Source organism: Mauremys reevesii, linkage group 22 (genome assembly GCF_016161935.1).
Source record: "Mauremys reevesii isolate NIE-2019 linkage group 22, ASM1616193v1, whole genome shotgun sequence".
Classification (NCBI taxonomy): Eukaryota; Metazoa; Chordata; order Testudines; family Geoemydidae; genus Mauremys; species Mauremys reevesii.
This window is the reverse complement of record NC_052644.1, coordinates 1,802,467-2,070,933: the sequence shown is the minus strand read 5'-3', so window position 1 is coordinate 2,070,933 and position 268,467 is coordinate 1,802,467. Positions and strand designations below refer to the sequence as shown.

Sequence of the window (268,467 nt, the reverse complement as noted above, 5' to 3'; positions counted from 1 at the left end):
CAGGAAGGGAGCTGGCCCAGGTGCCCCACCCTGCGCCCCAGGGGCATAGAATAGAGCTGGTGCATTAGCCACTAGGCAACGCTGTCTGTAACTGGGGGGGTTAATTTAGGGATGAAGGGCTGGCCGGATGGATAAGGAAGGCGCTGAACTGGGGCTCAGGAAATCTACGCCCAAGTCCTGGCTCCCTAAATGAGTCACGTCATCGTGCTGTGCCTCAGTTTCCCCCATTGTGCGTGAGCTGAAAGGCCCCATTCAAACAGGTATTTTGGGGGGGCGCGGGGGGAGTTTTCTCTGCTTAATAACTAAAAAGACTTTAAAAGCCAAGTTCACTGTAGATTTTGAGCTCTGTCCAACGTGGTGGTGTTACCGACCGAGAGCAGGGTCCCCGTCGGGCCGGGCGCCACACGGACAGTGGAAGGAGACCAGGAGGGCGAGGTGCAGAACCCAGCTCCATTGTCCTGGGCCACGGGAGCTCTCAGGGCCTGGTTTTAGGTCAGGCCGGAGAGACGTGTGCTTTAAGATCCAGAGGGCCTATGCTTGATCTCCTCTGCCCACCCCCAAAGAGGGTCAGGGATGCAGGGAGACCCACTCGGCTCCCCTCCCACGGCCAGGAACAACCCAGAAATCCTGATGCCCTGCTGTAACTGCTAGGCCCTGCTCCCTTCCCCGAGTCGTGGAGAGAACCCAGGAGTCCTGGCTCCCAGCCCCCCTGCTCTAGCCACTAGACCCCACTCCCTTCCCAGAGTCGTGGAGAGAACCCAGGAGTCCTGGTTCCCAGCCCCCCTGCGCTAACCACTAGCCCCCACCCCCCTCCCAGAGCTGGGGAGAGAATCCTGGCTCCCAGGGATGCACAAGGAGACGCTAATGCTCAGGTCCTGCGGGAAGCCGCCTGCCTGGTGATAGCCACTGGGCCAGTGGCACAGCTGGCCCCCGGGCCTTTGTCCCCTGCCCCCCTGCCTAATTAGGGAAGCCATCAGCCGGCCCATTGTGTGGGGATGAGGGTCATTGATAAGGAAACTCTGCCCATTGTCTGCTAATGAACCACTCTAATGAAATCAACACCCCCTCCCCAGCCACTGGCTGCTTCCCTGCCTGCCCCCCAGCGCCCGCCCCCCAGGGGTTATCTAACCTCAGCTCCCTTCTGTGTCTGTTGATGATACGGTGCTGCTAGGCCAAGGATCTTTCCTCCTGTGCTTTGCAGAGTGTGTGGGCATCGCCCGCCTGAGATGCAGCCACCTCTGGGGTGTGGCTGTTTCAATGTGTTCTAACCGTGACGTTGCCAGTAAATCTCTTTCCTGTTCCGTGCCTCGGTTTCCCCATCTGTAGGGTACTGACCTCCCTTTGCGAAGCGCTTTGAGATCTAGGGCTAGGGAGGGTCTAGGCTTGGCTGTATGGAGTCCACCCTAGACTCAGCAGACCCCCCACCTCCCAGAGGCTGCGTTGCCCCACGAGCGCATGTTTGCATGAGGCCCAGCGTCATGTGAGGGGCCTGCCCCCACTCCCCGTGCCCTCCCGCCGGTCGTAACCCGGAGATTTACAGACCCCCCAGCCAGGAAAGCTGGAGTATATTATTGTTAAATCGCCTCCTTTGTTCTCTGTCCCTGCTGGCCACATGACGGGCACATGGCCTGGCGGGGCGAAGCTTTTCCAGGATTAGTGCATTCCCGGAGCCGGGGTGCCCCCTGCCCTGCCGGCGGCGACGCCCCACGGGGCTGGGGGGACGAGCCTTCGCTTGGCTTCCCTGCTGCGCCTCGGGCCTGGCATCACGGACAGTCCCTCTCCCGTGGGCATCCGCAGGCGGCAGCCCAGGCCTGCCATGGCGCTGAGCTCCCCACTCGGCCCTCCCAGGCCTGGGGAGCAATCCGGCTTCTGCCCGTTCCTGGCAGGGGGGCCTTGTGTGCCCTGTGAAGGGGGGCGGGGAGGGGAGGTGTTAATTGGCTGCGGGGGAGTGTGGAATTAGCCCCCTGGGTGTTGATTCGAGTTAATTAGCAGGGAGGAGCCGGGTGACAATAGCAGCTTGTTTGGAGAGGCCACCCTGGAGCAGGGAGCCCATTAAGGGGGCGGGGGTGTGTGTGTGTGTGTGTCCCGGGCGTGATTGGAGTTTGCTGATGACTGGCCAGGTGGGGGGAGGCTTTGCTTAGTCCAGTTTCAAAGCTCAGAGCTAGGGGTTGACTTCCAGTTACTGTTTATTAGGTGGTTTATGGTAGTGCCTACATGCCCCAGTCAGGGGCTGGGGCCCCATGGTGCTAGGCACTGTACATTTTTATTGCTATTAGATGCATTACGGAAGTAACTAGGGGCAACAGGCAGGGACCAGGGCCATATTGTGGTAGATGCTGTGCATTATTAGTTGTATTACGGTAGCACCTACAAGCCCCAGTCAGGGACCCCAGGGTGCTAGGTACTGTGCATTATTAGGTGTATTACAGTAGCGCCTACAAGCCCCAGTCAGGGACCCCAGGGTGCTAGGGGCTGTACATTTATTAGGTGTATTATGGTAGTGCTGCAAGCCCCAGTCAGGGACCCTGTGGCGCTAGGTGCTGTGCATTATTAGGTGTATTACGGTAGTGCCTTTGTGCCCCAATCCTGGCCTGGGGCCCCGCAGCGCTTGGCATGTATGATGCTGGTGCTTACACGCTCTAGTCAGGGACCTTGGTGCTAGGTGCTGTGCATTATTAGATGTATTACGGTAGTGCCTACGCACCCCCGTCCTGGGCTGCGGCCCTGCGGCGCTAGGCACTGTACATTATTAGGTGTATTATGGTAGCGCCTACCCGCTCCAGTCCTGGGCTGGGGCCTCTCGGCGCTAGGCGCTGTGCATTATTAGGTGTATTATGGTAGCGCCTACCCGCTCCAGTCCTGGGCTGGGGCCCCTCGGCGCTAGGCGCTGTGCATTATTAGGTGTATTATGGTAGCGCCTACCTGCTCCAGTCCTGGGCTGGGGCCCCTCGGCGCTAGGCGCTGTACATTATCAGGTGTATTTTTGACAGCCCCTTGCGCCGGTGGCACCATGACCCTGACCAGTGCCTGCTCATTTGTCTCGCCGTGCTGAACGAATTCAGCCCACCATGCCGGACAGCTCAAAGAGGCTGCGAGGAAGGGGCTGCAGCGCTAACCTGGTGACTCGGGAGACCTGGTTCTGATCCCCTGCTGTGCACTGACTGCTTGTTGGATCATGGGCGAGTCAGACCATTAAGGGGCACAGGGAGGGGGGTGGGGGGCCCGGGGCGTGATTGGAGTTTGCTGATGACCGGCCAGGTGAGGGGAGGTGCCTCAGTTTCCCCATCTATACAGGGGGGTCACAGCCCTGCCTGTCCCTGAGGATAAATACATGTACGGATTGAGAGGCGCTTGGACACTGCAGTGATACGGTCACGGAGAGCTGCCAGTGCTAAGCCTCCCCATCAAAGGAGCTTTTCTTAAAGCCTCAACACCTGGAGTCATGTGAATCTTAACTTCCAGTTAAAAAAATACATTGCTAGCCTCGTGGTCACAGAGAGACTCTTAAAGGCTCCAGACGCAGGCAGCAATAAAAATAACCCTAAAATGTATTTGTAGAGCGAAATCTCATGATTTGGAGTCAAATCTCATGATCGTTATGCTAAATCTCAGAGGTTTTACACCAATCTTGTGATTTTTTGTGAGGGGCCGAATCTCATAATTTTAGCAGGACCCGACTCCTGCTTCGCTAGTGTTGCTAACCTGGGCATAGCTCCCAGCCTGCTCTGCGTAAGACGAGATATTTCCCAAGGACGCTTAGTAGGGAAAACGCACCGAACACAGGCTAGTTCCAGGCGGTATCTTTAAGACCTGAACCAGGGCCCTGCCCTGTGCCAGGCGGCGCTTTAAACATCCTGCTTCAGTCAGTTTCCCCTGTTTTTCTTTTCAATTTCCTCTAAGCCAGTTGGACAAATTAAATTGTAAGTGTCTAATTGCAGAGGGTCGCCCCGTGCGTTGTGCCTTTGCGGGGAGGGATTGGCAGGGGGATTAAGGACGCTGGCAATCCATTTTCATCAGCGTTTAATACCTTTGGACCTGCTGTTTTAGGGACTGGCTTGCCAGTCACCACTGCCACTCTGCGCAGTAATTGCAATTTCTGTTTGGGGTCAAAACTACCGTAATGTCAGGCTGAAGTGTCCCCCACCCCCACCCCGGATTTATTCTGCACCGGAGCCGCGTTTCTTTGCTATAGGGGCTGTGGTCTCCGGGGGTACCTTGAGGGGGGAGAAAAGAGGCAGATCTCTAGGGCTAACTCCACTGCCAGGGGCAAAGGTGAGATATTGGGACTAGGGTGACCAGATGTCCCAATTTTATAGGCACAGTCCTGATTTTTGGGTCTTTTTCTTATATAGGTTCCTATTACCCCCCCACCCCGTCCCGATTTTTCACACTTCCTGTCTGGTCACCCGAATGGGGACAAATCTCGTAGCTGGGGGTAGAATTTAAGAAGCCCAGTGGGATTATTGGAACCACGCTGGGGTGGGGCCTGGCCGCTGCGGGTCACCAAGCCTCTGCTCCTGCCAGAAGTTTCCACCAGGTCTTTGATGGCCGCAAGCGGCCCCAGTCTGGCCTCCTCTGCAGAGGGCAGCTCCTGGCACCGCGGCGTGGGCAGCAGGGACCCTGCACGGACAGCCCTCCTAGCCGTTCCCTCTGACCCGCCCCCTGCAGCCCAGCGCCCCCAGGGCCACGCTGGGGCATTGGGGCCAGTGCTGACTGCGGGCGGAGAGCGCCCCCTGCGGAGACCCCGTCCCGCCCCTAGCACTGTACGCAGGTAGCACCGATTCTCAGGTGAATTCCTCTCCTCTGACGGCCCCTTTGCCGCTTCCAGATGGGACTCGGGGCGACGCCTGATCTGGGCCGGAGGCGTCCGCAAAGCCATTTCCAAGGGGCCTCTTCCCATCCAACGGAGCAGCTCAGCCCGGCTGCGTCCACCCGGCATGCGGCGTATATAACCCAACCGCTGCTCGGCCCTGTGGTACGGCACGTAATCTCCTCCCTGCTTCTATTCCAAGACTGGGGATTTTCAATTAAGAATACTTACGGCCTTCCTCTCCTCTCGCTGCTATTTCCCTAATGAGCAGTGGCTGGTAACAAATTAATAGCCCTGACAGTGTGACCCTAATCCTCCTGTGTATTATAATTAAGCAAGGGAAGGCCTTGCTTCGTTCCAGCCGCTGTGTGTAATTAATCAACACGTGGCCGGGGCAAGGCTGGGGATTAACGAAACCCTTTAGTTTAACTTTTCTCTCTCTGGACTCATTAACGCAGCCCCCCCATCCCCGACCCGGGGGGAATTATTAAATACAGCCCCGGGCCCAGCCCCGCTTCCCCGGCCCGGCTGCCTTTCTGCGAGGTGCAAATCCCATTGCTTTGTTTTGTCTTGGCCGGGAATTAATGGTAATTAAAAGTGCATTGTTGTCCCGGCTTCCCGGATTGATGACAATGGAATATTCCTTTCCCCAGGCCTCATTTTAAGTGCATTAGCTAAAGGGGATAGGCAAGCCAGAGTCCAATTAAACAACGGGCCTGGAGCTGGCAGGGAGCGAGGAGTTAAAGAGGAGGTGGGTGGTGAGGGCAGGACTCCTGGGTTCTGGCTCCAGGAGGGGAGTGGGGTCTAGTGGTGAGAGCAGGGGGCTGGGAGCCAGGACTCCTGGGTTCTATCGCCAGCCCAGGGAGGGGAGTGGGGTCTAGCAGTTAGAGCTGGGAGCCAGGACTCCTGGGTTCTATCCCAGCTCTGGGAGGAGAGTGGGGTCTAGCAATTAGAGCTGGGAGCCAGGACTCCTGGGTTCTATCCCAGCTCTGGGAGGAGAGTGGGGTCTAGCAGTTAGAGCTGGGAGCCAGGACTCCTGGGTTCTATCCCAGCTCTGGGAGGGGAGTGGGGTCTAGCGGTTAGAGCAGGGGGCTGGGAGCCAGGACTCCTGGGTTCTATCCCAGCTCTGGGAGGAGAGTGGGGTCTAGCAGTTAGAGCTGGGAGCCAGGACTCTTGGGTTCTTGCTGCGGTCAGGGACCAGGCTTCACTGCTTGTGGAAAGGCTTCGGTGGGGTGGTATTTAGGTTGTGGGGGGCATCATCCCCTCTCTGCCCCCACACCCCAGATCTGAGCCTTCTAATTACTGACTGCAAACAGAGTATTGGGTGGGGCCATGAACCCCCACAACCAAATGCCCCCAAATTGTCACCCCACCCCCTGCCCAGGGAACCGAAGCTCCCTGCTGAATCTCAAGCGAGAATCCAGCCTGAGTGTTGGCTCGGACAGAGCTCCCGCTTGCCTGGGGGTCCTGGGGTGCGACCTAGCCTGTGCTGGGTGGGCCCTCCTTCCCGGGCAAGAAAACAACCCAATGGGGGAGCTGGTTGGCGGGGCGACCCCAGGCCCTGCCAGCCCCGAGGCACATCCAGGCGGCTGATCCTTGCAGGGCATCATCCCTAGAGCTGGACACACCCCAGCCCCATTGACTGCAACAGAGCATAGCATGTGAGTCTGTTCTGTCCTGAATCGGGGCCCTCCCAAGTAGGATCCTGGCTGGGGGGACAAACGCTCAAGGTCCCCCTGCCGCCTCGGGACAGGGACAGCGTCCGAAGCCAGGTACTGGCCCCAGGCATAGTCTGTAGGGTGCAACTATTACTGGAATTACAGTAGCACCTAAGGGGTCCCAGGCAAGACCGGGGTCCCCATTGTGCTGCACAACTGCACAAAGGGTGGGAGGGGAAACTGAGGCTCGGAGCGTTGCAGTGAGATGCCACAGCAGGTCCGTGGCCGAGAACCCCAGAGTTCTGAGTCCCAGAGCAGTGGGGGTGGGAGCCAGGACTCCTGGGTTCTGTCCCAGCTCTGGGAGGGGAGTGGGGTCTAGTGGTTAGAGCAGGGGGGCTGAGAGCCAGGACTCCTGGGTTCTATCCCCAGCTCTGGGAGGGGAGTGGGGTCTAGTGGTTAGAGCAGGGGGGGGCTGGGAGCCAGGACTCCTGGGTTCTATCCCAGCTCTGGGAGGGGAGTGGGGTCTAGTGGTTAGAGCGGGGGCGGGCTGGGAGCCAGGACTACTGGGTTCTATCCCAGCTCTGGGAGGGAAGTGGGGTCTAGTGGTTAGAGCAGGGGGGGCTGGGAGCCAGGACTCCTGGGTTCTGTCCCAGCTCTGGGAGGGGAGTGAGAGCAGGATGCAGGCCAGAGCTGGCTCTAAATGATCCCACAGGGTTGGGGGGCAGCTGAGACTCACGCCCGGGAGGTTCTTGGGGTGGCTGGCTCTGCCACCCAAGCAGGTGCCCCTCTCCCCGCCCGTGCCCCCCGCTGGGCCTGTGGCGAGACCCCCCTTTCATCCCAGGGGATCACGTTTAATTGCATCTGGCATTTCAGCAGCGGATTAGTGACTCGCTGCCAGCCGGGTGGACTGTCTTCTCCAAAGTCACCTCGCTCGAGTCCACCTCCGACCCCCTTCCCTGCCACCCTCCCAGGATTAAGGGGTGAGATATAGACAAAGACAGCTGACATCACGGCCTCCCTTACTTAAATCTTCCACATGTAGGTGGCCTCTCCCTCTTCTATTCCTTTTCCCCCCTCTCTCGCTCTCTCTCTCTTCCTCCCCCTCCTCAAAGCCTTCGCCTCCTGGAGCTCGGCACACCCAGGTGAGTTGCTGGGAAGAGAGCTCAGCTAGTCTTTCTATTGTGTGCGACCGGGAGGTATGATTATTTGCCACTGATCCAGATTTAGGGGGAGCCGGGGGGGGGGGTGTTAGCGCTCTTGATAAAATTATATCTAATGATTTAAAGTCTTTACATTCGTAATGCCACTCGGCTGGCTTTTGCGTGCTTAATTCAAGAGCCGGTGGCCTGGGGAAGGCCCACACTGGTCAGTTCGTCCTCTGAATGTTTTCAGGTGGTTCTGTTTTTGGAGGGCGGAGATGCTGGGAATGTGTTGGGAGATGCTGGTGGCGACGCTGGGTGTGAAACGAACGCAGCGCGGGGGATCGGTCCGGGTTGGGTCAATTATTGGGATTGAGTTTTAAATGGGACGCCAAGAACTATTGCGTGACGTTATTTGTGCCGCCTCTGGAGCTGGTTTTGTGCCACTGGGCGATGGAAAAGGGGCATCTGCCTTATCATTTCAGAGAGGGACTCGACTGGTCATTAGGAAACCAACCCGAATAACACAACGATTGGCGTTAAAATCCCGCTGGGCTTGGAGCGGGACGCGTGTGCTGGGACGCGTGTGTCTTTCAAAGTTCTTTTTGCGAGATCAGGTGACAAGGAATTCTAGGACTCTGTGCTGCCGGGAGAAAGTCAGTATTTGTGTCTCCCTCTGGGTGCCGTTCTGAATAGCGAGCAATTGCCATCATTCGAACTGATTGGCTTAAAAAAAACCAACCCGACAGTAATGTGGAGCATTTAGACTGGAACCGGTTAGCCTGTGTAGACAAAGCCGCAGTTCCTGCCCCGGCGTCCTGACTCGTTGTGGGGCAGAAGCGTCCGTGTGTCGAAGGAGGGAAAGCAGCAGGTGTCTCCGCGTGGAGTATTGCTATTAACGAGAGACCTGCAATGTACATGGCCACCAGTGGCTTCTCTTGCGGCCACGGGGCGCAAAGCAGCAGCCTCTCTCCTTCCTGTTGCTCCTGGATGTGCTGCCCGGGTGTTGGCTGCTGGGGCCGCCGGCAGGAGTCGCCCTGCGCCCCCCCCATCCCCGGAGACATGTGGGGCATAATGCTGGGGGAGCAGGTGGCAGGTGGCCGATAGGTTCCTGACCTACCTTCCTGAGAGTGGTGGGGCTCAGGCTTCGGGCCTGGCCTGGGGCTCAGGCAGTGGGGCTCCCCCCACATCGCCCCTGGCCCCCCCTGTGTCCCCACCCGCCCATCACCACTGATCTAGAGTATATTTTACTTTGAAACTACCAAGCCAGTATTCTGTGAAACTTCACTTTAGAACCAATCAGTTGGGTGATAATGGATTTAACCTTTAGATTTAAAAGTGCAGATGCACTGGAATTTCTCGCAGATGGAATTCTCTTTCTCTTCCCTTCTGGTCTATATCTCGTGTGCTGGGGCAGGTGGGGGATGTTTGCAAGGACACAAGGCCTTGGGCAGGCGTTTGCAGTCATCTGCAGAGTGCGACCCGGGTCAGTGACTGGACAAGGGACAGGATGAGTGAGTCTCTGCCAAGGTCTTAAGACATCCACCACGATGGGTTTCTGGTCCTTTTAATCCAAAAGTTCTCAACCATCAAATGGAAAAACAAACAGGTGGTTCCATGGAAGCCGCTTGGCTCATAGTCTGGCTCCCCCGAGACAGTTGTGTTGTAAAGGTGCAAAGTCGATTCCCAATTTCCTCTTGATTTTACGGTGCAATTATTTTTTTCTATTAACATTTTATTAAACACTTTAAAATCTGCCTCGAAAAAACCAGCGTAACCAACCAAATGTCTCCGAATCCGTCCACTTCTCGTGCTAGCGTCACCACTTCCTACCTGACTTTAAACGTTTCATGCTGTATAATCCGAAGGGGTTAAAATGGAAATCAGTGGTTTGTATCACACAATTTACAAACACAGACGTTGCACTTATAAAAATCCCCCTGGGTAAAGGCCAGTGATTACAAGAAGCTAAAGACTAGAAGCAAAGTTAAAGACAAAGGAAGTCGGAAACTTTTGGAAATGGTGTGAAACTAGACGGAGTGCTGTCATCTCGTTGTTACCTTGCGCCTTGTCCCTCTGTCTCCACCTGTTGCAGCGGCGCTCAAACTTTTGTCCTGGTGACCCTTTCACACAGCAGGCCTCTGAGCGCGACCACTTCTTTATGTATTCAACACCATTCTAAATGCTGGAGCAAAGCAGGGTTTGGGGTGGAGGCTGACAGCTCGTGACCCCCCCATGTAATAACCTCGTGACCCCCCCGAGGGGTCCCAACCCCCCGTTTGAGACCCCCGATCTATTGTCTCTCCTCTTACCCTTTATTGTAAGTTTCTCGGGCAGGGCCTGTCTCTTTCAACCTGCGCCTGATGCTACAAGCCCCTTGGTTGTTAGTAAAACTCCAGACACAACAACTAAACTTCTGAAGGATCCGCACGCCATCCTCTAACGCTCTTTGGCCTTTGCATTTTCTTAGCTGCAAAGTGAAACCTTAACCTGCCGCAAGCCCCCTCGGTTTGCAGATAAAATAAGGGGAAGAAAGTGGGGAAAGCCACGTAGTCTCTCTCTCGGGTAGCGAACTGTATGGAAAGGAATCCAACTTTCTCCCCTGAATTTTATTTTTGCCTCTAAGCTTCTTAGGAGAGTAATTTCAGCCGAGCCATCCGAGTGCTCTTGAATGAAATTTTTGGAGCTTGTCTCTAGTCTCATCCGCTTGCTCAAAAGATTGTTAATCTCCTACAATCTCTCATTTTGCTGCCTTTGCAGAGTGTCTTCATTTGTAGGTTAAAAGAAACAAAAACAACTAACACTAATAGTTTAGACACAGCATGGCGTTTTGTATGAGCTTGAATGACTGACTTTGACTGATGTGGAAATCAGAAGTTGGTATTCACATGCTGCAAATGCAAAAAACTGTCTAGTCTATGTGCCACAGGATTCTTTTTGTTTTTTTACAGATCAGACTAAAACGGCTACCCCTCTGATACTTGGTTATATGTGTAGACAAAGAAAAGGGATTGGACAAAGGGAAACGGAGGCGGGGGGGGGGAAGGATCCTATCTTCTTTGAGGACGCCCAGCTCTGCAGAAAAGAGCTGGTCTCTTCTGCTTGTAGCAATTTGGACCTGCATGATTAGAGACACAATTCAAATATGAATATTGGTTCCTCTTTAGAGGCATGCAGTGACTTGGTTAAAAGTTGGGCCTATAGATTGCAAGGAGACAGAGCCGTAAGAAGGAATTTTTGCGCCCGAGGCAAGGGCCGGCTCCAGGCTTTTCAGTAGCAATTCGGCGGTGGGTCCCTGAGTCCTTGTCGGAGGGAAGGACCCGCCACCGAATTGCCGCCGAAGAATGAATGAAGCGGCGGCAGCAATTCGGCGGCAGGTCCTTCCCGCTGAAGGGACTCGGGGACCCGCCACCGAATTGCCGCCAAAGAAGCGGCGATGGTAGAGCTGCCGCCGAAGCGCCGCCGATCGCGGTAGAGCTGCGCCCCTCCGCTCTGCACGCCCGAGGCACGTGCCTGACTCGCCTTGCCCTTGTTACAGCTCTGCGAAGAGATCTTCCTTCCCTGAAGCAATACACACTTTAAAACCAGAACTTTTATATTTTTAATTCTCTAGATTTTTCTTTTAATTAACGCAGCTTTAAATATTAGGGGGAAGGACGCAGAAGTGAAATAATACGTCAAAGGTTGATTGCTACCTAAGCACATTTTATGCAAACTGCGTTAGCCTGAATGTAACAAACGTGAATGTTCTTTCTGCTGCTATGTTATTTTCCTCTCTTAAATGTTTTTTAATCTAAGTAACCTCAAATATTAGGTTGCTGGTCTTAACAAGAAACACAAGATTGCTTTGTATCTTTCTTTGAAACGTGAGGCTTCTCTTTCATGCCTAGATTTGTGATCTTTTAAAAGCAATAGATTTGGGTTATCATTTTTTGAAATATTAGGCCCTAATCCACAAAGATTTCTGCGTATGATTAAGTAACAAGGAGCGTTCCTACTAGATTTGACATTTTCCAAACGAAATATTAGCCCGCTGCTACAGTACAATGTCTTCTCTTTTTTTTTTTTTAAATTCCACCTGTTGAAATTGGAAAATGAATTAGATGAATTAAAATCCAGCACAGCTGTGATGTATAGTTTCCGACTGCTGTTTTTGATCACAAGCTACCCCAACATACACCCACTCCGATCAAAGTCAATTTCAAACCAAAGCGAAACTTTAAAAGACAACTCCCCATTCCAGACATGGACCTTCTCCTCTGCCATGTTCTCCCTCCCGAGCCATCTGAGAAAAACAATTCCCCCTGGATATTAATCTGCAAGAGTCTGTTGTTATAATTCCTATCATGTGAGATTCTTAAGGCAACAGCTGAGAATGGACCTAGCTCACACACAAAATTGTTTTGAGCAAACACTCCCCCCCCCCCGCCCCCACTCCTGGGGCTTAGAGGAGAAAATCCCAAATCTTCAGATCTGAAAGCACAGAGAGAGAGGGAGAGGAAAAGTCTGCTGAATCCACTGCACCGCTCTAAATCTGCTCTTCGATTCAGGTTAAGCTTCTCTTTTTATTGCAGATTATACAGCTCGACTCCTCTAGCGCTTCTCAGTTATCCTTTTAACACATTTTGCTCTTTCTCGCTGCGTTTTGGGGGGTTGGCATGGCGTGGGTTTGCTAAAGATTTGCTCATCCTCTTCTGGTGATCCAGCAGCAAACCGGTCTCTGTTATGTTTTCTTCCAGCGCTTCCCGGCACTGTTCAGTCTGGACTCTTTGGAAAGACATTTGCTTGGGCAAAAAGGTAAGAAGACATTTGGTAAAGGAGGGTAGGGTGTTTTTTTTTCTCCCTCCAAAGCAGAATTTGCACACCTCGCTTGCCAGCTCCAGAGCTGACTTTGCTGCTATGCCATTCGAGCCCTCTGCTCACTAACCTGGCTGGGGCAAGAAGTAAATCCCCAAAGAAACCCCAAAACTTTCTTTTGGCATTACCAAGGTAAGGACAGTTCAAAAAGAAAACTCCACGACTACCGCAAACGTGCAAATCTTCCTTATTTCTTCCAGCCAACAGGGTAGATCTAAAGCAAGGCATTCTTCTTTGGTTTATTCTTATTTCTTAACTTCCTTTTCTAAATTCTCAGCAGGAAATCAATGTAGAACAGCATTTCCCTTATATTTTGTTTGTATGTTGGAATCTTAAGTCAAGTGTTACAAAATATATTTACAGAGACAGATTTAAAAAAAACAACCCACCTATATATTTAACAGCCACGCAGCATGCTCTGGGATTGGAGTCGTTTTAAACAGAGACCATTTTAAAACTGCACTACTCGTGCTTTTGCAAAAAAATGTTAACTAACTGGAAATTAATTTTTGCTTTTTCCTGTTGCAAAGATTGTAACCTGGCTGGGGTCAAGATGGCTTAAACTGGCACCAAATTAGAACAAATTGAAAATGAAATTGTGATTTAAAAAAAAAAACTGATTTTTTCCCTGCAGATTCAAATATCTGATTAACGGAAATGGAGTCAGATTTTTTAATAGGATCTTAAACAAAGTCATTCCTATAATTATAATAATAAAGTTGGTATGAAGGAACCAAGGTTTTGTACTGAGTGACAAGAGACCAAAGAGTTTTTTGTAGGGTGATTTGTCATATTCGCACAGCCTGGGCTTAAACCCACAATTCGACCCACTGTGAACAGATCACACTGAACTGGGAGAAAATTTGGCCAGTCCTAACCACAGCCAAGTGGAGGGTCCATTTGTATATTGCACTCAGCCTAAGAAGTTGACAACAATAGAAGTTTTGTTACAAAATAGCTCACTGACAAATTTCACCAAAAAGTATTAAGGTTGGATACAGCTCTAGAAAGCGCTTATATTCCATTTCACCATGTGAATGCCAGTGCAAAATGATTCAGTGTAAAGCCTGTATCTAGAGAGGATGGGGGAAAAGATTTTTCTTTTGTTTTGCTCTGATCGCCACTGTAAAAGAACTACGTTCAAATGTGGTAACCTCCCTTCAGAAACGAATCCAACCAGGATAATCAGTTGCAGCCGACGAAGTGGGTATTCACCCACGAAAGCTCATGCTCCAAAACGTCTGTTAGTCTATAAGGTGCCACAGGATTCTTTGCTGCTTTTACAGGATAATCTTGTCGGTTTCATTCCAACTCAAAAGAATAATAATTAATGTTTTAAGTCATCACCATTAGCCTTAACTTAATCGTTAAGTTACCTTCAATACATAAAACGCAAATGAAAAATGATGCATAAAAAGCTTTTCAAAACTAGATCTTTATTATTCTGTTTTAAGGTCTAAATTTAAACTCTCAGGGAGATGAGATTTATCTAAATTACTATTAATTAACTAAGAGAAGGGGAAAGAATTATCAGAACATTGGTTGTACTACAATTCCATTGCTATGAATTGTAACAATATTCTACAGTTCAGCTCAGTTATTTCGTTTGCTTCCTGACAAAGGATGAATGCATCTTGCTTTGTTCATTGAAATAATAATTATCGAATTCCAGAGAGTATATTTCAATAAGCATATTTAACAGAAACAAAACTGATGATTTATATATAAATATATATACATTGCGATCTAGCTCTAGAGAGAAAAATACATTCATACAGTTCGGGATGAAGTTGTGGCATTCTACAATTCATTTTCCACTACATGCGTCCGATGAAGTGAGCTGTAGCCCACGAAAACTTATGCTACAATAAATTTGTTAGTCTCTAAGGTGCCACACGTACTCCTGTTCTTTTTGCGGATACAGACTAACACGGCTGCTACTCTAAAACCTACAATTCTTCAGCGATTCATGGCTTGTTTTGGGCCAGAAAGAAGCTAAATGCTACCAAAACATTTCAGACACAACACTGCTCAAAGGTCTTTTAGTCAGTTGTTCCTTTGGGTAAAATAACCTATTATCCCCTCAAAGAGGAAAACTTGATTTCGCAAATCTCGTTATGAACTAGGAAGAAAAGCAAAGATCTGAATGTAATTCATACAGGTTTTGCAAAATCATCAAAACCTCTTTCAAATACTTTGAGCTATTGAAAGTGTTTTTTCAACACTCAAACCCATGTTTTCTGTTTCCCTGCCTGGCCGTTCTGCAAAATCCATTCTTTTAAATCGATCTCAGTGCTTTCCCAGATTCTCTCTCTCTAGTGGTTTTAGTTAAAGTGGATTTTGTTGACTTGTCAGCGAAATCACCAGAATTATTTGTATAAAAGATTTGGAAGAAAAAACGGGCATTTAAACTGGTTCTGTTTGGGCAGGGGGGAGAATTTATTAACAGAATCACCTTAGATCGCTGTCATTTCAGATTTGAGAGCTCCCGATGAAAAGTGCTAGACAAGAGCTAGGTAATAATAATAATTCGTAACTCGGGGTCACATTTTCAATAGCACCCAAGTGACTTTGACTTCGGCGGCCCTTGTGAAAAACTGGACTGTAAATTCCTCTATCACTTAGACGCTTTTGCAAATTTTAGCCTACGTTTGTCAGCCAAAAAGAGAAAAAAAAAAGTGTTTTTTGAAAATACATTCCAGTGCATGTTAAGAAAATAACGGCCATAGATCAAAGTCCATCTAGCCCAGTGTCCTGTCTTCCGACAGTGGCCAATGCCAGGTGCCCCAGACAGGGGCGGCTCTAGAAATTCCGCCGCCCCAAGTAGGGTGGTGCGCTGCGCCGCTCGCGCCGCCCTTCCCCGGTCCCGCGGCCGGGGCAGAAGTGCCTGCAGACGGTCCCGCGGCTCCGGTGGAGCATCCACAGGCATGCCTCCGGGAGCTCCGTCCGAGCCGCGGGACCAGCGCACCCGCCGCAGTCATGCCTGCGGGAGCTCAAGCGGAGCCGTGGGAAGAGGGGACCCTCCGCAGTCATGCCTGCGGCAGGTCCGCTCGTCCCGGGGCTCCGGTGGACCTCCCTCAGGCATGACTGCGGCAGGTCCGCCGGAGCCAAATGCCGCCCTGCCAGGACAATGCCGCCCCACGCGCCTGCTTGGCGCGCTGGGGTCTGGAGCCGGCCCTGGCCCCAGAGGGAATGAACAGTGATCCCAAGAGTTTTCCCCTCAATACATCAATTGGTTCTAAAAGGCTCGTTCTGGATTTCTCTCCTCTAATGGGCTCTGGTTTTGATTTATTTGTGGTGGGGTTTGGGTTTTTTTGGTTGGTTTTGGTTTTTTGCTCAGACTAGTTTTTCCTCTGATCAAATCTGGAAATGCAAAAATTCCTCACAGCCCTGTTTACAGCCTTCACTCCAGAGTCAACATGCAGCGTTAGGAGCTGCAGGCTGCTTAGTAAGGTGCAAATGAGTTGCTAAGTGTCAGTCTATCAGTCCCTTCCCCCCCACCCCCTCCTTGTTTACAAACCCTCAGAAACTTGCCATGCAAGGCAGCTGATGACAGAGGATGGCAAATTGCAATCAAGGGGCTGTTTTAGGAGGAAGTTTGGTTTAACCTTCATTATTTTGGGGGATTACCCACTGTTTATTTTCATGGAGAGAATAAGGAATTAGCTGGACCCCTCTGTCCTCACCCCAAATCAGCACAGGCCAGAAATCCTGGCTCAAGGCACAAATAGCAGCCCCCAGATGAATAAAGACCCATCTTCGTGGCATTTCGGGATTTATTCTGATGAATAGGTTTTAAGGCCAGAAGGAACCATAAGATCTTGTGACCTATGCTTCCCCCATCCGAGAAATTCAAGCAGCAATTCCTGCACCAGACTCCATAACTGGCGGGCGTCTTTTACAAAGACACCCCAGCTCGATTCTAAGGTTGGGTAGAAAATCCCCCCAGTCCCTCGGGAGGGTGTCCCATCGTGGCCAATCTGCAGTCGCGGGGCCCCGGGAACGAGGTGGTTTCTCCGAGTTCGGCTTGCCGGTTCTGTTTCTAGCTCGCAGGGCTGCGGAGAACCTGTAATGGCTCCAACCCCAGAAATTGAAATAAAAAGGCCCCCACATTCTGCGAGGCTTTGAAGATCTCGTGATTTCTTAAGCCAATCTTGTGATTTGTTTGGGGTTTTTTGGAGCCTGACGCCTGATATTTTTAATGCTTGGGCTTGGCAATGGTAGGTTAACTGCTCTTGCTGTTAAAAAGGTGTCTCTTGTTTCCAGACAACTTTCAGCCATCGTATCTTTCTTTCAGTTTTATTGTGATAGCCCCTGGGGCCCCAGTCATGGGCCAGGCCCCCACTGTGCCAGGCACTGTACATTTTTGTTTCCATTCGGTATATTACAGTAGCACCGTGATCCAGGCTCCATTGTGCCAGGTGCTGTACATTTTTTGTTTCTATTAGGTGTATTACGGTAACACATAGGCACCCCAGGCATGGGCCAGGCCCCTACTGTGCCAGGTGCTGTATGTTTTTATTGCTTTAGGTGTATTATGGTAGCACCATGGTCCAAGCTTCATTGTGCCAGGTTCTGTACGAATGAAGCCCAGGGTCTCGTTTTGTCTCTGTCTCCTAGATGAAAGAGTCCTCTGCTCTCAGAAATCTCCCCCTGTGGGTCTTTTCAAGTCCAGCTGAGCTCTGGACCCTGGCTGATCCGAATCCACAACATTTAGGAAGCCGGGGGTGCGGGGGGAGGGAGATTCCGTTAAATGGCTCTTCTCCTATGGAAACTTCCCAGCAGCCAAACCCAAGGGAAACCTCCCCCATGGTGAAGGCAGCCTCGCCAGGGCTCATTCTGTTTTATTTCATTCGGTTTGTCTCGTTGGAACCCGTTTCTCGGGGCTCAGACCTGGCCAAGGAAAGGCATCGAATCCGTTCGTGATTTATGAGCGTTTTCTGGGCCGTGCTCGTCACCAGCCCTGTTATTAACCAGAACAAGTGCAATAAAATGTGGCTTGGCCTGGCACGAGTTCTCGAGTTCCCCCGGAGGGAGTTGGCATGGTACAGACAGAGCGGCGGAGGGACGGCGCGGTTTCCCTCTCCTCTCCTGCACCCGTCTGGGGATGGAACGGCTCCGACAACAGCAGCAAGTGAAGGCAAAAGGAAACAAGAAAGCAAGTGCTCGTCTACGCTAGCAAAACAGCCTCCCGGTTTTCAGCCGCTGTTGGGTGCTCAGACAATCGTGAGCCGTTTGCACGAAGTGCTCGCACCTCATGCCGTGTCTAGGACTGGGTGAGGAATGAGACCAAAACCGCCATGATCAGATCTGCTCCGAGCAGATGGCTCTAAAATGCACGAGGGCTGCCTCTTGGGGGGACGTTAACGTCGGGTGGGCCAGGATGGGCTTTTTGGCAATATTTTCGAAGGGAAGGCCAGCGGCGGTGGGGCCTCGTCTATAACCTGACAGCAGCTGCCTTTCAGGGAGAGCTCGTCTTAGATTGATTGCCTGAGGCTTCTTTGGCCTGGAACTGATTTATTTGTATTATGCTGGCTCCTAAAGGCCCAGACTGAGATCGGGGCCCTGTTGTGCCAGGTGCTGCCCAGACCCTGGCCGAGATCGGGGCCCCCTCATGCCGGGCACTGCCCAGACCCCGGCCGAGATCGGGGCCCCATTGTGCCAGGCGCTGCCCAGACCCCGGCCGAGATCGGGGCCCCGTCGCGCCAGACACTGCACAAAGAGAGCCAGACAATCCGTGCCCCACAGAGCTGACAATCACAATAGACAAGGAGTGGGAAGGGAAACTGAGGCACTAACTGGGGCAGCGACTTACACATCAGTTCACTGGCAGAACTGGGACTAGAACCAGGTTTTCAGCATCTCCATCCCCATGGGAGCTGGTCCCACCCCACAGGGTCTTGCTCCGACATTAAATTATTCCGTCAGCAAAATCCTGGTCTTCATACTTTGTACATTTCTTCACTAGCCTGTGCCCGGGAGCCCCTGATGATCCGGCCCCCCCCCCCCAGCTGGCATAAATCGGAACAGCTGCATCCCAGGTCTAGGCTCTCAGCTGGTGTTAATGAGCGAATCTGGTCTGGTTCGCACCAGCTGAGGATCCGGCCTGATACTAGTAGCCAAAAATCCAGCCCGGCCCTACACTTCCCCCCACACTTCTTCAGCAGATCCGTGATTTACACCTCGAAGGAACTGGACTGTGCAGAAGTTCCCGCCTTACTGAATGGAAACTGACCAGAGACCTTCTTTCTTACAGGGGTCGACTTAACTGGTGCGGTGTGGACTGATGTTCCCGCGCCTTTCCGGGGATGCCTCTTTGGGTCTCTTGCCTGCAGCCACCCCCTCTCCTGCCCCACGCCCTGAGCTGTGTGTGTGCGTCTGCTGCCCATGCAAAGGAGCAGCACAACAGCTTGTCTTCGGCGGCGGGCGGGGAGGTTTGCTGGGCTTGATTGAGTTAATGGGCAGGGAAGGGTTAACCAAAGTCTCCTTCAACCCTGGTCCTTGAAGGTGTGAAGTCCCCGTGCTGCCTTCTCACCATTGGATGGGCCGTTGCCTCAGCTCCCCCTGGCCGCTTTCAGAGGAGGGTGCTCACAATTTCTGGGTGTGTCTTTTCCTCTCCCCACTCTGCAGCGAGCCTGGGTGGCTGAGCGGATTGGAATAACCTAGCGTCCCAGTCCCAGGAGAAGGAGCCCTTCGGGATCGCCACTTCCTGAGCATGATGTCCTACATGAAGCAGCCTCATTACGCAGTCAATGGGTTGACCCTAGCGGGACCGGGCATGGACCTGCTCCACTCCGCCGTGGGATACCCAAGTAAGTGCCTTTCCGCGATTCCCCCGTGGGCACTCAGAGACTAGGGTCCCGGAGGCCACACAAGGACCTGTCACTTTCTGGGAAGTGGGTTGTGGGTTAGGGTGAGCAGAGAGCAAGTGTGAAAAATCAGTGGTGAGTAATAGAATCCTATATAAGCCCAAGTCCCGAATGTCGGGACATCTGGTCACCCTGTTGTGATTGTTGGGGGAAAGAAACCAATTATTGTAGAGAGAGGGAAATAAGCTAGTTACTGTTCCCTAGCCGGCAAAAGACCGGGTTCTTATCGCACAGAGCTGAGGGCACCAGCTTCTGTTCAATCGAGGGAGTGAAATAGGCCAGTTACAATTATCACACGTCAAAGAAATTCATTATTCTCGGCGAGATGTTAGCATTGTCCGGAGCTTTATCTCGCGTGAGTGAAGGAGACTAGTTATTCTGCAGGCACTGGAAAAAGCAAACAGCTGTTGTTACAATTCTAGAGAACGAAAGCAAAGTCAACTGGTTATTATTATAACTACAGCTAAATAAACCAGGTACCATGAGACTGACCGAGTCACCTAGCCCAGTTATTCTCTAGCGACTGAGATCAGCCAGTTATTCTAGAGAGTGTTTGGCTCACTGGATAATAATTGGTTTATTTCACTTAAACAAGTTAGGTTTATTTCACCCACTCTCTGTGATCCATTTATTTTCCCTTTTCATTATGATGATTGGAGAGTGACCAGTTGTCAGAGTGAAACAATCACCTAGAACAGACGGGGGGTTGATTCGTAGAACATCATTCAGAGATACTTTGACAGAGGTCCCCTGAGAGCCCAGGGCTGCCTGTGGGAATCTGTGATCAGTGGCTTTCTGCTGTCCTTGCATTCCTGTCGCCCTCTTACCGAACGCTGGCCTGCAAGCAGTTTATTGTCATTTGGGCTTTATTAAAGTTTTTAAGTCATCAGTACGCAAGCTGAGGTGGAAATGGAAACTCAGCCCTTCACTTGTTTACAAACTCGAAGCTGCATCATCAGTAGAAATCAGCTGCTAAAAAGCCGGATGGCCCAGCAGGTCTCCTGGCCACGGATGCTTTCCCCAGGCTAGGGGCTTACTGCCATTGTTTATGTCAAATGATTTACATCCCCAAATCTCCTTGCTGTTCTCCGGCCAGCCGCCCAACACAACTTCAAGTCGTGTGGATCAGTCGGCTCGTGCACTGTGGGCCGCGTGGTATTTTCACTTTATCGGAGGAAACAAAACATCAACATGCTCAAAAATCTCTAAATAGCAGTAGAGAGTTGAAGGCACAGGTAGGGACCCCAGATGTGAAAGTCAAAGAGAATTGACGCCCAGTTCAGTGTCCGAACGTGCCAAGAGAAAAACAAATCTCTAGAGTGAATTGTGGGATTGGAAGAAAAGACAATCTGAACGGTGACTGGATCTTAGTAAATCTACCGGCCTCTAAAACCAGCAACGAGGCCCTAGTGGTGTGCAGGGCGGTTCTCAACCAGGGGTCCGGGGCCGCAGGCAGGTTTCAGGGGGTCCACCAAGCCTGGCAGCGTTAGCCAAAGCCCCCCTGTGCAGAATTGCAGCCCGGAGCCCCACGCCCCATCACCCTGGGCAAGTGTCCTGCTGGCTACCCCCTAACGCTGGCTCTGGCCTTTATATGCAGAAACCCAGCTGAGCCCTGGAGTTTTTAGAGCAGAAAGAACAAGGTTGAGAACCCCTGGTGTGTGGTGTTCTCAGTTCAAAACTCGAGTCAGATCCAGATATACGCAACTGATCCAGACAGGGCCCCAACCCTTCAGTCAGAGCTTGCGGGTAAATCGTCACGGAAGCCAGAATTTAGGCTGTGGAAGTGAGTGTCCACTGAACCTCGCAGAGCTGGGCCCTTCTTGAAAGCAATTGGATTCATTGCTGGAAAACATTTTAGGAAGAGGAAAAGTTTAGAAATTTCAACCCCTTTTCAAAAAGAAGCCCTGCTATGCCCGTTTCTGTGCTTCTGATTCAACAGCAAGGCACGGCGGTGATGCACTTTGTACTTCCAGATGTAAATTCATTTTGTTCCTGGTTTTTGTTGCTCAAAATGTCCTCACATTTTTAAAGATTCCTTTCCCCTCACCTAACGTACTTAATTGTCACAACAAATACAAAAGCATAAAAAAGGCCTACAAGTTTTAGAAGTTGAATCAGAATGTTATTCATTCCAATAGCATTTCATTTTAATATTAATATACTAAAGCCCCAAATGTTTGGGAAGTTTAATCAGCATGATATTAATTCAAATCTTATTTTATTATTTATTTTATTAGTTCTATATTCATTAAACCCCTACAAAGTTGAGCCATTTAATCAGAATGCTATTCATTTCAATATTATTTTATTAAAAGTATATTCAGTAAACTCTAAAAGCTTTAGAAATAGTAATGGAATCATGTTAATTAAATATACTCTGATGAATTTTATTTTTTTATTGATATATTAATTAAAGTCCTAAAAGTTTCCCTGGAAATCATGAAGGCTGGAAAAGCAGAAGGCAAATAAAAAGAACCCAACGTTTATTATCCCCCCCCTAAAATCTCATGTTTTTTGGGGAACCTGCCCCAGGATTTTTGAATGTTTGGGGTTGGTGGTTCTGAGCCCCTTTGGGGTTAGAACAGAAGCTCTTTCCCTTACATAAGACAAACCCTGTTTGAGCTCCAGATGCAGCTAGGGTGCACGTGTTAGAGACAATTCCACGCTTCCTGGCTGTAGCGTGTTTCTCAAATGCGTCACCGTGGCCACATGCAGCCACCAGGGGCTTTTCTTGCAGCCACAGGGCTTAATTTGCCCCCAGGCTTGGTAGGGCTGAGTACGTCTGCTATGACGAGTGATACTCGTTAATATCACTTGTCACAGCAGATTTACCAGCTAGCAAGAAATAAATTGCAATGATTGCGACATGTCTGTGCATATTGATCTGGTTTTCCTAAAGCTAATTAAACTTTGGCGAGAGATGAGCCGGCTCTGTGCGATGCGGGTGCAAACGGCTCTCATTCCGCTTCCCTGGGGTGTTCTACTCAGCGGTGCCCGGGTGCAGATGGCAGCACAAGCTGCAAACTGAGAAGCTGAATGTGTTTCTCAGAGATGACGCCGGCGAGAAAGTTCAGATCCAAGCTTGGCCCAACATTGCGGGGGATTTCTGGGTTCCCAGCTATAGGATCTCCCGGCTCTAAGCATGGATGCAGGAGAAATGCTGAGCAAACATGTGACCTAGTGCAGGGTTCCTCTAATCTCAACCACGCGTCCCAATGCACACGCACCCCGAGCAGTCTGGGTGTGCGTCACGTGCGATGCGTGGCCACACGGTCGTGAGTTTCAAAAGTGACTTGGGATTAGACGGCCCAAACCTGAGGCTCCTGAAAGATCTGATTTTCACGCAGTGCTAACCACCTCCCCCTGGCTGCACCCCGAAAGGCAGGTGGAGACTCAAAATAAGGAGGGGTCACTAGTCATAAACCCCCGTGGCCTCACTCTCCGCGGGCTCTGACTCTCTGTTGCAACGGGTGTGAATCAGGAGTAGCTGCACTAAAGGGTCTACTTCCCCTGTGCACAGCCCCTTGCACGCTCAGCCCAGTGCCGTGCATGACCCCTTGCACGCCCAGCCCAGTGCTGTGCACAGCCCCTTGCACGCTTAGCCCAGTGCTATGCATGGCCCCTTGCATGCCCAGCCCAGTGCCGTGCACGGCCCCTTGCACGCCCAGCCCAGTGCCGTGCACGGCCCCTTGCACGCCCAGCCCAGTGCCGTGCACGGCCCCTTGCATGCCCAGCCCAGTGCTGTGCATGGCCCCTTGCACGCCCAGCCCAGTGCACTTCTCCTTGCACACCCACTCGCCCCAGTGCAATGAGAGTGACCCTCTCATGATTGCATTTTGCCCTCCCTTTGCCCTGATGCAAACGGCCACATGGCAACTTGTGCAAACGAAAGCAGCGCTGAGCCCAAATGGCCAAATTAAATCACCTCCCTGGGCAGCCAGGGTCCCTCTGGCATCCTCCACAGCCCCCTCCGTGCACCCTCCAGCCCTGCTCTGCATGCAGCCAGGCCAAGGACTGCACCGGAAAGGAAAGGGTGATCTGCAGGACAGAGCCACGGGAAAGGCTGCCGGGGCCTTCGCACTGACAGACACGGGCGGCTCTGACCCTCCTCGGAGCATCCGAGCCCCTCACAGGCTGTAACACAGCCCGGCCAGGCCCTAGCAGGGCTTCCGTAAATCACACACCGGGTTTTTGGGGGGATTTTCCAGACCCACCCACCCCTCGTAATGCTAAAACAAACGCGCCAAAATAACGGCCCACCCTCCCCCTGCCACGCGATGGGTGGAGCCCTCATCTCCACTGGGCAGGTGGGAAACTGAGGCACAGAGCGACGGCGGCCCAGTTCCTCCAAGGTCACTGATCCTGAGCCTGGTGGTCTAACCACTAGACTCTCCTGCCTTCCGAGCTACAAATGGCTTTGCCTTAGCCAAGGTCTCTTTCGCTGGTAACAAATTGCTCTGAGCTGTGGAGCGGCCCAGAAATCCCAGGGCTGAGTGATTACGATTATTTGGTAGGTGTATTACGGTAGCGCCTCGGCGCCAAGTTGTGGGCTAGGCCCCCCTGGCGCTAGGCGCTGTACATTATTTATTAGGTGTATTACGGTAGCAGGCCAGACCCCCCCAGCACTAGGCGCTGTACATTATTTATTAGGTGTATTACGGTAGCACCCCAGTCACGGGCCAGGCCCCCTGGCACTAGGTGCTGTATGTTATTAGGTGTATTACGGTAGCACCTCAGTCACGGGCCAGGCCCACTGGCGCTAGGTGCTGTACATTATTAGGTGTATTACGGTAGCACCTCAGTCACGGGCCAGGCCCCCTGGTGCTAGGTGCTGTATGTTATTAGGTGTATTACGGTAGCACCTCAGTCACGGGCCAGGCCCCCTGGCGCTAGGCGCTGTACGTAATTTATTAGGTGTATTACGGTAGCACCTCAGTCACGGGCCAGGCCCCCTGGCGCTAGGTGCTGTATGTAATTTATTAGGTGTATTACGGTAGCACCTCAGTCACGGGCCAGGCCCCCTGGCGCTAGGTGCTGTATGTAATTTATTAGGTGTATTACGGTAGTGCCCCAGTTGCGGCCCAGGACCCCCTGGCGCTAGGTGCTGTATGTTATTTATTAGGTGTATTACGGTAGTGCCCCAGTTGCGGCCGAGGACCCCCTGGCGCTAGGCGCTGTACGTAATTTATTAGGTGTATTACGGTAGTGCCCCAGTTGCGGCCCAGGACCCCCTGGTGCTAGGCGCTGTATGTAATTTATTAGGTGTATTACGGTAGTGCCCCAGTTGCGGCCCAGGACCCCCTCGTGCGAGGCGCTGTATGTCATTTATTAGGTGTATTACGGTAGTGCCCCAGTTGCGGCCCAGGACCCCCTGGCGCTAGGCGCTGTATGTTATTTATTAGGTGTATTACGGTAGTGCCCCAGTTGCGACCCAGGACCCCCTCGTGCGAGGCGCTGTATGTAATTTATTAGGTGTATTACGGTAGTGCCCCAGTTGCGGCCCAGGACCCCCTCGTGCGAGGCGCTGTATGTTATTTATTAGGTGTATTACGGTAGTGCCCCAGTTGTGGCCCAGGACCCCCTCGTGCGAGGCACTGTATGTAATTTATTAGGTGTATTACGGTAGTGCCCCAGTTGCGGCCCAGGACCCCCTTGTGCGAGGTGCTGTATGTTATTTATTAGCTGCATTACGGTAATGCAGTGGCCCAAGCTGCCTGCCCCCCTCACCGTGCCTTGCGGGGTGGGGGGGTTGCGGAAGGGCAGGGAGAGGCAGAGGCCTGGGGGGGGGATTCTTGCTGTTCCCCCAGCTCCCCACTGCGGGGAAAACCCCCTCAGCTTGTCCGTCCCACCCTGAGGGCCGTGGGCGTAACCATCTCCCCTCCCCCCCAGCCACCCCGCGGAAGCAGCGGCGCGAGCGGACGACTTTCACGCGGGCCCAGCTGGACATTCTGGAGGCTCTTTTCGCCAAGACCCGCTACCCCGACATCTTCATGCGGGAGGAGGTAGCGCTCAAGATCAACCTGCCGGAGTCCCGGGTGCAGGTGAGGCTGGGAGCCCGGACTGACCCCTGGCCGGACGGGGGTGTGTGTGTGTATATACTGCTCCCCCTTCTGGGAGGTGTGTGAGTACACATGGCTGACTGCTGCCCTCTGCTGGGTGGAATCGGAACTGCTCACCTAGGTGTCATAAGCCCTATACTGCTGACAGCCACTGGGGATTCTCCTTTAGCAGTGTGCTGGGGATTGGGAGCAGGTTGAGTTCTGTGTGCAGCTCCCAGCAGCCGCTGGGGAAATCCTAGCTCACAACGGAGTTGGAACAAGATTTTACATCCCCTGTGGGGCCCCACAAATGTAACCCAATGCGTGTGATATCAAGAGGGGAGTGTTTGTCCAGCCCAGAAAGGCGGCCACCTCTGGAGAGGAGCCGGGGGCTGTGCTATGAACCTTGCAGGGCTGGGTAGGAGCCGAAGTCCAGGGAAGCTGTCGGGGATTTGGGAGGATGAACGTGGTTCTCCCAGCTGGGCTCTTCGCAAGGTGGCCACGGGAGGGCAGGTCTGTGGTGTTTGTCTCTGCTGCCCTATGGCATCGGGGCCAGCCCTGCCTGGGAGGGGAGAGTGCCCCCTGCTGAGCCCCCCGCCCTGCCCCCTGCTGCACAGCGCCCCCTAGTGCTGCCCTATGGCATCGGGGCCAGCCCTGCCTGGGAGGGGAGAGCGCCCCCTGCTGAGCCCCCCGCCCTGCCCCCTGCTGCACAGCGCCCCCTAGCGCTGCCCTATGGCATCGGGGCCAGCCCTGCCTGGGAGGGGAGAGCGCCCCCTGCTGAGCCCCCCGCCCTGCCCCCTGCTGCACAGCGCCCCCTAGCGCTGCCCTATGGCATCGGGGCCAGCCCTGCCTGGGAGGGGAGAGCGCCCCCTGCTGAGCCCCCCGCCCTGCCCCCTGCTGCACAGCGCCCCCTAGCGCTGCCCTATGGCATCGGGGCCAGCCCTGCCTGGGAGGGGAGAGCGCCCCCTGCTGAGCCCCGCCTGCCCCCTGCTGCACAGCGCCCCCTAGCGCTGCCCTATGGCATCGGGGCCAGCCCTGCCTGGGAGGGGAGAGCGCCCCCTGCTGAGCCCCCCGCCCTGCCCCCTGCTGCACAGCGCCCCCTAGCGCTGCCCTATGGCATTGGGGTCAGCCCTGACTGCCTGGGAGAGCGCCCCCTGCTGAGCCCCCCGCCCTGCCCCCTGCTGCACAGCGCCCCCTAGCGCTGCCCTATGGCATCGGGGCCAGCCCTGCCTGGGAGAGCGCCCCCTGCTGAGCCCCCCACCCCAGTCCCTGCCAACAGCCCGCGGGGGGGGGGGGAATGCGGTTGACTGACAGAAACTACAAAGTGGGTCACCCCCAGTTTAAGACGCTTTCATCCCAGTAAAACTGCCTCCGCGGGAGGGGTCGGACCGGTCCGGCTGTCCCGGAAAAGTGTCACCCCCCCGTCTGACTCGGTTCTACGGGGACAAAAGCCGTGTGTGGAGATCTGCTTTTGCTTCAGCCCAACGTTTACACCCCAACGAGCCGCTTTTAAACCGAAACCGGAGCGTTGGCCCCGGCCTCTGGCGTTGGGTTAAATAAACCGGTTTAAGCTAAATCAGTTTAACTTTCCCATGTAGACAGAGCCTGGCTGCCCGGAGCTCGGAGCCGACTCAACAGCTGCCCGGAACGCCCCACCGCCTCCCCAACCCTGAGTGTTAACAGATCCCGAGATTTGGCTTAGAAATCCCGAGATTTGGCTTAGAAATCCCGAGATTTGGCTTAGAAATCCCGAGATTTGGCTTAGAAATCAGTAACATTTGGACTGTTTTTAAATTTGCCACGTGAGATCTCCTGATAATTGGCCCCCCTCCGTCTGCGTCGGACAGGAAACGCTCCGGGTTTCTCCGGAGTTCGCCCCCCGACGTGACAGCACAGGGCTAAGCCCAGAATGCAGCGTTTACAGCCCTGGCCGGATTTAGAAGTTGCTTTCCCGGCTCTTAGACTCGGCTCAGCTTCCCAGGGAGCGGGAGGAGTTCATCTGCCATCTGCCCTGCGCCTGCTAATGCTGGAAATAAAGACTCTGGATCCTGGCCTTGCACCTTCGCAGCCGGTTTCGGAGGGATACAGAAAATAGCCACCTCCTGCCGATGCCCATGGGGTGGAATTGTCTCCCCGGCGTCCGGCTCTGAGCTGTCTGGGACTAGACCGGGCAGGCAGCAGATGGAGGGACCCGGAATGGGTTGGCTCCAGCCTTAATGGCTGGGAAGGGACGAGTCCTGGGAACGGAGGTTGCCCAAGAACCGGAGAGAAACATCACCAGGTTGGGGGGAGGACAGATTCGAGGCGGGTGTAAGGCAATGAGCCAGCGTGTGTGTGTGCGTGTGTGTGTGTGTGTGTGTGTGTGTGTGTGTACGCGCACCACTGCCGTCTGCTGGACGGACTCAGCAATGCGCCACTCTGTATCCTAGGCCCTATACTGCTAAGGTTCGGCGAAGCTTGCGGGCTGGGAGGGGTGTGTGGGGTGTGGATGTGGGTGACTTTTGGATGAGGAGCCGCTGAGTTCTACCCTGCTCCTGCCAGGAAATCCCCAGCACTCGACGCTCTCAGGGTCCCGATATTATGTGGGGGTTTCTACAGGCTCCCCCTGCAGCCTCAGTTTCCCTCTCTGCTCTGGGGATAATGCCGGTAGCAGCTGGCTCTGTTCCGCCCTAGCTCTCAGGGCGGGCGGGAGGAGGGTGGTGGTGAGGGGAATTGTGGTGGGGGTGGAGGTGGACAGTGGCGGCTGTTACAGCCGGGCCGTGGCCGGGGCAAAGGGACCCCCCCAGCTCCGTGACTCACCCCCCACCTCTCCCGGCAGGTTTGGTTCAAGAACCGCCGGGCCAAGTGCCGGCAGCAGCAGCAGCAGAGCAGCGGCCAGGCCAAGGCGCGGCCGGCCAAGAAGAAGAACTCGCCGGCCCGGGAGACCAGCTCGGAAACCAGCACCAACGGGCAGTACAGCCCCCCGCCCGCCGGCACCTCAGGCACCCCCAGCTCCACGGCCAGCGCCACCGTCTCCATCTGGAGCCCGGCCTCCATCTCCCCCATCCCCGACCCCCTGGCCTCCTCGGCCACCCCCTGCATGCAGCGCTCCGCCGCCTACCCCATGACCTACACTCAGGCCGCCGGCTACCCCCAGAGCTACGCCGGCTCGTCCTCCTACTTCACCGGCCTGGACTGCGGCTCCTACCTCTCGCCCATGCACCCGCAGCTCTCCGCCCCCGGCGCCGCCCTGAGCCCCATCGCCGCCCCGGCCATGGGCAGCCACCTCAGCCAGTCCCCGGCCTCCCTCTCCAGCCAGGGCTTCAGCACGGCCGGCCTGAGCTTCGGCTCGGTGGATTGCTTGGACTACAAGGATCAGACGGCCTCTTGGAAACTCAACTTCAACGCCACGGACTGCTTGGATTACAAAGATCAGAGCTCCTGGAAGTTCCAGGTCTTGTGAAGTGGCGGGAGGCAGCCAGGGAGACGCCCCCTGTCCGTTGTTTCCCCCCCACCCCCCGAAGGCCCGTCCCTCCCCTCCCCGCTGCCACCTCCTCCAACCACCTTGGCTCTGACCTGTGTCCAGAGTGGAGCTGGACTGAGATTGCACCCAGCGTCGGGGATTCCCCCTTTCCCGGGACCACGGCAGGGATTTGCCCTTCCTTGGTGAGCAGCCGGAAACTTGCCCTGGTTGGTCGTTCGTGGCTGAGAACCTCACCCCACATGGCCACAGGGGCCCCTCGCGCCGGGCAGCACCGCGGGGGTTTCTTCCCGCCCGAGCCCCGGACACGAAATCTGTCGCGGCGTCTCAGCCGGGAGCCCGCCCGGCTGATTTCCTGGGGGCGGGGGCTGGCGGGGGTGGCAGCCTCCCCTGTCTGTACCACGCACCCCCGGTGGCACCCGGAGCTGCAGGGGTGGAGGTGGGAAGTGCCACGGCTGGTTTTGGGTGGGAAGTAGCCCCCCCCCCGCCCCTTGCACATGTGGGGGAGGGGGGGCTCCAGGGTCTGTCTTTCACGGTTTCTCTCTAGCCCTGGCCTGATCCTTCAAGGAGTGGGGGGTCTGAGCGAAGAATGAACTAGGGAATGAAATTGGGCCTGGGGTGGAGAAGCTCGGTCGAGGGATGTGCTGCCAGGACTCCTGGGTTCTATTTCCGGTGCTGGGAGGGGAGCGACGTTTAGAGGAGTGGGCCCTGGGAGTCAGTTCCCCTCGGCTTTATTTCCAGCCCTGCCAATGACTGGGTGTCAGATGTTCCACCCCGTGCAGGGGCCGGGGATCTGTGGCTGGACGGCTCTGTGCTTGGCGGAGGGCGTGTGCCGAGGTCACCGCCCAGCGAGGCTAAGGCAGCATCGGGTTTCAGTCGGCTCCAGGTTCAGCCGCCCACAGGCCAGTCGTCCGAAACGGAGGTCCCGTCTCTGGCTGGCGACCTCGCCAGCCTCGTCCTGCCAGGGAGGGGCTCGGCCCTGCTTTCCCCGCGCTGCCCGGCTGGGACGCCAGCCGCTGAGCTCTGCCCCACAGGTGGCAAGCGGGGCAGGAGACCGGGTCGCACTCGGCGAGTTGGCGGGGAGAGATCTATGCTGGGAGGCCGGCGTCACAAGCCGGGATCAAGGCCTGCCTGGCTGTTTGCGGGGGGGGGGCTTTTTATTCTAGCCTCCATTTCCCCTCCCCCCTGGATATTTTGGGTGCAAAACCCCTTTTTTTTGGGGGGGGGTTAACTTGAAAGTGACGACAAATGTTCCACCCCCCAAATCCATTGGAACACGTTGATTTCAAATGCTCTGGCCTCGCTGCCGCCCGTCGCAAGCGACCAGGCCTTTGGGCTCTTTGCGGGGCTGGAAATTCTCTCTCCCATGGGAGTTAGGCACCGAAATACCTTGGAGGGTCTGGGGCAAAGCACAACTTCCCACCCGAGGCCCCGATCCTGGTAGCCCCTGGCACGTGCCCCGGGGCCGTCGAGCTGGGTTCGGACCCTGCTGCTCTCGGGCCCTGGTGGCAGAACTCCCCGGGGGTGGGACAGGATCGGGTCCGCCCTGGCTCGGGCGGGGGGGAGAGCTGAGGTGGGGACTAGCCAGGAGGTGGGGGAGCTCGGCCTGGATCCCTGCTCTCGGACGCCCAGACGCTTTCCCCGAATCAGCCGCGTTGTGGGGCAGGGGTCGGAGCCCAGCTGCGCGGACCTGACCCCGCTGCATTCACATGGCGCTTCCCCTCCCCCCTCGTTGGGGGAGGGGGAGAATGGGGGACGCTTTGCAGCCCGGTTTCCGCGTTGCCTTGCACACGCATTTACACTAGTGCAGAAGAAGCGTGAAACCGGATCTGTCCACACCTGTTCCGCACTAGTGGGTGCAAGACAATGGAGAACCCAGCTCTTTCTTTTCTAATCAGACCACCTGGACAGCTCCCCTCCCCAAAGCTGGCTGCAGAGACGCTCCCCAGAGATGTAGCGGATTCGGATTCAGGTCCGTCTCTGCCTGAGGCTGACCCGCTGCGATCCGCCTGGGCCCGGCTCCCAGAGCTCTGACCTGGAGTGGCCGTTTGCTCTGGGGACCTCGCCACGCACGTCTCCTTGCCAGGGGCCACCTCGCAGCTCCTTGTGGGGCCCGAACATCTCCGGTGGCCTCGTGCAATCACGTTCCCCCGTGCAAAACCCTCTGGCTCTGGTAGCACTTTGCCGCGGGGAATCTGGTGACAGAAGATCTGGGGCGCTGTGGAATTAACCGGCCGCATTTAGAATGTTTGCGTGTAAATAAAACCCGACACCTTGTGAGGTTCGTTTAGGGCGGTCCTGTGGGTCTTTGTTCCGTTTCCACCGTCACCAACAAAGGCCGTTTTTCTTTAGTTCTCGGCTGGACACCTCAGTGGGTTTCAGTCCTGCCGCTCTCCCTTTGCACCCAATGACGTAGCTGCTGCGTGGCCACATCCCTTGGTGTTAGGAGCTCACGTCTCCGCAGCCTCCGACGAGCTGGTTTTATCTTCAGGCCTCTGTCGGTGGAAATGTTTCAGGTTTTGCTGTTTCCTAGCCATAGGCTTGCGCCACTCGGGTCCGGTTTTTAAAGAAACGGGGGCAAAAAAAATTTAAAAAACGACAATCAGAGACAATAAATATCTGTAAAGAATTTGATTGTTTTTTGTGTGCACTAAAGTACTGGCTTAAAACCAAGACGTCTGTTTTGTAAGTTGATGTAGAGGGAGGGTTTAGACTAGTTTTGTTAGGTGTCAAACTCCAGTGTCTGTAGGAGAAACAGAATTTCAATGCAAACTATTTTTGATGACTTGATATTTATTGTTTTAGCGAGAGGCATTTCCTGTACCAGCCCCCAGGTTTTGGTGGTTTAAAAAGATTTGAAAAAATAAAAAATAAAAATAAAAAAACGTGCAAAGGCGTCTGAGTCCTGGGCTGGCTTTTTTGGTTCTTGCAGTTGCTAATTTAAGCCCCGATCCTGCAAAATGCTCACACACCTGGGTCACTTCCCTCAGCTGAGGACTCTAATAGAAGCTAATGGCACAGGGCAGGATTGAGAGGCACAGGCAGAGCTGGGAGGGCAGAGCTGGGAGTGGGGAGTGAGGGGCACCGGCAGAGCTGGGGGGAGCCAGGGCTGGGCTAGCAGGGGCTGCGGGTCGGGAAAGAGGGGCACTGGCAGAGCTGGGGGGACCAGGGCTGGGCTAGCAGGGGCTGCGGGTCGGGTGTGAGGGGCACTGGTGGGGGAGGGGGAAGCCCAGGGCTGGGCTAGCAGTGGTGGCTACTGGTCAGGGCTGAGGGTCTTCAGCCGAATTAGCCAGGCGAACGTCTCCTGGCTGCTCCAGGGGGGCGGTGGGGATGCCCTGAGGCCGGGGGGCAGAGGGGGAGGGGGGCTGCTGGGGACGGGGGGTTCCCGCTTGCGGTGAGCGCTCTCCGCTCTGCACCAACGCCCGTCTCAGCTCTGTCTGGAGTCCCCCGTTCCTGCTGATTTGGGGGGCAGGCACCAGAGGTCTCCGCCACAGGCAGCCGCGTCGGTTCACGAGGTAACCCCGCCGTTAGCCACAGGGTGCCTGAATCCCACTGGAATTTGGAATTTGGGGGACTGACGTTCCTGAGAAAATCCCCAGCTTCTGTCATGCGCTTTTCCCTCCTTCCCGTTGCTCTCGCGGCCTCTCCCTTGTCAGGCCATAACTCTGAGCCCCGTGTCCCAGACACGCCCTCCCGGCGGGGTTCCCCCATCCCAGGGCAGGGCCCAAGCTGGATCGGCCCCAGATGGCACAGGGCTGGGGGCGAAGGGCTGTCCTTCCATTGTTGTCTGCATCCTCCCACAGAACCCAGGAGTCCCCCTGCTCTAACCACTAGACCCCACTCCCCTCCCACGGGGGGGAGAGAAGCCAGGAGTCCTGGCTCCCAGCCCCCCTGCTCTAACCACTAGACCCCAGTCCCTTCTCAGAGCCAGGAATAGGACCAAGGTGTCCTGGCTTCCAGCGCCCTCCCACCCAGAGCTGGGGGGACTTAGGCCAGTAACTTCCCCCTCTTGGTGCCTCAGTTTCCCCTTCCACCCTCCCCATGCTCAGGCCCCCACCATGGCGAGCGCAGCGGGGGAGACGCTCCGTGCCCTGCCGAGCCCCCAGATGGAGGAAGGGAAGGACAATTGGCCCCGTTTCACAGAGGCCTGGAGAGAAGGTGACTCTCAGATGGAGCCTTAACCGCTAGGCTGCGCTGCCTGGCACGGCCCCTCCAGCCCTGCCTCACGCCCCAGCCCTGGAGAGCAGCCGCCCCTGCCCCTCTCGCCAACTAGCCCCTGCTCCCACCCCCCTGCCACACTGCTGGGCCTGCCTCCATCCCCCACAGCCCAGGGGCTCCAGCAGGAGGGACAGGACGGGCCTCCCAGCCCCAAACTCTGGCTCCTGTCCCACCCCAATCAGCCCCATTACAGGCCTGACCCCTGAGAGACGGCCTGGCCAGCCAGTGGGGAGTGGGGGCCAGGACTCCTGGGTTCTCTCCCCAGCTCTGGGAGGGAAGTGGGGGCTAGTGGTTAGAGCAGTGGGGCTGGGAGCCAGGACTCCTGGGTTCTCCCCCGCCGCTGTGGGAGGACAGCAGGGGTCCAGCAGAGTTCTGACCCCCCAGTCCACCACTGTACACTTGGGGGACCCACACTGCACTGGGCGAGCCCCTCCCCCCCCGATCCTGCGCTGCTCCTGGAGACGCTGCTTGGGCTGCCCCAGATGCTTCCTGCCGGGATCTCGTCACCTTGGCCCCCCTCTTCCATCTCCAGGGCCAGGCCGAGCGCCCTGCCCGCCTGCCACACTCACAATTTGTTATTTTTACTGATCTAATTTAGCAAATGTCCCAATCGGCTTAGGGCCGCTGCCCCCTCCACACTCGGGTAACTGAATTAGCGGATTAGGGAGCCCGGGAGAGATGACAAATTGGTTCTGCGATGCCGGCTGACAGCTGCCACCGGTGGCTGGGCGCGGGGCACCCTGGGGAGAGACCGGCCCTCGCTGGGCCACGGGGAGACGGTGCTTAAAGAGTCAAGGGCTCTTTTCCGGAAGGGTCGTGCCAGGGAGTCAGTGGTGGAACCAGGGAGAGAACCCAGGAGTCCGGGCTCCCGGCTCCCCCACCCCCGCTCTAACCACCAGACCCCACTCCCCTCCCTGAGCTGAGATAGAACCCAGGAGTCCTGGCTCCCCGAGGATTGTGGTTGAGGCTGTCCTGGGTCTCAGGAGATCTGGGTTAAATTCCCAGCTCTGTCACAGGCTCCTTGGGCAAGTCATTGCCCCGCTCTGGGCCTCAGTTTTCCCATCTGTAATATGGGGATAATGATCCTCTTTGTCTATTAGGATTGTGAACTATTTGGGGCAGGGTCAGTCTTCCTCAGTGTCCCTGCAGCTCCCAGCGCAACGGGGCCCTGATCTCGGCCGGGGTCTGGGCAGCACCTGGCACGATGGGGCCCCGATCTCGGCTGGGGCCTCCGGGCTCCGCTGGCATATAAATGATTCCATGTGTGGCAGCGGCTCTGTATTTCCCAACTGGCTAAGACTGGCTGACGTTCTAGGAGACTCAGGAGTCCTGGCTCCCGGCCCCCCCTGCTCTAACCACTAGACACCACTCCCCTCCCAGAGCTGAGGAGAGAACCCAGGAGTCCTGGCTCCCAGCCCCGTCTCTGTGCTTGTGTAGCAGGAGCAGGAAAATGCCAGGGCCAGAGCACATGGTCTCCCCCGGCCAGGAGCTGCCAGCCCCGGTCCCTGCACTGCAGCCGGCTGGGTGGGAGGGGGAGCGGGTGAGGGGGCGGGTGGCGTCGCCTCCCGCCTGGCCCGTGCTCCCTGCTCTGCTCCCAGAGCATCTTTAATTCACCCTGTAATGAATGTTGTGTTTTGAAAAAATCCATTTCCCTTTAACCCCTAAATCCGCCCTCAGACGACATCGCAAATCCACTCGGCTCTAAGCCGGTGATGGCAGCGCCCATGTGACCCGCGCCAGGCCTGGGGGCGCTGGGACAATGTGGGTCACACCTGGCAAATCCCCTGTGGACGCGCCGCAGCTGCCGAACCCGGCCTCCTCCGGCCCTCCGGGAACCCCAGGACAGCTGCACCCCCAACCTCCAGGAGATCTGCACATGGAGGGTACCCCCAATCCCTCGGAAATCTGCATTCGGGGCACGTCACACTAGTCCCAAGACTGCGGGGCTTGGAGGGGATTAGCAGATGATGGGCTCCAATAGGAAGCAGATTCAGATCCATTGTGCCGGGCACCGCCCAGATCCCGGTCGAGATCAGGGCCCCATCGCGCTGGGCGCCGCCCAGACCCCGGCCGAGATCAGGGCCCCGTCACACCGGACGCTGCCCAGACCCCGACCGAGATCAGGGGCCCATCGCTCTGGGCACTGCCCAGACTCCGACCGAGATCAGGGCCCCGTCGGGCCGGACGCTGCCCAGACCCCGGCCGAGATCAGGGGCCCGTCGGGCCGGACGCTGCCCAGACCCCGACCGAGATCAGGGCCCCGTCACGCCGGGCGCTGCCCAGACCCCGACCGAGATCAGGGCCCCGTCACGCCGGAAGCTGCCCAGACCCCGGCCGAGATCAGGGCCCCGTCGTGCCGGACGCTGCCCAGACCCCGACTGAGATCAGGGGCCCGTCGTGCCGGATGCTGCCCAGACCCCGACCGAGATCAGGGGCCCGTCGTGCCGGACGCTGCCCAGACAGGCAGGGGGTCTCTAGACCGGGAGCTGTTTGGAGCAGGGGAAGCGCTCGGGTTATTTGTACAGCACCTGGCACAAGCTGGGCCTGATCCCAGGCTGGGGCCCCGGACACGCCCCCGCTGACCACCACTAAGAGCCGGTGGATTTCTGGGGCTAGGTGGGCCCGTGATCTCAGAGCGGGAGGCGGCTTGGCAGCTGTCCCCGGGGAGGGGGCTGGGTTACACTGGGGTAGCTGGTCTGAGAATTGTGAACGGTGCGAATTGCCCCTGGGGCGTCCTGCCAGCCCAGGGCAGGCTGGTCCCCACACAGCCGGGCCTGGCAGACGCCAGGCGGACGCCCCATGTGACTCCTATTAACGCGTCTTTTGGTGCCCCTGCGTGAAGCGAGTTTGCCAGGTCCCATGGCCCAGGAGTGCCCGGCACCGTCGGCACCGCAGGGAGGCTGGGGGCTGGACCAGCTGAGCTGCGCTGAAGCGGGGAGAGGTTGCTGCGGGGTCACGGGGGTCAGGGACCCAGGGGTGGGGGTGGGGGGCGAAGTTACGTCCCTTGATGTCACAGGGTTGAACCCAGAGGGCTCACGGGCAAACCCACTAAGGCCAAACCCAGGGCCGAGGGGGCGAGCGCGCTGTCTGCCCTGACTGGGGACACTGAGGCAGCGCGGCGGGAGTCTGTAGCTGGGCGCAGAGATGCCTGGTACAGGGAGGGGACACTGGGAGCAAGAACTCTGCTGGGAGCAGGGAAACCGAGGCACAACCTGAACGGTGCTAGGAAAGGGAAACCGAGGCACAGCCAAACGGTGATGTGTGTTGGCGCCCCCCCCCAGAATGAGGATTCACAGGCCCCCCCGGCTCTGCCAGGGGACAGACAGACACATGCACCGAGCCCCCCCCCCCCCCCCGCGAGCTCTGCCAGGGCCTCGCGCTCCCTGCAGCAGCATGGGTTCCTTAAAGCAACAGGGGCCCCAGGGTGACCCCAAAAGAAGCTGCGTGTTCCCCCCGCCCCATCCCACACAGGTTCATCCCGCGATCCCGGGCGGGCGGAGGACGGGGGTGGGGAGGGAAGGAGCACACGGGGCGGGGGGAAGGTTGGTAAATTTAATCTCTGAACCTGTCAGCAGGTTTTAAAGCAGCAAACTAGACAGACAGATTGGACTCTAATCTGCCCTGATCCCCGGGGACAGATGGGAGGAGACGACGCCCGAGCTGGAGACCTTGCAAAGGTGAACCGAGGAACGGGGCTCGGTTAATGGGGGGGGGAGATGGGGGGGCGGATGAGGGAAAGAAGGTTAAGCTTGGTTTAAAATTCCTAATGAAGTGGATAAGGAGGGTGAGTGAGCCATGGGCTGCCAGGCCTGGAAACAAAGGGGACCCCCTGCCCAGCCTGTGCTGTGTGGGATGGTAGGGGGCTGCGGGTCGGGAGTGAGGGGCACTGGCAGAGCTCGGGGGTGGGGGGAGCCTGGGGCTGGGCTGGCAGGGGCTGTGGGTCAGGAGTGAGGGGCACTGGCAGGGCTGCGGGGGGCAGGGCCGGGCTAGCAGGGGCTGCAGGTCGGGGGTGAGGGGCACCGGCCGGGCTGGGGGTGGGGGGAGCCTGGGGCTGGGCTGGCAGGGGGCGGTGGGTCATTCTCAGCTGGGCCCCTGAGGCAGAGTCGGGGACCCCTGGAACTGGCCCCAAGTGGGGCCGCTCTGATCCGGGGCCAGCGTCCGAGTTTGGATCAACGGGCCCTTGGCAGCCTCGGCCGCATGGATTTGACGAGTCCATTTGGGTCGTCTGTGCGCTGCCCCTTTAAATCTCTTAAAGAGACAGGCCGCTGCTTTCGGACGAGATGCGCAGACGGACGGACGCAGTCTGGGCTCTCCCGCCAGCGGCGTTTCCTCGTGGCCTTTGCCCCACCTGAGACCGAGCGGCCGCCCAGGTGCCTGGGTGAAGAGACCAGGCTGAAAAGGGTCAATGTGCACGTTCTGTTACCCAGCATGCTCTGCGTGAGCCGCGGGGAAGGTGTACATCACCCACAATGCTTTGCTGCAAAGCTAAGCCCAGCTAGGGGGACCAGATGTCCCGATTTTTGGGTCTTTTTCTTATATAAGCTCCTATTACCCCTCCCCGCCCCGTCCCGATTTTTCACACTTGCTGTCTGGTCCCCCTAGGCCCAGAAGACTGCGGCAAGAGTGAAAATCCCCCGTATCCGCCACCCTGGCACAGGGATCGCGAACAGTCCCCATCACCCAGGGTAGGCCTGAGACCGGCGGAGGGGGTTGTGTGCAGGGGCTTGTTTGTTATTGTAGGGTGGGTGGGGAGAGTGCAGGCTGTGTATAGGGGTTTGTTTATGTAGGGTCGCCTGGCAGGGCTCGGTACGTGGGCTTGTTTTTGTAGGGTCGCCTGGCAGGGCTGGGTACATGGGCTTGTTTTCGTAGGGTTGCCTGTGAGCACTCTTGTTTTTGTGCTGTGTTTATTATGGAAGGACTGCCTGTGAGCCCTGGGGCTGAGCATGCTTGTTATTGTAGGGTCTCCTGGGAGCACCGGGGCGGCAGGGGGGTATTTGGAGACAAGGCCGACACTTAAAAATTAGATCCACCTAATCCCTGGTGTGGACACGGCCAGGGCAGCAGACGAATTCTTCCGTCCCCCCCGCTCCTGCCTCTCAGAGCGGCGGCTTCACTGGCTGGACAGAGATGTGCCGCTGTTGCCTGGCCGTGGGCTGAGGCCAAGCGAACTCGTCTCACAGAGAGGCCGTCGGCTCGGCACTGGGGTTTATTTTGCCGATCTGGGCGGGATCAGCCCTTTGACCCAGCGCTGAAAAGCACCAGCTCTCGTTCTGGACGCGCACCCGGCCAGGCAGGTTGTGATCTCGCCCCATAGTTCTGCGGCTTCACCCGAAGAGATCTGGTGACATCTACTGGCCGGCGCTCCCAGCTCCCAATCCCCCTGGAGTGACTGGAAAATAAACCCAAGTCGTGTTTCAAACCGACCCTTCCCGTCCCAGCAAAGGCTGCCAGAACGGTGCCGGGGACGCACGTCACCCACCGACGACATGCAGCCCCCTCTGGGCTGGGAAACAGCCGCTGTTTCAAAGGTGAAATTTGGCCCCAAATTAGGGGAATTCCTAAAAATCCACTTTTATAAATGGTTCCAAAGGAGGCAATTTTAACCCAAGGTTGTGTTTGCGGGGCCCTCGGGCCAGTCCACACCTCACGGCAACACAACCAGCCAGTAACAGCGGCTCTGCGGTGACACTGACCAGAACCACGTGCAATTGACACAACCCAGCAGAGAGCTGGATAAACCTGGCACCTGGGCCCCCCCGGGCGGGCGTGGAGCAGGTCTCGCAGGCCGGCTGCCAGCGCCGGGAGCGGCTTCCCGAGGCCTGGCTCTGGCAACGAGGCCTGTGGGCCGGAAAGCTGCCCACCGCACCGGTGAAAGCTGGACATTTGGGCTGGTATTTGAGGCTACGGAGACCCCGCGCCCGTCCCAGCGGCTCCGGGTCGCCCTGGGTTTGTGTAAAACCTGGCGCCAGGGTTGACTGGCCAGTGAAAATGTGAAAGAAGCACCAGCCTCCAGCTCGGTTCTTGCATTTTAACATATTTAAGGGCAGACGTGTCCATGAGCTCCTCTCGACTGACCTCCCGTCCAGGCCAGAGAACGTCACCGTCACCCCGGAGCTGAGTCCCAGCCCTTGTGTCGCTCCGACTAAAGTGTCTGAAGAAATCACCAGCTGGCGAATGCCGCGGTAAGTTGTTCCAATGGTAACCACACCCCCCGGTAAACCCTGGGCCTTGTTCAAAGTGGAATTTTGTCCGGCTTTAATGTCCAGCCATTGGCACTTCCAGGAGGGAGCTGCCCTCTGTGGTGTGTGTGGAAACCTCCATGTACCTCCTGTCCCCCTGCAGCACCCAGCAGTTCCTCTCTGGCGCCGGCTGGAGTATTCGGAGAATTCACAAATAAATCGGGGCAGTAGTTTGCAGGTTACGACTGGGCCCCTTACGAAACGTAGCCTCCATGTCCGTCTCGTCGCAGTCTGAAGGAGCTAAGGATCTCGAACACGCATTGCTCAAACTTCCTGTGCGGTGAAAACTCATGAAAATCTCAGGCGCGGGCTGTGTTTGCTGGTAACGAAGCGGAGCGATTAGTGACTCAGACCAAATGACTGAGTAGTGTGAATATTTAGAGACAATTAATGATGTATCTAATTGTGCGGCTTCCTCTGAACGCCCCAGTCCCTGCTCGGTGGGCTTAGGGCTGATTTCTGCCGAGACGTTACAACTTCCATGCGGCCTCCGTGGAGGAGAAACGCAGCCCGGCGGCCCCAAGCAGCTTTCTGGGAATTCAGACCGAAGCCACCGCTAAGTGTATGAGCCCAATGCCGTTAGAAAGTGGGTCTGGGAAGCAATTTAGCCTCTGGGTGCTTTGTCCTGAGTGACCCTTATGATGGGAAAAGGCAAATTCCACAAACTTCCCACGTCAGTAAAATCCACTGAAATCCTGGGCCTGGGCCGGATTTGAAGAAACTCCTGGCTCTGGGCAAGGTCTGGTGGTTACATGGGTCGGGGGGGAACGGGCGCCAGGACTCCTGGGTTCTGGGCCCTATTTTGTGAAGGGGGGTCTCGTGCCTAGAGCAGGGGGTGGATTGGGGTTCAGTCCCCCGAAACACCAGCGCTTGGCCGGGTCCCCTGGGGCTCTCACCTACAGACGGGCCCTTGCACCGGAGGGGGCGGGTGCTGCTTTTCGATCATCTCAGCCTGCAAAGCGAAAGTTCCCACCCCCCTCCCCGGCCCCACCCCGTGACTCGCTGTGGGGCCAGGCCGGGGGCAGGGGCCGGGGAGAAGCGGGTTAGTGACTGGGGCTGGCTGGGGACGGGAGCAGCCGGTCTCTGCCAGCTCTGTGCCCCCCCCGGCCCCCGGCAGGAAGTTTTCAGGCTCGGCCGCCAGGAAGCTGCTGGGAGCTGGGCTGAAGATGGGGCGGCCGGTTCCCTGGGCCCTGGGTTTGCTCCTGTCGCTGCTGATCGGAGCCGAGGCAGGTGAGCTGGTTAATGATCTGGGCACCGCGGCGCTAGGCGCTGTACAGGCCGCGGGGAGAGCCGTGTTTAGGGTCTGCCCGGTGGGATGGGACAGCCGGGTCAGGGCTGCTCCGGCACGGGGGGGATGTCACCTCAGTGGCCTGCTTAGGGTAATGTTCTGCTTCCCTAAATTCATCCTGTGGGGTTCTTGTCTAACAGCCCCCCTGGGCCCCAGGCCAGAGGTGGCAGCATCTCGGCACCAGGCGAGGGGTCTCTGTATAAACAACCCCCGCGCTCCACCCCAGAGGTGGCTGCATCTCGGTGCTGGGGCATCCCTGTATAAACAGCTGCTGCGCCCCAGCCTCCAGAGGTGGCTGCATGTCTGTGCCGAATGAAGGATCCCTGTTTAAACGGGGGCCATGTTCTGTCTCAGAGGGGGGTGTTAACAGCCGCCGGGCCTCACCCCAGAAGTGGCTGCGTTTTGGCGCCGAGCTAAGCGAATTGAGCGCATGCAGGGTCTGTAAAGTGCGTTGGGATCCTTCAGGGAGAAATGGGCCCCTGCGAAGGGGGAGGGGGAGCAGTTGGGGGCTTGCCGGGCGGACTCACATGAGGCCCAGCAGCCCCTGATGAGCTCAGTGGTGAATGGTCCCAGTAGTTAGGCTCTGGCGTTCACACCCAATCGAGGTGAAGTGGTGCGGGGAGGGGCAGGTCGGATCTCCATTGTTTAGCAGCCTGGAGACAAGAGTTTGGAAACCCTGGATTCCTGTTCGGGCCTGTCCCTCCCTGCCGGGATCACAACCTGCTAGAGAGCCAGGCCTAGTGCTTAGAGCAGGGGGCTGGGGGCCAGGACTCCTGGGTTCTCTCCCTGGCTCTGGGAGGGGAGTGGGAGCTAGTGGTTAGAGCAGGGGGGCTGGGAGCCAGGACTCCTGGGTTCCCTCCCCGGCTCTGGGAGGGGAGTGGGGTCTAGCTAGTGGTTAGAGCAAGGGGGGGCTGGGAGCCAGGACTCCTGGGTCCCGTTTCCAGCTCCGAAGCAGAGTGGGTTCTGTAGCCAGCGCGTTGCGGGAAGCTTTCCGCTGAGCCTGGCTTCTTGGAAGCAGCGGGGGGGCATTTCTCGCCTGGGCTGCATGTGACTCAAAGGAAGTGGGGCATGACCTGTCTCCCCCCCCACCACTTCTGCTGAGCGAAATGGTTTCACTTCTTCAAATGCAATTTTAGCCCAACAGACGGACGGACGGACGGCGACCCCTGGAGACTAGATCCCTTCGCCTGTGCCCAAGGAGAGGGACTGGGCAAAGATCCCCCCCCAACACACACACAGACACCCCCCCGCGCCTCCCCCCGCCCTGCACAGACTCCGTTCTAGGGGGCGGCTCAGAGCCCCGAACCCATTCAGGGCTGGTCGATGCCAGCTTGGCCGATGGGTTTTGCTCCTTTGACCCGGGGGGGCCGAGGCCCAGCGACTCCCTGCCAGCCGGGGAGCGGTGCTGGGTCCGCCCTGCCCGGGGTTGGGGGGGCTGGATCAGAACCGGCCCCCCCACCCCCGCCTCCCTTTGCCTCCCCAGGGCGCAACTTCCGGCTGCTGAGGCAGCAGGTGCTGCGGGCGCGCGAGGTGCAGGCCATGCAGGAGACGGTCTCCCGGAGGCGGCTGCTGCGCCCGGCGCCCTGGCGGGCCCCCAGCGAGGGGACCCTGCGCCAGCCCCTCGACCACTTCGATCGGCAGGAGGGGCGGGACTTTAACCAGGTGAGACTGGGGCCTGGCCCGGCGACCCGCCCGGACCCCCCCAGCCTTGCCAGGGGCGGTGCCGCCGGCCAGAGGCACAGGCGTGCGCACACCCACGTGAAACGCACGCACCTGCCCCGTGCACTGACCCTGCTCCCCGCTGGGGCCCCCCGAGCTGCCCCCGGGCAGGGCCCCCCCCGCCTCGCACCCACCGGCCCCTGTTCTCCCCCCACAGAGGTTCTGGATCAATGAGGAGTTCTGGCACCGCCCGGCTGGGCCCGTCTTCCTCTACATCGGGGGCGAGAGCTCCCTGTCGCAGTTCGCTGTGCTGGCGGGTAAGTGGGGCCAGGGCAGGGACTGGCTGGCTCAGGGGGGCAGGGGCCTGTCCCCTCTGGGGGGCGCTGGCCCCAATCTGGCTGGCTCAGGGGGGCAGGGAATGGGGCAGGGGCCTGTCCCCTCTGGGGGGCGCTGACCCCGATCCAGCCCCAGGGCAGGGACTTGCTGGCTCAGGGGGGTGGGAATGGGGCAGGGGCCTGTCCCCTCTAGGGGGCGCTGGCTCTGATCCAGCCCCAGGGCAGGGACTGGCTGGATCAGGCGGGCAGGGAATGGGGCAGGGGCCTGTCCTCTGGGGCGCTGGCTCCCATCTGGCCCCAGGGCAGGGACTGGCTGGATCAGGCGGGCAGGGAATGGGGCAGGGGCCTGTCCCCTCTGGGGGGTGCTGGCCCCGATCTGGCTGGCTCAGGGGGGCAGGGGCCTGTCCCCTCTGGGGGGCGCTGGCTCCCATCCGGCCCCAGGGCGGGGACTGGCTGGCTCAGGGGGGCAGGGAATGGGGCACTGGCTCCCATCCGGCCCCAGGCTGGGGACTAGCTGCCCACAGTGGGGTGACGGGGGGGAGGGGCTCAGCACCTGCCAGGCTCCCGTGCCCTAACGCCGGCGTTGGTGCCAGGGCACCACATGGAGCTGGCTCGGAAATACGGCGCGCTGGCCGTGGCCCTGGAGCATCGCTTCTACGGCGCCAGCATCAACCCCGACGGCCTGCAGGACGCCAGCCTCCGGTTCCTGTCCAGCCAGCAGGCGTGAGTCCCCGGGCGGGACGGGGCGGGGCCTGGACACGCTGTGCTCAGTATCCGGGGGGGGGGGGGGCCCCCATGGTTGGAGCGGGGGGGGCGGGGCGGGGGGCCCGGCCGCCTGGGTTCTATCCCCAGCTCTGGGAGGGGCGGGGCTTAGTGGGTTAGAGCGGATGGGGGGCTGGGAGCCAGGACTCCTGGGTTCTATCCCCAGCTCTGGGAGGGGCAGGGCTTAGTGGGTTAGAGCGGGAGGGGGGCTGGGAGCCAGGACGCCTGGGTTCTATCCCCAGCTCTGGGAGGGGCGGGGCTTAGTGGGTTAGAGCGGATGGGGGGCTGGGAGCCAGGACGCCTGGGTTCTATCCCCAGCTCGGGGAGGGGAGGGGCTTAGTGGGTTAGAGCGGGAGGGGGGCTGGGAGCCAGGACGCCTGGGTTCTATCCCGGCTGTGCCAGTGGCTTGCTCTCTGACCTCAGGCAAGTCACGGCCCCACTCTGTGCCTCAGTTTCCCCTCTGTGAAATGGGGATGATTACACTGACTCCCTCCAGGGGTCTGACAGCGAGTCACAGGGGTTGGGGGAACCCCGGGGTCCCAGCTCTGTGCTCAGCTCACCAGTGTGGATTTTTCTCTCGGTATCTCCCCCTCGGTCCCGTCGCAGCCTGGCTGACCTGGCCTCCTTCCACCTCTTCGTCACCCAGAAGTATAACCTGACACGGAACAACACCTGGATCTGCTTCGGGGGCTCCTACCCCGGCTCCCTCGCCGCCTGGTTCAGGCTCAAGGTACCGGCCTGGGGGGCACCGGGGGGCTATCGGTGCGTGGGGCTCTGCTGGACCCCTCGCCAGCATCGAACCCGCGACCTCGGGATCTGAAAGCACAGACCTGTGCCGCTTCGCCGGCGTAGAGCCGGGACCTGGCCCATGAGAGTCAGTACACGCTCCAGCCACTAGAGGGGGACACAGAGCCAGATGGCGCTAGCCTGGGGTCTAGTGGTGAGAGCAGGGGGCTGGGAGCCAGGACTCCTGGGTTCTCTCCCTGGCTCTGGGAGGGGAGTGGGGGCTAGTGGCCAGAACAGGTGTCTGGGAGCCAGGATTCCTGGGGTCTATTCCCAGCTGTGGCAGGGATGTGGGATCTAGTGGGTTTGAGGGGGGAGGACTCAGCAGGGGGGACTGAGCCAGTCCTGGGGTCCACCCCAGAACCCCCTCACTGCAGGGGAGCCCATCCCCCACCCATCCCCCCTGCTCCTATGGGGTCGTGGGAAGGGGGGTGGATTTCCTGCCAGGCAGACGGAGCGATGGCGGGGCCGGTTTCTCTCCATCTCCCCCTCCTCTCTCTCCTCTCCTAGTTCCCCCACCTGGTCTTCGCTGCTGTCGCGTCCTCCGCCCCGGTGCAGGCCCAGCTGGACTTCACCGGCTACAACCAGGTGAGTGGGCAGCGCCCGCGGGGCGGGGGCAGCTTCCATACCCCCCTTTCGCCTGGGGGAGGGGAATGTCCTCGGTGCAGCTCTCCCTTCGCCCCTGGCAGCTGTACCCCGCTGTGGGGTCCTGACTTTGGATCTGGGCAGGGAAGGGCTTGGGGGAGCAGGAGCCAGGGGGGGTCATCTCTGGGGCTCCCCAGCCTGCGCTGCCCCCCAAAATCCTGCCCTGAGCTCCGCCGGCATGCAAGGGACTGGGGGCTGCAGGGGGCACCCCCAGGCTCCCGTCACTCTCGGGCAGCTTCTTGCAGAGGGAGCTGGGGGGCCGCAGGAGGGCCTCGGCACGGGGCGAGGGGAGGGACCCGGTGACTCCTAGTTAACCCTTTCGGTGCTGCATTAACCCCGCGCGGCGTGTCTGTCTTTCCTCCAGGTGGTGGCGGCGAGTCTGTCGGACCCAGTGGTGGGGGGCTCTGCCCAGGTGGGTGAATGGTTCGGGGCAGGTTCCGGGGGGAAATCCCAGAGATTTGCGTGTCCCGTCCCCTCCCCGCCCCCAGCATTGCGTGGGATGCTCCAAGAGAGCTGGTGTGTGGGGCCCATCTCTGAGGTCTAGGCACCACATGGAGCTGTGCCCCCCAGCCCCGACACCCGGCCCCACTGAGCCTGTTCTGGGCCCGCTCACATCAGTGTCCTTCCATGGGCATGTGAGGAGCTTCTCCTGACTGGCACCAGTGTCAATGAGAGGAGAATTAGGCCCTGTACCCTCCCACAGCCAGGGAGAGAACCCAGGAGTCCTGGCTCCCAGCCCCTCCCCACTCTAGCCACTAGACCCCACTCCCCTCCCAGACCTGGGGAGAGAACCCAGGCGTCCTGGCTCCCAGTCCCCACATCTAACCCACCAGGCAAAATCCCCCGCGGCCGCGAACGCCCTGGCAGGCGAGTGCCTCTCCTTTCCCCCCGCAGTGCCGCGAGGCCGTGGCCAGGGCCTTCTCCGCAGTGGACCAGAGGCTGCACGCCGGGCGGCTGGCCGAGCTGCAGAAGGATTTCCGCTCCTGCGGGCCCCTGACGGAGCCCGACGACCGCGGGGAGCTCGCCAGCAACCTGGCCGACATCTTCATGGGCGCCGTGCAGTACAACGACGAGGGGTTCCAGGGCGGCACCGTGGCCAAGCTGTGCGGCATCATGAACGACACGGGCCTGGGGTCCCCCTACCAGAGACTCATCGCCGTCAATAATGTAAGGCTGGGGGGGGGGTCTGGATCCATAGAGGAGAGTGGGGGGCATGAGGCCCTGGAACAACATTTCCCATGATGCCCCACAATCTGGGGGAGGAGGAAGGTGGCGCCTCATGGCAGTGGCCTCTGTGCATCATGGGAAATGAAGTTCAGCTGGGAAGTCCAGCCAATAAAGAACAATGCACCAGAACTACATCTCCCATGATGCACTGCGGCCAGGGGGAGGGGTGGGCAGGTGGTGGCTGCAGTGCATCATGGGAGATGAAGTCCAGCTGGGAAGCCTAGCCCATAAAGAATGAAGCACTGGAACTACATCTCCCATGATGCACCGTGGTGGGGGGGTACAGCTGTCCCGAGAGGCTAAAGGAAGGGGGTTGCCCAGTTTCTCCCCAGTCAGCTACGAGCAGAGGGGTCCTGCCCCCTCGCCAGTGTGCTGCGGGCGCCCCCTCCTGTCGATCCCATGGGCCAGAGCCGCTGGCGACGGAGCCAGACGGGTCCCTCCGAGGGGCGGGGGTGGCCCTGGCTGACTCCCCCGTGTGTCTCCGCCCGTGGCAGGGGTTCCTGGAGAGCATGGCTCTGCCCTGCGTGGAGAACTCGCACCAACGCGCCCTGGCCGAGCTGCGCAGCGCCAACCTGACCCTCAGCGGCGTGGGCGAGCGGCAGTGGTACTTCCAGACCTGCACCGAGTTCGGCTACTGTAAGCTGGCTGCGTGGGGGGGGTCGGTCCCTCCTGCTGCCCCCCATGCGATCCCCCACCTCCAGGCATCCTCTACCCCCACCCCACGGGCCGGGGCAGAATCTGGGGAGAGCAAATGGGGCTTAAAACCCCCCTCAGTCCCTGCCCCAAGACGGGGCGACTGGGATTGGGGGCGTCAGGCTGGGGAGGTCGAGACGCAGAGCGACCGCGGGGCCCGGCTGCATCTCGCAGCCTCGCGAGGGAACCCCCTTCCCCTTCGCCCCGGCTCCCCCCGGCCCTGGGGCACCCTCTCCCCCCGATTGCCCCGTTTCTTTGTCTGTCTCGGGGGGGGGCACCCCAAAGAACTGCGGTGCTGACGTCTCCCCCCGTTCCCCCTGCTCCAGACCAGACCTGCGAAGACGCCACCTGCCCCTTCTCCCGGCTCCTGACGCTGTCGGCCCAGCTCGACCTCTGCTCCCAGGTGTTCGGCATCGGCCCCGAGCGCGTGCGGGAGGCGGTGACCTTCACCAACGAATACTACGGGGCCGACCACCCCAAGGCCAGCAGGATCCTCTTTGTGAATGGTATGGGTGGGGGGGCAGCCGCTGGGGAGGGGGCGGTCGCGAGATCGGACTCACGGGCCAGGCCTGGCATTGCCTCCCCCTGCCACGCTGGAGCTAAGCACCCTCTCCTCTGGCCCCCGCCCAGGCGACATCGACCCCTGGCATGCCCTGAGCGTCTTGAAGAACCAGTCGCGCTCGGAGCTGGCCATCCTCATCAATGGGACCTCCCACTGTGCCAACATGAACCCCTCCAGGCCCTCCGACCCCCTGCCCCTCGTCTCGGCCCGGCAGGTAAGAGCCCGGCGGGAATCGGAACCGACCCAGACTCGAACCCCAGAACCTCGTTACGTTCCAGTGACTCCCCCCCGGCCCCAGAGCTGCTCTAACGCACGCTCCACCCCATGAAGGACCCAGGGGGCAGGGAACAGCCAGAGCCAGTGGGCTCCAGCCATGCCCCCGATCTGCCCCCTACGCCAGTGGGTGCAGAGCCATTATGCCAGGCGGGGGGTGGGGCGGTCCCTGCGTGGCGGGGAGGGGGTTCTCAGTGACTGAGGATCCAGCCCTTTGGGACGCAGCACGAGGGATGGGGTGGGATCTCCGTATCCTGGCGGGGTCCCTCCAGCTCGCTCCGTGTCCCCCTCCCTGCTTCTGCAGCGGATCGACTACCACGTTGGCGACTGGTTGAGCTTGGCAAGGAAGGCGCCTTCGGCCCCCTGAGTCTCCGGGCGTGAGGCCGTTTGCCCTCTGACGCTGTGCGGACTTCGCCCGCGGAGGGACGCGGCGAGATCTTCCTTCCAGCAGGGATTTACTTTGACTGCCAGCTCGTCGGGGCAGGGGCCAGCTTTCTGCTCGGCATTCGTCCAGCAACCAGCGCAACGGCTCCGCGATGGGGGCTCCCAGCTGCTGCCGCGACACACAACGAATCATGATCCGGGGAACCAAGGGGGGGTCTGAGAAATCTGCTGCGCTGGGGCCAGCCAAACCCCTGGGGATTTTCTGGGGACAGCTTCATCCCCCTGCTGCGTTGGTTTGGGTCCTTTCATTCCTTTATCCAATGAAAGATGGTTTTTTTAGACGTTTCTGTGAAGCCGTCGGCTCCTTCGTGGCAGCGACTGAGGCGAACGAAGCAGGATCAGCCTGTTGCTGGGTCCTATTGTGTAAATCATATTGTCTGATGAGGCTCCAGTCGCCAGGATCAGGACCAGGGTGTGCGGAGCCCTTAGGGATACCCCGCAGGGCAGGTTCTCGCTGCTTCAGTATGGACCAGGGGACCAGCATGGGGCCTGCTCCTAAACCTCCTTTGCGCTCCCCATATTCTGGACCCTGCATCAGTTACAGCAGCCTTGGGGCTGCTCTAACTTGAACTCTGGCCACTGTGGGCCCTGGGGGGCAGAGAATAGCCATGGCGCAGTGCGCTCCGGCCACACCACAGGTCCACCCTCTCTGCCAGGTCTGGGAGAGGGGTGCATTCAGGACCATCACCCCAACTCCACCCCAGCTGGGGGATCCCCATGCGTGTGGGGATTCTCAGGCTGTTTCTGCCCCGCTATGCTGCAAGAGGGGTGCAGAGGGGCCCAGGCGTGACTGAGAATCACACCCAGTTTCTCATGAAGACATCCTCTCCCATTGCCACCCCCCAATGCACCTACCTCTCTGGGCACAACGGCGGAGCTAGGGACCGGGGGCTCTCCCCCTGCAACAGGAGGGCAGAGCTCATTCCAGAATCGGGTCTCCCCCCAGGAGGAAGGGGCTGTGCCCTCCCCCATAGGGAGAGACAGCATGCGCCCCTCCCACCAGAAAAAAACCCTCTCTCCTCTGCCCCCTTTACATGGCAGGACAATGCCCTGATTTCTCTTCGCTGCCCGTGACTCGTGAGAAAGGCGACGGCAGAAATGCCATGCAGGAAGTAGCAGGTTCGATTCTCTCTCGTCCACTCAGTTCCCGGGGCGGGACCGGGGGGGGCCAAACGCAGGCGCCAGACCCTCCAAACAAATCCGCGGGGCCCAGTTCGGAGGAGTTGCGGCAAGAAGAAAGGAAAAGGCCCAACACGTTTTATTTTAAAGTGGGGGGGGGGACAAAACCCCAAACCAAAGAACACGACAGGCTCCTTCTCCGTCTCATCCCGTCCCTCCATTTCCCCGTCCAAAGTGCCCCAGATAGCACATAACAGGCCCAGGATCTTCCATCCTACAGGTCCTGTCCAGCCCGGTAATGCCCACTCCCCAGGCGGGCCCAGCAGGGGTTATATAAAGGGCTTCCCTACCCAGAACCCTTTGCGGAGAAGGGAAGTCCCTCCCCTGCGTCTAGGCTACTGACAGTTCATCTAGCCAATCAGCTTTCACCCGTTTCGTTTATAAGGCCTTCCCCTCCATCCCACCGCTCAGCTTCAAGGGGCAGAGATGCCAGTGGGAGGAGGCGGCTGGGCCCAGCAGCTCCCCTTCGGCAAAGAACTCTTCCATCTCCAGCTGCAGGTCCCGCAGGTCCTGGATCTCCTGGGCGATGGAGTCCAGGTGCCGGAGAAGCGCCAGGTCCCTCACCTGCAGGCTGAGCTGGGACGGGGATGGGAGGAGAGGGAGGGAGTTATGGCTGGAGGCTTTCACAGGGCGGTGGGAGTTACCCATGACCCCTGGCCTGACCGGGCTGCTGGCGTTGACGGGAAAGGGAGGGTCTGTAACCACGAGATGTTGCTCCCCTCTGCGACCGGGAATTGCAGCCGCTCCTGTCGAGCCAATCGCTAGCGGTGAAACCTGCCGGCAAAGCGGGCGTCTCCATCCCCCTCTAGTGCAGGTCCGCAGAGAAGATAACGGCCTTCTACTGCCGCCAGTTCCCCCCTTAGGAGTCCACCGCCAGGGCCCACCCGCCAGCACCGAACCCCTTCTGAAAAACCAGTCTGAACTCACCAGCTCCTTCCGCACCCAAGAGATCCCGGCCTGGAGGCCGGAGCCCGGAGCACTGTCCCTTTGGCCGCTTGTCTCCAGCGCCTCCTGGCGCTCCCCTGCCGCCAGAGGGCCATGCGTGTGGGGGGTGCGAAGCGCATTGGGCAGCGGGGGCAGCCCCTTGAAGAGAGACCCCTCTTCCTCCAGCCAGCGGCGTCCGGCCATCGGGTGCCTGAGGCTGGCCTGGGGTGTCCGGGAAACGGGGGAACCTCTGTTAGAATCTCCCTGAAACAGAGTCATGCTCCGAAGGGTCCTATCACAGGTGTGGACTATGGCTGTCACCCCAGGCTTTTTGCACAGGGGTCGCTCCCTGCACTCAGACATTCCCCCCCCCAAAGCTTTTCTCCTTTAATCCCTCCTGACCACCCCCTCCTTCCGGCTGAGGTGGGTGGCCCCAGTCTTTCCTAGCACATCTCTCACACGAGCAGAGCCCTGGGGCTGCTGCCGGCGAAGGGCCCGGGTGGAGTGAGCGTGGCCGGGGCTAGAGGGAGAAACATGTCTGTTGCCTTTGGTAGAGGCTTGCAAAGGAGAAGGCTCTTGCGCCACTGATTGTGGGAAGGGAGGGAGGAGTCGCGCCGGGGGAGGGAGGAGGGGATGGACGGACAAGCTGGCGATTTGAGCGCCGTTCCCCAGCACGACGGGGCAGGTGAAGGGACCCTCCTTACCGAGCGAGCGGGAGGGCACTACCGAGCCATCAGGAAAGCTGCAGCGCCGATTCCCTTCCCCTCTGTCCCACGGCGCTGCTGAGCCCAGCCTGGACCTCCAGTGCAGGGAGCGGCTCTGGGCGCTGCCCGGCCAACGGTAATAACCGTGCCAGGCTCCCAAGCATCCAGCGGAGCTGTGGGCTCAAAGGTCGCAGGCGAAGCAGCCCGTCCCCACACCCTTTGGCACGCGGCCACCCGGCTTGCCCCTGCCGGCAGCTCCCTCCATCACCTGAGCAGAAATTCCCAGGGGAAAGGCCACAGGCCCTGGGCAGGAAACCCCAGTGCCTGCCCCTGGGACCCCCAAGCTGTCCGAAGGGGGCACTGAGCCGCGCCCTGTGCTTACAGGAGAGCGCAGGTGGGGCTGCTTCGAGCGGCTTTGCTGGGGCTCATGCAGAGGACGGCTTGGATGCCCCCGGCCCAGAGGAGCGAGACGCAGGCCCCTGCCCGTGCAGGGCACCGGGAGCTGGAGTCCAGCCACGGGGGCCCCTGCTGGACCCCGGAGGGGAAAAGGAGGCGCGGTGGCCTGGCGCTGTGCTGCACGTCACCCACTGCACCCTACACGCCCTCCCCCCCGCGAGGCAAAGGGCCCAGCTGCGGGTTGACGCCGGGGGGCTCCCCCTGTTTGAGAGCTGGGCAGCGGGGCCGTTACCCAGCAGCCGGGTGCAGCTGGGCTGCGTGACAATGGCACGGAGCACGTCCCACAGGCAGGTGGGGGGGAAACTGAGGCACAGAGCAGGGACGCGAGTGGCTCGGGGCGCACAAGGAGTAAGAGCTGCAGATAGCGCTCAGGATCCCCCCCCCCATGACTCCCCCCCCCTCCAGCCAGGGCAGGAACCCAGGAGTCCTGGCTCCCAGCCCCACCCCACCCCCAGCCAGGGCAGGAACCCAGGAGTCCTGGCTCCCAGCCCCCCCAAAGCCACCGGATCACTACGGGGGCGGAGACAGGCGGGCTGAGGGGCGGGGCTAAAGGAGGGGGCGGGGCTGAGCGGAGGGGAAGGGTCCGGCCGCTCAGCGGGCGGGGCCGGGAGTCACGTGGCCGATTCAAGATGGCGGCGTCCAGGGCGGTAGGTGGCGGGGGGAGGAATGTCCGCGCGCCCCGCATCCCCCCGGCAAAGCGTCACATCCGGGGCCCCCGGCGCCTGGGTCCCGCCCCCCCGCCCCGGGGCCCCCGGCCCCTGGGTCCCGCCCCCGCCCCCATATCCCCTCGGGGTCCCCGGCCCCTGGGTCCCGCCCCCGCCCCCATATCGCCCCGGGGCCCCCGGCGCCTGGGTCCCGCCCCATATCCCCGGGGTCCCTGCTCTCCGATGTCCCCACTGCTGCTTTCTAGGGCCCCGGTAACCTGCCCTGCTCCATGGTGCCCCCGCGTGTTCCCCTGCCCCGTCATCCCTCTGATCCCCGGTGCCCCCCCCGATGCCCTACGGCAGCAGGTGGCATCTGCGCCCCCATCGCCCCCCGCCCATGTATCACCTGGGTGGGCTCCTCGGAGTGAGCTGCTCCGCCCGGTCCGAGCGCGCCGCAAGCCCTGTGCCAGCCGTGCCCGGCTCGGCCTCCGGGACCCTCAGGCTCCGCTGGGGGCTGGTTCCGCATTGCCGGGGGGGCCCGAGCCTGCTTGGCTAGACGTAGGTGCCGGGTGGGAGGCTGCTGAAAACCACCCGCAGAGCCAGAGCGTGACCCCCACCTTGGGGTCAGGGGAGCAGCGAGAGGGAGCGGAGCGTGGAGAAGGCCCCAGACGCTGGATGTGGGAAAGGACTGGGAGCCCTGCGACCTCAAATACCAGCCTGAATGCCCAGACTTCACTGGCGCGATGCGGTAGCCTCACTGCCAGAGCCAGGCCTCGGGAAGCAGCTCCCGGCGCTGGCAGCCGGCCTGCGAGACCTGCTCCACGCCCGCCCGGGGGGGCCCCGGTGCCAGGTTTATCCAGCTCTCTGCTGGGTTGTGTCAATTGCACGTGGTTCTAGTCAGTGTCACCGCAGAGCTGCTGTTACTGCCTGGTTGTGTTGCCGTGAGGTGTGGACTGGCCTAGGAGGGCCCCACAAACACAACCTTGGGTTAAAATAGGGGGACCAGACAGCAAGTGTGAAAAATTGGGACGGGGTGGGGGGTAATAGGAGCCTATAGAAGAGAGAGACCCAAAAATAGGGACTGTCCCTTTAAAAACGGGACATCTGGTCACCCTAGTTTAAAATTGCCTCCTTTGGGGTTGCTTATAAAAGTGGCCCCCTCAATAGTTTTGGGGCCAGATATCACCTTGCCAGTTTCCCTTTGAAACAGCGGCTGTTTCCCAGCCCAGAGGGGGCTGCATGTCACTGCTGGGTGAGGCAGCCTTTGCTAGGAAGGGTGGGCTCGGGGAGAAGGGTTTGAGGAGTTGGGTTTGACATTCGAAATCCCTCCGGGGGAGGAGGGAGCTGAGAGCGCTGCCCGGCAGATGTCACTAGATCTCTTTGGGCCGAGCTGCGGAGCGACTGGAACCCCCGGTGCTTTTCATGGCTGGGTCAGAGGGTTGGATTCAGCCCTGGTCGGTAGTGACCCCAAGCTCCAGCTCGACGGTCTCCGCGTTACGTTAGCTGTACGCGGCGACTGAACGCGCGGGCGAGCTGAGCTGTCTCTCCCTGCAGGGATGTTGGCAAACAAGCCTCGGTCGTGCTGTGAAGGTGCGTTAGCCTTGGCAGACCTCACCCTGGGCTTGTGACGTTAACGTCCTCAGGGGAAGAAGTGGATTCTTGGCTGAAGTCTTTGCAGCCTGGTTAACCGTAACCGAGAGGTGAAAATGGCAAGGAATAAAGGAAAGATGTTCGGTATTCGCGAGCCACGCGGGAGCCTCAGGAGCACTAACCTCAAGCAGTTAAAAACTCCCGAGGCAAACCCCAGAGATCGGGAGATCGGCTTAAGAATCCGGGCATTTAAAATCCCGAGTTTGGAGTTCCTCTGATTCAGCTGCTGGCTGGTTTTCTTGGGTTTTTGAGCCTCTGGGGTATGCTCAGGCCAGAGTTTTCCTCCGCAGCCCTGAGGGCTGGAGCTGCAGGTGGTTTTGAAAACGAAAGCTGAGATTCTCCTGACTGCGGGAGTTGGGACATTGAGACAAGCACCAGGTATTGCGAGACTCTGAGAAACCCATCAGAGTTGGCAATGCTGGATCCACCCCCCGCCAGTGGTGAGTGGGGGGGGGGGTGCAAGGCTGGTGACGGGGCGAAGATGCAGCGTGTGGGACCGTGCGCTCCCCCCGCTGGTCTGTCAGCGCAGCCCCCGCTGTGTGCCGGCTCTCGGCTAGCAGGGCCCCCCCGTCCCGTTTCCGGCACACCCAGCGCCGTGCGGAGAACCAGCCCCTGGTTGCAGCGCCCAGCTCATCGACAGCCTGGCCGGCAGGCGCCTTCCTTCCCCCGCTGCCTCCGGCTGGGCCGGCGCGTGGGACCCTCCGGCCCGGGGGGCCGAGCCCTGCATGTGCCAAAGCCCCACAGCACTGGGGCACGGGGCAGCCTCTCCGCCCCCCAGCTCGGCTCTGGAGTTGGGGGGATGGGGGAGCGATTTCCACCCTATTCACGTCCCCGCCCGGCAGGGGCTTAGCCCCCTATCCCCCTCCCCCCTCGCCGTGGGGCTGCTCTGTGCCCTGGCACCTCCCCTGCTGAGCCACCTCTGCCCCCCTGCAGTCAGGTTCCTGGGACACAATGCTCCTAGGGCGTAACCCCGTCCTGCCCGCGCTGTGGCCGGGGACAGGAGGCGGCTGGGTGATGTGGGTGGCCAGCAGCAGCCTGGGGGTGCCGGCTGCCTTTCCACGCTGTGCGGGCAGCAAGGGACAAACTGCTTTGGGGTGGGGGGAAGAGACGAGCTCTGCTAGACACAGGCCGGGTCATCCCCCCCCCCCCCCCTCGTCCCTTCCTTCCCGTGCTGAGCCCACGCTCTGGTGTGACCCCAGCAGAAATCTGGGGAGGGGGACGGGGGAGATGTGAGACCCTGCGTGGCCCCCCCCATGTGTTGCCTCGGGAAGACGTGATGCCAGGTACCAGGAGAGGCAGGTCCGTCCGGGGGCCCAGCCAGACAAGGAGGAAGGAGAGCGTCAGGGAGGGGAGGGTCGGTTGGTGAGAGAGATGTACCGGAGTGTGTGTGTGTGTGTGTGACCTCCTCCGGTGTGTGTGTGTGGGGGGGTAGGGGTGTGTGTGTGTGTGTGTGTGACCTCCCCCTGTGTGTGGGGGGGATGGTGTGTGTGTGTGTGTGTGTGTGTGACCTCCCCCTGTGTGTGGGGGGGTGTGTCACCGCTCCCTGTGGGGGGGGGTAGGGGTGTGTGTGTGTCACTTCTCCCTGTGTGTAGGGGGGGTAGGTGTGTGTGTGTGTGTCTCCTCCCCGTGTGTGTGTGTGGGGGGGTAGGGGTGTGTGTGTCACCTCCCCCTGTGTGTGGGGGGGTAGGGGTGTGTGTGTGTCATCTCCGCTGTGTGGGGGTAGGGGTGTGTGTGTGTCACCTCTCCTGTGTGTGGGAGAGTGTGTGTGTCACCTCCCCCTGTGTGTGGGGGGGTAGGGGTGTGTGTGTGTCACCTCCCCCGTGTGTGTGTGGGGGGGGCACTAGGGGTATGTGTGTGACCCCTCCCCATGTTTTAAGGTAAATAGACTCCAGCTCCGTAGTATTTCTTTTTAACGGGGGCTCAGTGAACTCGACATTAATTTGACCGTTTGTCCTGCCTCGTTCTGGCGATTGCCGTCGACCTCACCTGAATGCGAGAGATTTTACCAGGTGTCCCGTGTTCAGCACCGGGAAATCCGCTCTCCCCACCCTTCGCCCGGTTCCCAGCTGCCTGGCTTTGCTGAAGCTCTTTGCTGGCCTTTCCCCGCCTCCTCTTTTTGCGAATGACGTTGCAAAACCAGACCCATTAGACCCTCCATTTGTGGCTCCAGCGCAGGAGATGCACGGGGGGGCAGAGCCGCTCTGCTGCTGTGTGGTCGGGTGTTTCTCGGCTTGGGCCAGCTGCTCTGAGCCGTGGCTGCGCGAAGCATCTCCGGCGGGAGAGCCGAAGGTGTTTTGCTGTAGCGAGCGCTGCTTTAATCGCATCTCTCCTGCAGACGGATGCTTCAAGCTTCAAAAACCCTGTACATGTAACTTCTGGTTCTGCAGCTAGCGAATGAAGCTGTGAGGTGAACGTCTCCTTGTAGGGAAACAGACACAGACTGGGGAAGGGATTTGCTCACGATTTGGCAGCAATTGGTGATCCGGCTGGGGACAGGACTGAGGTTTCTTGACCCCCAGACTCTTATTATCCTCTTTATACACAGGGGAAACCGAGGCACGGAGAGGGCAAATTGGGAGAGCAGGGAAAGAAACCCAGGAGTCCTGAATCCTAGTCCCAGCCCTGCTTTAACCACTAGACACACTCCCTTCCCAGAGCAGGGGCTAGAACCCAGGAGTCCTGGCTCCCACAACCCAGGTAAAAGGCGTCGTCAATGAGAAGCAGGTATCGAGGTGCTCCCCCGGGCTGGGGAATCCAGCTGTTTCGGCCGTGGCCGAGCTGTCCGCCGGTGTGACACCGTGAGCCGCCCTCCGAGGTGTGAAATCCAGTTTCCAGTCAGTGCTGTGTGATCACACAGGTTGTGTCCCTGTCTCCTGTGCGGCCGCCACCTGTCAGCGTGAGGCTCTGACCCCTCGGGAACAGAGAGGCCACGTTTAACCTCGAGCCAGCAGAGCCTCTGGGAGCCGGGGATGGGAGGAATTGGGCTGCGTCCGTTAGCAGAGGATTCTCTTCGTATTCTGCTGTTTGCATTGACAGCCCCCAAGCCCCCGGCCTTAGAAATCCGATTGACTGTCTGGGAGTTCATGTGATTAACCGTGTGTCTTGCAGCTCCGGCAATGCAGGGCCTTCGCCCGCCGTCCGTACGGCAGTGCCGCCTCCTGGGACCCTCAAAAGGACGGCATCCTTCAGCGGCTCTGTAACCGGTACTATGACATCGAATACCTCGTCAACTGGAGCGCGAAGCTTCCCTCCAAAAACCTGCGAAGGAAGAACGCGTATGTACAGCCCACGCCTCCGGTTTTCCCGAGCCAGGAAGGGGGCGGGGGGTGGAGAGAGGTGGCTAAACTTGATCCAGCAACTGACTTCTTGGAAAAGAGAAACTCCTGAGCAGCTGTGACTGGAAATGGGGTGGTTATGGAAGCCAAGAATTGCCAGGTGCCTATGGGGAGACGTGCAGAACCAACCGCTCATGGGAGATGAGCGGAGCTAGGTGGGAATTGTTTGGTATTTTGGGGGGGTGAAAAATGCCAATTTTTTTAACTGAAGCTGTTCACAGGAAAGAGTCACTTTGGATTTATTTCCCAGCAGGACAAAAATGCTGGAAAAACCTTTTGAATCAGCAAGTTTTTTATTATTTTTTTTCATTTGGAAGCAACTGTTTGGTCTGGGAATGTAACTTAATTGATACAAAAAGAAAAGTAAAAAAGAGCAAAATTGAAGCCAAATGGCTCTGAAGTAAGAAAACGTTTCCACCGAGCCCAGCCGCATGTTTCTGTTCGGTTTGTCTGCTCACAAGTGTTGGAGATTTTGCTCTTTTGTCTCGATTCTGTATGAGAAACATTTTCCAGATCTTGAAAATTCTCACAGGGCCTGAAAACCATTCCTGCCCGGCCCTCTTGTAAAGAAGAACACGCAGCCCTTCTGGGGCACTTCTCCTCAGGAGCACTCCGAACTCAAAGGCGCAGCTGTTATGACTGGGTCATGGGCAGTGTGGCCTAGTAGTCGGAGCCAGCATCTGCCGTCACGAGTCGGGAACCAGGGGCGGGAGACAAACTGGAGGTCGGGAACTACAAGTCAGGCACCAGGAGCTGAGCTGGGTCGGGCCGCCAGGCAGGGGGAGGGTTGGAAAGTGGCTGCATCTGTGACCCTTGTGGGCCCGGGTTCGAGACCCATGGCACAGGGGACTTGCAGGTGAGCTGTGGAGCCCTTTGCAGCTGGCGTCGCCTGCACCCAAGGGCTAGAAGCTGTTCCCAGCTGGTGGCGCGGTCGGTGGGGTTTCTGGGTCTCCGTCCGGTTCCTAGCAGCCCACGAGACTCATTAAGTCTCAGGGTTGCTCTGGTCCTGGCATGGTGTGTGGGAGAGAAGCTGCCCTGGCGGCTGGACTTCGTTCTCCAGCGGCTTTTAACTTCGGGACGGTTATTTGAGTCCACACCGTATTGTTTGTTGTTACCGTAGCACCGGGGGCCCCACTGTGCCAGGCGCTGCACGAACGCAGAGCAAAAAAACCCGTCCATGCTCCTCTTATCCATTCACACGCCCTGGACCCGCACGGATTGAAACCAACGGGCTCCGGGTGCATATTTCAGCAGGGGCTGCATGTGTACAGCTCCGAGCACGCCAGGGGCCGGCTCCAGTTCAGAGGTTCCATGATAATAATAGTCCTTGAAATGCACCATTTTTGTGTTGGAAAATGTTGTGATCCTTCCCCCCCGCCCCTTTTGCCAGGTACTACCGTTACACCAAGGACCTCTACGGAGACAACGCTGCCACCGCCTTCTTCGTCCTGACCCACAGAGGAAGAGTGAGGTATTGACGCTCTCGGCCAAGCCCTGGGGACGTGGGTCTGGCCTGGGAAGCCCCTTGGCAGAGTCCCGGTTCCCGGTGCCTCAGTTTTCCTAACGCTGGCGTTCCTCCTTCCAGGTTTCAAGGCCAGGAGACCTGGTTCTGTGTGGACCAGCGCGGAAAGTTCAGCTTCGATTTCCTGCAGCTCCGAGACGTGCCCGTGGTGGCCATCGACCTCGCGGGCTCCGTGTTGAACTACGATGGGGTGGATAACCTAGGTGAGAAATCGATGGACTCCACAAAGCGCATTTGTCTGGGGGATCTTTGGTGCAGCTGGGGGCACGGAAACACTCAGGCTCACAAGAGCGGCTTTTCTTATGGAGGAGGCAGTGTGGGCTAGTGGGTAGAGCCCCGGACTGGGACTCGGGAGATCTGAGTTCTGTTCTCAGCTCTGCTGCTGTGTGGTCCCCACCTCTGTGCCTCCATTTCCCCATCTGTAAAATGGGAATCGTGATCCCGACCTCCTTTGTAAAGAGCCGTGAAGCCAGGGGTGATAAGTTTTGCTGATTTCCCTTGTCCCAGAGCTCTTGAATGTCCCCAGGAGTCCTCCGCGGAGTGAGCACTTCTCAGGCCGCATACAATTACCCTGCAGCAGTGAGTTCCACAGGTTATCATTGGAAGAACTAGATTAGTACAGTTGAGAAAAGATTAGACATTTACTGTAATAGCAGTGGAAATGCGTCTCTCCTCTGGGAATCCCAGGGTGCTCTCGGTATTAATTTATACAACAGTAGTGCCTGGGTGCCCCTGCTGCGGCCCAAGGCCCCATGGCGCTAGGTGCTGTACAAACACACAGATGATCTCTGCCCCATAGAGTGTATGGTCTAATTTGCCGATTGTATTGGGAGGAGCGGCTTGATAGTTGGAGGCAGAGACAGTCTGTCCCTTCTTGTTTTTAAGGCTGGCGCTGTAGGGTTCAGACAGCTGCCGTGTGTCAGGGAAGTGACAGGACAGGCCGGTTTCATACTAACTAATCCCAGGGGACCGTGCTGACGCTGGGTGACTCAGGGACGTACCAATCTATTTATCCGCTGACGTGATGCCCAGCCTGACGCTGGGGCCACAAGGCCTAACGCTGGTCTGGGCTGCACAGACCGGGGAGTCTCCCGCCGGAGCAGAGAGGTTATTTTCCCCCTGTGTCTGGCCCTGGTGCGACCGCCGCGGGGACCCGGCGTCCAGTTCTGGTGCCCACGAGTCAGGAAGGAGGTTGATCAAGGGGTGAGGGGTCCCCGAAGGGCCCAGGAGAACGATCGAAGGGTTAGAAAACCTGCCCTGGACTGACACTCTCAGAGCTCGGCCTATCGAGCTGACCACCGAGAAGGTTCCGAGGTGCTGAGGTTAGTCTGTACGTATCTATGCGGGAAGCAGCTCTTCAGTCTCGCTGAGGGAGGTTGAACCTGGCCCATGGCTGGAAGTTGAAGCCGGACGAATTCAGACTGGAACTGAGGCGTGGATTGTTCACAGGGAGGGTAATTGACTAGAGCAGTTTCCCGGGGGTGGATTCTCCAGCCCTGGACATTTGCTGGTTTCTGGCCCGTGGCAGGCAGGTCAGGCCGGCTGATCACGTGCTCCCTTACAATCTGTTCTGCCATTTCAGCAGCACCATTTTTGGCTGTTGAAATCCACTTTGGCCTTTGCCTTCCTGCTTCCTGTGCCTTTTAATATTTTATACCGTTCCCTGGCTGGGAGCCCGTCGGAGGCAGTAATGCAGCGGGCTCCTCCCCGGGCTCGCAATGGCGACATCGTGTTCTTAATGGACAAGGGGGAGCCAAGGAAGGTGGAGGCTGAGGATCTGGGTAAAATCTCATGCTGAGGGTTTATCAGGCTGAGAAATCGTCTCCCGCGGGAAGTGGCTGTAACCTGCCTGCCGGAGTCACTGACCAAAACCCCAGAGATGGGGAGAAAACCCCTTTTCTCGTCTCGAACTTCGGGGAGGTCACTGCTGCGTCTGGCTTAGCATTCTCCTGCGCTTACAACGTGGGTGCCAGCGATCCCAGCCCCGACTCATTTGTCTAAGAATCCGACTCCCCCAGTGTTCACCTTGTAACAATCTTTTCCGTGAGTGGCCGGTGCCACGATCCCGCGGCTGGTGCGTGTTGGTCCCGACGTCTCCGTGGTGGAGCCAAAGGCAGGACGGGAGCCTTGGTGTGCGGCTGGGTAGCCCGTTCCCTGATGCTTGGGCTACCTTTAGTAAATTGCAGATGCTTTTGCCGTACGGGCAGTTCCCGGTGGCTGTGTTGGCAGGGTGTGTTCCTCGCTGTGAGATCCTTCGTAACGCACGGCTGGAGGGATGGCGTGTCCGTTTCCTGGCAGTCGGAAGCAGCTGCTATCTCAGGCAATGATTTGATTAACCTAATCCATCTGTTTGCATTAGTCTGAAATAATCAGATGTATCGGAAGGCATAAAGCTGCCATCTGTTGAGACCGGATCTCAGGTTACACAGAGATCTGTTGTCCGGTGTTTAGCTGTCGCTTTGGTCTGATCTTGCTGAGGACTCATCATTGCCAGCTCAGGATTTTAGTGCGAGATTTGGTGGTGTCCTTAAAGCCCCAGCGCCTGGAGTCCTGTGATTCCATGAGCCCCTCAGGGTGTGTCCACACCATGGTGCTGAATCTCAGAGCCTGGGTCAGCTGACTTGGGCTCAGGCTGAGGGGTTAAAAACAGCACAGCAAACCTGGAAAGCGCGCTGCAGCTCTGGCCTCCCGGCAGCCAGACGGCCCCGTTCACGAGAGGCTTTCCCCTTGCCCACCCGGGACTGGGACAAAACCGGATGTGGTTTTGGCCAGCATTGGCCAGGGGACTTGGAGTTAAAAGCATCCAGAGGGCAGGGCAACGGTGGCTGTTACGGACGCAGGGCAGAATGGCCGCCGGCTGCAGTGGTGCTAAGCCACCGGGGACCCAGTGATTTGGGTCAGTGGCTCTCCGTTTCCCGTCTCGAGGTAGGAGAGCTGGTTCCCTTGGAAGGGAACGCACAGCACGCTGCACCCAAACCAGCCCTGCGCTGACTTGCCGAGGCTTGAACCGGGAGGAGTTTGACCCTTTGTCTGCAGTTATTTTCGTCGGTTTCTCTGCCGCTAGACACAGAGGAGGCAGGAGGAGGCCGCCCCTTTTCCTTCAGCTGACGCAGCCCCCTAATTTCCAAGGGTTGGTTCCTGACCTCGCTGCGTGTCTCTGCTTAGTGGAGCCAGGTTTGGGTTGGTCTCTGGCTGCAGGGGGGCGGTTGGATTTTCTCTGCCCCGGGATCGTTTCTGGTTCTCGCCCGTGGCCGCCGGGCCGGATTCTCAGTCACTCCGCACCTCGTGTAGGCGCAGGGGGCGGCATTTCACCGGCTGCGGCTGGTGGAAGGTGATGGGGAATTCGGTGCATCACTTGCACCGTCTCTGAGCGTCACTCAGTGGAGCGCATCTGCATCACCGGGGGCCATGGCCGCTGTGCGTGTCTCACGGCACTCGCCTCGGCGGGACTCGGGCTTTATTGTATCACTTTGATGGAGGAGGCTGATGGTCATTTTTAATTTTTTTTTTTTTTAATGGATGTGAATCTTCACTGTTGTGGGAAACTCTGGGCGGGGTCAGACAAGGGGGGGTCAGACGATGGTTATTTAATGGCAGGAGATGCTGAGATTCAAGTTACCGCTTTAGAACCATTAAATCACAAATTGGCAGCATCGCGTGTCAAACCAGGCGAAGTCACTCGCCTGAAATGGAACGCTCGAGCGGCGCTTTTCGCCCGTTGCCTCGCTCGGCGTGTTGAGCGTCATGTCGGGGAAATGGACGTCAGCGCCGAGTTCTCCCGGCGCCAGATAGAACCCAGCCCCCCGGCTCACACCTCTCTGTGCTGCCCCCTAGTGCCCTGGAGCCCAGTGCGGAGACCCAGCCTCTGACCGGAGGGAAGGAATCGGGGCCTTTGCTCGTGGACGTTGACTATCTGGCCACGTTGCAGCTTGCAGAGATCATCTCTCAGGTTGCTGGTAGCAGCCAAATGGATCTTTGAGGCCTGTGTTGTGTCAAGTTACAATTCCCCAGCTCCTCTCCCACCCTTGGCCGGCATTTCCTCACCTGGGCTCAGAGATACCAAGGCCAGAAGGGAGCATCTAGTCTGACCTCCTGCACATTGCAGGCCACAGGCCCTCACCCGCTCTGGCTGAGGAAGGGAAAACCCGCCAGGGTCTCCGCCGAGCCAACCTGGTGGTGGTGGATTCCTTCCTGACCCCAAATCTGGGGATCAGTTAGACCTGGAGCATGTGGGTGAGACCCGCCAGCCAGACACCTGGGGAAGAATTCGCTGTAGTAGCTCAGAGCCCTCCCTGCCTAGTGCCGCGTCTCCGGCCGCTGGAACTATTCGCTGCTAGGCACGTTCAGGCGACAGAGAAAGGGGGGCGGGTTTCCAGAGGGGCTGAGCGCCTGCCGTTGCCAGACATCACTGGGGGGTGGGCGCCAGGCAAGAGGGAGGTGGGTAAGCGCCACTGCCTGTGGGAGGAGACAAAATTCAAGTTCCAGGGGTCACCTCGGAAGCTCTTGCTCCGGGCGGGTAACGAGATTGGGGCCAGTGGTGGGGGTGGGGCTGGCCGGCTGCCACCGGGCTTGGGGGCCACGGCTCCACCCTCCTTTCCCTTTCTGCACCTGCAGTGAAGCTGACGGCGCTGCAATCCCTGGACCTGAGCCGCTGCCCCCACGTTGACGACTGGACCCTAAGTCGGCTGCATGTCTTCAAGGACAGCCTGGAGGAGCTCTCGCTGGCTGGGTGCCCCCAGGTCACGGAGCGGGGGCTGGCTTGCCTCCACCAGCTCGAGTGAGTGGGCAGCGCGGCGCAGTGGTCAGAGCGTGGGGTGGGGAATCGGGAGGCTGGCTTTAGCACGGAGGGGAGGGCTAGGGGTTAGAGCGGGGGGGGGCTGGGAGCAAGGAGGCCTGGGTTCTACCCTCAGCTCTAGGAAGGGAGTGGGGCATAGTGGTTAGAGGAGCCAGGACTCCTGGGTTCTGTTCTGGGCTCCAGGTCTAGTGGTTAGAGCAGCGGAGAGTCAGAACTCCTGGGCGCTATCCCTCACTTTTGCTATCGCTCTGTGCCTCAGTTTCCCTCTCTCTGTGAGGGAGGGCGTTGTGGGGGAGCTGTGCGGTCCGGCTAATTAGCCAGAAGGGGCTTTGAGCTGCTCGGGAAGAGCCCAGGAGCGTGAGGGTTATTCCTGCCCCGCCCCTCAGACAGTGCAGCTGCGCCAGCCGGGAGATCCGCCGCGTCGCACTCACGTAAAATTCCCCGGCAGCGCTCGGCCGCGGGCGTCTCCGGGAACACTGGCCCGCTGGAGCCGCTGAGTCACCGCGGATCGCCGGGGTGTGGTGCGGGCAGATCCCGGCCCCTCTCTCCCTCCTCGGCAGGGCTGCAGGGGCCTCCCTCGGGCGTGTGCTGCGAAGGTGGGGGGCTGCTCCCCGGTGCCCCTGGCCGGGGAGAACGGCGCGTTCTGCCCACATGGGAGCTAACGTGTGGGCCAGGCAGCGTTACTGGGGCTCGGAGAAACCCGCTTGGTCCTCACCTAACCCATGTGGAAACGATGCCTCCCCCCCCGGCTCCCCAAGGACTGTACCAGTGCCCACCTCTTCCACCCAAGACACGACAGGCGCCCTGTGTGCTGGGTTCACTTCCACGGGGTCTCTCCTGGCGGCAGCTGTGCTCCTGCAGACGCCGACCGTCCCCTTCGCCCCAGGGCATCAAAGCACTTTCCAATCTCCCCGTCCACCCGGCGGAGAAACTGAGGCACAGCCAGGGAGTAGCGAGTTGCTGGAGTCTGCGCTACCTGGGAATAGAACCCAGGTGTCCGGGCCACATTTCTCCGTGCTCTAACCACTAGACAGCGCTCCTTCCCCTGAGGCCAAAGGGCCAGGGCCAGGGCCAGGTTGTTAAAGGGTCGCTGGTGCCTGACTCCCGGTGGAGCTGATTCCCATTCGGCTCCTCACTCCCACTGGAGATGCAAAGACACAAATCCAGCCCCGGAATCTCTCCTCCCGCGCGTTGAGCATCCTGTGAGGGGAGGACGGGGCTTATGGGCCTGCGGGGCGTGGAGAGAGGAGGGTGGGAGGAGGGTCTGGCTCGGCTCCCAGCTCTGGGGGGGAACCTCTCTAGCTGAGTCACTCTGTGGCCCAGAGGAGTTTTATGAGCAGCGTTTCCCTGGCCACAAGGCTGCTCATTTCTCTGCGTTTCGTTCTTATCCCTTTTCCCGTCACCCTCCCCAGGCACCTGCGACGCCTCGACCTCTCGCACCTGCCCTCGGTGCCCGTCCCGGGGCTGGTCCGCATCTTGGTGGAGGAGATGCTGCCCCGGTGCGAGGTGGTGGGGCTGGGCCCCGGGGACGGGCTGGCCCCGGTTTCTGGCGCCCAGACGAGCAGGGACGGAAGAGAGGAGCCCAGCGTCCCCAGCGGGGCCAGGAGAGCTGACGAGATCCCTGCCTGACGCCCGGCTGCCCTGCCCCTGGCTTTTCCCGATGCTGATGGAAGAGGGTGGGAAGAGATGGGCGCAAGCCGCGCTCCCCTCCGATCACAGCCCGCAAAGGACCCCAGCATCGCCGGAGACCTGGGCGGTCCGGGCACCCCGCTTCGCTCACACCTAGGACAGGGCTGGCAATGGCTGTAGTCATTAAAGGCCCCTCCCTGTGCTGCTCCCACGTCCTTGTTTGTGGGGAGAGGCCTGAGCGCCAGGAGAATGTGGGGATACCAGGATGGAAGTGGCCGGGAGGCCAGGGCCCTTTGCAGTTCAGCAGGTGAACCCCCGGGCTGGGGTGGTTTGGTTTGGGTGGCGGCGGGGCCGGCCGGGAGCCTGGAACGGCTCCAAGGGACCTGGCAGAAGGGAAGATTTTTCGCGTTGGGCTGAGAAAGTTCTCGGCGCACAACCGTGCGGATGTTCCCCACGCCGCAGCGGGCAGGAAACGGCAGAAAGAACCGTAAAACGGCCCCTTCCCCCCCCCCGTTCAGGCCGGCTTCAGGCCGGGGAGAAGCAGGCGGGCAGAGAGCCGGCCGCGCCTTCATATTCCTAGTGGGAGGCTGTCGCGCCCGCGTCTCCCCCTCTTCCGCCCGCAGGCCTGGCCCATCGCGTCCACCACCAGCTCTGACCTCCCCTCCGTGTCCCTCCGGCCGGGTACGGCGCCGGTCCCTGGTGCCCGTCGCCCGGGCATGTCATCTCCCGACACGGTGCTGCCGCCAGCCCGGCGCCTGGGGAGAAGTGGCTCTCGCCTGCCCAGTGCCGGGCCGCGTGCCAGCTGCAGCGGGTGCCGAGTGATGTGTCCATGTGTCTCTGCCCCCAAGGGAGGCCATTAGCCGCGGGGAAGCTTCTGTTCCCTGTTAGCTTTTGGCTCGGGCGTCAGCTGCCCGCGAAGCTGCTGGGTGCGGGGTGCCTGGCGCCCGCGTGCTGAGCCTGGCGCAGGCCTGGGGGGTTTGATTTGGGGTTTGAGTGGAGGAGCCTGGAGCGTGGCCAGCAGCTCGCGCCCGGGGGGAAAGGGCCTGGCACGGTCCTGCCGCTCGTTCTGCGGCCGTGTCTGAACCTCACCAGTACGACCCACCCACACCCCTCACGAGACAGGTGCGGGGGACCCTGGGCCCAGCAAGGCCTGATTTGTTCCTAGTCATCTAGTGAGTCCGTTCTCGAGCAGGGGACAGAACCCAGGAGTCCTGGCTCCTGCGCTCCCCCGCTCTAACCACTGGACTCCACTGCTCTCCTGGAGCTGGGGAGAGGACCCAGGAGTCCTGGCTCCCAGCCCCCCCCGCTCTAATCACTAGACCCCACTCCCCTCCCAGAGCCGGGGCGGGAACCCAGGAGTCCTGCTGCCCAGCCCCCCGCGCTAACCAGCAAAGCCGGAACTGGACCCCGCTGGCTGCTGCGGAGGGGAAGTGCTGACGGGCTGTTTATTTTTAGCAGCAGGTTCGTGGTTCAAACCCCGTTATCGCCTCCGTGCGCCTGTCTGGCCGTGACCCAGGCCGGGGGCGAACGCTGCCCTGCGGGTGCCTCAGCCACCGGCCTCGTAACTCTCCGCGCTGCCGGCTCCCGAAGGTGGGGCCCGGGGGGGGGGTGGCGTGTCCTTGGCCGCCTGGCGGAGGCCGGGGCGAGGCAGGGGGTCTGGGGCTGAGCCTGGCTCCGTTTGGCGGGGGGGGGGGGTTCCGGCGGGGGGGCGGCTGCGACCAGGCTGGGGGGTCCCGGGGTCGCCGGCCTCGCCTCGCCGCCCCGGGGGGAGTGAGCCCCCAGCTCGTCCCCGCCTGGAGCTGCTGTCGCACGGGTCGGGGCCCTCGCCCAGCGGCCCCTGGCAGGAGGGGGGTTTGGCTGAAGCTCTGGGGCAGCCCCACGGGCCAGCTGTCGCCGGCTGCTGCCGAGGGAATGAACGGACCAGGCCGTTACCGAGGGACCCAGCCCCGCCTGGGGCCGGCCGACCTCAGGGCCACCCAGGGCGGGGGGCTGCGTCCCTGACCAGCTTGGCTAAGGGCCATTCAGGGACCTGCCCTCCAGGGACTGATCTCAGCTCTGCGTCCCCGCATCCCCCGGCGAGGAGTTCCGCAGGGTCTGTCCTGCCTTCGCTTTATTGTCAACCTGCCGGGGGACCCGGTGGGCGGGTGAGGCGGAGTAACACGTCCCTTTCTCCGCCCCCTTCGCGATGTCACAGCCCCGGCCCTGCTCCTTGGGCGAGGATCGGTCCCAGCGGCTGCTTTCCGGGGGGCCGATCGCACATGGCCATGGGGCGCCGGCGCGGGCCGGGGGCAGGAGCCGCTGTGTAGCCTGGCGGGGGGGGGGGGGCTCGGCGGCAGCCAATTGGTTCCGCTTCGCCCTTGCCCCCGGCCCCGGATGCCCCCCGCAGCCGCTGGAAGGTGCCCGGGCTCTGTCATCCTCTGCTCCAGGCCTCCCCCTGCCTCAGTTTCCCCACAGAGCAAGGCTCCTCCTGTGCCACGTGCTCTGGCGAGGCCCCAGGCTGGGTTTTGAAGCCCAGAACAGAGCGGGGCCAGAGGCAGAAACCCGGCAGGAACTTTGCCGCTGCTTTGACACGGGACGGCCCTGACGCCACGGGGACGGACGCCGGGCGAGAACCCGCAGCGGGCCGGGACACGGCCCAGGAATCAGCCTCGGGGCCTGGCGCCAGGGCAATGGGCCGGGAGCTGCACCCGGCCCGGCCCGGCGGAGACTCTCCCGGCTCCCTGGACGGAAAACCCGAATCTCTCCCCGCCCCCGCCTGAAACGTGTTCAGACAAAGGGGCGGCAGGCGGTGGCCGCGGGCCTGCTCGGGCAGGTGCCTCGCTCGGGAGCTGGAACGGGGCGGGGCTGAGAGCCGGGGTGTGACGGGAGCCGCGTCGCGGGTGGGGGCAGCGCCCCGGGTGGGTTTCTGGCACTCGCTGGAGCCCGGGTGTGACAGGAGCCGCGTCGCGGGTGGGGGCAGCGCCCCGGGTGGGTCTCTGGCGCTCGCTGGAGCCGGGGTGTGACGGGAGCCGCGTCGCGGGTGGGAGCAGCGGCCCGGGTGGGTTTCCGGCACTCGCCGGAGCCGGCCGGGGACGGAGCGTTTCCTGCAGAGCCTGGAGCCGCTTCAGCTCGATGAATATTTGATGGGAGCTGAAATCGGCCGCGGAGCTTTGCTGACGGGCTCCACCCTCCGCTGCCCGGGCGCGGGCGGGGTGCCCGGTTATTTCGGGACTGGGGCCGCGGGCGGAGGGGCCGGGCCGGGCCCGGGCTGGTTTCACGGCCCGAGGTTGGGATGTGACTCAGAGGGGAGCCGGGTGCGTCTGGAGCAGCAGAAAGAACCAGGCTCCCTGCGGCCCCCGAGACGCGTCGCTCGGCCCGGGGAAGAGCAGAACCGGCGAGCGGAGCCGAACCGCCCCGAGGTGAGAGCGGGGCGGGGACCGGGGGCTGCTCCTGCCGGTGGCCCGGGGCGCTGGCCTGGGGCTTGCAGCCCCCGGGGAAGAGGTTGGCCCAGCCGGGAGTTCAGACGCGTCTTGCAGGGGAGCCAGGGCGGGTTTCTCGGGCGGGAGCTCGGGGGCTGCCAGCCTGGGAAGGAGCCTCTGGCCGGGCCGCAGGTGGGAATCGAGAAACCCGGAGGGAAAACGAGGCCCGGCCTGCGCCCCTCTCCGTGGGCTCCTGGCGGCCTTTGGCGGGGGCAGAAACAACCCCCCTGCCCCGCCGCCCCGCAGGCCTGTTGCTCGCGTGGTGCCGGGGAGGTGTCCTGTCCCGGGCCGGGCCGGGGGGAGCTCGGCCCTGGCGCCGGCCGCAGGCTAGAGGCTGGTGCTGCTTTGGGAGACGGGGGGAGGAGCTGCCCCCCCAGCCACACCCCAAAGCTTCCCTTTGAATCCCCCCCGCCCAGCTGAGCAGCAGACTTGGGTTAGCCCTGCTTGGGGGGGGGGGCTGAGACCTGCTCCCCAGCCCCCCCCCCAGTGCTGGCACCCCAGGGCTGCATCACCATCCCTACAGCCCCCCCCCCCAGCTCTGCCGGTGCCCGTCACTCCCGACCCGCAGCCCCTGATAGCCCGGCCCTGGGCTCCCCCAGCTCTGCCAGTGCCCCTCACTCCCGACCCGCAGCCCAGGGCTGCTGGGGGGGGGCAGTTTCCTACAGGAGCTCTGCTGGCGTGTGCCCTGGGGAGGGGCTGCTCCCATCTTGTGCCCCCGGGGCAGGGGATTGCGCTGAGAAAAGGCTGCGGGTTAAATTCAGGCTCTGGAGGCTGTAAAACAGGAATCGGGGGGGGGGTAGAGGAAATCCAGCCAAGTGCCCTGAGCCAGGTTACATTCGGAAAAGGGGGGGGATTTGGGGGTGTTGGTGAAAAGGGGGCAGCGTGGAGGGAGGTTCCCGCTCTGCCTGTGGCAGTTACAGGCCCCGTCACCGGCGTGTCTGACCGAATTCCCCTCCCAGCCCCTCAGGCTGTTGTGCCCATTGTACAGATGGGGCAGTGAGGCGCACGCAGAGTAAAGGGCAGATTCTCCACAGTCCTGGGGGGCCCGGGGGGACCCAGGGCTCTTGCTCCCTGGCCAGCCGGTCTCTCTGCTGCAGGCTGGGGGCGGGGGGAGCCTCGGCTGGGAGCAGCAGACCCAAGGGGGGAAGTTCTCCGAGCCTCCAGCGAAGGGGCCCGGGCGCTTGGGAAGGCGTCGTGGTGGGTGGCGTGAAAAGCAGCCCAGAGGGGGGAGGCTGGAGTCGGGTGGCAGGAGATCCCGTAACGCCCGGGCGGCCGGTCCTGCCCCGGGCCGGGCTGCGGAGCCACCGTGTCTGGGCAACTTGACACCTGAACTGAAAACCTCTTTGGTTCCGCGCCTGAGGAAGGCGGAGGGCGACCGTGCCGGGCTGAGGCGCTGCCTAGCCGCCGGGTTTGTGCCTCAGCTTCGCAGGGGGTCAGTTGTGTCCAGGCTAATTCCGGAACAAACAGAAACGCCCCCCCCCCCAGTCCGTGAAATTGTCTGATCGTGTCCCGGGAGAGGCTGGGAAGGGGCGACCGGGGCTGGGTCACTCAGGAGCCGCCCTGCTCTGCTCGCTCCCTCCGGGGCACCTGGCGCTGGCAGGACGCTGGGCTGGATGGACCTTTGGGGGGGGGGCGGTTTCTATTCACTGGCCCCAGCCGTGTGCTCAGCACCGGTCAGAATGTGCCAGGAAACAGGCCTGAGCCGGCGCGTCCGATCGTGCGGCCCCTGCTCTCCCCGACCGGTTCCCACCAGCTCCGCCTGCCCGGGCTCCACCGGGAACAAGCTGATCCCGAAGCCTCCCGGATTTGTGACCTCAGCGGGGATGTGGTGCTGGATCTCCGGAGACGAGGCCAAGGGACCCCCCGGCCCCGCCCCGCTCCCCCAGAATGAGCTCCCAGCTCCCCGGGCAGCTCCCGGGGCTGTGACGCTGCCGGGCCGAAGGGAGCTCCCAGGCCGGCTGCTGATCTCGGATTGTCTATTCGCAGGGACCGGACCCGGGCCGTCGCTAACCCCGCGGAGGGGCTGCCCCAGGCGGGGAGGAAACCCTGTGTTGAGCCGCGCAAGGTGCCACGGAGCGATCGGGTTGTCCCCGTTCAGGGCCTTGCACCTGGATTTCTGCTCCGGGCTGGGCCCGTGTCTGTCTGGCCGGCCCCCTGCCTGGGCCGTTATTCCCAGAGCCAGCGCGGGGTGACTGTGACCACCCGCTTCTTCCTAAGCAAGCGCATTTTATCCATAAGGCAAAAGCAGAGAGAGACGAACGCCCCCCCCAACGCCCATCTCCACAAAGGCTCCGGTCAGTTCCCCGACTCCCGGTTGTTCGCTGGATCAGAACAAAGCCCGGAGCCCGGTTAACTCCCCACACCCCCGCCCCAGCGCGCAGTGGGACTCGGAGCTGCCAGTCGCTCCGGGGGGCTCCATGGGGCTGACAGCGGCAGGAATCTCTCGGCCCAACCCGCCGCGGCTGCATTGCGAGGCGCCGCTCAGGAAGCTCCGGGGTTGTTCGGTGGGTCCAGGAGCGGCTGGAAGAGCCGCTGCCCGACGCTCCCGGGGCTGGGGAAAGGAGCCAGGTTAGAGGGGCCAGGCACCTGGCTGGCTGCTGCCTGCGCCGGGCGTGGCCGGGCTGGTGGTAACGCCCCGGGGCTGATGCATCGCGGGGCAGGAGTTTGCTGATAACCGGTTCAGCTGAACGCAGCTGGTGACAAGGGTCCCGGCGATGCTCTCGCGGCCCGGCCCGGCCCCCCGGGCTGGGCCCGCCTGCAGCTGCTCCCCCGTTCCCAGGGGCTGGGCCGGTGACACGCGTGGGCCGTGACCGTGTCTCATTCGGGCTCGTCGCCTTCGCGGCGGCTCTTCCCAGGGTCCCGCTTCCCTGCAGCCTGGCGCAGGCTCAGCCCCAGTTCGGCCCGGGCTCCGGGCTCGTGAGCTGGGGCCACACTGGGGGAAGCCCCCGCGTGAACCTTAGAGCCGGGGTCCTGCCCTCAGCCCAGCCTGGCCGCTCGCCAGGGTCGGCAGCCGCAGCTCGGCTCCGGCGCTGCTCCGCCGCAGATCTACGGGGGCGGTCGGGGGGAGCTCAGCAGCATTGGGCCCATTTGTACAGATGGGAAAACTGAGGCCCTTCCCCTCCATTAACCACCCGCTGTCTGGGGGGCTGGTATGTTACAAGGAGCACGGGGGGGGGGAGGCAACACGCCGGGTTACTGGAGACACCAGCAGCGCAGCGTCCGGTCACACCTGAAAGCCCCGTTACGGCCCGGCCCCTGGGCCTGACTTGGCGGGAGGAATCACCCGGGGTCTCAGTCCCGCTGCAGCAAAGGGGGCGTCCGGCAAAGCGACGAGGGGCCGGCGGGGGCAGCTGTGTCGACCCCCCCGTTCCCCACCCGAGCCGCGGCCCCCGGCTGGCGGGTACCCGGGTGCTCGCCGGAGGGCAGGTGCCGTTCGCTGGCGGGCTCGGCACGGGCACGGGGGCAGCGGGCGAACACAAGGCAAAGGGCGGGGCAGGGCCGGGTCTGGCTCGCTGGGCAGAGTCGGGCTGAAGGCAGGATTTAGCCCAGCGCCATCGGGCTAAACTCGGGCGAGTTGGCGCGAAGGGGGCTCGTGTGCGGCCGCGGAGCGGGGCTCGGGGGCCGTTTGCAGGGGGGCTGCGTGGCCGGAGCCGGGCGCTCGGGCCGTGTCCGCGTGGAGGAAGCGGGTTCAGGAAGAAGTGAAGTGAAATGAAGTGAATCGTGACCCCGAAAGGCCGCAGGCGGCTCGGGGCAGCGCGTGGCCTGTTCGCGGCTAAGGCCTGGCGTGGGGGGGGGGCTCACCCCGTGGCCGATGGGGTGGGGGGGTCAGTGGCTGCTTGGGAGCCCGGCGGTTCCCACGCCGGAGCTGAGGCTGAATCACAGACGGTGCGTGGCCGGGGCGCGGCACTGCTACGTGCCCAGGCCGGCCCCGCACGGGCTGGTGCAGCGGCTCGGCCGCGCGTGCCGCACACGGGGGGTCTGGGTTTCTCTGGGGCCGGGCGGTCCCCTGCACCCGCCCCGCCGCGTTTGTCTGAGGGCCGCGGGGAGCGACCCCCGGGGCAGCGGCTGGAGCCAAGCCGAGGCCTCGGGGAGTCGAGTGGAAAGAGGTGGCGGCGGGGGGGGGGGATCCCGATTCCCGACGACTATCAGACCCGGTTCCCGTTTCTCTGGGGTCGCCTGGGCTCCCGGCTGGTTTCAACGGAACCGGGACCTGCTTTCTGGTCCCTCCAGCCCGGGTCCCAGCCGGCTGCACCGTGCGAGCAATTCAGGAACCCGCTACCCGGTGCTGTCCTGGTGACCCCTTCGCACGCCCCCCCCCCCCAGCCATTGGACACTCGTTTATCTAGTTAACACCATTATAAATGCTGGCGGCAAAGGGGGGTTTGGGGTGGAGGCTGGCAGCTCGCGACCCCCCACGTAATAACCTTGTGACCCCCCCTGAGGGGTCCCGACCCCCAGTTCGAGCCCCCTGGGTGGCTGTGGCGTCTTGCCCAGGATTTCAGGGTCGGTGTCTGGACGTGCGGTTTCTGGGTGTGTTTCACCCCATTTCATCTCCCCCATTAACGTGAAGGAACCGCCTGGGAAAAGCCCCTTTCCGCTGTGAGCGGAGCCCGTTGCAGCTCAGAACAGGCTCTGGCGAGTCCTGCTTGTTCAGGCGGCAAGTGACGATGGTCACGAACCGCCGCAGTGCCCCGGCCGGTCCAGGCAGCCAGAGCTCCTGCTTCAGGGCACAGGGCAGGAAGGAATCTCCCTCCCGCTCCCAGCACAGCCCAGTGGCCCCGGGGAGGAGGGGACAGCCGGGGAGCTGGGAGGGGAGGCAGGCGTCAGGGTGGGTGACGTTGGCCAAGCGGAAGGCCGGGACCAGGGGAATCTCGCTCCCCGGTTAAATGCTGCCTGGAACTGCCGTGTGCTCCACAGCTCAGCCTGGGGCCGTGAGAGCCCCATGGGCTCCGCATCCCCTGCCATCCCCCCTTTCCTCCTCCGCCCGCTCCTCGGACGCCCCTTCGGCATCATCCCCGGCCTGCCTGTGCCAGGACTGGGCTCCTCAGGAAATGTTTATAATCGTTTGTTCCTGTGGTTCTCTCCCCAGCATCGAGATGCAGCCAGCTCTGGGGTGGAACGTGGCCGCATCACCAAGCTAGAAAGAGCCCCGCTGCCCGTGGGGACTGATCGCGTCCATGCAGGTGAGAGCCCCACGGGTCCTCCGAGCCCTGGTTCCTAACCACCCCCTCGCCCTGCGGCTGGGATGCTGATAAGACACATGGGGAAAAGGCAACACGCCGCGGTTACTGGAGATACAACAATTAGCATATGCATGTAAACCCCCCCCCCCCCCCCCCGCCCCCCCCCCCGTCCGGCTCAATCTAGTGGCCAGCTCCCTTGCTCCCGGGCAGGGAGAGCCGGGCCCGTCGGTCGCGACACGATGCTCCGGGGAAGTCTTGGCAGGACGAAGTTTCCTGGCGAGCCCCCCCGCCCCCGTTTACACGGTGATTTTCCTTCAGCGGGAGCAGTGAGTTTTGCAGCGTCGGGCTGCGATCGATGGTTTGACGAGGGCGCGTTTTCTGACATTGTCCTTCTCATCCCTTATGTGGGTCTTTCATCGAGTCACCCCAGGCGGGATCTGACCACAGCTCCCTGGTCCCCGAGCCGTCCGGCTGCCCCCCTCTGACAGCCGCGGCCTTCAGGCTCCCCCTTAACACCCCTTCCTGTCGCACCAACCGGCGTCTGGTCACACGCGGTGTGAACGGGAACAGCCAGTGATGAGCTGCCAAAATCTTAACAACCTTTATCAAAAGTTCTGATTTAAGGGGGGGAGGGGCCGGGAGAGAGATCCTCGTGGGGCCAGGGGCCCCTGCAGGGCCTGGGTCAATTTGCCCCCCCTCCCCTCCCCTCCCTTCTGGCCAGCTCTGGAGCTTGCAGCAGCCCCCCCCACACACCTTGCTGGGCCACTCCAGAGCTCAGCTGAGCTGCCCAGCTGGTGCCGGCGGCTGGCCCCGCTGCAGCTGGAGGGAAGCGGGGGAGGGGCCCGGGGAGCCTCAGCCTCCCCAGCTGGGGATCCTGGGAGCAACAGGACGGTCCGGCCCGCGGCCCGGAGTTCTTTGCCCCCCCCCGGCCCTTTAACAACCGGTTCTCCACGGAGATCTAATTTTAGCAACCGGTTCTTGGGAACCGGTGGGAACCGGCTCCAGCTCCCCACTGGGAACAGCGAGTTCAGTGCAGAAGAAAAACAACCCGGGGCTGCTTGTCCCTATTGAACACGCTGAACCTGCAGCCAAGTGGTGACCCCCCAGGCCCGTCACTGCCTGGAAACCAGCCCAGAGCCCGAGAGCTGCTGGCTGAGCAGCGCTCCCCGAGGCCGCTCCGAGCTGCTGGTCGGGGGGGGGCGGGGCCAAGCCCACTTCCGTGCCTGAGTCTCTCGTTAGTCCGTAGCCTTCATGGTAAACGATACAAAACCCCACCAGCCCCTCCCCTCCCCCCTTGCAGGCGCCGTGATGGCGGAGGACCATGACGGGGACCAAGCTGCTGACGGTGGCGTTGGCGCTGCTGACGCTGCTGGCCCTCAAGGCCTACATGGACTGGAGCCTGGAGCAGCCCGAGGGCCTGCCCCCCCCTGAGCCCGCCGGGCCCACCCCCCCCGACCCGCTGGCCGAGCCGCTGGGGGACGACCCGGCGGGGCTGCTGCTCCGGCTCAACGCCTCGCTGCAGCGGCTGCGCGGCGCCGTGCCCGAGGCGGACGCCTACTGGAACCGCCAGCAGCACCGGCTCTTCCGGGCGCTGGAGGGGGGCCCGGCCAACGGCACGTGGGGCTGCGGGGACGGGCCGGCCGCGGCGGCCGAGATCAGGGACTTCGCCTCGTACCCGGAGCAGCACCAGCGTTTCGTGCTCCACGCCGGGTGCCGCCGCTTCCCGCTGCTGGTCAACCAGCCCCGCAAGTGCGCCGGCAACCAGACCTTCCTGCTGCTGGCCATCAAATCGGTGCCGGGCAACTTCGCCGCCCGCCAGGCCGTGCGGGAGACCTGGGGCCGGGAGGGAGAGCCCGGCGGGCGGCCGGTGCGCACCGTCTTCCTGATGGGCGCGGCCCACGGCCCGCACCAGCCCGACCTACGGCACCTGGTGGCCTCCGAGAGCCGGGCCTACGGCGACGTCCTGGTGTGGGACTTCGAGGACACGTTCTTCAACCTGACCCTCAAGGACGTCCTGTTCCTGGGCTGGGCGCGGGCGCACTGCCCCGCCGCCCGCTTCGTGCTCAAGGGCGACGACGACGTCTTCATCAACACGCCGCGGGTGCTGGCGTTCCTGGGGGCGCTGCCCGGGCGCCGGGCCCGGGCGCTCTACACGGGGCAGGTCATGGCCGACGCCGCCCCCTTCCGCCAGGCCAGCAGCAAGTACTACATCCCCGAGTCCTTCTACGCCGGCCCCTACCCGGCCTACGCCGGCGGGGGTGGCTACATCTTCTCGGGCCGCCTGGCCCCAGCCCTCTTCCTGGTGGCCCAGCACGTGGCCCTGTACCCCATCGACGACGTCTACGCCGGGCTGTGCTTCCAGGCGCTGGGGGTGCGGGCCGAGGCCCACCCCGAGTTCCAGACCTTCGACATCGCCGAGAAGGACCGGGCCGACCCCTGCGCGCACCGTGAGCTGCTGCTGGTGCATCGCCGCAGCCCCCAGCAGACCGTGCGACTGTGGCGGCAGCTGCGGGACCCCCAGCTGAAATGCTGACGGGGGGGGCTCCGGCAGGGCAGGAGAACGGAAACGGGGGCTCGGCTCTGTGCCGCCAGAACCGCCACTTCCCTCCCGCTGCGTGTCCCCAGCCCCCCCGCTCCGAGCCGGGCGCAGGGCCATGGACGCGGGCGGGACCCGTGTGTGCCCGGGGCGGGGGGCACTGCTGTGTCGTTCCCGGAGGGGCCATTAAAGAGTGTCTGGACGGACTGCGGTCTCGCTGCTTGGCCGGGGCGGGGCGGGGGGGGAATGGAGCCCGGCCCCGCCCTGGCCAGCCACCGAGTGCAGCACACCTGGCTGCGGAGGGAGCCCGGGCTGTGGGTCGGGAGTGAGGGGCACCCGCAGGGCTGGGCTGGCAGGGGCTGCAGGTCAGGAGTGAGGGGCACCAGCAGGGCTGGGGGGGGCGGGGATCCCAGGGCCGAGCTAGCAGGGGGCTGCGGGTCGGGAGTGAGGGGCACCGGCAGGGCTGGGGGGGGGCAGGGCTGGGCTGGCAGGGGCTGTGGGTCGGGAGTGAGGGGCACCGGCAGGGCTGGGGGGGGGATTTGTGGCTGTGGGGACAGGTCTGGCTGCTGGTCTCGCTCCGGCACAGGGCAAACCTTCCCCATGTGCCCCCTGGATGTGTCACCCCCCTGCTAGCGCCCCCTGGAGGCTGCACTGACGGTTACACTTTGTCACCTCTCCCCAAGGGCAGCGCAGCCTCTAACCCGCTGGCAGGGGGCACCCCGTGCTGGCCCCGTAACCCCCGGTGCTGCTCGGGGGGGGTCCCCTCGGCCCAGGGTGCCCCGTGCTGGCCCCGTAACCCCCGGTGCTGCTCGGGGGGGGGGTCCCCTCGGCCCAGGGTGCCCCATGCTGGCCCCGTAACCCCCGGTGCTGCTTGGGGGGGGTCCCGCTGGCACCCCAGGCTGGGCTCGGATCCGCTCCCTCCCCCTGGTGCAGGTAGGAGACGCTCCCCCTCTGGGAGGCCCAGCCCGGGGCTTCTGCCACCTCTAACCCCAGCAACCTGCCCCCCCCGTCCCACCTGCTAACCCCAGCCAGGAGTGGAGACTCCTCGGGTCAGGACCCCCCCACCCCCAGGCCAGGGCTGCGGCGGAGGCTGTGACCCGGGGGAACCGGCTCCCGGGTACGAGGGGACACGGAGACGGGAGCTCTTAGCACAGAGAAAGTTTATTAACCTGCCAGGCCTCAGGGCCACTGGCTCCAAGGCCGAGCTGGATTTCCCAGCCCCCCGTGTAACAGCACGACGGGCGCTGCCCCCGCCTATCCTACGTGTAACAGAGCCCGGTGCCTGGGGGCTGCCCGGTGCCTGCCCGGCGAGGGACCGGATCTGCCGGGCCGACTCGCCCGGAACCGTGGTTCAACCCCGCCCCCACCCCCACCATTCACCCGAGCCTAGGAAGCAGAACCAGCTTGCACTACAACACCCTGCCCCGCCCCGCCCCGCAGCACCCGGCGCCAGCGTGGCAGGGGCACTGGGCCAGTCCCCCCGGCTGGCAGGCAGACACGGGGTAGATGGTGCCGCTCACCCGAGACTCCCGGATGTGGCCGAGTTCTGTGCCCAGCCCCCGCAGTGAAGTGGCTCCCTGCCCCTGCTTGGGGGCAGCTCCCCCCAGCTCCAGGGACAAGCTCTGCCCACCGGGGCCCCGGGCACCCCGACTCTGGGCTGGGGAGGCCACAGGAAGGACACCGAGGGGACCCCCAGCCTGCGGGAGGGGAGGAGATCCCGGAGATGGGGTTTCCGTGACGCCTGGGGGGGGCTCTGTCCAAGCTAGGAATTCCTGCTGCCCCAGTGACCGCGCCCCCCACCACCCTCAGGACTTGCTCACACCCGAGGGACCCTGCCCCCGGCACGGCGCGGCCGGGGGAAATCGAGGCAGGGGCCGGGCACTCCCCGGGTGCAGGAGGGGGCGAGGTGAGCGGGCTCCCCCCCGCAGGGCGTCACTTCTCGAAGTGCTCCAGGGGGTAGTGCTCCCCGTAGAGCCGGAGGTGCCGCGCCAGCGCCTCCTGCTGCTTCTGCAGGTGCGAGGGCATCTCGCAGTACACGTCCGAGAACAGGTGCTGCGGGCTGGGCTTCAGCTTCCGCTCCGCCTGCTCAAAGGCCTCCATGACCTGGCCAGGGGGAGGCAGCGTTAGCCAGCGCCCTGCTCCGCCCACTAGCCCCCACTCTCCTCCCAGAGCTGGGCAGGACCCAGGCGTCCTGGCTCCCAGCCCCTGTGCAACACCCACTAGCCCCCACTCCCCTCCCAGAGCTGGCCAGGACCCAGGCGTCCTGGCTCCCATGCACCCTGCTCTGCCCAGTGGGCCCCGCCCCCGCCCAGAGCCAGGCAGAACCCCAGAGTCCTGGCTTCAATCCCCCCTGCTCCGCCCCTGGCTCCCATGCACCCTGCTCTGCCCAGTGGGCCCCGCCCCCGCCCAGAGCCAGGCAGAACCCCAGAGTCCTGGCTTCAATCCCCCCTGCTCCGCCCACTAGCCCCCACTCCCTTCCCAGAGCTGGGCAGGACCCAGGAGTCCTGGCCCCCAGCCGTCCCCTCCTCTTAACCTCCAGGGTGCCAGCTCGGGCCGAGCCGGGAGTGGAGTCGCTCTCCCCAGCCCCTCTACACCATGGGCAGCCAGGGCTGAGGGGTCCCGGGGGGGGGACCCCCTCACTCACCCTCTTGCGGGATTTCTTCCTCCAGCTCTTCTCCTGCTCCTCGTCCCACCAGCCCCGGCCCACCATGTGGTGCCGCAGGCGGGAGATGGGGTGGTCCTGCTTGTCCCAGTAGTTCACCTCGTCCACCGAGCGATAGGCCGAGCTGTCGTCACTCGTGCTGTGGTGCCCAATCCTGGGGGAGGAGGAGGATCAAGGTGTGAGCCCGCCCCCTGGTTGGGCTGCCCCGCCCCTGTCCCTGTGGCCCCGCCCCACCTGTAGGTCATGGCCTCGATGAGGAAGGGCTGGTTCTCGGCGATGGCCCGGCGCCGGGCCTCCCGCGTGGCGTTGTACACGGCGAAGACGTCATTCCCGTCCACACGGATGGACATGATCCCGTAGCCGGGCCCGCGGGCCGCTGGGGGCGGAGAGACGCGCTGAGCCCCAGGGCCAGCAACCCCCAGCCCATCATCACCCCAGCCCCTCCCTCCGATTCCCCACCCCGTGCCGAACGGGGGGCTCTGTGCACTGCAGGGTGCTGGGGGAGCCCCCGGGCTCTCCGGCTGCAAAGCCCACCCAGGAGCCGGGCCGACGTGCCACTGGCTGGTGGCAAAGGAATCGCCCTGGCGGGTCGTTGACTCGAAGTGCCCAGCCGTTGCCGTGGCATCGCCTGAGACACGGGGCCACCTCTGCCCAGGAGAACGGGGCGGGGGGTCGCCCTGGTGACGAGCTGAGTCACCTGACGCACAGAGCGGGCGGTGAGAAGGGAGGAGCTGACCCATGCTGGGGAGCCCAGGACCCCCCAAAGGGTGACTGAGTGAGGGGCACCGCAGGGGGTGTCTGCCGGGCTGGGCGCGGCCTGGCTTCCCAACGGGGGGCAGAGGGGTGGGCAGCCGGACAGCGGCTCCGGCTCTCACGGGAGGGTGGGCGACTGGTCTGCACCCCAAGTGTGTGCCTGGGGACCCCCCGACCCGAGACGGGGCGGAGTCACAGCAGCCTAGTGGGTGGCCCCGCACCGATGCCGTCGCCGCGGTACTGCTCCGAGGTGGGCGTGGAGATGGCGTAGCCGTTGTTGCGGCAGAAGAAGAGGATGGGGCACTCCAGGGTGGCGGCGAAGTTGAAGCCGGCGTGGGCGTCGCCCTCGCTGGCCGCGCCCTCCCCGAAGTAGCAGATCACGGCCCGGCTGGCGTTGTCCCGCTTGAAGGCGTAGGCGGCCCCCACGGCTGCGGGCAGAGCAGTGGGGGTGGGGTTAGTGCAGGGGGCTGGGGAGACCGGCCCAGAACCTCCCTCGCCCCCGGCCAGCCAGGCGGGCAGGGCTCTGCCTCTGGGCCCTGTCGTGAGGCTCCGCTCTGGAGTAGCAGGGGCTGCGGATCGGGAGTGAGGGGCACCAAGGGGGGGGGGGTGGAGCCCGGGAGCAGGCTACGGGGTCAGGCTAAGGAGTGTCAGCCATGAAACATGGGCTGGCAGACAGCTGGCTGCGTGTCTGCCAGGGCCGGGCTGGCAGGGGCTGCGGGTCGGGAGTGAGGGGCACCGGCAGGGCCGGACGCTGGGCTAGCAGGGGCTGCGGGTCGGGAGTGAGGGGCACCGGCAGAGCTGGGGGGGCCAGGGCTGGGCTAGCAGGGGCTGCGGGTCGGGAGTGAGGGGCCCTGGCAGAGCTGGGGGGGCCAGGGCTGGGCTAGCAGGGGCTGCGGGTCGGGAGTGAGGGGCACCGGCAGGGCTGGACGCTGGGCTAGCAGGGGCTGCGGGTCGGGAGTGAGGGGCACCGGCAGGGCTGGCGGAGGCAGGGCCGGGCTAGCAGGGGCTGCGGGTCGGGAGTGAGGGGCACCGGCAGGACTGGGGGAGGCAGGGCCGGGCTAGCAGGGGCTGCGGGTCGGGAGTGAGGGGGACTGGCAGGGCTTGGGGGACCAGGGCTGGGCTAGCAGGGGCTGCGGGTCGGGAGTGAGGGGCACTGGCAGGGCTGGGGGGCCCAGGGCTGGGCTAGCAGGGGCTGCGGGTCGGGAGTGAGGGGGACTGGCAGGGCTTGGGGGACCAGGGCTGGGCTAGCAGGGGCTGCGGGTCGGGAGGGAGGGGCACCGGCAGGGCTGGGGGAGGCAGGGCTGGGCTAGCAGGGGCTGCGGGTCGGGAGTGAGGGGCACCAGCAGGGCTGGGTCGGGAGTGAGGGGCACCGGCAGGGCTGGACGCTGGGCTAGCAGGTGCTGCGGGTCGGGAGTTAGGGGCACCGGCAGGGCTGGGGAGTGAGGGGCACCGGCAGGGCTGGACGCTGGGCTAGCAGGGGCTGCGGGTCGGGAGTGAGGGGCACCGGCAGGGCTGGACGCTGGGCTAGCAGGGGCTGCGGGTCGGGATTTCCCCCCAGCCCCTTTGGGAGGTGGCTGCCGTCCGACGGCCTGTGGGGCACCCGAGGGGTTCAGGGTCTCACCCTGGGGGATCTGCGTGGCCAGCGGGGACGAGATGGTGACGAAGTGCCGGTCTCTGCAGCCGTAGTGCACTGGCATCTGGCGCCCTTTGCCGGTATCGCTGGCGTTGCCGTAGCACTGGGCCATGAAGAGGTCCAGGGGGTAACCCCGGTACATCAGCACGCCTGGGGCCGAGAGAACCGCAGGCGGGTTACAGCAGGGAGGCAGGGTCGGGGACCCCCACCGCGGCACCGCCACCCCCAGGGTCAGAGCCACCGCACATGGGAGGGGCTGGAAATCAGCGCCCGGCCTGCCCTGCTGGGCGTTAGCCGGCGTCCCCGGGCCCAAGGCGGAGGCGCCCGTGGGCTGCCCCGCGGGCAGGATGTTAGTCCCCGCCGGCAGGCTGCTTCACGCTGCCCCCTAGTGACCAGTGCATGCAACAGCCCCTCTCCTCTCGCCGTCACCTGCTTCCCGGTACTGCCCGAACACCAGGTCTGCGTCATCCAGCGCCGCGGCGCTGCCCACGTGCGTCCCCTCCTCCCCGTAGTTCGTCATGTAGAAGGAGATCCTGCCCTGGAAAAGGAACACGGCATTAGTTACTGTGGGGGTGCAGCGCGAGGGGTGGGCACGGGGCAGTGTCCTCATCGTGGTGGGGGAAACAGAGGCACGGAGCAGGGACACAGAGTCAGCAGCAGAGACAGGAATAAAACCCAGGAGTCCTGGCTCCTAGCCCCCGCCACTCCCCTTCCAGAGCTGGGAATAGAACCCAGGAGTCCTGGCTCCTAGCCCCCGCCACTCCCCTCCCAGAGCTGGGGATAGAACCCAGGAGTCCTGGCTCCTAGCCCCTGCCACTCCCCTCCCAGAGCTGGGGATAGAACCCAGGAGTCCTGGCTCCCAGCCTCCCCTGCTCTAACCACCAGACCTCACTCCCTCCCAGACCCGGGGATAGAACCCAGGAGTCCTGGCTCCCAGCCCTGTGCTGTGGTAAATTAACGCTGCTGTGAGCTAATCGCCTTAAACACATTAAGGATCCCACGACGGAGGGAAAACATCGGTGAGGCCGAGCGCCTCAGGTGGGAAGGTGAAATCAAAGGCCCGACTCCGGAATGGGCCTGGCTGGCTGGGAACCACCGACAAGCAGCAGGGGCTGCAGGGCTCACGCACTGGAGGAGTCGGCACCGCGACGCAGCCGTGAGAAAGGCGACTCTGGGGAGTGTTCCCCGGAGCGTCGGACAGGAGACCGGGTCAGAGCCGCCAGGGTGCTCCCCCGCCTCCCCGGCACCGCAGCCCCCGAGCCGACACACCTGCCTCTGCGACTCGTACAGGATCCGGTCCATCGTGTTGAGCAGCGTCATGGTCTTGTAGAACTTCAGCACCTGCTCCTGCGAGAGCTGCGGCGGCAGAGGACGAGGAGCCGGGTCAGTGCGGGGCCTGCCACACCCGGCAACGGTGACGCGCTGGGGGCTGCAGGGGTCGCCACTGGAGAGCCCGACTCAGCAGTGGAGCCCAGGCGAGCCCAGGCCTGGGAGAAGCTGCGACGGCCACGCCAGCCAAGTAGATTGGGGGGTGGGATGGGGAGTTTGCCCCAGGCTGGCAGGGAAGGGGTTAACACAGCCTAGGGAAGCCACGCAGGGGCAGCCAATCAGAGATGGGCTTCGGGGAGCAGCCAATCAGGGCCCAGTAGGCTGACATAAAAGGGAGGGGCAGGGCAGCAGGGGCAGTTGCTGCAGGGAGCCCGAGGAGAGGGGGCCGCGCCTAGCGGCTGCAGGAGGAGTAGCTCCTCGGACAGAGCAGCTGCTGGCAGGGACCAGGGAACAAGGGGGAGCTCCTGGCTGGCTACTGGGACGTGCGGGCTGGAGGCCCAGCCGGAGAGGTGGGCGAAGGTGCTGGGCCGCAGGGAGCTGGAGCAGCTCTGGTGGAGAAGTCAAGGAGAGGCAGCAGGAGGCTGCTAGCTACAGGGTCCCTGGACCTGCAGTAGGGGGTGGGCCCTGGTGTGTAACCCCCCAACCACCTCTGGGGAAGTGGCTGGACTATAGAACTGGGAGCTATTTAAGGGGAGAACACAATGAGAGTTAATCCCTGAAACGGCCAGCAGGAGGCGCTGCTCTGGCGTGTAGATCCGTCACAAGGGGTCACGGCGACGGCCAGCAGACGGTTCAGCCCCATGCAGGGAGGAGGCGAGGGGTGAGGAGCAATGGGGTGAAATGCAGGGGAATAGGGGGTAGGAGAACCGTGTTTTAACACGACAGTGGCAGACAGGCTAGGTGCATCCTGCCCTGCCGTGTGTCCAGCTGTGGGGGACAGCCCAGAGGACAACCCTGCATGGATGGGGTGGAGGAGATGGGATCTGGGCTCCACCCCCCAATCCTGCCAGCGTCTCGCGCTCACCTGGGGATCTTCGTCCGGGTTGATGATCTGCCCCTGCCGGTCCATGACCCGGTAGATGGGGATCCCCGAGATCATGTTGGGCTGGATAAAATCCAGCTTGTCCACAAAATCAGCCGAGGCTCCAGGAAACTGCGGCTTCTCCTCCAGGGAGGTGAACTCCTGCTGCTGCCGGAGTACGCGCTGGGGGGAGGACAGGACCAGGTGAGGTGGGAGAGCATCGCTCTCAGACATGTCTCCCCCATGTGTCCACGTGGCACCACGGGAGTGACACGTACCCACCGGGCCCCGTGCGTGCAGGGACGTGTCGCGGGCTGGGTGCGCTCAGGGCTTTGCCAGCGAAGTCGCTTAAACGATTATGATTTATTCTTTGTATTGCAGCAGCACCGGGGAGCTCCAGTTGTGGGCCGGCCCCACAGGCGCCAGGTGCTGCACAAACGCAGAACAAAGAGACAGTCCCTGCCCCTGGGTTTATAAGCTTAGTAAATCTAAAACCACTGGATGCACACACCATGGGCGTAATCAACTGGATATCAATGACACGGGTGCCCCTTCCCAGCTAGCTCAGGCCTGAAGAAGCTGACAGCCGGCACATCTACCAATCCTGCAGCTTGTTGAAGTTTCCTCCATGAATCCATTTGGGGCGCCCTTCACGTTGGCCACACCCGACTCTGCGAGGCGGGTCCGTGGCAGGTGAGGAGCATGGCAAGGTTGTGCTAGGCGGCCTGGGGATTTCCCTTCTCTTCCCTAGGCCCCAGAGCCGTTTGAACAGCTGATTAAATCTGTTTTGTGCCTGGATCCCGGGCAGGTTGGACTGAACAAACTCCACGTCCTTGTTTATGTTCGTTCAAGGCCGCGAGGGCTGACGTTTCAACCCGCCCCGCTCACGCCAGCTGTCAGCACCCGTCTCCGCGAGAGCGAGACCAGCCAGCGCCCGGGGGAGAAACAGAGGGAAAGGGGCACGGAGCTGTTAGGGGCCCAGGCTCGCGGGGTGAGAGCGCGGAGCCGCTGAGCGCCGGGCAGGGCCCCGCGGGGCTCGGAAAACGTCTCCCACCCAGAAGTTGGGCCAGTACGAGGTGTTACCCGCCCCTTGTCTCTGCTACCAACACGCCACTGACACGGGCTCCGGGCCCACTTCCCTCACCCCGCCCCCCAAGAGACCAGCAAAGCCCCAGGAACACGGAACCTGCCCCGGCCACATCGCCCTCGCCCCCAGGAACCTGCTGCTGCTGGCCGGGGCCCGGGAAACCCCACAGCCGAGCACGGCCCCAAGGACCAAACCTCCCCCCCGCCCCCCCCGTCCGAGGGGGGGTCACCCCCAGCGGGGGGGGTGAACTCCCCACGTCCCCCTCCCCGTAGGAGCGGCCCGTGGGGGGGGGGGCCCGGTGCGTTACCAGATTAACCCCAACGGGCCCGCCCCGCCCCGCCGGCTGCAGCTCAGCGCCAGCCCCGCTCTCGGAAAGGGGGAAACTGAGGCACCGGCTGGGAGGCGGCCCCGGGAACCCCCGTTTGGCGCCCCGGCTCCAGGCGCCGGCCCAGGGAACCCAGGCGTCCTGACCCCCCGCCCCCGGAGCCGCCTGCAGAGCCCGGGCCCAGCCCCCCAAGGACAGGACCGGGCCCAGCCCCCCACTCACGGCGGTGCCGAGGCCCCGGGCCCCCCGCGGGCCCCCCAGCAGCAGCAGCCGCCCCAGGCCCCGCCGCAGCCCCCAGCCCGCCGCCATCTTGGTGCGGAAGGCGGGGCTGCCCCTGAGCCCGCCCCTCCCCGTCACCATGGCAACAGTGATCCCGCCCCTCTCCGTCACCATGGCAACGGGGTGGCCCCGCCCCGCATTCCCCGGCCTCCATAGGGCACCATCACCATGGCAACCGACTCAGCCCGCGCCCGCATCCCCCCCACGTGGGCGGGGCTCTGGCCGGGGCGGGGCTCCCGCTGGTTCCCCTCGCCCCGGAAGCGGAAGTGGGGTCCCGCGTGGTGGTGGGGGGGGGGTCGGAGGCGCGATGGGGTCCGAGCCGGGGGGCTGCGCCCTGCGCCGCTTCTCCTGCGAGCTCGGCCCGCTCGGCCGCCCCGACGGCTCCGCCGCCTTCCTGCAGGGTGAGGCCGGGCCCGGGACCCCCCCACTGCCCCCCCAGACCCCCCCGACACCCCCAGCGCCCCCCCGGACCCCTCCCCTGCCCCCTCCCCCACCGGGCCCGGGCCCCCCCGGACACCCCCGTTACCGCCCCGGATCCCTCCTCCCCCCGGGCCCCCGCCCCCAGCGGCCCCCGCCCCTCCCCTCGGGCCCAGGCCCCTGGCCACGCCCACTGTCCTCCCCCGGGCCCGGCCCCTGACACCCCAGCACCCCCACTGCTCCCCTCCTCCATCTCCGCCATCCCCGCCACCCCGGTACCACCCCTGGGCCCCCGACACCCCAGCGCCCCTGGTACCGCCCGGCCCCCACTCCCTGACACCTCTGGTCACCCCACTCCTCCCAGGACCCCCAGATCCCCTGCCACCCTCCCTCCCCACTGGTACTGCTCAGCACCCCAGGGCCCCCTTCCACCCCTACTCTGGGCCCGGGCCACCCCAGGACCCCTGACACACCCTGGTACCCCTTGTACCCCCTCCTAGCGCCCCCGTCTCACCTGCCACCCCCAGTCATCCCTACTCCCCCTCCCCTGGGCCCCCACCCCCGGTACCACCCAGCGCCCCTGGGCCCCGCCTGCCACCCCTGGTACCCCTGAGCCCCCATAACCCTGCCAGTCACCCCTGCCCACCCCTCCCTTGCCTCCTGGTATTGCCCCCATCGCCGGTACCGACCCCACCTCCCTAGCCCCCTCCCCATCTCCCTTTCCCGTACCCCCCACCCCAGTACTTCCCCGGCCCCCGGCGCTGGTCCTCTTATCCGTCCATTCCCTGGGGCTCCCCCTTGAACCCCAGCCTCCCTGCCCTCCACCCCCCAGGGCTCTTCCTACACCCCCTTGTCCCGCCCCGGCCCAGGGACCCGCTTACCCTCCTGCCTTTTGGGTTGTGGGTTTGTCTCCCCCAAAGGGAGCTGCTCGTCTCCCCTCCCAGCCCGTCCATGGGTGGAGGGAGGACTCCCCGATTCCCCTGTCTGGGGGAGTCCCATGACTAGGGGCTCTCTCATCGCCTGGCCAGCAGGGGCCCCCCCATCCCAGACAGATCTGGGGGGTGGCGTTTGCCATCGGCTGAGTTTGGGGACCCCCTTGGGAGCCTGGGGCAGGAGCTGCGTAGCCCGGCCCCCCGCGTGTCCTGGCAGTTCCTGCCCTGGCTCCGCTCCGGGGCAGGAGCGGGGGGAAGGCCAGGGGCAGGGTCTTACCGCGCGCTCGCCTCTCCCCTCAGGGGACACCTCGGTCCTCGCCGGCCTGTACGGCCCGGCCGAGGTGAAGGTCAGCAAGGAGCTGTACGACAAGGCCACGGTGGAAGTGATGCTCAAACCCAAAGTGGGGCTCCCGGGTAAGCGACGGCGGAGCCGTGCCCCCCCACCCCGTGGGCATTGTCAGTGGTAAAGGGGGGCGCTGACCGGGGATGGGGAGCCTCCCGGGCAGCCGCCAGGATTACACCTCGAACAAAAGCTTGGAGGCTATTTAAAAACACTGGATCCTTCAACCTCCGCCTCCCCCGCTTACTGGACGTTTAAAATGAGCCCTACAATAATGGGAGATGTTATTAGCATGCTGAGTGCGGGGCTCGCCACAGACCCTACCATAACAATCCGCCCTGCTGCGACAAAGCGCCATAGAGATCTTGGGTCTGGCGGAGCAATTCTGCCCCGATCTGATACCCCCCCCGGCATGTCCGGCCCCAGCTTCCGTGAGCTCCGATCGCCCGGTGTCCCGTGTGGCTGAGCGGCCCCCGCGCCCCGGTGAGCCCCCGTGAGGGGAAATGGCTGGGCCTGAGCTCCGATCGCCCGGCGCCCCGTGTGGCTGAGCGGCCCCCGAGCCCTGGTGAGCCCCCGTGAGGGGAAATGGCTGGGCGTGGCCTCGGCCCTGAGCCCAGCCTGCGTTCACAAGGTGGGGGTGGGTTGGAGCCCGTCGCCCTCTGGGATTCGGATCACGGTGCTGCAGCTCGGGTCGTGCCGTCTCCCTGGTGGATGGAGAGTTGGGGGTCGAGTCCCTGCTCGGCCGTGCACTTGGTCAAGTCACTGCAGCTCGGTGCCTCGTGTGCAGTGGGGTAACAGCACTGCCCTGCCGGGGGGGCTGTGTGTGTGTGTGTGTAAATCCACTGCCGATTGTGCGGTGCTGACCTGCTGTGGGAATGGCGGCCAGATAAGAGCCGTGGGTGGGTGGGTGGGGGAGACACGTGCAGTGGGGGGAATGTGGGGGGGGTGGAGGGGATGGAGGGGGGAGGGTGGAGGGACAGACAGACATAACTTGACAGAAAGCCCTGTAACCGTCTAACCACGCCCCTCCCCTCTGGATGAAGTTTTCCTGTTGTGTTAACCCTGGGCCGGGCTCTCCCTGCCCCTTGGGCTCATCGGGTCCCCTGCAGCTGGGCCCCCCGGAACGCAGCTCCCCGAACTGTCGGCATCTCCCGGGTTCTGGGTCTCAGCAGGCTCCTTTTTTCAAGCTCTCAGATTCCCAGGGCGCTTCCGCAGCAAATTGTGAAATTAAGAACCAAGGGAGGGTTTTCCTCTGCTGAAGTTGTGACAGTTCTCAGCTTTGTTACTGACTCTTGCTGGAGAAACAGCCGTGGGCAGCCAGAGCTGCCCGGCGAGGTGGGGTCGGGTGTAACGTCGCGGGGCAGGACTCTCCCTCACTTTCAGCTGGGGAGACTGAGGCAAGCTGTGTGCGCCCGGAAGGCCGGGAGCCTCCCCGATATTGGGTGGCTGTGGCGGCAGCATCCGGCAAGGTGAGGGGCCCTGATCTCAGCTGGGGGGCTTTGGGGCAGTGCCTGGCACGCCGGGGGGGCAGCCTGCGTTGGGAAGTCTGGGCACTGACGTCACACAGGCAGACGGCTCCTGGGGGAGAGCGCGGGGCCGAAGAGGAGCTGCTCTTGTGGGGGCGGAGGGCTGCTGGGGGGCTTTGTCCAGCTCCCGGCTCAGCCGGCCCCTGTCTCTCCTTCCCCCAGGTGTCTTCGAAAAGAACCGGGAGCAGCTGATCAGGAAGACGTGTGAGGCGGTTATCCTGGGCGCCCTGCACCCGCGAACCTCCATCTCCATCGTGCTGCAGGTGATCAGCGACGCGGGCGCCGTATCCTTCACCAGCAGCCCAGCGGGGGGCGCTCCTGCTCGTCTGGCCCGAGCCCGACAGGGACTACTGGCCGTCGCCTCTAGGTGGCAGCAGTGCCCTGGCAGTGGCTGTCTGGGGCCTCCGCCCTGGTGCCCCGGGGAAGGGCTGGGGCTTCCCGCTCGACTGAACCTGCCGGAGAGTCGAAGGGGGAACGGCAGCCTGGGGTCCCCACCCACTGCTCCGCCGGTGCCCCTCACTCCCAACCCGCAGCCCCTGCCAGCCCAGCCCTGCCGGTGCCCCTCACTCCCGACCCGCAGCCCCTGCCAGCCCGGCCCTGCCGGTGCCCCTCACTCCCGACCCGCAGCCCCTGCCAGCCCAGCCCTGCCGGTGCCCCTCACTCCCGACCCGCAGCCCCTGCCAGCCTGGCCCTGCCGGTGCCCCTCACTCCCGACCCGCAGCCCCTGCGAGCCCGGCCCTGCCCGTGCCCCTCACTCCCGACCCGCAGCCCCTGCCAGCCCAGTCCTCTGTCGGTGAGAACAGAGGAACCTGGTGTAAACGGGGGCTGCTGGGACGGGCGGGGCAGCAGAGCCTTCCCAGGGCGCTGGAGGAATTTAATTACGGCGCCTGATGCAGGTGCGAAGTGACAAGGTCTCCGGCTCTGGGGTGTGAGCCAGGCGCCGGGATTAGCGGCAGGCGGGGGTGTCGGTGTCGGATTCCAGCTGAATAGAGGCAGGAGTGATGACTTAATTCAGCCTCGGGACTGAGCCAAACCCCCGGGGGAGGATTAGCGCTGGCAGGAAGGGCGTCCCATCCCCCACAGCCCCCTCCTGGGACCCAGCCGGAGCCTGTCCACTGGCAACAACTGCCCGTCGGGGTCCTGCTCCGGGCGGGGGCCCCTACGTGCCACCCCAATACACCCAGTACCCCTATTCTGGGACGTTCCTGGGACCGCTACCGTAACAATCAGTGCTCAGCACAAAGGAGCCCCAGTCATGGGCCAGGATTCCATTGTGCTAGGCACTGTACATTTCTTAGGTGTATTATGGTAGCACATAGGAGCCCGAAATGGACCAGTCCAGAGCCCCATTGTTTTGGTCTCTGTACATCTATTAGGTGTATTATGGTAGTGCCTTAGGGTCTTGGCCCTAACGTAATGCACCTAATAAATGTAGAGGACCTGGCACAGTGGGAGGCTGGTCATAACTGGGGCTCCAGCTTGGTGCTGCTCACTTACTAGGTGTATTATGGTAGTGCCTAGCAAAGACAGGGCTGGGTCTGGACCCCAGGGTACTACCGTAATACAGCTAGTAAGTGAACAGTAGCTGGCGCCACTGGGGGCTGGTCCATGGCGCACCCCCAGGTGCTCCTGCAGCTGCTCTGGAGGGGGATCCGGAGCCCAGGGAGGCCGGGGGCGGGTTACTTATGGGCAGGAGCTGGTCTGTGGTGCGGGCTTGGTGGGCTCCACATGGCCAATGAAATGTTAGAGCCCTCGGGGTTGGCAGCCAGGACTCCTGAGTTCTGTCCCCGGCTCTGGGAGGGGGAGTGGGGTCTAGAGGTTGGAGCGGGGGGGGGGCTGGGAGCTAGGACTCCTGGGTTCTGTTGTGCTCCAGGGGCGGGGGGGAGGCCGAGTGGCTGTGGAGTGTTTGAAGTCAAGCGTTACTAGGCTGCTCTCTTTAAAGGGGAATTGAATTGCTGTCGAAAACGCCTCCTGGGCCCCTGTGGCTCCCGCCATAGGCAGCATCCCCCACACAGCCACCCAGGTGTGGAAACTGAAGCACGGAGAGAGCAAGTGGCTTGCTCAGGGTGACGCAAGTCTGTGGCAGAGCCGGGGACAGAACCCAGGAGTCCTGACTCGCAGCCCCACCCCTGACCACTAGACTCCCCTCCCTGAGCCGGGGACAGAACCCAGGAGTCCTGACTCCCAGCCCCATCCCTGACCACTAGACTCCCCTCCCTGAGCTGGGGACAGAACCCAGGAGTCCTGATTAGCAGCCCCATCCCTGACCACTAGACTCCCCTCCCTGAGCTGGGGCAGAACCCAGGAGTCCCAGCTCCCTGCGACCCGCCCAGCCTCCAGACCCCGCAGTTCCAGGGGCACTTTCCAGCTGAGGCGAGCTCTGCACGTGCTGAAATAGGGGCTCTGAAGAAACGAGGGGTGGTTTCCCTCCGTGTAGCGCGCAGCAGCCAAGAGCCGGGTCCCTGCTGCTGGGGCTGCTAGCGAGGACGGCCCGCAGCGCCCCTCCCTGTTAATTAGCCAGTGTTCATTAACGAGGCCGATAGCCCACTTCACATCTGCGGAGGGCTTGGCAGGCGCCGGGTGTTTAACTCTCAGATGAAAAGCACCGTGGAAAGACTGTGTTTGCGGGCGGGTTGAGTCACCTCCCGTTCGGGGCTGGTCCCTGCCCTGCTGCGGGGTGGTGGGTCCCCCTACATCCTCCCCTCTCCCCCCGCCATCTCCAGCTGCTCTGATCTTTAGGGGGACCGAACCCCAGTTGTGCTCCAGCCCAACCCCCGGCCAGTGCAGATGTGTCGCGTACGTCTTTGGCTGGTCTGGTGCTGAGCATCCCCAGAGGAATCACCACCTGGCTGGGACTGTGGGGAGCTGGGTTCGGGCCCTGGCTCTGCCAGTGACTCCCGGGTGTGACCTTCAGCAAGACACTTAGTCTTGTGTGCCTCGGTTTCCCTCTTGTAAAAAGAAAATCGATCCTTCCTGTGTCTGCTTAAACTATCTGTCTCTGTGTGTCTGCGTGGCAACAGGGCCCCCCAGTCTCGGATGCTGCACTGCCCGTGACGGGGCCCCGATCTCGGCCGGGGTCGGGGCGGCGCCCGGCCCGACGGGGCCCCGATCTCGGCCGGGGTCGGGGCGGCGCCCGGCCCGACGGGGCCCCGACGCGCTCGCAGTCTGAGCAGGGAGGTGACAGAACGGCCTGGGGGAAGGGCTTGGGTGGGCTACGGTGGCTCACTGTGGCCAGGCTGCGCTGACAGCTCCCTGCCGGCTTTTCCTTGACCTGGCGCCCAGCTGCTGGCCTGCTGCCTGAACGCGGCCTGCATGGGGCTGATGGACGCTGGGCTGCCCATGAAGTCGCTCTTCTGTGGGGTGACATGCGCCCTGGATGCCACCGGGACCATCACCCTCGACCCCACGGCCAAGCAGGAGAAGGTGGGTGTGGGGCCACCCAGGGCCTGAGGGCTGTGCCCTAGGGGTGGCTGGGTTTAGCGCTGTGGTGTCCCAGCACAAGGGGGGGCCCTGCTCGGGGGGCGGGGGGACAGGGTCTGTGCCTGGCACAATGGGTGAGAGGGTCTGTCGCACCCAGCACAGTGGGGCCCGGGAGTGGGGGTGGGGGTTCCTTCCTGGCCCTGCACTGACAGGTGCCCTGGAGCATGGAGCTGAGCTGCCTCCGCTCCTCTGACCCGAATGCTCTTAACGGTGCGTAAACATTGCCAGCCCCTGACCCTCCTGCCCGGCGGTGGGAATCAGTGTCTCCCCGCCCCCCATCGGCTCCGTGCGTACCGAGAGCGGGGGGTGCAGGCTGCCTGGCTGACAGCGCCTGCAGGCACGTGTCTGACGCGAGGGGCCGGGGTCTGTTAGCCAAGCCCTGGCAGGCTGGGACCATGGAGGCGGGATCCTGGCCCGTGAGGGCCCCGGGATGCTCGATTTCCGCCCCCCAGCGGCATGGCCGGGCAGGTCACTCTGTCCCCCTTCCCTGGCAGGAGGCTCGGGCCGTGCTGACCATCGCCATCAGCAGCGTGGAGCGGCAGGTGCTCATGTGCACCACCAAGGGGACCTGCTCGGTGGAGGAGGTGAGCGTTGCTGTGTTGTGGCACGGTTGTGGCTGTGTGCGTTGCTGTGGTGTGTGCACTCGCGTTGGCCTAGTGGACACACATCACAGTGTGTGTCTGTGGCTCCAGGCGCCTGTTATCACTGCGGGGTGTGTGTGTCTCTCTCCCCTGGGTGTCCCCCCATCTCTGCGCTGTCCCAGCTGGCTGCCGCTGTCAATCCCTTCTCTCCCCCCACACGCGGCTCAGCCCAGGTGGGGGCTGCGCCCACGCAGCCGCTGCAGCGAGGGAGGGAATTGACGTGAGAGTTCAGAGCCTGGCTGCTGGGGGGCGGCTGGATCTCAGCCCTGCCTGCGTGTGGGACTGATCACCTGGGGGGCATTCGCCCTCCAGTGCCCTGGCAGGGGATGGGACGGGCGAGAGCGCTGCCGCTGGGCCATGCCGCGTTTGCAGCTCAGCTCCGCGCTCCGGCTTCCCGAGCAGAGCCGGTTCCCTCCAGACCCTGGGAGATCTTCTGCCCGGGTCGGGGGTGAGGGGCACCGGCAGGGCTGGGGGGGCAGGGCCGGGGTAGCAGGGGCTGCGGGTCAGGAGTGAGAGGCACCGGCAGAGCTGGAGGGAGCCCAGAGCTGGACTGGCAGGGGCTGCGGGTCGGGAGTGAGAGACACCAGCAAAGCTGGGGAGGGAGCCTAGGGCTGGCAGGGCGGGGGGTCGCTGTGGCACTTTGCTTGGGGCTGGCGTGTGCCCAGCTGTTGCCCAGGGGCAGAATTTCAGGGCCCTTTCAGCCACATCTGGTTTCCCAACTGCTCCCTGGGCGGCTAGTTCTGGGGCAGAGCTGCTGAGGGCCTGGGTGCGGGGGTGTCTTGTCAGATCCTCTCAACTCCCATTGGGGGTGGGGGGACTCTGAGCCCCAGCTGGGTCCTTTGACCACCCCCCCAGCCGGCCTGTGCCCAGCCTGTCCGGGAGACCCCCAGGGCACAAGAGCTGGGGCTGGCGTCCTGCCCACCGCACGGCCCAGAGCTGGGCGCATCAACACGGGGTGAGCACGTCTCACGCAGCCCCTCCCTGAGGGGCCGGTGGGGAGCGACCCCGGGATCCCCTCCTGGGGGCGAGGGAGCTGGGGGGACTGCCTGTGGGAGGCGGGGAGAAGGGTTCCTCCCAGGCGCTGGGGAGCTGCCTGGGCTGGGAGAAGGGTTCCCCTCCCGGGCGCTGGGGGGCGAGGGAGCTGGGGGAGCTGCCTGGGGGGGGTGGGGGGAGAAGGGTTCCCCTCCTGGGCGCTGGGGGGCGAGGGAGCTGTGGGGGCTGCCTGCGGGGGGCAGCTTTGAATGATTGATGGGGAGTCACAGCCCCAGCCTGGTTGCTATGGCGACGGGACATAGGGTGCTGGGATGGCACCTCTCCTCCCATCTCCCCCTCACCCCCCCCGCCCCACTTCTGGGCTGGCTGTGGTCTCTGTGGGGATGTGGGGGTCCTGGCCTGGAGGAAGGGCATGGGGGGGGTTCCTCTCATGTATTACAGGGAAGGTGAAGGGGATCAGGCCCTGCCCCCCCCGGTGAAATGAGCCCTCCCTAGCTGTGCCCCCCTGTTCTGTGGGGCCACACCCCCTGCCCTTCCCACTGCCCCATACACAGGGAGCAGGCCCCCCCTTCCTGGGGACGGGGAGTCAGAGCCCCCCCCCACCACCATTCCCAGGCCTCTCGGAGCAACTGGCAGAGCGGAGACCCTTCTCCTCCGCAGCCCCGGCCTGGGGTGGGGGCCGTTGGGAGCCCCTGGGGACAGTCGGTGCCTGCCGTGGGGGCCTGTCTCTGGGGGTGCCCCCGCTCTAACCGCCCGTCTCCCTGCTCCTCCCCAGCTGCAGCAGTGTATCGCGGCCGCCCAGCGGGCCAGCGGCGCCATCTTCCAGTTCTACCGGGACTCCGTCCGCAGGAAATACTCCAAGACGTGAGGCTTGGCCGCCCGCGGCCCCGGTCCCTGCCGAGTGGGGACCTCAGTCGGTGGCCTTGAAACCGCTCCCGGCTCCTGCCCGGCCCGCGCCGGCTGCGTCCAGATCACCCCAAAGCCGGCGTTCGCCGCGGTGAACTCTGTGCCTCGTGCCCATTAAAAAGGGGGCGTCCGCCCGTGTGTCCAGCCAGCCGTCTGCGCCGTGTGTGGGGTGGGAGCGTGTCCCCCCACCCCCACTGCTGGTCTGCAGGGATCCCCCCCCCCCCAGCTGGCTTTTCGGTTCAATTCTGAGGCCCCAGCTGTCTCACTGCGGACTCAACGGGGGGGAAACTGAGGCCGGTGGGGGTGCTGGTCTCCCCTCCCAGCGCCAGTCTGCACGGGAGCTCTCGCCTGGCAGCGCCAGCGCAGGGCATCTGGACCCCTCCGCAGCCTGTCACCAAGCTCTGCCTGCAGCGCCCCCCCGCTCCTCCCATGGTTAACCCCTTACGTACCGCACAGCCCAAGCCCTGCCTGGTGTGTGCTGGTGGCGAGGGTTAAAGCGGGAGGGGATTCGGGCCAGGCGGGAACTGTCAGTGACTCACGGGGCTGATCTCTCTCCTCTTTCATTGGCTCGTTCCCCCTTTTTATTTACCCACCTGGGCCCCGCCCCCGCCCCTTCTCGCACCCCGCCCCGGGGGGCCGAACCCACCTGCCTGTGCCCAGCACGACGGCTGCAGCCTGGCGCCGCTGTGCACCGCGGTGAAAGTGGGTGACACGTTCATTCCTTCCCTGTGTCCTCCCTTCTCCCCTCCTTCGCTCCCCGGCTTTTCCCCTCTGCCCGCAGCCTGCTCCACGTCCCCTTGGCTGGAGGGCCCCCCGGGGCGGGGGGATCGTGTCTGCCCTGGGGCGGCCCCAAGGAACCCTTGCTCAGAGGAGAGCCAGGCACTGGCGTGGGTTGGTTCCTTCCCCTCCCCGTTAAATGTTTACACCCATTTCCAGCTCCCGGGTTGGACTGCAGCCCCCTCGCTTACCAGGCTCGTCCCGTGGCCTGCTGGGCGGCTCTGTGGCTCCTGCTCCCCCGAGGGGAGACAGGACCCAGGAGTCCTAGCCTGGGGCTCTCCCTTGGCCGGCGGGGGGGGGGGTGGGAGAGTTATTTCCGCTAACAAGGCTGTTAATGAGCACGTGGGGCCGCCCAAGGGCAGCGTGGGGCCGGTTTGCTGTGACCCGCAGGACCTGGCCGCTTAACTCGGCTTTAGGGTCCCAGCATCAGCTGTGAAACCCCCGGCTCTGACTGTCTCCCCCTTCCTGGGGTCCTTCGGGGACCGGGCACCCCCTCCTCCCCCGGCCTTGTCTGCTGATGGCCGTGAAGTGCCCCCTGGGGCCCCTCATTCCTCCGCCGGCTGCAGCTCCTACGTCGCCCCCTCGCCGTGCCCAGGGCCGGTGCAAGGATGTTTTGTGCCCTGAGTGAAACTTCCACCTTGCACCCCCCCCGCACGCCCCCGCCCTGAGGCGTGCCCCCCCCCGGCAGCTCCCCAGCTCACCCCTGCCCCGCCTCCTCCCCGAGCACCCCGGGGCTGCTTCACTTCTCCCGCCCCCAGGCTTGCGGTGCCAATCAGCTTAGGTGAAGTGAAGCAGCCCCGGCGTGCTCGGGGAGGAGGCGGGACAGGGGTGAGCTGGGGCGGGGAGCTCCCCCCCCCCTTACTTGCTGCAGGCGGCCTCCCTGCGCTCCCCTGCCCCAGCTCCCTCCGCCTAAATCCCGGCAGCGACCGGGGCGGCCAAAGATCCGGCCGCCGCGGTCGCTGATGAAGAAAATGGCGCCCCCCAAATGCCAGCGCCCTAGGTGACCGCCTAGGTCGCCTAAATGGTTGCACCGACCCTGGCTGTGCTGCACCCCAGAGGCAGGGGCTGGAGGGGGTTTCAGTTTGGGGCTGGCTGGGGATGAGGAGTGAGGGCAGACTGGGGGGGGGGGTGTCTGGCTGTGACTGTTCGTGCTGGGGGCTGCGGGGCTGGGTGCAGATCTTAAGTATCTAGCAAAGCACAAGGCCAGGGCACCCAAATGCCTGACACTCTGTCTCCGAGCAACTGATGGCCGGGGCCCCTCCCCTGCAAAGGTGCGACTGCAGGTGTTGGAGACAAAGGGGTCAGGTGACCTCCTGGCCCGGGAAAGGGGCTGAGCAGAGAGGAGGGGCCGGAGGGGGGGGCAGACTGGAGCTGGCTGGGGGAGGAAGGGAAGCAGGGACAGGGCTCTGATCCCCGATGGGGGCTGTGGGGCTCCTGGGGCCCCAAGATGGACCTAACAGGGGATCCTGTTATCTGTGCCTGCAAGACCTGTGTTGGACTGTGTTCCTGTCGGCTAAATAAACCCTCTGCTTTACTGGCTGGCTGAGAGTCCTGGTGAATCGCAGGGAGCCCGGGGCTGCAGGGCCCTGACTCCCCCACACTCTGACACTGGCTCACTGCGCCCCAGAATGGACCCGGCCGAGGGGTCCGGTTTGCGGTACCTACAAGCTCTGTGTTAGACCCTGTTGTGAAGAAGTAGGAAGCACAGACTGTCTGTGCGGGGGAGGGGAGGGAGAGAGGAGAGGAGGAGGAGGTCAGGACACAGAATTCACACAGTGAGCTGAGCTTGGGAGGGGAGGGGACACCTCTGGCCAGGGAGACAGGAGGAGGAAGGGAAGAGGAGAGGAGAGGGAGGGGGGGGAAGGGACGGGAGGGTCTGAGAGAAGAGGAGAGGGGGAGCAGGAGACGATCTCGGGGGGGTGAGAGGCCCCCCCATGATGGAGCTACCCGGGGATCGGATATCTGTGCCCTGCAAGACCTGTGTGGACTGACTGTGTTCCTGTCGTCTAAACCCTCCTTCTGCTGGCTGGCTGGAGAGTCCCTGGTGAATCCAGGAGGCACGGGGGTGAGGGGCCTGGGTCTCCCACACTCCGTGACACCTGTTCCGGTCACCGAATAAACCTCTGTGTCACTGGCTGGCTGAGAGTCACGTCTGACTGCGAAGTGGGGGGGCAGGACCCTGTGGCCCCCCCAGGACCCAGCCTGGGCGCACTCGCTGGGGGAAGCGCACGGAGGGCAGAGGATGCTGAATGCTCCAACGTCAGACCCAGGAGGTGAAGCTGTGTGAGCGTTTTGCCCTGCAGCCAGGCTGCTCCGAGGGAGAGGAGGCTCCCCAGAGTCCTACCTGGCTTGTGGGGAGCAGCTCCAGAGCATCGTCCGGGGACCCCAGGCCCCCTGGGGCTCCCCCAGCTGCAGCTCCTTCACCAGCAGCAGCCTCCCCGGCGGAGCCAGGCACAGGCAGCCGCTGTGGTTAATGAGCCTAATGGCTTTGATGAAATGATCTTTCATTTGCCTGTCGGCGCTGCGAGCTCCCTCCGCTCCTGCTCTGACCCGTCTCCCTGCCCCCTTTCCAGCCGCCTCCCAGTTCCACCTCACGCACCCTGGGCCCGCCGTGGGGGGACCTGCCGCTCTCACACACGTCCCCCCGACTCCTCAGGCCCTGGCGTGGAAAACGAAGCTGCCAGTTCGCTCTCCCGCGCCGCCAGGCCGAGCCGGCGCCGTGACTCTGGCAGCGTACGACGGGAGTCTGAGGGTTTTTTCTCTTTATGCTCCCACCTTCCCGCACCCCAGGAACCCCCCAGCAGGCAGGGTAGCGAGAGCAGCAGGATATAATAACTGGGGGGGGGTCTGTCCCGCCGGGCTGAGAACGGAGCCCCCGGCTCGCCCCCCGCAGCCCTGCCATGTCTTTCCCAGCCACGGCGGGTGTGTGGGGGGGTCGTTCCCACTGGGTGTAAATCGCGAGTGGCCAGGCCAGGCCAGGCCCGGCAGGGCTCAGCCCGGGCTCACTGGACGGCGGCGCTGGCTCTGCACCGAAACAACCCAGCCAGCTGGGCCCTGACATTTCAAATCTGCCCAGTGGATTTAGCCGCATGACTCCAGTGAATTCCTGCGGTGGGGGCTGAAAACCTCTGGCGGGAGCGGTTCTCGGCTTTCCCCCCCCGCGCCGTTTTCAGGGGTGGTCACGTTATAATGGTCACGCGCTTCCACTTGCTACAGGGACCTGGCACCGGGAGCTGAGATGCAGCCACCTCTGGGGTGGGGCAGGGGGACTTCAGGCAGGGCCCCCTCACCCAATGCCTAGAGGCAGCTGCCTGTGGGGTGGAGTGGGGCCCAGGGGCTGTTCGTACACGGATCCCTCGCCCTGCACTGGGATCAGCCAGCTCGAGTGGGGCACACGGGTTTATAGCTCACGGGCTGCTTGTTTCATGTGTGTTTAGCTGGGTCTTTGTCTGACTCGTGTGACCGAAACTGCTGGAAACGTGGCCACAAGGCGCCAAGGAATCACCTCTGAGCAGAGTCTGTTGAAGCAGGACGTGAGCCCCCCCGAAATGCACGGGTGGGACCGTACCTGGCCCAGGGCCCCCCCGAAATGCGCGGGTGGGGCCGTGTGCGGCCCAGGGCCCCCCTGAAATGCGCGGGTGGGGCCGTGTGCGGCCCGGGACCCCCCTGAAATGCGCGGGTGGGGCCGTGTGCGGCCCGGGGCCCCCCTGCAATGCGCGGGTGGGGCCGTGTGCGGCCCGGGGCCCCCCTGAAATGCGCGGCTGGGGCCGTGTGCAGGCCCAGGGCCCCCCCGAAATGCGCGGGTGGGGCCGTGTGCGGCCCGGGCCCCCCTGAAATGCGCGGGTGGGGCCGTGTGCGGCCCGGGCCCCCCTGCAATGCGCGGGTGGGGCCGTGTGCGGCCCGGGCCCCCCTGAAATGCGCGGGTGGGGCCGTGTGCGCCCTGCAGGCTGCAGCCCGGCCACCCCACTCCAGCCCGAAGCTGGGATGTCGCAGAGGGAAGGGACGGGAAGGGTCGGGTTTTTAACCCCGAGCTTGCTGTTGGGTTGGGGGGTTTCGAAACCCTGGGCTGAGGGGCGGGTTGGGGAGCCGATTTCATGCCGGTGGCACCAGCCTGAGCCAATTTTGGGCCAACTTCTGCTGCTGACACGTGTGAAGCCAGACTAGCGCCGGGAGCCGCTCGGCGGCTGCGATTTGCTTTCTGCTGCTGACTCAGCCGCGGGGGGCCCGGCCCCATTGACTCCAACTGGAGCGACGCTGATTCATGGCCGCGGGGGATCCGGCCCCATTGACTCCAACTGGAGCGACGCTGATTCACGGCCGCGGGGGATCCGGCCCCGTTGACTCCAACTGGAGCGACGCTGATTCACGGCCGCGGGGGCCTGGCCTGTTCGCTCCGCTCGGCAGCGCTGGCCCGTGGGCAGAGCCGTGTAAACCGACCCAGCCCCCAGCCGCGCTCCGGGCAGGGAGAGGGGAGCCCCGGGGTGGGGGGATCTTAGCTGGCTCCCCACTGTCAGTTCCTGCCGTCGGAGCAGGGCTGCGGAGCCAGCCAGCCACGCGGGCTCCGGGGGCCGGTTTCCGCCTGAGCGGGGACAAGGCTTTCACTGAATAGCCAGAAGCTGGCTGGGCTGGGCTGCTGGACCGGGGGGCGGGGGGAGGAGAGGTTGTGTTGCACACCCCCCCAGCGGAGAGCGTGGGGGGCTGGCTCGGCTGCCGTGTGAGGGAAGCAGCTGCATCCTGCTTCGTTTGAGGATGAATCGTCTCCGCCATGAAGATGTCAGCGGTTTGGAGGGAGAAACTGAGGCACCAAGAGGGGGAGGAACTTGCTGAGGTCAGGGGTAGAGAACCCAGGAGTCCTGGCTCCAGCGCTTTGGGCAGCGGGGGGCAATGGGAGCAGGCCCCCGGCTGGGCTGTTAACCTTCCCCCCTCCCCCGCGGAGCCGACCCCTCGCGCCCGGCAGATGCAGGCAAAGTGCACGGGGCCTTTATTGGCGGGGACGTGCCCCTGGGGCAGAGCGCGACCCTGAGCGGGGGGGGGGGACGACAAAATGGGGACACAGTGGGGGGGCGTGAAGGAGGACAGAAGAAGGGGGGGGAAGGTCCAGTCGGTCACCACGAATCAGGCTCCCAAACCCTGCTCCTGGTGAACCCAGGCGTCCGGGCCCATGTCTCTTGCTGGTGGGGAGGGAACCGCTAGTCCAAATCTCTCCGCTGGCCTCCCCCCCCCCGGCAGCGCTGGGCTCAGGCGTGTCCGGGGGGGGCCTGGGGCAGCTCGGGGGCCCCCCCAGTCCAGGCTCCTGGCGGCAGCGAGGCAGCGTCCGTCCCTGGGGGGGCTTTAGGGGGGCCCCTTGTCGGACAGGTAAGCGACGAGCGCCACCACGGCGCCGATGTAGGCGCAGACGCCCAGCAGGATGGAGAGCACGGCCAGCGCGAAGGTCCGACGCGAGGCCGCCCGCGCCCCCGGGAAATCGCCCTTTGCCGAGGCCCTGGTGGTCTGGGGGGGAGGGGAGAGCAGGTTAGGGAGGGGGGGAGACCCTCCTGAGACCCCCCCTCACCCACATGGATACCCCCAGCCCTGGCTGGATACCCCGAGACCCCCCAACAGATACCCCCATGGACGGGGGACCCCCCCTCCCCTATGCTTTACATCTGCCCCCTGCCCAGACCCCCCCAACAGATACCCCCATGGACGGGGGACCCCCCTCCCCTATGCTTTACATCTGCCTCCTGCCTAGACCCCCCCCCCAACAGATACCCCCACGGACGGGCAACCCCCCCTCCCCTATGCATTACATCTGCCCCCTGCCCAGCTGGATACCCCGAGACCCCCTCCCCCCATTCCCAGGCCAGATCCTCTCCCGCATGGGCCCTACATGCCACCTTCTGCCCCGACCCCCCCCGAGCTGGGGGTGGGACTGACAGTGCCCCGTGGGGGGCTGGGGCCCCCTGAGGGACTGCACCAGTTTGGGGGGTGCAGGGGAAGTTATGCAAATAGCTCCCATAATGTTTGCAAATCGTCCGGATTTTCCTGCAGCAGCCGGCAGGGGGGGCCAGGCTGAGGCCCAGGAGATCGGTCTCCTGGGGGGGCCGCCCCCCGCCCCGCTCACCTGCTGGGACAGGTGGAAGGCGGCGATGCCCAGGGGCCAGAAGCAGCAGAGCATGGAGAACACGGCCAGGCCCAGGTGATCCTGCGGCAGCATCAGGGCGAAGTCGCTGTCGCTGTCGCTCTCGCTCGCCGAGTCGTTCTGGGGGTGGGGTGTTAATCCAGATCAGGGGGCTGGGGGGAGTGTGCGCTCCTGGCGGCCACTGTTGATCCCAGGAGTCCTGGTTCCCAGCCCGCCCTGCTCTAACCACCAGCCCCCCCTCCCCTCCCAGAGCCAGGAGAGAACCCAGGAGTCCTGGCTCCCAGCCCCCCTTGCTCTAACCACCAGCCCCCACTCCCCTCCCAGAGCTGGGGAGAGAACCCAGGAGTCCTGGCTCCCAGCCCCCCCTGCTCTAACCACCAGCCCCCACTCCCCTCCCAGAGCCAGGAGAGAACCCAGGAGTCCTGGCTCCCAGCCACAGAGCTGCATCAGAGGAGCAGAGCTCTGCAGACCCCCCTGAACCCCGACTCTGGGGCCGCTGGGCTATGGAGCTGAGCCCTGTGGTGGGGGTCTGGGCCGGATTAACCATTCGTGCGCCCAGCACCAAACAAGGGGCCGGCCGGGGCAATGGGGCGCGGTGGGGGGGGGGTGTTGGTCCCCCGAGCGAGGGGCCGGCCGGGGCCAGGGGGCGTGGAGGGGGGGGGGCCGTCCCCAGCGCGCCGGGCCGGCCGGGGCCATGGGGGGTGGGGGTGGTAGTCCCAGAGCGAGGGCAGGCGAGCGGCCGGGCAATGGGGCGCGGTGGGGGTGTGTGTCCGTCCCCAGAGCGAGGGGCCGGCCGGGGCAATGGGGCGCGGTGCGGGGGGGTGTCAGTCCCCAGAGCGAGGGGCCGGCCGGGGCAATGGGGCGCGGTGCCAAGCCCCCCATCCTGTCCCCCCCCCAACTGACTCCTGCCCCAGTCCCAGGCGGCCCCCTCGTGCCATTGTGAGCCCAGAGCTGCTCCTGGGGCCTGGGGCTCAGAGCTGGGGGGCCCCAGACCCCCCTCTGGGGGGTGAGGACTGTGCCCAGCCCCGCTGTGGGCCAGCGATTTACTGACCTGGCCAGTGAGCCGGGCCCTGGAGCTGACGGAGCCAGCGCAGGTGGCTAGTGCGTCATCCCCCCGCCGGTGCCCGGACGCCTGGGTTCCCAGCCCCCCCTCACCTCACGCTCAGGCAGCAGCTCTCCGTCGCCCACTTCGCAGCAGACCGTGTGAATGTCCTTCTCCAGGCAGAGCTTCTTGGGGTGCTCGGCCGGCTCCCCGAAAGCCGTCTCGCAGTAACCCGGCGTCCTCCAGCTGGGGGGCTCCCCGGCCTTCCACGTGGGGCCTGGGGCGGGGGCCGGTTCCACTGTCCTCTGCAGGGTCCCCGCGTCCAGCAGCTGCTGGGCCAGCTCGGGGGGTGGCGGGGGCAGGCGCCTCCAGCCGGGCCGAGTGAAGAAGCCGGGATGCTCCCGCCGCGTCTCCCCCGCCGGGGCACCCCCGGGTGGCTTGGCCAGCAGCGGGTGCTGTAGTTCGTGGCTGTTCTCCATGAGGCGGGGGGAGATCCCTGCTCCGGCAGGGGGTCCGGGGGGGTCTTCGGCTCCCAGGTCACCTGGGGGGGAGAAAGGGATAAACATGATCAATCTGTAGGGGGGCAAAATGAGGTGCCCCCAGGCTGGCGCTCGGGGAAGGGAGGCGCCTTGGCCTGTGCCACACAAGGGGAAGGCCTTGCAGGCCTCGCCAAGGGACCCAGGAGTCCTGGCTCCCAGCCTCCCACACTGACCACTAGACCTCACTCCCCTCCCAGAGACAAAGTCCAGCTGCCCCAGGAGAGGAAGAGACGCCTGGCGCGTTATTCAGTCATCCGGGGAAATCAAAGAGCCGCCGGGCTCCCGCCGGTGAACCGCGGTGACCCTGAAATCAGCCAGCCGGGCCGAGCCGGGGGCAGCTGCAGCCAGACGCCGGGGCCGGGGGCAGCTTAGACCATGGGCTGCGACAGCGAGTCCCGTCCTCGCCCGGCGCGGCCAGTGCCGGGGGCTGGAGCTCCGGCCCCGCTCCGGGGGGAGGACTCTGGTCATTCAGATCCGTGGGGCAGAGCCGCAGCTGGTGCGAGGCGGCGCAGAGCCGGCCCCGCCGGCGGAGGGAGCGGCGCTGATCTCCGGCAGCCGACGCACGTTTCCCGAGGGCCCCTTGACACCCCCTGCAAACCGAACCTTCGGGTCAACCCTGCCGAGATCCCCCCTACCCCATCTGCCAAGAGCCTCGATCCACCTCCCCTCAATTCCCAGCCTGCCCCACCCCAAAAATACACCCCCACCCCATCCCCCCGGTCCTGCTCCCTCCCGCCCGGCTGCCGGTTCAGTGCCAGGGGCTCTGCCGGGAGGCAGGACAGCGGTTCGGTTCGGGCCTTAAGGAGCAGCCGGGCGCTGGGGTCGGTGGCGGGGAGAGGAGGAGGAGAGGACGCGCTGAGCCCTGGGGGATGCGGGCAGGGGAGGCCGGTATCTGGCGCCCAGCACAGGCGCTTGGATGAATTTGGCCTTGAGTCACCTCCCGCAGGGAGGCAGGGTTGGTGCCGCTGCTGCCTCCTGAGGGGGAAACTGAGTCACGGAGAGGGGAAAGGGAGGGGCCTGAGTCCCTCATGTAAGTCAGTGGTAAAGCTGGGAGAGAACCCAGGAGTCCTGGCTCCCAGCCCCCCCCTGCTCTACCCACTAGACCCCACTCCCCTCCCAGCCCAGATCTACCGAATCCAGCTGCCCGAGTCCATTCGCTCCCACCGCTCTCCCGGGCTTTGGCGAGGACTCGGGCTGGGCCAGGTGGTGCCGGGAGCCGCGTGAATCTGCCCCACCCTGGTGCGTGGGAAGCCGGCTCCAGACTGGCCACCAGCTTCTGTGCCCCACGCTGCCCCCCAGCAGAGGGCGCAGCCCCTGCCCCGCACCCCTGCCCCACGCCGACAGGTCAATCCACGTCCCAGCCCGACGGGGCCCCCCGCAGGCAGAGCCCCCAGCCCCGGCCACGGGAACGGGGGTCGCAGCGTCGGCCCTGGGCCTACAATGTGCTCTGGGTAAACAGGCCGAGCCGGGGGGCTGCCCCACGGACCCCAGCGGAGCGACCCCGATGGACCCCAGCCGGGGGGGTGCCCCACGGGCCCCAATGGAGTGACCCCGATGGACCCCAGCCGGGGGGGTGCCCCACGGGCCCCAGTGGAGTGACCCCGACGGACCCCAGCCGGGGGTGCCCCACAGACCCCAACGGAGCGACCCCGACGGACCCCAGCTGGGGGCTGCCCCACAGACCCCAACGGAGCGACCCCGACGGACCCCAGCCGGGGGCTGCCCCACAGACCCCAACGGAGCGACCCCGACGGACCCCAGCTGGGGGCTGCCCCACGGGCCCCAACGGAGCGACCCCGACGGACCCCAGCCGGGGGCTGCCCCACGGACCCCAGCGGAGCGACCCCGACGGACCCCAGCTGGGGGCTGCCCCACGGACCCCAGCGGAGCGACCCCGACGGACCCCAGCTGGGGGGTGCCCCACAGACCCCAATGGAGCGACCCCGACGGACCCCAGCTGGGGGGTGCCCCACAGACCCCAATGGAGTGACCCCAACGGACCCCAGCTGAGGGGCTGCCCCACGGACCCCAACGGAGCGACCCCGACGGACCCCACCTGGGGGGCTGCCCCACAGACCCCAACGGAGCGACCCCGACGGACCCCAGCCGGGGGGGCTGCCCCACGGGCCCCACTCACAAAACAGAGGGACCCACCTGAAGCTCTGGGATCGCGGCCCTGGGGGAGCCCAGACTTTGCCTGGGGGGGGCGTCTCCATTCACCCCCCCCGCCTGGATCCGCCCCCGAGTTAGTCGCTCCGATGGCAATAGGTGAAGGGGGGGCAGCGCCCCCGGGGGGGCAGGAAGGAGATTTGGCTTCTCAGCGTCCCCCCCCGCCCCCCCGCAATCTGCTGGGACAGACACTGCCCCCCCCCGCCACGGCACCGGCCCCCCCGCTAGGGACAGGGGGCGGCTCGGACGTGGGGGCCTGGGGGGGCCCTGGGCTTAGCAGCTCCCCCCCCCGCCTCAGTCCTGGGCCCGATCCGCAGCTGGGGGAACGAGCGGGTCTGACCGGCCCCCCCCGCCCGGCTCTGCCCCCGGGACCCCCGGGCACTTACCGGCCACGAGCGCCAGGCTCCGCCCCCCCGCGCCCCATCCCGGGGGCTGCTCCGGCCCCCCCGCGCCGCCCCCCACCCAGGGGTCTCCCCCCCCGGCAGGAGAGGCGAAAATCCCCCCGGCCCCGCACGGAGCCCGCAGCCCGCGATGCAGCGCAGCCCGGCTCCGCCCCCCGCCCCCCGAAAGGGGCAGGCTCGGGGGGGGGGGCTGGGAGGGGCGGGGGCGCGGGGGGGTTTGTGTCGCTGCTTTGTCTGCAGCGTTACGGGAGCGGCGGGACCTGGCGTGGTAGGGAGACCTGCCCCCCCCATGATAATGGGGGGGGGGACTGGGAGCCAGGACTCCTGGGTTCTCTCCTCGGCTGCGGACGGGGGGAGCGAATTAGCCGGGTCTCCCCGCTGACCACCGGGGGGGGCAGGGCCTGGGGGTGTCATCCCATGGACCCGGCCAATGCCAGGGGGCAGGGAACCCCGCTAGCCCAGCCCCTGCCCCCCCCTGCTCTGGTGCCCCTCACTCCCGACCCGCAGCCCCTGATGCCCCAGCTCTGCCGGTGCCCCTCACTCCCGACCTGCAGCCCCCTGCTAGCCCATCGCTGCCCCCCCAGCTCTGCCAGAGCCCAGCCCTGCCCCACTCTGGTGCCCTCACTCCCGACCCGCAGCCCCTGATGCCCCAGCCCCTGCCCCCGCTCTGGTGCCCTCACTCCCGACCCGCAGCCCCTGATGCCCCAGCTCTGCCGGTGCCCCTCACTCCCGACCTGCAGCCCCTGCTAGCCCATCGCTGCCCCCAGCTCTGCCAGAGCCCAGCCCTGCCCCCCCCACTCTGGTGCCCCTCACTCCTGACCTGCAGCCCCTGATACCCCAGCCCCTGCCCCCGCTCTGGTGCCCTCACTCCCGACCTGCAGCCCCTGCCACCCCAGCTCTGCCCCCCAGCCCTGCCGGTGCCCCTCAACCCGACCCGCAGCCCCTGCCAGCCCAGCCCTGCCCCCAGCCCTGCTGGTGCCCCTCACTCCCGACCCACAGCCCCTGCTAGCCCGGCCCTGCCCCCAGCTCTGCCAGAGCCCAGCCCTGCCCCCACACTCTGGTGCCCCTCACTCCTGACCCGCAGCCCCTGATACCCCAGCTCTGCCAGTGCCCCTCACTCCCGACCCGCAGCCCCTGCTAGCACAGGTCTGAGCTCCCCCTTCCACAGGTCGGGGGCCCATTGCGTCTCAGGGAGGCCACCAGGCCTCCTGAGACCCAGCCAGCTCGTTCCACAAGGGCTGGCCCTGGCTCTGCGTCCCCACCAGGCTGTGAGACGAGGGGCCCATGAAAGATTTAGGAGGCTGAAAAGCAAAACCGTGTTGGGGGCTGGAGCAGCCGGGCTCGTTAAAGAATAATGCTCCGTGGCCTGATGAATCATTCATAATCGGCTCTGTGCAAAAGGGGGCGGTGGGGGAGGGAAGGGAACAGGCAGATGGGTGGGTTGTGGGTCGTGAGTGAGGGGCACCGGCAGAACTGCGGGGGAGGGGAAGGGGGGAGCCCAGGGCTGGGCTGGCAGGGGCTGCGGGTCGGGAGTGAGGGGCACCAGCAGGGCTGGGGGGGGGGCAGGGCCCGTCTCCCATTGGGGTCTGAAGGCACCACCGGGCCTGGAGCTGCACCTGCCTTCGGTGCTTCAGGGCGGCAGCTGGAGCCCCCAGCCGTGACCCCCCCCCAGCCCATGTGCCAGGCGCTGCACAGACCCGGCGGGGGATGGGCCCTGCCCTGTCCCCCTCCCCCCATCTCGGGGGCATTCTCGCCCTGTGCTGGGGACGCTGGGCCCAGGCCTGGCGGGGGGGGTGGGAGGCTGGGGGTCACGTGGGGGTGTCGCAGCGTCTGTCCAGCCCTGTGGGCCACGGCTGGAGCTTAGCCCCCTCCCTTGCCATCTGCTGAAGCTGCCCCCCTCACAGCGCTGGGCAGCCGGCCAGCTGCTCCCCCCCCTGTTCCTCCCCCCAGCAGCAGGATCTGCCCCAGGCCCCCAGCCGAGCTGCTGGCAGCATGCGGTGCAGCCTGCAAAGCCCTGCGGAGCGAGAGGGCTGCGGGGGGGGGGGGGGTCTGGTGTCAGCCGCCTCCACCCCCCATTCCCGGGCCTCGCCCCCATCCCGTGCACCCCCCATTGCAGTGGCAGGAAGGGAAAGATTGGCAGCATGGCCTAGTGGGCAGAGCCCTAGACTGGGCCTCAGGGGACCCCGGGTCCCCTGCTCTGTCACCGGCATGCTCTGTGCCTCAGTTTCCCCAGCTGGAAAGGAGGGCTGATGACCCCCCCTGCTCTGCGAAGTGCCCGGGGAATGGGGGGGGAGGTGCGAGGTGAGAGCTGAGGCTGGTTGTTGGGCGGGGGGGGGGAGCACTTCGAGGAGCGAATGAACTGGCTCCTGCATAATCCAGCTCCCTCCCGCGACGGGTGTTGAGTTATTGAAAGGCCCCGTTCTGGGTGCGAACAGCCCCCCCCCCCAGCCGCCTCCTCCTCACGCACACGGAGGCGGGAGCAGCCACCAGGGACCCAGGAGTCCTGCTGCCAAACTCAGCATCGCGGCAGCTATTAATAGATTTTGTTCTAGTCCTGGAGTGTCCTCACTATGCAGCCCTGCTGGTGCCCCTCACTCCCGACCCGCAGCCCCTGCTAGCCCAGCCCTGCCCCCAGCTCTGCCGGTGCCCCTCACTCCCGACCCGCAGCCCCTGCTAGCCCGGCCCTGGGCTCCCCCCAGCTCTGCCGGTGCCCCTCACTCCCGACCCGCAGCCCCTGCTAGCCTGGCCCTGGGCTCCCCCCAGCTCTGCCGGTGCCCCTCACTCCCGAACCGCAGCCCCTGCTAGCCCAGCCCTGCTCCCCCAGCCCTGCCGCTGCCCCTCACTCCCGACCCGCAGCCCCTGCTAGCCCAGCCCTGGCCCCCGCCGGTCCCTGAGCCTGTCTCCAGAGAACAGCCCAACCAGCCTCCCTGCTGCGAGGGTCCCGTGATGGCGCCGACCGGGCCCCTGGGTCCCTGAGCCCCAGCGAGCTCAGCCCCTGACGCCAGGACCTGGGCCTGGGCTGGGTTCGAACTGGCCGCCGCTGTAGGCTGCCCCCCTTGGCCGTCACCCCAGGGTGGGGCTGGCCGGGACTCCAGGCCAGGAAGGGAATTGGGCTCCAGCCGGTGCCCCCCCCCGCCAGCCCCCGCCCCCTCCCGCAGCAGCCTCGCTCTGTGCAGGGAGCAGATGGAGGTGGGGGCGGGGGGGGCATTAGGCGCCTTTGTTGTCGTAGCTGCACGTTGGCGTTTTAGTTTAATTGCGAGCGGCAGGAAATAATCCCGGCTCGGAGCCGGGCGGGGCGGGGGGGGGGGTTGGCCACGGGCAGCTGGAAATAGCCCGGGAGCCGCGCAACGCAGGGTCAGCGCGCAGGGCGGGAGAGCAAAGCGGTGCCAGGGATGCCTGGGGGAGCGGCAGGGAGGAGCAGTGGTTAGAGCAGGGGGCTGGGAGCCAGGACTCCTGGGTTCTCTCCCAGGTCTGAGAGGGGAGTGGGGGCTGGTGGTTAGAGCAGGGGCCTGGGAGCCAGGACTCCTGGGTTCTCTCCCCGGCTCTGGGAGGGCAGGGGGGTCTGGTGGTTAGAGCAGGGGGAGCTGGGAGCCAGGACTCCTGGGTTCTCTCCCTGGCTCTGGGAGAGGAGTGGGGGCTGGTGGTTAGAGCGGGGGGGCTGGGAGCCGGGACTCCTGGGTTCTGTCCCTGACTCTGGGAGGTCTGGTGGTTAGAGCAGGGGGGGCTGGGAGCCAGGACTCCTGGGTTCTCTCCCAGGTCTGAGAGGGGAGTGGGGGCTGGTGGTTAGAGCAGGGGCCTGGGAGCCAGGACTCCTGGGTCCTAGCTGTGACGAAGTGGAGGGTTTCTTGGGTTTTTCTGTGTTTCCCAGTGGGTTGCAGGCGGGGGGTGGGTGGGACTCAGTGTCCCCGGGTGTCACTGGGTTAACGAGGGGAGGGGAGAGGGAGTTTGCTGGGACACAGGACTGGGGAGGGACTCGGGACCCCGGCCGATGGCCTGGAGGATGGAGACCCCAGCGACTGGTGACCTGGTGACCCGGAGACCCAGCTCAGGAGTCGCAGCCGGTTCTGGCCAGTGGGGGGACAATGGGCTGCGGGGAGAGGACCCTGGTGACCTGACCAGCCGGCTCCAGCCAGAGGGGGGCTGAGAGGAAAGGAGACCCAGGCGACCCTGTTTACCCAGAGAGAAGCCAATGGACAGAGGCGGGGCCTGGGGCTGGGGGTCTCAGCTGCCCAGCTGGGAGCAGGGGGGCTCAGGGCTGGAGGGGGGAGCAGGCAGAGCCCACCTGGCTGCAGGGGGACTGGGATGTGCTGGGCTGAGGGAGGCCAGGCCTGAGGCCTTGAGAGTTTCCTGTGCTGGGTTCAACTCTCAATAACCCTCCAGTTTTATGCTGGCTGAGAGTCGCTCCTGGCTAGAGAGCAGGGGTGGCTCCAGGCCCCAGCATGCCAAGCGCGTGCTTGGGGCGGCTGCCGCGGGGGGGCGCTCTGCCGGTCGCCAGGAGGGCGGCATGCGGCTCCGCTGGACCTCCCGCAGGCGTCCCTGCAGAGGGTCCGCTGGTCCCGCGGCTTCGGTGGAGCATCCGCAGGCATGTCTCCGGGAGGTCCACCGGAGCTGCAGGACCGGCGACCGGCAGAGCGCCCCCCCCCCCCGCGGCGAAATGGCTAGAGCTGCCCCTGCTAGCGATCAGGGGGCATCAACCCCTTCGGGGGCGGAGGCCCCAGGGGCCCAGAGCGAGGGGACTCCCTGAGGGCCCCACGGCAGACAGACGCGCTGAGGCTCCGAGAGGTGCGGCTCCGGGAGGTGGAGGGGCCTGACCCCGAGGGAGAGTGGCCCCCCGAGAAGGGCTGTCGCACTGAAGGGGGCACCCCCCATGGACCGCATGGGGCCACGAGTGGGCACGATCTGTGAGTCCGTGTGTCACGGAGTGTGGGGGAGTCCAGCCCTGCACCCCTCTTCCTGGGACCCACAGTGACTCTCAGCCAGCCAGTAAAACAGAAGGTTTATTGGACACAGGAACGCAGGATACAGCCCAGCTTGTGGGCACAGCCAGGACCCCTCAATCTGGTCCTTCTGGGGGTGCAGGGAGCTTAGTCCCCAGCTTGGGATTCCCTGCACTGCACCCCCCAGCCCCAAACCGAAACTGACCCACCCTCTCCACTCGGCTCCCTGCCTTTGTCCAGCTTCCCGGGCAAAGGTGTCGACCTCCCCTCCCCCCTGCCTAGCTCAGGTTACAGGCTCAGGTCCTGTCCCTCACCTAACGTCCTCCCCGGCTCTCCCATCCCCCACGCAGACAGCCCCTACTGCATCACACCGTGACACTATCCCGGCTCTGGGAGGGCAGTGGGGTCTAGTGGTTAGAGCAGGGGGCGCTGGGAGCCAGGACTCCTGGGTTCTCTCCCCAGCTCTGGGAGGGGAGTGGGGGCTAGTGGTTAGAGCGGGGGGGCTGGGAGCCAGGACTCCTGGGTTCTCTCCCCGGCTCTCCCATCCCCCACACAGACAGCCCCTACTGCATCACACCGTGACATTATCCCGGCTCTGGGAGGGGAGTGGGGGCTGGTGGTTAGAGCAGGGGGGGTTGGGAGCCAGGACTCCTGGGTTCTCTGCCCGGCTCTGGGAGGGGAGTGGGGGCTGGTGGTTAGAGCAGAGGGGGCTGGGAGCCAGGACTCCTGGGTTCTCTCCCCAGCTCTGGGAGGGGAGTGGGGGCTGGTGGTTAGAGCAGGGGGCCTGGGAGCCAGGACTCCTGGGTTCTCTCCCCAGCTCTGGGAGCAGAGTGGGGGCTGGTGGTTAGAGCAGGGGGCCTGGGAGCCAGGACTCCTGGGTTCTCTCCCTGTGTCTGCAGGCTCGGGGGAGGGGGCAGAGCCGGGGGTTGAGCAGGGAGCCCCCCCAGCACATGGGAAAGTTGGTGCCTGTCGGGGCCCAGACAAGGAGCCCCCGGCTGCCCCCCCCCACTAGCTCAACCATCAGCTCTGGGCTGCCGGGGGAGGTCCCTGGGGGTGGGGCTGAGCTCCGCCCCTGGCGCTCCCACCATGCCCAGCCCCGCCCCCCGGCTGTCAATCTCTCTGCCCTTCCCAAGATGGCTGCCGCAGGGCTTTGTCCCCGCCCAGTAGAGGCGGCCCCGTCCTTTCATGACCCACCCAACATGGCGCCGCCCGCACGATGACTTTCATTTGCCCCACTCAAGATGGCCGCGACCCTCGCTCCCCCTCCCGCCTTCCTGGGCGGGACTTCCGCCCTAACGTCGTCACGTGCCCCGTCCGCCAGCGAATCCGGCTTCGGCGTTGGGCAGGGGCTCGCGCCCGCGGTTGCCGTGGCAGCGGCGGGAGCGGCGGCTGGAGACGAGGCCGGGGCGGGGGGTCGCTAGCGGGTCTGTAGCGCCCGGGGAGCGGCGCAGTGCGCATGCGCGCGGTGGCTCCCAACCCCCCTCCACGGGTGCGAGCGGTGGCGGGTACCCGCGGCCCCCTCCCCGCCCGGCGATGCCGCCACCTCGGGGGCGAGCCGGTCGGCAGCGCACAGCAACGCTGAGCCCCGCGCGGGCAGGGCTGGGGCCGGACGCCTGGGTTCTCTCCCCGACTGGGGGGGGGGCTGGGGGCCGGACGCCTGGGTTCTCTCCCCGACTCGGGGGGCCGGACGCCTGGGTTCTCTCCCCGACTCGGGGGGGCCGGACGCCTGGGTTCTCTCCCCGACTCGGGGGGGCCGGACGCCTGGGTTCTCTCCCCGACTCGGGGGGGCCGGACGCCTGGGTTCTCTCCCCGACTCGGGGGGGCCGGACTCCTGGGTTCCCTCCCCGACTCGGGGGGGCCGGACGCCTGGGTTCTCTCCCCGACTCGGGGGGGCCGGACGCCTGGGTTCTCTCCCCGACTCGGGGGGGCCGGACGCCTGGGTTCTCTCCCCGACTCGGGGGCGGGGGGAGAGTGGGGGTTGGTGGTCAGAGCAGGGGGGGCTGGGGGCCGGACGCCTGGGTTCCGTTTCTAACCCCCCCCCTTTGTTCTCCCCCTGCTGCAGGCCCATGGCCGAGGTGCACCTCATCGGGCAGATCGTGGGGGCCAGCGGCTTCCCCAGCAGCAGCCTCTTCTGCAAGTGGGGAATCCACACAGGTCAGCCGGGCCCCCGGGTCTGGGGAAAGCGCTGCAGAGGCCAGAGGCTGATCCGGGGGCTGGGAGCCAGGACTCCTGGGTTCTCTCCCCGGCTCTAGGAGGGGAATGGGGGCTGGTGGTTAGAGCAGGGGGGACTGGGAGCCAGGACTCCTGGGTTCTCTCCCTGGCTCTGGGAGGGGAGTGGGGGCTGGTGGTTAGAGCAGGGGGGGCTGGGAGCCAGGACTCCTGGGTTCTCTCCTGGCTCTGGGAGGGGAGTGGGGGCTGGTGGTTAGAGCAGGGGGGCTGGGAGCCAGGACTCCTGGGTTCTCTCCCCGGCTCTGGGAGGGGAGTGGGGGCTGGTGGTTAGAGCAGGGGGGGCCGGGAGCCAGGACTCCTGGGTTCTATCCCGGCTCTGGGAGGGGAGTGGGGGGCTGTGACGAAGTGGGACTGTTCGTACTGGGGGCTGGGTACAGATCCTAAGTTTCTAGCAGCAAAAGGCCATGCTGCCAAATGCCTGACGTTCTGTCTCCTAGCAACGGATGGCCGGGCCCCTCCCTGCAAAGGTGCTGGCTAAAGGTGTTGGAGACAAAGGGGTCAGGTGACCTCCTGGCCCGGGAAAGAAGCTGAGCAGAGAGGAGGGGCCGGGGGGGGGGGGCAGACTGGAGCTGGCTGGGCAAAGGAGGGGAAGCACAGACAGGGCTCTGATCCCCGACGGGGGGCCCCAAGATGGACCTAACCGGGGGGATCCTGTTATCTGTGCCTGCAAGACCTGTCCTGGACTGTGTTCCTGTCGTCTAAATAAACCCTCTGCTTTACTGGCTGGCTGAGAGTCCTGGTGAATCGCAGGGAGCCCGGGGGTGCAGGGCCTGACTCCCCTACACTCCGTGACGGGCTGGTGGTTAGAGCAGGGGGGCTGGGAGCCAGGACTCCTGGGTTCTCTCCCCAGCCCTGGGAGGGGAGTGGGGGCTGGTGGTTAGAGCATGAGGCTGGGAGCCAGGACTCCTGGGTTCCATCCCGGCTCTGGGAGGGGAGTGGGGGCTGGTGGTTAGAGCAGGGGGGGCTGGGAGCCAGGACTCCTGGGTTCTCTCCCCGGCTCTCACGTGCTCCCTTCCTGAAGTTTCTGCCCCCTCACTGACTGCGCTCTCTGCCCGCCCCCCCCAGGTGGCGCCTGGAAGCTGCTCTCCGGCCTGCGGGAGGGGCAGACGCAGGTGGATCACCCCCAGCTGGGCGATGTGGCCTACTGGTCCCACCCCATCGACGTGCACTTTGCCACCAAGGGGCTGCAGGGTAAGTTCTGCCCGTGGTGGGTTCCAGCCCCGGTGTCCGCTGGGCTGGTGGCCCAGGAGCTGGGGGGAGGCCACGGGTTCCAGACAGGAGCTGGGGGGGCAGGAAGCCCTGGCGTGGGGGGGCAGGGCCAGGGAAGGCAGCGCTGGCTCGGGGCGGGGCGGAAGGCAGCCCTGGCCAGGCATGAATTAATTTCTCTCAGTGGAAGGAATTTCCCCCCAGTTGTGTGAGACACCAGAGGCTGTTTGTTGTCCAGTCCCGTCTCCCCTGGGGCTTTTCTTCCCCTCCCGTTGGCCCCGCCTGAGCTGGGGGTGGGACCAGGGTAGGGGGCAGAGCCCAGGTGGGGCAGGCGCAGCCGTCTGTCCCCCCCGCTTCCGGAAGCTCCTTAGGTCCCCGGCTGCAGAAGTGTCCCCCCGATGGAGAAAGGCTGGTGGCTCCCATCTGGCCCCGGGGCAGGACTGGCTGGCTTGGGGGCAGGGCATGGGGCAGGGGCACCCGGCTTGCAGAGTGGGGCTGGGCACTGACGGGTCCCCTCTCTCTCGCTGCCAGGCTGGCCCAAACTGCACGTGCAGGTCTGGCACCAGGACCCCTTCGGGCGCAGGGAGCTCTACGGCTACGGCTTCTGCCACGTGCCGTGCAGCCCGGGCTGGCATGCGCTGGCCTGTGTCACCTGGCAGCCCCTGGGCTCGTGGCAGGAGCGGCTCTCCCAGCTCTTTGTGGGCGGGGGGCCCCAGCTGCTGAACAGCGACCTGATCTACACGGGGGCCGACCGGTACCGCCTGCAGACCGTCGCCGCGGGCACCGTGCACCTGGAGCTGGGCGTGCTGCTGCGCCACTTCGCCCGCTACGGGGTGGAGTGCTAGGGAGCGGACAGGCCCCCGCCGCGGGCTGGGTGCTGTACGGACCCCCTGGCGCGGGGCGGGGCACTAGAGAGCAGGCAGACCCCCACCATGGGCTGGGTGCTGTACGGACCCCCCGCTGTGGGGCGGGGCTCTAGGGAGCGGGCAGACCCCCACCACAGGCTGGGTGCTGTACGGACCCCCCGCTGTGGGGCGGGACTCTAGGGAGCAGGCAGACCCCCACCGCGGGGTGGGTGCTGTACGGACCCCCCACTGTGGGGCAGGGCTCTAGGGAGCGGGCAGGCCCCCGCCTCGGGCTGGGTGCTGTACGGACCCCCCGCTGTGGGGAGGGGCTCTAGGGAGCAAGCAGACCCCCACCACAGGCTGGGTGCTGTACAGACCCCCTGGCGCTGGGCGGGACTCTAGGGAGCCGTCAGACCCCCGCCAACGGCTGGGTGCTGAACGGACCTGCCGTGGGCGGCTCTAGGGAGCGGGCAGGCCCCCCGCTGCGGGCTGGGTGCTGTACGGACCCCCTGGCGCTGGGCGGGCCTCTAGGGAGCGGTCAGACCCCCACCATGGGCTGGGTGCTGTACGGACCCCCTGGTGTGGGGCAGGGCTCTAGGGAGCGGGCAGGCCCCCCGCCGCGGGCTGGGTGCTGTACGGACCCCCCGCTGTGGGGCGGGGCTCTAGGGAGCAAGCAGACCCCCACCATGGGCTGGGTGCTGTACAGACCCCCTGGCGCGGGGCGGGGCTCTAGGGAGTGGGCAGACCCCCACCACAGGCTGGGTGCTGTACGGACCCCCCGCTGTGGGGAGGGGCTCTAGGGAGCAAGCAGACCCCCACCACAGGCTGGGTGCTGTACAGACCCCCTGGCGCTGGGCGGGACTCTAGGGAGCCGTCAGACCCCCGCCGTGGGCTGGGTGCTGCACGGACCCCCTGCCGTGGGGCGGGGCTCTAGGGAGTGGGCAGGCCCCCCGCTGCGGGCTGGGTGCTGTACGGACCCCCTGGCGCGGGGCGGGGCTCTAGGGAGTGAGCAGACCCCCACCATGGGCTGGGTGCTGTACGGACCCCCCGCTGTGGGGTGGGGCTCTAGGGAGCGGGCAGACCCCCACCACGGGCTGGGTGCTGTACGGACCCCCTGGTGTGGGGCGGGGCTCTAGGGAGCGGACAGGCCCCCACCGTGGGGTGGGTGCTGTACGGACCCCCTGGTGTTGGGTGGGACTCTAGGGAGCGGGCAGGCCCCCCGCTGTGGGCTGGGTGCTGTACGGACCCCCTGGTGTGGGGCAGGGCTCTAGGGAGTGGCAGACCCCCTGCCGTGGGGTGGAGCGCTAGGGAGTGGGAGGCCCCCCACTGCGGGCTGGGTGCTGCACGGACCCCCTGGCGCTGGGCAGGACTCTAGGGAGTGAGCAGACCCCCACCATGGGCTGGGTGCTGTACGGAGCCCCCGCTGTGGGGCGGGGCTCTAGGGAGTGGGCAGACCCCCACCACGGGCTGGGTGCTGTACGGACCCCCTGCCGTGGGGCGGGGCTCTAGGGGTCTGCACAGATCCTCTCCCTGCTGCGGGTGTGGTGCTGGGGCAGCCCTTGGATCCGGGAGGGTCACAGCAAAGCCTCCCCCCCCATTTGGTGCCCCCAGACCCTTTCCCAGTGTGGACATTTCAGCTGCTTCATGTGGCTCTTTTGGAAGAACTGGGAGTGCAGGGGGGCTGGCCTGGGGCCCTGAGCCCTTTCCCCTCTGGGGGGCTGGTTTCAGTCTGTTTCACGGATGGGGGGGGGCAGGACGTCTGGGTTCTTTCCCCTGCTCTGCCATTGACCCTGATGACCGGAGCTGGTCCCGGTGCCCTCTGGGGGTTGGGCGGGTGCCTGCAGCGCTGTCCGTGGGGGGCTCAGCCCCGGGGCGGGGGGGAATCGGACCCATCACTGGCTCCATGGGGAGCGCTGGGGGCTGGCGGGGGGGCAGGAGCCCCCTTGGCCTCCTGCTCCCCAAAGAGCTGCCCCGTCTCTCTCCCTGCCCCCCATTGAACAAACCCCCCTTTATATAAAGATCCTTTTGCACTAACGCTTTTCCGAGAGTTTCTCTTCTCCCCACCCACCCCGGGTCGCCATGGTGACCTCTGCAGCAAAGGATTGTGGGGGTGTAGCTGCGGGCCGGTGGGGGGGGGCCGTTGACGGGGGCGGAGAAACGTAATCAGCGATTGCCCCCTGCATGGCGTTCGTTCCCGTCCCAGCCTGCCGCCCCCCCGAAGTGCCTTAGCCTGTGGAACTCACTGCCACAAGGGCTGAGCGGGGTGGGCGCTCCGTGAGCGCAGACCAGCCAGCGGGAGGGTGACGATATCCCCAGGAGGGGATGAGTCTCCCCTGCCCCCAGCTCCCGGGGTGGGGGGCAGGTGGCTCTCGGCCCGTCGGGGGGCCCTAGCTCCCGCTCTGCCCCCCCCTCGGGCAAAGCTGGAGACGTGTCCCCAAGCTGCTGTTCCAGCGTCGCCCCAGCAGAGGGCGCCCCTGGCCCATGTGTGTCCCCGCATCGAGCCTGGCCGGGAGGGGCCCATGTCTGCTCCAGTTAATACCCCCCCCCGCCCCCGCCGTCCTCTGGCTCCCTCCGGTGTGACGGATGGGCCCGGACCCCCCCATCCGGCTGCTTGGCGTTGTTCTCCCTTCGGGCGCCAGGCCAGGCCGGGCTGGATCAGCAGGGGGCTGCGGGTCGGGAGTGAGGGGCACTGGCAGAGCTGGGGGGACCAGGGCTGGGCTAGCAGGGGCTGCGGGTCGGGAGTGAGGGGCACCGGCAGAGCTGGGGGGACCAGGGCTGGGCTAGCAGGGGCTGCGGGTCGGGAGTGAGGGGCACCGGCACAGCTGGGGAGGCCAGGGCTGGGCTAGCAGGGGCTGCGGGGTTGAGAGTGAGGGGCCCTGGCAGAGCTGGGGGGAGCAGGGCTGGGCTAGCAGGGGCTGCGGGTCGGGAGTGAGGGGCACCGGCAGAGCTGGGGGGGCCAGGGCTGGGCTAGCAGGGGCTGCGGGTCGGGAGTGAGGGGCACCAGGGCTGGGCTAGCGGGGGGGTACAGATTAGAACCCAGGAGTCCTGACTCCCGCCCCCCTGTTCCTAGCTCTGGCCGCAGCCTCCCTGGCTGACTGGTGCAATTTGTGGCCTGTTGGAGCCAGTGTCTGATGCCAACTTGGCTCCAGGCCGGTGCCCACCTGCAGCCAGCTGCCGCTCCCCTGCCCGCTGACCTGAATGGCCCCCCCCGGCTCTTACCTCCGCCCGGCCTAATCGGGGGTGAAATTCCAGGAAGGGCTGGTGGGAGCCGTCCCGGAAGCCTCCGTGCCAGCGCCGGCTCTTCCTGGCAGGTGGGTCCGGCCGTCACCCCTGCCAAGGGCCCCCGCTGAGCTGGGGCTCGTTAACCCTCCTGCTCCGGCCGGCTCCGCGGCGAATCCTGCTAACGGGGCAGCGTCCCGGCCCGGAGCCGGGAGCGCTCACCCTCCAGACGGGACGCAGCTCGTTCGCTGCCCCGCGGACAGGAAGCCGGACTCCTGGGTTCTCTGGGAGCGGAGGGGGGGCTAGCGGTAAGATCGGGAGCTGGGAGTCAGGACTCCTGGGTTCTCTGGAAGTGGAAGGGGGGGCTAGCGGTAAGATCGGGAGCTGGGAGTCAGGACTCCTGGGTTCTCTGGAAGCGGAGGGGGGGCTAGCGGTAAGATCGGGAGCTGGGAGTCAGGGCTCCTGGGTTCTCTGGAAGCGGAGGGGGGGCTAGCGGTAAGATCGGGAGCTGGGAGTCAGGACTCCTCGGTTCTCTCCCCAGCTCTGGGGGGGAACATGGCCGTTTAGAGCAAGGGGCGGATAATTCCCCCGGCGGAGGGGCTGAGCTGAGACCCGTCGCATTCATTCCGCATCCCGCCAGCGTCTCTCCCTGGAGTCCCAAGCCCTTTGAGGGCAGCGTCTCATCGGTTGCCCTCTCCTCCCACTGCTGGGAGACAGGCGGAGGGGAAACTGAGGCACTGAGTGGGGCAGGGACTCACCTGAGGCCGTGTTGCGGATCGGCGCCAGAGCCGGGAGTAAAACGGGGGGCCCCGGGGTCCCGTCCGGCTCTCCTGGACTGGCAGGCCCAGGGCTCTGGCTCCATCTCCCCTGAGCTCAGAGCAGCTGCAGTTCAGGTGCTCGCCAGCAGGGGGCGCCCGAGCAGCAGTTTTGGGGTGTCCCCGTTTGCCTAGTGGGAGTTGCTTGCTAGACACGAGGGAGCATTGGGGTGACCTGGAGGCCCCCAGCCCAGGAATGTGGGGGTTGGGGGGAGCCCTCTGGACTCCATGACTTTGGTACACAGCTGGGTGCCAGGACTCCTGGGTTCTATCCCAGGCTCTGGGAGGGGTAGGGTCTAGTGGTTAGAGCCAGGGAGGTTTGGCACTAGGAGTCCAGACTCCTGGGTTCCATTCCCAGATTTGTCACTGATTCACTCTGTGACCTTAGGAAAGTCGCTGACCTGCTGCAAGCCTCAGTTTCCCCATGTGACTCGTGCTTTGTGATGGGCTAGTGGAGGCTTGTGAGGATGTTTGATAATGTCCGGGGGCCTGGGATTGAAAGGCAGAGGGATGGAACCCAGCTGCTTGCTACCTGAGCTAATAGAAAATCCTCATCACTGCCTGCAGTACAGGGCATCTGACACGCAGCCAGAGGGCAGCAGAGCTGGGGCTGAGCAGTACAAACACAGCCCAGGGATCTGGGTTCAAATGGGAAGCAACTTCCCCACCCCAGTGGAGAACCACTAGGCTGCTCCCCCTACCCTGAGGGAAACTGGTGAGGTCTTTGCTCCTGGCTGTGTGTCATATGCTCTATAGTGGCCACAGCTAATGGGGATTCTCCCTTCATTCGGGGAGGGGGCTGGGAGTTTGGAGCAGGTGGATTTGAATTCCTCCCCTTTCCCTCATCTGGCTTTGGGCCTTCCCCAGCTCGGATCCAGCCAGTACATGATACCAGCGCCGAGCCCCTGCCCTGTCGCAGAGCCGATGGGCCCGGCTTGGGGTCCACATTCCAGCTGTCTGCTCCCCGTGTAGACCCCAGTTCCTGAAGCCCCCCACCTTTCTGCAGTGGGGCGGTGGGTGAACTCCCTTTTCTGGTGTTCCTGGCTGGGCGGCGCTGGGTGGGGGGGGGCCCTGTGCATCCGCAGAGCAGGACCTGGGCATAGGCCGGGCAGCTCTGAGGCGACAGCGGCTGCTTTGAGTGGGAGGCAAAGAGGCAGCGCCGGGGCGGGCTCGGGGCAGGGAGCTGAGCGAATGCCACAGGCCCCAGAGGAGATGGGGGTAAATTCTGTTTGCCCTCATCCAGCATCGCCGCCCCCAAACATTCAAAAATCACGAGTCAGGCTCACCAAAAATCACGAGATTGGCTTTAAAATCATGAGATTCAGTGAAACTCCTGGGGTGGGGGGGGAGTGTCTGTTTGCCGTCTGCTTCCCGAGGGTGCCCTGGGATCACGTTTTGCAGCTCTCTGCCCAGCCACGAGGGCTAGAAACGGACTTTTCCTTTAAGAACAAAGGCTGCAACCCTCACGTCTCCCCTTGACTCCGGGAGCTGGGGCTTTAAGAAACAGGACCCGTGACACAGTCAGGAGAGGGGGCGGCACGGGGCGGGGGCGCGCGAGCAAAGGGGCTGGGGGCTGGCTCGGCTCAGCTCCCCTCTGGAGACACCAGGCCCCAGAGCAGGGGCGGGGGTGGGACAGACAGCAGGGGGAGGAGAGGGAAGAAGGGATGGAGAGAAGGGAACAGTGCCAGACTGTGGCCGGGGGACGGAAGGAAGGGGAGAGGGAGGGAGGGAGGGAGCGGGAGGAGGCGGAAGGGGGGAGCGTGGAAGCGGAGGGCAAGGAAGAGAGGGGGCGGGAGGAGGAGGGGAGGGCGACGGCGAGGGGAGCTCCGTGGAACTGGCCGTGCCCCGCCGGGCTCCCCCCGCCCGTGCTCATTTCCTGGGTGGAGCTGGGCTAGGCAGAGGCAAAAGCCTTTAAAACCCTCCAGCCCCAGCTCGCCGGAGCCAGCAGGTCCCAGCAAGCGCCGAGGAGCCGAGCGGGGAGCGGGTGGAATCCGTCCGGCGGGCCTGGCCCCTGGCCAGCCCCACGTTTCGATGAGCCCTGCGGGCCGCACGCCAGGCTGAGCCCCGCACGCCCGAGGAGTGGGCCGGGCCGGCGCGTGGCCCATGGACCTGGCCGGCAGCCGGCGCCGTCGCTGGGGTTCCCTCCGGCTGCTGCGGGCCGGGATCCCCGGGGCCAGGAGCTAGGCTGCCCCCCCCGCCCCAGCCTCGGGCAGGCAGCTGCTTGTCGCCGCGGGGGCCCCCTGCCCGCCATGGGGCCGCTCTTCCTCTTCCTGCTCGCCCTGGCGCGGCCCTGGGCGAGCCAGGCCCTGTCCACCTGCAAGACCATCGACATGGAGCTGGTGAAGCGGAAGCGGATCGAGGCGATTCGCGGGCAGATCCTCAGCAAGCTGCGGCTGGACAGCCCGCCCCAGGTGGAGGGGGGGGACGCCGCCCTGCTCCGCCTGCCCGAGGAGGTGATGTCGCTCTACAACAGCACCCGCGAGATGGCGCGGGACATGGCCCGCCAGCAGGAGGCGGCGAAGCCGCGCGAGAGCCCCCAGGACGAGTACTACGCCAAGGAGGTGCACAAGTTCTCCATGCTGCCGGTGAAGGACGGTGAGACACCGGGGGGGGGGGCCAGGACTCCTGGGTTCTGTCCCCAGCTCTGGGAGGGGAGTGGGGGCTAGTGGTTAGAGCAGGGGGGTGGGAGCCAGGACTCCTGGGTTCTGTCCCCAGCTCTGGGAGGGGAGTGGGGGCTAGTGGTGAGAGCAGGGGGTGGGAGCCAGGACTCCTGGGTTCTGTCCCCAGCTCTGGGAGGGGAGTTGGGTCTGGGGCAGGGGCTGGAAGCCAGGACTCCTGAGTCCTATTTCTGGTTCTGCCACTGATACCCTGCATGACTCAGGGGTGGAGCCAGGACTCCTGGGTTCTGTCCCCAGCTCTGGGAGGGGAGTTGGGTCTGGGGCGGGGCCTGGTGTGAGCCCGTTGGTGCTGAAGGAGCTCACAGTGGGGGTGGACTGAGGTGTCTGGGCTTCAGCTTCTCTTTCTGCTTGATGGGAGAAGAACAGACGCTCCCAGGGCGGGCGAAGCATCTGCTGAGGGCCCTGAGATCTGCACCCAGCACGCGCTGGATGTGGGCACTGGGTCCTTACCAGGCAGAGTTAGCGGCACAGGGCAGTGCTAGTCTGGATCAGAGCAGGCCCATCTACCCCCGGTATCCTGTCTCTACTAGATAATGACGGGATAACCTTTCCCCAGGGCGAGTCCCTTCCTGACCCTGCAGGTTAGAGGGCAGCCGATGCCCTGAAGCATGAGTGTCCATGGCTGTGCTGGGTACTGCTTAAACCTCAGCAGTCCCCAGCTGGCTCTGCTCGTTCTCCACATAAATGTGCCACCTTGTCTGGCTCCTGCTGAGCCCTGGGCCTCACTGGGACCCAGTGACAGTGAGTTCCACAGGCTAATGCCATGGGATGGATAAACAATGTCCTTTAATCTGCTGTGAATTTTTCCATTCTTTCAGCTTCATAGAATTACTCTTTATTATGTGTGTGATGGGAGCACTTAGACCCCGGCCGAGATCGGGGCCCCGTCGGGCCGGGCGCCGCCCAGACCCCGGCCGAGATCAGGGCCCCGTCGGGCCGGGCGCCGCCCAGACCCTGACTGAGATCAGGGGCCTGGCTCTCAATCACGCTCGGGTTCCTCTGGGGTGGCATCAGCCTCTGAGAGTCCCCCCCATGCAGAGGCCTCCCAAGATGGTGTGCAGCTGGCATACAGGCTCTGCTCCCAGCCCTGGCCTAGGGGGTGGATCGGGGGGGTGGCCGGAGCACACTGCAAAGTGGCTATTTTCTGCCCTCCAGGGTCCATGGGGCAGAGCGTGAATTAGAGCAGCCCTGAGGCTGCTGTAACTGGGCAGGTTCCCACCATGCAGAGTGCAAAGTGTTAAAGCCCCCTTAACCCCTCCTGCAGAGTCAGGGAGCAGAGACCCCATGGGCCTGTCCTGTCCAGAGGTTCCTGCCCCCAAAGCAGGATTAGCTGGTGGAACTCACTGCCACTAGATCTCTGGGGCCGGGAGCGGAGCCCAGCTGGACTTTGCTGCAGAATGAGACCCTCCAGACAGAGCAGTGGGAGTTGAACCAGAGCGGAGGATCTGGGCTGGGCTAACGGCCCCCACTCTCCAGGGCGTGAGCTAACCAGTAACGGCCAGGCCCTGGCGGGCCCGTCCCTGGCTAGTAGGGAAAGTCCCTTGTGTCTTCCTCTCAAGCAGCTGCAGCAGACGGGATACCGGGGTAGATGGGCCCCTGCTCTGACCCCGTCTGGCTGTTGCCACATGCTGAATTCTTTTAGTGCCCAAGTCTCGCGGCCTGGAGACTCGCGTGCCTGCGAACCAGAAGTTCCCAGCTGCCGCCCTGCTCCGAAGCCCGGTTCTGCCCCCGGGAGCGGTTTGCCCAGGGGAACGCGTCTGGTTCTGCCGCTGAGCCTGGAGCGTCTTATCTGGCCGTGGTGAAATGTCCCAGCCCTGCCCTGGGGCCGTGTAACTTCCCGCCTGTAATTACAGCCTGGGCCTGCCTCACTCGGCTGCTGGCTGCACGGGATGGTACGAACCCTGGGGCCCGCGGGGCTCAGCCTTGGGAGGGGCGGCAAAGGGGATCCCCCCCGACTCCATCTTCCGGCCCTGGCAGGCAGGCGCTTTCGGGCTTTCAATAGCAGGGGAGCGTTTGCCAAGTCGGAGCTGGATGCCAGCGTCTGTGCTCCCGAGGAAGAGCCGAGGGGCATTGTTGATATGTGATGTGAGCGCCCAGAAGCCTCAACCCGAACCAGGGCCCGTCGGGCCGGGCGCCGCCCAGACCCCGGCCGAGCTCGGGGCCCCGTCGGGCCGGGGATGGGGGGCAGAGGTGGGTCAGCCTGTCCCTAACGCGCTGCAGGGGGTGAGGGGCAGAGATGGGGTGAGCTCGCCTACAGGTGAAACCAATAACCGTAACTTCAGTCTGTCCGGGCATGGCAGTGGGTCTGGGGGCCAGGACTCCTGGTTCTGCCTCTGGCCGGGGTGGGACTCTGCACCGAGTCCTGGGAAGGCAGAGGGCTCTGTAGGATGAGGATCCCTGGGAGGGGAGTGGGGTCTAGGGGTTAGAGAAGGGGACCTGGGAGCCAGGATTCCTGGGTTCTGTACCCAGCTCTGCCACTGATTTGCTGGGGGATCTTGGGCAGGTCACTTCTCCTGGTCTGTGCCTCAGTTTCCCACCAGTGCCTGTGAAATTGGGGCTCGAATACTTACCCTGAAGCAGATGGGGATCTCGGGGGGGGGGCTGTGCCAGCTCTGCCATGGGAGAGGCAGGCGCCAGAGCTCAAATCTGCCCAGCACAGGCCAGGTGGCATAAAGGTCCTGTGTGGCGCTGAGCGCGGCCCGGCCCCCCGGCCCTCCAGCACGTGCTGGGAAAGTGGGGATCACTCCCCTAGCCAGCCCCTCAGCCGCAGAGCTGGGGAGAGAACCCAGGCATCCGGGCTCCCCGTCTCCCAGCTGTAACTCCTGGGCTCTGTGCCCCGCTCCCGCCTGCTCAGCCCCGCTGTCGGGTCAGGCCTTCACCCCGGCTGCGACCGTCGGCCAGGTCCTGCTGCAGCTCCGCGGCTCCCTGCGTCGCTGGGCCGTGCGCTGCCTGCGGCCGGCCCTCCCTCCCTTCTGGCTTCGCCTTCGTTCTTCCCGTGTCTTCCTTCAGGCCGTCGATTTCCCCCCCCCCCCACGCCGGTCCCTCCTTTCCCCCTGCCCCTCAGTTGCTCCTCCCCGTTGCTTCTCTTTCCCCCACCGGTTCCTCTTCCTCCCCCCCCCGCGCCGGTCCCTCCCCCCCGGCGGTTTCCCCTTTTTCATTCCTTTTCGTTTGCTCCGACTTTTCATTCTTTCCTTTCATTTTCTCTGTCACTTTCTTTCCTCTTTCCCGTTCCAGCAGCCCCCCAGTCCCACTGATCCCCTAAAGGCCCCGAGTGGTTTGTCTGGGCCTGGGAGGTGTCACCAGGATCAGCCTGGCCAGGCCTGCGGGTGGGGGCAGGGAATGGACGGCATCAAAAGCCCCTTTGATCCAAAGGGAAAACGGCTTAAAATAGCCTCTTCCTGCTGTAAAAATAGCGCCTGGGCCACTGGCCGGGGGGGCCTGGGACCGGCCTGGGGGAGGGGAGGATGCTGGGGGCAGGAAACATGGCGCGAATCCAGGGGTGTCTGGGGGGGCAGAGTGTGGCTGGGGGGTGTAGATAGGGAGAGGGGCAGGCAAAGCAGGGGGGGCAGAGGGAGGCCTGGAGTGGGTGGGGGGCAGTGTATGGAGGGGGCAGGCACTAGCTTGTGGGAGGGGAATATAAGTGGGGCAGGGAGCAGAGCACATGGCTGGGGGGGATCGTGTCCAGGTGCTTAAAATAGCCCCCCCATGTTACATTCCCTCTGCGATCCCTGCAAGGCCCTGACCCCATGGGGGGGGGTGTCTAGCTGGGGGGTTCCCTTCCCCGCTGTATTTTGATTGCATTGATTGGCTGAAAACCCACCGTCCGGGCAGAAAAGAGGAAAACAAGAAACTGCCTGAGCGTCGCCGACCGGCTGTTCCGGGGTGCCCGGCGTGTCCCCTCAGCTGCGGGGCGGTCGTGCCACAGAGCACTGGGGCGATTAGTGCTCCGTGGTAATGAGGGGTCAGGTGCTGAGTCCATGTGGGGGGTTATCCCCACCGATCCGCTCCAGAGTTAACACTTCCCACGGGCTGGTGGCTGGCGCAGAGTGGGGGGCATGGCCACAACCCCACCTCCTCCCGTGGGACTCAAATCGGATTGGTCGGGTGGCTCCAGCCCCTCCCCGTGCTGGTCCTGAGGCCAGATCACCCAGCAACCTCCAAGCAAAGGGGACGGGAGCCAGAGGAGGCCGGGGCCGGGGCGGGGAGCTGGAGTCCTGGCCTCTGAATAATGCAGCCAGAGCCGCAGGGCTGAAACCGGCGCTGGAATGATCTGGGAACCACGGGCCCCTGAGACCAACTCCCTGCCCCAGGCACAGGGTGCCCCTCCCAGGGCGGAGACGCACCCACCTCTGGGGTGGGGCATGATGGGTGTTTATACAGGGACCCCTCACCTGGTGCGGAGATGCGGCCACCTCTGGGGTGGGCCTGGCTCCACTGGATGGGGTGGTCGGGATCGGGCCCCAGCTTTCAGCCGGTGTCGGGCTGTGACAATCCCACACGGTTCTTGGCGTTTCCTCCCCTGGGGACCTGTTCAGAGCTGCCGCCGGGGTTTGCCCCCCTGTGGGTCGGGAGTGAGGGGCACCAGCAGAGCTGGGGTGGGGCAGGGCTGGGCTAGCAGGGGCTGCGGGTCGGGAGTGAGGGGCACTGGCAGAGCTGGGGGGGGGCAGAGCTGGGCTAGCAGGGGCTGCGGGTCGGGAGTGAGGGGCACCAGCAGAGCTGGGGGGAGCCCAGGGCTGGGCTGGCAGGGGCTGCGGGTCGGGAGTGAGGGGCACCGGCAGAGCTGGGGGGGCAGGGCCGGGCTGGCAGGGGCTGTGGGTCGGGAGTGAGGGGCACCGGCAGAGCTGGGGTGGGGCAGGGCTGGGCTAGCAGGGGCTGTGGGTCGGGAGTGAGGGGCACCGGCAGAGCTGGGCTGGCAGGGGCTGCGGGTTGGGAGTGAGGGGCACTGGCAGAGCTGTGGGGGGCAGGGCTGGGCTGGCAGGGGCTGCGGGTTGGGAGTGAGGGGCACTGGCAGAGCTGTGGGGGGCAGGGCTGGGCTGGCAGGGGCTGCGGGTCGGGAGTGAGGGGCATCGCGCTGCGTACTCATCCCCTGTCTCCCTGCAGCCAGCTACGCGCCCTGGGAGAAGAGCACCCGAAGCACCTTCTTCCTGTTCAACGCCTCGCAGGTGCGGGCGCAGATCAGCAGCGAGGCCCTGCTGCACCGGGCCGAGCTGCGCATGCTGCAGAAGCCGGGCACGGAGCAGCGGGTGGAGCTGTACCAGGTGCGCTGGGCCCCCGGGGCGCCAGAGGCAGTGTGGGCTCTTGGCGGGGCTAGACCAGAGGGGGCGGGGGCTACATGATATGGGCGGAGCTAGACCAGAGAGGGCGGGGCTACATGATATGGGCGGGGCTAGACCAGAGGGCGGGGCTACATGATATGGGCGGAGCTAGACCAGAGAGGGCGGGGCTACATGATATGGGTGGGGCTAGTCCTGAGAGGGTGCGGCTACATGAGACCAGAGAGGGCGGGGCTAGACCAGAGAGGGCGGGGCTAGACCAGAGGGCGGGGCTAGACCAGAGAGGGTGTCTCCCCCCCCGGCACACTGGCTCACGCCCGTCTCCCCCCAGCACTACGGGAACGGGTCCTGGCGCTACCTGGACAGTCGCGCCGTGGGGCGGGCGCCGGAGGAGGACTGGTTGGCCTTCGACGTCACCGAAGTGGTTCGCCAGTGGCTGAGTGGCCAAGGTGAGGGGGGCCCCAATCCAGGCCACACCATGTCTCCTGCTGCTCCTTTGGCACCCAGTTTCCCCTGGGACCTCCGCGGCCTGCACCCAGCACAGTGTCCTGTCCTTCTCCGTTCCCTCCAGCCCCCTGTCCCTGCGCTGGGGCGTTACCCTGCCCCCGCTATGCCCCAGTGTCACTTAGAGCTGCCTCCGGGCTGCTCTAACTTGTGCTGTTCCCCCATGGGCTCTGGGGCAGAGAACAGCCATTGTGCAGTGGGCTCTGGTGGTTAGAGCAGTGGGGGCTGGGAGCCCGGACTCCTGGGTTCTCTTCCCAGCCCTGTGAGGGGAGTGGGCTCTGGTGGGCTGGAGAAGGGGGGTCTGGGAGTCAGGACTCCTGGGTTCTCTCCCCTGCCTTGGGAGGGGGGTGGGGATTTCCTGGTTTGTGCACGGAGGTGAAGTGTTGAGGACTGGTTGTGCTGCCAGGAATCTCACCAGCAGGACCCCCGCTGGGCGCATGGGGCCGGTGGCCCCCCCCGCCCCCTTCTCACTCCCCGTTTGCCTGTTTCAGAGGTTCTGGAGATCTTTAAACTCCGCGTTCACTGCTCCTGTGAGGAACCCTGTGAGGAACTGAAAGTGATCATAGACGGTAGGACGCCTGGGTTCTCTTGCGGCTCTGGGAGGGGAGTGGGGTCTAGCGGTTAGAGCAGGGGGGCTGGGAGCCAGGACTACTGGGTTCTATCCTGGCTCTGGGAGGAGAGTGGGGTCTAGTGGTTAGAGTGTGTGGTTTGGGGGGGGGGGGGGAGCCAGGCGTCTCCGTGTGCCTCGGTTTCCTCCTGCACAGGGTGGGTCATGTGGACGAAATGCCGAGACCCCCGCCCCTGTGGCCCTTGGTCCCTGGGTATCGGCCGGAGGCCCTGAGCTGGCACGTTCCAATCGCTGGCCGGGACTCGCCTGCCTGCTGCCAGGCCCCGTGGCTGGGCCGACGGGTCCCCCGGGGTGAGCCCCAGCACTCCTCCCCCAGCCAGTCTGCCCACGCCGCTAACGGGTGGTCTGCTCCCTGAAGGCTTCGACAAGAAGCGAGGGGACCTGGGCACCGTCTCCTCCACGGCCCAGAAGCTGCCGTACGTGCTGGTGATGTCCACGCCCCTGGAGCGCGCCAGCCACCTGCAGAGCTCGCGCCGTCGCCGGGCACTGGACACCGACTACTGCTTTGGGTGAGCTGCGGCCCGGCCGGGGGAGGGGGTGCTGCCTGGGTATCGTTGTGGGGGGCAGCTCTGGGAGGGGAGTGGGGGCTGGTGGTTAGAGCAGGGGGGCTGGGAGCCAGGACTCCTGGGTTCTCTCCCCAGTTCTGGCAGGAGAGTGGAGGCTGGTGGGTCAGAGCAGGGGGGGCTGGGAGCCAGGACCCCTGAGTTCTCTCCCCAGTTCTGGGAGGGGAGTGGAGGCTGGTGGGTCAGAGCAGGGGGGCTGGGAGCCAGGACCCCTGAGTTCTCCCCCCGGCTCTGGGAGGGGAGTGGGGTCTGGTGGGTCAGAGCAGGGGGGCTGGGAGCCAGGACTCCTGGGTTCTCTCCCTGGCTCTGGGAGGGGAGTGGGGTCTGGTGGGTCAGAGCAGGGGGGCTGGGAGCCAGGACTCCTGGGTTCTCTCTGGCTCTGGCTGCCTGTTCAGGGTTGGCTGGCTGGTGCGGGTGCGCTGACGGCTCTGCCCTGCAGGGCGGAGGAGAAGAATTGCTGCGTGCGACCCCTCTTCATCGACTTCCGCAAGGACCTGCAGTGGAAGTGGATCCACGAGCCCAAGGGCTACATGGCCAACTTCTGCATGGGCCCCTGCCCCTACATCTGGAGCTCCGACACCCAGTACAGCAAGGTGGGGCCCGGACGCCGGGGTTCTCTCCCTGGCACTGGGAGGGGAGGGGGGCTGGGAGCCAGGACTCCTGGGTTCTCTCGCTGGCACTGGGAGCGCAGTGGGGTCTAGTGATTAGAGCGGGGAGGTGGGGGGGTGCTGGGAGCCAGGACTCCTGGGTTCTCTCCCTGGCTCTGGGAGCGCAGTGGGGTCTAGTGATTAGAGCGGGGAGGTGGGGGGGTGCTGGGAGCCAGGACTCCTGGGTTCTCTCCCTGGCTCTGGGAGCGCAGTGGGATCTAGTGGTTAGAGCCGGGGGGCTGGGAGCCAGGGTTGGCACACAGAGTAGCCCAGTCCGGAACTGGACTCAGGAGCTGATTGGCCCAGTGTGGACCTTGGTAGGGATTCTGGGACCAGCCGGCCCCTCCTAGCTCACCCCAAGCTGCCGGCTGCCCCCAGCCTACCCCTGCCCCGGCCCCCAGCCCGGCGTGGGATCGGCCTCCCCAGGATCCAGGCGCCTCGGCACCCTCCAGCCCCGCCCAAGCTGGCTCCGCGCCTGTGCCAGGCAGGGAGGGGCTGGGCCGTAGCCAGGCTGGCATGAGCCCAGCACCGGGGGACCTGCCTGTCTGCATCTGGCGCCAATCGCCCAGCCCCTCCCTCAGGGAACAGGCCCCGTCTCCTGCTCCCGCTCCCCACCTGTCCCCGGACAGATACCGAACCGGGGCTGTTTCTCCGCAGGTCCTGGCCTTGTACAACCAGCACAACCCGGGCGCCTCGGCTGCGCCCTGCTGCGTCCCCCAGGCCCTGGCGCCTCTGCCCATCGTCTACTACGTGGGGCGCAAGCCCAAGGTGGAGCAGCTCTCCAACATGATCGTCAGCTCCTGCAAGTGCAGCTGATCGGCCCTCCCCCACGGACTCACTCCCCCTCCCCCACGAACGGGGCAGGGGGGCCTTAAACGGGGGGTTGGGACGCGTCGGAGTTTTTATTATTATTATTATTATTAATTTTTTTTGTAAATTTCCTCGGTGTTTTTGGGTATAAATTTTGAATTATTTGTAATTTAAAAAAGAAAAAGAGAATTATTTAACGAGGTTTTGTTTTGTTGTTGGTTGGATCGAAAATCCTCGGGGGGGGGGGGGCTTGAGTTACAAACGATGAGATTTCCCCTCCCCCCCAGATTAATGGGTTGCGCCGTCGCTTTAATGCAGAACCGAGGGGCGGGGCCACAGGGCACCATGGCAGCCCTCATCGAAGGCCATTGGACGACACATCGAGGTGCGGTGCCTGTGTGGACGGAATACTGTGGGAATGGGCGTGGCTAGGTGTGTCTCCGCCCCCTCTTGCAACATGGCTCCGCCTCCTCACTAGCAGGTCCTGCTTTCTGTTCGGCCGTTGATGGGGCATTGGCTTGGCAGCCGCAGGGGGCGGAACCTGTGTGTACGATGACCCCGCCCATTTTATCAGACTCCTCCCACCCACCACAGGGCCCCACCTCCTGACCCCAAGCCCCGCCCCTTCAATAGGGGAGCCCACCTTCTGCTCTACCACCTTGGCTGGGCGGGGCCCGAGGCAGACTGCATAGCTCCGCCCACTGGGTGTGACTCCGCCTCCAGCCATCTCCTCCCCCACTGCCCCTCAGAGCTGGATTCTGTGCCCCTCCCCCCCACCACTGCTGGGCTCTGCTGAGCCCCACCCCAGAGGTGGCTGCAGCTGCACACCTGGGCGAGGGAGCCCCCTTCACGTGCAGCCTCCGGGGGCGTCCCAGGCTGAGCGGAGCCCCCCCCAGCTGGGAGCCTGATGCAACGGGGAAATTGTGAAATTGTCACGTTCCTGGCCAGGCCTGTGGCCGCGACCAGCTGCTGGCGACGCAGGCTGGGCCCCTCGCAGCTTCCTGTTTGCTGATCCTGGTGCCCGCACCCGGCGCTGACGTGCCGCTGCCTCGGGGGGGGGGGGGGGGTGGGGGGGCTGGTTATCCAGGGAACCCTCACCCTGTGCTGAGGTGCAGCTGCCTCTGGCGGGGGGGCGGGGTGGGGGGGCTGGTTATCCAGGGAACCCTCACCCTGTGCTGAGGTGCAGACACCTCTGGCTGGGGGCGGGGGCTGGTTATCCAGGGATCTTCTTGCAGCTTGCCAGGCACAAAGGGGTCGGCTCAGAGCTGCCCCCTGATCTCCCACCAGTCAAGGGCTAAGGTTGGCCCTGGTGAGGGCTTGGGACAGCAGCTGAGCTTGTGGGGGGGGCTGGGCTAGCAGGGGCTGCAGGTTAGGAGTGAGGGGCACCGGCAGGGCTGGGCTAGCAGGGGCTGCGGGTCAGGAGTGAGGGGCACCGGTGGGGGGGGCAGGGCTGGGCTAGCAGGGGCTGCGGGTGGGGAGTGAGGGGCACTGGCGGGGGGGGGGAGCATACCCAGCATAACACCCCCCGGGCCGTGTCCACCCACCCTACCCAGCCCAGCCCTGACCCGGCGCCGTCCAGGGGGTGTATGGGGATGGGGGGTGTAACGGGATAGATGGGGATGGGACACATGACTGGCCACTGGAGGGGGGGGGGGGCTGGCTGGAGCCAGGGGGGGTCTGGGCCTCGCTCTGGTCCCAAATTGGGTTCCTAGGATTGAAAACGCCTGCGTCCCCCGCGCTGGCAGGACGTGCCAGAGACACACAAGGGCTTGATTCTCCTGCTGCTGCGGGTCGGTGCCAGAGCCTGGCCCAGCCCCCCACCCCCCCGGCACCCGCCGCAGGAACCTGGGAATGGGGGAGGGGCCTGGCCTGGGCGCCGGGACCTAGGAGGGGGAATGGGGGTGTGATCCCCCCAGCTCTGCCGGTGCCCCTCACTCCCGACCCGCAGCCCCTGCTAGCCCGGCCCTGGGCTCCCTCCCAGCCCTGCCGGTGCCCCTCAAGCCCGACCCGCAGCCCCTGCTTGCCCAGCCCTGGGCTCCCCCCCCCAGCTCTGCTGGTGCCCCTCACTCCCGACCCGCAGCCCCCTGCTAGCCCAGCCCTGGTCCCCCCAGCCCTGCTGGTGCCCCTCACTCCCGATCTGCAGCCCCTGCTAGCCCAGCCCTGGTCCCCCCAGCTCTGCCGGTGCCCCTCACTCCCGACCCGCAGCCCCTGCCAGCCCGGCCCCAGCCCCACCAGCCCTGCCGGTGCCCCTCACTCCCGACCCGCAGCCCCTGCTAGCCCGGCCCTGGTCCCCCCAGCTCTGCTGGTGCCTCTCACACCCGACCCGCAGCCCCAGTTGGCAGCTGGGCCATGTTGTCCACGTGCTAAAAAAGGTCACATACAATTTCCCCTTTTCCAGGTCAAGTGGGGGTGGGGAAGTGAAACTGACAAGCTCAGCAGCTCCCCAGCTCGGAGGGGTCACAGTTACCATCCCACTGGGGCGGGGACTGGGCCCATGAACCCCCCCCATCACTGTGTGCAGCCAGGGGGGGCTCCTGGCTCTGGGACGGATGGGGGGGCAAAGGTTGACCCCCAAATTCTGAGCCACCCAAACTCCAACCCGCCGCCTGAGCCCTGAATCCCAACCCAAATCCCCCCCCCCCTCCCCGTCCCAGCCCGGCCCGGGCCCGGCCAGCCCTGCCAGCACCCCCAGGCCAGAGCCCCCCAAATACCAGCCTTGCTCTCTCTGCTCAGGTGGCCTGTAGGTCTCACTCCCCCGGCAGCTGGGCTGAGACCTGCCAAACTCATCTCGCACGTGGCACCAGCGGGGGACTGGGGCAGGCAGGGGATCCCCCCGCGCTGGCGAGACGCTGGGTCCCAGCCGGCTCGGGGGAAACCCGCGCACGTGGCCCTGCCCGGCTGGCATCCCAGGTCACAGGGGCCCTAAGCAGGGTCGGGGGCCCCCCCACCCCAAACCAGCGATATGATGCGCCCAGCCCTGCCCCCCCCCCCGCCCCCTGGAACCAGAGGTCAACTGGGGAAGGTGATAGCTTGGCTGGGGGTGGGGGGAGGGGAACTCCCAGCTGACCCCTCCTCTCTCCCTAGATTCCCCCCTGTCCCCTCTGTGCCAGGCTGCCCCTGCCCCGGGAGTGGGGGTGGGGCTGACCCAGTGGGGGGGGAAGCTGGGGGGTCTAACCCTTCCCCCCGCCAGGAGAAAGGCCTCTAGGGCCCATAAACACACATGGTGGGGGGGGGGCGGCGGGTGCGTAAACAGCAGCTCGGCCGGGGGCTCCCAACCCCAGGGGCCTTCGCAGAGCGGGGGGGGACAGTGGGGGGTGAAGAGCAGCCGGGCTCCCTCCCACGGGGGTCCAGCCGGCGTCACCCCACTGAGCGCAGCGTCTGGTGGCCTGCGCTGCTCAGAACCGGCCTGAGACCCCCCCAAACTCGTCCCGCCGACAGCTGGGACACGCTGGGAACGGCCGACCGGCTAACGAGCCTTTGGTTAACGAGCCCCTCCCCCCCGAAAGGTACTGAGATTAACGATGATAATGGGGCTTTTCCGCTGCCTGTTTCGGCCTTTCCCGGTCCCAGGCCGCGCCGGGAGCCGCCCGGCTCCGCTCCCTGGCCCAGCTGGGGGCCGGGCTGCGTTCCAGACGGTCACCGAGTTTGTGCGAGCGGCAACCGCGGGTGGGCGGCGTGTGGTGCCGTGTGCGGCAGGGAAGCTAAACTCGCCCTAGGAAAATAAACAGCAGCCACAATTATTCCACAGCTCAAAATAGGCCTTGGTCCCGCTTCCGCTGCAGCGTCACCAGCCAGACACAAACACCCTCACGCCTGCCCCCGGCCCCTGCCCCGAGCTGGCTGCAGCCAGGCCTCTGCCCGGCCCCCTCCGGCCTGGCGGCTCGCGCGCCGGGCGGGTTAAGTGACGGGGCACGAAGCGCTTGGAGAGCGGCCGGAAACGCCCCCCCCAAGAGCGAGGCTCCGGGCTCAGTACAAACGAAGGAAATTCCAGTGCAAAAAACTTGGTTACGGGGCCCCGCGGGGGTTTGCGCCCAGGCTCCGGTTCGGGCCCGAAAGCAGCAGGACCGGCTGAGCGAAGCTTTGCTGGGCCCGGCCCGCGCCAGCGCTGAGCCTTTGCTCCCGGGGGAAATCGGGGCCTGGGGGAGCTTTGGTGGCCTCCGGGCTCAGCGTCCCCCCGTCCTGCTGCTGTCTGGGCACGAGGGGAGCTGGCGAATCGGCCCCCGGCCCCAGGAGCGGCCCCGTCTCCCCGGCGTGGGGGGTTCGCCAGGGCGGCTCTGACAGGCCTGGGAGCTCAAACCGCAGCTGCAGCGCCGGGAGCTGGGGCGGAAGGGGGAGGGGGGGGCACCTGGTGCCAGATAAAAAGATGTTTCCGGCAAGAATCGAAAAGGAGAAGTCGCCGCATCACGGGGAGAGGAAATGACGCTTCCCCTGCCCCCCCGCCCCCCCCGCCCGGCCTGTCAGCCCCAACCAGGGCAGGACGCGGCGCTGACGGACGCTGGGGAGCGGGTTGGGGAATTCCTGCCCCGGGGGTCACAGGCCTGTCACCCTCCAAACAACCTCCCCCGCCCCCCCCCCGCGTGTACACAAACACACACACACACCCCGCCCCCCCCGCCCGCCAGCACGTGCGCCCACCCCGCGTGTACCCCCCCACCCCGCACGTGCGCACACCCTGCGTGTACACACACACACACACCCCGCCCCCCCCGCCCGCCAGCGCGCACACCCCACGTGTACACCCCCCCGCCAGCACACCCCGTGTGTACCCCACACACCCGCGTGTACCCCACACACCCGCGTGTACCCCCCACACACACCCCGCACGTGCGCACACCCGGCGTATATACACACACACACACACGCCCCCACACGTGCGCACACCCTGTGTATACAACCCCCACACACGTGCGCACACGCTGCATCTACACACACACACACACACACACACACAAGCTGCACATGCACACACCCTGCATGTATACACACACACACACACACACACGTGTACACACCTTGCATATATACACACACACACACACACTTAAACACACACACACACACGTGCACACATCTTGCATACACATCCACACATCCACACCCGCACAAGTGCACATGCCACTTACACACATGCACACACACGTGCACACCCCCGCACACACATCCACCGTACACACACAGCCCCACAGTCACCCCCACACTGCCACAGACAGATACACCCCCCCCGTACATGTGCACCCCCCCACACGTGTGCGCACCCCCACAGACACACACCCACTGATGCACACACACCCCCTATGTGCACTCCCCCCACAGACAGACAGACACACCCCTCATGGACAGATACACACACACACACACACACATACGTGGATGCACAAATTTGGTTTCCTTCCTGCATTTCTCTCAGCTGCGATGAAGCAAATAAACGTGTCAGTTTCACCTTTGTTTCTCATCAATTTCATTTTGGGGAGGCTGGGCCATGAACTGGACAGTTTGCTGGAGGACTCAGTCACCTGATCAGTTAGATGCGGGGGAGCGGGGGGGGATAGATACAGGTGGCTGGGGCCAGGCAGGCAGACAGGCAGGCAGGTGTGTGGGGACAGGCAGCCAGACAGGTGTGTGAGGACAGACAGACAGACAGACAGACAGGTGTGTGGGGACAGGCAGACAGGCAGACAGGCAGGTGTGTGGGGACAGGCAGACAGGCAGACAGGCAGGTGTGTGGGGACAGGCAGACAGGCAGGTGTGTGGGGACAGGCAGACAGGCAGGCAGGTGGCTGGGGCCAGCCAGCCAGATAGGCAGGCAGGTGTGTGGGGCCAGACAGGCAGGCAGGCAGGTGTGTGGGGACAGACAGACAGGCAGACAGGCAGGCAGGTGTGTGGGGACAGGCAGCCAGACAGGTGTGTGGGGCCAGACAGGCAGGCAGGCAGGTGGCTGGGGACAGGCAGCCAGGCAGGCAGGCCGTTGTGGGTGGCGATGGGAACGTAGCCGGTTCGCTGGAGTCTCCGTGGGGAGAGCCAGGCCCCAGGCTGACCCGAGCGGGGACTTTCCTGCCCAGGGGCTCCCCAGCAGCGGGCTCCGGCTGTCTCACCCCGGGGCCCGGGGGCTGGGAACGCGGCAGCCGGCGTGGCCAGGCACAGAGGGCAGGGAGGGGGCAGACGGGGACGCCAAGGGCCTGGGCACCGGAGGCCGTGCCCATGTGTCGGTGGTGCCGGGGCCTGGCCCGTTCTGGGCACGTGGGACCCAGCCCCGCAGCCCCCGGCAGAGCCAGCTGCCCACATTGGCTGGGGCCCGGCGAGGAGTTAGCCCCACTCGCTGTCAATCATTCTGCTCCTCGGCCCCTCCCCGGGGGGGGGGGGCACATGACACAGCCCCTGCCAGCAGCCCCCTCCCAGGCCCGCTGCCCCACAGCACATGTGGGGCACTGGCTGAGCCGATCCAGGCTGGGTGGGGGCTGGAAAGCGGGATCCCCTCTCACCTTGGGGGGATACTGTCACACCCGTGGGGGTCACACGGGGGAGCTGTCCGTGTTCGGGGGGGGATCCACACTCCCGGGGCCCCCGGCGAGATTCCCAGCGAGGTCCCTTCGCTCTGCCCAGGCACGTCATGGTCGGACAGGCCGGCGCACGTCCCGTGAGTCACCGACGGGACCATCCTGCGCCCACCCCCGCGCCTGCGTCACGCCGGGGAATTTGGCCTCGGGGGGCCACCGGGACTGAGCCGAGGCAGCCCAGGATCAGGCCCTGGGAGCGTCCGGTGCCCCAAAGCCCGGCACAGAGACGGGCCTCGTGCCAGCATATCGGCCCGAGGGGCCGTGGGGGGCCAGGACATGCCATGGGCATGGGCAGGCCGGGGAATGGGGCGGGGGGGGGATTTCCACACCACGTGGGACCTTTTCATCAGCATTGCCCCCCCCGGCTGAATAACCCCCCCACACACACACCAGCTGCTGCGAGCCTGGGGGAGCGGCGCCATCCCCGCTGGGGGGACATGGGGGGACACGGGCCTGGCTGTGAGCTGGAAACTGGCCCCACAACCTCCCTCCCCCCGTGGTTTTAGGGCATGGGAGGGGAGATTCCTGCACATCACAGGGAGCCGGCCGGGGGGGACTGGTAGCTAGAAAGACGAGCGGCTAGAAAAGCTGGATAGAAATAAATAGATGGATGGGGAAGGCGAGAAAGGGATCGAGAGCGAATGTGTCTGGGGTGGGCTGGGCAGAGGGTGTCTGGCGACGAATGGATAAGGGGGTGTCCGGGGAGAGGCGGAGGGATCGAGGGGTATCTGGGGATGGACAGAAGGAGAAGGGGGTGTCTGGGGACGGATAAATGGTGCCTGGGGACGGCTGTACAGACACTTGGAGGGCAGAGGCTGGACGGACAGAGGGTGTCTGGGGCCCGATGGACGGAAGGATAAGGGGGTGTCTGGGGCCAGATGGACGGAAGGATAAGGGGGTGTCGGGGGCCAGATGGATGGAAGGATAAGGGGGTGTCTGGGGACCGATGGACGGCTAAGGGGGTGTCTGGGGCCCGATGGACGGAAGGATAACGGGGTGTCTGGGGCCCGATGGACGGAAGGAGAAGGGGGTGTCTGGGGACCGATGGACGGACAGAGGGTGTCTGGGGACCGATGGACGGCTAAGGGGGTGTCGGGGGCCAGATGGACAGCAGGATAAGGGGGTGTCCGGAGACCGGTGAGTGCTGCCTGGGGACGGCTGTACAGACACTCGGCCGGCAGAGGGTGGAAGGGGCTGGACAGACAGAAAGCTGAGGGCTGCCTGTGGTCCCCGGACACCTGGGGCCCCTCTGACTCAGCCTGGGCTCTGCGCTGTCAATCAGCCGGGCTGAGTGGCGGGTGCCGCCTGCCTGTTATTCTTTCCCTGACTCACCCGCCCGGGCCCGTCTCGGGGTGACTCCCTTATATTCCTCCCCCGGCACCGACACAGTGACGGGCCTGTTCGGGGCGAGCAGCTGCTGGGTGGCCTGGCGGGGCCTGTGCCAGGCGGGCGGGCGGGGTCCCGGCTGCTGGAGCCGGTGCCAGCGGGGTGGAGACGGGCTCTGGGAACCTCCCCTCCCCCCAGGGGCTCCCGGCGCCCTTCGCCCGCATGGCAAGTGAGGAAAGGACCCAGCCGGCCTGAGCCAGGCGGCTCCCGGAGCCGGGATTTGAACCCAGGACACAGGACTGAAACACTTGTCCTTCAGCGCCGTGTGAGGGGTCCCTGTCTGACCAGTCGCCCCACCCCAGAGACAGCCGCATCTCAGGGCCGGGTATGGGAGCCCTGTATAGCCCCCCCCCCCAAGTCCTCACCTGGAGCCGGAGCCTCTGGGGTGGGGCGCGTGGGCTGGGTCTCCAGGGACCTCTCGCCTGGGGCTGAGATGCAGCCACCTCTGGGGTGGGGCGTGGGGGGGCTGGTTCGCCAGGGACCCTTCAGCCAGCACTGAGCTGCAGCCACCTCTGGGGTGGGGTGCGGGGGCTGAGTTTACAGGCAGTGTTTTTTAAAGGCCCCCACAGAAGAAGAGGGGTGAAGGCCTGTCTGGACCCTGCTCAGGTCAGGCCCTGCAGACCCACAGACCCTGGGGGCTGGGGTGGGGGGGGGAGGACGCTGCTCAGTTCCCCGGCTGCCCAGTATTGCCACTGGCTAATGACGCCTCAGTAATTAAGAGGCCAAATGCACCAGGGTCGTCCAAGCCCTAACGAGTGTTGCCCTCCTTCCGTGGGGCTAACCCAGCCCCGGGCTGAGCAGGAGCCCTAACCGGGCGAGCGGCGCCCCCTAGAGGGGCCGGGCCCCGGGCCCCTTTCCCCGCCCCCCTGAGCCAGCCCGTCCCCACCCTGTGGCTGGCGCCCCCTAGAGGGGACGGGTCCCGGGCCCCATTCCCCGCCCCCCTGAGCCAGCCCGTCCCCACCCTGTGGCTGGCGCCCCCTAGAGGGGACGGGCCCCGGGCCCCATTCCCGCCCCTGAGCCAGCCCGCCCCACCCTGTGGCTGGCGCCCCCTAGAGGGGACGGGCCCCGGGCCCCATTACCCGCCCCTGAGCTAGCCCGTCCCCATCCTGTGGCTGGCGCCCCCTAGAGGGGACGGGCCCCGGGCCCCATTCCCCGCCCCCCTGAGCCAGCCCGTCCCCACCCTGTGGCTGGCGCCCCCTAGAGGCCAGGGGCTCCGTCCGTGGGGCAGGCTGAGAGGGAGCAGGTTCCTGTGGCTGGGGTGAGAGTTTGGAGCCCGGCCCGTGGCCCCCTGCTCCAGGGACTGCTCCTGGAGTGGGGCAGGGCCTTGCAGAGGGGAGGCCCAGACACCCCCCTGCTCTAACCACTAGACCCCACTCCCCTCCCAGAGCTGGGAGAGAACACAGGAGTCCTGGCTCCCAGCCCCGCCTCTGGCCACCACCAACATCTGGAGTCCACAGCCTGCCTGCCTGCCCCTGCCCCAAGCCCCTGATGCCCCCCCGGTCCCGCTGCGGTTGGGGTGAGCAGGGCCGGAGCCCCGGCCCGCCCGTGGGGGCCCCACAGCCCAGCACAGGGAGGCCAACGGCGGAGGATCCTGAGCTCCCCCCGCCCGATCCAACGGCCGTTCGACTCTACTGGGGGTGCGATCCAGGCTCGCAATGGGCCACAGAGACTGAGCCCCCCCCACGCCCCTCAGGGGGGCACCCTGGGGTGGGCCCTTTGGGTGGCCCTGTGACCCTGGGCGCCCCCTTCGACCCCCCCCCCTGCTCTGCGTCCCAGCCCTGGGACCCGCTGCCACGTTGGCACATAACCACCCCCTGCCAAGCTGGCTTCACCCCTCCCTCCCGGCTGGCCGGCCGGCGCTGCGCCAGGCCTGCAATTATCCCGTCCCGCCCTCACCAGCCTCCCCCGGGGGAGCCAGGCAGCGCTGGCACGATGGGCGTGGGGGGGCTGGTGGGTCTAATCACAGGCCCTTCTCCCCCTGGCGGCGACAGGTACCAGCGGCTTCAGAGGAAGGGGCTTCCTGCGTGACCCCAGTCAATCACTGCCCGGCCCCGTGCCTCAGTTTCCCCATCTGTAAATGGGGATAATCACCCTGCCACCCTGGTGAGTTTAGACTGGGAGAGTTTAGGAGCAGGGACTGGCTCATACTCAGTCTGGGCAGCGCCCGGCGCGACGGGGCCCCGATCTCGGCCGGGGTCTGGGCGGCGCCCGGCGCGACGGGGCCCTGATCTCGGCCGGGGTCTGGGCAGTGCCCGGCGCGATGGGGCCCCGATCTCGGCCGGGGTCTGGGCAGTGCCCGGCGCGACGGGGCCCTGATCTCGGATGGGGTCTGGGCAGCGCCCGGCGTGACGGGGCACTGATCTCGGCCGGGGTCTGGGCGGCGCCCGGCCCGACGGGGCCCTGATCTTGCTTGGGGTCTGGGAGGCAGTGCCACCCTCTGCCAGATGGGGAAACTGAGGCTAGAAGCCGGGAGTCCTGGCTCTACCCACTAGCCCCCGGTCAGAGGCAGCCCCGGTGCCCAGCAGTAGGGCTGAGGCTGGCTGGGGGGGTCCCTGGACCGGGGATCCCCCATCGGAGCCCAGGTCTCTGCCGCTCCCAGGCTGCTGACCCATGCTGCAGGCATTTCCTGCTGCCGCTCGCTCGCGCCATGGGAGGCCGGGGGAGGCGGGGGGTGAAGGCAGAAGTTCAAAGCCGGCCCCAACCGCAAGGCAGCTTTCCCAGGGCCCAGGGAGGCCCAGGAGCCCGCCCAGCTGTGAGCGAGCCAGGCCCCGTCCTAGCAGCAGGGTCCTGCACCACGGGCAGGGGGGGAGGGGCAGCAGGACCCTGCTGCCCCCCAGGCTCTGGGGCTAAATCCAAAGCAAACTCAGGGGGCTGGGAGTCCGTCAAGGGCTGCGAATAGAACCCCGGAGTCCTGGCTCCCAGCTCCCCCTGCTCTAACCGCTAGACCCCACTCCCCTCCCAGAGCCAGGGAGAGAACCCAGGAGTCCTGACTCCCAGCCCCCCCTGCTCTAACCGCTAGCCCCCACTCCCCTCCCAGGGCTGGGGAGAGAACCCAGGAGTCCGGGTTCCCAGCCCCCCCGAGCTAACCACTAGCCCCGAAGAGGCTCCCGCTCCCCAAGGTGAAGTCCCGCTGCCTGGCAGGGTATCGGTGGCTGGGCCGTGCCTGTCCCCGGGGGGCCGCGTGCGGGTGCTGCGGACGCCTGTGGTCAGCCCTAGCATGTCTCTACGGCCCCCCCGCCTCCTCCCTGGAGCCGGGCCAGGAGCCCTGTCCGGAGCCGCGCGCTTCTTGGGTGGCTGCTGGCCGGGAGCCTGGGGCAAGGTGGGCCCCGCGCGCCTTCGAACCATGCCAGGGTGGCTCCGGGCAGGGCAGGGGCAGCGGCTGGGAGCCAGGACTCCTGGGTTCTGTCCCCGGCTCTGGGAGGGGAGTGGAGGATAGTGGTTAGAGCAGGGGCAGCGGCTGGGAGCCAGGACTCCTGGGTTCTCTCCCAGCTCTGGAAGGGGAGTGGAGGATAGTGGTTATAGCAGGGGGGGCTGGGAGCCAGGACTCCTGGGTTCTCTCCCCAGCTCTGGGAGGGGAGTGGGGGCTAGTGGTTAGAGCAGGGGGGGCTGGGAGTCAGGACTCCTGGGTTCTGTCCCCGGCTCTGGGAGAGGAGTGGGGGCTGGTGGTTAGAGCAGGGGGGGCTGGGAGCCAGGACTCCTGGGTTCTCTCCCAGCTCGGGGAGGGGAGTCTCATTTCAGTCTCGCTGCAGTGGCCCAGGCCCAGTCCTGCTTGCTAGACAGGCTCAGACAGATGGGCCGTGGGGAGGAACCTCGCCAGGCCTGACTCGTCCCCCCGGCGGGAAGTGAGTAGGCTGGACGCTGCTCATCTCCCGGGGGTGGTAGGACCCAGCCGGGACGTGCGTGGCCAGAGCCGGGCGGGGGGCGAGCTGGGGGCCTGGACAGGACTCAACCCCGGGGGCGTAGACGGGTGGGGGGGGGGCACAGGCCGGGGGCTGTGGGAATCGCAGTGACGCCAGCCCAGCTGCCCCAGATGTTTGGGTATTTGTGGAGCCCTGAGTCTCGCCCAGGGCGTCCCCCCTCCCCTGGGTGGGCCCCGGTGCCAGGCCGGGCGGGGGTTCCCCATGGGCCCTACAGCCGAACGGACCAGACAGACCCGCCTGGGGTGGGCGGGAGCCGCAGAGGAGGAGCCTGGGAATGGTTCCTGCCACAGTCCCAGGATTTCACTGCGGAGGAGCTGTCCCCTCAACATGACCCAGCTGTGAGGTTGGAACTGCCCTCCCAGCTCTGGGAGAGAACCCAGGAGTCCGGGCTGCCAGCCCACCCCCACTAGACCCAACTCCCCTCCCAGCTCTGGGAGAGAACCCAGGAGTCCGGGCCCCCAGCCCACCCCCACTAGACCCAACTCCCCTCCCAGCTCTGGGAGAGAACCCAGGAGTCCGGGCTCCCAGCCCACCCCCACTAGACTCAACTCCCCTCCCAGCTCTGGGAGAGAACCCAGGAGTCCGGGCTCCCAGCCCCCTCCCCCGTCACTGGCAATTCCTGCGTCACTCCCCGTTTCACCCACCTTTGAAGAAGCTGCAGGATGTCGAGCGGGGTGGGCGGGGGGCGCCTTGGGGCAGCTGCTGGGACCCACCCAGGGAGGCCCGTGGCAGCGCAGCCCGAGGAGTCTCTCCACCAGCTGGTAGCAGTAGCGGGTTGTTATCCTTCCTGTGCACCAACTACAGGAGGGCAGAACGGGGCTCAACTTTCACAGACGGATCAGGGCCGGTGCCCCTCAGAGGGGACAGGCCCCGTGCCCCATTCCCTGCGCCCCCCAGCCAGCCAGTCCCTGCCATGGGGCTGGATTGGGCCCAGCACCCCCCAGCGGGGCAAGCCCCAAACCCCACCCCCCCAGGCCAGCCCGTCACCCTCAGGGCATTAGGTTCCCCGCCCCCTGAGCAGCCCAGGGGGAGAAAGGCCCCCCGGGGAGACACCCCCCCCACCCCCGCGGCAGCGTCAGGCCGCGTGTGCAGGGGCCGGGGCCAGGGCCTGGGAACCGCCTGGTTTCCATCAGCCTGCGGCCGGGGAAAGTGGAGGCAGCAGGAGCCTCAGACACTGACCAAGTGGGAAAGAATGTGTCAGGCGGCTGGGGGGGGGGGCTCCTTGGGTCCTCCCCTCCGCCCCCCCTCCCCACACGCCTGCCCCCCAGCTGAATTCCCTTTCTCCTCCATCACACACATCCCGTCCCCTCGGCTGACCCAAGGTCACAGCAAGTCAGGGCAAAACCAGGGAGAGAACCCAGAAGTCCTGGCTCCCACCCCCCTGCTCTAACCACTGGACCTCACTCCCCTCCCAGAGCCGGGGAGAGAACCCAGGAGTCCTGGCTCCCCCCCCGCTCTAACCACTGGACCCCACTCCCCTCCCAGAGCCGGGGAGAGAACCCAGGAGTCCTGGCTCCCAGCCCCCCTTGCTCCAACCACTGGACCCCACTCTCCTTCCAGAGGCCTGGGTCATTGTTAGACTTTCAACTTGCTGGGGCAGGGACCGGATCTGTCTGTGCAGCACCTGGCATATCAGGGCCCTGCACCTGGCTGGGAGCCCCTAGGGCAAGTGAGTGGCGGGAACGAGATGCAGGTGTGCAAGGAGCAGTGGGTGGGTGTGTTTCCATGTGCATTTGTGTATCTGTGTCTATACTGTATATATGTATCTATAGCTAGCTTTGCACACCACTCACTGCCCTCTAGAGCCTGGATCCAGCACTGCATGTTGTGTGTCATATCCCCTACACTGCTCACCCAGAGCGGAGAGTCTCCTTTCACGCAGAGTGCTGGGCTGTTGAAGCAGGGGTCCCTGGGTCATATCCCTGAGGCTGCTGCCCCGTCATACGCCCCTGCACCAGGACAGTTAACGGCTGCTCCGAGATGTCCCTGGATGCTAATTCCCCCCTCCCCCATCACATGCCCACTGACATCCTAGAAGGGCTAGAACCAGCGAGAGCCGCGGGCATGAATAGCGTCGTGCCGGGCATTGCTCGGAGGGGCGAACGCTCACACCCGCCCTCCCAGCTGGGCAGCCGCGCCGGCTCCGTTTCAAATCGCTGGGATTCCTGGCATCCCGAACAGACAGTTCCCTGGGGAGGCCTGGCCGGGTTTGCCGCCTGTGGGGTGGCGCACTCACGAGATCCCGCATCAGGGGCTTTCCCAGCGGCCGGCCAGGTCTGGGCCCTGGGTCTCGGCTCTGGCAGCCCAGGAGCTGGTCTAAGCTTCCAGCTCCTGGGGCCAGGGCCAAAAAGCTCAAAAATGTGATGCCAGGTGTCTGCAGGGAGCCTGAGCCCGTCGCTGGGTGTGGGGAGCTGCCCCGAGTGTGAGTGACGCTGCCTGGGTCTGCAGGGAGCCTGAGCCCGTCGCTGGGTGAGGGGAGCTGCCCCGAGTGTGAGTGACGCTGCCTGGGTCTGCAGGGAGCCTGAGCCCGTCGCTGGGTGGGGGGAGCTGCCCCGAGTGTGAGTGACGCGGCGACGCTGCCTGGGTCTGCAGGGAGCCTGAGCCCCTCGCTGGGTGGGGGGAGCTGCCCCGAGTGTGAGCGACGCTGCCTGGGTCTGCAGGGAGCCTGAGCCCGTCGCTGGGTGGGGGGAGCTGCCCCGAGTGTGAGTGACGCTGCCTGGGTCTGCAGGGAGCCTGAGCCCGTCGCTGGGTGGGGGGAGCTGCCCCGAGTGTGAGTGACGCTGCCTGGGTCTGCAGGGAGCCTGAGCCCGTCGCTGGGTGGGGGAAGCAGCCCTGAGTGTGAGTGACGCTGCCTGGGTCTGCAGGGAGCCTGAGCCCGTCGCTGGGTGTGGGGAGCTGCCCCGAGTGTGAGTGACGCTGCCTGGGTCTGCAGGGAGCCTGAGCCCGTTGCTGGGTGGGGGGAGCTGCCCCGAGTGTGAGCGACGCTGCCTGGGTCTGCAGGGAGCCTGAGCCCGTCGCTGGGTGGGGGGAGCTGCCCCGAGTGTGAGCGACGCTGCCTGGGTCTGCAGGGAGCCTGAGCCCGTCGCTGGGTGGGGGGAGCTGCCCCGAGTGTGAGCGACACTGCCTGGGTCTGCAGGGAGCCTGAGCCCGTCGCTGGGTGGGGGGAGCTGCCCCGAGTGTGAGTGACGCTGCCTGGGTCTGCGGGGAGCCTGAGCCCGTCGCCCCGAGTGTGAGTGACGCTGCCTGGGTCTGCGGGGAGCCTGAGCCCATCGCTGAGAACGGGGGATCTGCCCTGAGTGTGAGTGACGCTGCCTGGGTCTGCAGGGAGCCTGAGCCCGTCGCTGGGTGGGGGGAGCTGCTCCGAGTGTGAGTGACGCAGTGACGCTGCCTGAATGTGCAAAGAGCCTGAGCCCTTTTCCCAGGCATCTCAAGGGGGGGGTTAACCCCCTGCCCCATGGCTCTGGGGGCCCTGCCAAGCACTGCTGGGGGATCAGGGTGTGGCCACTACTGCCCTTCCACCTCACTGCCCCACAGAGGCATTAGGCAGGGCCTAGATCACACCGCAAACAGGGCCCCAGAACCCCGCCCTTCCAGGGGCTGACGTCATTCGGAGGCTGGCGCTGCCGGCAGCTCGGGGCCCCCTCGGCGTGACTGGGTCCTAGCGTGGCAGGGGAGGGCATCGGCCAGCCTGGTGTGAGCCCAGGAGCTGCCGGGGGCGTTGGAGGGGCAGGAAGAAAATGGGGAAAAGCCCTTGGATGCGGGACCCCCACCATGCGGCTAAGGATCCTCACCCCCCTCCATCGATCAGTCTTTGAAACGCTCTGGGGTGGCAGAAGGGGGGCTGCTGACACCGGCCGGGGCATCTGGGGTATGGGGGGGCCCAGCTCTACTGGCATCCGGATCCCCCCAGGCTGGGACAGCACCAGGGGGCTCTGCGTGCGCACGCGCACACACAGGACACGCACGTGCACACACACACGCACACACACTCGCCCGGCGCCCAGATGCAGCCAGCTCTGGGGTGGGACGCGGGGGCTGGTTACCCAGGGACCCCTCGCCCGGCGCCGAGATGCAGCCAGCTCTGGGGTGGGACGCGGGGGCTGGTTACCCGGGGACCCCTCGCCCGGCGCCCAGATGCAGCCAGCTCTGGGGTGGGACGCGGGGGCTGGTTACCCGGGGACCCCTCGCCCGGCGCCCAGATGCAGCCAGCTCTGGGGTGGGACGCGGGGGCTGGTTACCCGGGACCTCGCCCGCGCCCAGATGCAGCCAGCTCTGGGGTGGGACGCGGGGCTGGTTACCTGGGACCTCGCCCGGCGCCCAGATGCAGCCAGCTCTGGGGTGGGACGCGGGGGCTGGTTACCCGGGGACCCCTCGCCCGGCGCCCAGATGCAGCCAGCTCTGGGGTGGGACGCGGGGGGCTAGTTACGTAGGGACGCCTTGCCCGGCGCCCAGATGCAGCCAGCTCTGGGGTGGGACGCGGGGGGCTAGTTACGTAGGGACGCCTTGCCCGGCAGCCAGCTCTGGGGTGGGACGCGGGGGCTGGTTACCCAGGGACTCCTCGCCCGGCGCCCAGATGCAGCCAGCTCTGGGGTGGGACGCGGGGGCTGGTTACCCAGGGACCCCTCGCCCGGCGCCCAGATGCAGCCAGCTCTGGGGTGGGACAGCCCCGGCGCAGCAGAGCGGCTGCGGAGGTCACGAGGGCGCGTGGAAAGCAGCTGTGCTCGTGGCCACAGGTCCTGGGGCTTCCCCCGGAGTCGTTGCCACGCGACTGGGCCAAGGACCCGCCACGGCGCCCTCGGGGGACCAATAGCAGCAGCTGCTGCTGGAGCAAGGAGACTTGGGGCCCCATGGGGCGCTGGGCTGCAGGGAACGGGGTGGGGGGCTCGGCGATAGGCCTGTGGGGCAGGGAGCTGGGCAGGGGCGGCTGGGGGTGCTGTGGGGCAGGGAGCGGGGCAGGCGCAGCAGGGGGCTCTTTCCCTGGCAGGTAGGGCTGGCCCCAGGGCAGGCTAGGGGTCGCTGTGGGGCAGAGAGTGGGGTGGGGGGCTCAGCAGGGGGCACTGTGGGGCAGGGAGAGGGGCAGGGGCGGCACGGGGTGCTGTGGGGCAGGGAGCGGGGGGGCACTTTCCCTGGCAGTCAGGGCTGGACCCAGGGCAGCGCTAGGGGTTGCTGTGGGGCAGGGAGCGGGGCAGGGGGCGGCAGGGGGCGCTGTGGGGCAGGGACCGGGGCGGCAGGGGGCGCTGTGGGGCAGGGAGCGGCAGGGGGGCGCTGTGGGGCAGGGAGCGGGGCAGGGGGCAGCAGGGGCGCTGTGGGGCAGGGAGCGGCAGGAGGTGCTGTGGGGCAGGAGCGGGGCGGCAGGGGCGCTGTGGGGCAGGGGCAGGGGCGCTGTGGGGCAGGGGCGGCAGGGGCAGGTAGCGGGCAGGGGCGGCAGGGGCGCTGTGGGGCAGGGAGCGGCAGGGGCGCTGTGGGGCAGGGAGCGGGAGCGGCAGGGGGCGCTGTGGGGCAGGTAGCGGGGCAGGGAGCGGCAGGGGGCGCTGTGGGGCAGGGAGCGGCAGGGGGCGCTGTGGGGCAGGGAGCACGTTGAGTGGAGCCCCCCTGTGGTCATTGTGGGCGTTGCAGGCTGGGCCCACCCAGGGGCCTGCAGGGTGTGGGGGGGCGCCCAGCCCCCCCTCGGCCCCACAGCCCGGGACCCGCGGCAGGAGCTGGGGGGGATCAAAGGCGGGGGCGGGGCCCGGGACGTTTAGAAGTTTCCAAAAATCGCCCCCAGCGAGAGGAGGCGGAATTTCCATGGAAAGCCCCGGGGGGGGGGGGGGGTGGGTCACTGCCAGGGCCCCGCAGCCAAGTCACCGGCCCCCACCCCCCCGCAGTGGCGCCTGGGGCAGGGGGTTGTGGGGCTGGCAGCCCTGGGAGGAGACTGATATAAACCGGGCTAGTCCCCGCCATCCCCCAGTGCCCCTCACTCCCGACCCGCAGCCCCTCCCCCCGCTCCAAACACTAGTCCCCACTCCTCTCCCAGAGCCGGGAGAGAACCCAGGCGTCCTGGCTCCCAGCCCCCCCTGCTCTAACCACTAGACCCCACTCCCCTCCCAGAGCCAGGGAGAGAACCCAGGCGTCCTGGCTCCCAGCCCCCCCTGCTCTAACCGCTAGACCCCACTCCTCTCCCAGAGCCGGGAGAGAACCCAGGCGTCCTGGCCCCCAGTCCCCTGCTCTAACCACTAGACCCCACTCCCCTCCCAGAGCGAACCCAGGAGTCCGGCTCCCAGCCCCCCCCTGCTCTAACCGCTAGACCCCACTCCTCTCCCAGAGCCGGGAGAGAACCCAGGAGTCCTGGCACCCAGCCCCCCCCTCTAACCGCTAGACCCCACTCCTCTCCCAGAGCCGGGAGAGAACCCAGGAGTCCTGGCCCACAGCCCTTCGGGGACTGACTCTGCTCCCTGCCCCCCCCTGCTCTAACCACTACACCCCACGCCCCTCCAAGTGGTTTGTGGGAGCGGTTGCAGTGGTGGCGTGTGGGCAGCTGGAGCCGAGACGGGGTGTGTGTGTGTGGGGGGGGGGTCAGCTGCGGTGCAGGCAGGGCCCAATCCTGGCAGGAGCCTGCGATCGGGGCTGGGTCCCCACAGCCGAGCTGGTGGGGGCTCCCCGGAGCACACGGGAAAGAGTGAGGTGGGGAGGGACCAGTGGGACAAGCTCCCTTCCCCCGTCCCTCCTGTGCCAACCCTGCCCCCCAGCTCCTGCCACGCGCTGCCCACAGCGCCAGTGCTGAGCCCTGGCAAACTCGTCGCAGGCAGGAGCCCCCCAGGGCCAGCGGGATCAGCAGCCCCCTGCAGCTGGGTCCGGGCGGGGGGCTCCCTGCTGAGCGCGGACCTCAGGGATCCTCACAACCGGGCACCCCACAAACACGCAGCCCCTGGGGGCGGGATCCAGGCCAGCAAACAGCCAGGGCAGGGTCCTCGTGTTTCCCACCGGGGATGGGGCCGGGGCCTGGGCCCTCTGGGGGGGCTGGCCCCAGGGCGTAAGGATCCCAGCCATTCCTCGGGGCGCAGCCTCAGCAAAGGGGGCCCAGGGGCCGAGCGACCCCACTGATCTGCCACGTGCCCTGCTGCCCTCCCCATTCTCCCACAGCCTCTGCTTTGACCCTGGGGCCAAGCGGGGCCAGAGCCAGCCCCGGGCCCCCAAAACACGAGGGCAGAGACGTGTCTGTGTGTGTGTGTGTGTGGGGGGGGTGACACACATGGGCGGGGGAGATCACCCCCCCACATCCCCCAGCGTCTGGCTGGCGCTCACTCCATGCTGACAGAGGCGGCAGTACCGAGCTGACCCCCCTACCGCCCCCGAGTGTGCCCCACTGCTCACTCCTTCCCCAGGGGGCCCCACCTCTCCCCGCTGCCAGCGCCAGGTCTGATCTAGCGGCGGTGAGTTCCACGGGTCAGCTGGGCTTTCTCGCTCCCGCCCAGACCCCTTGCGGTGAGGAGTCAGGCCTGGGAATCTCCTCACATGGGGTCCCCCCGGCTAGGGGGCAGAGCAGGGGCGTGGCACTGTGGTTATTCTCTGCCCTCCAGGGCCCACCGGGGGCGGATCTCAGGTGCTGGGGTGCCCTGCCCCCTACGGGGGGGAAGCAGGACTGAGAGCAGCCCTGAGGCTGCTGTAACTGACACGAGGGCCAGACGAGGAAGCCAGGCAGGGACCGAGCTGGGCCTGCCCCGGGGAACTGGCTTCCCTTCCCGAAGAGGAACCTGGCTGGGGCAGGTATTTCCTGCCGGGCCCCGCACCCCCGGGCAGTCAGCTGAGCGGCAGCCCCCCCACCTGCCGGTGGAATTTCCCACAGGGAAGCTGGGACGGGATCGAAAACCCCGAAAGGAAGTGAAACCGGTGAGGGAAAGCGAGTCACCTGCAGGGATCAGGAGGCTCAGCTCCCCCCGCAGGCTCGCGACACGGCACCTGATGGCAAATCCCCCGGCGGAAGGTCCCTGCACTGGCCCCGGCCCCCCTCCCCCGAAAACAGCGGAATCAAGCAGAGCCTGGGGCTGCCTGGCAGGGGCTCGGCAGGGCGCGGAGGCTTGGAGCTTCCTGACCACCCAACAGACACCGACTAGCACCCGGGGGAAGGGAAACTGAGGCACGGAGCGGCAAAGTAACTCATCACAGAGGGAGGGGCTGGGAGCACACCCTGGTTCCAGCAAACCCAGTGGTGATGCTTAGGCCAGTGCTCCCCTGGCACAGCCAGGAACAGAACCGCCCCCTGCTCTACTCACTAGACTGGACTCCCCTCCCAGAGCTCGGAGAGAACCCAGGAGTCCTGGCCCCCAGCCCTCTGCTCTAACCACCAGACCCCACTCCCCCCCAGAGCAAGGAGAGAACCCAGGGCTGGGGGGCTTCTGGGGCACTCCAGGGCAGATGCAGCTCCCACTCCCCTCCCAGAGCCGGGATGGAACCCAGGAGTCCTGGCTCCTAGCCCCCCTGCTCTAACCACTAGACCCCCCCCCCCAGAGCCGGGATGGAACCCAAGAGTCCTGGCTTCCAGCCCCTCTGCTCTAACCACCAGGTCCCACTCCCCTCCCAGAGCCGGGATAGAGTCCAGGAGTCCCAGACCCCCCCACCCCCTGCTCTAACCACTAGTCCCCACTACTCAGCCTGCAGAGATCCCCCACGGACAGGGCTGCTGTCTCTGACCCACTCTGTCCTTAGCCTCTGCCATGGCAGCCTGTGCGGGGGGCAGCTGGGCTGACATGGCCAGGTCATGCTCGAGCAGCCTCCAGCCAGGGCACCCAGCAGGGACCAACCTACCCCCCCTGCAGCTATCCTGTGCGCTCACCCAGTGCCTTGGCCTGTGCTGCCCCCTGCTGGCACCCGGCAGTGCGTGCAACTGGGAGAGAACCCAGGAGTCCTGGATCCCGGCCCCCCGTGCTCTAACCTACCAGTCCCCACTCCCTTCCCAGAGCTGGGGAGAGAACCCAGGAGTCCTGGCTCCCGGCCCCCCTGCTCTAACCCACCAGCCCCCCACTCCCTTCCCAGAGCCGGGGAGAGAACCCAGGAGTCCTGGCTCCCGGCCCCCCTGCTCTCACCCACCAGCCCCCACTCCCTTCCCGGAGCCGGGGAGAGAACCCAGGAGTCCTGGCTCCCTGGTGCCCCAGCTCAAGTCGCAGGATTTTCAGGCCGAAAGGACCAAACTGCTGCTGTTGCAAAACCTGTTCTGGAAAAGCTTTAATTGTGACCGTGCCCTGCTCCCCCCCCCCCGGCCCCTGCCCCAGGCCAGCCCCAGCAGGGGGGGCGGCGTTCCCCTGAGTGGCTGCTCCCCGGTGCAGCCCTGGGCCTGGCCACGCGGCTGGGGCACTTCCCGCCCTGGGGGCCTGGAGGCTCAGAGACGGGGCCAGGGCAGAGTCTGGGCAGCCCTGACAGCCATGGCCGTGGGGCTCACACAGCCCACGGGGGCGGGGGGCGGGGGCAGGGACCCCCTGACACAAAGGTACCTGTCTGAACTGGCTCACAGGCCGGGAGCGACCTGGGGCGAGCGTACGGGGGCGGGGCCTGGCGGGGCCACACCCCAAGCCGACGGGGGGGGGGGGGGGAGGGGGGAAGGATCCCAGGTCACAGACTAGGAGTCTGGGTTACTGCACGAGTTGGGTCCTGCCCCCCACTCAGGGTGCCAGGCCTTGGGAGGGGGGCAGGGGACCCCCTACTCCGCCTCCATCTCCTCCTCGGACTCCTCGCCGTCGAAGTAACGCTCCTCCTCGTCCCGCGACACAATGTCCAGATTGTCGAACTCCGGGTTCTCGTCCACCTCGCTGGGAGAAAACGAGCCCAGAGCTGTGACCTCGGGGACAGAACCCAGGAGTCCTGGCTCCCAGCCCCCCTGCTCTGACCCCTACACCCCACTCCCCTCCCAGAGCCAGGGACAGAACCCAGGTGTCCTGGCCCCCTGCTCTGACCCCTGCACCCCACTCCCCTCCCAGAGTCAGGGACAGAACCCAGGGGTCCTGGCTCCCAGCCCCCTGCTCTGACCCCTACACCCCACTCCCCTCCCAGAGCCAGGGACAGAACCCAGGGGTCCTGGCTCCCAGTGCCCCACCCACACGCTCTAACCACTAGACCTCTTTCCCTCCCAGAGCTGGGACAGATGCACCTTGCCCCCCCTCCCACCAGCCCCACTTCTGCTGTCCCCCCCCAGGCAGTGGCCCAGCGAGCGACGCCCGGCACCCACCCCCCTCACCTGTAATCGAAGTCACCGTCCTTGCCGTCCAGGAAGCGCTGGTGCATGCGGCTGGTGAACTCCTCCCGCAGGAAGGCCTTCTCCTCCGTGTCAGGGACCCAGGCGTCCGAGGCCGAGCTGGACTCCTCACCTGGCAGGGAGAGAGGGCACGATCAGCAAGGAGGGGACGGATACCAGACATAGAGCCAGTAACGGGATGTCAGATCTCACTCCCCTCCCAGAGTGGGGAGGGAACCCAAGAGTCCTGGCTCCCAGCCTCCCCCATCTCTAACCACTAGACCCCACTCCCCTCCCAGAGCCAGGGAGAGAACCCAGGAGTCCAGGCTCCCAGCCCCCTGCTCTAACCACTAGACCCCACTCCCCTCCCAGAGCCAGGGAGAGAACCCAGGAGTCCAGGCTCCCAGCCCCCTGCTCTAACCACTAGATCCCACTCCCCTCGCCCAGCCAGACTTCATACTGACCTTCGTCGTCATCCTCCTCCTCCTCCATGCAGGCGTCCTCCTGCTCCTGCTGGATGTGCAGCCGCAGCTGGAGCACCTGCTCCTGGTAGGAGTCGAGCAGGACCCCGGAGAGGGAGCAGGGGCCGGCCAGTGCCTGGCTGCCCAGGGCCAGCAGCTCCTCGTCGCTCAGGTACTGCCCGATGTATTGCTCATAGAGCAGGGGCTCCCGCGCCCGCATCTGCTCGTCGCTGAAATACTCCCCCCCTGCGAGGCAGAGAGAGCATGGAGGGGCTGGAGCCACAGCACCAGGGCTGGGGGGCTTCTGGGGCACTCCAGGGCAGATGCAGCTCCCACTCCCCTCCCAGAGCCGGGATGGAACCCAGGAGTCCTGGCTCCTAGCCCCCCTGCTCTAACCACTAGACCCGCCCCCCCAGAGCCGGGATGGAACCCAAGAGTCCTGGCTCCCAGTCCCCCTGCTCTAACCACCAGCCCCCACTCCCCTCCCAGAGCCAGGATGGAACCTAGGAGTCCTGGCTCCCAGCCCTCCACACCCCTGCTCCAACCACTAGTCCCCACTACTCAGCCTGCAGAGATCCCCCACGGACAGGGCTGCTGTCTCTGACCCACTCTGTCCTTAGCCTCTGCCATGGCAGCCTGTGCGGGGGGCAGCTGGGCTGACATGGCCAGGTCATGCTCGAGCAGCCTCCAGCCAGGGCACCCAGCGGGCAACCTACCCCCCCTGCAGCACAGCGCCCCCTAGTGCTGCCGCGGGGCATTGGAGTCAGCACCGACTGCCAGGGGAGGGTGCCCCCTGCTGGTCCGTGCCCTGTAGCGTCAGGACCAGGGTGAGAGCAGAGCCCCCCCGCGGCGGCTCCGTACCTTTGATGAGCTGCTGCAGGGCGGCGTACCTCTTGTTGCGCACTCGGGTGTGGCCGGCCTTGCCGCGGGCGGCCCGGCGCACCTCGTCGCAGTAGAAGCGCACTTCGTAGCGGGCGGCCAGGTGGGTGAAGCAGCCCAGGTGCTCGACGCGCAGGGCCCGCCGGAAGCGCTCCAGGAAGACCACGGGCTTGTCCCGGTACAGCGCCCGGAGGATGGTCAGCTTCTCCTCCGCCGTCAGATCCGGCTCGTCCTTCTGCTGGCTGCGCACCGGCAGCGGGCTGTTGGCCACAGCCGTCAGCATAGCCAGCAGGGCCTGCTCGCCCACCTCGGGGGGACCCACCGGCTCCTGGGCCCCGGGCTCCTTCTGAGCCAAACCCGCAGCGTGGCTGGGCTCCGGCATCCCTCTCCCCTGCCGGGACGGGCGCTGCGGCCGTTCACTGAGCCGACTGCTGTCGGGTGAATGGTCACCTAGGGCTGGCAACACCTGCATCCCTTCCCCCCAGTGCGACGGGTGCCAGGGTGGAGTGGTGACCTCAGTGTTCTTTGGGGGCCGGTCCTGTGGGGCTGAGCACTCCACCACCTCCTCCCCCCAGTGCCACGTCTGCCGAGGGGGTTCAGTGATCCCGTTCCTCCTGGGGGGACGGTCCTGTGGGGCTGGCCTGTCCAGCATCCCTTCGCCCCAGTGCGACGTGTGCCAGGGCGGGTTGGTGACCCGGCTGGCATTGGGGGGACGATCCTGTGGGGCTGGCCTGTCCATCATCTCTTCCCCCCAGTGCGACGTGTGCCGGGGTGGGTCAGTGACCCTGTTGGTATTGGGGGGACGGTCCTGTGGGGCTGGCCTGTCCAGCATCCCTTCCCCCCAGTGCGACGTGTGCTGGGGTCGGTCGGTGACCCGGCTGGCATTGGGGGAATGGTCCTGTGGGGCTGGCCTGTCCATCATCTCTTCCCCCCAGTGCGACGTGTGCTGGGGTCGGTCGGTGACCTGGCTGGCATTGGGGGAACGGTCCTGTGGGGCTGGGCTGCCCAGCATCCCTTCCCCCCAGTGCGACGTGTGCTGGGGTCGGTCGGTGACCCTGTTGGTATTGGGGGGCCAGTCCTGTGGGGCTGGGCTCTCTGCCAACGACGGGGGAGGCGCAGCCTCCGGCTCCTGCTGCCCCTGGGCGCTGGCGCTACCTGCGGATGAGACCTGGAATTAACGCTGGGCCGCCGGGCTCCCCAGGGGGGTTCAGGGCTGACCTGGAGCAGGGGGAAGGGATCCCACAGCCAGCCTGACCCTCTCACGGTAATGGGGGGGGCTCCATATGCGGGGGCTGCTGGGGTCATGTGGGCCCCACATCCAGCCCCGCCCACGGGGGGGCTCAGGGCAGATCTCGGGGGGGGGAATTGGGGACCCCACATCCAGCCCCGCCCCCAGAGGAACGGGGGGATCCCATGGGGGGGCTCAGGGCAGATCTCGGGGGGAATTGGGGACCCCACATCCAGCCCCACCCCCAGAGGACCGGGGGATCCCACGGGGGGCTCAGGGCAGATCTCGGGGGGAATTGGGGACCCCACATCCAGCCCCGCCCCCAGAGGAACGGGGGGATCCCACGGGGGGCTCAGGGCAGATCTCGGGGGAATTGGGGACCCCACATCCAGCCCCGCCCCCAGAGGAACGGGGGGATCCCACGGGGGGCTCAGGGCAGATCTCGGGGGGGGGATTGGGGACCCCACATCCAGCCGCGGGGTCACTCAGTCGCGGGGGCAGCCAAGGGGGCGGGGGCAGGGACCCCACATCCAGCCCCGCCCCCAGAGGAACGGGGGCCCCACGGGGGGGTCAGGGCCGATCTCGGCCCCCCCCAGGCCGGAGCAGGGCCCCGGGGGACCCCTTTGGCTGTGACACCCCCGCCCCGCTTCTCACCCGGCGGGGGCGGCCGCGCTCGGCCCCCCACTTCCGCCTCCATCCCGCACGCCGCGCCAGGCCAGGCCGGAACTTCCGGGTCACAGGTCAGCGGCGAAAAGGTCCCCCCGCGGGGAGGCGCGAACGCGACCCGGCCACGCTAGTTCCGGGACACGTCCGTTCCGCCGGGGACGAGACGGGTCATTGCTTGTGCTCGAGGCTCAAAGGGGGGAGATTGGGGGGCAGCCCCCCACCCCCCGCCCAGGGGCAGCTGCGGCTGCCAGGGGACTCCCCGCAGATACAGAAGCAAATCCTGCTGCAGGGGGACTTGGTCCCAGGCAATGCAGGGATCTGAGATTTGATGGGGTGGGGGCTCCCCCCGCTCACCCCCCCCCCCCCGACTAACACCTGCCACTGGCTGAAAGCCTGGCAAAGGGTAAATTAACCCCTGGAACAATTTACCAAGGGGATGTGGCTTTTCCATCAAGCCAGGATTGGTCCCCACCCAAAGATCAGCTCATGTTCAGACAGGAATTAATGGCAGGATGTTCTCTGGCTTGTTGTCCAGGAGGAGAGACCATGGCCGTAGGCTCAGTCCCCTCAGGCTTTATAATCTGTGAAATCCCAGGGAAAATACACCTCTGGGGAGGAGGTGGCAGTACAGACTGCAGGAGAAGCCAGCTGAAAAATCCATTCAGAGTCGACTGGGAGGTAGCGTGCATTCAATCAGGGGCTAACAGCTAAGATGGTCAGGGACACAACCCCAGGCCCCGGCTGTTTCTAAACCTCTGACTGCCAGAAGCTAGGAGTGGGCAGCAGGGGATGGATCACGCCGGTGCCCTGCTCCGTTCATTGCCTTTGGAGCATCTGGCACCGGTCGTTCTCGGAAGACAGGACCCTGGGCTAGATGGGGTTCAGATGCTGCCGCACAGGCAAGCGAGCTGGTGGTCCCACGGGGTGTCGGAGGGAAGAGAGCGGGGGGCTCTATACTTTGGGGTGGACAGGTTACCCACCAAAGGCTTTGCTGAGTGAGCAGGCTTCCCTGGAGATGCACGTTTTATTCCCCTTAAAGGTGACAAGCTACCGCTGAGCTCTTAGACCACGCTTGTCACATCAGTAGCTCTCTGTGCTTTACCAGGGAGGTAAGTGTCAAAACGCACCTCCATTCTGAGACAGCGAGTGCAGAGTGTGTTGCCAGAGGGGCAGGAGAGATTTTCACATCCAAGGCATCTTATCCAGCTCAGCTCTGGCTAGCGCCTCCATCACATCATATTATGCTGGTTGGATGGTCCCATGGCCTGTTCCAGCTCTGCACACAAGGAACCTTCCCAGAAGACTGTGTCCTCCCCATGTTTATAAACTTAACTCATTTAGCAAGAGCTGCCCCCCTCACCTCCCCCCCAGGAAGGGAGCTGTTTTAGTAACAAGAGAGGGGCTATGACTGCTGCCTCGTGGTGTAGGCTCGGAAGGAGCAGATCACTGCTAATGGTCAATTTCACTGCACACCCCCACTATCAAAAAATATTTCCATCATTAAAAATGTACAGCTAGGCAAGAAAGAAAACTGCTGCTTGAGAACGTGGAATCTGATTCAAGGAATTTACTTTGTTATATTTTGACAATTTGTTTTAACGGTTACACAGCGCTAACTTTCTGAACCTCCACGGCTCTCATTCAGTAACTGTCTGACCCTCCCTCCAGCATTTCCCCAAACAGTGAAAATCTACATCACTAAAAACAGAAAAAAGTGCTTTCAAATAAACAGATGTCTGTTGAAATCATTAAAAAAAAACCCCAATTCTGCCAAGTTTATATACCCGCTAAATTCCTTACGGTACCTCCATGCAGCTCTTGTCCAATCCGTGGTCTCAGCCTTGTCTTGGACTGTCACATTTGGTATGTTAAAGGAAGTACGGCTTTTTCTCTGTTCTAAGAGTGTGAATCTGCACAGGGCCCCGCCCCACTCCCAGCACAGTTACAATGCCAGGCTCGAGCTCTGAATCCGTCTGATGCCGCTGGGGCTACTCACAGGCTCTTGGCAGAGCAGCTGTGCAACAAACCCAGGCCTCACTCCACGGCTGAGCTGCACAGCTTGGGTGGTCATTTACCCCAGTGGCAAGAGGCCAAGAGAAAACTAGAACACTGCACTGGTAGGTGACAAAACAAGTAGGGTGGTGGTGAATTGAGCCTCTGGTGTCCAAAAGCACTGGGTGGCTTTTACTGAAGGATTTGAAAAGGGATGCAAATCAATTTAAAATTCCTGGGCAACACCAACTGGGGATCTGGCCCCATATTTTAAGAGAAAGAGAGAGACCCTTACCTATTAAAAACAAGGACACTTACAAATCTAGTTAACTTTCCCCCATTTATGCCACTTAGGCTTAGTGAAATGCAAACTAGGTAATGAACAGATGTGTCAAATTTCACATTAGCTTATAAACAAGCCAAGGAGATGGAGCTAATCAATTTCTCTCTCTTTGGGAAACACAGCCAGGGAAGATGCCTTCTTGAAAAAACAAACTTTCTTGGAAAAAGCTTTTTCCAAAACTCTCCCTGGATACATCTCTGAGTGACATTACGGTTTTGTAAAGAGCTGCTTTGAAAAGACACTTTTCATGCATAAATCAGCTGAAGTGTTCCTCTGATTGAAGTTTAGATGGTTTAGCAGCAGCTAGTACACAAGAGCTGTGGCAGACAGATAATGGGATCCATTAGCTATACACTGCCTGCTATTTTCCATAAAGTGGAGGCTTAGGATGGGACATGTTAACGATCAAACGGATTTTTTTTTAACCCCCCCAGGGGATTTATGAAAGGGGGGAAAGAAAAACACCAAGACATTAAAGTTCAATATTCACTCTTTCTCCAAATACAAAAAGCTGTTACAATTCAACTCAAAACAAAGCATGTGCAAAGTTACAGAAACTTAGACATTGTATAAAAAGTTACACATTTAAGATGGTTTCTTTTATTTCTCACCTGGATTGAGCAAATAAATTGTTATCTTGATGAAATATTAACAGCTGCTGACCCACGGTAAAAAGTTACATAAAATCTAAAAAAAAGCATAATTACCATAAAACAGCCATCTCCCCTCCCTCTTTATTTATTTTTAAAACCTTTTGCAGAATAGATGAATAAAACACCCCCAGGAAAGTTTGACATTGAACTGCAGTGAAGTCTTGGAAGCTTGGCAGTTCTCACTAGCACAATTGTCTAGCGTAGGGGAGAAGGGAGAAGGCTATCAGGGGCCAGAGCTGGCCCTTCGCTACTGTAGATTTTAGACAAGGAGAGTCCTGGCCTGGGAGTACAGTACCTAGAACAGGGGAGCTGGTTAAGATCCTACCATTTTTAGAGTCAAAAAATAGAAAGGAGGAGATGGTTTTAAACACATGGAGAGAAATAATGCAACTTTCTTATAGGGTAGGAAGAAGGGAGCATGCCATTGTCTGTCGAGAGTGTACAAGGAAACGCATTCATCGTCAAAACTACAGAGAGAAAACAAGGGGCGGAGGTGCCACTTCCCTTGCCTGTTTCCAAAGATGATCAGGAACCGCTCTGACGGAGCCGCTGAGTGAAACGCGGAGGTTTCCGAGGGGCTGCAGGCCGCTCCCAGAGAAAGACGCGGGGGTGTGATCTCCTTCCTTCCTGCTGGGCCTTCACTGAGTGCTGGAGCCTCCCTGGGAGCTGCCGGAATAGCTCCCGTAGTCGTAGCTGCCGTAATATGGAGGCCACTGGCTCTGGTTCTGATAGTACTGGCTCCACTGCTGGGCGTACTGGGGGGAGACGACAGAGTTAGTGCTGGGCAGTGTGCCCGTGAGGCAGGCAGCCCCCAGCCCCTTTTAATGCCAGGAACCAGGCCGTGTTTGTCCCGGGGATTTGCCCATTTCAGACACAAGACCAGGGTTTTCACGACTCTACCTAGTGAGGGTATGGCCCAGTGGTTAGAGCACTGACTGGGTGACTAGGCAAGTCCCTTCTTACCTCTGCTAGCCATGGAGACAGCCAGACTGACTTCCTTTAGCCAGTGCTTTGAGATCCGCTACGTGCTAGGGAAGAGCTGTTCTTATTCTCCACTACGCAACGTGACTAACTTGTGTTGCATGTCGGTCTCTCCCGGGGGAAGCGGGCAGTGGAGCGTTTTGACAGGGACTTTCTACAGATCTGCGCTGCTGTCTTTCTATGGCAGAGGCAGGTTGGAGAAGCGTGCCCGGCACTGGGAGTGGAAGGGTTGATCCTTAGTCCTTGGGGTGTTTGTTCCCCAGTCTGGGAACGCACCAAGGACGCGCTCTCTTCTGCACCGAAGGGCTCACCCTGATGGCAGAGCCCCGCGCCGCGCCCAAGGAGAGGCGTCGCTGACCAACCTCTTCGTCCTGGAGCTGCAGGCTCTGAGATGTGCTCTGCAGAGGTGGCATCCGCAGCACCAGCGCTCTGGCCTTTGAGACTGGCACTCCCTCTGGCATGCATAGGGCTGAGAGCCCAGAGGGGCCTGGCCTTCAGCTGCTGCTGCAATACTCCGCTCCACAGCAATGAAGCCTGCGTGCAGCGTGGCCATCCCGTTGTAAGGTGGGATCTGTAGGGGTGCTGCTTAGCACCGCCCAGGAGTGCGGTAAAGTCCATTGAGTCACAGAGCACCTTCGCCCGGCCACGGGCCTCAGGACTCATCTCTCTGGGGCAGACCCCCTTGGGTTTAGATTATCTTCTGTGAAGTACAATTAGCATGCACATGCTCTAAATGACTAGCCAGAGCACCAGGGCATCTCGCATGGATCCTCAGGCACCAGGAAGGAGTTTGGGAAGCCGACAGATCAGTATCGACGCTGATTTCTACAATCAGCTTCGAGACAGAATTACAGCCTAGGACGACTGCTGCTGGAAGTCACCTGCCTGAGCTCTCCCGGGGACACCGCAAACATCGCACTGATCCTCAACTTCTCCGCTAACCGCAAGGAGGCGAAGAGCAGTTCTGCGACTGGCCCACGCTCACAGCAAATCAGCCAGAGCCAGGGTGAAACCTGGAAACTTCCTTCCCCCAGTCCTAGGCATGGGCCACTCCTCCTTCCCTACAAGCATCAATTCGTCCTACGGTCAGATACACCCTTAGCTTACCCTCTGGCCAGGTCATCGCTTGGCCGAGAGCCCGTCTCCCACCTACCTGTTGGTATTGGTTGTAGTTCTGCTGATTGTAGGTCTGTGCTGTCGGTGGTGGAGGCTGGGTGTAGCTTTGGCTATAACCGGTGTAGCTTCCATAGTTGTAGCTGGGAGTGTACCCTCCTCCTTGGGTGTAGCTTGCCTGGGTGTAGGGCTGAGGGTAACTTGGCTGTAACGAAAGGCACAGGACTGTTACTGTGCGGCATGGTTCTCTGACAACCATTCCCAGGTGCTCTCCGTGCTGCCCAGCAGCAGCATCCTACAGGGAATGGGTGAACTGCTGAGCTGCCCTGCGGTGAACGGGCAGGAAACATTCCCCCCGGGCAGGCTCAGGGTGACCCCAGCATGCGCCCATTCTCTTTGTGGGGACTGTGCAGTCACGGCCGCCCGCTGGAGAAGCCAGGGAAGAGAGAGCAGAACCAGCCAAGAAAGGAAAATGTCAATTTCACTCCAGGGGGAAAAATGAAAACTTCAGGTGAAATCCAGAAGGGGCCGTTCCTGAGCTGCAGTCCCACCATGGTTCCGGCCCAGCCTGACAATTGCAGGATTCACGCAGGCCGGTCAGCCAGCCTCCCCCAGAGCCCCCGCCACGCCCACAACTTCTCTGACTTTTGACGTCTCAAAATGAAAAGAGTTTTCACATTTCTGGGGTCTCCCCCCATTGAAAAAAACCTTCCTTTTTACCCCCCCTGAGAAAAGGGGGAAGTGGTAAAAACAAGAGGCGTCCGGGGAGCATTTCACTTCCTGCTTTCAGCAACTAGAAAAATGTGGGGGAAAGTTGAGAGGGAAACCCAACTTCTCCGAGATAGTCCCAAAGCTGGTGTTTTGGGAGGGGGGCCCAAGATGGAAACGTTCGCTTTGGAGGCTCTATGGAAAGGGGGTGGGATGCAGGTTCTCCAGCATGGCCTGTGCACATTCCTGCTCCTGGGATGCGCCACCTCCAAGAACTGCAGCTTAATGACCTTCCTTTCTCTGGCCAGCCAAACACAGAGCAGCACCCAAGCACCCCCCCAAGCCTGCTCCACTGGTATGATCCTTCCTGGGGAGAGGCTGAGAGAAAGCAACAAGCCAGCCATGACCGGCGTCGGCCAGGTGGGTGGGGAAGGTGCCCAGAGCCCCTGGGACCGAGGGCGGGTTCTCTGACCTGCTGCTGCTGCTGCTGCTGCTGCTGACTGTAGCTGCTGCTGGGGGTGCTGCTGGGGGCAGGGGGGGTGCTGCTGGGAGGCTTGTAGCTACTCTGGTTGCGAGCGGGGCTGTAGCTGCTCTGCGGCTGGGTGTTCCGGCTGTAGCTGCCCCGGGGGCTGGAGTTGTTGTCTCTGGTGCCGCTTGTCCAGCGATTCTGGGTGTAGCTGCCCCGGTTGAAGCCTGGCAGAGAAAGCAGGGGCTGTCAACAGGAATCTCCCCTACACCCAAGAGGAACACGTCTCACTGATAAACCCTTGTGGCTGTTTATGCGATGGGGCTCAGCACCCGAAAACCACCCCTCAGGGCAGTTCTTCAAAGGCAGCACAGCCCACTCTCCCCGAGGAGTGAGGATCAGACCCCCTCGCACCTAAAGGCTTTGATGAGGACCCCTGCCATTGGGCTGGGGGCTGCACAGACACCCACAAGACTGTCCCCTCCCCCTGGTCTCAGCACAGATCCCCCCAGAGACTGACCCGCCTGCATTGTACTGGTGGGGTTGCAAAGATCCTGATCCAGCCTGCCTCCCCCTCCACAGGGTATGGGGCTGCACAGACAGACACTCCCTGCCCCAAAGAGTTTACAGTCTCACTAGACAAGGGATGGGTGCAAGGATCAGCACCCCATGCTGCGCAGATGGGACGTGAGCCCCTAAGCCCCGCGGGCACCTTGGAGACCCCATCCTCCGAGTGCTGCCCGGGAGCACACAGGCGCTCTGTGGCAAAGCTGGCAACCAAACTCAGCTCTCCACAGGACCCGGCTCCGGCCGCCGCGTCGGCCTAGCTCCGTGCTCAGACTTCCCCCACCAACAGCTCTGACCCTGGGCTCTGGAGCGCGGGCGGGGAACAGGTGAGACTCTACCTCCTCCTCCTCCGCCACTGCCACCACTTCCTCCGCTGCCTCCTCCCCCGCCGCCCCGGAAGCCGCCTCCGCTGCCCCCTCGGTTCTGGAAGCCGCCGCGATTGCCTCCTTGCGGGCCGCTGCCCCCCCCGCGGTTGTCGAAGCGCTGGAAGCCGCCCCCGCGGCCCCGGAAGCCGCCTCCGCCGCCGCCCCGGTTGTCGAAGCGTTTCTCCGGCGGGGGCCCGGCTTTCTTGCCCTCCTCGTTGTACTGCTTCACCAGTGTCTCCGCCTCGTCCCGCTGCAGCTCGATGTAGATCACCGCGTCCAGGAAGTCGCCAGCCTCCGGCAGCGTGAAGTTGGCTGGATTGCGGGCCCGGCGAGAGGGCAAAGGGGAGAAGAAAAGAGACGTGAGTTAGGCGGCAGAAGCCTGGCAGGGGGACAAAGGCTGCCGTGCACGGGAGCCCAGCCTTGCGCCACGGCGTCGGACCACCAGAAAGGAGGCGAGAGACAGGAAGGGAAGAGACACCATAAACCACAAAAATGATGTAAGCATGATGTCATCCCCTCCCCAGCCAATGACGGGGAGAGACACACTCTGGTCTCCACTGCATCCAAATACCAGTCACCTCTCCTGCCCCCTTGTGTCCAGCTGCGAGAAATGCAGCCACAGAGGAACCAGACAGTCACTTTCATCTGGACAGAATCATGATCTCGGGGGAAAGGGTTTTTTCCTGTTGTTGTGGGAGAGGAAAGAAACAACCCCCAGCCTTGCTCTGATTATTGGTTTCTGGGAGGATAACATGAAACATACATAACATTTTCCCCACTGGAACAAAGTCAGCTTGGGTTTATAGCATCTCTTGTTAAGCACGGGGGAAGAACAGATGGAAGATGACGACAAGTGAGACAAAAGGAAGGGAGGACAGAAGATCAATCTCAGGGTCAGCATTTCAAACCAAAAATGAATCTCTTTCCAGCTATTAAACAACACAACAGGTGTTTCGGCCGCGTGTGGTTTGTGGATCGGTTTGTTCATTTCTAGGATCCTACCTTTCATTTCTAACACTGCATGATCTGGCACATCCTTCCCCTCCTCATCAGTGCGCTTTATTGTTCGATCTTTTAAATCCTCATCCGTGGGACAAATTACAATGGCCTTGCGTTGGAAACCTTCAAAAGGACGCATTTTTCGTCTCTGGGCAGATCCATAAACATTTGTCTAGCAATGGTGACAAAGAAGAGGCAAAAACTGTTCATTATTTGGCGTTCTCCTTTCCCACAGAGCATTGTGGCCTGCAATGGTGAAAGACGACATGGTTCCCCCAGCCCCGTGCATGTAGATGGTTGTGAAGTACCCTGGACAGCTAACCTACCTTTTTAGGCACAGAAGCTGGGGATGGGGGTGGTGTTAGAACACCCACATTTGGTACTTTCTGCGATTCAAATGAGATCTTTCATTGCTTCGCTCCCCAAAGAGAGAACCATGAAGACGAGGGTTTGTGCTTTGCTTTCTTTAGAAACAAGCGAGTGATTTACACTTTAAGTGGGAAGCTGGACAGGTTAAATGCAAACCTGTGAACTGAAAGGAATGTTTGTGTGTGACTCATGGGAATTCAGTGTTAATGTTTAAGCACCTGAGATCTAGGTGCGACTTTGACTTCCCTTGTGCCCCTCATTTTCCCCGTCTAAACTGGGGTTAACCCCTGTATCACAAGGCTGGCTAGGAGTATTCAACTGATTTTAAATCTTTTTAGAGATTAAAATGTTATTTTGGGGACAGAAGGAGCGATTCCATTTCACTGGACACTGGCAAGGCCTCAGCTGCGGGACTGTCCTGTACTTTTGAGCATCCTGCTTTAAGAAAGACGTGGACAATCTGGAGAAAATCCAGAGAACAAAAATAAGAGGTTTAGAAAATATGACCTATGAGGAAAGGCTGAACGAATTGGGCTGTTTTGTCTAACGAGAAGGTTGGGGGGGAGGCAGAGGGGGTATGGGACATGGTCACAGGTTGTTGTAAGGAAGACGCTGGCAATCAATCATACTCCATGCCCCTCGAGGATGGGACAAGAAGTGTAATTGGCTTAATTTGTAGCAAGGGAGATCCAGGTTAGATATTAGTGAAAACTTTCGAACTCGAAGGATAGTTTAGGCCCGGAACAGGTGACCTAGGGAGGTTGTGGAATCCCTGTCACTGGAGGTGTTTTAAAGAAAAAACATCTGTCAAGGATGGTCTAGGTTTGCTTAAACCTACATCAGCTGGAGATGGGGGATTGACTCTTGAGATCCCTTCCAGCTCCATGTTTCTTTTATTCTACTCCGTGACAGTGCAGACCAGATGCTAGACACATCCCTTCCCCCCAGCTTGTTTTCACCAACTGGATTCTCTGCCATGACTGCCGAGGAGCGGGAAAGATTCACGCTCCTGCAGGCTGGCTGTTTTAAGAATGACAGAGGAAGTGAAGGGGAGAATAGAAACAGGCGCATTACACAGGAATCAGAGGCTGGTGATGGAGGCAGCTTTGAGCCATCTAACCCAGCAATCTAACAGCTAGACTGCCCAGCTGCTAGGATTCTTCCAGCTGCATGGGGGTCTCCCGGATGAGCTCGGACGTTACCACGGTCTCTTGTATTGCGGTGGGGTAGCTTCATCAAATACCTTCTCTCACTTATGCTGTTTTAAGGGAGGACCCTAACCGATGCTTTCTTCCCTGGGAGGACGGCCATGACAGCGGGGTACCACTCAGTACACAGGCATCTCGGATTCAAAGGTGGGATCAAATAAAACTGGGAAACTGAAGCCTCAGGTTTTAACTTTATTCCTATTAAAAACTGACATTTAGGTGGACTTCAACCTATGGCTTTGTTAAGCCAAAATCATTTCGCTCTCATTGGTTTAATGAGACTATTTGTTACATGTTTGTCACAAAGCACATTTCCCACCACAATAGCTGGATTTGCTTTGAGCCTCAGTTTTAGTTCTAATATAAAATGGGATTAACCATCTCCTCCTCGGGGATCTCACACGCTACATTAACACTCTGTCTGAGGTGTACAATGGTTTTCAACAGACAGATACCAGTCTTGATTGCTGTCATGCAAGTATCTAGTCGGTTAAAATTCCCCAGGTGATTAAGATCTTCACGACAGGCCAGTTAAACCCAGAGGTATGTGCGTCGCTGAAACACTGATGCTTCCGTTTCCTTCAGCATCTATTGTACGTGCTCAAGGGTGGTGATGAGCTAGAAATAACATTTCACACAAGTGCCCGTCCCAGACCGGGCCCAACTGCTCCCAAAGCGGGAGAGAATATCCACAGCCGGAAAAACCTCTGCAGCTACTGCTACAGCAGACAGCCAAGGTAAGGACACAGAACACTGCAGCAAAACAGCGTCAGCTCACAGCCAGACCAGCACGCTGTTCCCCGGCCCTGCCGAAGCGGAGCATCTAGCAAGCCAGTGCATGACATTCACAACCACTCCGGCTTCGCACGGCACGGCCACCTCCCGCCCTCGGCAGACTAACAGAGCTGGAGCCAGCGGGAGCCTAGGCCGCAGGTACTAAACACGTTCCAAGTTCTTGGCATCCTCTCAAGGCCGAGTGGCACCTAAAGCGAAGCTCTCACCCCCTGCTGTCAGCTCCAGGCAGCGAGGTTACTCCTCAGCACTCCAGAGGAGGTCCAGGCCTACCTGATGGCCCAGCAGAAAGGGCAAAGCCCACCCCCTCGACTGAGGGGAGGGCCACAGAACTGGGGATCGACAAAGGAAAGAGCGAGGTCTGAGGTGCAAAAGGGGACCCTGAGGCCACGGCTCAGCAAGGGGAGGGACTGACACAGCACACAGCCTCCTTGCTGCTCTCCCTGGTCCCCAGGAAATGAGCTGATGCCAGCAGCACGGCAAGCGGCATATCCCTCAAACACAACACGGGCTGGTACAATACTGAGCCCCACGGGGCGCAGCCTGGAGAACACCTGATGCTCAGCGTGAACCAGGGCTTTGGAGCTGTGCTCCGGCTCCGCTCCAGCTCCAGGCAAAAACCTGCAGCTCCACTGCTCCGGAGCTGCTCCGCGCTCCAGCTCCGGGCTCTGCTCCAAAGCCCTGGTGTGAATACCCAGGAACCCAGATACCTGGCTTCACTTCCTATCTGGGGATTTGCCTCCGCCACCCCATGCTCTGCTGATCACCTTGCAGGAGGCAGGGTGACAGCTGCGAATGGCCCGAGGTCAGTCACAAGCAGGGGTGCGGAGACTGGTTTTAAGCCAATCACAGAGACCTGTTTGCCCTTAAATCCGAGCAATGCAGCCGAGAATCTCTGCTCCCTGAGGACTCAGCTCTGTCCATTAACTGGTTACCTTTCAGGGCCCAGGGCTTCAGGTCTTACTCATGCTTTTGGAGCGAGGTTTTCCAGATGGTCTGGGGATCCCACTCTCCGCACAATGCACTAGATCTAGCCATGGAAGTTGGGTTTCAATGATTTGGGCCAGATCCTCCCTTGGTGTGAAGCAGCGAGCTCCATCAGCATCTAGTGAGCGGCACTGTTCTACACCTGAGGACCTGCCCTAAATCTTTCACATGGCTACTGTACCGCTCACTGGAATTCCAACGAAATAAACCTCAGCAACACATTCATCCTCAGAGCACGGACGCTCCCTTCCCTTAGCTGTATCTTTGCCCCCCGGCAGGGCACGCACGACGCCAGCACGGCCCAAAGGAAGGCTAGCTCACACTCAAAGCCAGTCGGCTTGGCCAGCCAGATTTCTGGCAAACTTTTGGCTGGCTGCAGCTTGGACTGTGCTTCCACCAGCTCGCCGAAGTCGGCACATAGCTGGACGTCTCCCCTAACTTCCGCAAGAAGCGTGATAATGGGCCATGTTGTTTTCTCAGAGCCAGTCTGTTACCACGGTGCAACGGGGCCCTGTGCTAACCACGGCACGGAGCCCACCCAGAGGCTCTAGCCATATATACGCAGCGAGGAGCCCACGACACTTTCAGCAAAATACACAACACCCTTTGGGATGGAAAAGCACAAAATGTCCCAAAACAACAGCGCAATATTGTGGGGGGACCGTTACCAGTTTCAGATCATTGTGGTTGTTGTATATGGCAAACTGATGCAACTCACAGCCATTTAGCAAGTAGGGCACCTTCAAATGTTAACAGCCAAGGCTTCTCAGCTACTGCCAGACACCCCGGAAGTTTTACAGAGCGAACACAGCAAATAGAGATCTTGGCAGCTTTCCTGAATCCTCCGTCATTAAAGGTTTTAAAAAAAATATTAAACTCTCATCTACATGATAGATACACAGTCAATTTGTAAACACACTTCTGCAAAGGAGTTTGCCTTGAAGCGCAGCAGCTTACATAAAATCACAGCGTCCGTACAGAAATGCGTAGCAGCTTACTGAAAGGCGTTTACATGGACAATCTTTTTGGCTTTGTTCTTCAGATACAAGAAGGTCAGAAACCACCTCTTTGCAGTTTTACAGCTAAAACAGGTCAGTCACTAACACTTCATCTTATTTAAACCTTGCAAAAAGCTACAACCCGAGAAAACAGACGGACAAAGCCTGAGAAGCATATGCCAAACCTAGAGTTGCCAAAAGAGTAAAAGATCTTGGACCATAACAGAGTTCACAGACGATGCTGTTATAGTCTAAACTCCATACTGAGCTGCCTAAACATTTTAGAATCAACAGCAGCGGAGGAAAAATATTCTCTCTTCATCATGAAAGCAGCCAGCTGTATTGGAAACATGCTTAAACCCCTAACACAATCTCAACCTCTCGCTGCATTCACCTCTGTATCATATTAAAACTGGCAGGAGCTAATTCCAAATCTTCCAGACACCCACACGCTCACAACTCTCCAGTCCCAAGCGGGGAAGACACTTCCTCACCCCACATACGATCGACAGTTTGCTTGGCACCCAGATCTCACCTGTAGGCTCAAGGCAAATTTAATCAACATTATACAAGGAGAGTACCAGGGTTCGGAATTTTAGATGGATGAAGCAAAGTAAGATCTCATTTGTGCACCTTTTAAGCCAAACTGGGTATTCATTCGTTTTTTTAAATCCTCAGACACGTATCCTACATTTCAGGGTTATTGTTCAGGTTCAGGGTTCAATATACAGAACTGACAGACGTGTGTGGGTCAGTTACACGTATGCCCTAGTTAACAGGGATAGACTAAACCGAGTGCTGCCATCAAATACGGCTAGCGCCGATGTGTCTTAATAAAGGGAAGACACTAAATGCTATCCGCATCCTCTGATCTCTGAGACAACCGCATCAGCGGTAGGATTAGAGAACAGTGTCTTCCTATGGCCACCCTGCCTTTAAGCCTTAACCCAAAGCAAGGGTTTGCATTCAGGGTGCTGACCGGGAACCCCACATGGGCACATAATGAGCCACACGGATTGCCGGGAAAGCTACCAGCTGGATGAAGAAGATCCAGAGCTGCTGGGCTCTTCAGAACAGGGTTCTTTCAAAGCCTCCTAGGGGAATGAGATGCTCAATTCCCATTAAAGTTAAAGGGCTTTGAAAATGCAGCCATGAGGTTTAAGCCTGCACGTGTAACGGGAGGGAAGTCTGGTTTCCTGTAACCCTGAGCGATGCCAGCCTGGCTTCTCAGGACACCCATCCCAACAAAGGACAACAAACTACTCACCAGTGGTACTTACGGCTCCCTAGGGCACTCTAGGAAACGTCCAGAGACCACCACTTACCTTAGCCTATCTTCCCTGACCTGAAAAGCCAGGCCCCTTAGCTGGATACACTTTAAACAGAACAATCAACGTAGTTCCAAGAGAACTGCGCGCGGTTAAGCTAAGGGGGCGCTTCCTATGACTCCCCATGGAATGTCTGAACCCTCATTTCTCTGGGAAGCCCTTTACAATGGGAGTTTTCCGTCAGCCCCAGACATACAACAGGGGATATGTATGTGCACATGGTTAACACTTCTGCAGTGCACCGGGTAAGCCTGGTCCCGCGCACAGGCGGACGCCAGGGAGGTGGCTGGGTGAAGGACTCTGTACCTGATCCAGGATGTAGTTGCGTTTCTTCCGGGCGGCGATCTGGATCAGGCGGTTCAGGCACTGCGTCGCTTGCTGGATGAGGACGTCCCAGCGGCCCGCATAGTTGCGCTGGCGGCGAAGTCCCATCACCTTGAAGGAAAATACAATACAGGATTACAGTGCGGGGTCTGCGAACTGCGGCAGGGGTGGGATCCTCAGCACCTCATGTGGTAGTATTGGGAGTAGGGTCTAATGGTTACAGCACAAGATGAAATCAGGACTCCTGGGTTCCATTCTCTGCTCTGGGAGGGGAGTGGGGTTTAGTGGTTAGAGCAGGGGGCTGGGAGCCAGGATTTCTTGGGATTATTTTCTGAGTTGTGGCAATGACCCCGGGGAAAGCCAATTACTTTCGACAGATCATTTCTCTAATTTACATAATGACGACAATACCCATTTTGCTGTGCAGGACGTATAGGTCAACTCGTGTATGAACCACTTAAAGGTTCTTGAATGAAACGAGCGAACGATCTGCTCTAAGAAAAGGCTGAGTCGGGACCAGGAGTAAGAAAGGTGTAGCGCTCCCCCGTCACGTCTAATACAAGAGTGACTGCTTTCCAACGGAACAGTCCCCTCTGATCATCGAAAGAGGAGCAATCCGCAGCAGTGGGAGACTTAGCTATTGACGAGGGCTCAGATTCATAGACTCTAGGACTGGAAGGGACCTCGAGAGGTCATCGAGTCCAGTCCCCTGCCCTCATGGCAGGACCAAATACTGTCTAGACCATCCCTGATAGACATTTATCTAACCTACTCTTAAATATCTCCAGAGATGGAGATTCCACAACCTCCCTAGGCAGTTTATGCCAGTGTTTAACTACCCTGACAGTTAGGAACTTTTTCCTCATCTCCAACCTAAACCTCCCTTGCTGCAGTTTAAGCCCATTGCTTCTTGTTCTAGCCTTAGAGGCTAAGGTGAACACGTTTTCTCCCACTTTCTTATGACACTTCTTACCCTCATCTTATCCATGATGGCGTTTGTTCCCAGAATGTTGTATTTCTTCGCTGGATTGGCCGCCGCATGTTTTATGGCCCACGTGGTCTTGCCAGCAGCAGGTAACCCCACCATCATGAGGATCTGAAACACACACACAGAGCGTCAGCTATTGCAACAACACGGAGCGCTTTGTCCTTTCCACGCACTAAGTGCAAGACCCCCTCTGACGCAGACAGACACTCCCTCTCACACGGGGCAAACCGAGGCAGGGGAGTGACTTTACTCAAGGTCATGCAATGACTTTTGATTCCCAGTTTGGCACCATAACCACAAGCCCATGCTACTTTCCCCCCTCCTATCTGTCCATCCAGGCATTCAGAGCGTGCTCATCACCGGGGTATCTGAGGTGCTGCAGCTGCCACGCACCAAGAGAGCTGCTCTGAGCCTGGTTTAGAACCCCAGAGCTCCTGATTCCCAGCCGTGTGCTCAGACAGCTACACCGTGCTGGAGAATCGTCATTCCTCCAGCTGACCAGAGCTGTGGTGCCTTTAAAACAAGGCAACGTTTACTAAAAACCAACACACCTGCTTCTCTCCCTTCTAGTGGCGCAACAGAATTACCACTGGACGAGATGCACACTAGCCCGAGGAACTCACTGAATCCAAGGGTTAGCAGAACTGAGAGCAGGACTGGAGATTTATATGGAGAATGAGAACAGCAATTTAAACAAGACCGGTGGATGGAATCTAAAGCCTCCGGCCCCCCACTAGAGTTTCCTGCCCCAAGTTCTGAAGTAGCAGATACTGGCCATTGGAGGCAGGATATTGGGGGAGATGGACCCCAGCTCAGATCTTTGGTCACAGGAACTGCAGGCAGTAAAAAGCCACCACACGCTGTCCTCCTCCAAACACCCTCTGCTCTTCCCCTCTGCCCAGGAGACACTCGATGGTAGGCAGCTGGCGTGCTGTTTGGTGCTGCTATCACGCTGACGGGAACGGTTCACTGTTAGCCCCAGCTGTCTCTAGCCTTACCCTCGGATTGTAAGTGCCTCGTGGCAGGAAGCGAGTGGATTATACAGCGCAATGCAAAACACCCACCTCACACTCTGCTTTACTCTTTGGTCCTATGGTCCCACGGATGCGCTCGGCCAGCGGAACGTGCTGAATGAAGGTGAAGCCTGGGGGGACGGGGAAGTAGGTGTCTTCCCGCTGCCCAAAGTTGAACTCGATGGCGCAGTTCTTCACCAGGACGTGCGGGAAGAGCGCCTGGCCGCCCAGCGCTTCCTTTCGTGCCCGATAAGCCACGCCCAGCCACTTCCCGTTCTTCATGAAGGACATCTCCACCTCCTCCCCACACTCAAAGTCCTAGTTACAGGGGAAGAGAATCAGTGCAAATGCAGGGCCAGGGAGAGGGACAAACAGAGCTAGTTACTGGCTGAACAACACACCCTGGGGCACTATGCAAACGTGTTAACATCCCAGCCCCCCACTGAGACAGCATCCCCAGTGTCCTGGGGAAGATCCTGCCGCTGCTGGCCCCGGCTCTGAGCTGATTGCTAGCACAGCGCTGGCAAGGTAACCTGCTCCAAGGTCAGCCAGCACAGAGTGAGCAACTGACAGCTCCAGCGTGGAAGCCCAGTGCCGAGGGAGTCTGAGTAACTGTCAGGTGCTTTCTGACTCCGCCCCCAACTGAACTAGTGTGTGACTGGACATCCAGGAGGGCAGGAAGGTGGATGTGCGGAGATGCGAATTCCCAGCACAACTTTGCAAGGAAACCCTCCCCTATAGCAGAGGGCTCTCCCCTACCACCACCTACGTTAACACTCCTGGGGGCGAACGCAGCAGCGAGCTCGGTGTCATATCTGACGCTACCTGCCCCGTCAGTATCTCAGGGTTTTAAGCTGCTTCTCTTCCTGTGGGGATCTTGCAGAGGGGACAGAGGAAGGGGGCTGACTTCACAGTGAAAATGACCAGACACAGAGCGCAGTCAAACGCACAAAGCAAACAGTCTGGAAGCAGAACGTGAAGCTCCTCTCTAAGCACTCAGTTACAGTCTCAGGAGTGGGCAAAACGCGCCAGCCAGAAGCTCCCTCTAGTGCAGGGGTTGGCAGCCTTTCAGAAGTGCTGTGCTGAGTCTTCATTTAGTCACTCTGATTTAAGGTTTCCCGTGCCAGTCATACATGTTAACGTTTTCAGAAGGTCTCTTTCTATAAGTCTATAATATAGAACTAAACTATTGTTGTACGTAAAGTAAATACTTTTTTTTCAAAATGTTTAAGAAGCTTCATTTAAAATTAATTAAAATGCAGAGGCCCCTGGACCAGTGGCCAGGACCCGGGCAGTGTGAGTGCCACTGAAAATCAGCTCACGTGCCGCCTTTGGCATGCGTGCCATAGGTTGCCTACCCCTGCTCTAGTGCCTGGACCACGGGCAGAAGCAAACTCCTAGAGACCCAGTCCTTTATCTCCTGCTCACTGGTCTTAGATCCCGAGGGCGCAGATTCAACCCGGCCACGGTTACACAGACACGGTCAGGGAGCCACCCCATAACAGTGGCAGCGGCTGAATGACCCGGCTACATCTGGAGCAAACCAAGAGCTGTAGAAAATACCCCTGTGAGCAGTTAGTGAGGTGCTGGCAGGGTACATTGTATTTAAGCATATCACTGTAGAGGAGGGAAGGGGGTGGGGTTGCTGCAGTGGCTCAGAAAGATTGAGCAGAGACTATGGAAATGAAGTGACTGAATACACTTTAAAGAGCGGCTCTGGGGCTGCGGCTGGTGGAATGCTCGGCCAGCAGGTCGGTTTCCACGCCAGGACGCGCTGGAAGTGATGCCTACAGGAGTGGATGGGGGGCACTGGCAGCACAAGGGAGCGTCCCCTCAAATCAGCGAGAGCCCATACTCACAACAAGGCAGGCGATGACGTCGTTCTCCGAGAACGTTTCGCCGTAGTTCTCGAATTTGCAGCTGCTGGATTTCTTCCCGGTGCCTCCGTAACCGTAGGAAAAGGGCTCTTCCCCTGAAGAGAGAGTCCAAGGGGCTCGCTTGGTCACGGCCAATTCAAACATAGGGTTGCACACGCCACTTCCTTAACCGAAGGCTAATGGAAAGGGTACAGGCCCTGCCCTGCCCTCTCAGGGTTACTGCCAGCCCTGGCTAGCTGCACATGGCTACAACACTCCCAGCTTCACAGCCCTGTTTCAGAGGAGAGAGAAGAGTCTCTGGGGCTAGGGCATTTTCAGTGGACGGAAAGGGCTAAGCCAGCCCCATCTCTGAGCAAGCCACCCCCTAACACTGGCAGCGGCGGAATGACCCGGCTACGTCTGGAGCAACCCAAGAGCTGAAGAAAATACCTTCGTAAGCAGTTAGTGAGGGATTGGCAGGGTACAGGCCTCCCACCCCATATAGGGACACGAGCACCTGGGTGATTAACCTGGGCGATTAGTGACAGCAAAGACGTTACAAACATTTCAGTGCATCACACAAGTAACACGATGTGTCTATTTGGCATCGCATCTGAAAAGCTGCAGCAGCCCTTACCTAACTGAGTGCTGCAAGAGTCCAGGGACCAGCCAATGCGCACGACGTGAGGATCGGGTTCTGTGGAAGGAAGGTGTTTTACAGAGATTTCTTCATTGATCTGGGGACAGAAAACAAGATTGAAATGACCTTCACGCCCAGACAACCGGAGGGTTCACAAAAAACCTTTTACATTTTAAAGTCAACGCCTGGAGTGGTCTGTGCAAGAACCAGGGACAGACACTTCAGAGAAGTAAATTACCAGCCTGACAACCCTGTCTCATCTAGAGCCATGCAGTAAAACGTGGCCCCAAATTCAGGGTCTGTAAAAATCAGGGTTTCCACAAAGTTGGGGGGAGGGAGAGCTCAGTGGTTTGAGCATTGGCCTGCTCAACCCAGGGTTGAGAGTTCAATCCTTGAGGGGGCCATTTGGGGATTGGTCCTGCTTTGAGCAGGGTGTTGGACTAGATGACCTCCTAAGGTCCCTTCCAACCCTAATAATCTATGATTCTAAGAGTAACAACTTTTAATCAATGGTTGCCCCAGAGCATCTGCAATGGGGTCAGTGAACCATTGTGCTAGTACGCGGTTTCTCCAGCCATGGGTTGCGACCCCCAAGGCACTGAATGTTTAATTACAATCCAAAGCAAAGAAAATCTCACCCACGCCCCACACTCTGTGACTTTTCAAGGTAATGTGTTCTGGGTCAAGCCCCTCTAAACACTAAAACGTGGGGCTGGAAGGGACCTCAAGAGGACATCTAGTCCAGCCCCACACCAGTATATCTAGAATCGTTGTCACGGACACTCTTATGGTAAATGCAATGGGTGTGTGTGTGAAAACTGACTTAGAATAAAGGGTTGTGGATGTGAAAAGACTGAAAAACGAGGTACGAGTACACCAGAGCCTAAGAGTAAAACAGAAATGAACGAGAAACTGACGAGGCTATTTTCACAGCCCAAGCTGAGAGAAGCACAAGATGAAATGCTGAAAGCTTTCTAAAAGCTGTGGGTTTGTTGCATAACATTGGAGAGGAAATTTGAACCCACCTTAGTGCCGCAGTAAGTAACATTTTGCAATTGTACTTTTAAAAAAAAGCTTCATAACTCTCTCAGCTCTGGGAGAAGTTCCTATTAGCCGCGTCTGTAAGGTGAAGCAACGCTCAGTGCTGTCAGTGGCAGAGCTGAGATTAAAACCCAGGTGTCCTAGCTCCTTGTACTCATGATCTCTTCCCCAGATTTCTGTTAAGAAGCTTTAACAGACCACAGCTGAGAGAGGCCAGCAGCCTGGATTACTGGAAAGAATTCTCTGTGTTACACGAAGCAGCACTAAGGAACTGGCTAAAGGCATGACTTGAGTTAAGCTGACGTTTGTAAGTTTCCTGTTTACTAATTGGAAGTTTTCTGCCCAGCTCCAGACTGTGTGACAAATGGGGGGACCATGCTGTGTGTTACTGCTAAGACTCATGAAATCAGCTACCAAGGATGACGGGAAAGGACACCTCCCTGTAGGTAACTGGGCCAGGTGTTTTCCTCCTGTTTCAATTCCCCAATCCCAGTGCAGATGGTTTGGCCTGACAGATCGCACACAACGTTCCCGAGTGAGTGTGGGGAGGTACGGGTGCATGCACAGCTCTTCTGGGGAAGATTCTTGTTTCCCGCTGCAACCAGTTTTAGAGGTTTTTGCTTCCAGCTGTGTAGAGTGTAACTACGCAGAGCCCGGAAGTGAAAAGAGAGCTCTGCTACAGAAGTGCTCTGGTAGCCCAATCAACCAGGGGTCAGACTGGAAAGCACCAAAGCTTTCCCACAATCCAAAGGCTGTCCACTTATGACCCAAAACAAGAGGCCAGACTGGACAGGTCTTCAGACAACCATCCCTCCCCATGCACACATGCTATGATCTGCAGTGAAACAGTCAGCACTGACATTCAGTGCATCATCACTAGGCATCAGAGTTAACATCAAGCCGAAATGAACGAAGACTGTCATCTCTTTAAAGCTACTGCTTCAGGCTCCCTGCCCACGTCTGAAGACTGCCCTGCACTGATTTACATTTTAGTCATGTTAAGTGCTAAGCAACTTGCACTTTAATTTTTTTTTTTTTTTTTTAGAAACTTTAAAAAATGAAGCTATAGATTCAGGAGGACAAGATACAGCTACCAGGGAAAGAATCCAAGGCCACCAAGCCATTGCAAGCTGACCCAATTGACCTCTGCCTGAGGGATACGGCTAGACTGAAGTCACTAGCCCCACAACAGGAGTGGAGGGATTTCGGTCTGACCATCTTACAAAGGAAGCCAACTTTGCTGATTATGCCACTTGCGAGGAAAAAAGAGGGTTTGCCGCTTCAGCTGATAAAAAAGAAGATTTAACGGTCACCATCGGTAAATTGGGCACCTCCACGGAAAAAGGAGACCCAGGTTAAAGGACAGACATTCCTCTCTAACCGGAAGGAGGTGAATTAAATCTGTGTTGTTACTCCACTGTCCCTATCTCTGCTCAGGAGGAAGGCTACGGAGGCGGCAATGAAAACAGGCATGCAGTGTACACGTGGAGATTATGATTCCATCTTACTCTTTCCCCTTGGTGAAGCTGGATATTCAGACGAGTTGTTAGGAACCTACTTGCTGTTAGTCCTATTCATGGCTAAGCCCTGGTTCCTGCTGGAAATGCTCCCCAATCCAGCTCTCTTTCCCCACTGGAAGATCCCTAGCACATGAAATGTGAAGTTACCATTCATGGTGACTTACACGTTGCTAGCGGCAGCACGCTGCTCTTACCTTCATCTCGTAGCAGACTCGCCCTTGCCTCACGCCGTAGGTAGCTCGGGCACCTGACCACAAATAAGCGAAGCCTTCTATGGTCAGCGGGTAGCCGCTGTATCGGTCCCTGGCTACTTTGAAATGCAAGTCGCAATTATCTAGAGGACAAGGAGGTCTGGTTGTTAACTGGAACAATATGGAGGTGATCAGTGCACTAGATTGGCTAAGAACCGCACGCCACCTCCTATGCCTACAGCCCCTTGCACAATGAGATTTTAGGCATTACCATAATACAGTAAATGCCCTGTTCTTGGTGTTCCCCGGCTCCCCGACCTGCCGGTCTCTCTCATCCACCTGTTACACCTTGTCTTGGCGCAAGGAGCAGCTTGGGTTACAAATTGTGTGGGGCAGGAACCACCTTTGCAGCATGCCTAGCACAGCTGGGCCTTTCAGTTCAATTCCCAGCTCCGGCACAAGTTGTTTTGTCTCTCTCCACCTCAGCTCCCGTCCGTAAGACAGGGATAATGGAAGGGCCTGTCCCTATCTTGCACCCTCGCCTCACTGGACTGGCGGGGGGATCAATACACTGCAGAACGTGAGACGCTCAGGTACTACCATGATAGGGTCCAGATAAGGACAAGAGAGATGATGACATCTCCGGGGGCTGAAAAATAAACAAGGGAGCAGGAAAGACCTGCAGTCAGACGTAAAACCTGTGTTCATTAACACTTTTAAATTAAAACAGGAAGGAATTCGGGGAAGTCCTCAGACTACATGATCCCAGCTGTCCCTTCTGGCCTTGGACTCTATGAATTCCAATGCGTAAGCACTACAGAGAAAGGCAGTCTTTGTTAAAGGCACATTAGCCCTGCCCCCCAGTTATGGGGAGAGAAAGCTGCCAGTATATCTCTGGGCCCCCATGAGAGTCCTCCTGTCAAACCAGAGAAGTCTAGTCTTGCTGTCCTGGATAATTTTCAAGTTGAGAAGAGGCAGGAAGGAGACCACCATATACAGGTATTTGGGGTGCAGGGTGCCACCATTTTCTGCCCCCCCTGCACTCACATGTATCAATGGCCACTAGCGTCTCATCAAACTCTTCTTCATCGTCTTCTGCAGGAGGCTGAGGCGATCGGCCCCTAGAGCAAAAACACCAAAGGCACCAACGTGACTCATGTGTCAAGCAGCAAGGCAGAACTCTGGGGACAAAGAGCAGGAAGGAAGCCTGGAGGGATTTCAGAACTGTCAGACTTTCGCTGGGACAGAACCGTATGGATTTGCAGCCAGAGACTCCTACTAGAAAAGCAAAGGTGAAGAGGCTCTCCGGGAACGCTGGACAGTGACCCTTTTCCCCACCAGGTTTTCATCACGGGATGTTACCTTAGGCCCTGCATCTGGTAGAGTTATTGACCCTGTTAAGAACTATTTGTAACAAACCTCCAGAGCAGAATGGTGAAACTGACACTTGCCAATAACCACACAAGCTGCGGGGAACACAGAACCAGACCTGTTCTTAAAACACACATGAACTCTGACTAAGACTGGATGGAAAAAATTTCATACGGACAATCACTTTCTTAAATACAGGCAGGCTTGGCAGAACTGGATTGTTATTGTTTATCATTTTGACGGATAATATAGTTGCTTTTAACTTTTTTACGTATTTAAATTTTCACAGTTGAAGGAAATTCTGGAGGGTCAGACAACAGGGGCCTCAGACAATGATTATTTAATAACAGCAGACACAGAGATTCAAAAAGTTAAAGCTTTTATAAAGTTATGCCTTTATCGTCAAAATATACCCAAGAAACAACCCGAAATCAAACGAGTACGTTCTCAAGCAGCGTTTTCCTCACTTTGCCCATCTTGATTATCACTGGACCTTTCTCTGCCCGTCTGTGTTCAATGAAACTGATCTTTACCAACTTTTATTGATAAAAATCAAATCCTATCAAGCCTAAATACAAGGGAGAACCTGCCACAAAGCAGGAAGAGCCAAAAGCTCTAAGAGGAGATACCACCTTATCATTCTTATTTCGACAGACACAAGTTACGCTCCCAGCTCCTTCTAAACTCAGCTTCTAGGACTCTCCTTAGCTCCTGGCCCAGGAATAAATGTCTTTAACTGCCATAAATCGGAGACTCACCCAGGTTTCCCTCCGTGAGCTCACCTCTTATCTTCCCGGTGTTCGTAATACCCTCGCCCTCGCTGTTCTTCATAAGGTCTCTTGCGGCCCTGTGGCTGCTGCTGTCTGGGCTGAGATGGATCAGGTGCATTGTAGCCAGAGGGGGGCGCATTGTAGCCAGGAGTGGGGGCGCTGTAGCCAGAGCTGGGGGCACCGTAACTGGAGGTGTTGTAGCCAGAGGAGGGTGCATTGTAGCTAGGGGCGTTGTAGCCAGGAGCCGGCATGTTATAGCCAGGAGCAGGCATGTTATAGCCAGGAGCTGGTTCTTCTTGCTTTACTTCCGTCTTCATCTCTGCATTCAAAACAGGCAGAGAGATTAAAATATTCCAGTCACCCATGACAAGACATGCCTTTACTGAGAGCTGCTCAATGCTAACAACCCCACCACCCCTCCCCAGGCTATTTTTGCAATGATAATTCATCCTTTTCCCCCAGTGTGATTAAAAGGGATTAGTTTACAGGGCTCCATTTTTTCCCTATTCCTAATCGCATGTTCAGGACCAGTCCTTGGCAGGATACTGGTCCCAAATTATTTCTAGCCCTATTAGGCTGCAAAATACTGCAACCTTGGGGGATGACAGTAAGCAAGCCGGGGATCAGAGAGATGTCATTTTAAGGTCCGATGTCTTGTGATCTTTTTGGCAGCAATACATTCAGCTGTTGTACCCCAGTGGGAATCAAAATCACAGCTTTTCTGGGGGATGCAGAAATTGTTTCTAGCCTTGAACAACCACAAAACGCTGGACCATAAATGCACCACTGATCTATAGCTAGGGTTTTGGAGAGCTGTCTAAGAACAGGCTATTTCAAGTCTCAGGCGTCAGATCAGTGTAGCTTCCGTCCCTCGACGTTGCCTTTTGAGTGCTTGTCAGACTGAAACCAGTTCTTTGATCACACTACACAATGGGGCAATACAACTGCAAACCCCTATCAAAGCCTTACTAGCATGGGGAAGGGAGGGGAAGAGAACCACAGAAAGCTTCCTTCTTCTGGTAGGGACTGATCCACCAGCAAAGGAGAGTGACTTAAGGCAGTAATTACATGCCCATTCGTTATAATCTTACTTTTCAAAGAGTTTTGCTGACAAGGCCGACTTTAAAATGAACGTTACCTGAGTGTAAGACCGGACGCTCGTGGTCTAGAGATCTCCTCTCGTACTTGGATTCGTTCTCCTGTTTAATATTGCAGTGCTCGAAGGACTGATAACCCTGGGGGTCATTCTGATGAGTATTGTTGTCGACACCATCTTCAAATAGAAACAGGCATTAAGACTGTTACTTACAACGGACTAACTAGAATGTGCAGAGGAAAACGGAGCTTCAGCATTTTATCAGCAGGGAATTGGTCCCTGCACCTTTTGGGACCTACGCACTGAAGACTAACAGGCCTGGCACCCAGCACTCTCAGAAAGCTATCAGGAAGGCAAAGAAGCCAACCACTTGTTCACTGCAAAAAAGGCGTGTGTTTCAGTCACAAAACTTTTCCAATGGAAACAATCCAGTTTCCACTAACAACAACAAAACCCTGAAATCCCAGAGTAAGGTGAGTCTCCTAACCAACACTCCAGCAAACAATGACAGACACAACACTTCCCACATGCGCAGTATTGACCTGCGACCCTCATGTCTAGCCATGTAACCAGCAGGACTGATAACTTGCGATTTACTTTCCAAGATCCACAAAAAGCAAAAGTGAAAGTGGCAAGGAAGGCACCACAAACTTCCAGGGGAAATGCAGAACAGCCAATTTTGGTGATCTGCTCAGAGGCCATCAAACAAATTCAGCAATGATATAGCAAGAGCATCTCAGTGCAGAACCTAAGCAAACCAGTGTCCTCTAGTGAAATATTGCCCAGAGGCTCATTCCCTTTCACAGCATGATGAGGTATCTTAGCAAGTTACACGGAAATACCGCATGCCAGATCAGCACAGAACCTGTACAAGATGCACCATTATTAAGGATAAAAGTATGCCTCAAAGGGCCGTTAGCAAGCAAACAAGCTGCCCAGGGAGACATGCTTGCAGGCACCAGAGATTTAGGGAGCCTTCCTGCGCGTGGTTTGAAGTGTAATATGGTAAGACGACTAGCAAGTCCAGACCCATACATACGCCCAATGCAGAACCCCTGAGGGGCAGTTCAGTTTCTGTCTTTTAAATTCAGCCTGTTGTATAAAACAGAACTGATCAAATATATTACCCAGACATCTGCGCACTTGCACATGTAGCTCCCCCAGCCGGACAGTCGCACCAGGCCATTAGGCCAGCAAAATGCAGTGGAGACGCTGCTCTACAGCACCTGCCAACACCAATTCTACGACGAAAGCAGACCCTAACCCCCGGTGAATGGGGGGAAGCTGACAGAAGTCGAGATGGGCTGGCAGGATTCCCATCTGCCAAAATCAATCAACAAGAAAACAAAATGAGGAACTACTCTGGCAAGGAGCTGACCCCGCTCTGGACCAAAATAAAACCAATCACGTAGTGCAACAAATAAGCACCCGCAGCTGGCAGAAGGATGCAACGTTTCCTCATTAGGGGCACGGAGGTCTATCGGGTAGATCTACACACACTTTCTAGGCCTACACCCCCCACCTCAGTACAAGATGGGTGGGACTTGCTCGTTGTGTCAGAGGTGGGACTAGAACCCAGGAGTCCCGACTTGCTGTCGCCATGGCCCCTGCTCTAACCCCTAGGCCACACGCCCCGGGGCTGGGTTAGTACATCACGCCTGCCAAGGGGGACGCCCCTCGTGACAAGAGGAGCCCGGGGAGAACATGCGTGGTCCCAACAGCCGCGGTGGAGACGCCTGGCCCACTGCGGAGACCAAACCAAGGCCTGATGCAGCTCTCCTGGCTGTGACCTCAGGTGACACCGGTGGGCAGAGCTGACGCCAGTCTCACCAGTGCGATGAGACGTAGGGGCCTCGATGTGCCCCCGGTGAGGTCCCCTGGGGACAGGGTGACCAAATGTCCCAATTTCTGGGTCTTTTTCTTATATAGGCTCCTATTACCACCACTCCCCCCCCTGATTATTGACACTTGATGTCTGGTCACCCTCCCCGGGGACTTCAGTAACCGGCTGTCCGCACCCGACAGCGATGCCATCAGCGTGGGCAGGCCCTGGACACGGGGTGCCTGTTACCCCATCAACCCCCAGCCCCACCACGTTACCCCACCATGTTACCCGCCGACCCCCAGCCCCCACGTTACCGCCGGCCCCACATCCCCCAGACCACCACGTTACCCCGCCGTCCCCCGGCCCCCACATCACCCCACCAACCCCACCGACCCCCTGGACCACCATGTTACCCCGCCAACCCCTGCATCACCCCGGTGACCCCCGTTACCCCCGAACCCCGCATAACCCCCTCCCCGCCACCACGTTACCCCGCCGACCCCCCGCATCACCCCCGACTCCCCACGTTACTCCGCCGACCCCCGCCCCAGCCCGCGGGGAGCGGGCCGGGCCGGCCGTTGCTGACGCTCGGGCAGCGCGGGGAGGAGGCGCGACACTCGGGTGAGGGCGGGGGGGCCTCCCCGCCGGGACCCCCTCCCCGCGCCGCGCCGCGCCCCGCCCCTCACAGTGTCCGTCGGGCGCCTGGTCCCCGCCGTCGGCCCCGGGCCCCGCCCGCCGGCCTCCTCGGCCTCCAGCGCCGCCTGCAGCCGCTCGGCCAGCTCGGCCTTCAGCCCGCGCGTGTCCAGGCCGCGGCGGCCCAGCTCCTCCTTCAGCTCGTTCACCCGCAGCCGCCGCACGTCCATGGCGCCGCGCGCGCCCCGGCCCCGCTCGCAGCCCCGCGCTGGGCCCGGCCCGCGGCTCAAAATGGCCGCCATCGCCCTCCTCCCGGCCCGCGCCGCGCCGCCGTGCCACGGGGGCGCCGATTGGCCGGGCGCGCCGCGCCGCGATGGGAGGCCGCTTCTCATTGGGTAACAGCCTCCCCGCTCCTCTCTCCTCCCTCGTCGCCCGTCTCCCGCTCACGCTCAGTTTGTGAGGGGAGCTCCCATTGGCCAAAGGTAGCGACGGCGTTGCAACAGGACTTGCCATTGGCGGGAGGCCGCTTCCCGTGTGAGTCAATCAAACAGAGCCTCGAAGGCGTGAAGGATGAGCTTGATGGACAGCTGAAAGGGTGGGGGTCAGACCGCCTATGGGCCAATCACAACGGCCCCCCATATTTCCTGTTGAGTGTCTCATTGGCTGAGCCCTGGGTTTGTTTGTTTTCTGTGCATTTCCCATTCGCTGAGCCTGAGAGGGAGGGTGTGAGCTTGTCTGCCATTGGCTGACCCCGGGGGATATTTTGTTTATTTGTAGAAGGGATTATTTTATTAGTGCATGTCCCATTGGCTAAGCCCAGGGTGGGAGTGTTGCAGGTGCATTTCCCATTGGCTGGGCCCCAGGGAGGGGATTGTAGGTGCATTTCCCATTGGCTGGGCCCCAGGGAGGGGATTGTAGGTGCATTTCCCATTGGCTGAGCCCGGGGGTGGTGGTATTTATTGTTAGTGCATTTCCCATTGGCCGAGCCCTGGGGGATTTATTCTTAGTGCATTTCCCATTGGCCGAGCCTGGGTGGATTTATTCTTAGTGCATTTCCCATTGGCTGAGCCCCAGGGGGATTTATTGTTAGTGCATTTCCCATTGGCCGAGCCCTGGGTGGATTAATTCTTAGTGCATTTCCCATTGGCCGAGCCCTGGGTGGATTAATTCTTAGTGCATTTCCCATTGGCCGAGCCCTGGGGGATTTATTGTTAGTGCCGAGCCAGGGTATGTTTGGTTTGCTCCGGCAATGCAGCCCTGCACGACTCACCGCGCCGCCTGGCCCAGTGGCAGGACGGCCAGTGGCTTTAACCCAACCCGGCCCCCACGCTGGGCAGGCGAGGGGCACTGGCCTGCGCCGTGCGCGAGACGCAGGGACCATCCCTCCCCGGCCCTGGGCGCGGCGCTCGGTTACTGCTCTGAGTGACACCACAAACGGGGGCTGCGGTCACATGATCACGTTTATTCGCTACCAGGAAGTTCTAGGCAAAATCAGGCTCCGGTGGGGCCTCAGAAAACGCAAGAGAAGCGGAATCGCTAACCCCCAATCCCGGGAGCCCAACTGGTCCTGGCTGTAACGCCAGTGAGGCAATGGGATGAATGGAAACCCAAGAGAACAATGACCCGGAAACCCCAAAGGTCTGATTGTCCGTTCTGGTCCCTTTGCCCCAATCCAGCCGTGGGCAGGGGACTTAGGGTAAAGGGGGATCGGGAGCTGAGATCGCAGCCCCACCCGCGCTTGCATTGCATGGGGTGGCAGAAACCCGATCGGGGCAGGAGGCAGAGTCCGGGAGCCGGGAGGGGGAATCTCCCTTGGCCCTTGAGCAAACTTAGTTCTAGCCAAGAGGTTTAAGAGAAAAAAAATCACATTGGTTGGCTCTAGTGATGCAGCTGGAGGTGGGAGAGGAGGAAGCCGGGCAGTGGCTGGGGAAGAGGGCAGGAAGGAGTGAAAGGATCCGGGGAGCAAGGGGCAGGGAAGGGGGGGAATGAGGTGGGGGGGGGGAAAGGGAAGGGGTGGATGGGAGCTTGCAGGCGAATGAAAGGGGGGAAAGGAGGCGGGAAGGGGATGGAGGAACGGAGGAGGCTGAGCCGGAGGAGGATGGAGGAACGGAGGAGGTGGGAAGGGGATGGAGGAACGGAGAAGGTGGAATGGGGATGGAGGAATGGAGAAGGCTGGGCCGGAGGAGGCGGAGGGGGATGGAGGAACGGAGAAGGCTGGGCCGGAGGAGGCGGAGGGGGATGGAGGAACGGAGAAGGCTGGGCCGGAGGAGGTGGAGGGGGATGGAGGAACGGAGAAGGCTGGGCCGGAGGAGGATGGAGGAACGGAGGAGGTGGGAAGGGGATGGAGGAATGGAGAAGGCTGGGCCGGAGGAGGCGGAGGGGGATGGAGGAACGGAGACGGCTGGGCCGGAGGAGGCGGAGGGGGATGGAGGAACGGAGAAGGCTGGGCCGGAGGAGGCGGAGGGGGATGGAGGAACGGAGAAGGCTGGGCCGGAGGAGGCGGAGGGGGATGGAGGAACGGAGAAGGCTGGGCCGGAGGAGGCGGGAGGCCGGCCCGCGCCGGGAGCTGGCCGTGCGGCCGGGCACTAGGGCCGGAAGAGGACGTCGTAGCGAAGCAGGTAGCCATCGCTGAACATGTAGAGCTTGTGGTCAGTGGGGTTGTAGCTCAGCGACCGCACGACGTCCGTCACCTTGTCCAGCGGCAGGCTGAGGCGGCTCTCCCGGCCGGTGCGGGTGTCGTAGGCGTAGAAGATCTCCTCGCGGCGGGTGCTGACCGCCCGGGTGGCGTACAGCACCCCGCACACCATGAAGGCGTTGGTGGCCGCCGGCTTGTACTGGGAGGTCTGCCAGGTCTTCTCCAGGGCCAGCGAGCCGGGGCCGAGGCGGCCGATGACGATGTCGCCCTCGCTGTGCTCGGTGGCGTAGAGCACCCAGAGCCCGCGCTCGTCGGCGGCCAGGTCGAGGCCCTGCCAGCTGGTGCCCGCGTAGGAGAAGCGGTTGTTGAAGGTGGCGTTGGGCACCGCCTTGCGGTCGACGGCCCCGCTCTCCAGGTCCAGGCGGCAGAGGTCCCGCGCGTTGTAGCAGTTGTAGTAGAAGGAGCCGTTGTAGAGCGCCGGCCCGGCCCCCTGCCCGAAGCCCGTGATCAGCTGGTCCGTGGGGTTCCGGGCCAGCAGCAGGTCCTGGTAGGAGCCGTAGAGACGCACCGAGTCCAGCCGCCGGCCGTCCAGGTTCAGGGGGGCCACCCAGTAGCGCTCCTTCCGCCCGGCGCGCAGGGCCGACTCCTTGCCCCAGGCCCCGGCCTTGTAGCTCGCGCCCCGCCAGTTCAGCTGCACCACCGTGGGCTTGCCGATGCGCCAGATCCCCTGGTGGTCGCACGTGCCTGGGGGGATGGGGAGTCACATGGGTTAGATGGGGGGGGTCCAGTGGTGAGAGTGGGGCGGGGAGCCAGGACTCCTGGGTTCTCTCCCCGGCTCTGGGAGGGGAGTGGGGTCTAGTGGTTAGAGCAGGGGCTGGGAGCCAGGACTCCTGGGTTCTCTCCCCGGCTCTGGGAGGGGAGTGGGGGCTGGTGGTTGGAGCTGGGAGCCAGGACTCCTGGGTTCTCTCCCCGGCACTGGGAGGGGAGTGGGGTCTAGTGGTTAGAGCAGGGGCTGGGAGCCAGGACTCCTGGGTTCTCTCCCAGCTCTGGGAGGGGAATGGGGTCTAGTGGTTGGAGCTGGGAGCCAGGACTCCTGGGTTCGCAGCCGGCTCTGACAGGAGTGGGATTCAGGCCAACCAGTGGGTGAAACGATTCAGAGGAAACCAGCCTCGCCTGCTGGCCCCTGAGCCATGTCTGAAAGCCCTGGATTTGCTGACACTCTCCCTGCCTCCCTTCATCTCCATCCTCCTCGGCCTCCTCTTTCCGTCTGGCCCCCAGCCCCTCAGCGTCTGAGCCCCTCACAGCTCCCCGGGGGGGCAGCCAGGGCTGCTAGCCCCACTTCTCAGACGGGACCCTGAGGCACAGAGCGACGCGGTGCCGTGTCGGTCACACGGGGGCTCTGGGGCAGTGCCGGGGCCCACGCCGAGAGCCCGAACCATGGGGCTGTGCCCCCTCGAGGGGCCCCGGAACCCCCAGCCCAGCGAGCGCCCCTGGGAGGGACTCACCCATCGGCGGCTGCCGTCCCAGCAGGGGCTTGTCCTTCTGACACTCCGCCAAGCGCTGCCTGAGCGCGGTCAGCTCCTGCCTCATGGCCACCACGTGGTGCTTGTCGTAGGACTCCAGGGCGCTCACGGTGACCGACATGTTCTGGAGCTGCAAGGAACAGGGCAAGCGTCAGCCCTTCCCCACGGGGCCTGGGCGCCCCTCTCCGGCGGAAGCAGGGCTCCAGGCACCCCCTCGCTGGATCCCCCCGGTGCCCAGCCTCCCGCCCTGCCCGGTGCCCCCTTAGCCACCCAGCTCCGTCGGACGCCCCCGCCCCAGAGCAGCGGCTCTGACAGCGGCGAGCTCGGAGCAGTTTTCCACCCAGCCAGATGTCACCAAAAATGCCCCGTCCCCGGCCGGCCCCCTCGCTTAGCCAGTAACTCCAGGTCACGCTCCAGGACACGCTGCAGATAGTCGCCCTCCGGCGCCTCGTGGCCACGTGCCCCCGAACTCTGAAGCAGGGGGGACAGGGAAACCCAGCCTGGAGAATAGCTGGGAAGGCGTCTAGTGGCCCCCCCAGCCCGTGGCCCAAATCCCCACAAGAGCTGGGGGGAAATTGGGTCCCAAACTTTTTTCTAGGGGAAAAAATGCAGATTTGGCAAAACGCCAAAACATTTCGTGAATTTGCATCGGTTTTGCCAAATTGTTTCAGCTGGAAAACCCCCCCCCCGACCCCGAAACAATTCCGAGCCGCCCGGCCTGGGTCGTGTTTGGGGGTTTCAACGGGCCTCTGTTGAGAACCAGCCTTCGCTCTAACTTACCCCACGGCAAAGGGTTAAAAAGGCCCCATAACGAAACGAAAGGGGAACAAGCAAAACGTTTCGTTCAGCCCCAAATAAATCCCCCCCCGCACAACTTTTCGATGCACCAAACAGCACAAAACGATTTGTTTTCGGTTCGACGCAAAACGACTGTTCTTCAGAGAACCCAAATATCCGGGATTTGCACAGCTCGGCCCTGGTGCCGGCCCCGGTGCTGTGCTGGCCGGCGGCCCCGCCCGGCCAGGCGCTCCCAGGAGGTGGCTGTCCCGGGTGCTCGGCCCACGCTGGCCGCTGTGCCGGGCGATCCCCGCGGGGGTCCCACGCGTGTTGGAGCGTGTCCCGCCCGAGGCTCGGAAATGAACTCGGCCAGCGAGACCACGGAGGATGGTGAAATAGAACCGGTTTTATTGCAGTTTGTTTCTTTGGCCGCGGCTAACGGGACGCTGGGACGGCGCTAGGGACATGCAGGCAGCGGGGGGGTGGGGGGGGGCAGAGCATGCAGGGAAATACAAGGGAGCAGGGGCGCTTTCACGGGGTAGGCCGCCTTGGGGCCGCGTTTCTCCCTGGCGGAGGGGGCCAGGCCCCGGCTGGGTGTAGCCCACGACAGGGTGGTCCAGCGCTGGGACTCCTGGGGGAGTTCGGGATTTCAGTGGCAGCTGGACCCTGGCGGTGGGGTCACATTTCCCTGCTGCAGCCAGGCCCGGGAACGACTTCGCGACCGCCTGGGAGTCGCCAGAGCCCGCCAAGCCTTGGGGTGTGGCCAAAACTATGCCACGCCCCCTGGGGGTGGGACAAAGGGAGAGGCAACTGTCAATCACTGGCCCCGATTAACCCTTCCTGGATTTCCAGGGCCGGGTGCCACACGGGGAGAGCCGGGGGCGGGAAGCTCAGCTCCACTTGACGAGCTCGGCAGCAGATTCGGGGGGCGTCCGAGCCCGTGGGCGGGTGGCCGATGGCCTCCGGGGGGCGAGGATCCCAGTCCCCCTGTGCCAGCCTCACCCTTCCGCCCCGGGGCCCGGCTGGCTGGCGGCTCACTGCGGCTTCCAGCAGGCGAAGGACCTCTTGTGAGACCTCCTGTCCCAGCGCCGGGGGGCCAGGATGACGTAGTCCTCCCTGGGCTCGCCCCGCCCCTGGGGGGCGGCCAGGAGCTCGCAGGCCCGGGCCCGCTGGGTCCGGCGCAGCAGGTAGATGAGGGGGCAGTTCCAGCGCCGGTCGATGAGGGACTTGCCCCGGACATTGACGAAGGGCAGGACGTAGTTGGTGGGGCGGCAGAAAGTCACAAAGAGCTGAAAGACCAAGATACGGGGCGGGGGTCAAGGGCGCCCGGGGCGAGGGGGCTGCAGGGCGCAGGGTTTGCCGGCGTCAGGCTGGAGACGTCTGCGGGGAGGGGGCAGAGCAGCGCAGGCCCCACCGGGCCATGGAGGAGGCTGTCGAAAGGGCGGGAATCCTGCCGGGTCCCAGCGGGGCCCTGCCCTCGGGCCGCCAGGCTCCGGCCAACGGCCCCGCCACGCGTTTCTCGTTCTCGGTAGCAGCAAGACTCCGTGCGGCCCGTCCCTGGAGAAACAGGACTGCTCCTCCCAACAGCCACAGAGCGAACTCGGCCCGGCCCAGCCCCGGCCCCGGCCGAGCCTCCCACCGCCCACCAACACCAGAGACTCGCCCCAAAGGGGACAGGGGCCTAGAAACGGGGTCGCCCTGTCCGGCGTCCTCCGCAGAGGGGGCTGCCCAGCCGGCAAGGCAGGATCCTCAGCCAGGCTCTTTGAACATGGACCTGACCCGGATGAGGAATGAATCGGGTACGCGGAGGTTAACCCTTTGTTGTAACTTTGCCTGTCTGTGGGGGGCTGGGGGGAATTACATTTCTAGCCCTGGCGCTTGCGAGGAAAAGCTTGAAAATGTGACTTGAGCAGAACCAACGGAGCAACACTGCCTGGGTCTGCAGGGAGCCTGAGCCCGTCGCTGGGTGGGGGGAGCTGCCCCGAGTGTGAGTGACGCTGCCTGGGTCTGCAGGGAGCCTGAGCCCGTCGCTCGGTGGGGGGAGCTGCCCCGAGTGTGAGCGACGCTGCCTGGGTCTGCAGGGAGCCTGAGCCCCTCGCTGGGTGGGGGGAGCTGCCCTGAGTGTGAGTGACGCTGCCTGGGTCTGCAGGGAGCCTGAGCCCCTCGCTGGGTGGGGGGAGCTGCCCTGAGTGTGAGTGACGCTGCCTGGGTCTGCAGGGAGCCTGCGCCCGTCGCTGGGAGCAGGTGTTGACCCGTGTGTGTGCAGGCGACCACATGGCTCTGGTGGGGCCCCACACATGGGGGGAGAGGCCGGGGCTGAGTTCTCCCTGCTGCGGGCGGGATCCAACCCCCGCTGCAGCCCCGGAAGGCCGGCCTGGCAGTGGGCCCCGTGCCAGCCCCCAGGAGGGTGGGGTCGGTGTTGAGGGCACTTCATGGCATCAGTCCCACCCTGACAGGGGCTGCTCTGGAGTGGGACCCTCCTCTGGGGTGGGGCTCACCTGGATTGTCCCCTGGGCGTGGCCTGTGTCGGGAAAGGAAGCGATTGGCCGCAGAAGAGGCGTGAGAGAGCGACACGCGCCCTTCCCAGCTTGCAATTGGCTGGTTCTTCCTGCCACTCCACGCTGCGGGGAATCCCTCCCCCCCAACACGAGGGCCAGCCGGGGGTCTGAGCGCGGGCGGGAATCAGGGGTCGCCCCGAACGCCCCCACAGTCCGTCTCCCGCCCCCGGGCCAGCCTGTGTCTGATCCACACGGGATCTGAGCCCAGCCCTGCCAGAGCCCGGCCCCGCGAGCCGCTCACCTCCCGGTGCACCACCTCCACCGTGGTGTCGCTCCCGTTGAGGGAGGAGCGGAGGTGGCCCACGAAGGACTCCATCTCGCCGATCTCCTTCCGCAGCTCCTGGAAGTCCAGCTCGGTGGGGGTCAGGTCGCCCGTCTCCAGCAGCTGCAGCCGGCGGCTGGCGTTCTGCAGCTTGGCCTCGTACCACGCCAGGCGCTGCCCGTATTCCTGGAGCTGCCAGGGGAGGAAGTAAAGACCCAGGGAGGGGGTGTCAGACCTCATCTGGTGTAAATCCACATTACTCCCCTGGGTCAGAACCAGCCCTGACCCCACTGCAGTCGGGGGTGACTCCGGATTAACACCGCAGCAGCTGAGATCAGAACCCAGCCCTGACCGCACTGCAGTCAGGGGTGACTCTGGATTAACACCACAGCAGCTGAGATCAGAACCCAGCCCTGACCGCACTGCAGTCAGGGGTGACTCTGGATTAACACCACAGCAGCTGAGATCAGAACCCAGCCCTGACCGCACTGCAGTCAGGGGTGACTCTGGATTAACACCGCAGCAGCTGAGATCAGAACCCAGCCCCGGCCCTACTGCAGTCGGGGGTGACTCCGGATTCACACTGGAGCAGCTGAGATCAGAACCCAGCCCTGACCGCACTGCAGTCGGGGGTGACTCCGGATTCACACTGGAGCAGCTGAGATCAGAACCCAGCCCCGGCCCTACTGCAGTCGGGGGTGACTCTGGATTCACACCCGTGTTACTCCCTGGGGGAGGCTGGATGTGGGGGGAGCTCCCCGCCCGTCTCGGTCACACCCACCGGCTGGGCAGCAGAAATCTGGGGAACCAAGACACAAAGCCCAGATTCCCCTCGAGCCAGGACAGAGTCAGCGGCGAGATCCCCGGGGAGGGAGTTCGGGGGAAAGGTTCCCTTCCGCGCCTGGGTCAGTTTCACTAACGACATTGACGAGAACCGTCCAGCGGCCGCCGCCCAGCGCCGGAACAGGGGGCGCCCGGAGCTGGGGGGGCAGGGCTGAGACTGACGGGGCGGGGGTGTCTCGCTCCGGTGGGCTGAGTCTGGGCCCCGGCGAGTCCCGGGACGACGTTGTTCGTTGTTCCCTTGGGCTTGGCCTTGGCACTGAGACGCTGGGAGCCCGGAGCCCCGGGGAGGGGGGAGAGCGGGGGCAGGGGACGCTTGTTTGGCGAGTGATTCGCTAGTGGCAAGAAATGGGCTAAAATTGGCCCTCGGCGGCCAGGGCCAGAGCCAGAGCCAGGGCCAGGGCCAGGGGCGCCCCCCCCCCGACGGTGCCGAGAGCCAGGCCAGCAGAGGGCAGCTGTGCCACACGCAGCCCAGGCCTTGCACCAGGGCTGAGTGCCCCGAGAACGGCTGCTCCAGGGCGGCTCTGTGGGCCCCAACCCTTGCGTAGCCTGCCCTGACCAGGACCAGCCCCAGGGCCGACGCTGCCCTGGCCCAGGGGGGAAGGAATTCGCCCGAGGTCACGCAGAGCTGGGGCCCCTGACCCCTCGGTTCTCCCCCCGTCCCCTCCCCGGCCTCACCTTCTCCATCTCCCGCTGCACACGCAGGGTCAGGTTGCGGGCGGACGTCTCCAGCAGCTCGATCCGCCGCAGGGGGAAGGTGTCGTCGGGCAGGATGACGGTGCAGACGCAGTGACCGCTGGCGTCCATCACGCTGCTCAGATTCTGCACGGCCTGGAAGGGGGAGCGGGGAGCAGGCGGGACCCGTTACCCAAGCGTCACGTCTCATGTCCCCTCCCCGAAGCACCACGGGAATGCAGCCACTTCTGGGGAGGAGCGTGTCAGAGGGTGCAGCGGCCGGGGCAGAGGGGATCGGGGCGGGCGGAGGGGAAACCCAGGGGACATTTCATGGGCACGCAGCACGGCCAGGTCCCGGCAGGATTTCACCCATGTCCAAGGCGGGCAGGTGATTTCAGCCTCCGGGCCGCCCTGGCCCTGGCAAAGATACTCACGGAGGCAGCCGTCCAGCGCAGGAGCGGGCAGCCCGCCAGGAACAGGGCGAGTACGATGGTGGCCATGGCCCGTCTGTGCCACCCCCGGCGCCCCCAGGGGCTTTATATCGGCAGCGGAAGGTGCGGCAGGCCTGCGCGTGACGGGGGGACCGGCTGGCAATCGCCACTCACTAGCCGGGCGACCTGACACTGATCCCTAAATTGGCTGGTGTCAGGTTGATTTGTTCAGCTCGGTGATTGATGGGCTGCCTGTGCCAGCGAGATAGCGGGGCAGGGGGATTAACGGGGGAGGGGGTGTCTCATGCCCAAGCAAGAGAGGCCTGAGCCCTGGGGGTGACCTGATGGGAACCGGGGGGTGGGGGGGAGGGGTGCTGCAGGGGGTGCTAAGGAGCCAAGGCTGGAGCGGGCTAGCAGGGGCTGCAGGTCAGGAGTGAGGGGCACCAGCAGAGCTGCAGGGGGCAGGGCTGGGTTAGCAGGGGCTGCGGGTCGCGAGTGAGGGGCACTGGCAGGGCTTGGGGGGCAGAGCTGGGCTGGCAGGGGGCTGTGGGTCAGGAGTGAGGGGCACCGCAGATCTGGGTGCAGGGGGGAACCCAGAGCTGGGGTAGCAGGGGGCTGCGGGTCGGGAGTGAGGAGCACAGAACCCTGAGCTGATGATGGGGAGGGTGATGGGGGGAATTGCTGTAAATCCCATTGTGTAACCAGGTCCTGCAGGAACTTGGCATGTTCGGGCCACCCCCCGCCCCCATATCAGTTTGCGGAACAGCCCCCAGAGCAAAGGGGGAGGATTGTCCTTCTCTGATGGGCCTCCACCCCCCAATTGCAAAATGTCTTAATCCCCCTGATAAGGGGAGGTTGGCAGCGAGGCACTGGGGAGCCTTTGTTCTCGGCTGGGCAAACGGAAACCAGCCCCCGTCATATCAGGACTCCAGAGCCGGGGGCTCAGCTCCCTGGGGCAAGACAGGCCATGACTCCCCGGATCTCAGAGCCGGCGCTCAGAGGCACAGGGTTAGCAGGGGGCTGCGGGTCGGGAGTGAGGGGCACTGGCAGAGGTGGGCTGGCAGGGGCTGCGGGTCGGGAGTGAGGGGCACCGGCAGAGGTGGGGGACACCCCCAGGTTGGGAGTGAGGAGCATCACTCCACCGACATCAGAACCACCCCCCTTTGCACCAGCCATGCAAAACATGGCAGAACCGCACCAGCTGTGCCGAGCCCATTCCCCGGCCCCCACTGCTCTCCTGGGGCTAGGGCAGCGCATGGCCCAGGGCAGGGCTGCCAGCACCAGACCCACAGAGCCCCCGAGGCCCCGGGTGCCCCCTGCCCCTGTGGGCACCTGCCCTCCCCCAGCAGCTCCCCTCACACTGGCTCTAGGCAGGGCTTTGGGGGCCTGTGTTTTATAGCCCCAGAAGCTCCTCCCACTCCCAGCATGCTTTGCTCAGAGGATACTCCCAGCCAGCTCCCCCCCAAGACAGACACACTGGGGCCTGCTCAGGCTCCCACACGTTCTCCCTGGGCTGGGGCCCAGCGCTGGACGGGCCCGTTAACCCTCCGGCTGGGGCAGCCTGGCTATGGGTGGCAAGTCAGTGACAGAGCCAGACCCCCCTCCCCCTGCTGGGAGAGAACCCCGGAGTCCTGGCTCCCAGCCCCCCCAGTCCCCTCCCCCGCTGGGAGAGAACCCCGGAGTCCTGGCTCCCAGCCCCCCTGCTCCCATCCCCCGCTGGGAGAGAACCCCGGAGTCCTGGCTCCCAGCCCCCCCGCTCCCATCCCCCGCTGGGAGAGAACCCCGGAGTCCTGGCTCCCAGCCCCCCCACTCCCCTCCCCCTGCTGGGAGAGAACCCCGGAGTCCTGGCTCCCAGCCCCCCTGCTCCCATCCCCCGCTGGGAGAGAACCCTGGAGTCCTGGCTCCCAGCCCCCCCGCTCCCTTCCCCCGCTGGGAGAGAACCCCGGAGTCCTGGCTCCCAGCCCCCCGCTCTGAAGCAGAGAAGGAAGCCGCTCACCAGCTCGGCTCGGCAGCGTTTATTTATAAGCTCTCGCTCGGCTCGCGCCCTGACAGGGACGCGGGTGCGTTAAAACCGGAGCTGCCGTTCCATATACAGCGTATAAACAACCTATGTACAGTTCTGTGCCCGTCCCGTCGGTGCGTCGCCAGGAACCGGCTCCGCTCGGCAGACGTGCCGCGTCCCTCGCCCGGGCCTGGTTTGCTGCCGGGTGTTCGGATCAGGGCAGCGCTGGGGCTGGCGGTGCAGCGTGGGCATCGTAACGGCCGGGTGCGCAGGCCGGCACACGTGGCATTTGCATCCGGGGGGGCTAACGAAGGCTGAATTCCCTGCAGCCCCCAAGCTGGGGGCCCCTCGTCTTTCTCCCCGGAGCCGGGCGCCCTGTGGGAGCTGATGGTGGGCGCGGCCCCGGGAAGCTCTTGGCCTCGGTGGGTTTGGGAGCAGGCTGGGGCCCGGTACCTGCCACGTCCGAGCCATGCCCCCTTTCTGTGGGGAGCCCCACGGCACACGCAGACCCGCAGCAGCACAGACGTCCCCCCAGCCGGATGGAGCTCACAGGCCGCCCTGTGCCGGCTGCATCCAGTCTGGCCGCTCTCGGGCTGCTCCATGGCCGGAGGGATTCGAACCTGGAGCCGGTCGGCAGCGGCTCAGACTGCCGTGCGCCCGGCCCGACACGGACAATAGTGCAAAAGTGGCTTCGTCTCTAACCCGGGCTCCTGACTCAGCCCCGTGTCCCTGGGCCCGCGCTGGCCTCGCCCAGGGCTTTGGCCACGGCAAAGCGCAGCCCCGGCCCGGCGGCCCTTTGTCTGAGTTCCCCGGTCGGTATTCTTGTGCTCCTGGTGGGGCCGCGTCTGAAGAGCCGCCGGCTGGGTTCGAACCTCCGGAGCGGCACAGGACCCGATGCGAGGCCCTGCCCGGCAGAACAGAGGGGAGCCGGGCACCGGACGCTGGCGGCATCCAGGGGGCGGCTCGGTCCCAGGAATCCCCCACACGCAGCGGCTCCGGGCCCTGGGGCGTTGGGAGCCGGCCCCGCCCCGTGACTCTCGTCCCGTAACGCTCCGCCGGCCCCGTGGTACCAGCCCGGCGGGAGTCGGTGGCCAGGTCCCTGGTGGATCCTGCGAGCTCCCGCTGGGGTGGCCGGCGCCGTGGGGCGACCTCGATGTGGCCCCGAGGGCCTGGTCCCGTCCCAGCGAGGGGCAGGGGCCCTGCCCTGCCCTATGGCAGTGAAACAGCTGGAGGGGAAATGGCGGGGCTGGGCCAGGGGTGGGGGGCAGCAGCCCCGCCCCGGCCTGGCCGCCCCCCTGCTCACCCCGTACTGCCACGGGCGGCAGCAGGCCGGGGCTCAGCAGGGAGACCGGCCACGTGGCAGAGGGGGCTGGGAGGGAAGGTCTCGCTGGGGGCCTGGCTGCAGGTGGGGACGGGTGGGAGGATTCGGGAAGGATGGTTTGGGGGGCCAGGTTCCCCTGTTGGGGGTGGAAGGGGTGGTGGGGACAGGCAATGTGGGGAGGAGTTGTGGGGGATTGGAGTTGGGTGGGGGTCAGACAGGAAATGGTGGGTGGGGCCCAGGATTGGGGTCAGACAGGAGATGGGGGGTGGGGCCCAGAATTGGGGGGATCCGAGAGGAGATGGGGCAGGGGCCCAGGGGCAGGGGGGGGGCCAGACAGGAACTGGGGGGGGGGGCCCCGGATCGGGGGGGTCAGACAGGAGATGGGGCAGGGGCCCAGGGTCAGTGGGGGGGCCAGACAGGAAATGGGGGGTGGGGCCCAGGATCGGGGGGGTCAGACAGGAGATGGGGGGCAGAGGCCCAGGATCGGGGGGGTCAGACAGGAGATGGGGGGCAGGGGCCCAGGATCGGGGGGGTCAGACAGGAGATGGGGGGTGGGGCCACCCCAGCAGGCTGCCTAGCCCTGCCAGTGAGACGGGGATCGGGGCCCCTGGGATCAGCCCCCCCCCAGGCCCCCTCCTCGGAGGCGGCGCAGGGCGCAGGGGCGGCGGGGGGGCCACCCGGCCGCCGGCCGCTCTCGGGGGGGGCGGGGCACAGGACGTAGCGTCCCGCCCCCTCGGCCCGGTGCACCTGGGCCGCCACGGCCCCCTTTGGCAGCAGCTGCTCCTTGGCCGGCGGCTCGGGGCCCGGCCCCCCCACGGCGCCCTGCTCCGCCCCCCCGTCCTCCATGTTGACGTAGAGGATCTCGTCGGGGCCCTGGGCGGCCGGGAGGCTCCGCAGCGTCTTGTCCAGCGCCCCGTGCAGCTCCTGGAAGCTGGGGCGCTCCTTGGGGTGCAGGGCCCAGCAGCTGCTCATCAGCTGGTACCTGGGGAGAGGGGCAGCGATCAACGGGGGGGGCCACCTCTGCCCCACAGCCTACAGGGATGGGGCCCCTCTGGGGCAGGGCTGGATATACGGGGTTCCCTCGCCCGGCGCAGAGTCGCAGTCGGGGGCACGGGGGGCTGGATCTATGGGGTTCCCTCGCCCGGCGCAGAGCCGCAGTCGGGGGCACGGGGGGCTGGATCTATGGGGTTCCCTCGCCCGGCGCAGAGCCGCAGTCGGGGGCACGGGGGGCTGGTTATACGGGGTCCCCTCGCCCGGCGCAGAGCCGCAGTCGGGGGGCACGGGGGGCTGGATCTATGGGGTTCCCTTGCCCGGCGCAGAGCCGCAGTCGCGGAGCATGGGGGGCTGGATCTATGGGGTTCCCTCGCCCGGCGCAGAGCCGCAGTCGGGGGCATGGGGGGCTGGATATACGGGGTCCCCTCGCCCGGCGCAGAGCCGCAGTCGGGGGCACGGGGGGCTGGATCTATGGGGTTCCCGCGCCCGGCGCAGAGCCGCAGTCGGGGGCACGGGGGGCTGGATCTATGGGGTCCCCTCACCCGGCGCAGAGCCGCAGTCGGGGGCACGGGGGGCTGGATATACGGGGTCCCCTCGCCCGGCGCAGAGCCGCAGTCGGGGGAATGGGGGGCTGGATCTATGGGGTCCCCTCGCCCAGCGCAGAGCCGCAGTCGGGGGCATGGGGGGCTGGTTATACGGGGTCCCCTCGCCCGGCGCAGAGCCGCAGTCGGGGGCACGGGGGGCTGGTTATACGGGGTCCCCTCGCCCGGCGCAGAGCCGCAGTCGGGGGCACGGGGGGCTGGTTATACGGGGTCCCCTCGCCCGGCGCAGAGCCGCAGTCGCGGGGCACGGGGGGCTGGTTATACGGGGTCCCCTCGCCCGGCGCAGAGCCGCAGACACCTCTGGGGTGGGGGACGGGGTGGGCCATACGGCGATCCCCCGGCCGGGGCTGAAATGCAGCATACTGGGAATGCCCGAGGGTGGGCATGGCATGCTGGAGGCAGGACCCTGGGCGGGGGGTCCCCATGGCATGCCGGCAGGTCCTGGGAGTCTAGGGGGATCCCTGCGGTGTGCCGGCAGGTCCTGGGGGATTCTGGGGGGTCCCCGCGGCATGCCGGCAGGTCCCGGGGCTCTGGGGGGTCCCTGCAGCATGCTGGCAGGTCCCGGGGGTCTGAGGTTGTTCTCGCAGCGTGCCAGCACGTCCCGAGGGTCTGGGGGGTCCCTGCGGAATTCCGGCAGGTCCCGGGGGTATGGGGGGGTCCCCGCAGGTCCCAGGGGTCTGGGGGGCTGCAGGGGGGTCCCTGCGGCGTGCCGGCCGGGCCCGGGGGTCTGGGAGGGTCCCCGCGGCGTACTGGCCGGGCCCGGGGGTCTGGGAGGGTCCCCGCGGCGTACTGGCAGGGCCTGGGGGTCTGCAGGGGGGTCCCCGTGGCGTGCTGGTGGGTCCCGGGGGTATGGGGGGGTCCCCGCGGCGTGCCGGCAGGTCCCGGGGGTCTGCAGGGGGGTCCCCGCGGCGTGCTGGCGGGTCCCGGGGGAGGCCGGGGGTCTGCAGGGGGGGCCCCGCGGAATGCTGGCGGGTCCCGGGGGAGGCCGGGGGGTCCCCGCGGCGTGCCGGCGGGTCCCGGGGGAGGCCGGGGGTCCCGGGGGCGAGTGCTCTTACAGCCCGTCCAGGCAGTCGAGCGGCTGCTTGAGGCGATGGCCCTGGCGCAGGTAGTCGTAGATCTCGCTGTTCTCCACGCCCGGGTACGGCGTCTGCCCCCGCGTGGCGATCTCCCACATGGTGACGCCGAACGACCACTGCGGGAGGAGAGCGTCAGCGCCGCGTGGTCCGGGCCACGAGGGGTCTGGGGGCAGGAGGGGGCAGTGGCCGCGTTGGGCGGGGTTGGTAGCCGCGTAGGAGGGGTTGTGGCTGTGCCAGGAGGGGCTGGTAGTGAGGCAGGAGGGGTCCGTAGCCATGCTGGGAGGGGTCGTGGCCGCGCCAGGAGGGGCTAGTAGCTGGGCTGGGAGGGGTCGGTAGCTGCACCGGAGGGGTCGTGGCCACGCCAGGCAGGAGGACTTGTGGCTGCGCCAAGAGGGGTCGTGGCTGGGCAGGAGGGGTTGTAGCCACACAGGAGGGGTCAGTAGCCACGCAGGAGGGGTCGTGGCTGCGCCAGGCAGGAGAGGTTGTGGCTGCGCGGAGGGGCCCGTAGCCGCCAGGAGGGGTCAGTAGCCAGCAGGAGGGGTTGGTAGCCGCGCAGGAGGGGCCCGTAGCCACCAGGAGGGATCAGTAGCCGGCAGGAGGGGCCCGTAGCCACCAGGAGGGGTTAGTAGCCGTGCAGGAGGGGCCCGTAGCCGCCAGGAGGGATCAGTAGCCGGCAGGAGGGGTTAGTAGCTGCGCAGGAGGGGCCCGTAGCCGCACAGGAGGGGCCCGTAGCCACCAGGAGGGATCAGTAGCCGCGCAGGAGGGGTTAGTAGCCGCGCAGGAGGGGTCCGTAGCCACCAGGAGGGATCAGTAGCCGCGCAGGAGGGGTTAGTAGCCGCGCAGGAGGGGCCCGTAGCCGGCAGGAGGGGTCGGTAGCCGCGCAGGAGGGGTTGGTAGCCACGCAGGAGGGGTTGGTAGCTGCGCAGGAGGGGCCCGTAGCCGCCAGGAGGGATCAGTAGCCGGCAGGAGGAGTTGGTAGCCACGCAGGAGGGGCCCGTAGCCGGCAGGAGGGGTTAGTAGCCGCGCAGGAGGGGTTGGTAGCCGCGCAGGAGGGGCCCGTAGACACCAGGAGGGGCCCGTAGCCACCAGGAGGGGTCAGTAGCCGCGCAGGAGGGGTCGGTAGCCGCACAGGAGGGGCCCGTAGCCGCCAGGAGGGGCCCGTAGCCGCGCAGGAGGGGTTGGTAGCCGCGCAGGAGGGATCAGTAGCCGGCAGGAGGGGTTGGTAGCCACGCAGGAGGGGTTGGTAGCCACGCAGAAGGGGCCCGTAGCCGCCAGGAGGGGCCCGTAGCCAGCAGGAGGGATTAGTAGCCGCGCAGGAGGGGTTATTAGCTGCGCAGGAGGGGCCCGTAGCCGCACAGGAGGGGCCCGTAGCCACCAGGAGAGATCAGTAGCCGGCAGGAGGGGTTAGTAGCCGCGCAGGAGGGGCCCGTAGCCGGCAGGAGGGGTTGGTAGCCGCGCAGGAGGGGCCCGTAGCCGGCAGGAGGGGTTAGTAGCCGCGCAGGAGGGGTTGGTAGCCGCACAGGAGGGGCCCGTAGCCGGCAGGAGGGGTCAGTAGCCGCGCAGGAGGGGTTGGTAGCCGCGCAGGAGGGGCCCGTAGCCGGCAGGAGGGGCCCGTAGCCACCAGGCGGGGTCAGTAGCCGCACAGGAGGGGCCCGTAGCCGCACAGGAGGGGCCCGTAGCCGCGCAGGAGGGGTTGGTAGCCGCGCAGGAGGGATCAGTAGCCGGCAGGAGGGGTTGGTAGCCACGCAGGAGGGGTTGGTAGCCACGCAGAAGGGGCCCGTAGCCGCCAGGAGGGGCCCGTAGCCAGCAGGAGGGGTTAGTAGCCGTGCAGGAGGGGTTGGTAGCTGCGCAGGAGGGGCCCGTAGCCGGCAGGAGGGGTCGTAGCCGCGCAGGAGGGGCCCGTAGCCGGCAGGAGGGATCGGTAGCCATGCAGGAGGGATCAGTAGCCGGCAGGAGGGGTTAGTAGCCGCGCAGGAGGGGCCCGTAGCCGGCAGGAGGGGTCGGTAGCCGTGCAGGAGGGATCGGTAGCCGCGCAGGAGGGGTTGGTAGCCGCGCAGGAGGGGCCCGTAGCCGCCAGGAGGGATCAGTAGCCGGCAGGAGGGGTTAGTAGCCGCGCAGGAGGGGCCCGTAGCCGGCAGGAGGGGTTAGTAGCCGCGCAGGAGGGGCCCGTAGCCGCCAGGAGGGGTCATAGCCGCGCAGGAGGGGTCGGTAGCCGGCAGGAGGGATCAGTAGCCGGCAGGAGGGATCAGTAGCCGGCAGGAGGGGCCCGTAGCCACCAGGAGGGGTTAGTAGCCGTGCAGGAGGGGCCCGTAGCCGCCAGGAGGGATCAGTAGCCGGCAGGAGGGGTTAGTAGCTGCGCAGGAGGGGCCCGTAGCCGCACAGGAGGGGCCCGTAGCCACCAGGAGGGATCAGTAGCCACGCAGGAGGGGTTAGTAGCTGCGCAGGAGGGGCCCGTAGCCGCAAGGAGGGGTTGGTAGCCGCGCAGGAGGGGCCCGTAGCCACCAGGAGGGGCCCGTAGCCACCAGGAGGGGCCCATAGCCGCCAGGAGGGGTCGGTAGCCGCGCAGGAGGGGTTGGTAGCCGCGCAGGAGGGATCAGTAGCCGGCAGGAGGGGTTGGTAGCCACACAGGAGGGGTTGGTAGCCACGCAGAAGGGGCCCGTAGCTGCCAGGAGGGGCCCGTAGCCAGCAGGAGGTGTTAGTAGCCGCGCAGGAGGGGTTGGTAGCTGCGCAGGAGGGGCCCGTAGCCGGCAGGAGGGGTCGTAGCCGCGCAGGAGGGGCCCGTAGCCGGCAGGAGGGGTCGGTAGCCATGCAGGAGGGGCCCGTAGCCGGCAGGAGGGGTCGGTAGCCACGCAGGAGGGGTCGGTAGCCGCGCAGGAGGGGCCCGTAGCCGGCAGGAGGGGTCGGTAGCCGTGCAGGAGGGGCCCGTAGCCGGCAGGAGGGGTCGGTAGCCATGCAGGAGGGATCAGTAGCCGCGCAGGAGGGGTTGGTAGCTGCGCAGGAGGGGCCCGTAGCCGGCAGGAGGGGTCGGTAGCCGCGCAGGAGGGGTTGGTAGCCACGCAGGAGGGGTTGGTAGCCGCGCAGGAGGGGCCCGTAGCCGCCAGGAGGGATCAGTAGCCGGCAGGAGGGGTTAGTAGCCACGCAGGAGGGGCCCGTAGCCGGCAGGAGGGGTTAGTAGCCGTGCAGGAGGGGTTAGTAGCCGCGCAGGAGGGGCCCGTAGCCGCCAGGAGGGGTCATAGCCGCGCAGGAGGGGTCGGTAGCCACGCAGGAGGGGTCGGTAGCCGCGCAGGAGGGATCGGTAGCCGGCAGGAGGGATCAGTAGCCGCGCAGGAGGGGTCGGTAGCCGCGCAGGAGGGGCCCGTAGCCGGCAGGAGGGATCAGTAGCCGGCAGGAGGGGCCCGTAGCCGGCAGGAGGGGTCGTAGCCGCGCAGGAGGGGTCGGTAGCCGCGCAGGAGGGACCCGTAGCCGGCAGGAGGGATCAGTAGCCGCGCAGGAGGGGTTGGTAGCCGCGCAGGAGGGGCCCGTAGCCGGCAGGAGGAGCCCGTAGCCGGCAGGAGGGGCCCGTAGCCGCGCAGGAGGGGCCCGTAGGCGGCAGGAGGGGTCGTAGCCGCGCCCGCCCGCCCGCCGGGCTCACCACGTCGCTCTTGGTGGTGTAGACGCGGTCGGCCAGGCTCTCGATGGCGATCCACTTGACGGGCATCTTGGCGATGCGGCCCTGGCGGTAATAGTCGCCGTTGTAGATCTTCTTGGAGAGGCCGAAGTCGGCCACGCAGACGTTCATGTTCTCGTTCAGCCTGCGGCAGCACAGGGCCCGGTGAGGGGGGGTCCTGGGGGGCTGAGGGAGGAGGGACAGGCCAGGGGTCGGGGGAGGAGGGCAGGCAGGTGGGGGCAGGAGGGGAATAGGACCCTGGGGGCCAGGGAGGCGGGGGCAGGGACCCTGGGGGGCAGGGGGAGGAGGAGCCAGCAGCATTGAGCGGGGGGGCACCGGCTGGGGGGGCACGTCTCTCACATGCAGTTGCGGGCGGCCAGGTCCCGGTGGATGAAGTTCCGGCTGCTGAGATAGTCCATCCCGCTGGCGATGTCGGCCATGAACCGCACCAGCATCTGCGTGGGCAGGTACTGGGGGAGAACAGCTGGTCAGTGCCCGGGCCGGGGGCTCTCCCCGAGCGGGGCCCCCGCCGCATCCCCCCACACGGCCCGCGGCGCCTGGGGCCAGGATGGCACCAGGGCTGGGTGGCGGCTGGGGCTGGGGCGGTGCTGGGCCCGGGCGGCAGCTGGAGCTGGGGCGCACCAGGGCTTGGGAGGCCCTGGGGCCAGGGGGCAGCGGCTAGGGCCAGGGCGGGGCTGGGGTGGCGGCAGGGCTAGGGAGGCGCTGGGGCTGGGGCAGTGCTGGGCCCAGGCGGTGGCAGGGCTGGGGAGGGGCTGTGGAGGCGCGGGGCGGGGGCTGGGGCTGGGGAGGCGCCGGGGCCAGGGCAGCGGCTGGGGCTGGGGAGGCACTGGGGCTAGGGAGGTGGCTGTGGCTGGGGCGGCGGTGGCTGTGGCCGGGGCCGGGCGGCGGCGGTGGTGGGGCCGGGGCTGTGGCCGGGGCCGGGCGGCGGCGGTGGTGGGGCCGGGGCTGTGGCTGGGGCAGGGGCGGAGGCGGCAGGGCCGGGGTGGCGGTGGCGGGGCTGTGGCCGGGCCGGGGCCGGGCGGCGGTGGTGGCAGGCGGTGGTGGCTGTGGCCGGGGCGGCGGCGCGGTGGCGGCGGTGGCTGTGGCCGGGGCGGCGGCGGCGGTGGCTGGGCGGCAGTGGCTGTGGCCGGGGCCGGGGCGGCGGTGGTGGGACCGGGGCTGTGGCCGGGGCAGCGGTGACGGGGCTGTGGCGGGTCCGGGCGGCGGTGGCTGTGGCCGGGGCCGGGGCTGTGGCCGGGGCCGGGCGGCGGTGGTGGCCGGGCGGTGGTGGTGGCCGGGGTGGCGGTGGCTGTGGCCAGGGCCGGGCGGCGGTGGCCGGGCGGCGGTGGTGGGGCCGGGGCTGTGGCCGGGGGGCGGCGGTGGCTGTGGCCGGGGCCGGGGCAGCGGTGGCGGGGCTGTGGCGGGGCTGGGTCCGGGGGGCAGCGGTGGCTGTGGCCGGGGCCGGGGCCGGGGCGCACACTCAGGGGGCTGTCGCCGAGCCGGGAGTAGAGCAGGAAGCTGTGCAGGTCGCCGTGTTTCATGAAGGGCAGGATGACGACAGGCGAGGGGAAGCCCTCGCTCTCCGTGCTCTGCAGACACACCCCTGCCGAGAGGGAGCAGAGCGGCCGTGAGACCTGCCCCGGGGTCCCAGCCCCCCCCGATCCCAGCCCCCCAGATCCCAGCCTCCCAGGGAGCTCAAACCCCCTGGATACCCACCCCGAGACTCCCCCTGGATCTCAGCCCCCCAGATGGAACAGGGCCACCAAGACAGGGTTAGATACCAATCCAAAATGAAGGAGTGGGGAGGGGGCTGGGAGCCAGGACTCCTGGGTTCCAGGTGGTGGGTGAGTCCCTCCCCCGGATCGGTGGTCAGTTGCTCCATGTGGCCAGGGGGGTCCAGTGACCTCCCTCGGGGTCACTAGGGGCATTTGGGTAGCACCGGGGGCCCCGCGGCCGAGCTCCCGGCCTGGCCAGGAGCGCAGGCTCCGCTCTGTGGCCGGGCACCGCGGCCTGGGTTGCCCGGGGGCACTGCTGGAGGCTGGACGTGAACCCCAGGCCCTGTGCAGCTGAGGCGTGATGCGGCGAGGGAGGGAATCCAGCCTGGCGCAGGGCGCTGGCCCGGCACAGCCTGTGCCAGTTCCCCTGGCGGCTGTCCCGAGTTCCCGTCTCTCCGTCCCTCCCACATCTGCTTTCCCAGGGAAACCTCCCGCCCCCTGGGGCCCCAGCCCCCCGACTTCCTCTCCGCTTTCCCAGGCCATCGTCCCGCCAGGGCCAGGCTGCAGCCGCTCGACCCCCCGGCCCGGCGTACGGGGCACCCTGCTCCTCCCCCCCGTTAACCCTGTGGGTGCTGTGCCCAGGCGAGCGGCTCTCACCCAGGAGCTTCATGACGTTGGGGTGGTCGAACTCCTTCATGCAGACGGCCTCGCTCAGGAAATCCTCCATCTCGCTGCGGGTGCAGATGGCAACTGCGGGGGACACGGGGGGGGGTGATGCCAGAGCCACGGGCACTAGGGCAGAGCCGCAGGGGAGGGGAGGGAGCAGAGGAGGGGACCCTGGGGAGGAGGGGGCCCATTAGGGGTGCAAGAGGAGAGGGGGTTCTGGGGGGAGGGAGGGTCCCAGGGTCTCGCCAGCCCCCCAGGCGCCTGCCACATACTTACTCTTCATGGTCTTGACGGCCACCTTGAGGACGCTGTCGTCCTGGTTGAGCTGCCCTTCCATGACGGAGCCGAACTCGCCTGGGGAAGCCGGAGGCAGAGGGGCTGTGAGATCCCCGGCAGTGCGGGGGCTGGGACACACAGCCCGGCCATTCCTTGGGCAGCCAGCAGGGGGCAGCAGCTTGTGCGTGTGCGCACACACACACACAGAGCAGTGCACATGCACACACACACACACACACTCCCAGCAGAGCACACACCCGGCAGTGCACAGTCCTGCCAGCAGGGGGCACCCCCCACCCCGGATCTCTGTGCCGACAGCAGGGGGCACCCCCCACCCCGGATCTCTGTGCCGACAGCAGGGGGGCCCCACAGATCTCTGTCCTGGCAGCAGGGGGCACCCCCCACCCCAGATCTCTGTGCCGACAGCAGGGGGCACCCCCCACCCCGGATCTCTGTGCCGACAGCAGGGGGTAATGTGCTCGGAACGGGTTACATCCGCTCCATGGCGAGGGAGCAGCTTGGGGAAAATCTCGCTGCCAAGCCGGAAGCTGGATGGGGCTGTGGAATCGGGCCAGGGTGGGGACCGGAAACACTGGGAGCGCTGGAGCCGCGAGCCAGGGGCTTTTCCAGCCGGGCTCGCAACTTTCCAAAGCCGGAGCTCCCTGGCCACGTCAGTGGAGCGTGGGGAACCTGGCCTGCAGCCCCCAGCACCCGGCCTGCCTGGCTCCCTGGGCCACATGGGGGGAACCCGCCAACCCCAATAGATCCATCGGGGGGTAGCAGATCCCACAATGCATTGCTGCCCTCCAGCATGGGGTGCAAGCCCCCTACCTTCACCAAGGGTCTTCCCCAGGGCCACCTTGTGCCGATCCACCATCACGTCCCGCAGCTTCTCCTTCAGGTCCTCACTGATGCCCAGGCTGTTCACTGCGGCGCAAAGATGGGGACAAGGGGTCAGGCTCCAGCGCGGTAAGGACGGGGCCCAGACCCCAGCCGAGATCAGGGCCCCGTCGTGCCGGGCGCCACCCAGACCCCGGCCGAGATTGGGGCCCCGTCACGCCGGGCGCTGCCCAGACCCCAGCTGAGATCAGGGCCCCGTCACGCCGGGCGCTGCCCAGACCCCGGCCGAGATTGTGTCCCCGTCACGCCGGGCGCCGCCCAGACCCCAGCCGAGATCAGGGCCCCGTTGTGCCGGGCGCTGCCCAGATCCTGGCCGAGATCAGGGCCCCGTCGCGCCGGGCGCCGCCCAGAGCCCAGCCGAGATCAGGGCCCCGTCGCGCCGGGCGCCGCCCAGACCCTGCCTGAGATTGGGGCCCTCCGTCTGAACCAGGGGTGGAGGGAACGAGGCCCGGAGAGGGCAGCCTGCCAGCCAGCAGTAAAACCAGGATGGGAACCCAGGTGCCTGGAGCCGCGTGGCGCCCGAGTCTCTGGGCCATGCTCTCTCCGGAGATGCCTGGAGTACAATGGGGCAGCCGGGACCTGCCTGGCCGGGGGCCGGCCCTAGGCTGACTGTCAGGTCCTGGCGAGTGGGGGCAGCCGTGGGCTGGGGCGTGGCGGGCGAGGTACTCACGCGTAGCCTCCGTGGTTCTGCGGCTGTACGACTTGCGGACACGGTAATGGACCACCAGCTCGCCCTGCTCCACTTGGGGCTCAAAGGCCTCCCTGCACGGGGGGCCACAGCCGGTGAGAGACCCCAGCCTGCAACATCCGGACCCCAAAGCCAGCCAGTCCCTGCGGGAGCCGGCGCCCACTAGAGGGGACAGGCCCCTGCCCCCCCCCCCACCCCCGAGCCAGCCAGTCCCTGCCCTGGGGCTGGACGGGAGCCGGCGCCCGCTAGAGGGATCAGGCCCCTGCCCCATCCCCCGCCCCCCTGAGCCAGCCAGTCCCCACCCTCGGGCTGGACGGGAGCCGGCGCCCGCTAGAGGGGACAGGCCCTGTGCCCCATCCCCCGCCCCCCGAAGCCAGCCAGTCCCTGCTCTCGGGCTGGACGGGAGCCGGCGCCCGCTAGAGGGGACAGGCCCCTGCCCCATTCCCCGCCCCCCTGAGCCAGCCAGTCCCTGCCCTCGGGCTGGACGGGAGCCGGCGCCCGCTAGAGGGGACAGGCCCCTGCCCCATTCCCTGCCCCTTTCCCCACCGGCCCACTCCCAGCCCCCATTCTGCCCCCCGCTCACCCAAAGCGCGTCTCCTTCTTGCGCAGCCGGGCCAGGACGAGGACGAAGAAGATGGCGAAGGCCACGGCCAGGCCCACGGCCAGGATCACAGCCCACCAGTGCCACGAGAAGGCGGGGGCCGCGGTCTCCCTCACTGCACAAGCAAGGGGTAGGGTTAGCCGGGTTGGGGGGAGGCAGCGGGGTGCTCTGTGGATATGCCCCAGGCCCCCCCCCATGGACCCACCCGGGAGCCAGGCTCCCCCTGGGCTCCCCAACCCCCCAGCTCCACCGGACCAAACCCCCTCCCTGCGGGGGGCAGGGCTGAGTCACTTGGGGGCTGCACCCAAGGTGGGGAGAATTAGCCCGTCAGGTGCCTCCCCCCAGCGCTGGATCCCCACAGATCCCTGTGAGATCTGACCCCAACGTCCTGCAGGACTGGGCGGGCAGTGGGGTGGAGGGGGTGGAGGGGGCAGGGCAGAGGGAGGGGGTGGGGGGCTCCTCACCTTGCTCAGTCTGTGGGGCGAGCGGCTCTGCAGAGGGGAGAGAGAAGAGTGGCGCCGTTAGCCGTGGGGGGCAGGCCGGGGGCACGTGTTTAGGGGCCAGTGCACTAAGTCGCCCAACCAGCAGGCCCAGTTCAGAACCACAGGACCCGGGTCGGCTCCGGGGAACCCAGTTCAGAACCACGGGACCCGGGTCGGCGCCGGGGGACCCAGTTCAGAACCACGGGACCCGGGTCGGCGCCGGGGGACAGTTCAGAACCACGGGACCCGGGTCGGCACCGGGGGACCCAGTTCAGAACCACAGGACCCAGGTCGGAGCCGGGGAACCCAGTTCAGAACCACAGGACCCAGGTCGGAGCCGGGGGACCCAGTTCAGAACCACGGGCCGCAGGTTGGAGCCGGGGGACAGTTCAGAACCACGGGACCCGGGTCGGCGCCGGGGGACAGTTCAGAACCACGGGACCCGGGTCGGAGCCGGGGGACAGTTCAGAACCACGGGACCCGGGTCGGAGCCAGGGGACAGTTCAGAACCACGGGACCCGGGTCGGCGCTGGGGGACCCAGTTCAGAACCACGGGACCCGGGTCAGCACCGGGGGACCCAGTTCAGAACCACGGGACCCGGGTCGGCACCGGGGGACCCAGTTCAGAACCACGGGACCCAGGTCGGAGCCGGGGAACCCAGTTCAGAACCACGGGACCCGGGTCAGAGCCGGGGGACAGTTCAGAACCACGGGACCCGGGTCGGCACCGGGGGACCCAGTTCAGAACCACAGGACCCAGGTCGGAGCCGGGGAACCCAGTTCAGAACCACGGGCCGCAGGTTGGAGCCGGGGGACAGTTCAGAACCCCGGGACCCGGGTCGGCGCCGGGGGACAGTTCAGAACCACGGGACCCAGGTCGGAGCCGGGGGACCCAGTTCAGAACCATGGGACCCAGAGCAGAGCCGGGGGACAGTTCAGAACCACGGGACCCGGGTCGGAGCCTGGGGACAGTTCAGAACCACGGGACCCGGGTTGGCGCCGGGGGACCCAGTTCAGAACCACGGGACCCGGGTCGGAGCCGGGGGACAGTTCAGAACCACGGGACCCGGGTCGGAGCCGGGGGACCCAGTTCAGAACCACGGGACCCGGGTCGGAGCCGGGGGACCCAGTTCAGAACCACGGGACCCGGGTCGGCGCCGGGGTACAGTTCAGAACCACGGGACCTGGGTCGGAGCCGGGGGACCCAGTTCAGAACCCCGGGACCCGGTCGGTGCCGGGGACCCAGTTCAGAACCACAGGACCCGGGTCGGCACTGGGGGACCCAGTTCAGAACCCCGGGACCTGGGTCGGCGCCGGGGGACAGTTCAGAACCACGGGACCCGGGTCGGCGCCGGGGGACCCAGTTCAGAACCACGGGACCCAGGTCGGCGCCGGGGTACAGTTCAGAACCACGGGACCCGGGTCGGAGCCGGGGGACCCAGTTCAGAACCACGGGACCCGGGTCGGAGCTGGGGGACCCAGTTCAGAACCACGGGACCTGGGTCGGAGCCGGGGGACCCAGTTCAGAACCACGGGACCCGGGTCGGAGCCGGGGGACCCAGTTCAGAACCCCGGGCCGCGGGTCGGAGCCGTCCCTGGAAATGGGCTGAGAGCAGGACCTGGATCAGAGCCATCCCTGGATTTGCAAGCGTCAGCCCCACCCCCAGGTTAGCCCGGCCTCCATGGGGCTGCGGCGCGATGGGAGAGCCCACCCCGCGGCCGGTCCCTCACCCGGCCCAGCCCCCCAGCACTCACGGGATGGGGAGACCACGACGGCGTCGCTCCAGGGCCCGTCCCCGGCGCTGGTGTACGACGCCACCCGCACCATCAGGTTCTGCACCTCCGAGACCAGCTCCAGGGTCTTCTCGGTGGTCAGCCCCACATCCACCACCACCTGCCGGGGAGCGGGGTTAGCCAGGGCTGGGACACTGGGCTTTCCCCTCTAGGGCCGCTGGCCCCAGGGACTGGCCGGCTCAGGGGGGCAGGGAATGGGGCACGGGGCACGGGGCCTGCCGCCTCCAGGTGGTGCTGGCCCCGATCTGGCCCCAGGGCAGGGACTGGCTGGCTGGGGTGGGGAGGGGTATGGGGCCGGGCCTGTCCCCGCTAGGGGGCACTGGCTCTGATCTGACCCCAGGGCAGGGACTGGTTGGCTCAGGGGGTGGGGAATGGGACACGGGGCCTGTCCCCTCTAGGGGGCACTGGCCCCGATCTGGCGCCAGCGTGGGGTGCTGGCTGGGGCCGTGGGGCCGGGTTGGTGGGGGGGGCTAGCTTAGGGGGTGGTGGCGAGGTGGTGGGTTCTCCCCAGCGGGCAGGCCAGGGTCCCGGGGGGGGGTGGGGGGGGTGAGCTCACCTCGGGCGAACCGGGGCTCTGATAGGCCAGCCTGTACCCACGCAGGATCCCGCCGAGCGGCCCGCGTGGCTCCAGCCAGTGCACCGTGGCCCGGCTGCCGTTCTGGAAGGCCGTGACGTTCTCCGGAGGAGCACGGGGCGCTGCCAGGGGGCACAGACACGTCACGCGGGGGCTGCCCCTCTCCAGGCCCGTCCCCTGGGGGGGCAGGGCCCTTCCCTGGAGCAGAACTCCCCCATGAGGCACTGGGGCAGCTGCGTTCCCAGGGGCCCCCCCGTGGGAACAGAGCCCCCCCCAGCCCTGCCCCCGTGTTTGTCTTGGCACTGCGCAAAGCCCCGTATCGGAGCGAAACATTCCTGAGCCCAGCCCTGCCCTCCTCTGCTCCGACATGCAGAGCGGCCTTGGGGGGCCAGGATAGCACCCCCGCTCCATCCTGCCCCAGTGGGGACCTGACCGAGCGAACCCAGGCATCCAGGCCCCCGGGGAACCGGGCACTTAGTCATGGGGATGCCACGTGATGAGTCAGCGAATGCCCAGCTGGCACCAGGGAGTCAGCACTGGGCCAGGTGGTTCAGAATGCACTAACCACTAGACCCCACTCCCCTCCCAGAGCCGGGGATGGAACCCAGGAGTCCTGGCTCCCAGCCCCCCCCGCTCTAACCACTAGACCCCACTCCCCTCCCAGAGCCGGGGATGGAACCCAGGAGTCCTGGCTCCCAGCCCTCCCCCCCAGCTCTAACCCACCAGACCCCACTGCCCTCCCTGCTCAGCCCCCCGGGCCTGTTGACACCCCTCACCCCCTTCCAGGGTCTCCATGGGCACCCAGTGGGTCCAGCGGGAGGCGCCGGCCCCGCTGCGGCAGGCCACGCGGACGTGGTAGGAGGCGAAGGGCGCCAGCCCCTGGATGAGGTGGCGGAAGGGCGGCACGTTGAGGGTCTGGTTGTACATGGCCTCGGGGGGGACGGTGCTGAGGTCCTGGTCGGTGCGCACAGCCTGGAGGAGACAGTGGGGCATTCGTGGGGGCGGGGCCCAGTCTGGGGTGCCCCCTCCCCTGCCTGCAGGTGTCCAGGTTCCTCTTCAATCCCCCTTGCAAGCCATGGGGTGCCCCAGGCCCCTGACCCCCATTCTTAGGGGAGCAGAGTTAGGCAGCTCCAGGCTGCAGAGGAGGCAGCTCTCGCACCAGTGGGGCGGCCCCTGCTGCTGGGCCAGTCCTGACCCCCCAGCCCCACGGCGGGGGAGGGAGGGAAGGTTTCTCAGCTCCATCCCCATCGCATGAGGCTGAAGGGCGGCAGGCCGGGGCAATGGTCCCCCCATGGAAACTCCCTTCCCCTCCCCAGTTTCGTTTTCCTGGGCGCACCGGGCTGGGCAGCAGACACAGTCAGGGGCGGGGGCGTCACAGCGGGGGCGGGGGGGGGCGTCACAGCCTGCCTCGGGTTCGGGGACGGGACGTCCAGGCTCCGGGGAAAGCAGAAGTGGGAAACCAGATTCTTTCATAAAACCCAAATCCGGGCACTCAGCAACTTGTACTTCCTCTTTCTCAGCGAGAGGGGGGGGCACAGGAAATGGGGGGCCGGCTGCCCCCCGTGTCACCTCCCCCCCACCTGCTTAACCCCCTGTGTGACCAATCCCCTCCCTGCCAAGGATATTCACCCCCATAACATCCCCCCAACCCCGGAGCCGGCCTGTGTGCTCAGCTCCCCGGGGCCCCCATCCCGTGTGCTCAGGGCCCCGATCCCCAGGGATCAGCCCCCCATGTGCTCAGCCCCTGCATCCCGTGTGCTCAGCCCCCTAAGAGCCCCGATCCCCACGGATCAGCCCCCCGTGTGCTCAGCCCCCTAAGAGCCCCAATCCCCACGGATCAGCCCCCCGTGTGCTCAGCCCCTGCATCCCATGTGCTCAGCCCCCTAAGAGCCCCGATCCCCACGGATCAGCCCCCCGTGTGTTCAGCCTCCCCATCCCGTGTGCTCAGCCCCCTAAGAGCCCCGATCCCCACGGATCAGCCTCCCGTGTGCTCAGCCCCTGCATCCGATGTGCTCAGCCCCCTAAGAGCCCCGATCCCCCCGGACCAGCCCCAGCCCTAGCGTACCTGGACGGTGCAGACGCTGAGGGGCGACGCCCCGCTGGCCCCCGGCTCCCAGGCCACCTCCAGGGCGTTCTCGCTGCTTGTCACCAGCACCAGGCTCCTCGGCCGCTGGGGGACCACTGCAGGTGGCAAATGGGGGAGGGCTCAGGGGCTGCCCCAGCCTGTGCCCCCCGTCACCCCACATCCGTGCTCCAGGGCATACCGGCTGGGCGGGGGGGCTATCCTGAGGGACCCTCTGGGGGCTCATGGGGGAATTGAGGCAGGGGCTTGCCTCCCCCCCGCCCCCAGCAACCTGGGACGCGCCCTCCCCCAGTGCAGTGGGGAGCCCAGCAGCTGCGGGGCAGGGCCCGGCCCCCTCACCTGTCACGGCCGCGGTCCGGGAGGTGGCCACGCCCTTGGCATTGTGGGCTTCACAGGAGAACGAGGCGCTTCTGTTCAGGCCTGGAAGGGGCAAAGCAGGGGGAGGGGATGAGAGCATGGGGCAAAGGGACCAGGCTACCCCCCAGTGCCCCTCACCCCCGACCCGCAGCCCCCCGCCACCCTGGTGCCCCTCACCCCCATCCGCAGCCCCCGCCACCCTGGTGCCCCTCACCCCGACCCGCAGCCCCCGCCACCCTGGGGCCCTCACCCCACCCGCAGCCCCCGCCACCCTGGTGCCCCTCACCCCACCCGCAGCCCCCGCCACCCTGGTGCCCTCACCCCCATCCGCAGCCCCCGCCACCCCGGTGCCTCACCCCGACCCGCAGCTCCCGCCACCCCGGTGCCCCTCACCCCTCACCCCGACCCGCAGCTCCCGCCACCCGGTGCCCCTCACCCCAGCTCCCGCCACCCCGGTGCCCCTCACCCCACCCGCAGCTCCCGCCACCCCGGTGCCCTCACCCCACCCGCAGCCCCCACCATTGCAGCCCTACCCGCCCCTGTGGTGCCCCTCACCCCCACCCGCAGCCCCTGCCACCCTGGTGCCCCTCACCCCGACCCGCAGCCCCTGCCACCCTGGTGCCCCTCACCCCACCCGCAGCCCCCTGCCACCCTGGTGCCCCTCACCCCCACCCGCAGCCCCCCGCCATTGCCGCCCTACCTGCCCCCCTGTGGTGCTCCTCACTCCCGACCCGCAGCGCCCCCCTGCTGACCCCCACCCCGCTCCCTGGCCTAGCTTTCCTGGCCAGGTCTGGCCGGGCGAGGGGGCGTCAGTGCCAAGTGTTCCCATCCCTCCCTGTTCCCAGCGCTGGCTCCTGCAGCCTCCTCCCGTCCCCCAAGGTCATGGTGCCTCCAGCTTATCAGGGCGTCCCCCGCAGGGACTGGGGGAAGGGGCACTGGGCACGGGGGGTGCTGGGTCTTCAGCCCAAGGCCAGATTGCTCAGGAGGCCGGGACGAGCCACTGGCAGAGAGCAGCTGTGGGGCAAATTCCCAGTCCCCCTCAGTCCCCTCCAAGTCCCTGGCACCTCCCCACTCCCTGCCCCCCTGCCTAGCCTGGGGCACTGTCCCCAGCCCCCTCTCCCCAGTGCACCAGGCAGCGCAGTCCCAGGCAGGCTGCCCCGGCCGGGCAGGGGGCAGAGGGTGCAGGGCAGCAAGGCGTGGAGCTCAGCCGGTGCCTGCCCGGGGCGGCAGAGCGAGCGGAACCAGCTTCCCACAGGCCCCCCCAGTCTGGCAGTGCCCCCCTCCTCCCCCGGCACATCTGGGGCCCAGGCTCCCTCCCAGCCGGCTCGGCCAGTCCCCAGCTCCCGCCATGTGGTCGGCATTTCCGGGTCTGGCTCCCCGGCCGCAGCCCCAGCGCAGGGACCTCAGACAGGGCTGGGGGCTGGACTGATGGGGGTTGGGAGCCAGCCCCAGAACCACTGCCCAGGGGCGGCAGGGAAAACAATCTCCAGGGATTTGCACCCCCTGTGGCCCCCCCATGCCAACCCTGCCATAGCCCCCCATGTCCTGCATTCACCCCTTGCCCTGGCTCCCCCGCCCCCACCTTCTGTGTTCACCACAGTTCCCCTGCCCCCAGCCCCGCTAGAACTGCACCCCCTGCCCACCCCCCTGTTCCCCGCCCCTCCATTCCCAGCCCCCTCTGCGCGCTCCATGCGCCCGCCAGCACTGCCGCTCCCTTCCCCTGCGGAGTGAGTTCTGCAGCGACCCCCTCCCCGCCCAGCCTGGCTGGGCCCCATGTCTGGGGGGGACAAGGCGGGGGGACTATCACTCCCAGCCCTCCCACGCCAGGCAATGGACACTGCTCCCACGCCGGGCCCTGAGGTGGCACCAGCCGGAGCTGGCTCTGCCCTGACCCACCAGCTGGGTCTGCCCGGGAGGGACATGTCCCAGCCCAGCACTGCACCTGGTGCCGCTGCACCCCCCCCTGCTGCTCCAGAGCCCCCCATCCCCCATCTCAGCCCCTCTCCTGTCCCTCCTCCCCCAGCCTGGCTGGGACGGGTGCCTGACTCACACCCCGGTCACCTCCGGCATCTGCTGCCCATTCCCCCAGCCTGAGTCAGCAGAGCCGGGCTGGCCACGTCCGTGGGGGCTGGGGCGGGGGGAAGGGAGGGCCCGGGACTGTCAGGTACACGGGTAGGGGCCCTGCTCCTTCTGGACACGGTGCACACGGCCAATGGGGCACCCTCCCTGGTCCTGGTCCTGATCCGGGAGCTGTGTGTCTGTATCAGCACAAACAATGAGGGTCCTTGTGGCCAGGGCCGGCTTTAGGAAGCGCGGGGCCCTGTTCGAATACCCGGAGGCAGGCTGGGTCTTCAGCAGCACGTCCTTCCCTCGCTCCGGGTCTTCCGCGGCTCCGAAGGACCCGCCGCTGAAATGCCGCCAAAGATCCGGAGCGAGTGAAGGACCCGCCGCCCAAGTCCTGCCAATGACCCGGACCGCTACTGGGGGAGTAAAAATTAAAAAATTCGGCCCTCCTAGGCGTGGGCGCGGGGCCCTCTTAGGCGTGGGCGCGGGACCCTCCTAGGCGTGGGCGCGGGACCCCCCTAGGCGTGGGCGCGGGGCCCTCTTAGGCGTGGGCGCGGGGCCCTCCTAGGCGTGGGCGCGGGACCCCCCTAGGCGTGGGCGCGGGACCCCCCTAGGTGTGGGCGCGGGGCCCTCCTAGGCGTGGGCGCGGGGCCCGATTTGGGGGAATCAGGGGAATCGGCCTAAAGCCGGCCCTGCTCGTGGCACCTTCGAGACTGGCAAGTGTATTTGGGCCTAAGCTTTCGAGGGCTCCCCCCACTTCGCGGGATGCCTGGAGGGGAACATGCAGGCAGGTATGAGGGGTCAGTGCTACCGAGCCAGTTCAGTGAAGGTGGAAGTGGCCGTTGCCAAGAAGGGGTGAACACCGAGGGAGGGAAATCGCTTTGCAGGGCTAACGAGGCCAATGCAATCACGGTGGCCCGTTTCCAGCAGCTGACAAGACAGTGCGAGTGTCAGCAGCGGGTCACCCCACTGCCCCCCCTTGGCAAGGCACCTCCCAGGCAGCTCCACGCCAGGCATCCCCCCAAGGGGGTTTACAGCTTAGGCTCGAAGGTGCCCCAAGGATCCCGGCTGTTTCCAGCCTGTATAAAGTGCCCTGATTGCTGCCCGCAGGGGGACTCGTCCTGCTGACACGGCAGGTCTGAGTGGCTGACTCTGCAGTAAACACCCTGCGGCCGGCGGCTCTGCCCAGCAGCGACCCTACAATAACAGCAGCGTCTGCTGGGATTGCAGGAGCCATTCCCACGCCTGGAGAGTGCCTGCCGGCCCCCTACCCAGCCTCAGCCCTGGAGAACCAGCCGCCGCCAGTGACCGATGCCACCTTCCAGGCAGGCGACAAAAGGGGCCGCAGGCTGGAGACAAGTGGTCTATTGAGAGCGGGGCTGGGGGGGGGCAGCGAGGGCCCCCACTGAATGGAGATGGAGGCCAGCGCACGCCTCTGCGGGCTGCTCCCCCCACCCCCGCCTCTGCCTCCTTCCCCATCCCCCACTCCCAAGAACCCTGTTCGACAGAGCCCACAGATGGGGGGACTCTGCCCTCTGGCCCCCACCCCCAGTAGGAACCCTCCCCCCCGCCCCCACGGGGACACCTCCACCACACTCACTGTTCACGGCCAGCGTGGAGGGCACCCGTGCCAGGGGGTCCACCAGGGAGTTGAGGGGGGCCCCGTCTTGCAGCCAGATGATCCGCACCGGCTCGGGGGGACCCTGGGCGCTGCAGCTCAGGTTGAAGGGGGTGTCAGCTGCCACCTCCAGCTCCTGGGGCTCCTCGGAGAAGAAGGGCAGACCTGGGGGAGGGCAGAGCTGCATTCAGACTAGTCCATCCTCCAGGGCTCCGCCCATGCAGAGTGTCACCCCCACTCGGATGGATACTGGGGGCCCCCCCGGAGCTGGGGCATCTCTAGCTGCCCTCTCCCCACACTGCCCTGCAGAGAATCCCCAGAGCAGTGGGGTTGGGTGTTAGCACCCCAGCAAGATACCGGGGCAGCTCCCCAGCGACGGGCTCAGGCTCCCCGCAGACCCAGGCAGGGTCACTCACACTCGGGGCAGCTCCTCCAACCCAGCGACGGGCTCAGGCTCCCCGCAGACCCAGGCAGCGTCACTCACACTCGGGGCAGCTCCCTCCACCCAGCGACGGGCTCAGGCTCCCTGCAGACCCAGGCAGCGTCGCTGCGTCACTCACACTCAGGGCAGCTCCCCCCACCCAGAAACGGGCTCAGGCTCCCTGCAGACCCAGGCAGCGTCGCCGCGTCATTCACACTCGGGGCAGCTCCCCCCACCCAGAAACGGGCTCAGGCTCCCTGCAGACCCAGGCAGCGTCACTCAGCTCCCGACCCAGACCCAGACAGCGTCACTCACACTCGGGGCAGCTCCCCACCCAGCGACGGGCTCAGGCTCCCGCGGACCCAGACAGCGCCACTCACACTCGGGCAGCTCCCCACCCAGCCACGGGCTCAGGCTCCCTGCAGACCCAGGCAGCGTCGCTCACACTCGGGGCAGCTCCCCTCACCCAGCGACGGGCTCAGGCTCCCCGCAGACCCAGGCAGCATCACTCACACTTGGGGCAGCTCCCCCCACCCAGCAACGGGCTCAGGCTCCCTGCAGACCCAGGCAGCGTCAGTCACACTCGGGCAGCTCCCACCCAGCGACGGGCTCAGGCTCCCTGCAGTCCCAGGCAGCGTCACTCACACTCGGGGCAGCTCCCCCCACCCAGCGAGGGGCTCAGGCTCCCTGCAGACCCAGGCTGCGTCACTCACACTCGGGGCAGCTCCCCCCACCCAGAAACGGGCTCAGGCTCCCTGCAGACCCAGGCAGTGTCACTCACACTCGGGGCAGCTCCCCCCACCCAGCGACGGGCTCAGGCTCCCCGCAGACCCAGGCAGCGTCACTCACACTCGGGGCAGCTCCCCCCACCCAGCAACGGGCTCAGGCTCCCTGCAGACCCAGGCAGCGTCATTCACACTCAGAGCAGCTCCCCCGACCCAGCGACGGGCTCAGGCTCCCTGCAGACCCAGGCAGTGTCACTCACACTCGGGGCAGCTCCCCCCACCCAGCGACAGGCGCAGGCTCCCTGCAGACCCAGGCAGCGTCACTCACACTCGGGGCAGTTCCCCCCACCCAGCGACGGGCTCAGGCTCCCTGCAGACCCAGGCAGCGTCACTGCCTTCCCCTTTATTCAGACACCGCCCTGAGCCCCATGCCGGGCCCCCTGGCATGGTGCCCGTGGCAGGATCAGGGCTGTGCATGCCCCATCCCTGCGCTGGCACAGGGACACTCACCTTCCAGCCCCAGGTGGGCGGCATCGGACAGCACCGCCTCCCCGTTCACCCACATGACGCACTGGTAGCTGCCCGCATCTGAGAGCTGCACGGACGGGATGCTGCGGGGCGGAGAGGGAGCGTGAGCAGGGCGGGCACCACCTGGCACAGCGAGGCCCCACCGCTCGCCCCCCAGATAGGGGCCTGGCCATGGGCAGGGGTGGGGGACAGGTGGGTGTTTAGGGGCTGCCCACCTAAGGCAAATAATTATAATTAAGGGGATATTATGGGCTCCACGATGGGGGGGTCTCCCAATATCACCCCCCCAACCCTTCCTCTGCCTCTCTCCCAGCCCCCTCCTCTCCCCAACGGGGCCAACACAGGGGCCTCCGCAGGCAGCCAGATCAGAGCTACGGGCCACCAGCCCCGTCCCCCCCGGCTTCCCAGATCAGAGCAACGGGCCACCAGCCCCGTCCCCCCCCCCGGCTACCCAGATCAGAGCAACGGGCCACCAGCCCCCCACCCCCGGCTTCCCAGATCAGAGCAACGGGCCACCAGCCCCGTCCCCCCCCCCCCCCGGCTACCCAGATCAGAGCGACGGGCCACCAGCCCCGTGTCCCCCCCGGCTACCCAGATCAGAGCGACGGGCCACCAGCCCCGTGTGCCCCCCGGCTTCCCAGATCAGAGCGACGGCCACCAGCCCCGTGTCCCCGGCTACCCAGATCAGAGCGACGGGCCACCAGCCCCGTGTCCCCCCGGCTACCCAGATCAGAGCGACGGGCCACCAGCCCCGTGTCCCCCCGGCTACCCAGATCAGAGCGACGGGCCACCAGCCCCGTGTCCCCCCCGGCTACCCAGATCAGAGCGACGGGCCACCAGCCCCGTGTCCCCCCCCGGCTACCCAGATCAGAGCGACGGGCCACCAGCCCCGTCCCCCCCGGCTACCCAGATCAGAGCGACGGGCCACCAGCCCCGTGTCCCCCCCGGCTACCCAGATCAGAGCGACGGGCCACCAGCCCCGTCCCCCCCGGCTACCCAGATCAGAGCGACAGGCCACCAGCCCCGTGTCCCCCCTGGCTACCCAGATCAGAGCGACGGGCCACCAGCCCCGTCCCCCCCAGCTACCCAGATCAGAGCGACAGGCCACCAGCCCCGTCCCCCCCGGCTGCCCAGATCAGAGCGACTGGCCACCAGCCCTGTGTCCCCCCCGGCTACCCAGATCAGAGCGACAGGCCACCAGCCCCGTCCCCCCCGGCTACCCAGATCAGAGCGACAGGCCACCAGCCCCGTCCCCCCCGGCTACCCCGGTCAGAGCGCCAGGCCACCCGCCCCGTCCCCGGCTACCCAGATCAGAGCGACGGGCCACCAGCCCTGTGTCCCCCGGCTACCCAGATCAGAGCGACAGGCCACCAGCCCCGTCCCCCCCGGCTACCCAGATCAGAGCGACGGGCCACCAGCCCCGTGTCCCCACTGGCTACCCAGATCAGAGCGACGGGCCACCAGCCCTGTGTCCCCCCGAGCTACCCAGATCAGAGCGATGGGCCACCAGCCCCGTCCCCGGCTACCCAGATCAGAGCGATGGGCCACCAGCCCTGTCCCCGGCTACCCAGATCAGAGCGACGGGCCACCAGCCCCGTCCCCCCCGGCTACCCAGATCAGAGCGACGGGCCACCAGCCCCGTCCCCCCCGGCAACCCAGATCAGAGCGACGGGCCACCCGCCCCGTCCCCCCCAGCGACCCAGATCAGAGCGACAGGCCACCACCCCCGTCCCCGCCGGCTTCCCAGATCACAGCGACGGGCCACCAGCCCCGTCCCCCCCAGCTACCCAGATCAGAGCGACAGGCCACCAGCCCCGTGTCCCCCCCGGCTACCCAGATCAGAGCGACGGGCCACCAGCCCCGTCCCCCCGGCTACCCAGATCAGAGCGACGGGCCACCAGCCCTGTGTCCCTCCGGCTACCCAGATCAGAGCGACGGGCCACCAGCCCCGTCCCCCCCGAGCTACCCAGATCAGAGCGACGGGCCACCAGCCCCGTCCCCCCCCGGCTTCCCAGATCAGAGCGACAGGCCACCAGCTCCGTCCCCCCCGGCTTCCCAGATCAGAGCGACGGGCCACCAGCCCCGTCCCCCCCGGCAACCCAGATCAGAGCGACAGGCCACCAGCCCTGTCCCCCCCGGCTTCCCAGATCAGAGTGACAGGCCATCAGCCCCGTCCCCCCCCAGCTACCCAGATCAGAGCAACGGGCCACCAGCCCCGTCCCCCCCGGCAACCCAGATCAGAGCGACAGGCCACCAGCCCTGTCCCCCCCGGCAACCCAGATCAGAGCGACGGGCCACCAGCCCCGTCCCCCCCGGCTACCCAGATCAGAGCGACGGGCCACCAGCCCCGTGTCCCCCCCGGCTACCCAGATCAGAGCGACGGGCCACCAGCCCCGTCCCCCCCAGCTACCCAGATCAGAGCGACGGGCCACCAGCCCCGTCCCCCCCCGCAACCCAGATCAGAGCGACAGGCCACCAGCCCCGTGTCCCCCCCCGGCTACCCAGATCAGAGCGACGGGCCACCAGCCCCGTGTCCCTGTCCCTCCCACCCCAGGGGAGACCAATGGACCCATCTGGCCCAGGATCCCGGCTCCTCCCTTACCGGGCCACGCAGCCGCCCTGTGAGGAAGCAGGGGGGACCCTGCCTGGTCCCCAGGAGCTGCTGTGCCCCCCAGACACCTCCCCGCCAGGCCCCCGCTCACCTGAGCTCGCTGATGGCCAGCCAGACGTTCTCGTTTATGGGCATCTGCACCTGGTTGCTGTCGGCCAGCTCCAGCGCCTGCCCGTCCCGCAGCCAGCTGATCTCGGGCAGCTCCTGGCTCAGCTGTATGGCGCAGCGCAGCCGCACGTCCTTGCCCAGGGACGAGGTCTGGTTCGAGGGGTTCTCCAGGAAGTGCAGGTCTGCGGGCAGGGCAGGAGGAGAGACAAGATGAAGGGGTCCAGTGCCAGAGGCTGCCCCCCAGAATCCCCTGGGTATGGGAGCAGCTGCACCTCAGGTTCCCTGGATCTCTGTACAAACAGCCCCTGTGCCCACCCCAGAGGTGGCTGCATCTTAGCTCCAGGTGAGGGATCCGTGGATAACCAGCCCCCGCCCCCCACCCCAGAGGTGGCTGCACCTCGGCTCCAGGTGAGGGATCCATGGATAACCAGCCCCTGCGCCCCACCCCAGAGGTGGCTGCATCTGAGCTCCGGGCGAGGGATCCCTGTATAACCAGCCCCCGCACCCCACCCCAGAGGTGGCTGCATCTGAGCTCCTGGAGAGGGATCCCTGTATAACCAGCCCCCGCACCCCACCCCAGAGGTGGCTGCACCTCGGCTCCAGGTGAGGGATCCGTGGATAACCAGCCCCCGCACCCCACCCCAGAGGTGGCTGCACCTCGGCTCCAGGTGAGGGATCCGTGGATAACCAGCCCCTGCGCCCCACCCCAGAGGTGGCTGCACCTCAGCTGCAGGCGAGGGATCCATGGATAACCAGCCCCCGCACCCCACCCCAGAGGTGGCTGCACCTCGGCTCCAGGTGAGGGATCCATGGATAACCAGCCCCCACGCCCCACCCCAGAGGTGGCTGCATCTGAGCTCCAGGCGAGGGATCCCTGTATAACCAGCCCCCGTGCCCCACCTCAGAAGCAGCCGCATCTCTGCTGGGCGAGGGACCCCTGTGTATACCTACATCCCAGGGATGTAAATCATCATGAGCCCCTGGGACAGCCCCAGCCCCGAAGTTCTAGAGCCAGCCAGAGGCTGGTTTTCACCCAGAGCCGGCCCATGGGCTGGGGTTCGAGGGGACGTCCCTCCTGACCCCTGGGGCTCTGGTCCTGATGCCTGCGACTGGCTGCACCTGCTGGGAGTGAACCCGGGGGGCTCGTCCCGAGGGCCCTGCTCTCTGGTGTGTTGGGTAAGGTGGGGCAGGGTGACAGACCCCCCTGCATGCTGGGGGGCAGGAGGCACTCGGCTGGCACAGCGTGGAGGGAATGCACGAGCCGGCATTACGTGGGAGGGGCCTGCCTCGTGCTGGGTGCACTGGCAGACACTGGTGGATGGGGTGGGCATGGCCGACCCCAGGCCTGGCACCTGAATGCTTGCGCACAGCAGAGCGCTGGGAATCAGGACACCTGGGTTCCATCCCTGGCTTGGCCACTGAGTCTCTGCATTGCCTTGGACAGTCCCTGCCCGCCCCACTGTGCCTCGGTTTCCCCAGCGGCCGAATGACAGATGATTATGCTGCAGCCCCCTCGAGCAGGGACCTTCCCAGACCCCCCCCTTCGAGAAGGGGAGCCACATTCCAGGGCGTGGGAAGCAGAAGGGACTTGGCAAGGGTCCCGCTCCTCACTCTGGGGGCTTGTGGGTCCCAGCAGCCTGAGAGCTCTGCACAGCCCAGCCCCCAACTCCCCAGCTCTGTGTATCAGCCACAGGCACCCGGCCTGGAGCATGACACCCCCACCCCCTCCCTCTGTTGTGGTTCAAAACTATTTATTTCCTCTTTCATTTCTCCCCTCCGAGCTTCCGGCGGAGGGGCTGGGGCCAGGCCCCCGGGGCAGCCGTTCCCAGCACGGCCCGGCGGCTGCAGAGATCTCAGGGCCTGGGACTCACCCCCGAGAGCCTGGCTGGGCTCAGAAATGGGGGGCTGGGCACAGGCTCCGGGGAGGGCCTGTGCCACTGCTGCTCTGGAGGGCCTGGGGTCAGTCCCTGCATCTCTCTGGGAACTGAGGAGAATCGTCCTCCTCTGGGCTGGTCAACTGAGAGCTCGTCGGGGCAGGGCCCATGTCTCTGGGCAGCGCCCGGCATGACAGGGCCTGATCTCGGTTCGGGTCTGGGCTGCACCTGGCCCGACGGGGCCCTGATCTCGGTTCGGGTCTGGGCTGCGCCTGGCCCGACGGGGCCCTGATCTCGGTTCGGGTCTGGGCTGCGCCTGGCCCGACGGGGCCTGAACTTGGTTGGGGTCTGGGCGGCGCCCGGCACGACGGGGCCCTGATCTCGGTCGGGCTCGGGGTCTGGGCAGTGCTCGGCACGAGGGGGCCCCGATCTCGGTTGGGGTCTGGGCAGTGCGGGACGACGGGGCCCTTTCAGCTGAGGCCCCTTAGATGATAATAAGAACACCCTGACCCGCCCTGGTCAAGACATTTCACAAGGTCAGTGTGGGGCTGAAATGCACCCAGCTCTGGGGAGGAGTCCCTCAGCAGTTGGGAAAGGCCCCCGGACACCTGGGTTCAGGGCGGGGGCTGTACAGGCCGGCCTGCAGCACCACAGGCACCGCCTGGCCAGCGGTAACCAGTCCCAGATGTCTGGCCCTGGTCAGCAGGGCGGGCTCCTCAGCTGCTCTGGGTCCCTTCGAGGGGGGGGGCTGGTCCGAGCAGCGCCCCCGCAGCCCTGCCCCCCAGCCCCCTGGGTCCAGCCCTGCCCCCCAGCTCTGCCGGTGCCCCCCAGCCCTGCCCCCCAGCCCCCTGGTTCCAGCCCTGCCCCCCAGCTCTGCCAGTGCCCCCAGCCCCTGGTTCCAGCCCTGCCCCAGCTCTGCCAGTGCCCCCAGCCCCTGGGTCCAGCCCTGCCCCCAGCTCTGCCGGTGCCCCCAGCCCTGCCCCCAGCCCCTGGGTCCAGCCCTGCCCCCAGCTCTGCCGGTGCCCCAGCCCTGCCCCCAGCCCCTGGGTCCAGCCCTGCCCCCAGCTCTGCCGGTGCCCCCAGCCCTGCCCCCAGCCCCCTGGGTCCAGCCCTGCCCCCCAGCTCTGCCGGTGCCCCCCAGCCCTGCCCCACAGCCCCTGGGTCCAGCCCTGCCCCCAGCTCTGCCGGTGCCCCTCAGCCCTGCCCCCAGCTCTGCCCCACAGCCCCTGGGTCCAGCCCTGCCCCCAGCTCTGCCAGTGCCCCTCAGCCCTGCCCCCAGCCACCTGGGTCCAGCCCTGCCCCCCAGCTCTACCGGTGCCCCCAGCCCCTGGGTCCCAGCCCTGCCCCAGCTCTGCCCCCCAGCCCCCTGGGTCACAGCCCTGCCCCCCAGCTCTGCCAATGCCCTCTGCCCTGACCTGCAATCCCCTGCCGTCCCGGTCCCGCTGGGCTCTGAACAGGTCCCGTTCCTGCAGGGTACTTGGGGGTGAAGCCATTTTTAGCATCCACCTCTTCAGGCACCTCATTGTGGGCTCTGGGCGCCTCCCGAAGCGCACAGCGAGTTTGAGAGCAGGTCCTGGAGTCTGACCTCCTCTCTATCCCAGCCCACCACACCCAAGGGAGATTTACCCTTCCCGTGCCCGGGAGACTGGGCAAGCGCCTTATCCCAAATGGGGAAACCGAGGTGCAGGGGGGGTGAAGGGACTTGGCCAGGGTCACACGGGGAGTCTGTGGCAGAGTCAGCATTTGAACCCAGGTCTCCTATAGGCCCAGGCCTCTGCCCTACCCTCTAGGACCCAGCTGCCTCTGCATGCAGTGGGGCACAGGGGAAGATGGCCCCGATCCTGTGGGTTGGCTCTGCCCTACTTGCCATGGGAGGCCGCAGAAGAGCCAGGGGTTGGACCCAGGTGTCCTGAGCTCCAGCCCAGGCCCTTCCAGAAGGATGTCAAAGGCTCCCACCAAGCACTGGGTCCCTGCCTCCCGGGGGCCCAGCAGCCCCTTGAGGGAGAGCCAGACTTGCCAGTGTGACTTGCTTGGGGGCCCAGAGCGTTTTCCCCCAGCGCCTGGCACAGCCTGGAAGCCAGGCCTCTGCGGAGGGGCTCAGGGTGGTACTCACCCAACTGGGCAGCGCCTGTGCCCAGCCAGCAGGCCACCAGCACGCACAGGAGGGACCTGCAGGCCTTGCCCATTTTCTACCAGCCAAAACAAGCCCCCAAATCGCCAGCTCCTGGAATTGAGGTGGGGGGCCGGGGAGGCGGGGGCCAGAGCCAAGAGCCCTGCCCTGACGGACACACCCAGGGGTCCCGAGGCTGGAATTGGTCCAGGCGGGTCCCGACTCAGCGCTGGCTCCACACGGCGGATCCGTGCCTCGAAGGCTGGTTTGCAGGGGCTCGGGGGAAACAAATTCCTCCCCCCAACTGGGCCAGAGCAGTGCGAGCCCCGACACAGAGCTGGCTCCGGTTCTTCCTCGGCCGAGCTAGTGGGGTCGTCCCGGTCTCAGCCTTCCTTCGCGGTGTCCACACCTGACTCCCGCGTCTCTCGTCCGCCCGCCGGCGCCCGGGTGTCAGAAAAGTTCCCAACGCAAGATTGAAACATCCAGTCCAACCCCAGGGAGAGCCTGGCCCCTTCCCAGCTCTCTGGCTTCCCTCCTTCCAGGGCCAGAGCCAGAGCCAGAGCCAGTGCTGCTTACGCTTCCCTCCCCGCCTGGCTCCCCACCCACCCACGCTGCCTGGGCTGAAACTTGGCTGGGCCCGAAAGGAGAAGGGGGCAGGGAGCTGCTGGCCCCAGCACTGGGGTGAATGGTTGGGAAATTCCAGCCGGCAGCCGAGGGGTTAATGGGAGGAGAGCAGCAGAAAGGCTGAAAGAAAGTTTTCAGTCTGTTAAAGTTACAGGCACTGGGAACGGAGCAGGCGAGGCCAGGGCCAGGCGGGTGCGGGACTGGGGTGCTCAGGGGGGCGGGCGGCTGCTGCCCGCGCCCAGGGCCCACCAGGGGTTAGTACAAATTCAATCTTTTCTAGTCTTATTAACAGGAGAATAGTGTGCAGTGGAGATCGGGGCCCCCTCGCGCCGGGCGCTGCCCAGACCCCGGCCGAGATCAGGGCCCCGTCGGGCCGGGTGCTGCCCAGACCCTGACTGAGATCAGGGCCCCGTCGGGCCGGGTGATGCCCAGACCCTGACTGAGATCAGGGCCCCGTCGGGCCGGGCGCTGCCCAGACCCCAGCCGAGATCAGGGCCCCGTCGTGCCGGGCGCTGCCCAGACCCCGGCTGAGATCAGGGCCCCATTGGGCCGGGCGCTGCCCAGACCCCGGCCGAGATCAGGGCCCTGTGGTGCTAGGCGTGGCACAGCCAGGGCCGGCTCCAGACCCCAGCACGCCAAGCACGCGCTTGGGGCGGCATTTTGCCGGCAGGGCGGCAGGCGGCTCCGGTGGACCTTCCGCAGTCGTGCCTGCGGGAGCTCCACCAGAGCCGCGGGACCGGCGACCGCCAGAGCGCGCCCCGCGGCGTGCCGCCCTGCTTGGGGCGGTGGGATTCCTAGAGCTGCCCCTGGGCACAGCCCCAGATGTCCTGACTGCAGCCCAGCCCCCAAGCACCAGATCATGCTGCCTTGGCCCATGGCTGGCACAGAACGAATATTGAACCAGGAAGGGGCAATTGGGAACCGGCTCCTCATTTGTTTACGCCAGCTTTACCCCAGGCTACCCCCACTGCCTTGCCTGCAGCTGTTCCTGATTTACACCAGCTGTGACCGGCACACTTCCCTTTACACCCACTGCCGCGGGGACTTTCTATCGGGTTATTTTTGCCCAAACAGGTTCCTGATTTTGTCCTGTCTTAGAGCCGGAGTCTCAGAGCAGGACTGGCTGTTTCCTCTGCCTCTCCCTGTGCTGGGGCTGGGCTGGCAGAGAGAAGCCAGGCTCCTTCCTGGCAATGGAAGACAAACACCGCAACCAGCCTTGATCTCAGCAGCGCCCGGCCCGACGGGGCCCTGATCTCGGTTGCAGTCTGGGCGGCGCCCGGCCCGACAGGGCACTGATCTCGGCCGGGGTCTGGGTGGCGCCCGGCCCGACGGGGCCCTGATCTCGGCCGGGGTCTGGGTGGCGCCCGGCGCGATGGGGCCCTGATCTCGGTCAGGGTCTGGGTGGCGCCCGGCCCGACGGGGCCCTGATCTCGGTTGGGGTCTGGGCAGTGCCTGGTGCAATGGTGCCCTGATCTCGGCCGGGGTCTGGGTGGCGCCCGGCCCGACGGGGCCCTGATCTCGGCCGGGGTCTGGGTGGCGCCCGGCCCGACGGGGCCCTGATCTCGGCCGGGGTCTGGGTGGCGCCTGGCACAACAGGGCCCTGATATCAGTTGGGGTCTGGGCAGTGCCTGGTGCAATGGTGCCTCGATCTCGGTCAGGGTCGGGGTGGTGCCCGGCCCCATGGGGCCCTGATGTCAGTCAAGGCTTTTGAGAGCCACAGTAATTTAAATAGTAAATCCACAGGCCCAGCCTGCCAAGCTACCCTGCAATAAAGAAACCAGGGAGCGAGAACTCCAGGGAAAGACAATCCATCTGATAAAGGACAGGGGATCTTATCTGGTGTTTGTGCTGGGTCCCACCCACAGCAGGAGCTGAGATGAGAGCCTGGGTGGCTGCAGCTGACAGACAGAGTGAGAGACAGTCCCTGCCCCCATCAGCTCAGTCTACATTGACACAGGGAGGATCCGTACCCCTATTTTACAAATGTGGAAACTGAGGCACAGAGAGAGGCTATGACTTGCCTGGGGTCACTGGCAGAGTGGGGAGAGAACCCAGGAGTCCTGGCTCCAGCCCCCTCCCCTGGCTGAGGATGGAACTCAGGAGTCCTGGCTCCTAGGCGGGTGCCTCCCAGCCCGGTAGAGCCCCCGCTGGTATTTGCCCAGATTAAGTGGGGGCGGGAGCCCATTACAAGCCTGGGGCCTTTTGGTTTAAACATTAACCCCCAGAAGAGCTGCCAGGTGGGGCTGTGGCCCTGGGGGGCCACCTCCAGCAGGAGGACGATCCCCCCCCCCCCCCCGCAGGCCGAGCTGGAGGAACAGCTGCCACTGGAAGGGGGAGGGGAGCCACCCCACTTCCACCCTTGGGGGCATGTCGGTCTCCCTTGTGATCATAGCTGGGACTGGGGAGGGGAGCTGGTCAGGGGACCCTAAACGAATCAGGAGACTCCACCATCTTAGCCCTAGATCTGAGAGCTGGGTCAGGGGCACTGTCCCCATTTTATAAATGGGGAAACCGTTACCAAGAAATAGACCCAGGAGTCCTGGCCCCCAGCCCCCCAGCTCTAACCACTAGCCCCCACTCCCCTCCCAGAGCTAGGATAGAACTCAGGAGTCCTGGCCCCCAGCCCCCCAGCTTTAACCACTAGCCCCCACTCCCCTTCCAGAGCTAGGATAGAACCCAGGAGTCCTGGCCCCCAGCCCCCCTGCTTTAACCACTAGCTCCCACTCCCCTCCCAGAGCTAGGATAGAACCCAGGAGTCCTGCCCCCCAGCTCTAACCACTAGCTCCCACAGCTAGGATAGAACCCAGGAGCCCTGGCTCCCAGCTCTAACCACTAGACCCTGCTCTCTGCCACAGAGCGACAGGGTGTCTCAGATCCATCCCCTCTGTCTGTCTGCGGGGTAAACACAACAGCGATGAGCGGAAGGCTCTGGATGGCAGCGCCTGCGGGCTCAGGTTTCCACGCGGGGGCTGCTGTTGATGGAGCACCAGGCTGGGGGCTTTGTCCCGAGGGGTCTGCTGGGCGGATGCGTCATGCCTCAGGCTGGGACAGAGAAGCCACTGGCCAGGCAGCCTGAGCCATCCACCACAGAGCTCCCACCCCCCGCCCCGCCCCGCCCCGCCCCATGCCAGCTGCGATCATCGGGCTCTGGGTGCCTGGCGTCGAGGGCAGCCAGGGGTCGAGGGGGCCATATCCCATGTGGTCAAGTACACAGGCACCTGAGACAGCCCCCCCAGCTCTGCCAGTGCCAGCCCTGGGTCCCCCCCCAGCTCTGCTGGTGCCCCTCACTCCCGACCCGCAGCCCCTGCTATCCCAGCCCTGGTCCCCCCAGCCCTGCCGGTGCCCCTCCCTCCCGCCCCGCAGCCTCTACCAGCCCAGCCCTGCTGGTGCCCCTCACTCCCGACCCGCAGCCCCTGCTATCCCGGCCCTGGTCCCCCCAGCCCTGCCGGTGCCCCTCCCTCCCGCCCCGCAGCCTCTACCAGCCCAGCCCTGCCGGTGCCCCTCACTCCCGACCCACAGCCCCTGCTATCCCAGCCCTGGCCCCCCCAGCTCTGCCAGTGCCCCGCCCTCCTGATCCCCAGCCCCTGCTAGCCCAGCCCTGGCCCCCCCAGCTCTGCCAGTGCCCCTCCCTCCTGATCCCCAGCCCCTGCTAGCCCAGCCCTGGCCCCCCCAGCTCTGCCAGTGCCCCTCCCTCCTGATCCCCAGCCCCTGCTACCCAGGGTCAGTCTCTTTCATGTCTCTAGTCTCCCAGCCCGGAAGGCTGGCACAGCTCCCAGGGGTGTTCAGCAGGACCCCTGAGGCAGGCTGACATCCCCGGGGCAGGGCACAAAGCAGGAGCTGCTCCAGCAAACCCCGCCCTGCAGGCCCCTCTCCCAGGCAGGGGGGCAGGAATGCGGCCTTGAGGGCGCTGACCCCTCCGAGTGGCTGGGGTGAGAGGATCCAGGTGCTGGACTTGCCTCCCACAGGGAGTCAATATAGATGTGGGAGGGGGTGGGAAGGAGGAGCATAACCCCTCCCTGTCCCCCGCCCCCGCCTGCTCCTGCCCGCCCCCAGGCAGAGAGCAGGGTGTGGAAAGGGTTAATGCAGGTGCTGCCAAATTGGGGACTCTGGGGGGGGAGGGGTCCGCTCAAGGACCTGCCAGGAGTGGGGTGTTCTCCCCGTCAGGGGACCAAACCTGGCGGCCTCATAGAGGTGTGGGCTGGATCCTGACCTCCGTTCTTCCTGGGATCAAAGAGTCACCCCTTACTGCAGTGGGGTTGGGGCTGGATCCTGATCTCAGCTCCCCTGGGTCAATCCAGAGTCACCCCTGACTGCAGTGGGGACAGGGCCGGATCCTGATCTCAGCTCCCCAGGGTCAATCCAGAGTCACCCCTGACTGCAATGGGGACAGGGCCGGATCCTGATCTCAGCTCCTCAGGGTAAATCCAGAGTCACCCCTGACTGCAGTGGGGACAGGGCCGGATCCTGATCCCAGTTCCCCGGGGTCAATCCAGAGTCACCCCTGATTGCAGTGGGGGCGGGGCCAGATCCTGATCCCAGTTCCCCGGGGTCAATCCAGAGTCACCCCTTACTGCAGTGGGTTTGGGGCTGGATCCTGATCTCAGCTCCTCAGGGTCAATCCAGAGTCACCCCTGACTGCAGTGGGGTCAGGGCTGGATCCTGATCTCAGCTTCCCAGGGTCAATCCAGAGTCACCCCTGACTGCAGTGGGGTCGGGGCAGGATCCCAATCTCAGCTCCTCAGGGTCAATCCAGAGTCACTCCCTGACTGCAGTGGGGTCAAGGCCGGATCCTGATCTCAGCTCCCCGGGGTCAATCCAGAGTCACCCCTGACTGCAGTGGGGTCAGGGCCGGATCCTGATCTCAGCCCCCAGCAGTGAATCTGGAGTGACTCTAACTGGAGCACCGAACCCCGGCCCTGCAATCCGCTGTGCACATCCCAGCTGACCTGCAGCCCAGCCCAGCCCCGGCCCCGCCGCCTTGGCTGGGGGGCACTTGGCGGAGCTCAGGGAGTTGATTTATGGCCGTTTCTTTGGCTGATTCAAACCCTGGATCTCAAAGAACCGAGCCCAAGGCTGCTCCCTCCCCCGCCGGGCAAAGCCACAGGCTGCAGCAGGAGAGGCTGGATGTGCTGCGTAGCAAAGAGGCCCAGCGATTGGCGCTCCCTGGGGCTGGACTCAGTCTGGTGGGGTGGGGGTCTGACCGTCCATGGGGACAGGCTGTGTGTGTGTTTGGGGGGGTGTTCCTGATCCTGCCTGCAGGCTAGGGGGCTCTGGAGGGAAGCGGGAGAGCTCAGCAGTTTACAGCCAGTCAGCCCAGCCTAGCGTGGGGGGAGCTGTGCTCACTGTGCTAGGGAGCAGCCTGCTTCGTCTCTCTCTGGTTCGGGGTCCCTGTGTGCTGGGAAAGGAGCCTCATGCTGCTGTCTGCCAGCAGGAGCATTTCCTGTGGTTCTGGGCTGGGCACGTAACAGCAGTTATCCCAGCACTGTCCACTGTGGGGCGTCGTGTCTCTTCCCTCCCCAGGGACTGGCCACCAGACTCTGGGCTAGGTGGACCACTGGTCTGATGCATTATGGGGATGCGCATGAGCCCTCCCAGCACAGGTAATGCCCCCCTGCTGGTGCCCCCTGGGGTCTGCCCCACACACCTGCCTCCTCCCTTGAGTTTTCCATCACCCCTTCGTTATCTACTAGCTCAGCTGCCCTGGGAGTCGGCGGGATCACAAAGCAAAGGAAACCCACTCCCGCCCCCCACGCCCCGGGGCTAAAGGAATTTAATATTGTGGACTCCTGGGTTCTCTCCCCAGCCCTGGGAGGGGAGTGGGGGCTGGTGGTTAGAGCAGCGGGGGCTGGGAGCCAGGACTCCTGGGTTCTCTCCTGGCTCTGGGAGGAGAGTGGGGGCTGGTGGTTAGAGCAGGAGAGGCTGGGAGCCAGGACTCCTGGGTTCTCTCCCCAGCCCTGGGAGGAGAGTGGGGGCTGGTGGTTAGAGCAGGGGGGGCTGGGAGCCAGGACTCCTGGGTTCCATTCCCAGGTGAAGCAGCGTAGAAGCACCTTGGTGTAACTGAGGATCAAGCACTGGCTGGGGTCCTGGAGGCACCTGCTGGCAATTCCCTCCCCAACACTGCTCTCCACCTGGACCAGATCCCCGGCAGTGTAAATGGGCGACACTCTCTTGGAGTCAGCGGGGCCCAATCCCCGGCAGGTGTAAGTCAGCGTCCATGCAGCTCCTTGGCTTTCCTCCAGTAGTGGATCTGGCCCTAAGGCTCCCTGTGGCCTGGCCCCCTTTGCTGACTGTCATAAATATTCAGGTCAGACCAGCCGGAGCTGAGCAGATGATGAGGCCAGTTTGGGGATGTGAAACTCCCTCCGTGAGCTGTAACCTCCCCTCTCCCAGGGCCGGGGGGGTGGGTACCTCAGTGCACTGGGGAACCAGAGCTACCGCTGGTGTAAACAGACTCCAGTGGAGCGGCGTTGGATTCACACCAGCTGGGGATCTGGCCCCACTGACTCCAATGGAGCTAGGGCAGATTGAGACCAGCCGGGCTTTGGCCTTTTCCCTGGGCCAGTTAAGCCAGACAGGGACAAGCCCCTCCACCGCCTTCCCGCTGCCTGGGGGCGCTGCACAGCTGAGGACATCGGCACCAGATGTTTTTCCGGACAGCAGTTGCATCAGACCCTTAGCCCCTGGGCAGCTCCTCACGCAGACGCCCATCCCAGCTGGGCTTGCGTGCGGCGCTGCCAGGCCGGGCCCAGGCAGGACAGGATTCCCTCTGGAGCCGGGACGGGGGATCACGGTTGCGGCAGCAGCGCCGCCCTTGCTGATTACCCCCAGTCCTGGATCTCTCCTGCTTTGACCCGGGTCCAGCCAGCTCTGGATCACAGGGGAGTTCATTGTTTTATATCGACAGCAGGGCCAGCTCCAGGGGTTTTGTCGCCCCAAGCAGGCCCCCCCCCAAAAGCCGTGATCGCGATCTGCGGCAATTCAGCGGGAGGCCCTTCACTCGGAGTGGGAGCGAGGGACCCTCCGCCGAATTGCCGCCGAATAGCTGGACATGCCGCCCCTCTCCAGAGTGGCCGCCCCAAGCACCTGCTTGCCAAGCTGGTGCCTGGAGCCGGCCCTGATCGATATTGCCCACAAGTGCCCTGGGCGGTAGCGTGGCCTATTGCCCAGGGCCCTAGACAAGGACTCAAAACACCTAGCCCAGCACTGACCCTGGGCAAGTTCCTGCCCTGATCTGTGCCTCAGTTTCCCTTCCCACCCTTTGACTGTTTGGACTGGAAACTCTTCAGGGCAGGGACTGTGCCGCACCCGGCACAATGGGACCCTGATCTCGGTCAGGGTCTGGGCAGCGCCCAGCGTGACGGGGCCCTGATCTCGGTCTGGGTCTGGGCAGCGCCCGGCCCGACGGGGCCCTGATCTCGGTCTGGGTCTGGGCAGCGCCCGGCATGACGGGGCCCTGATCTCGGTCGGGGTCTGGGCGGCACCTGGCGTGACGGGGCCCCGATCTCGGCCGGGGTCTGGGCAGTGCCCGGCCCGACGGGGCCCTGATCTCGGTCGGGGTCTGGGCGGCACCTGGCGTGACGGGGCCCTGATCTCGGTCGGGGTCTGGGCGGCACCTGGCGTGACGGGGCCCTGATCTCGGCCGGGGTCTGGGCAGTGCCCGGCCCGACGGGGCCCTGATCTCGGTCGGGGTCTGGGCAGCACCCGGCACGACAGGGCTCTGATCTCGGTCGGGGTCTATGTGGCACCCCGCCCAATGGGTCCCCAGTCCCAGCTGGAGCCTATAGTTGCTACCATTATAACGAAGCTAGTTTAGATGGACACAGCTGCACCGATTTCAATGGGGGCTGGGCTGTTGGGGATCTGAAAGTGACGCATCAGAGCAGAGATTTCTCCCATCTCTGGGTGTAATGAGTTTGCAGGGTCTCGACTCGGTTCTTAGAGGGATGAGCCTCTTCCTTGCAAAACCCTCTTGCTGGCAGCCTCTGAATGGTGTGTGGAGACCAAGCTCCCAGCTGCCCCCTAGGTGCGGGGGGTGAGTGGTCACGGCCCCCTCTGTGGGGAGAGGAGTTACACATGGGTGCAGTTGATGGAGCTGTGCCGCGTCACACCGGCTGGGGATCTGGCCCCTGAGAGGTGCATCAGCGGAGGCGGAGGGTGAATGATTCCCCTTGGCTGCTGTCCATCCCCCCCAGCCCTGGGCTGGGCTCCCCACCCTCCTGGCCCTGGTTCTGCTTTGGGGGGTCAATTCTCCTCTAAGTGCTAGGAGCTGGGGGCTCCCCAGGCAGGGGCGGCTCTAGGAATTCCGCCGCCCCAAGCGCGCTCCGGGGTGCGCTCTGGCGGTCGCCGGTCCCGCAGCTCCGGTGGACCTCCTGCAGACGTGCCTGCGGAGGGTCTGCTGGTCCCGCGGCTATGGTGGACCTCCCGCAGGCATGCCTGCAGATGCTCCACCGGAGCCGCGGGACCAGCGGACCCTCTGCAGGCATTTCTGCGGGAGGTCCACCGGAGCTGCGGGACCAGAGGACCCTCCGCAGTCATGCCTGCGGGAGGTCCGCCGGAGCCGCCTGCCGCCCTCCCGGCAAAATGCCGCCCCAAGCGCGCACTTGGCGCGCTGGGGTCTGGAGCCAGCCCTGTCCCCAGGGGTGGGTTACCCCCTTACTGTCCACAAGGGTGGCTTCTGGCTCCAGAGCAGCTGGTACTGACCCACGAGCCCCAGCCCCTCCCAACCTAATGAAACGTCCACCCCAAATTTGGTTGGGCTCTGCCTTTCCCGTGCAGCTGGAACCGACTCTGCCCCTGTCGCCTCACTGTGGGTCCGCGAAGGGCTGAAATCTTGGCCGGACCCGCTGGTTTGTGTCAGATGGAAAAAACCCACCAACGGCTCAGTTGCATTCCCCAGCCATGAAGCTGTTGTCTTAGCAGGAAGGAATTTCCTGCCTCTTGACTTCGGTTATTTATTTTTTGGTCCTATTAATACGATCGCTATTTGCTTCCCCAGCCTGTGGATTTCCAAGTTGTTTTGTTTTGCACTAGGATGACTGGGTCGTTCCAGTGTTGCCCTGGGACAGGAGAGAGTTGGGTTCAGCTGCTGGCTCTGGCCAGACGCCCCGAGTGGTTTGGGGTGAGTCACTCCATGGCCTGCGTCAGTCTCTCCTCCGTGGGGCCGGACCCTTGGCCATAAGAATCAGCCCAGCTCCACCTGTTTGTTCCAGCTAGGAGCTGTGCTCAGGAGGGCTCTCCCCGGAGGAGGGGCAGCTGCAGGGGGAGCGCTCGCTCCTCTGCATGTGCGTGCTCTGCAGGGACCCCTCTAAGGGATGGGGAGGAGAGGGGTGGCTCTATCACCATGTGGCACATTCGGGCTTCGGCCTCTGGTGCTACCAGTAATTCGGGTGAGTTTCTGCAATGGAGCGGCTGGATCATAAGAACTGGGCGGAGACCCTGCAAACTCATTCCTCCGGCCAGAGAGGGGGAATCTCTGCTCTCTCCTATAGGTCAGTTTCAGAGCTGCGCAATCAGCTGGAAGTCAATGTTGTTGAGTGCAGCTGTGGCTCTGGCCCCCCCTTATTACAATAGCAGCTGTAGGCTGCAACTGACATCAGGCTTTGTGCTGCAAATAATAACCCTTCCCTTCTCTGTTCAAACTATCAGCTCCAGGGGGCAGGAATTGTCTCTCGCTATGTGCCTCTGCAGTGCCTGGCGCGACGGGGCCCTGATCTTGGTCGGGGTCTGGGCAGCGCCTGGCGCGACAGGGCCCCGATCTCAGTCAGGGTCTGGGCAGTGCCTGGTGTGACGGGACCCTGATCTTATTTGGGGTCTGGGCAGCGCCGGGCGTGATGGGACCCTAATCTCGGTTGGGGTCTGGGCAGCGCCCGGCATGACGGGACCCTTATCTCGGTTGGTGTCTGGGCAGTGCCGGGCGTGACGGGACCCTGATCTCGGTTGGGGTCTGGGCAGCGCCGGGCGTGACGGGACCCTGATCTCGGTCAGGGTCTGGGCAACGCCCGGCGCGACGGTGCCTGATCTCGGTCAGGGCCTCCAGGTGCTATAATAATAAAACATATTTGTACCTGTGTCATGCTGCACCGGGCAATCTGGGGAAGTGGATGTGGAAACTGGAAACCAGGAGGTTTATCTAACTGGGGAAAGAGGATGTAGGAGAGATTCACTGTAGTTGCACTAAAATATTTGCAATGAAATTAACAGCTCCTAAAAAATCAGAGGTTTTTAATCTCTGCTGCAGGGTTTTTTCACCTTCCCCTCAAGTGACCTGTACTGGGCATTGCCAGAGATGAGATCCTGAGCCGAATGGATTCCTGACGGATCCCCGTCATTCCTAGGTTTCATTTATAATTTGCTAACAATGGCCTGGTTTCATTGGAATCCCGGGAGATGTTTTGCATTCCCTCCATCGGTTTTGCAGTCAATAATAATATTTATCACTGGCTTTTTTAGCAAACACCTTGAATTTCACAATTTCCTTCCAATAAAGAACAATTTTAGCAGTGACGTAATTTTAATGGAGCAACTGAGCACCCTGAACTGAGACCTCAGAAGGCAGGACCCTGTGGAGCACCAGGGCACTGGGTGCAGGGGCTGTGCTGCTGATAGTCTGTGTGGACCTGCTGCCTCACACCCCTGCCCGTCGGAGTTCTCTGATTGGTGATGTCATGGCGAGCAGCACCCAGCCAGGGAGGGGCTGGTTTGGGGGGCCTTCCCCCCCCAGGGGAAATAGCATTTTGTAGCAGCGCTAACAACCCAGGGATTGGCTGCAGCCTCGGGGTGCTAAAGGCCCTAGTGCCAGATTAAAAGGATGCGCCGACGGGGCCAGATCCCCTGTTGGTGTGAACCACCATTGCTCCAGTTCCCCACTGACTCCAGTGGTGCTGTGACCTAGTTACACCACCTGGGGATCTGGCCCATTATACCCCCCAGCCGGGGGGCGGGGGGAGCGGCTGCCTGCGTGAGCTGCGATTGGCCGGCAGGGATGAGATCCCTGGGATTCCCCCAGCAGCGGGCTGCATTAGGGATTAGATTTGGCCTCTGCTCAAGGCTCTTGGCAGCTGGCCCCCCCGCTCTTTCCTGGCTCGCCGGTCTGATGGATGGTTTGGTCCAGCATGAGCTCCTCCGGAATTCATCGGGGTTACCTAAGGAAATACGGTGAGCGCCCCCTCCCTTCCGCACCTCCGGCACCCACCTCGCCGCCGGCCCGGGGGGTCGGTCCGGCCCCACTCCAGATAGCTGCCTTGATTCCTGTTGCGATTTTCCTTCCTCTATCAAAAACCTGGAATGAGAAGAAGCATCTGGACCTCAGAGAAACTGCCCTGAGGTTCTGGGGGGTGACTCTGGATTGACCCCCAGGGGGAGCTGAGATCAGAATCTGGCCCTGAGCCCATTGCAGTCAGGGGGTGACTCCAGATTTACCCTGGGGGAACAGATCAGAATCTGGCAGTCGCTGTGCTGTGTGACTAGCACCCCACGAGCAGCACCAACTCTGCAGCCCCAGCCCAGGGACTCTGGAGTTGTTGGTGACAATCATTAAATAGGCACCATTGTGGGGCCTGGAGTATCTCGCTGCCAGGAAGGAGAATCTCCAACCGAACCCATTGGTGCCAGTGGGTATCCCGGCTAAACGTCACCCCTTGTTTGAATGGCCTGGTACCCTCAGGTTCGGTTCTACTCCCTCCCCCTCAACTGCACCCCGATTCTAACCCCAGGCAGCCCAGCAGGGCCTTCAGCTCCCAGCCTTCCCCGCACCCTCCCTTCGTTCAAACACCCCCGGCACCTGGGCTAAGGCGCTGGGCCAAAGCCTGTGGGTTCAAAGGGGGTTTGGACCGGGCCCCAAAGCCTTTGGGAGTGGAGCCAGCTGGGGAACCCCCAGGATTTGTTCTCTGGATGTTGGAAAATGGTTTTTCTTTTTCTCAGTGGTGACTTTGTGAAAAGACCTGGTGGGTTTTTGAAAACCAAACCCCTAAACATTTTGAACTTGAAAACTGCACTGGAAAAACAAATGTTTTCACAGAATCTTGACCATTTATATCAAAACTTGATTTTTTTTTACAACAAACCGAAACCTAAATTTTTAACTGAAAACTATTTTTTAATCAAAAGCTTAATTTTTTTTAAACAAAACCCTATTTTTCCCAAATCCAAGCACTTTTACTGAATATTTTTTATTTGTCTTTGAAATGTCAATTCACATTGTCCTCTGTATGAAAAAGCCATTTATGATCAAAAAATATTTTGATGAAGAACATTTTGACCAGCTCTAACTGGTAGGGATCACAGCTGTGGCAAACTTTGCAGGGTAAATTGCTTTTGCCTTTGGAAATTAAAATCAATTCTTAATGAAAGCAGGAGCCCAGTGCGTGGGTGAATGAATACATTAGCAGCACATGGAGCCATTTGCTCCCAGCTGGCTCTGTCCACTAGCAAACCGGGCTGTTATTTTTTCTACCAGTCTCACCTGCCCCCAAAGGGTTACATTTTCTTCCGATGGCCCCAGCAATCCCCACTTGCTTCCCTTGTCCTAGTTGACCACAGGGATTTAGCATTGTCCCTCTGCTGCCTGTGTCTGTGTGTCCCCCCCCAGGCTGGGATTAGAACCGCCAACCCTTGATGGAATTCTAATCCCAAAATGGCCAACCGAATTTAATCAGGGGTTTCAATCTGCCCAGTGCCTGGCTCTGGGAAGCCGCTGCCCATGCCTCCAGCCCTGCCAGGCTCCCGTGGGTTAAGGCACCGCGGGAGAGTCACTGGGGCAGGTGGCTTTCTGGGGATGCTGTGTCTGATGCTCTGGAGAAAGCACCGGGCGCAGCTGGGTTGCAGATACACGCGTGCTGCCTCCATGCCAGGCCCCGCACCACACCCCCCGCCATGCCGGCTGAGTTCGGCACCATCCCCTCACGTTTGCCATCTTTAAGGGGCTGGTTCCAAAACTAAAATGCTGCTAGGAGACCCTGGGTGATTACATCCCCCCCCACCTCTCCCGCTCACTGCTCGACACACAGGCCAGCCTCCAATGTGCAGACCTTTCTGCCCCCCCACCCGTGGGGCGGTTCCACCAAGGGCCTGGGCTTCGGAAAGCTGTCGGAACTAGTAGCAGGGTCCCTGAATGCTCCCCGCAGTGACCCCCTAACCCTCCCTTCAGCAGACGGGAACAGCAGCTCTTTAGTGGGGTGGGACCCAGGCCTGGATCAGAGCTCCATCGGCCTCCTTCAAACACTGCTCTGGCACCGAAAGCCTGGACGCTGGTTTGTGGGCAGGCCGATCGCAGTGTCCCCTTCCGCTCCACCAGCTGTGCTACAAAATCCCGCCGCGTTCCCCAGCCGTCGGCTCTCGCTCTGGTTACGGAGCCCTGTGTAGGTACCCACAGGCTGGGACGGAGTCCACAAGCCAAGCAGATGGTTTCTGGGCGTTTCACGGACCTCGACTCAGCCTCGCACGGCTCTGAACCCTTTCCAATCTCCCAGCAAGCAATGGGCTCACCACCACGGATCACACCAGTGCTTGCACTGTAGCTCTCGGCAGGGGCCCCCTGCTGGTTTGTTATTGTAGGGTTGCTGATGAGCACCATGTAGCATATAAATTATAGACTGATGTATCATTGGTCCTGAGCACTGGGGATGTTTACACTGGTTTGTTATTGTAGGGCTTTTAAAAATGTTGTCCCAGCCTCAGGGCTGCCCAGCCTCATGTGCTATCCCCCCTATGGGCCCTGGGGGGCAGAAACTAGCCACAGAGCAGTGCGCCCAGCCACACCTCTGATCTGCCCCCTACACCCGGGGTAGGGAGCAGGGTGGGTGCCAGGGCCTTTGGCCAGGGAGGCTCCTGTGTGGGGTGGGAGGGCTCTCAGGGGGACGATCCTGCGCACTGCAGCACAGAGGGGCCTCAGTGTGACTGAGAGTCAGGCCCTGGGAGTCTCTCCCAGCTCCCTGCGGGTGGGGCTGGTTCTCCCGCTCAGGCTGAGCAGCTGGTGGGCCTGGGTTCACCCCCCGGAGGCTGGTGTGCAGTGAGACGCTGGTGCCAGAGGAAGTGCAGTGGAGAGTCTAGTAGTGGGGTACCAGCTGGGGACACAGGTTGATTCCTGGCTCTGCCACAGACTCTCTACATGACCCTGGACAAGTCACTGAATCTCTGCCCATGTGGGAAGAGAGTGGGGTCTAGTGGTTAGAACAGGGGGTGGGGAGCCAGGATTCGGGTTCTGTCCCTGACTCTGGGAGGGGAGTGGGGTCTGGTGGGTTAGAGTAGGGGGCTGGGTGCCAGGACTCCTGGGTTCTATCCCTGGCTCTGGAAGGGGAGTGGTGTCTAGTGGTGAGAGCCAGGACTCCAGGGTTCTTCCCCAGCAGGAGATGGGGCCAATCCTTCCCTCGCAGCTGCCCAGCAGGGTGGTGAGCAGTTGGGACATGGCCTCACGGGGCCCCTCTCTGCTTTGCAGGGGGCTTTCTCTTTAAGCAATGGAAGGAGAAGTTCCTTTTCCTCTCCATGGACGGGAGCCTCCTGATCGGCCGTGATGCCCAGTCCCCGGCCGAGCTGGGCATCTCGCTCAGCACCAGCTGCCAGGCCATCCTGGAGGGCAGCGAGATCGGCGACCTGCCCCGCCTGCCCCTGGGTGCCCAGCGGGACAGCTGCTTCGGCCTCAGCCTCAGGGATGGGAAGTTCCTTCTGCTGCTGGCCCCAGACAGCCAGGAGTGCAGGTAAAGCCAGAGCCTGGGGCCGGGGGGTGGGGGCGGTGAGGGTGCATGGGGAGAGCTGAAATCCACACAGCTGCTGCGGGAGGGGCCCCGGTGGGAGCGGTGCCGCAGGGCTCCCCGATCGGCGGCCCTCCAGCCTGGCTAGGCCAGCTTTGCTGCTTGCTCCCTGGGAGAACGTTCTGCCGATGGCCCAGCCAGACACAGCGGCAGCAGACCGGGGAAATGAGCCCTGCTCTCCTGGGTCCCAGGCAGCAGGAGCTGGCGAACTGGCGAGGGGTGACCAGCTTGTTAGGCTGTCGGGACTAACCAGGGTTTGTTCCCCCCCCCCCCCCGCTGCAGGCAGTGGCTCAACATCCTCCGCAAAGTCAAAGAGGTAAGTGGAATCAAAGTACAAAGTCCAGGGCCGGGTCCCTGGCTGGCATCAGTCACCGCAGCCAGGCTGCCCGCGATGCCAGCTCGCAGCAGCTAAGCTGGGCCGTTGGGAAAGGAGGCAAAGGTACCGAGGGGCTTTTGGGCCTGGCAGGTTCTCGGTGCCTCACTTAACTGCTTGAGGAGTGCGGGGAGGGCCAGGAAGCCGCTCAGTCACTGCAGTTCACCAGCGGCCCATCCACCTCTTCTGCTCCAAGAGCAATTCCAGTTTGGACCTTGGGCTATTGTGGGTCCGAGTCTCAGCCACAGCCAGGTCCTTCTGTGCCGCTCTAGGGGGGACCAGTTCCCTGTGAATCTCCCTCCCACCCCTGCAGCGATAGGGGAGCTGATTGTCTCCATTTGCCCTACGGCCTCGGGCAGCTGCATTTTCACAAGTGGCCACTGGTTCTTGCTGCCAGCTTGAGATGCCTGGGGCCTGATTTCCAGGCTGTGCTGAGCACCGGCAGCTCCAGTCACAGCCAGGGGGATCCGCAGGTGCTCAGCACCTCTTGAGTAACCGGGCCCTTGGATGAAACCCTGGCAGTCAATGGAAGTTTGCCCTTGACATCAGCCGGGCCAGGATATCATCCACAGGTCCTGCCTCTGCCCTGGGTTGATCCCCCCCTTCGGATGGTCCACCCCATTGTCCCCATAGTGATGGTGCTTCCTCCTTCTGCACAGAGCTTCTCCCAAGGGTCCCCAGCGAGGTGCAAGCTGCACATCGACTCTCCGTCTAGGAAATGCTGCTGGAAAGAAGGGGGAGGAGGTTCTCCTGGCACACAGAACAGAGAAGGTACTGGGTCCCGGTTAGGCGGGGTCTGGCTTTCTTGGCTATTTGTCTTGGTGCCAGGGACCTACCGTGATAGGCTTGTTCCCAGAGTCCCCGTAACTGGACCTGGGGCACTCCCACCAGGACCCTGCCCCAGGTCCTGCAGGCAGGGTCTCCTGCTACACTCTATTCCCCAGGACACTGCCCAGAAGAGATGAGACGCTCGAGCAGAGACAGCCTGAACCCAATGCATGACTGTTCTCTACAGTCTGTCTCCCCGGAGCCTGGCCAAGGTCGTTTGAATGCGCCAGCGAACTGGGCTCCCACCCTCACCCCAGGGCGGCGATTCCACAGCCTGCCAGATCTCGCTGCCAGGCAGCACCCCCTGACACTCAGCTTCACTCCACTGGTTCCTCCTTGGGGTTCACACCCCACTGATGCCCCTCAATGGCTCTCATGCCCTCCTCCATCACCAAGCTAGGCTTCCCGGGCAAATTTCCTCCGGGGTTTAGCCCTCGTTAACTGGCTTAGGTGGGGTTCTCTGGGCTGGGTTACACAGGAGGTCAGACCAGGTGATCACAGTGGCTCCTTTTGGCCTTGACATCTAGGAAGCTCTGAACTCCAGTGCAGTTAAAAACAGGAATGGACGTGGGTTCTTGCCACCTCATGAGCTTTGGGGCCTGGTTTTGATTCCACTCAGGCCTTATCTACACACAAGCTTGTGCTGGTTGAGTTAAACTGGCTCACACCTCAATGCAGATGCTCTGATTTTGGCTTAGCTTAGGCCTGTTCCTAACAGGGGCGGCTCCAGGCCCCAGCACGCCAAGCGCGTGCTTGGAGCGGCATGCCCCGGGGGGCGCTCTGCCGGTCGCCAGGAGGCTTCGGTGGAGCCGCGGGACCAGCGGACCCTCTGCAGGCACACCTGTGGGAGGTCCACTGGAGCCGCGGGACCGGCGACCGGCAGAGCGCCCCCTGCGGCATGCCACCGTGCTTCGGGCGGCGAAATGTCTAGAGCCGCCCCTGGTTCCTAATCAATTTAAGGTAAACCAAATTAAGCCTAATGTAAAGTGCAAAGTGAGAGCCTTTTGCACCAGAGTAATTTCACAATCTGGTGCAAATCAGGAGTTGCTGCATTATTGTCAGTATTACAGTAGGACCTAAAGGCTCCAGCGGAGGCTTGGTCTACATGTAAAACAGGCTGACCTATCTAACTTGGTCAGGGGGGTAAAAAATCCTTGGTTGACATAATTAAACCGACCCAGTCCTAGTGTAGACACAGCAAGGTTACAGAAGAATGCTTCCATTGACTGAGCTCCTGTCACGCAGGAATGTGATGTTCCTACACTGACAGAAAACCGCTTCTGCTGGCGCAGGCGGCATCTGCGCTATGGAGTAGGCCAGCATCGTACCATCAGATCTGGGCCCCAGGGCACTGGGTGCTGCTCAGGCCCAGAGACAGCCTCCGCCCAAAGAGCTCACAGTCCCATCAGACAAAGGAAGGCTCATTCTTCCCAGGGTGCACAGATGGGGAAACTGAGGCACACAGCGATGGGAAAGTGACTGGGTCACTGGCAGAGCTGGGAGTGGAACCAGGGTCTCCCGAATCCCCATTCAATGCGTTAGAGCTGACATAGAACCAGGCCCAGGGTTTGGCTCTGGGTGACTGACCCTCCTTCTCCCCCCATTTCTGCCCCAGCCACCAGGAGCAGCCTGTGCAAGGAGCCTTGCTCGCCCCGTTGCCTGCGCCACGGCTCCCAGATGCATGCGGGGGTGAAGGCCGCCTGCCTGCTGATGGGGGGAGCAGCAGCCGGCCCCACCATGGGCTACATGGTGACCTCAGCCACGGCCAGCCGGCCTGGGGAGATGCACCCCCCCGACTTCAAAGAACTGGGCTATCACCCATCCGCCTGCGATGCTGAGGCCTCCCAGTATGAGATGCTGGATTACGAAGGGCTGGACCAGGACTTCGACGCGCTGGACTTCGGGGGGTTTGCCTTCTAGACACACACAGTCCTCCCCCCGCCCAGATTTAAAGGGCTAAACAGAGACTGGGTGGGCTTGATTTCCTCAGAAACGAGTCACCCCCCAGCTCAGAGTGGCAGCGCATTACGCAGCCTTACACTGGTGTCACAGGGGAGGGCAGGCGGGGGTTAACAGGGATATTTTCTCTTCTCCCAAGATGGGGATTTGTTTGTTTGTTTGTTGTTTTTTTAATCTCTCCCTCCACCATGTCTGACTGTCCTCAACACTCAGGTTTCCCGTGTGCCCGTGGTGACTCGGGCTTGACTCCTGCCCTTGATTATGTCCCCTCCCCCCACTAATGTTACCTTGGGGTAACTCACAGCAGGATCGGGCCCCCGGCATGTTCATTCTGACATTTTTTTGCATTAAACTGTAGAAATCTCCTCCCATCTCCCCGTGGTCTCTGCTCGGTAGGTTGGTCTGTGGGGGAGGGATGAAAAGAGCAGCCCTGGCAGGACCTTCCTAATGAGGAAGCTCTTTACAAGCATGTGCTAATTAATCTTCAGCTCTCTAATGTGGGTCAACACCCTGATTTTAAAGAGAGGGAAACTGAAGCATGGAAAGTCCCAAGTGATTTAGCAGCCTAAGGCCCTGCCACAATAGAAAGGGTCGTGAAAGCCGCACAGCCCCTTAGTAGTGAGCGTGCCGCTGGACTGGTATCACGGCACTGTATGGGGAGAGTTATTCCCATATGGGGCATATAAGGCACCGTGCTATGGTATAACTGTGTCCACACTGGGGCTTTTACTGGTGTAACAGTTATACCAGTGCAACTTTCTCCTGTTAGCCCAAGCGTAGACCCAATTTCAGATGGGACGGAGGCCGTTAGGAGCCAAGGTCTCCTTGGCCTTCAGTGCTCTTGAGACTCTTAAGTCACCATGGAAAGTTGTACCTGGATTGACCCACACCAGGTCACATGGCAGGTCAGTAGCAGACCTGGGACTAGAAGCCAGTTTTCCTTAACCACTAGCCCACACAGCCTGCTGGGGCCCAGCTCCTCTTAGCCATGTGAAATGCATGCTCCTAACCGGTCGAAATCCATGACAGGTTGGCACTCGCTGGCTTCAAACACTACACCTGCCGTTTTTCACCAGCTCTGCCATAGTGGTTCAGAACATGGCTCCATCTGGATAGGGATCCTGCTTCTAGCAGTGGACAAGACATGGTTTTTCAGAGAGACCACTGCTGTTCAAATGTGTACAAATCCAGGGGGACTCAGACAGAGATAGGTGGGTGTGTCTGAGGACGGAGGAATGGATGGACGGATAGATGGGTGTGTCTGGGGACGGAGGAATGGATGGACGGATAGATGGGTGTGTCTGAGGACGGAGGAATGGATGGACGGATAGATGGGTGTGTCTGAGGACGGAGGAATGGATGGACGGATAGATGGGTGTGTCTGCGGACGGAGGAATGGATGGACGGATAGGTGGGTGTGTCTGAGGACGGAGGAATGGATGGACGGATAGATGGGTGTGTCTGAGGATGGAGGAATGGATGGACGGATAGATGGGTGTGTCTGAGGACGGAGGAATGGATGGACGGATAGATGGGTGTGTCTGAGGACGGAGGAATGGATGGACGGATAGATGGGTGTGTCTGAGGACGGAAGAATGGATGGACGGATAGATGGGTGTGTCTGAGGACGGAGGAATGGATGGACGGATAGATGGGTGTGTCTGCGGACGGAGGAATGGATGGACGGATAGATGGGTGTGTCTGGGGACGGAGGAATGGATGGACGGATAGATGGGTGTGTCTGGGGACGGAGGAATGGATGGACGGATAGATGGGTGTGTCTGAGGACGGAGGAATGGATGGACGGATAGATGGGTGTGTCTGAGGACGGAGGAATGGATGGACGGATAGATGGGTGTGTCTGAGGACGGAGGAATGGATGGACGGATAGATGGGTGTGTCTGAGGACGGAGGAATGGATGGACGGATAGATGGGTGTATCTGAGGACGGAGGAATGGATGGACGGATAGATGGGTGTGTCTGCGGACGGAGGAATGGATGGACGGATAGATGGGTGTGTCTGAGGACGGAGGAATGGATGGACGGATAGATGAGTGTGTCTGAGGACGGAGGAATGGATGGACGGATAGATGGGTGTGTCTGAGGACGGAGGAATGGATGGACGGATAGATGAGTGTGTCTGCGGACGGAGGAATGGATGGACGGATAGATGGGTGTGTCTGAGGACGGAGGAATGGATGGACGGATAGATGGGTGTGTCTGAGGACGGAGGAATGGATGGACGGATAGATGAGTGTGTCTGAGGACGGAGGAATGGATGGACGGATAGATGGGTGTGTCTGAGGACGGAGGAATGGATGGACGGATAGATGAGTGTGTCTGCGGACGGAGGAATGGATGGACGGATAGATGGGTGTGTCTGAGGACAGAGGAATGGATGGACGGATAGATGGGTGTGTCTGAGGACGGAGGAATGGATGGACGGATAGATGAGTGTGTCTGAGGACGGAGGAATGGATGGACGGATAGATGGGTGTGTCTGAGGACGGAGGAATGGATGGACGGATAGATGGGTGTGTCTGAGGTCGGAGGAATGGATGGACGGATAGATGGGTGTGTCTGGGGACGGAGGAATGGATGGACGGATAGATGGGTGTGTCTGAGGACGGAGGAATGGATGGACGGATAGATGGGTGTGTCTGAGGACGGAGGAATGGATGGACGGATAGATGGGTGTGTCTGAGGACGGAGGAATGGATGGACGGATAGATGGGTGTGTCTGGGGACGGAGGAATGGATGGACGGATAGATGGGTGTGTCTGGGGACGGAGGAATGGATGGACGGATAGGTGGGTGTGTCTGAGGACGGAGGAATGGATGGACGGATAGATGGGTGTGTCTGAGGACGGAGGAATGGATGGACGGATAGATGGGTGTGTCTGGGGACGGAGGAATGGATGGACGGATAGATGGGTGTGTCTGGGGACGGAGGAATGGATGGACAGATAGATGGGTGTGTCTGAGGACGGAGGAATGGATGGATGGATAGATGGGTGTGTCTGGGGATGGAGGAATGGATGGGCAAAATCTATCCCTGCTTCCTTGCCCACATATAACAAGACTATCTACCCCCACATACATATCCATTTATGAAGCCATTTAAATCCATACCCATCTGTCTAATCTTGCATTATTGTGTAGGGACCGCACACACTGGGTTACCAAACAGCGTCTACACAGGGAAGTGTTACCAGTGATACCAATCCTGTTATCCAGGTCTAGCTATGTTATCCAGTATAAGGGCCTGTGTGAACACTCTTATTCCAGTATCAGAGTAGCTTTTTTATGATTTGGCTTAAACATCTTCCCATGCAACATAAATGAAACCAAAACCAGGCACTCTGATAATTGAATAACCAGACCAGTTTAAATCCACCCCTTTGTTACACCTTAAAAGTTCTCCCGTGTAGACTACTATGCTTTAGGAACCAGTTTTGCTGGTTACATTTGTCTGAGCCTTCCTCCTTCTCTCCCTCCTGGAGAAACCAGCTTTTGTCCACAGCTAAAGGCAGGATCTCAATGTGGAGGGAGTAGGAGCAGTGAGAAGCCGTTGATGTCCTGCTTGCTGGAATCATGTCAGGACTAGTGGGGGGCGTAGCCCCCAAGGAAGGAGCTGTTTACAAACCAGCCACGCTGCTGCTGACATCACGTTTGTACGGGAGCCAGAAGAGCCCATCAGCCAGGAAACGAGGACACCGCCCTCCTCTGTGGTAATGCCTGAGTCCTTAGCCCTGCCTTTTGGCTTAGGTCCATTGCTCCTCCTGACCGAACAACACGAACAAGCAGAGTGCCTCAGAGAAGGCTGAAAGCCCCGGGCAGTGGGGTGTTTGGACTGTGCCCGTAGGCCGCATGGCTAGCTAACCTCTCTTTCTGTCACCATATAGATGTGTATCTATTGCCACGAGTGTATGCGTCCATCTGTTGCCAAATACGTGCGTACAGATATCTAGTGTCATACATGCATCTGTGCCTCCATTCCCATATGTACGCACATCAAGCCACCTACCGTCGTTGGGTGCACCCCCATCTATCGACTCTACGGTCCTTCTACATAGCCTATCCCATCCCTATCAAAAACACCACTTGCCTCGCAACCTACAATTCCTTCATGGTCCCAGAAGCTGTCCACTGTGCAGGCCAACAAGCCGTGCCCACTGAGCAGCAAACTGAGATGCCAGATTTGAATACACACTCTTTCCAAGGTTTAGGTGTGTGCAGATAAAGGGTTTTTCTTGTTGTTCAGAGCTCTCTCTGGTGTGAAGGGGACACTGCATCACTCACTCCCTTGTTCAAAAGCTGGCAGATTAAACAGACACCAGGCGGGGGAACATTCTCCGTTGTTTTTAGGTCAGAACATACATCGTCAACTGATTTTCAGGTTTTAATCCCCTGATGTTAGTAGTCCTGGGCTAATCCCTCAGGATTACACTGCTGCGAGGCAATGTTGTAAAAAAAATGGTGCCTGTTTCACCCTCACATTTTCTGGAGCGAGATCAACAATGAAAAGAGAGAAATTAAGAGAGCGAAGTGGAAAAAAGAGAGTTCCGGAGTGATATTATTCAGATCACATCTGCTCTGCCGCTGGACTGCTGGGTTACCTTGGGGCAAGTCACAGCACCGTCCCTTGCCTCAGTTTCCTCATCTATAAAATGGGGTTAATGCTACTTAGCTCGTTTGTGATGTGCTTTGAGATCTACCAAGGAAAAATGCTGTATAAGAGCTAGGTATTATTATTACTGAGGATGCCGGGATAGTGCGAGATGATCTGGATAATGCTACAGCACTGGGTGGGAGTCAAGGCTTCTGGCTTCTGTTCTTGGCTCTGGGAGGGGACTAGGTGCCAAGATTCCTGGATTCTATCCCTTGTGGCTCACCTGACCTGCAAGTTCCTCCTGTGTCCCTGAGAACAACAATCTTTGTTACCACCCTTTGTAAAGCTCCTGACGCATGAAGGTAGATATTGTTACAGCTGCCATCTCTCTGCTGTGCCAGCAAAGCTCATTTGTTCTTGTTCCTCACCTTGGGCAGCGACTGGTGGACCCAAGAGACACTGACCTCATCCCAGAACACCCCTTGACTCTATATACTGAGAGATGTCTGCCAATGAGCCAAGCGGTGGATAGGTGCTGAGGTTCAGAAGGGAGCATTAGATCACCTAGTCTGACTCCTGTCTAACCCTGGCCAGAGAACTTCACCCAGGGATTCTTTAATTGAGCCCAATCGTTTATGGGTGAGCTAGTGTTTCTCAGTGACCGGTCCATCGACCGGTGCTGGCCCCTGAGATCTTCCTGATACATTTTAGAAAGGCAGCAAGGCTGTCCCTGGTATCAAGAAGGTTGAGAAACACTGAACTAGAGGGTATCTTCTAAGAAGAGACGTCCAGTTTTGATAGCAAGATGCCAAGGGACGGAGAATCCAACACATCCCTTGCTAAGTGGTTTCAATGCTTAATTACCCTCACTGTTAAAGAATTGTACCTTATTTCCAATCTGAAACTTGCCCAACTTCAACTTCCAGCTTTTGTGTCTTGTTCTGGCTTGGTCTGGTAGATTAAAGAACCCTCTAGTATTAGATTATCTTCTCCCTGTGTAGGTAATCAGAGACCATGATCAAGTCATCTTGTGACCTTCTCCATGATAAATGAAATGGTCCGAGGGTAACATTTTAAAGAGTGCCTAAGGCCCTGATTTTTAAAAGTAATTTGAAAGTTAATGGGACGTAGGTCCTAAAGTCACTATTCAAATACAGCTATTAATATTGGGAATGAGAATCCCAAGAAAGTACGTGAATCTGTGTTGATTTATAGCAAAGGTAGTTTGGGGGTCATTATCTGTATATTTGGGGTTTCATGTGCGAGCAGAAACCTTGCCTATGAATCTGAATTACCTGGCAGTTTTGACTTAAACTGGTGTTTTCAGGAAGTGACTAACTCCTACAGCTGGTTGAAATTATTTGTCCAAAAAGTTTTCCCAAGGGAAAATGTAGTTTTGTCAAAATATAAATTTTCCATGGGAAAATGTCAATTTGGGGACAATCAAAACCCAACTTTTCCTTTCCAAGTGTCGATTCAGAATGAAGATTTGCACTTAGAAATGAAATGGGAATTGTCAAACCAAATGCAATTTTTCATTTCAAATAGACATTTCAAAGCAAAAGATTTTATTTCAATGTACTTAAGAGTCTAACAAGGAAAAAACAAGAAACTCCCCCACTTCATCACACCATGATAAGGGTAACTAAAATAAACCCAGGTTTCAGAGTGGTAGCTGTGTTACAAGTACTCCTCGTCCTTTAAAATGAACCCAGGAGTCCTAGCTTCACCTGCTTTAACCAGTAGATCCCACTCCGCTCCCAAAGTAGGCTTAGAAACCAGGAGTCTTAATTCCATTTGTTTTAAACTGCTAGAGCCCCTTGCATTCCCAGAACAGGACTAGAACCCAGGAATCCTGGCTCCTAAGGTCACCTCTTCTAACTACAAGCCCACATCCTGACTTACATGGGCAAGGACAAGGGGAAAAAAGCATCCCAAGAATCGGAAGGGCTAGACACCTCTCCTACTTTAAGGCATAAACCAATCTCTAACTACTGGGCAGATTATTCCATAGCTGCCCCTTAAGGGATCTCTTGTACTTTCCTCTGAAACGTCTAGTAGTGGCCACTGTTGGAAATGGGCTAGATAACCGCCTGCTCTGATCCACTCTGTCTGGTGCTATGGGTGAGGATCTGGATTTCAGAGGATCAGACAAGGACCTCAGGGTTAGTAATACGATAACTGCAACAACGCCGATGCTCTGCCACTGACCCCTGAAGGGATCGATACTGGACCTGAGGCTTTCTGATCCATTCAGGTGGGGGTTCTCGTACCTGAGGAAAGTTGCAAAAGGCATCATCCTTCTTACTGCCGTTTTCTCATCCAAGAAATTACCAGGGTTGAAGCTTTGTGGGTTGTTGAAGTGTTCTGAGTGTGGTGAGCAGAGCCCAGAGCAGTGTAAACACCTGTGCCCTGGATAAGGGAGGTGGGGACACACCAGCAATGGGACAGTTAAACCCTTTACAGCTGAAACAATGAGGAGTCTGGTGGCACCTTAAAGACTAACAGATTTCTTTGGGCATAAGCTTTCATGGGTAAAAAAACCCTCTTCTTCTGATGCTTCTTTACCGCTGGGTTTTCTCCTAGCAAACAAACCCCTGGCTGCTGTGAATTATGGAGAAATCACGCCACTTAGCGGCCAGGGGAATGCCAACAGCTCTCCCCTGTTCCTGCAAAACCCCTCTCAGATAGGTTGGCTGGTGTGACCTTGCAGTCCTCAATGAGCCCTCGGTCTTCCTGGGGCCTGTTCCCTGGAGTGAATTAGGAAGATCCTGCCACTAAGTAAATTAACAAAGGACAACGTGGATCCTCTGCATTCGCTGGGTTTGTCTCCATGGTGAAATACTGACACGAAAATCCTCCTGGATTCGCCTTGCTGATTATCAAACAGCGACAGAGAGTCTCCTCACAAATCACCCCTCTTCCTCTCTAATGAATGAAGGAGATAAAATCCCCCTTTTGGGGGAGAAACTGATGCCCTGAGTCATTACCCTACATTGAGGGGCTATATGGCAGCAGCATGGGTGGCTGCCCCCTGCCAACTCCCCGGAACCTTCCGGCCTCATCTCCTAACAACTGCCCTTCCCTCATGGCTGCCCCCTGCCAGCTCCCCGGAACCTTCTGGCCTCATCTCCTAACCTAAAAACTGCCCTTCCCTCATGGCCGCCCCCTGCCAACTGCCCGGAACCCAGGGGCGGCTCTAGACATTTTGCCGCCCCAAGCACGGCGGCATGCCGTGGGGGGCGCTCTGCCAGTCGCCAGTCCCGCGGCTTCGGTGGACCTCCCACTTGTGTGCCTGCGGAGGGTCCGCTGGTCCCGCGGCTTCGGTGGAGCCGCGAGACCAGCGGACCCTCCGCAGGCACACAAGTGGGAGGTCCACTGGAGCCCTGCCTGCTGCCCTCCCGGCGACCGGCAGAGCACCCCCCCGGCATGCCGCCCCAAGCACGCGCTTGGTATGCTGGGGCCTGGAGCCGCCCCTGTCGGAACCTTCCGGCCTCATCTCCTAACCTAATAACTGCCCTTCCCTCATGGCTGCCCCCCTGCCAACTGCCCGGAACCTTCCGGCCTCATCTCCCATCCCAGCAACTGCCCGTCCCTCATGGCCTCCCCCTGATAACTGCCCGGAACCTTCCGGTCTCATCTCCTAACCTAACAACTGCCCTTCCCTCATGGCTGCCTCCTGCCAACTGCCTGGAACCTTCCGGCCTCATCTCCTAACCTAACAACTGCCCTTCCCTCATGGCTGCCCCCCTGACAACTGCCTGGAACCTTCCAGCCCCATCTCCTAACCTAACAACTGCCCTTCCCTCATGGCTGCCTCCTGCCAACTGCCTGGAACCTTCCGGCCTCATCTCCTAACCTAACAACTGCCCTTCCCTCATGGCTGCCTCCTGCCAACTGCCTGGAACCTTCCGGCCTCATCTCCTAACCTAACAACTGCCCTTCCCTCATGGCTGCCTCCTGCCAACTGCCTGGAACCTTCCGGCCTCCTTGCCCAACCTCCCAGCCTCCGCCCTTTCCTCACTGCCCCCAATGGCCCCAGAGCTGTCTGGCTCCATCCTTCCCTGGGGAAAGCGGTGTCGCCCGGGGCTCCCTGAGGCCCGTGTCAAAGGCGGTGGCAGGGGAGGACAAAGTGCCCCTTTCTCTATTGATTGAACAGATCTAATATCACCTCAGCTCGGAGCCCCTTTCTGGCTCCCTTTTTAATCTGGGTCTGGAGGGAAATAGCTGCCCTCAGTTCCCACATCTTTCAAGCTGCCAGCCTCCAAGTGTGAGCTGTGCTGTGTGACAAAGGCCCAGCGTATTAATATAAGTATCTAATCCCAGGGGGTTTTACCCTCCAATGATCAAAGACAGAAACATCTTCATTTTCTCCTCAGATTTTGCCCTTTCTGTTTAATTCTTGACTATTATGGAGAATCCCCCAGATATTCTCTTTTTCGCTCTCTTGTTCTCAAACGATGGTCAAAGCCCTCACACTTCCTCCTTTCTGTCTCTAACAATTGAATATTGATATAACCCCCCCCTCAGATTCTGCCTCGCACGCTTTATATGAAATAGATTTTGGCATTTTCATAATGATCTAACGTTGATATTTGATATATTAAAATCCCCTCAGCACGGTGGGTTTCCCGCCTTTTTTAACTATGGCAAATTCTCCTTGGATCCAATTCTTAGTTCAACCTCTGGTTTGCTGGACAGCCAGGGACATCTCACTTCACTGCCTCGTGCCTCAGTTTCTCCATCTGTAAATAGAGGGTAAAGATACTGATCTGCTTTGTAAAGCTCTTTGAGATCTGTGGATGAAAAGTGTTTTATAAGAGCTAATTATTAATTATTATTATTATTGGATTAATGATTACCTAGATGATTACATTAGTTTATTAAATCAGCAGAGAATATGGACAGAGACCAGGAATCTTCCGAAGGGTCTTTCTGTAAAGACGTACAGCGGCTGAGAAGGAAGAGAATCTTGCAAAATTAGCCAAGGACCTTGCAATTAAAGGGCCCCTGGAAACTTTGCAAAAAACTGGGTCCAGTCAGACAGGAGACCCTGAGAACAGGAACTTCCGAACAGGGGGCTAATCGGCTGCTTAAACTGTTCCAAGTCCGAAAGCAGCAGGAGAACATGTTCCCAAGGCGACGGCATGGGAAGAATGATGGGCCTCAGGACAGGGGCTGAAGAGAAGGAGATGATGATGTGCAGATAAAACTGCAGCAGGGGATTTGCGGAGGTGCAATGGAATCATGTGAGTTGAGAAGCAGCCAGGGCAGTGGGGTGCACATAGTGTTGGGGTGGGGGGGGGTCATTCATGAGAGCAACTGCCTGGATTTTACAGCAGATCTGAATGGCACCTGTACTATGGCTTTGCTGGGACAAGGGGAGATCCCCACCTCGATGAATCTCTTTAAATGTAGAACCCCTGTTTCCATACTGATGGAGTCTTTAATTGTCCCGATTGCTCTGAACTGAAGAGCAGGGGCGAACAGACAGCGCTCTCCCTTTTCCTTTAGCCCAAACAGGTTAGTCCAGACTAGGTCTGGCTTTTAGGACAACCAGAATGCACCAGTGCGTCTCACTGCAACTTGACAAGCAGTTCCTCTTTCACCCAGAGTGAGTGGCGAGGAGTCTGGGGCTGGCTCTGTGCTTCATAGCCTGTATCCTCCTGGGGCTAGGAGAGGCCAAGGGGCTGGCAGGCTCCCCACAGGACCTCCAGCGCTTCCCATCATGGGGTGAAAAATCGTCCTCCCCCGCCGCCCAGGAAAGATGTTGAGCAAGACATTTTCACTGGCAAACCTTCGCTGGGAAATTTTGATGATGGGCCAGGAAAGTTTGAAGCAAAATGAACATTTGTGTGTCAGTTTTTGATAGTTTGGGGGTTCCCCTCCTTTCCCCCAGTTTTTCTCACTGGAAAAGACAGAATAAAGTAGACAAAGGAGTAAAACTGGGGCGGGGGAAGTTTGTTTTTAAACCCCCCAAGCTGCAACACTCTTTTTCTGCTTTTGCCACCTTTTCCACGGGGAACAGAAAGGAAGATGTTTGAAAAGAGAGAGAAACGGGGGACCCTCCCCTAAAATCCCCAACTTTTCAGATATCAGGAATGAAAAAGCCAATTTGGAACAACACCCATTAATTTTGAATTTCCCCGTTGAGAAAGTTTAGTCCGAACCAACATTTGCCTGTTTTGATTGAATAATTCCAACCAGCTTTCATTTCGACCCACCGGAGGGTTCGGGAGGGATTCGAATTCCTGGCCCCACGTTGCTTGCTGGATGGTTTTGTGGGAACTAGGCCACGGATCCTGCCAACACTTCTGCCCATGTTTAACTTTAGCCAGGGCCAACACGCAGTTTTGTTCTGACAGAACGACACTGGTTGGAGGGGGGCGGTTACTGAAATAGTTACACCGTCGTGTGCACACAGTTGTGTACAGTGTTGTTTTGTGGATCTGAGGCCGTGAAGGAAGCCCTGGTGGACCGAGGGGACGAGTTCAGCAGCAGAGGGGAGATGCCGCTAACTCCAGGCGATAACAACGAGATTGGGTGAGGCCTGCTTTATCCAAGACCTCTCTCCAGCACTGGAGCTGTTGGACAAAAAATCCCAATTTTGTCGCTGAGGGAAATTGCCGTTTTGAAATAAATCAATTTATTTTGGCCCCAGAAATTGGAAACGAAGCTGTTCGTCCCGTTTCAAGTTAAAATCCTTGTTTTGTTTGTCTCAGAAATAACCCCAAGATTTTTCCCCTCCTACCTTTTACTCCCCTTTCCTTGCTTTATTCCACTGGAAAAAATGGGGGGGACAAAGAGTGGAATAAAAAGTGGGGATCTCACCTCAACAAGAACCCAGGTGTCCTGGCTCCCAGCCCGCCCACTCTAACCACTAGACCCCACTGCCTCCCTTGGCTATTAGTCTGACACATGCTCACATTCTGAGGGTTCTCAGGCTATTTTCAGATAAAAGGCACCAGGAGCTCGACAAGGTGGTCGGAAGGAACCAGGCTCCACGGACAGAGGATCGGCTCCAGCTGCCAGACACCAATGCTGCAATCCATGAAATCCAGTACTTTGCAGACCTTCTCCCTTCCCACGCGCCGCACCTGGTGACAGGGACACGGCGTCCGTGGACATGCCCTGCCCCAGGTGAGGGGCAAAGGGGCTTTGCTGGCCGTTGAATCCAGGAACAGCAGAGACTGAAGCCCCAGCACCGCTTCATCCCTAGCCCTCGGGGCGCTTTGGCCTCATCCCCAGGGTCCAGAGGATGCGGGGGACACCTGCTCTAACCGCTCCATCACACTCTCTTCCCACACTGGGCCTAGACCCCAAGTGCCCCAACTCCCAAACTCCTGCATCGCTCCACTCAGCGAGCCCGGGGTCCTGAGTGTCCTGTGCCGCACCAGGCTCCAGAGCAGCAGGCACTGCCCCACGGCACAAGCTCCCCGCTCGTCCAAGGCCATCGCCAATGGCACATAATTCCATTGCTGGGCACCCCGCATCTCTGCCCCGGGCGGCAGGGTAAGGCAGATCAACATCCCTAAACACACATGTTCCTTCCCTGCCGTGTCTGCATGTAAGTGGGTGGAAGGAAACCTCTCTCCCATCCTGCTTTCTTAGGGTACCTCTGTGTTTCCTGCCTTATCCTCTGCGCTGAGCGATACAAGCATCTGGCAGCACCCGGAGCTATTTAATCCCGACCCTTTCCTCCAACGTCAAGAAGAACGTGGCTTTCATACCCTTTCCTGCAGGTGAAGCCTGGATGTTCTGGGTGAACGCTGGTAACATTCCCTGCTCTCTTGCAGGACGGTAGCTGTGTCTGCTCACCCTCTGGGCTGTGGGTGTAACGGAGGTTAATGGGCTGAGGGGTTGGTTTATCTGGCAGGCCGGGCTATTGCAGTCCTAGTCTCCACTCCACTGCCAACGCGCCTTCATTCTCATGTGTGCCCCTCACTCAGCTTCGTCAATGCCTCTCAGCTGTAATCTGCAGCACCCCTCTCTACTCCTCTTCTGGGGAGCCCCTTCCACAGAACCCTGCCCCACAGCACCCCTGGCCGTTCCAGTCCTAGGGCTCCCCTCACACAAAGTCCTGCTGATGCCCCACAACCCTGACCCGTAGCCTCCTGTTCTGTTCCAGCCCCGAGAGCAGAACTCCACAGTCTGGTGTGCTAAATGGAAGGGGATGTGCGTAGATGGCCGTCAGAGACCCACTGATACTGGGAAGTGCTAAGTGTCAAACCTAGGAGCCACCTGGCTATTTCCTTAGTGCTGGCCTGTGAACAGCAGAGGGGGAAGGGGAGAGGGCTTTGGTTGTCTAGAATAAGAAGCAAAACAGCTGTTCTCTGGCCTGGTACCAAAATAGAGTTTATTGATCTGCACGCCCCGCGTTTGGAGCAGGGAATACAATAGACAGAGATTCAGCCCCCGAAGCCCCCAGCTATCCATGTGTGTACAAAGAAATGGGAAGTAACCGGTGGGGTTCACCGAGTGAGAACCTGTCCGAGGTCCCGCACACAGTACCTGACCAGGAACAGAATCCGTCGGTCCTGCTTCCCCGTCCGCCCTTCTAGCCATTAGACCACGCTCCCCCACAGCTCAGCTCATGCTTCTCAATCCGAGCGGATGCTCATGTTTTGTTCGTCTCTAGTCCCTGGCATGTGCGGATCTCAAAGCACGTTGCAAGCTTTAATCAGTGAAGCAGGGGGGTTACCCTGTTCTTCCCGACCTGAAGAAGCAGGGTTTCCTTTCTCCTCTGGGTGTCACCTCTTTCGGCGTCAATCCGCTGTTCCCACGGCAAGGTTTTTTTCTGATGAAAAATGTCTTTGACCAAGATACAAATTTAGTCCAAAGTTTTTATTTGACGGCAAAACATGTCAAAATGTTTCACATCATCTTGGTGAGCCCCACTCTCTCCCCTTTTTATTCCCCCTCCCCCACTCACAGCTTTCCGAAATAAAAATATATATTTAATTTTTTTCTCGAAGGACGTGTCTGTTTGTTTTGGTCAGCTCGAGCTGTCTCAGTGAGAGCTCCCACGGCAGTTTCAATCGAGTTCAGCCATCGTGCGTGCGGGAGTGTTTGCAGGATTGGGACCCAGGTATATGGCAGAGAGAGGGAAAGAACCCAGGAGTCCTGACACCTACTTCCTTCCCAGAGCCAGCAATTCTGAGGATTTCTAGCTCTAGGAAAGTAGCAGGGGATCTAGTGATTAGAGCAGGGGCGTAGGTGTCAGGACTCCTGGGTTCTTTTACTGCCTCTGCCATATACTTGGGTCCCAGTCCTACAGACACTCATGATCACAACGTCCCAATCCTCTCCTCTAATAAGCCACACTCCCGAGCCCCACCACCTAAGCCAGGAATGGAACCCAGGCATCCTGACTACCAGGCGCTTGCTATAACCACTAGACCACACTCTTTCAAAGGTGAGAACAGAACCCCCCGAGTCATGCCCCGAGTCCTGCGCGTCAACCACAAAACCATGAACATTCCCCATCCGAGGGCTCTCTCCATACCAGAACTGTACACGGCTTCAGGGATATCTTGGCATTAAAAAGAAAAAACGTGAGTGAACGCCTGCGGTAACTTGTCCAGGAATGTGTAGCGTCAAGACCTGCAAATGAGATTGTACCATGGAAAAGCTTCCTCATTGACACAGGTCCAGCCTTGGGGCCATCACACGCTTACCCTGTTTGTTTCATGATCAGTAACTGCTCTCCTGGCATGTCCGCTGACGACTCCTCAGCGTGGGAGGGCACAGACCCTGTACTCGGGAGGTATGTTCCAAAATCCACTCGCTTTTGGGGTGAGGTCAATGTCCTGGGGGTCGACGGGCGACTGCAAGGTGAACCGCTGCAGGACGGAGGTAAAGACCAGGAAGAGCTCCATGCGGGCCAGACCTTCACCCAGACACACCCGCTTCCCTAGGGGAACAAAGGCAAGTAAAGGAATCCTGGCTGACTGTCCCGGAGATTGAACAAGACACCCCGTCCCTTCCATGCACAGACCTCAGCACCCTGCGGCGAGTTAAACCTTACCACAGTCACGCCCACGCTCCCCCAACTTAGCCTTCAAGGAGTTCATTTGTTAGGCATGAGGCCTGATCTGTGGGGGCTGGGGAAGGGGGAGCAATGCTGGTACCTGAGGAAAAAGCCACAAAAGCCTGGTTCTTCTTAAAGCCGCCATTCTCATCCAAGAAATTCCCAGGGTCGAAGCGTTCTGGGTCGCTGAAGTGTCTGGGGTCCCGGAGGGCGGAGCCCAGCACGCAGAAAACATCTGTTCCCTGGTAAGAGAGGTGAGTCTGGTTGTTTGGCTATCGCAGAGAGAGCTTCCTCATCAGTTTCAATCTATTTTAGCCATGGCACCCGTGTGAGTGTTTGCAGGATTGGGACCCACGTATACAGCGGAGGCAGGGAAAGAACCCAGGAGTCCTGACACCTAGTCCTCTGCTGTAACTGCTAGGCTGTCACTCCCTTCCACAAAGCAAACCTGCTTTGCCTTCTCCCCATGAGCCGGAGTCAGCAGTGCAGCCCCATAGAGTATGGGGATAGCCAGGCGCGAGGTGCTTGGTTTGAAATCAGAGCTCTCCTTCGCCTCCGAGCACTGCCAGCCACACCCAGCCCGTCAGGAATTGCACCCCCAGGTCTCCCCAGGCCAGGTCCTGGCCCCTCTCCTCTGAGCCACACCACAGCTGTGAATTATGGAGAAATGGCGCCTCTTAGTGGTTGGGGAAATCCCAACACCCCAGCCTGATTGTCCCACCCACGGAAACAGAGATTTGTTGTGATCTTTTAGAGAAAGAAAGAGAGGCCGATGGAGATCCAGGCCGCCAATGCCCGAGAGCGCCCCTGTAACTGTATTTCACATGTGTGCACATGCACATAGTTCCTCTTGTCCTGAGCAAGCCCACTTGAAAATCATCTTATCCTGGTGTCTGTTCAAAGCCACGTTTTGAATGCAGCTGTCTCTGGGGTGCAGGGCGATAGCTAAGCAGAGTGTAACGCGAGGAGAGGGAAACAGAGATGTTCACGGACACTAGGGCAAGCTCCCATGAAGGGTGGCTGCCGGGTGTGTGTGTGTGTGTGTGTGTGTGTGTTTGTTGTATTTTAAAACATAAACGGGGCGTTCACACTAAGCTCTGGACTCGGTACCTTGGGGAGCATGTACCCCCGGAACTGAGTGTCTCGGATCACTGCATGTGGAATCCCCAGCGGGATGATGTTGCTGAATCGCTGGATCTCGTGTATCACGGCGTGGGTGTAGGGCATCCGGCTTCGGTCCTCAGCGGCGGGGCTGCGGTTCCGGCCGACGACACCATCGATTTCCTGATGCACCTTTTCTGTTGAGACATCAGCGGAAGGCACGTTACGGGCACAGGGAGCATGTGGCACGAAACACCCCAGCAAAGTTGTGGTCTAGGGGCAGGTCACGGTATCTGCCCCGCTGCTGCCTGAACCGTTCTTATTAGTATTTCGGTAGCACCGAGAGGCCCTGGCTGAGACAAGGGTCCCGTTGTACGTACTCATGGTAAGACCGTCGCTGCCTGAAAGAGCTTAAAATCTCAGTAGACAAGACACAAAGGAGACAGGCGGAGAACTAACCAGCATGGACTTAGTGACTGAGGGCTGTTCACGCAAGGGTCAGCAGCTGACTTCCAGTCTAGTGAATTAACCAAAAAGTCCACCCCATCCCTGAGAGCCGGGGTGGGGTGGGGGTGGGGTGCTCCAGATTCCAACCCAACCCCCGCCCCAGCTCCACCCTTATATACAGCAGAAGAGTTTCTTAAAAGCCAATGCTTTCATTACAGAGGCTAAAGCAGGGGGAGGCAACCTATGGCACCAGTGCCGAAGGCGGCACGCAAGCTGATTTTCAGTGGCACTGACACTGCCTGGGTCCTGGCCACCGGTCCGGGGGACTCTGGATTTTAATTTAATTTTAAATGAAGCTTCTTAAGCATTTTAAAAACCTTATTTACTTTACATACAACAATAATTTAGTTATATATTATAGACTTATAGAAAGAGACCTTCTAAAAACGCTAAAATGTATGACTGGCACGTGAAACCTTAACTTAGAGTGACTAAATGAAGACTCGGCTCCCCACAGCTGAAAGGCTGCCAACCCCTGGGCTAAAGACAGGGAAAGAGGACAGACAAGGGCTCTGGATTTGCTCTCTGGTCCACGCGGTCTCCATCCCGATTGGCACAGTTGGAATAACAGCTGGTAGCAAAACAGTGGCAACTGGAATATCCATGTTGTGGGCAATTTGGTGATTTCAAAATTTGTTTCCATTCCAAAATGGAACCTCCAGATCCACAAAAGAATGTAGGAATTTCCTGGCAAAAATAATGCCAAAAAAATCATTTTGGGTCAAAACCCTTTGGTTTCGATTCTGAACATTTTCATTTCATTCTGAGTTGTAATCATATAAAGTTAAGAAAAATCGAGATGAATAATTGGAATATTTTGCTCCAAACCTGTTGAAGTGGGACACGGCTGCTTACTGAACACTTCCTTCTGATCTCTCTTTTCTAAACGCAGTGTTGTGGAAATAGAGGGGAAGAAACCCATTCTGTCAGAAACCTTTAAACCAGCCCTACTACTTACCTTGTACCTCTGGGTACTTCATCAGGAGCAGGAACCCATATTGCAAGGTGGCGCTCACCATCTCCGTCCCACCGAAAAACAAGTGGACTACGCTCAGCGTCAGGTTCTTTGTGTGGAATTCACTCTGCGGATTTTGCTTTTCCTTGAAAGAGGAAATAAAAAAAACCCCCAAAATCTCGTATCTGATGATACCCAAACAGCAGGGTGACAAACTGGAGAGAAATATTTGCACCACCAGCATTCATGGCTGAGGTCTCTGGTTTCACGGCCAGACCAATACACTTGTGAGTTAACCTGAAAAACTCATGAGGACGTTCATTTGATCTTTCAATATTTCTAACGTAGTATTTTGAATCAACAAGCAGCCTTAAAGCCTCAGATCAAATACCCGAGGTCAAAGGATGGGGGCTGCTTGAATGCACACAGCATTGCCTGGGTGTGCACATCTCTCGCGGGCGCTGGCTTGTGAGCGTGAAGGGGTTTCAATGCCGTTGCTTGAGCACGTGGATAATTTGCATAGGAAACGCTGTCTGGTAACCATGGGCCTGACCCTCCAGGGCCCTGCATCTGGCGGGGCTGTTTGCCTTGGAACGAGTCGAGCGGGTCTAAGTCACGGTGCACTGGGGGTAAATGACTGCCCTGGGTGCAGGGCAGCGGAGAATCGGGGCCAGTGCGTTGAACTCCTGCCCCTGGAAAGTGACACCAGGGAGTTATGGACTGCCCGTCACTTGCGGTATTCCTCAAGGGAAAGGAAAGCCAGGGCTTGGCCGAGATGAAGACAAAGGGGATTCTTTCCACGGGCCGTTGGTCGCAGACAGATGTGGTGATGCTCTCTGACTCTGTGGTTCCCAGCCTATGCGAAGGAACATCCCAGAGTCCAGTGAAGACCCCCTCCCTAAAATACCGCCCTGGCCCCCACAGCTCTGTACCTCTTCCATCTTGATGAGGAAGGCGTCAATGTAATCCCGGGGAGAGCCAGGATCCAAGGTCTTCTGGTTCCTCTGCACCCGCTCGGTGACGAAGTTGTGCAGCACCTCGACGTGCTGAAGAATCCGGTTGTGGGGGCCGGGTAAGAAGCGCATGATGCCTGGAAACATCTCGTAGAGCTGCAGGGGGAAGGTGGGAGAGACGTGGAAAGCTCCATTAGCAGCGCGGAGAAGCAGTGGGTGGCCACTCGTGAGCTGCCCCGACTGGATGTCACGTGGGAACGGGCGGCGCAGGCAGCCAGCCGACCTCCGTCTCGCTGCTCCCATGGCTGGCTCAGGGCAGCCCAGAAGCAGCAGCAAGTGGCGAGGACAGGGCCGCCATCCCCGAGCATTCGGAAATCATGAGATTTTAAAAGAAGATTAATGACGGCTTTGGAGAGCATTCCGTGGGCCGGCTGCTCGTCCCGTGCTTTCAGGCTCTTCTCAGCACACGCGAGGGCAAACTCACGTGAGAAAAAAAAGCGGCGGGCTACGAGTCTGACCCAGAACCCGTGACTCCAGGAGCTGGGGCTTTTGGAACAGACACCAGAGCCCCAGCGGATGGTGATAGAATCGCCAGCGGGGGCCAGCCCTGGAATCCCCCCCTGCGTCGTTGGTTCTGGGCTGGGAGGAACCCTGCTTATGCCCCTCCGAGACGTCCCACCTGCTCGGCTCGGATCCCACAGTCTGATTTTGCGAGCTGCTGGCCGGGCCCGGTTTCTGTGCCAGGCCTGGATAGAGTTAGTCCCATGTGTGCGCTCCAGATCCGACAGGCTGGCTGCTCCGCACCCCAAAGGCACAGGCATGAAGCTCTGCCGCAGTCAGGCTTCCTGGACCACGCCTGCACCCAGGAGCCCACTGGCTTGGGGTCACACTGGGCCCCAGGGGGGCTCAAGGGACGAGGGATGAGCCTGGGCGGGGGACGCCAGCAGCTGTGAAGTTAGCTGCCCTCAGTAACAGGTGTCTGGCGGTGCACTGGGGCCACTGGGAGGGATAAGGCCTTGGCATTTTTGTAGGTCCGAGCCCCGGCTGAAGGCTTCCATCCTACTGCAGGAGGGTGGGGAGCAGTCAGGGATGAAGGGCCAGATCTGCAAAGATGCAGACAGGCACCCAACTCACGCTGGGGGTGGGGTGCCTAGCGTACTTAGGTGCATCTTTAGGCACCTAAATACCTTGGAAAATCCAGCCTGGATTCCTAGCTCCCTCCCTGCTCTCCTTCCAAGGATCCCTTCGCTCGCGGCCACTCCAGGACCTGTCCCAGGCTGCACAGACCCCCCGTGGCCCCAGCAAGCAGCACCCACCTGCGTCCAGGGGCTGGTCAGCTCCAGGAAGAGGCTCTGGATGACGTCGAGTAAGCTCAGGAAGGTCTGGTCCTGGTGGTCGAAGCGGACCCCGAAGGCGATGGAGGAGATCACATTGCCGACGGCGTGGCTGACGGGGCGGCTGGGGTCGAAGGGAGAACCTAGGGTGGCAGAACAGACTGCGCTGAGCCACCGGGAACTCCGGGAGTGGCAGGAAGGGGAATATCCCTCGCCGATCGGAGCCGCCCGGGGTTAATGCTTCACCGCGAGGGGCACCGAAGTGTGGGGATGGGCCGCGCCCCCTCCTCGGCGCCAAGCTGGGACCAGGGGGATTTTTCATCCTTTTCCAACTCTTGGGAGATAGAAACTGAAATCTCTCGATGCACAAACTTGCCCCCGTTCTGCTCCCCAGTGTGACCCCCTCTGCTCTGGAGCTGAGGAGGCCGACGGCTGGGCAGCCGATGGGCACCCAAGGCACGAGGTGAGGGAGAGGCCGGGAGAGGAACAGGGCCCAGCAGGCCTGGCTCTACGGGCCAGGTTTTCAGAAAAGCTCAACACCGTGAATCTCCAGTGAGAGCAACAGAGACCCCCTGCCCCTCCTCCGCGTGTGGAGAACCTAGACCCTCCGTCGAGGCCCCGCAGCCCCGACGCAACAGACACAAACCGTTGGTCTTCCTGATCTCCTCCACCAGACACCGAGCTTCCTCCGTGATCCTTTCTTGGAGGCTCCTTTTCCCCATCCCCAGACTCCGCAGGGTGGCGACAGAGAACTGGCGGAGCTGCTTCCACCGCTCGCCGTTCGCTAAGATGACCCCTGAGGACGAGAGAGGGAAACAGACGGGGCGGAGGGACCAATGACAACCAGCCAGCGAGAGAACGGAGGGGTGTCAGAAGAACATGCTTGTGAACGGAAAATGAAGTGGACCAGTGGGATTGTCAAACTGGGTTGGACCCTTCAAACTCATTATTCTCGAATGCTGCTGTTGCAAAACAGGCCCAGTTCTGCTAACTGCTGCATCCGGTGAAACCGGCTGAACGCTGCTTAGGAACCCCCCAGGGCATCTCGCTGGCTTTCCTGGCATCCGACACGTTCTTCTAACCCAGCGGGTAAGTTCTCATCAAGCAGTTTGACTCTGTCTTTGCATCTTCCCGCTCCTGAATGTTGATCTCCAGCGTTAGGAGACACAGCGAGTCTAGACATGGTGGGTCCAGGCTGGGACATGCTAACTGTGTGGAAGGAGTTATTCCCGAGCTGGGAGGTGTTTGGAGAACAGCCACAGGCGTGATCGGGGCAGACACCGACCCAGGAGAAACGTTAAAGGAGCTACAGGAAGATTGGCCTTGTAGTTAAGGTGCCGGTCTAGCTTCGGGGGCCGATTTTGCCACCGGCCCCCCTGTCTGCTGTAGAATCCCCATTTCCCAGACGAGTAACTGAAGTACTTACAGGGGAAGTGACTCACGCATAAGCACTTCGGTTTCTCATGCGTAAAATGCAAATCCAGCTACGCACCCACCTCCCGGGGTGCACTGGGGATCAGCTCTGTGAGAAGCTCTCGGGAGGGCGGCCGTGTGAGGCCTTCCGGAGACTAACCTGCGTCGCGTGGCCCAGGGGAGACAACGGCGATCAGAAGGGTGATGAGCCGCGGTCGAGCGTGAAGCCCAGGGGTTCTAACGGGGAGCCCTGGGCTGAAATCGTGGGGAACGTTATGGGGCAAAGCACAGGTGAATGCACTTTAGGAAGGAACAGAGGATGAACTGGGTGGGACTCCATGGCCACTGATTATGGTTGCCCAGCATGAGATCCCTGGGGTCTGAATTTAAAGAGGTGCTCAGCACCAGCAGCTTCCATCGCCCCCACTTGAAGTTGTGGGTGCGGCACCTCTGAGCCCCCCAAAACCGAGCCCCCCAATACCACTGGCTCCTTCTGATGGTCTTGGCCCCTGATTCCGGGTGGCTCTCGGGGGAAGTTGGATAGTTCCCCAGGGGACCTCTGGCATTTATTATCTGTCACTTCCCCCCAGCCCCATGACACCCACCCCAATAAGGGAGGACGGGCCAATGGCAAAGAGATCCAGAAGTGAATCCCACGTGAGCCCCAAATCTCGGTGCTTGCGGCATAGGGTCGCCCAGTCGAAAAGAGACGCTGGTGGCTCCGGTCAGCACGGCCGGCCGGCCGTTAAAAGTCTGGTGGGCAGCGCAGCAGGGGCCTGGGGCTAAGGCAGGCTCCCTGCCTGCCCTACCTCCGCGCGGAAGCAGCTGCCAGGTGCTTGTGGCCCCTAGGCACATGGGCTGCCAGGGAGGCTCCATGTGCTGCCCCCGCCCCTAGTGCCGGCTCCGCTGCTCCCATTGGCTGGGAACCGTGACCAATGGGAGCTGCGGGGGCGGTGCCTCTGGGCATGAGGGCAGTGCATGGAGCCTCCCGGGCCCTCCGGCGTCTAGGGCAGCGGTTCTCAAACTGTGGGTCGCGACCCTGTTTTAATGGGGTCACCAGGGCTGGCTTAGACGTGCTGGGGACACTGGCCAGGGCTGAAGCTGAAGCTCAGGGCTCAGGTTACAGCCCCCGCCTGGGGGTGAAGCCCTTGGACCTTGGTCCCACTCCTGGGGTCAGGAAGTAACTTTTGTTGTCAGAAGGGGGTCGTGGTGCAATGAAGTTTGAGACCCCCTGGGCGAGGGGCTCCAGGGACCTGGCGGCCACTTCCTGGGAGCCACGGTAACTGCTGCCAGGACCCTGCACCCCAAACCTCCTCCTGCACCGCAACCCCCTGCCCCAGCCCTGAGCCCCCTCCCGCACCCAAACTCCCTCCCGGATCCCCCCCCCCATGCTCCAACCCCCTGCCCCAGCCCTGAGCCCCCTCCCGCACCCAAACTCCCTCCCGGAGCCCCCCCCATGCCCCAACCCCCTGCCCCAGCCCTGAGCCCCCTCCCGTACCCAAACTCCCTCCCGGATCCCCGCCCATGCCCCAACCCCCTGCCCCAGCCCTGAGCCCCCTCCCGCACCCAAACTCCCTCCCGGAGGCCCCCATGCCCCAACTCCCTGCCCCAGCCCTGAGCCCTCCCGCACCCAAACTCCCTCCCGGAGCCCCCATGCCCCAACCCTCTGCCACAGCGCTGAGCCCCCTCCCGCACCCAAACTCCCTCCTGGAGCCCCCCTCCCATGCCCCAACCCCCTGCTCCAGCTCCCTCCTGCACCCCAAACCCCTCATCCCAGTCCCACCCCCAAGTCTGCACCCACAGCCAGAGACCTCACCCCCCTGGTGAGTGTGGGTGGGGGGAATGGAGTGAGCGGGGCGGGGCCTTGGGGCAGGGGTGGGGAAGTTGGCCAGCCTAGTTTTGAAATGTGTCTTTGTTCCAAGCCCTTTGGAAACCTGTCACCAAAAAACCCGCCAGCCAGACAAAAGGAAACGTGTGCGAGCGAGTGCCCGTGACCCCCAAATAGCCCAACGGGGGGTGGGGCGCTCCCCTGGGTCGTGCTGGAGCCAGCGTCTCGTCCCTGCTCTGCCCGATTGGAGCAGCGAGGTGAACCCAGACGAGGGCCGTATTCCCGACCGGCTGGTGAGCTGGGTAGAGGGCGGGACGATGCTTCGGCAAGGTTCGGGGGCTGACAACCATCCACAAAGAGGAATGCGATGGCTGCCCAGGTTGCAACCCAGTTCCGCCCTCCCGCTCACCATAACCATGGAAGATCCTGTCCAACGTGGGCATGCCTCCTCGGCCGCTGAACTCCTCGGCGTGATCCACCAGGGCCTCCTTCACCGCCTCGTGCCCGCACAGCACCACCACCCGCCGCGGGCCCAGGCACACCGAGAACACCGGGCCGTACTTCTCCCGCAGCTGCAAGGGGAAGGAGTGTCAATGGGAAGAAGGAAAGAACAGACGCTGCCCCGACGAGGGAGGCAGACGGGCCTAGAGGAAGGACGTGTGGCTCAATATCCCTTGTGAAAACTTCCCCCCTTCCTAGTCCAGGGAGGCCCTTTGGGAATCAGCGAAAGCGACGGCTGAGGATTTGGCACCTACATTTTTCCCGGGGGTGACTCAGCGACCCTGCGTGATTCTCTTTTCATTCCTGTGACGCGCCCCTGGCCCAGTTATCACCGGGCTGGGTGTGGTGCGAAAACCTGCCTAGATTACACAACAATACGATTTTGTCTGTGCATTTATCAAACGTATCACACCACCGAGAGGCCGATTGCTCACGGGGCAGTCAGGTGGGAACTGGAATTATGGTTCTTGCTTCATTCTCCACAGAAGAATATACGTAGAAAAAGCTTTTAACGAGGGAACGGCACTCGCTCAGCGGGGCTCAAACCTCGACTGCTGTTGGCCAGTGGCTGAGCTCCCTGGGGCTTGGAAAGGGCTGGGAGAATTGGACTCACAGCAGACTCCTGGCTTCACCCTCCTGGAGAACAATGGGCCCTTTCGAGAGAGGGCAACTCTGTGCGAGCTTTTCTGACGCTCTGACGCATCAGCCTCGGTTGACAAACTGACGTTCAGTTGTGAAAAACGGCAAAAAGTGACTGTTCATCGTATTCCCCCCCCGAAACACGCTGCTTGTTGCACCAGATCGTCCCAGCTGGCCGGGCAGGTGGGGGGAACCGAAGGCCAGGAGGCAGAGGGGAAAACAGATACCTACTCCGGGGGGCTGCTTTACATTTCTCTGACAATACAAACCATCCCTAAATAGCAGCTCTGGCCGCTTCTCGCTGCTCCGGAGCTGATGAGAGCAGTGAGCACATACCAGCGGATCTGACCCTTCAACTCCATTACAAGACTGAAGGTTGATCACTGATATCTTCCAAAATATCCCATGGTAACTAATCCGCACTCAGCTTCTCGTTTACTGCCGATGTCGGGCATTACTAAGTGGAACACACACACGGGGACACTCCCAGACAACAACTCCGTGAAGATGGAGTTACGGTTGAGAAAACACCAGTAAAATACGTGATATAGGGAAATTGCAACTAGCCCCTAACAACGCATTATAAACCCAGGAAATTCAGCGTTAACGTAACTCTGTCTTGGGACAAAATAAGTGGGAAAAATGTCTAATGTGTGTGTAAAAATCTGCTTCATCTTTGCTCACAAACACTGAACTTAATCATACATGTTTTGGGGGGTGTCAAAGGACAGAGTTAAGGTTATTTAACATGTTCAGATTTCTTTGAAGTGTAACCTTAATTGGGTTTATAATGGTCGGTTGTAGGAAAATTCTTTTACCCTAAGGTTAGGCTGACCGGACAGCAAGTGTAAAAAATCAGGGCAGGGGGTGGGGGGTAATAGGAGCCTGTATAAGAAAAAGACCCTGAAATCGGGACTGTCCCTATAAAATGGGGACATCTGGTCACCCTGCCTGAGGTACAGGTGAGGACTCTGAACCTCAGCTCCTCGCCTGTAGCTTTTCCCTGGGAATATCCAAAGGGTTGATTTTCACGTGCCGCTGACTTACCGCCATCAGCGAGGTGAACAGGTCCCCCCCGCTCAGCTGCAGCACGTTGCCCAGAAGCGGCAGAGGAGTCGGTCCGGGGGGAAATTTGCTGCTTTCCTGCTGCCGTTTCCAGTCCCAGAGGAGAGCCAGGCACAGAACGCCAGCAGCCAGGACAAGAGTGGCTGCTCCCCCCAGCTCCATCGCGCCAGCCACCCGTGGGCCAGGAGCAGCCGGAGCGTCAGACGTAGCTTCCAGGATCTGAATCTCGTGGCCCCTGGCAAGGATGATCTAGTTCACCTGATGCTTGGCTGTGTCCGTATTCCCCAGAGCTGGGCGCAACTCAGAAATTGACAATCCGGGGGCGGCTTTGCCAGCCAGTCACTGGGGCACTGGCCTTTTTAACGCCTTTGGAATCACGAGGGGATTGGAAAACATCCCGTGTCAAAGCTCTTCTGGGATCCAGGGCCTTGGGGCTGCTCTGTTTGCTTGTTTAAGCCCAGGCCATGTAGCCGAGTCTTATGATCTAGGCAGCAGAGCGATTATCTTCCAAAAAACACCCATGCAAGATAGCTGGGGATGGGCAGCGACCGCCGAAGAACCCACACAGATATTTCTGTGGGTGGGACACTGAGCCGAACGCCGAGCTCCCTCACGCTGCCTCTGCAGTAACAGGTGCAGCTAAGCCTCTGCGTGTCCAGCCGGTGCTAAAAGAGAGAAAGCTGGGCCCTGCTCCAGAAAAGGACACGGGCACCGACGAGTAGACACCCCGGAGATCCTCCAAGCCCGCTGCTCGGCTGCTGCCTGCAGTCGCCAAGCAAGCGCTGAAGTTTCTAGGTGTACGCGGCCAGGCATCCTCTGGCTGGGCGTTCCCGGCCTCGCTTGCCTGCAGCGACGGATGTGGTAGGCGTGTTCCGAGCCCACCTAAACCGCATCAAAGGGCCGGAGGAGGAGGCACTCCCCTCGTCGCCTGGAGCCCAGCAGCTCCAGCGCTCTGCCAGGATGTGGGCAGCTCCCCTCCCCGCTCTGCCTGGCGTGGGGCAGGGAGGTGAAGTTGGACCCCCTCCCAGGAGACCCCGGGCTTCATAGATTCATAGAGGTCTTTAAACCACGATTTGAGGACTTCAGTAACTCAGACACAGGTTAGGGGTTTGTTACAGGAGCGGGTGGGTGAGATTCTGTGGCCTGCGTTGTGCAGGAGGTCAGGCTAGATGACCATAATGGTCTCTTCTGACCTTAAGTCTATGAATCTATGACACCCGCCCCCCCAGGCACATGGAAAAGCTGGATCCCGCGGTGAAGGGGTTTTGAATTCAGGAGCCGGGGCTTTGAGTGGCGGTGGGAGTTTTTTGGTGGGCGTGCGTGCAAGCGCA

The 268,467-nt window shown here is 62.8% G+C and overlaps 14 protein-coding genes and 2 long non-coding RNA genes across 38 annotated transcripts in view; 9 read left to right on the top strand and 7 right to left on the bottom strand.

Moving 5' to 3' along the window:
• CRX (cone-rod homeobox) overlaps positions 1-31,715 on the top strand; it is a 34,234-nt gene extending 2,519 nt beyond the window's left edge. Inside the window, exons 1-5 of one of the 2 annotated variants that reach the window (XM_039509873.1) lie at positions 12,101-12,157; positions 12,347-12,404; positions 19,095-19,276; positions 25,223-25,374; positions 28,190-31,715. In XM_039509873.1, the coding sequence (XP_039365807.1) occupies positions 19,180-19,276; positions 25,223-25,374; positions 28,190-28,813 (873 nt within the window). In that variant the 5' untranslated portion in view covers positions 12,101-12,157; positions 12,347-12,404; positions 19,095-19,179 and the 3' untranslated portion in view covers positions 28,814-31,715. Of the gene's footprint in view, positions 1-12,100; positions 12,158-12,346; positions 12,405-19,094; positions 19,277-25,222; positions 25,375-28,189 lie in introns of those variants that run through there. The other variant, XM_039509872.1, reaches the window with a different exon arrangement.
• Positions 31,716-40,286: 8,571 nt separating this feature from the next.
• On the top strand, positions 40,287-48,240 carry PRSS16 (serine protease 16). The gene is made up of 12 exons (XM_039510627.1): positions 40,287-40,518; positions 42,060-42,238; positions 42,453-42,552; positions 43,164-43,293; positions 43,939-44,062; positions 44,626-44,703; positions 45,125-45,172; positions 45,655-45,927; positions 46,482-46,623; positions 47,007-47,186; positions 47,311-47,456; positions 47,820-48,240. Exons 1-12 carry the CDS (start codon positions 40,455-40,457, stop codon positions 47,880-47,882), a joined length of 1,527 nt encoding a protein of 508 aa, XP_039366561.1. The 5' UTR covers positions 40,287-40,454; the 3' UTR covers positions 47,883-48,240.
• A 134-nt stretch (positions 48,241-48,374) lies between these two features.
• Positions 48,375-65,745, top strand: DMAC2 (distal membrane arm assembly component 2). Of its 4 annotated transcripts, none has more exons than XM_039510630.1 (6): positions 48,375-49,693; positions 56,625-56,791; positions 58,242-58,322; positions 58,437-58,576; positions 62,988-63,150; positions 64,581-65,745. In XM_039510630.1, the coding sequence occupies exons 1-6, from the start codon at positions 49,565-49,567 to the stop codon at positions 64,795-64,797; spliced, it is 897 nt and encodes a 298-aa protein (XP_039366564.1). In that variant the 5' UTR covers positions 48,375-49,564; the 3' UTR covers positions 64,798-65,745. The 4 variants fall into 4 exon arrangements, with proteins under 4 accessions (XP_039366564.1, XP_039366566.1, XP_039366562.1 ...); XM_039510632.1 differs by lacking the exon at positions 48,375-49,693 and adding an exon at positions 51,803-51,869; XM_039510628.1 differs by lacking the exon at positions 48,375-49,693 and adding an exon at positions 52,312-52,709.
• A 2,099-nt stretch (positions 65,746-67,844) lies between these two features.
• On the top strand, positions 67,845-76,173 carry B3GNT8 (UDP-GlcNAc:betaGal beta-1,3-N-acetylglucosaminyltransferase 8). 8 transcript variants are annotated; one of them, XM_039510653.1, is made up of 4 exons: positions 67,845-68,195; positions 70,242-70,320; positions 73,345-73,438; positions 74,739-76,173. In XM_039510653.1, exon 4 carries the CDS (start codon positions 74,760-74,762, stop codon positions 75,969-75,971), a length of 1,212 nt encoding a protein of 403 aa, XP_039366587.1. In that variant the 5' UTR covers positions 67,845-68,195; positions 70,242-70,320; positions 73,345-73,438; positions 74,739-74,759; the 3' UTR covers positions 75,972-76,173. The 8 variants fall into 8 exon arrangements, with proteins under 8 accessions (XP_039366587.1, XP_039366591.1, XP_039366589.1 ...); XM_039510657.1 differs by lacking the exon at positions 70,242-70,320; XM_039510655.1 differs by lacking the exon at positions 67,845-68,195 and having other exon boundaries at positions 69,893-70,320.
• Positions 76,174-77,117: 944 nt separating this feature from the next.
• Positions 77,118-85,135, bottom strand: BCKDHA (branched chain keto acid dehydrogenase E1 subunit alpha). Of its 2 annotated transcripts, none has more exons than XM_039511089.1 (9): positions 85,007-85,135; positions 83,376-83,555; positions 82,292-82,378; positions 81,452-81,560; positions 81,011-81,172; positions 79,611-79,817; positions 78,871-79,012; positions 78,619-78,790; positions 77,118-78,077 (listed from the first exon to the last, which is right to left on the bottom strand). In XM_039511089.1, exons 1-9 carry the CDS (start codon positions 85,091-85,093, stop codon positions 77,907-77,909), a joined length of 1,317 nt encoding a protein of 438 aa, XP_039367023.1. In that variant the 5' UTR covers positions 85,094-85,135; the 3' UTR covers positions 77,118-77,906. The 2 variants fall into 2 exon arrangements, with proteins under 2 accessions (XP_039367023.1, XP_039367024.1); XM_039511090.1 differs by lacking the exon at positions 85,007-85,135 and adding an exon at positions 83,884-84,019.
• On the top strand, positions 82,767-84,315 carry LOC120388959. 2 transcript variants are annotated; one of them, XR_005590689.1, is made up of 3 exons: positions 82,767-82,968; positions 83,754-84,065; positions 84,181-84,315. It is a non-coding gene; the product is annotated as an uncharacterized LOC120388959 (long non-coding RNA). The 2 variants fall into 2 exon arrangements; XR_005590690.1 differs by having other exon boundaries at positions 82,767-83,171.
• A 173-nt stretch (positions 85,136-85,308) lies between the features above and the next one.
• On the top strand, positions 85,309-94,442 carry EXOSC5 (exosome component 5). The gene is made up of 6 exons (XM_039509789.1): positions 85,309-85,464; positions 86,713-86,826; positions 88,441-88,562; positions 91,561-91,701; positions 92,253-92,342; positions 94,168-94,442. Exons 1-6 carry the CDS (start codon positions 85,371-85,373, stop codon positions 94,258-94,260), a joined length of 654 nt encoding a protein of 217 aa, XP_039365723.1. The 5' UTR covers positions 85,309-85,370; the 3' UTR covers positions 94,261-94,442.
• Positions 94,443-100,113: 5,671 nt separating this feature from the next.
• TMEM91 (transmembrane protein 91) lies at positions 100,114-105,435 on the bottom strand. 3 transcript variants are annotated; one of them, XM_039510843.1, is made up of 4 exons: positions 105,333-105,435; positions 102,352-102,779; positions 101,179-101,316; positions 100,114-100,565 (listed from the first exon to the last, which is right to left on the bottom strand). In XM_039510843.1, the coding sequence occupies exons 2-4, from the start codon at positions 102,715-102,717 to the stop codon at positions 100,407-100,409; spliced, it is 663 nt and encodes a 220-aa protein (XP_039366777.1). In that variant the 5' UTR covers positions 102,718-102,779; positions 105,333-105,435; the 3' UTR covers positions 100,114-100,406. The 3 variants fall into 3 exon arrangements, with proteins under 3 accessions (XP_039366777.1, XP_039366778.1, XP_039366776.1); XM_039510844.1 differs by lacking the exon at positions 105,333-105,435 and adding an exon at positions 104,932-105,048; XM_039510842.1 differs by lacking the exon at positions 105,333-105,435 and having other exon boundaries at positions 102,352-103,026.
• A 6,180-nt stretch (positions 105,436-111,615) lies between these two features.
• Positions 111,616-129,863, top strand: LOC120388881 (B9 domain-containing protein 2-like). 4 transcript variants are annotated; one of them, XM_039510978.1, is made up of 9 exons: positions 111,616-111,708; positions 112,347-112,438; positions 113,579-113,704; positions 126,377-126,534; positions 126,881-126,998; positions 127,545-127,622; positions 128,040-128,190; positions 128,684-128,837; positions 129,549-129,861. In XM_039510978.1, exons 2-9 carry the CDS (start codon positions 112,351-112,353, stop codon positions 129,705-129,707), a joined length of 1,032 nt encoding a protein of 343 aa, XP_039366912.1. In that variant the 5' UTR covers positions 111,616-111,708; positions 112,347-112,350; the 3' UTR covers positions 129,708-129,861. The 4 variants fall into 4 exon arrangements, with proteins under 4 accessions (XP_039366912.1, XP_039366915.1, XP_039366913.1 ...); XM_039510979.1 differs by lacking the exon at positions 111,616-111,708 and adding an exon at positions 111,719-111,773 and having other exon boundaries at positions 129,549-129,862; XM_039510977.1 differs by lacking the exon at positions 111,616-111,708 and adding an exon at positions 120,524-121,193 and having other exon boundaries at positions 112,353-112,438; positions 129,549-129,863.
• A 20,895-nt stretch (positions 129,864-150,758) lies between these two features.
• On the bottom strand, positions 150,759-155,127 carry CCDC97 (coiled-coil domain containing 97). The gene is made up of 5 exons (XM_039510510.1): positions 154,985-155,127; positions 153,085-154,257; positions 152,227-152,469; positions 151,766-151,895; positions 150,759-151,340 (listed from the first exon to the last, which is right to left on the bottom strand). Exons 1-5 carry the CDS (start codon positions 155,025-155,027, stop codon positions 151,232-151,234), a joined length of 1,698 nt encoding a protein of 565 aa, XP_039366444.1. The 5' UTR covers positions 155,028-155,127; the 3' UTR covers positions 150,759-151,231.
• Positions 155,128-157,803: 2,676 nt separating this feature from the next.
• On the bottom strand, positions 157,804-182,435 carry HNRNPUL1 (heterogeneous nuclear ribonucleoprotein U like 1). The gene is made up of 15 exons (XM_039510881.1): positions 182,087-182,435; positions 179,718-179,852; positions 178,592-178,898; positions 177,486-177,559; positions 176,442-176,581; positions 173,684-173,783; positions 173,050-173,162; positions 171,242-171,508; positions 170,163-170,285; positions 169,172-169,300; positions 163,187-163,355; positions 162,158-162,496; positions 161,259-161,479; positions 160,119-160,283; positions 157,804-158,739 (listed from the first exon to the last, which is right to left on the bottom strand). The coding sequence occupies exons 1-15, from the start codon at positions 182,433-182,435 to the stop codon at positions 158,623-158,625; spliced, it is 2,748 nt and encodes a 915-aa protein (XP_039366815.1). The 3' UTR covers positions 157,804-158,622.
• A 2,166-nt stretch (positions 182,436-184,601) lies between these two features.
• On the bottom strand, positions 184,602-192,174 carry LOC120388726 (olfactomedin-like). Its single transcript, XM_039510755.1, has 5 exons — positions 191,838-192,174; positions 191,407-191,559; positions 189,868-190,080; positions 186,274-186,421; positions 184,602-185,512 (listed from the first exon to the last, which is right to left on the bottom strand). Exons 1-5 carry the CDS (start codon positions 191,901-191,903, stop codon positions 184,719-184,721), a joined length of 1,374 nt encoding a protein of 457 aa, XP_039366689.1. The 5' UTR covers positions 191,904-192,174; the 3' UTR covers positions 184,602-184,718.
• Positions 192,175-195,607: 3,433 nt separating this feature from the next.
• Positions 195,608-250,028, bottom strand: AXL (AXL receptor tyrosine kinase). 4 transcript variants are annotated; one of them, XM_039510219.1, is made up of 23 exons: positions 249,084-250,028; positions 247,697-247,803; positions 235,472-235,571; positions 234,358-234,426; positions 219,669-219,867; positions 216,949-217,049; positions 215,275-215,457; positions 211,593-211,673; positions 211,236-211,351; positions 209,947-210,142; positions 209,153-209,292; positions 208,558-208,696; positions 206,785-206,811; positions 206,303-206,435; positions 205,702-205,793; positions 204,963-205,058; positions 204,132-204,209; positions 203,847-203,939; positions 202,957-203,077; positions 201,835-201,945; positions 201,460-201,619; positions 197,808-197,944; positions 195,608-196,139 (listed from the first exon to the last, which is right to left on the bottom strand). In XM_039510219.1, exons 5-23 carry the CDS (start codon positions 219,710-219,712, stop codon positions 195,650-195,652), a joined length of 2,538 nt encoding a protein of 845 aa, XP_039366153.1. In that variant the 5' UTR covers positions 219,713-219,867; positions 234,358-234,426; positions 235,472-235,571; positions 247,697-247,803; positions 249,084-250,028; the 3' UTR covers positions 195,608-195,649. The 4 variants fall into 4 exon arrangements, with proteins under 4 accessions (XP_039366153.1, XP_039366151.1, XP_039366152.1 ...); XM_039510217.1 differs by having other exon boundaries at positions 235,485-235,571; XM_039510218.1 differs by having other exon boundaries at positions 234,358-234,422; positions 235,485-235,571.
• Positions 235,376-242,273, top strand: LOC120388426. The gene is made up of 5 exons (XM_039510248.1): positions 235,376-235,447; positions 238,725-238,983; positions 239,320-239,353; positions 240,070-240,181; positions 241,854-242,273. The coding sequence occupies exons 1-5, from the start codon at positions 235,390-235,392 to the stop codon at positions 242,156-242,158; spliced, it is 768 nt and encodes a 255-aa protein (XP_039366182.1). The 5' UTR covers positions 235,376-235,389; the 3' UTR covers positions 242,159-242,273.
• Positions 250,029-251,710: 1,682 nt separating the features above from the next.
• On the top strand, positions 251,711-254,523 carry LOC120388440. The gene is made up of 3 exons (XR_005590579.1): positions 251,711-252,059; positions 253,765-253,950; positions 254,422-254,523. It is a non-coding gene; the product is annotated as an uncharacterized LOC120388440 (long non-coding RNA).
• Positions 254,524-255,211: 688 nt separating this feature from the next.
• Positions 255,212-267,922, bottom strand: LOC120388416 (cytochrome P450 2G1-like). 2 transcript variants are annotated; one of them, XR_005590571.1, is made up of 10 exons: positions 267,119-267,922; positions 265,341-265,503; positions 262,337-262,486; positions 261,673-261,833; positions 260,336-260,512; positions 259,407-259,548; positions 257,951-258,138; positions 256,941-257,082; positions 256,488-256,723; positions 255,212-255,621 (listed from the first exon to the last, which is right to left on the bottom strand). XR_005590571.1 is itself a non-coding variant. In XM_039510230.1 (9 exons), the coding sequence occupies exons 1-9, from the start codon at positions 267,296-267,298 to the stop codon at positions 256,542-256,544; spliced, it is 1,485 nt and encodes a 494-aa protein (XP_039366164.1). In that variant the 5' UTR covers positions 267,299-267,922; the 3' UTR covers positions 255,481-256,541. The 2 variants fall into 2 exon arrangements, 1 of the variants encoding a protein (XP_039366164.1); XM_039510230.1 differs by having other exon boundaries at positions 255,481-256,723.
• Between the last annotated feature and the right edge of the window lie 545 nt (positions 267,923-268,467).

Bases quoted from the DNA above. Each gene is read 5' to 3' on its own strand.
- PRSS16 (XM_039510627.1), top strand. From the start codon at position 40,455: ATGGGGCGGCCGGTTCCCTGGGCCCTGGGTTTGCTCCTGTCGCTGCTG. The intron at 44,063-44,625 runs GTACCGGCCTGG...CTCCTCTCCTAG, and splicing joins CCGCCTGGTTCAGGCTCAAG to TTCCCCCACCTGGTCTTCGC. The intron at 47,457-47,819 runs GTAAGAGCCCGG...CTGCTTCTGCAG, and splicing joins CCCTCGTCTCGGCCCGGCAG to CGGATCGACTACCACGTTGG.
- DMAC2 (XM_039510628.1), top strand. From the start codon at position 52,542: ATGTGGGAAAGGACTGGGAGCCCTGCGACCTCAAATACCAGCCTGAAT. The intron at 58,577-62,987 runs GTGAGAAATCGA...CTGCACCTGCAG, and splicing joins CGATGGGGTGGATAACCTAG to TGAAGCTGACGGCGCTGCAA. The intron at 63,151-64,580 runs GTGAGTGGGCAG...CACCCTCCCCAG, and splicing joins GCTTGCCTCCACCAGCTCGA to GCACCTGCGACGCCTCGACC.
- B3GNT8 (XM_039510657.1), top strand. From the start codon at position 74,760: ATGACGGGGACCAAGCTGCTGACGGTGGCGTTGGCGCTGCTGACGCTG.
- BCKDHA (XM_039511089.1), bottom strand. From the start codon at position 85,093: ATGGCGGCGGGCTGGGGGCTGCGGCGGGGCCTGGGGCGGCTGCTGCTG. The intron at 81,561-82,291 runs GTGTGTCGGCTC...TTCCTTTTCCAG, and splicing joins TGTACGAGTCGCAGAGGCAG to GGCAGGATCTCCTTCTACAT. The intron at 79,013-79,610 runs GTGCGGGGCCAC...CTCCGCCCCCAG, and splicing joins GTACCGCGGCGACGGCATCG to CGGCCCGCGGGCCCGGCTAC.
- EXOSC5 (XM_039509789.1), top strand. From the start codon at position 85,371: ATGGGGTCCGAGCCGGGGGGCTGCGCCCTGCGCCGCTTCTCCTGCGAG. The intron at 85,465-86,712 runs GTGAGGCCGGGC...CTCTCCCCTCAG, and splicing joins CTCCGCCGCCTTCCTGCAGG to GGGACACCTCGGTCCTCGCC. The intron at 91,702-92,252 runs GTGGGTGTGGGG...CTTCCCTGGCAG, and splicing joins CCACGGCCAAGCAGGAGAAG to GAGGCTCGGGCCGTGCTGAC.
- TMEM91 (XM_039510842.1), bottom strand. From the start codon at position 102,804: ATGTTTATCCCTTTCTCCCCCCCAGGTGACCTGGGAGCCGAAGACCCC. The intron at 101,317-102,351 runs GTGAGGGGGGGC...CCCCACCCCCAG, and splicing joins AGCTGCTGCCTGAGCGTGAG to AACGACTCGGCGAGCGAGAG. The intron at 100,566-101,178 runs GTGAGCGGGGCG...CCTCCCCCCCAG, and splicing joins CCTTCCACCTGTCCCAGCAG to ACCACCAGGGCCTCGGCAAA.
- LOC120388881 (XM_039510977.1), top strand. From the start codon at position 113,648: ATGTGGCCTACTGGTCCCACCCCATCGACGTGCACTTTGCCACCAAGG. The intron at 126,535-126,880 runs GTGCGCTGGGCC...GTCTCCCCCCAG, and splicing joins AGCGGGTGGAGCTGTACCAG to CACTACGGGAACGGGTCCTG. The intron at 126,999-127,544 runs GTGAGGGGGGCC...TGCCTGTTTCAG, and splicing joins CCAGTGGCTGAGTGGCCAAG to AGGTTCTGGAGATCTTTAAA.
- CCDC97 (XM_039510510.1), bottom strand. From the start codon at position 155,027: ATGGAGGCGGAAGTGGGGGGCCGAGCGCGGCCGCCCCCGCCGG. The intron at 151,896-152,226 runs GTCAGTATGAAG...TCTCCCTGCCAG, and splicing joins GGAGGAGGATGACGACGAAG to GTGAGGAGTCCAGCTCGGCC. The intron at 151,341-151,765 runs GTGAGGGGGGTG...GTTTTCTCCCAG, and splicing joins GACGGTGACTTCGATTACAG to CGAGGTGGACGAGAACCCGG.
- HNRNPUL1 (XM_039510881.1), bottom strand. From the start codon at position 182,435: ATGGCGGCCATTTTGAGCCGCGGGCCGGGCCCAGCGCGGGGCTGCGAG. The intron at 173,784-176,441 runs GTAAGAGCAGCG...TTCTGTCCCCAG, and splicing joins GAGTCTGCTACGAGATGAAG to ATCAATGAAGAAATCTCTGT. The intron at 170,286-171,241 runs GTGGGTGTTTTG...TGTGTGTTTCAG, and splicing joins AGAGTAAAGCAGAGTGTGAG to ATCCTCATGATGGTGGGGTT.
- LOC120388726 (XM_039510755.1), bottom strand. From the start codon at position 191,903: ATGGCCACCATCGTACTCGCCCTGTTCCTGGCGGGCTGCCCGCTCCTG. The intron at 186,422-189,867 runs GTGAGCGGCTCG...TGTTCCTTGCAG, and splicing joins TGGAGGTGGTGCACCGGGAG to CTCCAGAACATGTCGGTCAC. The intron at 185,513-186,273 runs GTGAGTCCCTCC...CCATCCCCCCAG, and splicing joins GGGACGGCAGCCGCCGATGG to GCACGTGCGACCACCAGGGG.
- AXL (XM_039510216.1), bottom strand. From the start codon at position 223,745: ATGGGCAAGGCCTGCAGGTCCCTCCTGTGCGTGCTGGTGGCCTGCTGG. The intron at 209,293-209,946 runs GTGAGGGGTGTC...GCCCCCTGGCAG, and splicing joins CATGGAGACCCTGGAAGGGG to CGCCCCGTGCTCCTCCGGAG. The intron at 205,794-206,302 runs GTGAGCGGGGGG...CCCCCCGTGCAG, and splicing joins AAGAAGGAGACGCGCTTTGG to GGAGGCCTTTGAGCCCCAAG.
- LOC120388426 (XM_039510248.1), top strand. From the start codon at position 235,390: ATGGTTTGGTCCAGCATGAGCTCCTCCGGAATTCATCGGGGTTACCTA. The intron at 235,448-238,724 runs GTGAGCGCCCCC...TCTGCTTTGCAG, and splicing joins GGGTTACCTAAGGAAATACG to GGGGCTTTCTCTTTAAGCAA. The intron at 240,182-241,853 runs GTACTGGGTCCC...TTTCTGCCCCAG, and splicing joins TGGCACACAGAACAGAGAAG to CCACCAGGAGCAGCCTGTGC.
- LOC120388416 (XM_039510230.1), bottom strand. From the start codon at position 267,298: ATGGAGCTGGGGGGAGCAGCCACTCTTGTCCTGGCTGCTGGCGTTCTG. The intron at 258,139-259,406 runs GTAAGTAGTAGG...ATGTCTCAACAG, and splicing joins GAAGTACCCAGAGGTACAAG to AAAAGGTGCATCAGGAAATC. The intron at 257,083-257,950 runs GTACCGAGTCCA...CTCTCTTACCAG, and splicing joins GGGGGTACATGCTCCCCAAG to GGAACAGATGTTTTCTGCGT.